Raw genomic sequence first — 288358 nt, 5'->3', positions numbered from 1 at the left:
ATGTTCTTCGAGAGCTGTTGCATAGATCTTCAGCACTGAAGTTCTTGGTCACTCAAATAGTTAAATGAAATGAATGGACTTATTTCTTCAAAAACAAGCTTTGTGGACTTTTACTGCACCACTGTGCTTGCTCACATCCATAAACGTATTAATCTTTCAGACAAAGGCTGTGTAAGCTTGGGTGCTGAAGAGAAGGGGAACAAAACGCTCTTCAATTGTGCCCAGCCTTAATTAAGAAGGGGACTGCAGTCTATAACAGTCTTGTAAAAGCAATGAAAGTCAGATGTGCTAAATATACAAAAAGGCCAGTACTCAAATCTCTGTGTGAATTACATGGCAGTTTTGTGCTTTGCATATGTTTAAGACAATTATACTTGTTTTTCTGTTTGTTAACCATATGCCACCTCTATTGATACAGATTTCCTGATTCCATTCAATTTAGATTAAATTAAATTAAGATTCATTTATAATGGGTGCATTTCATTTAAAATGTCCATTTTGCTTATATATGAAAGAAATTCTCTCTCTAGAGAGACTATACACACTGTACTATACATACACTGTATGTTTTTTGATAAACAAAAAAGGAGCTGGTTCATAACACTCATTTGTTAGCCAATTGGACTACATTGTATGTTTGTTTTTCTTGGATGCAGCCTGAGAGAGAAACTCAATAGAAATATGTTTCTTTCTATTATTTCACAGTACACAGTCTTTTTATTGCATGACTCAATCCAGTACAGTCAAGTGCACAGAGTGAAAAGTTGAAAAAGACATTCTGTATACTCATCTGTGCTTATGTTCTCCTGCCTGTTTCTGTTTAGCAACTCCAAATGGCCGTTGTCAGAAGTGCTTTTCAGCTTATACAAACTGACCGCACTGAGACAATAAAAGGCCTTCACCCCAGCCACAGCTATGAGTCTCACAGCAGGTAGAGTAAACACAGATCTTCAGGCCCTGTAATTACAGCACCAGGGCTAAGGGCTCTCGCCCTGCATGTGTGGAGCATGGAGCCCGGTCAAACTGCACAACCCTGGGCCTGTTGGATCCGCTGCAGAAGCGGTGAACATGGAATCTTTTACAGAGAACAAGAACAATGCCTTGTCATCCTAAACCAAGCCAATGGCAACAGTGAAAGGGATTACAGGGCCAAGGTTGGACACTGAATATTGTCAGCTGTTGGATTGTTTCAGGACAACTGTTTTGGATCCAGGTTAATTAGGTAATACACAATCAGTGAAAACAGTCTGATATGGACACAGGGAAAATCTGTCATAGTTATACTGTACAGAGCGTTATTATTTGACTTGCAAAGGATATATTTAAGAGTGTTGTAAAGATACAATCAATCAATTTAAGGTAAGACTTACGTCATGTTCTCAGGGTCAGTGGCACAGGCTCCCACGGCCCTTGTGACGTTGACTAGTAGGGCCTGGTTGGTACCAGTGAGTAGGTTGACCAAAGGGTTGATACCACTGCTCTTGCGGATGGTGGCAAGATTCGCTGATATTTGGGCACATTCTCCCAGAGCCCCCACTACATTAACGAGTACCTCTTCAGGTTGGTCTTTGAGCAGACGTACCAGAATCTCCAGTGCCTTATACTCCTGAAACCTGGGAGAGAGAGTGAGCAAGAAATTATTACCTGTATGCAAGCCCAAGATAATAGTGCATACATAATTTCCAGAGTGTTTCCAATCAAAAACAAATACAAGGACTCAATATACCAAGACATCAATTGGTTATCTGCAAGAAAAAGAGAATTTCCTGTTGCTTCCACAATATTAGCATTTCTGGTGCACTCTTTTTTTTTTCTAAATTTGAGCACATTTCTTGTGTGAACACACTTGCTTGTAATCACTAAACCATAAAATTGCAGCTTTTGAATTACATTTTGTAATGAATAGTGAGCTTTATCCCTGTGCGCTTAAAATTGTTGTTTAAAAGGAGGTATCTGATAATGGTATAATGGTGAATACAAGAAAAAAAAAAAAAAAGTTGTGTCAATATTGCTCTCAAGGGCCTTTCTTCATTGGACACAAAAACATGAAATGGGTTGTTTATTATTAGATGACGCATTTTTGTCCATCATGCAATGGATTGTAAAAACATGAAGACTCAAAACCATAAATAGCAACAGGAAGTATTCGTAAGGGCTGTGGATATCTGGGAGGAGAACAAATCCGGTGATGTTATATTGCCTCAACATTTCCCACGCTGCTCGCAATATGCATTTATGCTCAATGACCACATTTTCTGGTTTGGAGCAAGAAAACAAGATCTTTTGGTGCGATGCTGGTCTTGTTTGCCAAGTAGTGGTAAACTACAGTAAACATTTAAAAGGCATATAATGTGGTCACAGGGAGCCTCAACTAATCTCTGATGTACGGTTAAGCTATATGGCTGTTTTTATTCACAGTTACGGTTTCTGGCTAAGCAGCCCTGATGGCCATTGGAAAGAGTGTTCAAGGTCATTTGGCTCTGGTCAAAGTCAACCAACATTTTCTCGCGAGTAAATTTAAAGAATAGCTGCCAAAATTAGCTCAGCTTTTAAAAAAAAGTAGTCAGAAATAAGGCCAGGCCTATGCTCAAACATAGCATGTAAAACAGAGATGCCATCAGAGAAATGTTATCAGTATGCTACATTAAAGTTGTGGAGTAATTACATGTTACCTCTGATAAATGGACTGTGGCTGTTGTCTATTTTTGTAAAGCCAACATCAACCTGCCAAATAACCGTGCCAAGACAAACCACATAAAACAGCACCGGTCAGTCGCTACCACAAAACAAAGGTTAAAGAGTGAGCATGCACTGTTTTAGAGCTCCTAACAGCATCCTAAATGCTCCCATCGACGCTTTGATTAATAGTACAGAACTTTCTTTGCAAAGCACATTGTTATAGTTGTAAGAAGATAAAAAAAAATCACAGACAAAGGATATTTAATGTTGGTGGCTGAGGAAAGACTGGACAGAAGAATTTTTAGATATGCAAGTGAACAGTAAAACCTAAAACAACTGACCCTTTGCTTTGCTTTTTCTTTTCTTTTTTTATCTTAATGGTAAGAAACTTGGTAAAAGGTTTGGCACTTACTATGTGAACACACACACAAAAAAAAAATAGTCATGGACATTATTAGAAAAGGTTAAATGGTCCTGAAAAAAAAATAGTCACACTTGAGAAAAATGACCTCATTGGAAATGAACGGGAGACGAATTTCATCTAGTGAAAACCTTTGGTACTACAGCCAAACAAAATTTTACTGAAAGCAAATTTTTTGAGATATCAAGCTCAAATATATAATTTTTTTTAGATGTATGGCTTTGATTTTTCATGCAGTTTTTAGAGTAAAACATGTTTTTGAAAATATATATCATTGTGCTGTTATCAGTTCTAATCCCTTTCAAATTAGTTTTTTTCATTTTATAGGTTTTTTTGTGTCTACTGTTTTTAACCACATTACTGCGAGATTTAAGAATTTCTTTAAAGAAAAACATCAGAGTTTTGCAATGTCACTTTATTCCAGCCAATCTAAGAATAATTTTACCAAACCATTTTAACCACAATATGAGCAAGGGGGGGTACAATGGTGTTTCATGTATTCAGAGTTGTTTACAGTGTTAAAGAGATGGATTCTCATGCTAATAATGGCCAAAGTTTGAAAAGTTATTTTGAACGAATAACAGAATTTCTGTGCTGAAAATCATACTTCCGGGTTGCAACACGTTTCGGCTGTTTTTTTTCTATCGTAGATCTAATGACGTAGACCAGAGTGGAACTCCTTATATGATTATACATTGCTGTCGGAAAAGCGCGTTCACTCACACGTCGACCAGAGGAGAGAAAGACCGAAAGACCGCGCTCATCGACGCGCTACTACCGGAAATCATCATCAGCAGCGCTAAATAGGAATGGTTGATGTCAAGAATGTCTCCAAAAAAGTGTGTTTTGGGATGTGAGGGAAAGTTTACCTTGTTCAGCTTCCCAAAGAACCCAGTGTTACTGGAACAGTGGATGCAGTTTGTATTTCCGGGACAGCAAAGGAGTGTGGCAAGTGCGGTTTTGTGTTCTGGTCATTTCAGTGACGAATGTTTTATTAACAAGGCCCAGGTCGTCGCTGGATTTGCAAACCGGTTGCAATTAAAACCTGGCGCGTCGATCGATAATAAGCAAACCTTCCCGCGCGCTCCCGCTTGACTCTATAGCTCCGCCCACACCCAGAATCAAGGACCTCGGCTTTTTCCAGGTAGAATCGGAAAGCTGTATTTTTATTTTATAAATTTGATGAAACTAAAGACTTTTTGGAGATATGAAGGACGCACTATTACTCTATAGGTACTCAAGATTAACATGAGATTGACTGAAACTAAGTATTTTACCCCCCCTTTAAAATCTCCAGTTCATGCCTATGAGATCTTCAGTACAGCTTGTCTGATTTAACATCAGCAATCAAGGGAGATAGAGCTATGCAAGGATTAATCATTTCAAAATTAAGCTACCGAAGAACACCTTGATTGCACTAGCTAAGTGGGAAGATAAGGGAAATTAGTATAGTGATGCACCAAAATGAATTTGTTAATGAAACATTGAAACCAAAAGTGTTCATTTGGTCGAAAAATTAAGTTTTGTTAATTAAATTTGGGTATTTGAACTTGGTGTGCTGTCAGGGTGTTGTGTCCTCAGGTGCTAAATTATCGTAGTTAAGTTTGTCTGCAATGAGCTGCCTCTCGATATTTTAGCCGAATTTTTTTTATTCATTGCTACTCTAACATCATTTTTAGTTACAGTTTACCTAGTTTATCTATACAGATTTTGACATGGTCAAAGCACACCATGGGACAGCATTCATTAAACGTCACAGTTCCGGTCAATGATTTGGACCCTTTTTTTTGCCATTTCAGATGAATATTTATCACGAGAAATTACTGCATAATTAAGTCTTTAGTGCATTCTTAGCTGAAAGATAATAGATTACTGTGATCTTACAATAAAAGCTCTATACGAGTAAAATTCCAGTGAATATCACCCTTTGTGTATGTATATATATATTAAGGTTATGATTATAATCCTTCTAATATTTTTCTTGTTATAATATAACCATTTTAATTTTATGCATCATTAATCAGCTAAATTGTTAACATATGCCTTTCCCGGCATATGTGTGGAGGTCTCACATTCTGTTCAGGCACGGCCACCTTCTAAAAGCCCCTTCAACCCAGCCCTGAACCCCTCTCTCTGCTGGACTCGCACGGCCAGCCCTCTCATCAGCCACACAAAGACATGCTGTCTGCTGCTGGCAACACCAGGACTCTCAGCTTGTGTGCTTTCAGAGGAGAAAAATAAGGAGGAAAAGCACCTCGAAATTATTACCACTGTAAAATACATTCTAAAATGACTTTTGCCTTAAAACGCCAGGCTGGGATTGTTTCTGAAATGGCACACCAAGACCAGGTGGATCGAGAAAACATTCCCTGGTAAGTGCTCACTGACCTAGCTTACTTCGACAGATTTCATTTTCATAAATGGTTGGTTGTTTTATTCCAAATGCTGCGTTTGACCTTGATGCTTTATATGCTGTACAAAAAAAAAAAAACATTGTAATAAAACCAGTTCTTTCTTCATGTCCAAGTATGTATTAAATATTCTGCCAGAAACACAATGATTTTCTATACAGCTGGCATCTAAAACTTCCAACCAGCCACCTGTGCAAGTGAACACAGCACAATACAGACTATAATACATAGGCGTAATTTACTGGTGGGACGGGTGGGACATGTCCCCACCACTTTTCACCAGAGTTGATTTTGTCCTCACCACAGCAAGGCAAAGCACCTCTAATCCATTATTCTTCATAACTGAATTCAAACATAAAACACACATATGTATACAGACACACATATCGGGATTTTTAAGACCAAATAATGCTAATGCTATAATATGTAAATAACTATAAAAAGAGTAAGAAAAAATAAAAGTGGAAACAGAATTCTTTTGAAAATGTGTTCAACCCCCCCCCCCCCCCCCCCCCAAAAAAAACTACAATAACACAATAACACTATAATTAAAAAAACTATTAATGTCAGATGGGTTCTGATTTGCTGTCAGTGTATTTATTGTTCATCACCTAGAGGGGGAAAACACTCTGAAAGTGATTCCAACAATATTGTTCCTTTCTGTTGTTATTTTTATAGTTGTGACATGCCATTATTCTCTAGAACGATTTTTAAAACCTTTTTGGTAAAATAGGCTAGCTATCGTTTTTGGTGTGTGAACGGACCTTTATACATCAGTAGTGTTCACAAACTTTGTTTACTGGCTTGTTTAATCTCTTTTAAGCATAAGTTTCAATGAGGTATTACCACAGCCCCAATCTTGACAACTAAATGTTTTTACAGAGCATTACTTTTCTTAGAGGACACTTATTTGGCTAATGGGACATTAAGCGAATTGAATGTGGCATGGGGCACCTGCCTCTAGTTTCAGCAAACTAAGCCTGATGTAAACGTAGGATGAGCTTTTGTCAGTTTTGACTTATGAGGTGGAGAGAGAGTGGCCTTTCTGCTACTGGGCCTTTTCAGACGCAAGCCTCCCTCTAAATTCCTCATTCAATACTATTCTATTGCGACTGGTGTGGAGCCAGACAGTAGATCCTTCTACAGATCCTAGTCTATAACAATCCCATAAAAAAAACTCTTATCATAAACTAAAAATGTAAATTTATCAGCTCCTTGGCCTCAAACTTGTGAAAATAGCACCTGATAATTTATAGACAGGTAATGGTGGAATTAAATAATGCATTTTTGAGTCCCCAAACGCGTACTGCAAAGCAAAGTATATGTGTAAATCACTTTTATATGAGAGTGCTTGTGTGACAGAACGGGCAAGCCAGATGAAGATTCCAAGGTTTTTCGTATTTATGGGGGAAACTGACTGGCTTAAAAGACATCAGCCGCCAGAAAAATTACACCAGGAAAGCCTCCAGGACGGTCATCATCTTCGCTGAGCTAAGTGACGTTGGAATAAAGGCCAGCGTGCTTTACATGACAAACGATTTAAGAGTCTTTTTAGCTTACACTCTTGATTATTACAGCACGACTGTTTCAAAGAAGCATTCCACATCTTCCAGATCCCACTAGCCGCACTAATGGAGCAACGGCCTCGACTAACACATCACGGCGTCTATAAAATCAACACTTTACTTCATCTTTTGTTAGCGGTATGGGTGAAAGAACAATTTGCATTCCTTCAGCATAAAGTCATCATAAAAGATCAGAGCTCATTGACAGAGTTTATAAAAACTTTTGCTCTCTCTTCAAATAATCACTTCTGTAGCCACATTTAGAGCAGACTCAGATGCACAATGGTGACAGCTCTGAGCCATGGAAAATCTGAGTGTTAGAAGTGAACAAATGAGACATCTCATAAAAATGAAGGCTTTGATTGCACATCCTCTGTCCTTCTCCCAACCTGACCCCTTTGTGGTACACGATTTGACCAAATCTGGAGCCAATTACCGCACCTCACATTGACTTGACACCTCCTAGTCTAAAGATTCATATGACACATTGAGATCAGGAGGTCTAGTTAACCGAGCAATGAAATGTAGATTTTTAGGAATGTAATATTATTTAAAAATGAACAAAATCTTAGTAATATTTTTTTCAAAACAACCTTTCTTTAAATCTGCAATCTGCAAGATAAAACTCATAAACCTTATGAAATTAACAAGAAATGCTAAACAGAAAATGTATGCATGTCTGTGATAAATTTAGTTATTGGGATGTCTAATGCCATTGCATTCTGACTTTATTTCTGAATTTACACTGTTAAAGAGTTGGATTCTCATGCTAAAAATGGCCAAAGTTTAAAAAAATTAGTTGGATGTATGATGGAGTATTTCTGTGCCAAATACACTCCTTCAGGATTCGTATAAGTTTCGGAAATTGTTTTCGAGTATGGCCATGTATGATATCATAAAGGGTGGAATTCCTTGAACAGGCACTTCTCCTGGAAGAGCGCGTGCACACATTAACCAGACCGAGAGCAAGAGCGTGCCCATCAACGTGCTTCGTTCGGGTTACGGAGGCCGCCGGCAGTGCTGTCATTTTGTTTTTAGGCCACGAAATCAACAATGTCACCAAAGACGTGTGTTTTTGCAAGTGTGTTTGTTTATTCCCCGGCATTTCGGAGACAAAAAAAAGTTTTATAGACAAGGACAAGTTCGACAATGGATTTGCAGATTGTTTGAAACTGAAAGATGGAACAGTCCCAATTATAAAAGATCCCGTTCATGAGTCGGAATTGCAGGCGGCATGTAACATCAATTGTCTGTTTTGATGGCAATCGGCACGTAAGTGCATATAATAAACAACACGAACGTATAGTGATTTAAAAGTTATCCAGGGATAATGCGATGATGTATTGTGCATGACTCTAAGCTCCGCTCACAGCACGCCTCCAGGAGCTTTTATAAATCTGATAAAACTAAAGACTCTTCAAAGATATGAAGGATGCAATACTACTCTATAGGTACTCAAGATTAACATGATATTGGCAGAAACTGTGTGTGTTATGCCCCATTTAAATTAATTAATATACTGCTTAAAATATTTCTTCCACTCATAATGCATAATTATGGTTGTTCTGAGAGGACGGTTGTTCATAACCGTCATAATTTCTTGGAAAAATGAAATAAATCTTTTTGCAGAGGATCTGTAGTTACATGCACATACTTAGCTACATTTTCCATGCTGATGGAACATTTCCAGATGGCTCCAGTTGTGGCGGCTAGTAACTGCTTGTTTGCAGCTTGGTTGAGCAACATGACCAGTGGCTTCAGTCCACCGTACTGCCGCACCAGATCACGGGTATGTTTATCTTCTGCACACTAAAACAAGAATGAAGCCACACACACATAAAAAGCTTTAAGTAGTATCGAGATGTGCACAGTATTGTGACAGTAAAAGCCAGGACTAAATTAGTACGCCATTTCATTTTTACCTCAACCTCACCCCTTTTATCCATTGCCAAAGAAAAGTGTAGTTGAGTGTGTATGGCCGTACCTTAAAGATAGCGCTGGCACAGTGCATTTGGAGCTCCTGGTTGTCACAGCTGAGGTTCTTCACCAGATCCTCAATCATGCCCTCAGTCTGTATAGCAATTCTGTAGCTCTTCTGCCAAAACAAACATGCAGAATGACTTTCTGCGCTGAACACCTACTGTAAAAACCACTCTGCCTTGCCAAACAACACTGCGTGCAGCAACATAGCGCTTATTTCATCCTAAGGTTTCTTGCTTCTGGCATCATACAGTCATTCACATCTTCAAGCTGGTCCTTTAATAGAAAACAATCTTCCACTCAAAAGTAAAGTTTCATGAACATTATGTTATTTTCAGCCATACTTTGCACTGAGTGTCCTTATATAGTGGCTTTATACTGTATGTAGCATTTGTAGCTTACATTATGCTTCATAATACTTAAATGTAAATATACTTTATTGTTTTTAGTAGTATTTACAGTGCCATGGCATATAAATAATACATTTGAAATTCAAAATCACACAACCAATCAGAGGTCTATTTTTTTACCACACCAAGGCTGCATTTATTTGATAGCTACAAGCATAAACAGTAATATTGTGAAATATTATTACAATATTATTAAAATTACTGTTTTCTAATTTAAAATATTTTAAAACGTAATTTATTCCTGTGATGGCGAAGCTGAATTTTCAGTCTTCAGTGTCAAATGAGCCTTCTGAAATAATCTAATATTCTGACTTGGCTCATTTCTTATTACCGGTATATCTTTTTAATATTATTAATTTCTTATTACCAATGTTGAAAATAGTTAATATTAATACAAGTTAACGCTTAATATTTTTTGTGAAAATGGTGATTTTCCCCCCCAGGATTCTCTGATGAATAGAAAGCATTCTTTTGATCAATTGAATGCATCCTTGATTAAAAGTAATAATTTCTTTCAAAATGACTTTCGAATGGTAGTATAAGACATTTCAAGTAAATATTTTAATAAGCATCAGGGCCGAATTTACAAAACTTTAAGAATAACTATTTTCAACTGCTATTTTCTGCTACTTATAAGAATATATTAGCCTGGGAAAACCCAGACCACTTCCGGCAAATTTAGATTTGCTCTGCAAGTGGGTCTGGCAAAGAGCCCATTGAAACCCATTTCCAATCCGCCGAAATCGCGGCACCAATCAGAAACGTTTTACACGATGACGACAGAGCAGAGACGGTGACGCAGATTTTGTACATTACAGAGATGGATGCCGCCGTGGAACATCACAACATCACTCGTTCGAATCAGCTGTCGCGTCTGTTTCAAGCGATTTAAAATGGTCATTTTCGTTAACACAAACTCTGAATTGCTGAGAGTCTCGAGATGTTTCTCCGTCGTTCTGCATACGTCATGTCATTCATCGCTCTGATTGGTTTTAGTTTTATCCGACGTTCGTTGGTGACGCCCCTGTGGAAATGAATTGTCTATGGAGCTTTGCCAGACCCTTACTCAGTTACAACTGAGAGGGTCTGGGTTTTCCCAGGCTAAGAATATATTGTATTCCCAAAAAAATGTCTTAAGATTGTTCATTAAGACATAATTTAGTATTATACATTATAATATTTAAATTATAAATAAGTATACAACTTTTCAGAAAGAATGTTCTTAAAAATCACCGTAAATAACTTCTTAAAGTTAGGATAACCACCAACCCATCTTATATCCCCAAAAGTAAGATGTTTAATGAAATTATTGGGTTGTTTCTAATATTAAACATTACAACATAGGCTAACACTAGCTACATATAATACATATTTCTAGTACCATGAATGTGGACGATTACTCTGAAGTGACACAGATCAATCACTTGCACGTATATCTCTAGCTAGAGCTAGCAAGGCAGCACACATAGATACAAGACCTACAGTATTCACTCTAGAGAGAACGCAAGAAAGACAGCAAATTAATGGGAAAGACCACATCTTGAGACAGGCCCTATTAAAATTTAACTTGGCACAGCGCATTAAAAACATGACGCTGAGTGATTACTCCTGTCAAGCCAGTCAAAAATAGTTTGCATGCATATTGTGATATCTATGGTAATCAGCAGACAGCGCAAAAAGACAGGCTTAGAGGTGTTTTTCATTCAGCGAGTCTTCAGCAATGCCCGCCTTTCGATCAGAAAACACCAAAGCCTTTAATTTTCTTCTTAATAATTTTTTTTTAGATGTTCTTAAGAAAATATCTGAGAACTTAAGAATTTTTCAAGAATTGCATTTAGGAACATTCGAACAAACTTCCTAAAGTTTATCTTGAGAAGATTTTCATGAATCCGGCCCATAGTTTTGGTGCAGCACACAAACTAGTAGTGTTTTTTTTTCTTCTTTTTTTTATACCAATAGGGCATTCAAAACATACCTAAACTCACATTCTAAAACGGATTTGAACAGTTTGAGCAAACCTCAGAAGCACACTCCTGCAATGTTCCCACCACAGGGATGAGCACGTTCTTCTGCGGTGATTTGAGCAGCCGAGCGAGCAGAGGGATACCCCCGGCCCGGCGGATGGCTTCCTTGTTCCAGGTGCTCTTGCTGCAGCTCCAGAGAGCCAGAGCCCCACAGCGCGCCACCTCCACATCCGTCTCCTGCTCCTTACTCTGAGACACACCATCAGGCACGCAGTCCAACAACTCCACCTGCAAGAAACAACTTCCGTTTGTTTCCTCATTTTAAAGCTCTTTCCTGTGCTTGAACTTTGAAACAATGCAATAGATTTGTCACTTTGCCTCACATGATATCATGCTAACATTACATTTCTATTGCTTATGATGCTTTATACTGTTTTCATTTCACTCCCGGGAAGGTAGAAGACTCGTGGCATGTGAAAACAAGTAGGAATGTGTTATTAGTGGGGTCATGGTGTATTTTATGACATCTTCAGTGCAGGATGTGGAATACAATATCCTGCCCTGAAGCTGCCAACATTCATCTAAACATTCATCATCAGCCAAAGACTGGCTGTTACTTAAGAGGGCTTGAAAATTCAGACTATGTCACACCAAAATCTACAAATGACCACATCCTTCAAAGAGTAAATTTCATGTTTCCCTGCTGTCAAGTCAGAAAGGCCACTTTAACACAGCATTACACGCGCGTGCTGTTCAGAGGTGGTCTGGGACTTTAAATGTAACTAATCTATGATAGCTACATAGAGAACGTCCGAGTCTGGCCCCGAGTAAATATACAGAGCAGAGTAACACGTGAGCCCTAATCATACAGAGCGTCACTCTGTCAATAAACACACATGCCAGGATGAGGGGGAGAACGACATTCAATCTGTTTTTACCTGCAATGTGCTCCCTTTGATGCTGGCATTGAAAATTATTGGGAGAAACAGACTGAAAGAAAGAGTGAGTGGAGAAATAGAGGCTGGTATACACATGTTCTATTGCTTGTCCCTCAACATTCTCCATCTTTTGGTCTCTTTTCCTTGTGCGAGTTCTTAATCAAGTGCAACCTGTTTTGACAAACGCATACTTCATGTTTCTCACCAGTCTCTTGATGCCACCATGCTGTCGGACTGTCCTGCGGGCCCGTCTGAACTTGGCCACGTTGGCGATGGTCTCTGCAGCAAGGCTCTTCAGCTCTTTGTCAGGGGAGTCCAGGATAGACACCATGGTCTGCAAACCACCCAAGTCAGCGATGGTCCGCCGAATCTGGGAGTTGCAACTGATCTCCTTCAAGATCTTCAGAGAACCAATCTAACAGCAAGGGAGAGTAAAGTATCCATTATAAGAAAAACTGGTTCATATACCTAATGCTGCATCATGTAGAAATTGACATTTTTTAGCTTACAACTTGCTGGAATTTTTTTGCTCCAACTTCTCTTTTACACTCAAGAGAACAAAAATGGCAGTCAATGGTGACTTCTGACCTAATCAACTTAGTCTGGATGCACTTACTTTACATCTGGTCTCATCTGTGTCAAGCAGGTTGATGAGAACCTCCAGCCCCCCCACATCTCTGATAGCCAGCTGACACATCTCCTGGGCCAGGTTAAAGTCTCTCAAAGAGCACAAAACAATCACTGTGGCAGTCTGATTAGCCCCCTGTTCACACACAAACACATATGCAGAAATTACATTAGGTGCTCAATCAAACCCGCAGACAGATGATCAGAAAGAGTTGTACAACAATCTAAAACATGTTCAACAGAACTCACAGACATTAGACAGAAGATGCCCGTGTTATTTGTCTGTATATGTATCTGTATGAAGGCTGTTGGGCACGCCTACTTTTGCATCACACACAGTAAAGGTCCTTGCACACCGAGTCCGAAATTCACGTCTAAAACATCCGCACCTTAAAAAATAAATACGACCTCATGTACAAATCATGTTTTGTCAATCAAACTTTCGTCCGTCATAAAGAAATTCGGATCGGGTTCGATTTTCTGCGTTTTCCGCATCCGTAGCAAGCATTTTGAATGGTCTTTTGACAATTCAGAGTCACCAAATCACGAATATGAAAAAACGCATACGAAAATATTGGACTCAGTGTGCAAGGACCTTAATTCTTGTATTTTTTTTTTGTCTCCATGAACCCCTTTTTTCGACCCACACGTCATCCCTTCAAGTCTTATTTTGTTGAGCACATGTTGTGTATAAGTGTCTGGTATTGTGACTATAAACAGGGGTGGGGAAAGATCCTTTGATACAGACTACTGCTGTGCTGCAGCCTGAAACCATAGACAATGACCTAAGTTAGCAATTAAAACAAAACAAGCTCTGAAATGTTGGAGATGATAACGGATTGGCCTAAAAAAAAGCTCTGTTTTGACAGTTGCTATATACACACACACACACACACAGCTTTTTAGGCTGGTCGTTCCTCAAGAGGTTGCCTACGCAGTGAGTACAACAAACTTGTGGCATTTGTTGTGCCAGACTCCTTAACAGATACATCTTTCGGAGACAACTGTGGTTTTGATATCATTCACGGCATGTCCTTTATTGGCTGGAATGAAATAACAGAAGGGTGAGTGACAGATAAATAAAGCAGAAGATCCAGCAAAAGTACTACACTATTAATCATCTTTAATCAACAAATTATGGCTTCTTTAGAGATTGCTGTTTGTTTAGGTCAAAACCACAGATCTAAGATCAGCTTTCCCCAAGAGAAAACACCAGAAACACATGCCTGGTTTTTCTCCTCCTTTTTTATGGAGCAGCTCATATGAATTCGAACAAAGGGAAGCTTCTCTCTCCAAGGCTGGCCGTGTTCTCAATGCAGTAGGTCCCAAAGTGGCATGTAAGCTGCTGTAATGCAGCTCGTGCAACAGACCTTTGAAATATGACACTCAAGTCCAATCTCCTGGAAATTGAACAAACACTTCTGTTTCTTTTTCATAAAATGAGTAAAAGATAAGATGCAGTGATTAGGCCTGCCTAGCACCCTCGTTTACTAGACACAAAGTGTGTCCCAATTCACATATCTATTCTATGCCATTTTGTATTAGTACGAGTAGTCCCTTGTGAAAAAGTTAACTTTAGCATATCTTTAAAAAGAGTACTTAATACGAAAATAATATACTTTACAAGCATATACAGTATTTAAGTTCAAACTGAATGCAATGTTTTCAGCAAGTTAACTGCCTGCTATTTATAATTAACTGAAAATGTGCTATGGTTTAAATTTATGTTAAATACAATTAGTTGAACTTTAAAGGTAGGGTAGGCGATTTCAGAGAGGCTAGCAATAGCGAGCTAGCTTTGAAAGCACAAGATCCCACCCTCCCTTCAGAGCATCTCTAAAGCCACATTTCCTTCAAAACACTTGAACCGTACAGCAGGGAGCAAACAAAAGCACCACAAGAAACGCTGTTAAACTACCTCATGTGTCAAAAGCACAAAACATTACAATAATAATGAACAAAAAACAACGTAAAAGAGCACTGACCTGTATTTCGCATTCAAACCGAATTCAATGATTGGATGAACATTTTATGGCCCTACTCCTTACACAGATGATATACATATAAATACATTTAGACCACTTAACTTAGTGATTGCTATCAGGATGTGAACGAAGAGACTTTCAACCAACATGACCAAAAAAAAAAAATCTGTATGCATCACCAAGCCAGCCTTTAAAGTGCTTTTTTTTACCCATTTAAGTAGGAATTATTTATATGCTTTATAATTACTTCTAGTGTCTTTACAATTTGGTTAAAATGTACTTCTGAATGTCCTGACAATGTCCGGTTTAGCGAAAAGAGGCGGCGTGTTCCGGCGCAAACGCTGCCTGGTGCTATTTTAGAGTTTTAAAAAAACAATTCCGCCACTGAAAAACCTAGTCTAAAGACAGTGGTGCATTGCGCGATAGTCATATGCTATTTTAAGGGCGCATGCTTGGCCATTATGTAGCGTGTGAACAACGCGCATACACTTCGATTCTCTAATCTAAACGGACGCAGCAGTTTTCATTTTTGCAAATCATACATTATTACAAGGAAAAATATTAACACACGAGGGAAATCATTGTTGTGTCCGTGAAGATGTGAAAAAATAGGCATAAATCTAGCTTACACATTTACCCAAATTATTATACGCCTGTTTAACCGAAGCTTATTTGGGTGGGTTTCTCCCATCCCCATACAATGTCACTTCTCTGTCTTTTACGGCTCTGACGAGAACGTCGCTCTCCTCGGTTGTGAACCGCTCCTGACGTTCGCCTGGAAAATCCGCCGTTATAATAGCAATCCGGCATGGAACAAGCGCGCCTGCTCTTAAAGGGAATGTGAGAGGACGCTCTGGTTGGTTTATTTCACGTTACGCCCAAACCACACCTATGAATAATGAAGCTACTTCAGACCAACCCATTTTAGATTTGCGTCGGGCGCAAGAGTCATTTATCCCGCCGGTATAATAGCAACAGAGCCTGGGATCCGCCCACAAAGTTACTTGCGTTTCGTGTTTGATACTTGCGTTTCAGATTGTTAAAATAGGGCCCAATAAGTCACATTTCTAGAGCGTCATTTACAGTAATTATAAAATTAAGTAAATTAGTAAATAAATTAGTAAAAAACAAGTGGGTAAATATAAAGCAGAATTAAACTTGTTTGGCTAAAATTTCTGCAAAGAATTTGCTGATGCAGGTACAAAAAGACTTGTTGTCTTTTGAAAAGAGATGTTTTTCTTGCCCCTCCCAAATTGAGAGTCCATGATAACAGATTTGGTGCCAATGTATTGCACATCTCTAAAATAAACAAAGTAGAACTTGGTTGAAAATGTTCTGGAAAAAGACTTAACAAGGAACAATGATGTGAGACGAGAGAACATCAGATGAAAGAGAGTAAGCACATATAGAAGGACTAATAATGAGAAATGAATGTAGACTTGAAATAAAAGGGTGGGCAGATATGGAGAAACTAATGAGAGCGATGAAGGATACGACAGAGAGAGTGATAAGAAGTGAGAAAAATAGTCAGAGAGGCGGAGACAGAAAGTAAGAAGAAGAAAGAAGTGAGAGTGAGAGAAAGAGGCACATGTGTTGTCCATATTAAGTGGCTGGACTAAATGTGAACCAAAACTAGCAGTGAATTCACTGCACTCTCTGTCTTGCCACTTACTTTGTCTTCAAAGCATTCGATGGGTTAGCACTGAATCTTGTAAAAACACAAAGCTATATTTAGTACTGATACCAGGGAAAAAGAAATCCAATGTTCATATGCTTTCATTTTCAAGAAGCTTTGGTCTCAACATGTTGTAGACATTCTTTACAAATCAGAAAACATCTGAAAGTCTTTTTTATGTCTCTGTCTCGATTCTAACGTGCCCTCTCTCAGTCTGTGGTGTGAAGAGAGAGGTTTAGGACAGATGCACACAGATAAAAGCTGTGAACATGGATGACTGACAGGTTAATCATTTGATATCATTATACCTATGTGTTTCTATACTTTACTATATAGAAAATCTCTGCTCATAGATAGTTTGTATCATCACAAGATGTAAACTTTTATCGCAGAGCTCTCTATATAAAGTGATATACTGATTCACTATCAGTCAAAGTTTTTTTTTAGGTTTTTGAAACATTAGAATGATTCAGAAGGATCACGTGACACTGAAAACTGGAGTAATATTAGGCTGCTGAAAATTCAGCCCTCAGGAGATACTCAGGAGAAAACACCACTAACATGAATGATGACCGACATCAAACAGGAAGTATTTATAGACAAGGTAAGTTAACCATAGAAACTAACGAGAACTAATACAGAAATGACAGGAACTAACTAAACAACATAATCGTGACACATAGGAATAAATTACATTTCAAAATATATTAAAAAAGAAAACGGTTATTTTAGATTGTAAAAATGATTCACAATATTACAGTTTTTACTGTATTTTTGATCAAATAAATGCGGCCTTTGGAGAGCATAAGAGACATCTTTCAACACACAACTTTACCCACATACATACAGTATACTCGCATAAAGAAATTTAAAGTCACAGTTCTGCAATATGGGGAAGAAAAGAGTGAAATAGTGCACTGACTTTTGCAAAAGCATTAAAACAACTAATATTATGCAAAAAAACAGTACAGCAAAAGAGTAGTATGTCCAAAAGTTGTAATATTCAAAAATTTGACCTTCATTGTGTATATTTTGATTCTTTTCTTTTGTAAATAAAATATAAACAATCAAAAAAAAAAATTTGTTTTTTTATTTTAATCTCCTTGGTCACGGCCACATCCACCTTGATAGGCCCATTAGGATAGGGTCTTGTTTTATGTGAGTAAGTGGGCAGGATGATTTTCATATCATTGTGTAATGAAAAGTCTAGGCTACAAGATCCAGTTCTCAAAAGTCTTGTGAATGTTCAGTATGTGTTTTATGGTCTTGTTGCAGAACAACCACTGGCTCTGCACCCCTACTCACAATTCACTATCAGACCTATGTTCCCTCCATAAGCTTGCATTCTGCAAGTGAACTGCGCCTTGTGGAACCATCCCAAAGAGGCACAAAATCTTTCATGGACCATTACCTTGACTGTTCAATGCTGGTGGAATGACCGGTCTAACTCAACCCGAGCTGATGAGCATTTTCACTATTTTAGTGAAAATACTATTTTTTATACTATTTTATACATTTATACATAAAAAAAATAAAAAATAAAAACTTTGCTACAGGTACGTGTACTGTGGTAGACTAACTGGGACTAGTCACAGCACTTGCATATTGTTGGCCTATTGTTTGTTTGATTGATTCTATTGTTCTCCTCATTTGTAAACCGCTTTGGATAAAAGCGTCTCCTGAATGGTTAAATGTAAATGTATTTCAGTGACTTCAAAATATTTTTCACCAAGCACACAAAAGTTTTCTCAAAAATACAAACGTTTACATACATGATACTCACATATGATTGTAGTTTGTGCTGAATACAGTGTAATCAGACTTAAGCCATGGAAATGTTTTAAGTAACTGAAAAAATCTCAAATGTCAGGACATGTCAAAACATCTCCAAGGCCCAGAAAACACTCCAGACCTCAAAAGGTTAAAACGTCTTCAGACAAATGTTGGCGAGGAAAGCTTTACATTCATCTTTGATCAAGGCTAAAAAGCTTCTTGCATTGCTTTCCACTTGTTGAAAACATTTGCCTTCAATTAATAGCCACATCTAGTGGCATTTGAAATAATTTACGCGTCACAAAAATACAGTAAGCGCAGATAGATTGTAGTTCTGTTTCAGAGCAGGAAAGCAGGTCCCAATGACAGCACAAGCTGTGTGTCACCATAAAAACCTATCCTGAGGAAAGAATACTTAAAACATTCAGCACAAAACAGTGCAGAATGAGCCAGCATTCATAAATCCTGCCCATTGCAGATGGAGCTCAGAAAATTAACAAATTCTCCTGAAGAGCAAAACACAGAAGCACAGAGACATAGATAATGAAAGCAGAAAGGAAAAAGGAGGAAAAGACAAACAGAGAGGATGGATATATAAATAAAACTTAAGAATAAAACAAAGCTGTACTGATGCTCTGGAGAAAATTGAGAGGGCAGAAAGAAAAAGGAAAGAAAGTATCAGAGTGACCGAGAACAAAGAGGTATTAGGAAAAGAGAATGTGAATGTTCATTCTGGCACGAGTGTTGTGTATGATATACACATTAGAGTTAATTTATAGAGAAGCTGACTGAGGTCTGATCATTATCATTTATCCTCAATTAAGCAGCCAGCTCTCCAGAGCAAGATAAAGACAGCTGTATAAATGATTTACACAGAGAGAGCCACAGAGCAGAGCCGCCTCGTCTAGATTTAAGAGCAAAGAGATATCAGATTTAATGGACAGTATTAACTTGATGCAAAACAGCATATCCACAGCGTATTTACGAGCACCTTTACTTGTATGTGTATACACACACACACGCAAACCATTTGTGTGAAAGCAGACAGATGGGTGTCACAATGTTTCACAATATTACAGTTTTTTATCAAATAAATGCAGCCTTGGAAAGTATAAAAAACTTATTTCAAAAACATCCTTACCAACTTTAAGCTTTTGAACGGTAGTGTACTGTATGTTACATTGGCCGTAATAGAGGTAAAGAGAGAATAGTGATAATACTATCGGCCATCACATTTGAGTGTGCACTGTGCACCTTAAAAAAAAGAAAAAAGAAAAAAAAGTTTATTCATTTCTGCATGGCTAAAGAAAGTCAGAAAATTCAGAAAATCAATCTGTTTGGCATCACTGCATCATACAGGACTGAGATGAGGTGTACCAGCAGCTTGATTTGACACACATTCAATTGTGTATTCACTTTGTCCAGTAGATGGAGCAAGACCTCATAATGGCCATGTGAGATAAGATGTGGACATTACTCTGGTTACAAAAAACAACTGTTCAATTCTGACTGGAATTTCAACTTCTGCCACTATGCAAACGAAAAACTGTAGCTGTAAATGTATTCTATGCTATCCTTTTATGCTATCCTTTGTTATCCTAAAGCCTTTTATTTGTGCACATTATTATTCTGAAAGATTATTTCTCAGTCTTGTATTCTGTGAGAAACACTATGTAAGTGAGGCATGAGCCGCTGCAGTGAGAGAGATCCAGATTTAGGCTTTATTTCCTGAGCAGACACAGACACTCTGCAAACCTTTAAGTTAAAATGACTCCGTAAATTTTTTTTTAATCACATTGGGAAAAATTTCACACACTTTTTCAATGTATAAGAGCACTAGTATTTCATCCAATTACCCCATTCTGCTTCTTGTTAATCGCTTGCAAGTAAGTCACTTACTTGCAAGCGATTAACAAGAAGCAGAATGGGGTAATTGGAAGAAGGGAGAGTGAGAAAATGTTTCTATGCAACTTTGTTTGGCTGCCATGTTTCTCTAATTCAAGCTAATGAGGCAGTTGGGCCGAATCTGGTGAGACAAACAGCCCGTGGCCACCTCCTCTACACACTGACGCAGTTACAAAGTGTGTCTGTGAATGTGTGAACGTGCCGTTATACTCAACGCTCCTTCTTTGACCCATCCAGGCAATAACTGAATGGAGTTTGGTGTGTGTAATATGTTTTGCGGTCTAAAGACATGCACGATTTATTAATATAGTACTAACACATCATGAAAGGATGTAGTCACTGGTGCAAACTGCCCTCCGTACATGTGTACAGAAAGGCAAACATGAAGACATGTAAATGTACAGTTCAGGTAATGTAGACTGCAAAAATATCCCTAGATAAACAGCCATTAAACACAAGTCCGATCATTCATGCATCACCTTATAGAAGCGTAATCTCCCAGAAATACAAACGCATGTCTATACCCTGGAAAAGAGCAGAAGAAAAGACAGAGGGGAGGAGAAAAACTGAACCTTCACTCCAAAAATAAAACAGATATTTAGTTTGGCACGGACTGTGTTTCGGCTTCTGATGGTAATGACATTATAAGAGCGCTACTGGACAAACCCTCATAAATAAGAACTGTGGTTTCCAGACAGATAGAATGCTGGGAAGGGCACGTTACAAACACATCCTGTCTAGAGTTGAAAACAGCACTGTAACAAACGCATCCCCAAACACCTCACACAAATCAGGAAAAAAAAAAAACTAACTTTACAAATCCACTTTCCAAACGCTTTCCAAAATCAAACAGGATTTTGTTATCAAATGCTTTTTTTCCTGACGTTTGGTAGAGGATGAGCACCTCCCATAAGGAAAAATCACATTCATTATCCTGTGTTTTACTGGGCTAAAAATATCTACCTACGGCTGAACTTTACTTGGATGTTTTTCTTTACATGATTTATTGCTCACTACACTTAAGATCATCTTTTTAAAAATGTGTACATCAGTGCCCTTTTAATCTACAGTAGGCCTATGCCTTCTATAAATGATTTACTATAGGCTATGTATTGACTAGGGGTGTCGCAATATACTATATGTATTGACTATAACAGTGACGTTTTAAAAAATTAAATATTGAAATCATATTCATACTACACGTATGATAATATTGTAAATAATCTAGCATCAGTAACCGATTGACACTCCAAAACAGTAGGTGGCAGTATTGCACCTAAACGCTGGTAGCCACCTGTCATAAAAAGGAAAAAGAAGATGATTTCAACACAGTTGTTGTGTCCACAATCGCCCCCTATACCCTCATTCACTATTTTCCACATACCGGTAAGTACACTAATATAGTTCACTTGAAGGAAGGAGTAAATGAAAACGAGAAATACTGAGTGTGCCAAAAGGGCTACCGCTTTTGCATAGTTTGTCCTTGCAAATTTTTTTGAAACTTTGCAAAACTAGCAGCTCCAGTAGTAAGATAACGCTGTCATGGAAACTATGTATAAACCTTAATTATACAATTTGATAATCAATTAAAAAGGAATTTATACCTGTATAATATTACGCTGTACCCACATCGGACCAGCGGTTAGGAAAATGGATGGATGGAGGGTTCAGCTGAGGGCGACATCTGGCCAGACGTGAGAATTCATTCGGCGTGCGAATCTCACAGTGCATTATGGGTATTCTCTAGCCATTGAGCGTACATCAGTTGTACACTCATTACTGTGGTGCATTGTGGGATTGAATGAGTCCACTACAGTTTCGAAGATCACCACAAGTTGTTGTTTCCTCAATTGACCCTTCGCAGGGAGCTTGATTGACAGGTGATCTGACCAATCATACTTCGCCATCCGCCATTTTGTCCGACAAAGCAGTCAGGAGAGTTAGTAGATTAACATGGGAGGATTTGAACTTGAAAAACGGAATGTACTGACTCTTTCCGCGGTTAAAACAACATTCCCTCTTATGTTCATTAATGTTTATTTGATGCTATAAATTAACTAGACGGAAGAGATGATCGGTTCACGAGCAGCTTTAACTGATGCTCTACAGCAATCTGTCACGACACATTAAAGAGCCACAAAACGGTATTTATTGTTTAAATTAATTAAAAAAAATGACCAAATTTGAAAGGTGAGACTTTGTTTAATATGTTTAATTACAAAAGTAACCGAAAAGTAACCTGGTCTGTCCTGTCTGTCAGCGCGTTGTCAGTGTCTTCTCTGCTCCGCGATGTATTTTTCACTGCGTGAGAACATGGTGTGTAGTGAGAGCGGCATAGCTTGTCGGACATAGCGACAGTAACTAAGGGGGGCGGGTCTTTGCGAATGGTCAATTAGTGCCCTATTTAAGGGTATTGGTGCTATCAGACATAGCCAGTGTTTAGCTACTACTTCAGTACCAAATCTTGTCGGAAGAGATGATAGCAAGACACTACTCACACCAGAAAAAAGTTTGTTTGACAGACACAAACAGTGTTGACAAACACTATTGTATTGTTCTTCCATACTACATAGTATACAAAAATAGTACAGCTAAAGAGTAGTATGTCCAAAATTTATAGTACACGAAAAAGAAGGCGAAATGTACCCGGATGACTTCTGCCAAGATTCTGGAGTGAGCATTTAATCGACACTTAACTATCCCATGAAGCCACGGGAAAGTTGTGAACGGCAACTGACGCTGGTAGGTCATGTGACAGTGACAACATGGCGGATATATAATGTGTGAATTTATTTCATACTACCCATATTCATGCTATATAGAACATACTTTTTTAATGGTCACATATGAGAGTAAATCTCAAACCAAATGTGCCTTCTAGACAGTATGCGATTTTGGACAGATTAGGGGTGTTGGACACCCCAGTCAACAGTCAGTTATTTTACTAGGCATTTGTACAGTTATGGTTACAAACTCTTTCTTCGTCTCCCTTTTTGTGATTCCTTTTTTTGTGAAAAAACTAATTAAAGTTAAAGATGAATGTGACTGATAGCATATATTTTTTTAGATATTGTGATTTTTTGTTATAAATAAAAAAGTCCATAGATATCGCAATAGTATTTGTATAGTGAATTATTTTGCCCATGATAATCGTGAAGTGAAAATCTGACAGCCCTGGAATTGATGCATGTTGGTGTGTGCATTTATACAAGCAAATGTGTTTTATTACCTTTAAGTATTTGACTAGTTTCTGGATCTGCCAGTATTCGGAGGGCAGGTCGGTTGCAGCCTCGGCACGTCTTTCGGGCTGTTCCTCATCTTCCTCATCCTCTGATGAACTCTCGCTGAAGTCATCAGCTCCTGGGGTTTTACTGTGCACACACACACGCGCACCTATTAGACGTATTAATATTCAAGCTGGCCAACAATTTTATGTCTCTCAGACACACACTGTGAGAAGTACTCTCCCACAGAATTTTCTCAGGATAGAAAAGAGAACTATCCATACATAACAGGACATTATAGAAAAAGTGCTTTCTCTAATAAATAGAGCTTAATACATCAAATCGGAGGAGAGTCAGAGCAGGTGCAAGCCAAACCACACAGCCCAATCTCTCAAAGCTCTGGTAAAATCTCTCTGAATCCAATGTGGAATGAATTATTGCTCTCTGAAAGGCCTAATGCTCAAACCCTTGGACAAAACGGCCATCAAACTCAGGGGTGTATTTGAAGTGTCATCTTAAGCCATGGCATCAAATTAAACGGCAGGGGATGGAGAGAACAGAGACAGAGCAACAGAGTGAGAGGAAGACTGGAGTGGTCATCAGTGCATTTCTGAACTCTTTTATCGCAAGCTTATACACGCACGCACAAACGCAGATGGCCGTTAAAGCGGATCAGGCTACTGAAATGAATGTATCGTGAAACGAGTCATGAAACTCGGTACACAAGGAGAAGAGGCCAGAGAGACTTAGATATGTTTTCCAGGAGATAACTGTATTGTCGGAAAGCAGCGTACTCGTCTCTTTCGGTGCTAGTCACTTACTTGAAGTGTGGAATGTGTTTTGCAATGCGAACGATTTTAAGTTTGCTGGCTTAGTGTGATATACATTACATTCATTTTGTGTTTGTGTAAAATGAACATCCAAATGTTCTTCAGAACGCTAAACTGTTTTTTTTTGTGTGCATCACTGATTTAAAACGGCAGGAAAAAGAGAAGCTGCGGCTACACCCGGAGCTCCTTACAGGCAGGACTGTGTACTCTGGCAGTGGATGTTATGGGGACAGCTGGAGTTTTCGCTCACCATCGCCAAACAGACAGAGAGGAGTCAGAAGAAGGAACAGGGTTATCAGTGGCTCAGGCACAGGCCGGTTATTACAGACCGCTACTCCCAGTAGCACCAGAGGACTGTTCCGTGTGCACATCAACCTGAACGGCTGCTTCATCCAGGCCTTATTAAAGGCTATAAAATGAATACTTATCCACAGCTGAAATAATCTGCCCTGAAAGTGAGCCTTTATTTCCAATTCAGTGATTGGATAAGTTTTTTTATGTTTGGCCAGGAGAATAAAGAGTTATTCAATTATGCATTCAATTATTCCTGGGAGAGGGTTTTTCAGATCCCATTGCAATGGTTAAGTTTTTACCTCAGAGGAAATACCACATGTACAATGAAAAAGCTATTTCTGTGGACTGAGATTGTGGCATACATTTTTTGAGAAGACTGGCAGCCTGGCAGAGACGATCCAGAAAAATTCGCTTTTTTTTTGTTCTCTGATGCGGGTGACTTTGTGCCGTATTCCAAGATCCTCTTGCTTTCTCTGCTCTTTCTGGCCTTCTCCTCTGCCTCACTGAAAAACAACAACAACAATCAGACACTTACTAATACGTTTATACACTTTAAAGCTATGAAATCAAAATTATTTGATTTCTATAGAATATTGCAGTGTTTATTATTAATTATCCAATCAATTCTAGATGGACAAAATTCAAGCCCCACCCTACATTCTTTTCTCGATGAATGTAGGGTGGGACGGAGGGGGGGGAATCATAATCATGTCAACTTTGTTTGTTTTTGAGGCACAAAGTCCCAAAAAGTTTTAAAGGGTATAGGGGCGATATCAGACACAGCCAGTGTTTAGCTACTACTACGGTACCAAATCTTGTTGGAAGAGATGATAGCAAGACACTACTCACACCAGAAAAAAGAAAAAAGTTTGTTTGACAGACACTGTGTCCAAATATGCCTACTTCCATACTATATAGTATGCAAAGTTCAAAAGCATTTTAAATTCACGTTATGAGGTTACATAATGTATTTTATGCTTTGTACTGTATGTCTACTCTGATATTTTATTTTTGCCAATCAAGTATTACAATAGGACTATGTGAATTTTTAAAAGAGGATTAGCTGGCATCTTTGTTGCTTTTCCCTGACCCATAATTATTTTTCTATACGTTTTCTCTCCCATCATGTAATATGTCTGTTTCAGTTTTCTGTAGCTCTCTAGTGGGCTTCAAGTATTGTGACAGCTTACAGAGAAACCTTAGATCATCTGAATGCAAATTCGGTTCTTTTGCTGCAAAAGGCAGAACACTGAAGTACATTTTCACATCTGGGAAATTCTCATTTCTCCAAAACAAAAGATTATTGTTTTGGAAATCTTAGATGACTGTTCAGAGGAGGTTTACCAGTAACAAGTGTTGAAACAGCCAAAGAGGCTGATTTGTTTGCTAGATCAGTGGTTCCCAACCTTTTTTCCTCGGGACCACTATTTTAACATTCAAAATACTTAAAGGTTGTAATTAAAACCTCTCACTTCTTTCCACCATTTTTTCAAACAAAACAAAACCATTTCATCCCTAAACCCCCAAATTAGAGTAAGCTTGTCGACCCCTCGTAAATCTTAGCAACCCCCAGGTAGGGAAACGCTGTGCTAGATCAATCCAAGGAGGAGAATGTCTTATATGTCTGAGTGATCAACTCTGGCTTTATCAGCTGACTGTCACTATGGATAGCGATCCCTATCCCAATTTGACTTCACAAATGAACACTAACAGGAGAAGAGCCACAAATAGGACATATAACCATCTCTTGAAGTCAAAATGACTACTGAACTTTGCAGCTGTACAGTACATGGACAAGCCACAGCTAGCCCAGAGTCAGTGACCTCTGATGTTCATGCTGTGATGGCTTTTTTGGGTCTCTTCAAAAGACATCCATTGGTGTTTAGAATGATCACTTACTCAAATGGGGACGTCAGGCCAAGGTTCTTCCATTTCAAAGATGGTTCTAATTTCTTCTTCCTACCGCCCGGCTTGTTCCGCACAAGCTGATGTCTAGCCTTCTCAAGCACATTCTTTTCCTCATGGTCGTAAGACTTCAGGGTTTGGCCTGTTTCCTCTGCATCAACCGTTTCCACATGTAGAATCTTTTTAGTGGATGGCACATCTTGAATGGCAAAGTCCTGTAGAAGAGAATAAATAAAAATGAAACAAGATAGTAAGGAAAAGAACCTCTGCACCAAAAGTAGAGACTTGGGGAGTTAAAAGAGTTCTTTTTCTTAAGCATTTTTTGTTCAACAAAGTTCTTCTTGAAAGCACTCTTAGCTTTGCAAAACATATTTTCCATTCTACATCTGACATATTGTTTCTTTATTGAGGAGGCACATCACACAGTCATCTCTGAGCTAGCACAGCCTTCTTATTCTAAGAAAGAGACGTATAAAAACTAAATCCCACTTATGAATTTGTATCCCTGAACATTTATATAATACAGCCTTTCTCCACAGTCCACTGCCAGAAAAACAATCCTGCCTTTGAGTTATGAGAATAAATGACAAAATAGAAACACATTTCCAAAGTTTCTTATGTTAATTGCCTATACAATATGAGAAGTTTATTGTTTCTATACATTCTTGAACTGCAGGCTGGCAGTTTGGCACACATTAAGTGAAGTCTTTGTGGCAAAGTAACGCAACAATGATTTTCTGAAATTGTGAAGGACTCTATATTTCTCTCTCTCTCCCACTTCTTTATTACTTCTGTGAGAAGCTCAACAGGAGACATATGGATGGTTAGGGAGGCAGAAAGAAATCCACAAGCACCTGCTATGCCCCACCATCAGCCCTTCATCGGTTCCATCTTTTAGAGAGATGTATAGAGCAGGAGTGAGAAACAGAAATGGTGAGAGGAAAAGAGAAGAGTATGAGCGAGGAAGAGTTCAGAAAGAGTACACAAGGGAAAAAGCTTTTAATATGGCACAAGGGACTTAATGTGGATCCAGCTGGGCTAAGCACTCTTTGTGCCTTTCATGAGCTTGTTTGGCCGAAAGAAGCCCAAAGTTAAGAACAGCCAAATTTATATTAATTTCCTCACACCACTCCACCCACCTTTCATTTTATAATTGAAGTAATAAAACCTGTCCAAGAACAAGTAGGGAGAGTTAACTCTCCAGTATGGCACCCCAAACAGAAGCCTGAATATCAAATAAGAGAAAACCTCAAAAAGCGCTCTGCAAACCACAAACTATTGCAACATCCAAATATGAAGATGACAAGGAAAGAAATTTCCAAGACAAAAGAGGTCTATTCCAAAACATATTGGCCCTCATTTATGAAAAGTGCGTACACCAAATTTCCAGCGTACACCTGGCGTACAACCAAAACCACGGTGACTTTGCGATTTATCAATATGGACGTTGGCATACGGCACGCTCAAATCCTACGCCAGCTCAGGAGGTGGTGTACATGTACGCACGTTTTGAGTTAGTGCTGAAATGCGCAGAAAAACAATTCCTAACACCACAAAACGCACTGACAAACTAAAGATATGATATATTATGACCCACTGTAAAATAACAACAACATAGAAATTATAAACTTCAGTGTTTATTTTTGTGAGTTAAGCCCGGCAGGTGCGCACGGACTGGGTTCAGTAATGAAAGGCTTTCAATGACCAAAAAATAATTCAGACTGACAAAATAATTAAAATGACATTCTTCTTCTTTTAAATAATAATAATAATACAAATAATAATAATAACAAAGACATCCTTCTTCTAAATAACAATAAGCGTCATTAATAATCAAAATCATAATACTAATAAGAAGAATATTACAAATTGTCATGCAATTATTCACATCATCACTATTGTACACGCCATTACATGTGATGTCATGCGAAATTCAACGCTAATAGTTTCAAAACTCGTGCTGTAAAATAATGCATTGTGATAGGTAATTTGCTCAACCAACCAGCGATTTAAACTGGATTTCCACTGGAGAAGTTTCTTCTCTTTGCCGTCTTCCGTGTGTCCATGGCGTAAAATGAGGGCGTGGGGGAGGCGGAGACGTGAATATATAGGGGCGTGTTAATCTAATGACGATCGTTTTCAGCCGCGGCATTTATCAAGGGCAGGTATTGTGTACACCTGAATTTCAAAGGTACGCACAGCTTCATAAATCAGGCGGTAAAAGGAGGACAAGCATAATCTTACGCCAACATATACGCCCGTTTCGACGCAAGATTGATAAATGAGGGCCATTGTGCTGACTACTATTAATGACAATTGATTTCAATACAGGCAACATGAGAGGAATGATGGCATGCAATACTCTAAAAAGCACATATACACAAATGATTATGTTGTACATTATATAATATATAAAATTTATAATATTTTAATATAATAATATTTCACTACCATTCAGAAGGATTTTAAACGTTTTTGAAAGAAGTCTCTTATTAGACCAAGACTGCATTTATTCAATCAAAAATTACAGTAAAAACAGTACTATTGTGAAATATTATTACCATTTAAAATAACTGTTTTCTAATACATTTTAAAATAGAATTTATTCCTGTGAGGCAGCCTTCTGTGCCCCATGGTCCTTCAGAAATCATTAAAATTAGCCGATTTGGTGCTCAAGAAACATTTGATCAATTTAATCCATTCGTGCTAAATACAACTTACTGAATCGACAGTATATTTATATCAGTATTCCTTACTATCACTAGCTTACTAGGTTTTGGAACAGAGTGACAGTCTTCCTATCCCATTCAGACAAAGCAGTACAATATCTTTCCCTTATGAGTGTCACCTTCTGCTCAGCCCTGGCTGTGCATGTTTGATTAAAAGTGTCTGATCTAATTAAAGTACTGTATGAAAATGCATCGGTTCCTCATGCAGCTGATATGTTAGGAGATTAGGCCTGTTGGATTTGGCTAAGAGCTGGTGTGCGCTGAGGATTTCTGGGCTGGATAATCACGGTCCGGTGGTTGACTGATGGCTGAAGGACCAGAGCGTGTCTGAGACTTATTACAGAAAACTCAGGCCGCAATCCAGAGCCTATTCTCTGCTGAACTTTTCACGCTACAAGAGTCCCATAGTGCAGCTAAAAGCATAATCTGCTCTCAAATCAACATGCACCCTAACGTAACGGGTTCGTTTCAGGTGGATAAACGTCTATTTGTAGAAGGTGGTGAGAGTATTGAGTAAAAAGGAGAACTCTCACATATAGCCTTGTAGAAATGTGTTTGGAAGACATGAGAAAGAAATGGTAAGACAGAGAGAAAAGCAAACTGATGAAATCTAGAAAACAAGGAACCAATGTAAAATATGGAGAACAAAGAGGGGTTTGATTTGTGTCTAAGCAGACTACTTTTATGGCCCTCTCTTTACGGCCTCTGTCCATCACCCATCAGCTGCTAGCGCTCATGGTTGAGCTCCCGCCTGCTTGCATAATAAAACATGAAAGTCTAGTGGGCATTTTTACACACAAACGCTTGCACGCTGAACCGCCTGCCTGGCATCATCGCTTCAAAGAATAATAAAGTCTTTCTCCTCACTGCCACCAATAATCGAACTCAAACTGCAAGCACATATCCAGCCTTGTTCAAAAACCAAACACTAAAACCGCACAGATAATATCCACCTCATTCCTTTTCTTCACTAATACATATTGTTTCAAAATAGTGCCTTAATGTACCCCCACTGAACAAGCCAAAGGCAACATGGCAAGGAAAAATCATTGTAGAAAAATCAGTGCAACATCTGTTCAGTAGGTTAACAGTAGGCACTTTCAATCAGGTCTTAAATTTGAAGTGGCATTTCCTGTCTCGATAAGAATGGTATTATCCCCAAAAAATGTTGCCAACAATATTCTTACACTTTTCAGCAATATCAATTATGCCCATCACTATAATGTACCAAATAAACAGCCTAACGTGATTTACACAAGTAGGACGTGTTCCCGTATCAACATATCCTTTGTTGTTCCTGAAACAACATTCCCATTAATCAATCACTGCCTTATGCTTTTAGGGCTTTGATTGGTCGATATGGATGTTGTTCTAGGACCTACAAAGGATGTTGATCCAGGGACATGTGTAAATGACATTGTGTCAAATAAACAAGTACAGCACATAGCTCTACTTCAGCTCATCCAGTTTTTCTCAGAGCTTTAGAATGATAACACACTTAAACCGAACATTTATCAGAGGCGAGAGTTATGGAAGGTGAGCAGAGCTACTGAGCACAGACTCATGGGAACTGTTCCTCAAGTGAGGTAGATGAAGCCTGTCCTGGACACGACAGAGTTTAACTTGGACATCTCTGCTGAGAGTAAAGTTAAAATTCTGCAGTAGGCTTATTTTGTGTCTGAAAACTGGCTCTGAATGCACAATGAATAGATGAAAGGAACATTTTATACTTTCTGTCCTCAAGGTAACTGACGGGAACACCAGACAGAGGTTTTTACACCGGCAGAGTAGCACTAGACAATAACCATTACTATATGGTACAGCAGTAATCTTTCTGTCTGCCTTTATTTTCCATCTGCATTTTCCAACTATATCGGCGAGAGATAACATCACCATCATTTAGCAACGAACATAAAGAGAAATCTGTCTCGATGATGGAGTTTCAGTTTATATTGCTCAAGGACAGAATTATGTTGGTTATAAAACCGCCAACGGTCGGCATAAAACATTAGCGTGGATCTGAAGACTTTGTTTTAAGAAAAGAAAAAAGTACAAGTTGGAGGAAACCTTTTGTCTGCATCAACAAAAAAGGCATTCACTGTGCTCTGCTACTGATGAAGCTGAAGACAAATCTGGACAATATTGAGCCAGCCAAAAATCACACACAAAAAAAAGGAAAGGAAAAAGGGTAATTTCTTAAAGATGTTGTATATTTAAAAATTAATTTTGATATAATTCTTGTCTTTAAAATCGTATGCAGAAAGGACTAAATATTTGGTGCTGTAGAACAAAACATTTTTCCAACAAATACACTGTGTCACTGATGAGAAATAGGATATCATTTCTCAAACAATAAACACGTTTTACCACATCTTGAGGCCATTATCGGAGACCCAATTTGTTAATTTATCTTTTACTATATTCAGAGAAGTCTGACTAACTGGCCTGTTCGCACATTCTTTCACACTGTGGTGATGTGAAAAATAGCACAATGACAGAGGAAAGAACCCCCCCCCCCCCCCCTCTCTCTCTCTATCTCTCTCTCTCTGTCTCTTAATCTGTCTCTCTCTTGGTTATTGTGACAAGCAGACACTTTACGCACTGAGAGAAGTGTAGACATTAGCTTGTCCCCTCTTTCCCTTTGCTCTCTTCTCCTCAGCTGTGATTAATCTTAGGCTGAGGAGCGAGCAGGAACACACTGCTGCCAGTTGAAGGACAGCTGTGCTGTTTTTGTGTCTATGTTTCTAAGTATTGGCCTCTTCCCCTGAGTCTGTTTAGCAAATATTTGGAATTTAAAATGAATAACTAAATGGGTGATAAATCATGTGATAATAAATTATTATTATTTTACATTCATGCCTTTATTAGCAAATGCTGGAGAAACTAGAATCAATGAGAGGGGAGATAACGGAACACAATAGTCTAGTGCTCCAAGCATGTGTCGGAGCATTGCACACATTATTATTATCAACATTGAAAACAGTTGTGCTGTTAATATTTTTGTGGAAACATTGATATATTGTTAATGAATAGAAAGTTCAAAAGAATAGCATTTATTTGAATTAAAAATCTTTTGTAACATTATAAAATGTCTTCATTGTCACTCATTTCTTTAAAAAAAATCTTTCCGACCACAAATTTTTCAACGGTGATGTGCTTTATGAAAATGTCTAAACCAAAACAACGCTATTGGTTCACTTGCCATATTAGCTTGCACCCATCTACATCATAAGGAAATTATCTCATCAAGGAGGGCCAATTTATCAACATAACATTCTACTGACTGCTATAGGGGCAATGTACTGTCAATAACATCCTATCAATTTCACTAATAGCAGACTTCTCCTTTTGGTGACATCTTTGGCTGTGATGGCTGCACGTATATAGCATACTCGCATGATGATATCATCTGTCTCTGATGCCTGAACACTCAGGCTCTCCAGACCACCACCACTGAGCCCCAAGCTTATTCAATACTCACAAAACATATCACCAGTTCAAGTGCTTTTAGGTAGATACAGAAACCCATCTACCATCTGAGATGCAGAATTAATAAGCAGGGCCAGCCCAGGCTCTGTTAGCGCCCTAGGTGAGATTTTATAGCACCCCTCAGAAAACTGTCCAAACCCCCCTCCCCCCAAAACATTATTGCAATCTTTCATATGAACTGCAATTTACTATAATAGCCCCCTGTCATTATGTGCCCAAGGCAACCTCCTGTGTCGCCTATAATGCCACAGGTCGAACCTCTTAATAAGCAATAATGTATTTTTTAACATCAGGGGATGGATTATATAAGTATGCCACAGTTGTGTTAATGCCAAAGTTGTGAGCTTAACTGTAATTCACATGTTGGGATTGCCCAGAGCAAGGTTAGTATACCTAAAGCCCAGTGGTGTGGAGCAGACACTATAATGAAACTACTGTCACGTGTTCATAAATCGCCATCTGGAGCATTTTAAGGCCAAGTGCAGTGGAAGAGAATAACTAAAAACTATCATAGAAACCCAACAATGGCAATCATTGGTTTTAAAACAGCAATTGATGAAATAAGACAACTCGTACAGTATGTTAAAAGAGATGAAACTGTGGTATTCATGTGGTGTTAAGCAATACCTTTTCATCAGAGGCCTTAGCAAAATGGGGAGACATGTTTTTCAACAGTGTGACAAGGTCTTTGTAGGCTTCACTTTTTCTCCTATAGGAGTTTTCACCACCTTCTCCATTGATTTCCTGGAAAACCAAATCATAATGCAAGTGTAAACAGAGGGATTAACGACATTCCCAGTGGCGTATTAGCTTTTCTGGCTGAGATGTGCATTGGGTTACAATACATATCTCAACCATAGAGTCATATTTGAAAAAGACAATTGAAAGAGCAAGAGAAATGGTTCAACACAATATACGTCCAACCCACACACAAAGACCATCAGCTTCACACACATACACAGACATATTGTAACTATACATTGAGCTCTTAATCGCTGAGGTTTAGAGGTGAATTGTTCTGATTTAATGTCTAATCTATACAATTAACTTTACTGTCATTTGCAGTAAATTCAACCTGACCTCAAATGTACAATGAACAGGTGTGTCAGAAAGCATTGAACAGAACACAGATGAGGACAAGAGAGTCCAAAAAGAATAGACATTTAGAGAGAAAGAGAGAGGTGGAGGAGGGAAAGAAATTAGATTTAAGAAAGAAACACAAAGATAAAAATAGACATATGTACTTAATTAAGTGGTGCTCTGAATCAGAATGAAAAATATTGTGGAGTGTAAAATGTTGCTTTTGATTAATTGCACACATATTTAGTTCTGTGAGGCGGCTTTAAAGCACTGAACACAGCTAGAGAAGCAGATCTGGAACAGAATCACATATCTGTCATGTCTTAACTTTTCAGTTTCGCTTACCTCATGTTTTGGAAAAGTGTCTGTATACCATACCTTTCAAACACATTAAGAGCACATTGTGTATGTTCAAATTGTCTACCAAAATTGGCTCCCTTGACAGCTTGACACGTTTCAGATTCATAAAACTCATATTGCATCACTCAGCATTCCGATGAGATGCATTAATTTCCATCTGCTATGTGCGCAGGTCAGGCTTGTTGGGATATGCCCTATTAAGATGATCAAACTGTACTTGATTTCTTGATAAAAAATACAATATATAAATCAACTGAGGGAATGTCCACATTTCTGAATCTGATTACTAAAGGGAGATGATAGGTTATGTAGCTGAATTTCATCATTTTTGACACAGATGATGTAGCAGAATTGTGTTTTGCTTTGACATACAAGAGAATTGTGTTCCCAGAGCAATCCAAAACTGACGCACCAAATGACTGTTATTACTTTCTTGACAGTTTTCTCACCTCATCGAGGAAAACTCCACTAGTATTGCAAGTGATGAACAGCGTGGGCTCTGTGTCACAGGTCTCAATTATGAGGGAGCAAATCTCTCCATCCATCTGCCTCCAGGGAGGAGAGCGACAACCATTGGAGAACACGTAATCTGTGGAGGCAGGATTTATGCTTTAGAGATTTGTATATTTTGTTCTATGTATAATGTGTCAAATGTTGAATTAATGCACTGTTGTCACCTCTCAACAGCAAAAGTTTGCAATAAAACTTAAGTTTTGGAAAGTACATATAGTGCAGGCTCCCACAGGGACAGATGGACACTCTTTCCCTGTAGCCCAGCCAGTGATGACTGATTGTTCTTCAGGACTGAGCTGCTGCAGGCATAACCCCAAAATAAATCACCCTCGCCAAACACCCCTGCCGATACTCCACATGCTCCAAACCGACCTGCGCATCCTCACTGCACCCCCCCCCAATTTTACTCGGCATACAGGGACACATTTTTCAAAAGAAGCCACATCCATCACTCAAAATTTGCGGCCACAATCCTTTTTCCAAAAACAGTTGATTGTTATGGCACAGCAAAATCTGCCCGTTCTCCTCAGGGAAAGAGGAAGAATTGATGAATTTCTTTGTAAACTGAAATCTGACATATGTAATGGTTTCCATGTTGCAGAGACTTGAATACAGACATGTTATATTTAAAGGATATCCAGTATTGCCACAAATGGTGGTGGCTTAAAGACTGAGTGAGAGGAATATAGACAGTTTTTATTTTTACTTTTTTTACTTTTTGAGTTAATCATAGGTAATAAGCACTGACTGACATGATCAGAACTGCTAAATTTACTTAGTTTCTTAAAGATAAACTTCCCAGGGAAGTTTCAATCTTAAGATACGGTCACATTTACTGTTGTTCAACACAACTGGGAATTTCGCATTAGGCCGGAATATTTCCCCACACGTTTCCCATTGGGTTCTATTTGGTCATGCAAATTCACTGCATTGACCAATAGAAAGCTGCTTGGTTAGAAATTGACTTCATAGATTGCTACTCTAATGACAATGGACCTTTTTTTGGCCACAAAATGTTGCTAATGTGACAGCAACTTTAGGCTTATAAAGTCTGGTACTTTCAATAAAATAATGAATCTGTTTCACTATAGTTCGATCCCACCTCGTAGGTCTGCTTTGCCTGCTTGTTTGAGTACCTCTCGGTATTTTCACCTAGAACACTCTCAATGTATTTTCATTGTCATAATCATTGCCTGAATCCTCTACACAGCCTTGAGAAGCACTGTTCGCTGAACTCTAATATGAGTTGGTTTTGATTTAATTTATGGCAGACTGTTTGTTTTGCATCAGCAGGGAAGTGGGCCCCACGCACCTGCACGAGGTTCGACTCTGAAAGTGGAACTATGAGCATTTCTTTGGGGCCGGCTGTCACCTCAGTTGTCTCTACAGATCCATCTTTTGAGTTATCTGACACCAGCCTCTCTTGATTCAATTTCTTGTTGGCCTGTGGGATCTGTGATGGTTCAGTGGCCACATTTAACTCAGCACCACTCTTTCTGTCGCAGCTCTGCACATCATCAGTAACAGTCACATTAGTGACGTTCATCTAATTTTTGTTAGAGTAGGTCTGTCTAATGTAATCTGTAATTGCCGCAAACAAAAAATCTTACTGATTTCGAACTAATGAAATAGAAAAGCAATACTGATTCAGTGTGTCTTTAATTGTGAAGTCTTGTTTTCTGATTATTTGTTTTAAATGATCTTCCAATTGGGAAAAAAATAAATATATAATTCAAAAGAAAAACAAGTTTATTTTTCTTACCCCATTAGAATATATTTTTGTTGTTGTTGTTTTAAGCATAAACTCACACCGTGTCTACATCGGACATGACAGTTGTTGCAACAGTTTGAGGCTTGAAAATTCAATTGTTCTTTTTGTTAGAAGTACATTTATGTGATCTGATGTGAACATCAGAAGTAGAACGTCACACCATGCTTCATCCAGTGTAGACAGCATCACTGATTATGATAGGTTCTATTTGCATATGTCGCGTTACGCTGCTCGCATCTGGTGTAAACACTGTATCACTCAATTTTCAGAAATCAATTTTGTCATTTAACTTCACAAGTAAATGTATTTTGATTTAAGAATGTTTACTAGAGATATGTGTACTGGAAAACATGACAAAAATACTGAGTAAGAAATGTACTATTTTCAGTGCAGAGGCGTCAGTCAGAATTTGTTGCCATGCCTGACAGTCAAGATGTGAGAACTAAGAAATTGTTTCCATTTTCCTCAAAATCTAAATTACTGAACAACTTCAGTCCAATTGAACAACGTAAAAAAAGAAAAGACAAAAAAAAAAAATCTCACACAGACACTCTCAATTACACCGGAAAACTACAATAATTCGCTCCAAACATCGACTCAGTTCGACTCAGAAGATTAATCGGATTGAGGGTGAAAATAAGTGTGGAAGTGAGTGAGTGACAGAACGAGATAAAGTGAGCAGAAGAGATGGAGAGGGGGAAGAGTGAGGATAATGCAAACCTGATGTGTAGCGCACAGACTTCAGCGCCCGGTTTTCTCCTGTTCCACAGAATCTCTTCAACAGATCTACCTCTGTATTAACAGCTGCTGGGCTTAGCCTGCCCTCTCTGGGCAAAAACACACACACAACACAGAACAAAAATACAGCTCATTAACCAGTAACAGTAATATAGCTAGAAATGCATGCACTGTAATGTAGCTAGAAATGCAAGTACTTTGTATATATATATATATACATGTATATATATAATTATAATTATATACAGTATATATCATATATTTGTATACAGTATATACAGTTATTAAAGACAATGAGAATGGCTGATTGCTTTGATTAAAGGCAGTATATAGTATATGCATACATGATCATGATCGGTCTGACAGCAATGCTTAGCAGATTCTCGTCCAGCTGATGCAGGATATTAAATAGTTTGTCTTCGTGTATTGTAGGAGATCTGGGCCCAAAGATGATCTTCATTGGCTCCCTGTTAGCTGTTGGCCATAAACACACCTTATTCACAACTGCTCATCATACAAAAACACTTTTCACTATTCTTTGTTTTTTTTCCCATCAGCCCTGTTTCATTGCAAATTTATAAATGAAGATAAATAAGAATCCGCTAAACGTTAGCAAAAACTAAACGCACCTTTAAATGATAGCCAAAAGCATGCCTGAAACTAATCTTCAGATGGAAATTTTGCTCTAAAAAATGGTGTGGTCCAAAAGACTGAGACCACTAATGAAATGTTGCTATTCCATACATATACATATTATAGCCTATGATTAATACAGATTTTTTATGTATTACAAATTATATTATCAACATAAAAAGTAAATTTAAAACTGAATTAAAAAAATAACATGAATTTTAGATTAGGGTGCACTTGAGCTGCACAAACGCCACAAGTTTGAGTAAAACCTGATCATCACATTATCCAGGATGATCTGAGAACGATCAGAACATCTTGTGCATTAGCCTAATGGAAGAACATCTGACTGACTGTAAAAAAGGAGTTCACATGATTTGGAGTCCTAGAAATAGTGCAGCATCTTAAATAGTCCTTAAGGCCCATTCACAGCAAGAACGATAACTAGAAAGATAACTATATTAGCATCAACACCAGCGGACGATATCACTCTGTTTATCCTGAGCACATGCTTGTCTGCCTCTTTAAATGCTCAAACTCCTTACAACAGGATGGATTCTGATTGGCAGTCAATGTTTTTATCATTCATCAGCTGGATAAAATCATTCTGAAAGTGATTCCAATTATATTGTTTCTCTGTGCCGTTATCATAGCTGTGGTGTGAACTCTGCTATTCTTTATATTGAGAACGTTATTTTTATAGTTATCATCCTTGGTGTAAATGTGCCTTTACTCATTTTATGTTTTAAGAAGAAACAATAACTATTTTCAGGTTTACATAATTACAGATATGCAATGTGGTTGGCATCCTACATCTTAAATTAATATAGGCACTGTGACTGGACTGATTATTCACTTCAAATGTGATCATACTGGAAGCAAGATATTGAAAATAACAGTGCTTAATGTAATTGCATGTTCTCCATGCAGCTCACCCTCCAAACAGGTCTGGACCTCCTTCATCTTCTTATCTTTGTTTAGTAGCAGAAGGTTAGACAGGTGGTAAAATGAGTGCACTGTGATGTCAGGTGGACTCAGATGCAGAAGAGGACGTTCTTTGTCATCACATTCCTGGGACATAGCTGATTCTCCTCTGAAAAAAAGAAAAGAAAAAGGGTGTCACATTGTCTTAAGCATTCACCAGACTTTAAGCAGCTCTGCATTGATTCAGCATATGAATCTGTCCGAAAACCAACAGTATGAACCAAATGAGGTTTTACAGTGATCTAGACAAGAACATTTAATTATTTCTGATATCTTTAAATGGAGTGTTATGCTAAATCAATTGCACGTCTCTTATCATCTCCGTCTGTTGGTATTACCTGATGTCATATAAATCTGACATGAAATCAGACGCTTCTAGAGTTGTTTTCCATTGTAAAGGCTCGCTGAATGTCAGCCTGGCCTCGTGTGGGTGTTTGTCGCCGAACTCCTCCGTGAAGAGCAGGATTTCAGTCAGAATGTCATTATTCAGAGGGCTTTTCTCTAGTTTATCCGCCTCAGAGCTCCACTGAATTGCCCTAGAGAGTGCCACCCCCATGACGGACACTGATAGCCTAACATTAAAACAGAGTTAAAGCAAAATAGTAAACAATATTAACACAACACGAGAGGGTTAAGCTAAAACAATTTCAATGCGTGCATTAAAGCGCGAGGACTGATATGCGGTGTTCCAAACATCAAAGGATTATTTAACTTTAAAGAATTAGCTATTTCTGACCCTCTTGAAAATCATTCAATATATAAGACGATTTATTACTCACCAAACGTAACCTAAACAAGTCTGCTAAGTTTGTATAACTATTTTCCTCTACAAATGTTATCTATCTTGCTAACTTGTGGCTGGTCGGCGCTGCTTTCAGTTACTAAGTAACCATAGAAACGAACTACGCGCTGGCTCTGGTTGCTAATAAACAGCCAAACAACGTAGAGCGGAGAGGGTCAAAAAAGTTACCGTAAGAAAAGCGGTCTTTTCTTTCCTTTTCTGTGTGAGTGTGAGTGTGTACACAGGAAACACTGTATTGGTATGTATGAATGATCAACATTACATTACATTAAGATGTCTTTGTTATGCAAACAAAAGTGAGGTCCAAAACGAACCTACCTGACCGAATTAAAGGCTTTCGCATTATGTCAACTGTTTGTTTTCTCTCTGGGGTTGCGTGCCCACAGAACCACACTTTTGAGAGGCTCTTTATAAACTTCCGTGCTGCGCTGTATGGTTTGGCAGAAAATTACACACAGGCATTTGGGCCACAGAAAATACTTAATTTCCCCATTGATCCTGCCTGTACAGCCTCTCAAAATAAGTGAATTCAGCACAACATTATTCACGCTGGGTTTAACTCTGATAGGTCTCACTCATAAGCTTTCAAGTGAACCAAAACCGAACATGAGCTCCCTCTTTTCAGATCATGCAGATGGAAGGACTAGTGCCAGGTGTGTTAGCCTCTCTCTGTCATTGCCAAACCACACCGATGACCTAGAGATTAACATTACAGAAATTTCCATGCATTTTCAGTTAAATAGTGCTCTTTAGATTTTACTCTATTACTGAATTAATGATTTTACTTCTTGCTGCAGATCAAGAGATCATTACTAAGAATTTTCCCCAGGCATTTAAAATTACATGGAAATTTACAAGCATTTCCACAAGACTTCCACAACTCACACAAAGTTAATTGTAGGAGCAGAGACCTTTTTATTAATATAATCATGTCTGTCCAGTGGTATGAAGTGCAGGCATTTCAGAGCTTCCACACACATCACTAGTAAACATAACGGGTTTAATTACAGTACTACTATTGCATATTTTCTTTGTGTGTAGAAAATAAGCATAAGCTTTTGATTTTAAATCTGGAAAAATATCTGTTCTTGTTCCTTTTTGCAACCGACCGGTCATTTACAGCCGTGAGGCCATAACGATGATGAACAGAAGCAGAAAAGAAATGCAAATGCTCACTTAGCAGTGTGTGTGTGTGTGTGTGTGTGTGTGTGTGTGTGTGTGTGTGTGTGTGTGTGTGTGTGTGTGTGTGTGTGTGTGTGTGTGTGTGTGTGTGTGTGTCAACATTTTGATTTATACCTACAGTCCAGACATGCTTTTATTCTACATGTATTTTCAAAAGCCCAGTCTTTCATCCTTGGTTGAATAAATGGGTGCAAATCAGTGTCGTCAATCTTAATGTGTGACATTTTGTCTGGCATAGCCACTTCTTGGAAATCCAACAGACTAAAGCGGGGAGCCCATATAAGAGGTAACACCGAGACTGTGGGCAATAAAAAACAGACCCTCTCCATCGTTAGGGTTTTTCTATCCTTCATTCTCATGTCTGCAATCATTCAATGATAAATTGTAAATGGATTCAAGATGATGGCCTTGGTATAGCACAGGAGTTTTCAAACCGGAGTCTATGGAGCCCCAGGGGGCTGCAAGGGGTGCTAGAGTGTCCACAGAAAATGTAAAGGAGGGTAGGCAATTAAAAAAAAAAATTTTTTTTGTTATACTGGTTGAAACTCCCCACATCCTGATAGAAATCAATAATAGAAGTGGTCTAAATATAGCATCTATATAAAAAAAAACTGTGGAAGTCTCAGGACCAAAAATAGCATACCTTCGTTCAACAGACATCACGTCATCAGTTCGTTCTAGACTGAGACTATGCAGAGTTGTAGACAGTCATCGAGCGCCGTAAACAAACACCAGGCGGCTTTTACAGTTCCTCCTGAACCAAAACAACTTATGCTGCGTTCACGCATTGTCATAACCATATAATTGCAAGATGGCAACCCATGACGTTCTACCCAGAGCTGTTCACATCCTCAACCTCAGACTTTTCAACACTATAAATGCCCAAATTAATCTGCAGCAGTCAGGTGGTACAACTAGAGCTATGCAAGTTGTTTATGTTCATTATTATTGCATTGATAAATGTACTTTGAGACATGAGGCAATTTAATGCCATCTTTCGTGGCGCTTTGCAGACTCCGCTCTGGCTGTGTGCATTCATGTATGTTGAAGGAGGCATGTCTTAGCACATAATTATACATTTTAATTCATTGCAAGTTTACACCTCTAAAGCATTAAACGTAGTGGCAAAAAATATTCTTAACTCATATTTTGCATAAATAGTTTGAAAACACATGTCCTACAGACAGCCAAGTAGCAAAAAAAAGTGATCGGAAAGCATAAAAGAGAATAGAGAAGGAATTAAAGGTTTCATATAGAATGAATAGAGAGAATAAAAGAATGAGAGAAAGACAGACATAGAAAGGAAATAACAGGGAAAAAGAGTCTCTTAACTTGTAACCCACTGCACGCTCTCATTAGCTCTTACTAATTGCTGTTCGTTAAGGAGGCTAAACACAATGAGCTGGTGCACCAGGGCTTCCTTTAAACATAAACACTCACAGTCTGTGGTCAGAAGCACCTGTCAGCTCCTCCAACTCTCTCTGGCTTTGACTCAATCACAGCATAATAAACAAAGGCGTCGTCTGGAGCGGTCCAGCAGTGATGCTGATTGAGCTGAAGCGGGAACTCACTGCAGAAGATTTACGAGGAGCGGCTCTGTCTTCAAGCACGGAGGCTGTGATTGCATCCGTCCACAGCTCACTCTCCACTCTCAAAACAGTCCATTAACGAGGGGAAATCAGGCTCGGGCATGAATACACACAATTTGTGGGGCGATTAAGGGCACCGACCTACTGGAGTTGGGGCCAGTTCAAACAGAACACTTTTTATGCTGTTTTTTAATCGTTTTTGTATGTAAATGCATTAGGCCGAGGGCTTTGGTCGTTTGGCCGTGGGTTTTAAGCATATCTCATGCATGAGCGTAATTTTTTTTTTAAATCAGTATGTCAAGTTAAAACTTGACATTCAATTAAATTGAAGCTACAGTGAGTAACTTTTTTTGAGAAACAGTGTCAGCCCAGTGCCAGGTATGGCTTGCTCAGGCAAGGTTACCTGAAGATTGTAAGACACTGAGAGAACTGCAAATTGTACCAGGACATATTTTTGGCCCTAATGTTTCTGAGGTATTGGAGAAGAGAATGAAGTTGTCAGAAGCCACACGACAAATGTATCAGGTTCCACGAGCACCATCTTTTAGGATGCCACTGGCTCCGGCTCACCCGCTCTATCCAGGCTTAGAGCATTGAGTGCGACAGCAGAACGCTTCTCAGCTTCAGGCCCCACAGCAACATAGAGGGGCTGGGGAGGCCCAGGGACGCCGCCCTTTTCACCATCACCAGCAGGGGAGCAGGGTCAGCGCTCCCCCACAGGTCCTAAAGGCAGAGGCCAAAAACCCTGAAGCTATGGGGCCGGCGGTCGGACGTTTCCATGTGCAGCATCTACATTACTCGGAAAATTCCGTGTCCGACCCCTGAGTTCTGTGAGCAGGGAATACACTGCAATTCCGACGCCGGCCTCCCAAGTTTTCAGGAATCTTTCTGACAGTTTTCAAAAATGTAACCAGTTCAATGGTCCTTTCCTTAGAAATTCATTCACTGTTACTGAAAGGAGCCATAGAAAAAGTTCTTCCCCTCAGTCAGGGGGGCAGGTTTTACTCCACGTACTTCCTTGTTCCAAAGAAAGATGGCGGTTTAAGTCCAGTTCTGGACCTGAGACGCCTAAATGTGTTCTTAAAGATACAGAGTCATCTGGCCTCAGAACAGATCATAACATTCATAGGAATAACACTCAATTCAATTACAATGTCTGCACACATTGTCTCACGCGCGAACAGACAATATTTGTCAGTTACTGACTCGTTTTGATCAGGGGACAAAACTTCCTTATGGTCTCCTTCTGCAACTAATGGGGATGTTAGCCGCCGCCACATCCGTGATCCACTAGGATTGCTTCACCTTAGGCCTCTTCAGAGGTGGAGCAACAGCTTAGGGCTAGTCATTTCGCCTGCCTGTGTCCTTGCACAGGAAAAGGGTAACCTGGTAAATGGTAACATTTCTGAGAGCCAGAGTGCCACTAGGGGTGGTGTTCTCCCGTCTGGAAGTGATCACGACCGATTTCCTCGAACGTGGAACCAGAGGGGAATTGGTGGTCACTGGTCACGCAGGGAGGCCTTAGAACATATCAACGTCCTGGAGTTGAAGTCAGTGTACTTAGCTCTACAACACTTCTTACCAAACATGATGGATCGTCATGTGCTTGTCTGGTCCGACAACACATCGACAGTCTTTCATTTGAATCATCAGGACGGCACCAGGTCTCTTGGATCTTTACAGCTAACTCGCAAGATCCTCACATGGTCTCAGGGCCAGCTGGCTTCATTAAGGGCAGTTCATCTCCCGGGATTGGACAATCAAGTGGCGGATGCTGCTGCTCCCGGGGGAATGGAGACGTCACCCGGATGTAGTACAGTTGATTTGGCAATGGTTTGGCAAGGCAGAGGTCAACCTGTTTGCATCGGAAATGACCCCTCATTGCCGCTGGTGGGTCGCGAGAGCCAAGACTTCCAGCCCATTGGGACAGGGTGCATTAATAATAATAATAATAATAATAATAATTTCATTTTCTTGACACTCAAAGCGCTTTACATAGAAGGGGGAATCTCCTCAACCACCACCAATGTGCAGCATCCACCTGGATGATGCGATGGCAGCCATATTGCACCAGAACGCCCACCACACACCAGCGTATTGGTGGAGAGGAGACAGACTGATGAAGTCAATTAGTATATATATGTATATAGATATGAGGCCATGATGGACAGAGGCCACTGGGCAAATTTGGCCAGGATGCCGGGTTTACACCCCTACTCTTTCGAAAGACATCCTGGGATTTTTTGACCACAGAGAGTCAGAACCTCGGTTTAACGTCTCATCCAAAGGACGGTGCTCTTTGACAGTATAGTGTCCCTGTCACTACAGTGGGGTGTTAGGATCCACACAGACCACAGGGTGAGCACCCCCTGCTGGCCTCACTAACACCTCTTCCAGCAGCAACCTGCTTTTCCCAGAAGGTCTCCCATCCAAGTACTAACCAGCCTCAGCCCAGCTTAGCTTCCAGAGGGCAACCAGTCTTGGGCTACAGGGTGATATGGCTGCTGGCCATGAATGGCCGAGTTGCCTGTTGTATGCGTTCCCTCAATTTCCACTTCTGTGGGAAACATTACACCGTATATTCCTATACAAGCACAGGGTGCTTTTAGTGGCACATCGATGGCCGGCCAGGCTATGGTTTCCTCTCCTACTGAGTCTGTTACAAGGCAAACCATGGCAGCTTCACATCAGAAGGGACCTTCTTTCTCAGACGCACGGCCGTGTTTGGCACCCAGATCCAACTTGTCTTCAGCTATGGGTTTGGCCTTTGGGTCCAGATCACAGTTAATGGATTGTGAACGAACAGTAGAGAACACTATCAGCAACGCTAGGGCTCCTTCAACACGGCAGCTTTATGCTTAATATTTTCTTCTTGGTGCGGGTATCAAGGAATTGACCCAGTTTATTGTACTGTGCCGACAGTATTGAGTTTCGTTTAAAGTGTAAAGTGTTTAAAGTGTTTTTCGTTGGCCGTTGCTTCCACTAAACGTGTTGGTTACACTGGTTACCAGAGGATTCTGGGGTCATTCTTCAGGCTAATCCAGCCTCTCTCCCTAAAGTTTTGTTACCACAATTTGTTAATCAGTCTATTCATCTGGCTGCTTTTCAGCCGCCTTTCAATCATTTAGATACAGATGGGGGAGGCCTCATCTTCTGTGTCCTGTACAAGCTTTAAAGTGCTATGTTAAGTCTACCGATTCTTTCAGACAGATGGATCCGTTATTTGTCTGTTATGGTGAGGTACACAAAGGTGCCCCTTTGTCCAAACAGAGACTATCACGCTGGATTGTCGAGGCGATAAAGTTGGCATATAATAAATCTCATCAACCCTTACCAGTGGGTGTTACTGGTCACTCCACTAGGGCAGTGTCTTCGTCTTGGGCCGCTTTACGGGGAGTTTCCTTGGCGGATGTCTGTGAAGCTCTTCTCCAAGTACCTCTGCTCGTTTCTACAAGGTTAACATGGCTGCTTCCCATGATGTGAGCTCTGCAGTCCTTCTAGAGCAACCTTGATGTTTGTAGGTGGGTGCCATTCCTCGTGACAGTGTTGATATGCATCATCCACTAGTGCTTTACACGGCCTCTGGCGGTCTGTAGGAATAAAACAGAACGCTAGTTACATATGTAACTGTGGTTCTGAGAATTCGGGATGAGCGCCAGAGTCCGTTGTCACTCAGAATGCGCGAGAAAGCATTTTGAGTTGCTGTGGTTTATCCTCGCATCTCGGCCTGCGTCATGACTTGACTGTTGTTATATTCTTCTCGATCTATCTAGCTGGTGCAGCACTTTCCACTAGTCCTTTGCACTGCTTCTGGCAGTCATACGGAAACGTAACTAGCAATATCAATTGCCCGTGCGTGTCCCGTCAAATCTGTGGCACTTGTGTAGTGTTGGAGTAGCGAGAAGGTTAAAGTTATGAGCGACAAATATTGACTATATGGACCAAAACTTAATAAAACCATGGTGTTTTATCATAGCCTAGTTAAAGTGTAGCAAGACCTTTTTTGGCGGATTGATTAGCCTACCATTTGTACTATAAATTCCATGGTTAATTTGTGGTCACCATGATTGAGCTACAATAACCAGGATTTTTTTAGTTGGCTAGGCTCTATTACGGAGCCTGCATTTTTCACAATTGTATGGATCTGCCTGAAGTGTATATGAGTAGACAAAATCGTGGGTCTGTCCAAATAGACTTCCCTCGTCCAATTGACGAAGTTGAATGCATTTTAAAATGGCGGCGGGGATTTAAGTGCTTAAGAAGTTTGCGAGTGTATGTCTCAAAGTGGAGTTAAATGCAGCCCAAGACAAAAAGTAGGGCAAGACTTGATTTTGTTCAATAGGAATTGGTTGGATCATTGAATTGTTGTGGTTTGTTAATGCTGTGATCTAATGTGAGTGACGGGTAGTCTCGCCTTCACGCCGAAAAACATCATCAGAGAAGAGGGAGAGGTTATTTTGATTAAAGATGATAAAGGGCACATAATTATATAAAAACAATAATGTGCACGGATAAATCAGTTATAATAAATACCGAAATATTCCATACAAAAACAAGAATCGTCAATTTTGATTTCATGGTGACTTTAAAAATAAGGGTCCCTATGTTAACAAAAAGATTTTGGACCGGAGAATGCGTCATCTGAATTCACAAATCGTATCAAATGATATACAATATTATTTACATGTCTGCGACAGTGCACTGCTGATTTATAGTCAAAATAAATCTCTGCAGTTAAGTACCGTACCTAGACCTTCAGCTCCCATTACTGTGCACAGGGATGGAAGTCAACAGCAGTTCAGCACAGTTAAGTACAGTTCAACAACTCCGTTAAACTCCACAAGCAGCCTGACTGGAACATGGGTGACTTTGGTCACGGTAATGAACACCTGCAAAATCTGTCAGATACTCGTAAAAAGGAAATTCAGCAGGAGTAGATGGAGTGAGATAGACTAATATGGGAAGGGGGAATGAGAAAGGCCCATCATGCTAATCCCAGCTGTGAGCTTGTTCTTGTGAGAAGATCTTAGAGCAACGATTACAGGGAATAAAGCTGTAAGATTGTGAGACTGACTTGCAATGAACAAGAAAGTTGATGACCTGTCATAACTCCTTTTATGAGAAAATTTTACAGCACACGTTTTCAGACGACGGACTCCACGTCGTCTCAAATTGGACTCACAATCCTTTGCATTAAGCAAATCAGCTACATCCCATCCCAGACTCAAATATAATGGCTACCGTTATTTGATTATTATGAATAATAGCCCGTTTTATAGGGTGTTTGCACAGGCAGCTGTACAAGTTTACAAGTGTGTGTGTTAATGCGTGTGCGTGTGTAAGCCAAAGCGAAAATGCTTAAACCCTTACAATGGTTTGATAGGCCAGACAGGCAGACACATAGAGGGAGTTGGGTGCCAAAATCAACATTACTTAATTTTCAGCAGCAGACAGAGAAAGACCTTGGTGCATCAGTATGTTTATGAAGCGTTGTGTGATGGGATTCGCGGCTGCCGTGCGCTCACCTCTTCTTAGTTTTAGCACGAGTAAGCTCCAGGACTGTCAAAGCAGCTAGGATGGTTTAAGGAGACTGGATTTTTGATTTATGACAGAAATTCATATTGCAATAACAGGTTGTTAAACAGCAGTTGGCGGGAATGGAGAGATTCACTGACCTGCACTATATGAAACAGTCTGTTTAATATTTTCATTCAAGTAAACTCGGCACCTGCTCTTATTTTATTTTTACTTTTTATATGATAAGCTGTAAAGTTTCCTTATATACTTTTATTTTTCTTTAACATTCTTGGAAAAACTAACAGATCTAGTCAAGAAACAAACAAATATAACCCACATTAAATATATATTAAGAATATATATTCTTTTCTGTTTTTCCCACCTTTTTATTTTAAAATGTGTAATTAAAAGTACAAAATATATAAATTATATAATATGTAATTAGTATTTCAAAGATAAATCTCAATTGACTCATTTTTAAATTCTACAAATCACAAAATAAAATCTAAATCTAAATAAAACAGCAAAATTAGCTTTTGTTGTTTTGGTTTAGATATTCTTGTAAAAACAAATGTGTTTCTGATAATAAAATACCATAGATTTCAAATTATTGTTATTATATTTTCTGGAAACATGTCAAAAATGACCCTATTAGTCAATAGAATGGTTAATGTGTGTGAATAAAGTTGAGAGGCTGGGAGAAAAAAATTATAATAGAAAAAAAGGGAGGGAAAATGTTTACATTAGTTTTTTTTTCTCCTTCTATAGACCTGTTCCTCATCTTTCTGAAGTTTTTCTCGCTCTAAAATAACAGTCATAACTTTCATGTCTACAGTATATGCAACAAACACAAACTTGAGATCCCAAGCCCAAGCCAACACTTCCACAGGGCACAGCGAAAGGTAAACACATTACAAATCACCGCACAGGGTGTTCATAAAGGAGCCACACTATAAAATGAAGGCAATAAAGTCAATTATTTTTGCACTAAACTCTCTCTCTCTGCTGAGAAAATAACATCAGATACGACAAAATGTTTTCTCTGTAACAATGAATATCAGTGCTCAGGCCTGGCCTGCTTCTAAACCTACAATTGTGGCTTTCATGTGATGTGTGCGTATGTCAAGCCGCTGTTTGCCTGTGCTTTCTTTGGAGCAGGAGCCTGACTTTCAAATATAGACGTTAAAAGGAGATTTATGAATATATGGATTTATGGTAAAAACTAATAATGGTTCTTTGTGGCAGTAGTACAAATTGGAGAAGGTTTTTTGGGCATTGTTTGTTTGTTTAACGTTTTTCATCGTTGTTCCACAAAACCCCAATTCCTCAGACTAAATCAACAAGAACTTTGCCAGAACTTTACAGATGGAATAAGCTGATCAAGCAACCTCAAATCATGTCTTTGAGAAAATGAAATCATCATAAAATTGAATATCTACATCCATTTGGGAAGACTGAACATTTTGATTCCACTGACACCACTTTGCACGGAAAAGCAAGCACTTGATAACATCAAAAATTGAACTTTTTCCAAAATATTTGCCAAATGTGTCAACAAAGACTTAAATAGAAGAGTTTCAATGATGTAGAGCATATTAAAAATACCAGTCTCTTAAGATTTCGCAACTGAAAGTCAAACTAGCCAAGTCAAACTTTCCAAAGTGTGTTTTACAAGAAAATACCATTTCAGTTTTTCAGCTTCAGAATTTCACATTTAATTCGATGTGTTACTTTCCATTTTATTGTTATTGTTTGAGAAATTTACTAACAATTTCCGAGTATACCGGTAGTTTAGTCAAATTCAAATTCAACAAAAACAAAATCACAGCGTATCTAACTGCTTTCAAGTGAATGATCTCGGTAATCTCTCTCTGACTGTTTATTGGACCTGCTCAATATTTGTTTGAGAAATTTACTAGCAATTTCCAAGTAAAAATTGTTTCTACAACTTTTTTTGTTTTTTTCAGCTGCATCTAACTCCTTTTAAGTGAACGATCTCAGTAATCTCTCTCTGACTGTTTATTGGACCTGCTCACTATTTTCTTTCTTCTGACTTTTAGACCTGCCCATCCCCCCAAACCATCGGTCTTAATCCACACTACATATGCCTCGGTTTCCCCGCTCTCTAACCAAAGACGGCTCCCCAGCGTCCGGTTGTACACCCACACCTCCCTTCTCCTGCTGATAACTGGTGCTTCTACGATTTCAAAGGCATGTTTGAGCCGAAGCGCAGATCCTAATGTTCTTTCCTCTCTCTCGCAGTGTAATTATTATTTTGAAAGTGCGGTCTGGGGAGGCTGTCAGGGTTTGGCACAGTATATGGCAGTAATGTGCTGGGTGTTTTAATACAGCTTGACTTCTGTTTTATAAACTCTGCGGGCAAACATCACAGGCTCTCCGGTTCTGTCTCTCCCTTTCTCCCCTGCCCTCCTGTCTCGATGAACGCACACAGATGTGCCACTAGGTTCTCTCTACCATGTGGTGGGTGGCGCGCATGTGTGCGTTGTGGTGTCGGGCTGTTTGTCTAACACGGTCATTGGTTAAGAGTTTAGGTTCTAATAGGCCCAACACTTGTAATTTAGTGGGGGAAAGATAGAGAGGAAAACAGAGAATGGAGAATGAGACCTGGAAGGAATGAGGAACCCATGACATGGAGAAAAAACAGAAGAACTCTGTAACAGTGATATCCTACTATGGCACCATGGAAAAGCACTTAAAGACACACAAGACAGCGCTGATGTTTCCTCAGATCACAAGCTCTGCCATGCCCGCTAACAGCAGAGGCCTGATCAAAGACAAAGCTCTTTGCACCCGATCCGCACCTCTTTTCTGTACCTCAGGCGTCTGCAGACATCAGGTAGATGCTGAGTGGGGCAAGCGTGCTAAAATTCGGAGAGTTGGCGTAATGCTTTAAGGGCAGGTCTCTGGGGTTCAACAGTTCTTTTCCTCCTTTTGGTCAGACTCCAAAGACGGGACACTGAATCAAGATCTCCAACCATCCATTCGAGTTTGTGTTCACAGATAATGCCAGGAGAAATCTAAAGAAAAAAAAATAATCAATTATAATCCTGTCTGAAATAGAAAAATGTCATATGGTAAATCTTTACTATAAGATTCAATGAGTTAATATTACGAACTAACAATAAAAATGTATCTTTGATCATGTTAATTTCAACATTTACTAATACATTATTAAAACCAAATGTTGTATCTTTTAATATTAATATTATCTAATGAGAACTAGCAGTTGTGTTTTATTAATGCAGATTAATTAATATTGTAACAAATGTATTGCTCATTGTTACTGTTAATTAATGTAATGTAACCAGTGTTAACTAATGGGATTTTACACTACATGTCACTGGCTTCAAAAGGTAAGTCTGTATTTGTGCCCTTGCTCAAGATTAAACTTATTTTGGTAAAAACTCTAGTACTTCAAACCTCTTAGAATATTTTTATTGTGCAAAAACTTATCACCAACGCCCAAACAGAATCAGTGGACAATTGTTATTATTCAGTGCAGATTATGTGGGGGAAATGTGTTAATAATAATACACTTAGATACTGATAGTTGATATGGAAGCCTCAAAATTTAAAATCACAACTGGGAGATATAAAACTGCAATTATGAGAGGGGGGGACTAAACTAGAGTTACCCGTTTCATTATTTTACTTTGAAGCAGAAATTAATCAAATTGGCATAAAAATCTAATAAAACCTAGCAAAAAAGCAAATGAAAACCAGTGGAATTGAGTGGAAATTGAGATTTCTGCGGACACCGATTCTTTGCGGCTCTTACAACTAGAAGCCTTTTATTTTCCCCTCACTCAGATCAGATAGTGATGTGCGCAACATCTGCCTCTTAAACCCTAATTAAACGTGACCGCTCTCGCATGCACTTCACAGCACCTTACTTTAGAGAGGGATTTCTACACACAGGCCAGGATTTAGTGCTTTAGAGGTTCCAGACACTCATCAGGGGCAAAAGCCTCTTTTATGTTGTGTTTGCGCTGATGGCGTGTTACATGAGTCATCTTATGTGCAACACACTTTAAATGTTCTGAGTTGATGACAACCTGTTAGGGTTAAATATTGCTAGAGGAGGTTCATACACCCTTGAGAAGTGAACAAACCATAGTGTTAAGGAGAGAGACCGGGTCATGCAGGATTCAGTCAGACACATGCAAAGCTCAGAGCCACGGTATTGTGTTTTAGTGTGGAATACGTCAGCTTGTGAAGGTTCAACCAGGTTCAGCTTATTCATCATTTTGATCCCATTCTATTCAAGTAAAAAATACAATAAATAATACAAACGGTAGTGTATTTAATTTAAACAAGTATACATACGCTGATGTTCGAAAGTTTGAGGTTGGTATATATATATATATTTTTTTAAAGAAGTCTCTTATGCTCACCAAGACTGCATTTCTTTGATTAAAAAATAATAATAATAAAATTAAATTAAAATTATACTAAATTTTCAGTAGCCATTACTGTCTTCAGTGTCACTGGTGTAATGACCTCCCAGAAGTGTCTCACTCTCACACAATTTCATTCCAAAACACCAGGCATCCAAATTCAAGATAACATCACTGCATTTATTGTTTCATCTGCGTGCTCTGAGACGCAAGTGATTTATGATGTAGGAAAAAAGAGCCACAGTGGCTTCCCTGATTGCAACAACTTGCATATTTTGCACCAGTTTCCAAGGACGTGACGGTTTTGTTGTCTTGAACACATGGGATGGAAACGCTGCTTTATTCACAAAGGTTGCAATATTCCAAACAAGTTCAATTCATAATTTTGGATGGAAACATAGCTGTTGTTGAAAACATTTGTGCTGTTAAATTTTTTTGTTGAAACCAAGAACCAATTTTTTTTTTTCAGGATTCTTGATTAATAGAAAGATAAAATTTGAAATAGAAATATTTTGTAACATTATTAATGTCTTTACTCTCAATTTAAGTGTCATAGCTGAAAACAGTATTGATTTCCCCCTATGTACACTGCTTTTTATCAGTAGTGTACAGTCCTGACTAATCAGGGGGGAGGGGGGAATGGTTGGTTGGGCCAATGTGGTTTTCTGTGAACTTAACGGTCTTATTGGTAAATATTGCTCATCATGTAAGTCTTAAAGGGAAGGATAGTTATGAAGTTATGGTACAGTCACCATCTAAATACATTATGCTGTATACTGGTCACCAGCTGGTCTTTTCAGCAGGAATTGTATAGCTATGAGGCATCGATACACACAATTTTATAGCTATGAGGCATTGATACACACAATTTTATAGCTATGAGGCATTGACACACACACACACACACACACTCTGAGCTTTGCATGTGTCTGACTGAATCCTGCAAAACACACACGCACGCACGCACGCACGGCTACAGTGACCAATTTGTGTTAAGTGTGTGTTATGTCAAAACTGAGGTGCCTGCTTAACCACAAGTTTGTGCATATGCTTGCTGAGTGTGTCAGTTTGTAACGCATGTGTGTGTGTATAACCTGCAGGGGAATATTTGTTGGTTGATGATGATTGTGACCGTCACAGTTTCCTTCAGCATTGCCATGTCGAAGTCTGAGGATAGACAGTCTCAGCCATTGAACACTGTACCCAATGAGTGTGTGTGTTTAAGTCTGGAGGCCAATCTTGAATTTATTCTTCTCACTCAAGTTGAGAAGACACAGTCCTGCAGTCTCATAATCAAGCTTGTGAACATTTCCATTGTGCAAATGTGTCCTCCACCTACATGAAAAAATAAAATGAAAAAATAACGGTTAGTAAAAACTAAAAACATAATTTGTGGTCAGTAAGATATTATTTTTGAAAGAAGACCATGAGTTAATGATCATTAGATAATGCTGCATTTATCTGATGATCAAAAACACAACAGTAAAAACAGTAATATTGTGAAATATTATAATTTAAAATTACCGGTACACTTTTCTATTTTAATGCATTTATTCCTTTGATGGCAAAGCTGAATTTTCAGCATCATTACTCCAGTCTTCAGCATCACACGATCCTTCAGAAATCATTCTGATATTCTGATTTATTATTCGTAATATTTTTGTGGAAACAGTCAATCCTTTTTTTCCAGGCTTCCTTGATGAATATAAAGTTCAAAAGACCAGCATTTATTTAAAATGGAAACCTTTTGTAACATTATCAATGTCTTTACTGTCACTTTTGAACAATTGAATGCATCCTTGCTAAAAGAAAATATTTTCTTAAATAAAAATTGCCCGGAGTTAAGTTAATCTTGATCGTTATACCTTTGTGAGTACTGTCTATAGAAAAAAAACGAACCGGATTGGTGCTTGCAACACGGAGCTGCTACCGCTAATGCCCAGAGCTCCCACTCAGCTAAAACAGCAGTTATGGGGGCATATTCATAAAGAGTGTTTTGTGCCTCTTAACAGACACAAAATGCAATTAAAATGTCTGTCCAACATGAACAGGGTCCTTACATGACAACAACATGCGTTTATCAACTTAGCCATTGTTTAAATTACCCTAAATAGTGTTTTAGACGGCTAGCTGTAGTCTCGCGCTGAAGGCCCGTGGGAACTCCCGTTGTAGCCGGGAAAAGGTATTGTTGACTGAAGAGTGTGAGGCTAGTTCTTCGTCTGTATAATCGGGTTCGAATAAATAAGGACCACCATCAAACTCAAAAGCCTCTTCCATGTGTTCAAAATCTTCTATATTCTCCATAGTTACGTTACAAACCATTTCTTCTTCATTTGTGAGCAACTCCGATCTTCACTCTTCACACACACGACGCTCCTCCCACCTGCACACTTCTATTTACCTTTTCCCGGCTACAATACAACGGTCCTTATTTATTCGAACCCGATTATACAGACGAAGAACTAGCCTCACACTCTTCAGTCAACAATACCTTTTCCCGGCTACAACGGGAGTTCCCACGGGCCTTCAGCACGAGACTACAGCTAGCCGTCTAAAACACTATTTAGGGTAATTTAAACAATGGCTAAGTTGCTAAACGCATCTTGTTGTCATGTAAGGACCCTGTTCATGTTGGACAGACATTTTAATTGAATTTTGTGTCTGTTAAGAGGCACAAAACACTCTTTATGAATATGCCCCCTTAACTGCCGTTTTAGCTGAGTGGGAGCTCTGGGTATTAGTGGTAGCAGCTCCGTGTTGCAAGCACCAATCCGGTTCATTTTTTTTTCTATAGACCGTACTCACAAAGGTATAACGATCAAGATTAACTTAAAAATTCTTAAGAGTTCTCCTTTAAGGATGATCAAACTTTTGAATTGTAGTGTATGTATGTATATTTAAATTATAACAAGATAAAATATAATAAACAAAAAATGAATGACAAAATGCATTAATATATGTTATATAAATAAAAATTAAATATAAAAACTATTTGCACATAGCTTTGACATTTTTTCACTTCAAAACTGTATTTTCAGATGATTTAGCTTGTGACGCCTACTCAACTCTCGGTTAACTATGAGTGTGGTTGTTCTGGTCATGTAATTATCATGATGTTTGGGGTCAAGGGGCTCCACTGAGAGCAGTGAGGGAGAGTTTAAGAAAATATGGGGTGCCTTTTCTTAGTAGCCTACGGGTTACCCCGACATTCTCAAGACTCTGCAAAATTGTTCTGAAAACATTGTCGATACATTCCCTAAACATTCTCAATGATTTCCCAAAACAGTCCATGTGTAGCAGTAGAAGTCAATGCGTTCCATCAGTCTGTCTTTACACCGTCAGTGGTCCCTCTGCGTATTGTCTAAATATTGTCAGTATAATGCCTCGAAATTACTCATTTGTTCCCAATGTCATTATATTTTCAGCAGACAGGATCCTGAACCTTGTTTCAACTCTGCACACATCAGTTAGATTGCAGCAGTGCTGATAATCAAATGAAAATAATTAACCTTTGACCCCCAAACGCCTCAATTTAGAATGCATGGTTACGCAAGTAGTGGTGACATCACTGTTCGACATTAAATTCATATCTACATATCTAATACCTTCACTAGGGTGCAATACTCTGATGTCTCGTTGTTCTCATTTTAACTAAGAGGAGCAGCTCAAGGTTAAGCAGAGGTCTACATCTCAGACATGAAGTAATGTACAGTTTATACAAGAGAAAGCTTTACTTTTTTACCCCATTCTTCACTTCTGTACCCACTCTACCACCCTTTGTCTCGTATATCTTTCCTCTTTGTCTCTGGTTACCCTTTTCTCTGTCTCTCTAAGGTCAGATGAGAAAACCAGAGTGGACTATGAGAGCCAAAGCAGACACACAGCATGAGGACAAAGTATTAACAAGCCAGACAGTAAAGTGTCACATCGCAAGGACTTATGTGTTCAAATCCAGCCAGGAAGGGGACAGAAAGAGGAGATATGTGCTGTTGTGAGCGAATAAGCAAGTGATAATGCTTGAAATATGGGCCAAAATGGAGTAACGTGTGGAGAGACTGAAGTTGGGGAATAATGAGAATGTAAGCGTGTGAGAGACTGCTTATCCCCCCAGAGTCTCTTTTTGGATGAATATCAAACTTCAGTAGTAGTACAGAGACCCCCTAGCCCCAGTGACCCACCCACACGCCCACCTCCACTTCTCTGTGTAACTCATCCAGTCCAGTGAAGACTTACACCACATCCACAGGAGAGAGGGGTCAGGATCAGGAAGAAGGGGCCAGACAACCTCACATTGGCCTTTAAATCAAAATTATTGTGAGTGTATATCAGGAGGGAGGCCTCGTCATTTACCAATAATGGCCTACAGCACGGGGGAACACTGCGGAAACGTCTGCAATGCCACGATTGGATGGTTCTAACTCTCTGACTCGGTGTTCCTCAGACAAAGGACCTCATTAATAGAGATTTATGGAGAAGAGAGGCATGAAAAGTTGAATAAAAGAAACAGGCCTCTTAGGGCTTTGCTAAACGGTTCACTTTAAAGCCCTGATATACTTCAAGCAAAATCAAAGAACAAACTGTTGTGATGCCATTTCAAACAAAATCAGGCCAAAGCAACATTTATTTGGAGATTATTTTTGGGAGTTAAAAACTTGCCAAAGCATATGATAAACACCTTCGAACAAGCATTGGTCTGTCGAGATTACATAATTGGTAGGTTAGGAGGTTCCGCCTTCTTTGATTGGAAAATCTTATTTGGTTTATTTTTTCTGTTCAGTCCGTCACGGTCAGACGTCCGCAAATAAAAACATGAACACACGGGAGAGCTGCTTTATAGTAGAATTTAAAGTTGTAACTAATTGCAAAATGCACTTTCTTTTTTTGTCAAGTTTAATGCTGTAAAACAATCTATCATATAAAGTGCGATATTAACAAATGTGACATGACAGTTATTTTTCGTTCTTCGATTCAGTCATGAGTATATTGGGGCTTTAAATCAGACTGGAAAAAGAAGCTTTTATTTTAGCGATGCTCTCCTGACTCCCCCAACTTCATATATTGAGTCACGATGCGGTTCAAAGAAGCATAAGATGATTTCATTCTCCGGAGAGGGCACAGAGAACGGAAAGATAATGTATATAATCTTCAATTACCGTCATTGACTTAATCAATGACATTAAGTGAGTAAAACTGTCTGCAAGAGAGGCATGGTGGGAAAGAACAGAACAAGAGGGGGAGAGACTGACTGTGTGAAACGAAGAACGTGGTGCTTACATTCAAATGAAGATGTCAGCAGTAATGGTCGTGTTCCTCTCCGGGGCTGGCTGATTATTAATGACAGTGTGGCAGAAACCTAAGCTGACTACATGCTTTCCTGTCCGCGGGTGAACACCAACCAGGCTGATGCAACACTGAAAACATAAGAGAAACGCACAAAGGGTTTGTCAAACATAGTGAACACTGATTCTTCATCTGATACCCTCATACTTGAGAAGCTCGGGGAAAGTAGAAGCGTCATGCCGGTTTACACTGATGGGTTATACACTCTCATAGATTTTTGAGCAAATTGTATTTTGTATGAAACACCCAAAAAGATTTATTCATTGCTGATAATAACTACACAATAGACCTTATTCACAGCAACACCATCTTTGATTTTTAACAGGAATGATAGCAAGGCCGTGTCTGTGAGGGATAGCCATACATCTCTTCAGTGGGTTTTACTGTTATTTAATGTGTTTTTGGATTGTCATCTCTCCGAGGAATTTCAGTAGACAAAAATGAGCTGTGGAAAATTATAGGTGAGCTTTATACGGATTTTTACAGTGGATGCATTGCCATTGAAAACACGTTAAAGGGATAGTTCACCCAAAAATAAAAATTCTGTCTTCAGTTACTCAGAAACTCATACAGGTTTAGAACAACATGAGGCTTTGTTCTGTTGAACACAAAAGAAGATATTTTGAAGAATGTTTATAACTAGACAGCTGACGGTAGCCATTGACTTCCACAGTATTTTTTACCTATGGAAGTCAATGGCTACTGTCAAATGGCTGGTTACCAACATTCTTCAAAATATTTTCCTTTGTGTTCAACATAAGAAAAAAAAATGGGGTTGGAACAACTTGAGAGTGGATGAACTATCCCTTTAAGTCCATTTAAGGTATATTATTAGTGACAGTAAATACTTTTATATTATAGGACGACAAAATGTTTCTTGTGCACCAAATCAGCATATTAGAATGATTTATGAAGGACCATGTGACTTGCAATAATAATTTCACAATATTTACTGTATTTTTGATCAAATAAATGCAGCCTTGGTGAGAAAAAGATATTAATTTAATAACATTAAAAAATCGTACTGGCCCCAAACTTTTGAATGGTTGTGTATATAACAACAAAAAATAAAATCAAATAAAAACCTTGACGCCACTGGGTCTCTCTCAAAAACAATACGTCACACATTAGTTCGCTTGATGGACATGAAATGTGCATGGCCTTGAGACATTAAGACACTCATTCCTCCCGCCTGAGAGCGTCTCGCTTACATTACAACACAACCTTGTTATGAAACAGAGCATCATTCATCCACACCGTTCACACACGGTTTAAAGGAGAACTCCGGTCAATTTTAACATTGAGCTCAATTTTTAGTAAATTTGGAGTGCTGTCAATACAGAGAACAACGACAAAAATCGGTGTTGCCTACACTGTGTTATCCTATTTTTAAAATTTGCACCCTATTGACTTGAATGGGGCAAGTTTTAAACCTGCTTTTATCCTCTTAACATATTTGATGTGTCATTACAAGTGCCCAGCCATGTTGAGTGATTCCTTAAGAGTGAACACGAGTGAATCTGACTGCAGTAGATGTGAAAGATATGAATAAAAATGATGTTATATCAGCCAGCGCAAATACCTGTATTTAGTTCCTGTTTTCGGTGGAAGTCCAAAGTAGTCGATTGTCGAGTTCACGCGCATAGGTTTAGTTACTATGATCACGCGCGTGAACTCGACAATCGACTACTTTGGACTTCCACCGAAAACAGGAACTAAATACAGGTATTTGCGCTGGCTGAAATAACATCATTTTTATTCATATCTTTCACATCTACTGCAGTCAGATTCACTCGTGTTCACTCTTAAGGAATCACTCAACATGGCTGGGCACTTGTAATGACACATCAAATATGTTAAGAGGATAAAAGCAGGTTTAAAACTTGCCCCATTCAAGTCAATAGGGTGCAAATTTTAAAAATAGGATAACACAGTGTAGGCAACACCGATTTTTGTCGTTGTTCTCTGTATTGACAGCACTCCAAATTTACTAAAAATTGAGCTCAATGTTAAAATTGACCGGAGTTCTCCTTTAACTAAGAGTGAAAAGCCAGGCGTGGCACCATGACAAGAGCCCTGGGAACTCTGAGAGAATCCTGAGAACCTCTGACACAAGGAGAAAACAAACAAAAATGGAGGTAACTAAATTAATCTCCATAAAAATGAAACTGGGAAAACCGACAAACTAAGAGTGGCTGCTGGACATTTTACCCCAGGATCAGGCTCAAAGAGATCAGGAGGTGTGCTAAGTGAGGCAGGCATCAAAACGTTTTCAACACAATGGCCAAAGCCTCAAACAGACAAGTGCTGAGTCGCGGCGGCACCAGAGGTGATTACGTTTAAAGTAGACGGTCTGTCTTTCCCCCAACGGCCCGACTCACTCTCTCATTTCCTCATTTTACTCCTGCCAAACCTGCTGAGCTCCATCGGGACTGTAAGTGGCACTGGCTCTCTGACAGGCCCGTTGCAACATGTAATCAGAGGAGGTTGGTACTTGTATAATGGCCTCTACACACAAACACATCCTTATTATTATTACAACAGTATTACATCATCTCAATATTCCCACGCTTCACCAGATATAACAGTCATGTGAAACACTTCCTGTATTTGTCAGTTTAAAGAAAAAGACGCACGGGAGAAATTGATGGAAAAGAGAGGACGTGCTAAGGAAAGATTCAACATTGACATTTCGTGCTCTTTTCTTGTTAAAAATCCTGTTTCTTTTTTTCTTGTTCTTGCTTTTAGTCATAATTTAGAAAACAAAACCCTTGAAACATTGTATGTTTGAAGGACTAATTCAGTCATCATTAACTAACCTTACACGTCATTTCAAACAATACAGTATGATATTTTGTTTTTTAAATGGAAAACATGGGGATACATTTTGAAAAATGTACTGGTCTGCTTTTTTTAAATGAAAAGAAATGGGCACTGAATACGTTATGCTTCAAAAGAACATAAAAGCATAATCAAAGTGGTCCAAATGACTTGTGCACTATATTGCAACTCTTCAGAAGTCATATGATAGAGTTGTGTGAGAAGAAAAGCGAAATTTCAAGGCACTGTTCAAGTGAAAATCCTGTCATTTACTCACCCTCATGCAATTCCAAACCGGCTTGACTTTCTTTCTTCTGCAAGAACCTATTTTGAGAAATGTTGGTAACCAGTTTTGGTGACCATTGACTTCAATTGTATAGACCAACAACATAAAAAACTTTTAAGTTGATTTATTTTTTTGGCGATTGGATGTGGATCCAAGATAACTTGGCATTCAAAAAACATGGTTACCTCTTCCTGGCCAGCTACACTCAATCCTATCCATCTAATGTCATCCATCCATTTCAATCTCCTCACTATCAGCTCTGAGCGGCGGCGGCGGCAGGACTGTGTGATGGAGGGGGAGCTGGAGGATTATGGGTCATTGTGTTGGCTGCTGGTTTGTTTTGGCATTTCATCAGTGAGATCTCTGTAGCAAGCAAAGCCTGAGCGATGAGTCTGTCCCACTGGCCCTTTGTGTCTGAAGACCTGCGAATACTGACATGAATGAACTATTAAAGGAAACATTGGTTATTAATTACAGGACTATGAACAAAACACTCCGTCTCTTTATGAGAAAAAGGGAACAAAACATATAACTGATTTACATATTTAATGTACATTTGGAGGAGGGGATGTTTTATAACAGCACAGGTTGTAAACTCTTGATCATCGACAGAACAAAACAATAGATGTACATGAATTGTTGTTTAGATGAGGCTTCCACAAAAATCATCCACTTGGCAGAGGACAGACCGGTATATAGAGGTACATTACTTAAAATACAGGAAACAATATTTACTTTGCATATTTCATATTAAGAAAGACTTCAAAGCTTGACAAGTTTTGAAGCGGTTTTGTATAGGCAAGTATGGGGGAAAACAAATAAATGAAAAAACAAGGTAAGGACAAACATAGTGAGTTTAAATGAACAAACTTCAGTGCACCTTGATTTTGAAGGCAAAACTACAGTGTATTTACAGTATGTGGACTGCAGGACTACAAAATACAGTAACAGTTCATAAGAGATTGACACAGCTTGATTGCAAACCAATGAGCTGAAAGAACACAAAAATGAATAAGAACAGAATGACAAAAATATACATGTATTTAGTGGTATATCTTTATGTAAGGCCTTTTCAGACATTAAAAGGATTGTTCACCCAATAAATGAAAATTCTGTCATCACTTACTCAAACTCATGTTGTTACTAGTGATGAACTGAAATTTAGGTTGTCATTTAGATGAAAACCAAAACAAAGTTTGGGCAATTAAATTAAACCATAGAACTCAATATGCTTTTTGGTGTGTTGTGTTCTCAGATGATAAATTAAACCAGTCAAAGTACAGCTCTTCAAAGGGATAGTTCAGTCAATTTTAATTCTGTCATCATTTACTCACCCTCAAGTTGTTCCGAACCTGTATGAATTTCTTTCTTCTGATGAACACAAAAGAAGATATTTTGTAGAATGTCGTAACCAAACAGTTGATGGGACCCATCTACTTCCATAGTATAAGAAAACAAACAAAACAAAAGAACTATGGAAGTCAATAGGTTCCCATCAACTGTTTGGTTACGACATTCTTTTAAAAATCTTCTTTTGTGTTCAACAGAAGAAAGAATTTAATACAACTTGAGGTTGAGTAAATGATGAATTAGCATTTTTAGGTGAACTATCCTTTTCAGCAATGAGACATCTTTCAACATTAAACAAATTTGACATACTGCTACTTTAGCAACCTTCTTTCTCACAGTGAAGTGTGTCCCCAGTGGTAACCTATCCATGTTGTGTGCATGAAATAGACACTGACAGTCTAATTGTATCATCCAAGAAACACTAAACGTCATTGTTCAATCAAAAACATTTTGGTTGGAACCTAATTTTGTTTCAGACAAATATGTTCAGTTGTCAAAAATTCTGTGCATCACTAGTTGTTACAAAATCCATACAACGTTCTGTCTTTTGTGTAACACACAAGTTAAGGTGGATGGGACTGTTGAGCACCAAAAATGAGAAAGTACCATCAAACTCTATAGTTGACTCATGTTCCATATTCAAAGTCCTCTGAACCTACAGTAAAACCGAATTTTCATTTTTGGGTGAACTATTCCTGTCTGAAATGCCTTGTAACAGTTGAGGTTATCATTTAACATCCTTTTCTCTGAGATGCAATAGTAGAAATGCTGCTATTGGACTTCTTAAACGCATATTTAAGAGTCTTGCCTAATCAGCCTAGATGGAGTCCTCAACAACAGGATGGAGATGGAAGGAAAAGGGAAATAAAGAAAGAGAGATGAAACTGAAATAAAGGAAATAAAGAGAGATGAAACTGAAATAAAGTCAGCTTCTGCACACAGCGGGTTATACATTAATAAAACCCAGAGGCTTTGATTAGCCATGAGCACTTAAAAGTCTAATAAAAAAAACTCACAACTGAGATTATAAAAAAAAAAAAAAAAAATCTCAACTGGGAACAGGTTAAAAAAAAGTTAAAAAAAAATCCAAATATATTATTTTCTATTTAAATAAAATCACTTTGGGGCCCACTGAACATTACATGATGTCTTGCCTATATATATATATATATGGTTAATGCTGTGCTGATTAAACTAGCTGCAGAGTAACAGGCAAATGGAGTGCAGTGTGCTAAGATCTGAATTAAAAACAAAACAAAAAACTGTACTGAGCACAAAAAAATAATAATCATCCATTTGGTTTCTATAAACTAACGTTAAAAATACACCAAGGAGTGGTCAACACCACCAGACCACTTGATTGGCAGTTTGAACACTCTTAGCGGCTGCTAAACAATCAGACGTTTGCTGACTGCAATTACACCCGTTATTGCAGCTAAATCCACCACGACAAAACAAAAGCAAACCTATGCTCTTTCACTTTAGTCCCCAAGAACAGATAAACCTCTTCAGATGTGTTAAGACAACTAACATATTTTCCCTGTCACCATTTACAGCCAAAAAAAATTAAATAAAAAATAACAATAAAAATCCTTAAAGTCCTTCCCTTCGTTTCCACCCCCCAAAATGTGATGCCTTGTTCCTTTGTTCCTTTTGTGCAGCCCCTCAGGAATGAGTCCAGCTGATGGGCACCCAGTGAGCTTCTATCTCCACTTTCCTGAGCGCCTGCTTGAGCTCGCTGAAGGCAACAGTGAGGTCATCGTTCACAATGACCTTTTCAAAGAGGTGACCATACTGGTTTTCCATCATCTGAGAGGCACTGATCATCTCCTGGAAGTCCTCATCCTAAACAACAAACACATTCAGTCAACGTTCTTTTTTAAGACATGAAATATGCCCCCACACAAAAAACTTTCCCACAGTATTCCCAAAAACCAGCTTCCAAAAAGAACTTTCATAGATGCCCTAAACATCGACTTAATTAAAAACTATTCTTTTTTGTTTACAATAAAACTGCTTTAGATGCAGAAAAGCAAAAATATCTACATGTGATAAAAGATAAAACTATAAACTGATATTTAATTTTCTACTGAGGTGGTGCACAGTTAGGGTTATAGTTTGAGGTCTGGATCTCCAGCGGTTTTAATCACAGGAAGAGCGGAGTGAATAAACAGACCTCAATTTTATACCCTGGCATTTGTTACACATCGATGCTTAAAAGCCCCATAAAATGATCAACAATCATTATTCATTAAATATTTTCCCGGTTCAAAAGAAACTGAAATCACTGAAAAACTGTAAAAAAATACAATAGGCTAAAATCAGATATACTTTATACCCCCAAGTACTTTTTCATGACATTGCATCTTGGTATAGACTAGTTATCTCTGGACTCTCTAACATGGCCTTGGACTTTTCTGGGCTTGTGGGTCCTAAATAAGTGTTTATGTGGGCAATCTTGGCATTTGGTGCCAGTCTCCGAGAACATGGCATGGTTTGAGTGGCTTTACCAATATAGACTCAACCTTTACAACATAAAAACATGGGACCCACACAGAGCGATATGATGCTATAAAACATATTGCCATGCTAAAAGAAAATCAGAAGCTTTTGGACTGGTTTTACGTTTTAAAATGTACTAAGAATCTATTAAGCACACTGTTAATATAGAAATTGGCATTAGCAGACAAGACAACAGCAAGCTAAGCGAAGCCATGGCGTATGGCCAGTGTTAGACGCAACTTCTCCTCCCATTCTCTGATGAACCCTTTCCTTCTTTTCCCTGATTTACTCTCTTGATCAAGAGTTAAGATTTCGTCAACATTTCAGTTTGGACACAGAGCTGCTGGCATTCTGAAAATTACAGCAGTCTCTCAATCTGACAGTTATTGGCAGAACGCATCAAAAGTCGCAGTTCATTGACTTAGTCATGGCTTTAATAAAGCTCTGGTTGAACGTGGTGGATTAGCTTGTGTTTGGCCTAAATAGTCAAAGGTTTGGCCCAGGTCTGAACATATCTTTTCTTCGTTCTGTCATCAAATAAAAACCTCATGCTAATTGAAGTATAACAGATGTTGTGCCTCCAGGGGAGTGTTATTACCAAATCTGATTTGGTAATAACACAAAAGGGATTAAATCTATTTTTCCTCTGCATTTCTTTCCGATTGTTTATTTCCCAGAGGCTCTAATGCAACCTCTCACTCAACATCCAGGTCTTCCGTCTTTGAAAAAAGGAGAATTTCTTCAGTAGTAAGCTGTCTCTCTCTCTCCCTCTACAGTCAGCATGAGCTCTGCTTATCTCTCAATCCTTGCCGGAAAATCAATTTTTATAGGATCATATAAAGTGCACCTGCCCTTATCATTAAACCCGTTCAAAAAAGGACATCTCTGGGTCGTCAAGAGGTCCTTGATTTTATATTCCCAAAGTAAAGGGACTTAATCTGTGGTCTGGGCTGACTTTCACCAAGCACAGGACAAAAAATAAAGAAAAAAAAATCCTCAAATTTTAGCTTATGTTTCCATTCCTCATTACGACGATTTAATGCCAGACGATGAAATACTGCTCTTCTACCCCTGATGACATTTTTAGGAAATTTCCAGGTTTGTTGCTACTCCTAAAAAGAGAATGAATGATATTTTGATCTTTTACACACAGAAAACTGTGTTAATGTTATACAAGTATTACTAAAAGGGAGAACAATAGAGTGAAAGTCTGGATTCACAGAAACAAAGGGATGCCTGTTTTCTTGCACAGAGCCGACGGCTCTCAAGCTCATGACTCTAACAGATGCAGTGTCTCTCTCTGAGAAAGAAATACAGCAAAGTCCTGGATAAAATATGGCTGTGACATTTCATCAAACACGATTTTTCTTGCATATCTATAATATGCTGAATCTGGATGCCTTTAACACTGTCAGGGTCTATAATCGACTTTTGCTAAGTTTTGCCAGCTAGCAAGGGTTTCTTTTTCCTTTACTAGCACCCACAATGACCTGTTGAAAGCAGGCAGACAGTTGCTTTGGATGGTGCGGACAGCTTTTGGTACAGTTCCTCTGACAACAGAGATAGCCAGAGCAGCATTCCCTTTGACAACGGCATAATCCTTGAGCTTTCTGCGAATTTAAAACTTTGGGGAGTATGGTGTGGTCTAATCGCACATTCAGCGGTTTGAATTAATGTGACCAGCATCTATTCAGTTCCAAAGGTGTTGAAATAAAAATAATGAAATATGCTGCTAGTATAAATTTGTGAGCCTGCATATTAGGGCTGAACGATATATCAAAATAAAACTGATATCGGTGTTTCGCTTAATGGAAGAGTCAAATCGCGAAGGCTGCGATTTAACTAATCAAATAATATATATTTTTTTCTGCAAAGCAACAAAATGAAAGCGAGAGTTTAATGTTTGAAAATTAAGTAAAGACAGTTGAGAAGCTACAGTTGTAGCTGATTTTTTCCCCTATTATTTCATTAAATCACAATAGAAATAATTATTTTAGTCATTAAAATTCAATTCAAAAACAGTGGGAATGTGGCCTACGAAAAGTGGAAAGTTGTTTGTTTTGTTTATCTTGTAAGAGGTTTGTGTTTTTGTAAAGAGTACCCAAATGTGAACATCCAAGTTTTTCAAGTTTGTCCCCAAATCGTCTAACCCTCGCAAAATAGACTGAGTAAAAAGTATAATTTTTTTTATTATTCTATGCAGATGCACTTCTCAATGTCAGTTGTTGTGCAGTCTTACTGTGTAACATTTGTGTCACACTGCAGCCTGGATGAGCTACATCGACAACATGGTGTGTGTGTGTGTGAAATCATTTATATTTTGGCAGTTGCTTCTATGAAATTATAATGGATAAACAGACCAAAGCTGCTGTGTGAAATTTAGCATTCAGTTGAATCGCCACGGAATTTGCAAAATTAGCTATTATTCCTGATCTGTGTGGTGCAAAAGACGGAAAAAGAGTACCGGTATATTGCGTTTGGACACTTGTTGAGTCAATAAGTTGACAGGTGAGCACATGTTCGAAGCTCCTAAACGCATTTGACAGTCTTCAACACAGAAAGTCTCTGTGGTGACAATCGGCATCAAGCCATCTCGGCGTGTGGTGGAGTCGGGTTTCCGTGGGTCACTTATTCTGTAACACACGTGCTTGTTCCCGGGGCAGACTAACAGCGAGATACATAGGCAAGAGCTGAACTCTGCGAAAGTCATTAGATACCCCGCATATTCACACCATATCTCATACACACACACAGCACAAACTAAAGGCAGCACAAGGTAAGGGTCTGGTGTATGTGTTAATTGATTTCATGTGTTTTTCTTTGAGTGCAGTCATACAGGTGTAGTGTGAGCTCACGGGTCTCATATCAGGTTACCGCTCAGGGGACCGGTTACTCAAAAATACACACACACACACAGACGTTTAAGCACTAACCCAACATATGTTTGCTTGGTCCAAGAGGAAAATGACTATAATAAACGATGTGGATGTTGCCTGCCAGGAAGTGATGAAATCTATTTCTTATTTCACCAAGAACTATGTGAGATAGTGGAACAAAAACTGTGAATACAACCTAAAACCTAAAATGACTTACTGAGAGCGAAAAGAGATCCCATCAGGATGAGAGGGGATGATAGATGGACAGATTGAAGTAAAAACTGTGTGTGGCATGTATTACCGAGAAGGGTTTGGATGAGTTCTTATCTTCTTTGCCTGAGATGACTTTTGCGTTCCTCCTGGTCTCTCTCAAACGCTCGATGGATGGAGGCTTCACAAACACCACGTAGGGCTTAAACTCGGCCGTGCGAAGATGTTTTAGCATCTGATGGAGAGAGAATGTGAAAAAAGAGGGAGAAAGATAAAGAGAGCATGTGAACCGCAGTCATTAAAGCAGCATCACTCATGCCATCATGATTTAGTTTGACACTGATACTTCTGAACATTATTGCTGTTAGTCACTGTTACATTTTGACAGAAAACAGAGCAGCTGATTCACACTGAGCTCAACTGATCTGACTCCATGAGTGAAAATAAAAGCACCCCGGTCTGACACATTACACTTCAGGTAGTCGAGATCCTCATGCTCAAAATAATCAGACCACTGAACTTTACCACGTATTTCTGTGGAGGGTTTTCAACAGACTGAACTAATTACTCGATTTTTCAAGTTTTACCATACGCTAGTTTTTAATTGTAAAAAGATTACCATAATTGTCCTACCTCTTTCTAGGACTAGAATTAAACTGTTGCTGTCACAGTACATTTAAAAGGAAAGTTCATTAAAATAATTTAAATGTCGACATCATTTACTCACCCTCATATTGTTTCAAATTAAGAGACATCTATGGCCTTTTTTGAAGCTATATGATGCAGCATATTTTAATTTAGATCTTTTTGTTCTATTTAAGTTTATTGCTATAGTTTCACATTTCAACCTGGAGAAAAACAATTATTTTGTAAATGCATAACTCTATAAAATATTCTTTGGTTGATTTGTAGGTGATTGCTTTAAAATTCTAGATTTTCTGGGTCCATCTTACAAATGTCAAAATGGAGAGCTATTCTTGAGATAAAGATTATTACCAGTGAATAATAACTTAATTTTCAGTCTCTTCTTCATAGAAAGCTATCATATGGCTTCAAAAAGAATATAGTGGGATATAGTGTATAAACTGCATAGGCTAAATTCATTACTTATAATTTCGCTAATTCCCCTTTAAAATGGACCTTTAACCTTTTTCACCCTTGAAATGTTGCTGTACAGGAGCATGCACCTGTATTTATTTTGTAATTCTCATTTTGTCAAATCAATAAAGACAAAGGATTTGTCCTGTTTCTGCAGATTTTATGAAGGTAAATTTAAGACTTTAAGACATTTTTAAGAGCAAGTAAAGAACATTTAAGGAATAAATCGAAGGGAACACAATACATCAATATGCTGTTTGAATGTAAATGTCTGGGGACAAGCACAATGAGTTATATTAGCAGCACTTGAGAGTTTGCTTAGAACAAATATCGGTTGCTTTTTCATCCATTTTACAAAAAATAAATAAATAATTTTTATTTAAATTATGGACTTTTACTGCACCTCCTGATTGCGCTAAAACAGGGATCACCAACATCAGTTCTTCCTCAGTAGTTGTGTCTTGTCTGCCAGTGCAAGTGTCTAAATATTCTTAAATCAAGATACATTTACTTGAGATGCAAAACAACAAAATATGAAGTGAGTTTATGATCAAAACAAAAATGAACATCTCAGATATTTGTTCTTGTTTAAAGTATAAACCAATTTTTCTTCTCTGATTTAAGACCTTTATAAGGCCTTCCTTTGTGTAAGGGTGAATTAAGACCTTTTTAAGACCTGCAGAAGCAATGATAATACAGATAACCATAATGTCATTGCCTCATTCTCTCTCACTACACCAAGAGAGAAGCCAGGCTCAGACCACCAAAGTAAGATGTGTCAGACAGAGGTGACCGGGGTCTTTCACTGGCTTTGCTGTGGACACTGATACAGTTCTGCCAAGACTCAACCGTTCCTCTTTTTACTACTACTCTCTCACCCTGACACCAAGCCTGAGGACATTTTCAAACATGGGACAATTAGTAGAGACAATTTTAGATCTGTTAAGATAAAAGGAAGAGTGCACACACACACACACACACACAGAGAGAGAGTGAGAGAGCGAGAGATAGAGAGAGATCTCAGAAAAGATCCAGTAGGAATAGTGTGGAATGTCACACCTGTGAAAGGGGGGGGGGAATAAATCTGGAAAAGACACTGAAGAATGGAGTGACGCAGAGGGAGGTAAAACGGTGAGGTAGAATGTGTATCTGAGAAACGGAGAGACTCACATGTGGCTGTACGTCAAGAAGGCACACCTTGTTCTTAGACAGGACTGAACGTACAGAGTCGAAGCTCGTCCCATAGTAATTTCCCTTATACTCTCCTTGTTCAATAAACCTGTGGCATAGAAAATGACAGAAAGAAAAGGATGGGTTTGACGTAATGATTAATGACTCTAAATGTATCTACGTGGATCTACCCACCCTAGAATATAAAGAGAAGCCAATGGACAGGATAATGACAGGAAACACAACCCATTATTTACTCCCAAGCCTGTCCTGATGCTTTCAGTGAAAAAGGCCGCTCAGACATGCACGGTGTGTTCATCTCTTGCATTCTTCCCCACATTCGATTCCAGACAGTCTGACACAAGGCTCTTTTATATAATCTTCTATGTTACAGTTTAAATCTAAAACACCTGTTTCCTTGCAGCACAGGCAGGCTTGAATGCCAAATGCAAGAGTTACTTGACTTTCTGAGAAGACAAAAGGTAAACAAACACTTTTCCACCATTTAATCTGCCTGTCGTTCAATCCGATCACTTGATTCTCCTCTGATCACAGAACATGTATTTTTAGGACATCCGTAAAGCAGAGAAATTTGGAAGGATGTGGAAAGTATTCCAGAAGAACGACCGAGTCGTACAACAGCAGGGTGTCGTAATATTCAGTGCATAGTGAAAATTTGGTTATGCGACACACGTGACTAAAATTACCACTACTGAAACTGGTAAAATGTTCTATATACTGTATGTACAGCTGTCTTTATCTTTCCCTAAGTATCAATCCAAATGTCAACAAGTCTTTGAAGTGAAAGCTATAAACACGCTCTCACTTTTGGGCCCATGTGGTCTAACAGCAACCTGTGATTGGGCGAGCATATTTAGAAGCTAACGTGACTCCTTACCACTTTTCGACTCAACATGTTTTAAAAGCCTGTACACTCTTTCATTGAAGCCATTTTTTGATGGTGAGCTAAGTTAATTTTGTTGGGTGCTAAGAGGTGGTTTGCTGGTGTTAATGTGACATGTAGGGTTACCAAGAATTCTCAAAGTGCCTATTTATTTGAGAGTTCATTTGAAGGCAGATGTGCTTAAACAGAACTGTTGTGTTGTGGCGGGTGTTGTCATGATGTTGTGCGTGTATTGATGGCGGGGTGGAGGCTGCTACTGTGGTTTTTGGGTTAATTTAGGCTCTGTTTTTAGCCCTGAGGAGAGTTTTCCTTGGGAATACCAAGGTCATGTTTGCATATGAGAGTGGACATTTTCACACTGGAAGGCAAAATAAACCATTTAAACCATTAAATTAAATTTAAATTCATTTAAACCATTTTCAGGAAAAGTTAAAATTTTAAATTGTCATTTGGTGTAACTAATTAGCATTTTTCTTTGATGGTTTCACGTGGTTTTTCATAACGTATATATTCATGCGTTGGCTTTATAATGTTTTCAAAATTGTTCAAACCATTTTCAAGAAAAACTAAAATATAAAACCTGATAAAAAAAAACATTGAAATATAATAACATTTTCCTAGAATTCTCAACATCTTAATACCATCAAAAAAATAAATATATATATACATATTTTAAGGTAAAAATTTTTTTTTTTTTTTTATCAGAAAAATGATCACATAAAAGAACGTTTTACAAAATGTTGTCAATTTTTTTACCTAAGAAACAACAATAGATTATTCCAAAATACATACATTTTTCTTCATTATGATATATAAAAAAGATCAAAATGAATTTTAAAAGAAAATTAAAAAAAAAAAAAAAACAATGTACAACCATTGTATGCATGTCTTCTAATGTATTTTTTATTTTAATATGTTCCTTTAAAAAAATAATAATAATTCAACCTTAATTTTTAGACCCTCTGTCTGAAATGACCCGTGTTTAAGGGGTAGCTCCTTTAAGGCTGGTCAGTAAAAGGCCACTGTTATGAGTGGCAAAGTCATTGTAGTATCAGTATTAATGCCCACTCGCTACTGCACGAGAGTAAGTGTTTTGAAAATATTATCCATAAAAAAAACTGTCATTTACAGACAAAGCATCATGCAATCATTTACTTAAACTTTAAGTATTATTTGGATATAATCATTACAGATCCAAAATATTTGGCTGCTTTAGCCTTCAAAAAAAGTTTCTTTGCAAACTCTTCATTACATTACATCTTGGTGACAAAACAAAATGCTCCGAACAAACATAATCCTCTGACGTGATCCGGAATGCCATTCAATTCATGCGATCCTTCTGAAGTCTGTAAACGAGATGTTTAAACTGGACGTGTCAAATCAAACGTTCTTTCACTCTTTCATTTGTCAGTGGGAGGGTCCTATGATGTATAATTATTTTATTGTTTATTTATTTCATTTTTATTTTAAAAAGGGACAATGCACATTAATTAACACAAGCACTTAAGTCCATCATGTAAATGTGCCAGATTTAGCCATACAGGCTAAAGATTTAGCCATACATTAAGCTATGAAACTTGCAGGATGTTTTAATGGTACAAAAGACCTCTTATATATCAAAAGATCAAGGCAATTTTGATTTCTCATGCCATGACTCCTTTACATAATAGATCCAGAGAAAAAAAGAGAGCAACATGTCAATTCAAAGTCAAACCAAAAAAGTAAAGAAGAGAAAATGCTGACAAAATAGGAAAAATTAGTCTTTCTAGCCCTCTTGCAGTGCCTCGTGCCCACCTGCTTAATCCTGCTCGTTCTCAACTCTCTTCTCCACATTGATACTTGTGGTTTACTCATGCTGATGTTCATTTCACCACAGAACAAGCCACCACATAGTTTTTCCACCACAAGACAGTTAAGACGCCCGGTTTGCTGGCGAAGTGACATTCTATACGCGTTCCTGTTGTGTTGTTTTATCCTCTGATGAGGGGCTGCAGAAAAACATCCATCACCAGGCCATGCATACAAATCTGAGCTTACCGACCACTGGGAAAAAGGAGTCTGATCCCCCCTCTCTCGCGCGCACTCACAGAAACAGACCACCTGTCAACACCCTCTCACTCTCGCTTACAGAGAAGGGATCTGAGCCCACATCATGCTGCTACACAAGTAGCACACACTCGCAAACACAATTTGCTTGAACGAAATGGAGTGGAAAAATGAAAAGAATAGTGGGCAGCCGAAAGGCAAAATTGGTGAATGCTTGCCATAGTGTCTGAGACAGACGACATCAGTGAAAACTGTTGTATAGTGTTTTGACTGGGGTGCTGATTTACTCAAGTTCAGTCAGGGCTCTGGACGATGTGTTGAATACTAACTGGCCACGGAGGCTCCGTCTCTCAGATTTATATCTCTCCCACTGTTGAGTGTTTGTGTCAGGGTTACGGTTGACATGATTACAATCCTGAGAATAAAGGAAGCGGTCCACTAAACTTCAATGATTAATACTGACTATTTGATCTCCACAGTAAACGTTCACATCCCCAATCCAAATCACAGCAGAAATATTCATATGCTCATTCCAAATAATACACAGTAGTGTTTCGATCTAAGCAAGAAAAAAAAAGAAAAAAGATTTGAGTTGTAGCGTGACTTACTTGTTGTTCTGAATGTCTGCCTCAAAAAGGTGTTTGGAGATAAAATGATACTCCACTCCATCGTTTTCCTGATGTCTCTTCGATCGAGAGGTGTCTGTGAAAGATAATGTAGTGAAGAGTACTTTTACATTGGGAAATGACACCTCTTATCTTAAAAAATCTTTTGAAATCTTCAATGGGTACAGAGATTTTGGGATCTCAGTTGGTTTTGTGTGGTTTCACACTTAAGTCTCGTTTTAACATAAATGTAATGGCATTAGGGCTGGAAATCTGAGCAGATCAATTCTGAATGAATCACAAGCTTTTGATTCAGAACAGTAAAAAAATAATTGGCTAAATTTCCAGAAGACACAATTGTCGTCAAACCGAATTACACTGGTCACATTGTACGGGATGTTCTACAAGCAGCTCAAGAAGGACGAGGAGGACAACCTTCTAACTTGGTACAGTACATTATGAACAGATTCATTTAAAAAATTGACAACAGGGTCCAAACTATGCAGCTGAGTAAATTCATTGACATTGGCACGACAGGAAGTGCTATAGAGATACAATTTCACACAGCCACCAAAAATAGGAATAAAAGCTCAAATTTTAACAATTGATTTGGTGTCTTTCAAATAAAGATTGTGATTAATTGGGAAAAACTTAATTTTTACCCAGCCCTAAATGGCATTAGATACTTTGTCCCTAAATGAAGGGAAATAAAAAATAAAATAAAAACCCAGCAGTGTTTCTTAGATCACTGTGTTGGAATAAGTTAGAGGTTGAAGGTGCTTCAAGAAGAACATGTGAAGAAACGTTCATTACAGACATTTCCTTGATTAAAGGGAGTTCCCCATGGGCACTTTATTTCCCACTTAATTTTATTTAAAATAAACCACCTCTCCAAGGTCTGACGCCACACCCACCCCGTCTGTCTTGGCTCAACTCACCGTGAGGCTTCTAAAGGCCAGTGTGAGTGTAACGCTGCTCGTAAAGCCCCAGGAGCACATGGTACAGTACCAGCACTGAGTTTACTCTGTCCCTCATTAAGCCCCGCTCCTGCTTTCAGCTGCTTATAAACTCCCGTCTTTAAATCACACGGCGCGTGCCAGTCCAGCCAGCACGGCTCCAGCGGGTACAGCCAGGGTCAAAGTTTGCCATGCAGAGACACACAGCGGTGTGTTTAACGAGTGTCGAGGAGGTCAAAGGTCGCTGTAGAACACACCTCCGACAAATAGTCTGCAAGCCGCCAGCAGCTCCAAAACAAACTATTAAACTTTATCACTATTCCAACTCGCCTTGTTCCAGGTTTTTTCTTCCCCTGCTTTTTTCCTTCTGTTTTTTCAAGGCCCCTCTTGAATGGCCTCTATCGCTCTATCTATTTGTCATGTATTGGTCAATTCCCTTTATTCTTTTTATACATACTTTTAGATAAAAGTGACAGTAAAGACATTTATAACATCACAAAAGATTTCCGTTTTAGTCAAAATACTGTTCCGTTGAACTCTCCATTTATTAAATAATCCAAAAAAAAGGTACCAGTTTCCACAAAAATTATTAAGCAGCACATCTGTTTTCATCTGTGGTAAATGTTTCTTGAGCACCAAATCAGATTCTTACAATGATTTCTGAAGGATCATATAGATAAAGACAGAGAGACGAGGGGAAATGCATGGGTTGGGTTGGATTGGAGTAAATTATTAGTTACCCTCAACCCATCACATATTTGATGAAGAGGCATCCCCCTCCCATGATGACAGCCCACCGCAGACATAAGATAACATGTTATTATACCTCCAAATGCTGGTGCTCACAAAACAAAGAAAAAAAAAAGTCACTCCCCTTGTACTGCTGAAAGAAATAGAATATATTTCATCTGGCATTAGCTCTGTGGCATAGGAAATGTTTTTGGTGTGGCAAAAGAATTTGAATTTCATTCTAAGATCATGGAAAATAGCAGTAAAGGCTGGAGAGGAGACAAAATGTTCAAGTGCTCCTAACTAATCGTATTCTACAATCTTGCTAGTGTTGCTGCCACGGCTGGTTTGTGTTTTAAGAGACCCAATTGTTGGAAATGTGAAGCAATCGCTCATGTTGGGCTTCTTTAGAGAAATTAAATTGAAAGATATTTAATGTTTAATCACTCCATATTAACAATGAGAGTTGGAGCTGGCAGGATTGAAATAAAAAGGGCACTTTTAAAACAGTTACTTTCCAAGAATCCATCCTTTAATCTTAATCCTCCGTATAAGGTCTGAGGGGAGGAGGGCTACATAATACAGACTAATGCAGGGGTCACATTTGTGAGCAATTAGGCAGAATTAAGGCAAAAAGCTTTGGATGAGATATTAATACCAGTGGCATTTCAAAGTGTCAGAGCCTGAATCAGACATTCTTATTAAAGCCAAGCTTGAATGTAACAAACATCTGTTATATCAACAGTCAAGGCTTTTCTAGCCACTGTCTCCAACTCCCTCAAACTCTCAAGCTCGGTCTCTCGCTTTCCTGCCTCTAAATTGGCAATTTCTCCACAGTGTCAGCCTGTTTAAATACATAAGTCACAGCCCTATTTATTTGTCCTAAAAATATCTTGTCTGGTGTATTTCCTTGGATGATATGTTTCTGAATGCTGAAGAGATGAGGTGACAAAACTGTACCCAAAGAAAGTATATAGGCCTAAATGGGTACTAGAGCCATAAAAAAAAAAAAAATCTGTCTTATTATTTGTCGCTCACATATTACCCCCACACACACACACAAGGAAGGAAGGACTTACGTGGGATGGTGACACTAAAATGTTGTGGATCGGATATCAACAACTTCCTTTTGAGCTCATTCAAACCAACACCAGTAGGACCTGTAGAAGCAAACAGAGAGAGATGCAGAGACAATGAGAAAGAGTCCATTTATATCTTGCTTAACATTTATTTTATCTATCATACTGCTGTTTTTATACTAACATCTTAATATGCATTTTTTTCTGTCAAAAAAGAAGAAGAAAAAAAAAGAGACCTTTTATGAATTAAAATGTTTTATCTAAGAAACACTACCGTTCAAACTTTTGGGGTCACTTAATAAATACTTTAATTTATACTTTTAAAGACTTTTACATTGTTACAAAAGACTTCAATTTCCTAAAGATTTCTCAACAAATTGCTGTTCTTTTTATTCTATAATCATCAAAGACTGGCTGCTGAAAATAACGCTTTGCCATCACAGGAATATATTACATTTTAAAATATGAATTCACAATAATATTAGTTACTGTATTTTTACTAAATCTGACAGACCCCAAATGTTTAACAATAGCGTATACTGTACATAATGCGATTTTTTAATCCCAAAATTTTAATTCATATTTATTAAAAATATAAATATTTGGAAACATACTTTTACACTGTTATTTTGAAGATTTTATTGTGATTTTTATAAATGAATATAAAACATAGATATTACATATAATTTTTCACTGTATTACCCAGCCCTAGGAAGAGACTCTTTTCTTTTTTTTTTTCATCTCTTTTTCACTATAAATCATGAGTTGTTCTACCTGTAGTCAGAGTCTGAACCGCATACAGTATGCAGCCAAAAAAACAATACCAGCAACAGAGATTTAATCCCCTCATGCAATTCTGCATGTCAAGGCCCAGTTAAAGGTAGGCCAAGATTCACACTGTATAATGCGGATAGTCAAGCGTGGTTTTTCTATTAGACTTTAATGATTGCTATGAGACATGCACAAATCAAAATCTATATGTTAGAGAACACAAAACAGATGTGTTTCCTACTCGCAGGGAGAATACACATTTTCATTTGATGCATCATACGCACACACACGCCTATGACTCCATTAGAAGCCTATGCCTTTGCAGAACATGTTATCCTTATTCCACTGTGATATAGGAGAAGAGTTAGATGCTGATTTACTACAGTGTTTTCGGGTTACTGAGTAATGCAGAGCTCCTGTTTGAGCCATATGTAAAAAGTGCATATTTATGTGAAATCTATATATCGTAGGTGGGAAAGGAAAAAAATACACCGTAATGTTTCCTCTAACTAGCCATATTTTATCCACAAATGCTCCTTTCTATTAAAAGGACCTACAAACTCAAACAGTATTTTCTGAGATGTTAATCTCTGGACCCCACCAGGCTCTGACTGCCTGCTTCTAGGCTCACATAGAAACCTTTTCAAAATTCTATTCACTCATCATGTGCACTTAATGAGTTTAAAGCCCTCGATCACTCATCTCTGCAGCGGCTCGCCCCATCTATGATGTATGGCTGCTTGTGTCCCAAAAGCCACGAACAGCATTGAAACCTGTAGTCCAAGTTCACCCACTAAGCAGCCATCCAGCTCACCACAGTCTAAACAGCCTTCAACTGAGATGTTGGTGTCAAAGAGGTTAACTGACTTGCCTTTGTGTATTTTTTCCTGGTTATTCTGTTCATTGTCATACGCTTTAATGACCCAAACAAAAACTAGCCCTTTATTCTTCAAACGCCCCAATAAAATAACACATTTGAGTAATTGTTTTTCAATCCAATTGTATGTGTGCACTCACGGGGGCAGGTTGCGGTGGTCGTAAAAGTGTCAGTAGTCATTAGGCCGCTCATTAGGGGAGAAGGCTAAATGAAAGGCTTAATAACTTCCAGGCCAAGCGCGGAGCAGATGCAGTTAACCCTGAGGAGCTGCTAGACTGGCTAAACATGGGGGGCCGTCATCCAACCTTCTCTCAACGCTCCTAAAACAGTCATCATGTCCTCATATTATCAGCATCAAAATATTCCACCAAGTGTGTCCGATAAATAACCTTTCTACACATTTATGCGTGTGATAACTTCACAAACAAAGCTTTTTTGGCAATAGTTTAAGCCTTTGGAGAGACTGGGCACTACGCTACTTGTGCAGGACCCTGCCAACAGCTCAGATGTGTAAAAATTATACTTGATAGTTCTAGGAAGAAACAACACATTGCAGCCCAAATTGTAATGTTCAATTATAAAAGCCCTGACAGAGATGTTTGGAAAGAGCATAAAAATTGACATAAAATGAAATGGTGAATCTGATCCGACGTTTGAACCGACAGCTCCTTTAGATCACAGTTTTCCTCAATGGTCATTCTTCTGTTCCACCGTTATTCTGTCTGGGTCTGAACTACCACTATATCAACTGAAATCTTTTCAATCTTAACTCAAACATGCAGAAAAAAACAGATCATTTGCTATGTTAAATAATCAGGTTTCAGTTAAAACACTACGGCGGGTTCGCGAAGCTGCGCAGTTGTTAAATGTGTTGACTTTGGCTGGTCGATTAATATGTATCCAAATAGATAAGATCTTGATCCGTCTGGAAAGTCGTTTGAAACCCAACCACAAGCCGTGGGTCAGTCGTGTTAGAGAAAGCAAAGACTCCAATAAGACTATTTTGTTCAGGGGTGAATTTGCCTGACCCTGTTGTCTGCAGCCAGGAGTAAACACCTAATGGGAGTGTAAAAGTTGAATGTGCTTTCAAATGAATCACTTTCATTCAAAGTTGCAAAGACAATAGCAAGAAAAGAGAAATGACTGCAACAACCACAGGAATAGAGTATAAAGAGAGATGTATGAGGGAAAAGACATTCAAATGGCATCATTGATCGCTGCATTATTAAATGCAATAAAACAACTGGCAAAGATGATGAAATAAAGACAGAGGGGGAAAAAAGGTAGAAGTGCAGGCCAGGAAAAGTTAAAGCATGACCTCAAGGGACAGAATAACAGTTCAGAGAGAAAACACAGCAGACCCTTTTTCTGCATCCTTGGTTTTGTCACGTCTGATACGTCCATGATGCTGCCCTCCACCTTACGAGACAAAACTCGTGAAAATATTTGCGTTAGACCGCATGAGGTGCAAATTACCAAAGGGGAATCCGGACAGTACAAAAAGCTTGATTAATTAAACAGACCACCTTATACATTCGCTCACACAGGCATGTGAAAACACACTCCATTAATTACATGCACCAACAAAACTGTGATAGAATCCATATGCCATGTTGCGTTCACAAACACACGGGCTGGTCTATTGCGATGAACCATGACCCTGTGCTACCTCACAGATTTCTACATGAAATATTTTATACACCTGGTCAACATTACTTGTCAGTATGAGAGGAAATTTTCACAACAACAAACCCCTTACACTGGGAAAAATAAATTATGAACTTAATTCATAGTGGAGGAGGTCGATGAGCAGAGGGTAATGCAGCATTTCAACATTATTAAAAAAAATAAAGAAGAAAAAGGGAACCTGACACCCTCAAACTATCTGTCATACAAATCTAAATAACTTTTTATTCACACTTTTATGAAACACTTAATTCATTGTTCTGGCCTCTAAATCCTCTGTCCAGAATAACTGGCAACCAAACACCAAATCCGACATTCGAAAATGTAATATTTCAAGTTTTTTTTCACTTTGTAAAGTTGACGTCTCACTGGAGTTTCGCTCTCGCTGTTCCCTTGAAAACAAGTGTTAACAATTCTTTGGTGAATAATATTAAGGAGGAATAAAATGTTCCGTTAGAACACCAGCACTGCGAATGAAGTGCCACATAGATGAATTAATCCTCAGCTGGTCCCGTCAGCTCCAGGGGTCTTCAGAGGGCTGGGTTTGAGTGAAAGTCCCGCAGCAGAAAAGGAATTATGGGTTTCAGTCAAGTGCTGTTGTGGGTAAAGCACTGTATGTGTGGAGCCTCAAAACTGTGATTTGATTTGTGAAGTGTTCTCAACAGTAGAAAAAAAATAAGGAAAATACCAAGCGCGCATGCTTGAGCTAACCAAACTAAATACAGCAGAGACAATTTTTTTGAAATTCCATTTCTGAAAAGTTATAAATAAAGGAAAAAGAGACCAAATGTGTCATACTTACCAACTAAAACGACAAGTCTGTGTCTCTCTCCGTGTTTTCTGCGGTAGGTTGTCACCTCTTCATAAGTCGGCACATCAGCTGTGTCGTACTGCTCACTTTTCTTACATTCATACATGGACTTATTTGTCTTCTTATCTCTTTTGCTGAGACGAAAACTCCTTCGCAGACCCGCTGGAGAGGAAGAAGTGAGGGAGAAACAAATAAGACAACAGAACAACAAGCTTGTCTGACATTCTTATGTGCATTTGAGAATGAGGATATGATGGAGTCATAGAAGTCTTACTGGATCTTAAACACTTAAAAGTTCTGCACATTTCCTCAGAATTGACACACATCATCCAAGCCCTAAAAAGCTTTAATTTGATTACTTTATTTTTTGTATTCTGTTATATTACTATTTATTTAAACTGTTGTTCAAAAGTCTGGGGGTGGTAAGGTTTTTAAAATATATTTTGTTTTACCTGCATTTATTTGATAAAAAATGCAGTAAAAATACCAATATTTAATTATTATTGGCAATGTTCTACATATCCCCCACTCTTTACATGTTTATTCATTAAATATTTTGCCATATTGGTGTCACTTTCATCCACCTCTTTGTTCCATTTACCACATTTTACCATATCTAAGCTCATTCCGCAGATTTTCCCTGAAAAATAAGCACGGAAAATCCGAAAAACATCCACAGATTCCGTCTGGGCCCGATCATAACAGATTTTCCTGTGCGCCATCATCATATGAACCGACTTGTGGTTCTTTCATCCACATCCAGGTAACAAAACGACCAGACTGAAATATCTGAGGCTACGTTTTTCAAGGGGACATGGCAGGAGGTGGGCTATTTCAGGACACGGTCATAGCTAAGTGTGGTTTTTCATGCCCTAAAAGGTTGTTAAGAACGTCACCACAAAACTTCCTGTCTGATTACTCTGGACAGCACCAGTCTGTCTTTAATGACCCCAGACTATATCAAAACTCAAAACGTACCCCTCATTTAAGCAGCATGGTTTTATATTCATGACAGATGCTAGTTAGTCTAGCACAGCCCCAAACCAGAGACACCTAATACCCCATCGCTGCACAAGGCATTTTCCCCTCCCGCCTCCACAGCATTTTTTTTTTCAAGATGTGATTAATGAACGCAGGGATATGATGCAAGATGCCCAAGTAAGATTACGGCAGTACGAAAATTATGGACTGAGAAGGGGAATGAAAAAAAAAAAAAAACTTGATCCAGTCCCCCTTTAATACTTTCCACAGTACCGAGAGACCGCGGAGCACAGATGTGCGGCCGTGGAGAGATCCTGCATTCTTTACAGCTTGTTCTTTTCCACACAGTCACCTAATAAGGGCTGGTGGGGACCTACGCTGGGATACAAATGAAACACACCGTAAGTCAAGCGCTTGCTGTACCACAACACAAGTGTTTGTGTGGTTCCACAGTGGGGATTTGGTTACAAGTGTTTAGGACAGAGCATTCTTCCACTCAGGCAAACCTGTGGTCTTCTGCTGCTCGTGCCACTTGACGTCTAGCCATCACGCTAAAACTCAGCCTTGACCACAGCAAAAACATCAAGAACTACATTACTATAAGGTGGGCATAAAGGTATGATTATCTGACAAATATCAACAACATTTGATGGAGAAAAAAAAGTACTAGTTGGCAATTTAAAAGAAACAATCCCTTCGAAAGGATGTGACAGTGACCTTTGGTAAACTAAAACAGTGAGTGGCTTTTTCCGTTCAATTTTAGTATTGTTCAGATTCAACAGTTGATTGACTCTGGCAATGGGAAGCTCCATTTTCCCGAGCACAGAGCAGGTGCACAGCTTTCATTACGGCTGTTCGGCTGTGGCTAGTCAATGAAAATTGCAGTTCTCTGTATGAAGAGGCTTCGTAATCGGGACCCTTCAAAACCACTTAAAGCAGGATAGACGGCTCTATCCAAATAGCCGAAATATTGCCTTCAATCTCAATAAGGATAAATAAATCAAGGCTCAGATAGCAAGCAACTATACCCCACTCTTGAACTCGAGTCCCAGAAACTGATTGAGGTTGATTAAAAAAAAAAAAAAGCATGGAAATTAATCCATTTTAGTCTTAGCAGAAATGTTTCTACATTTTGGTCCTGCACCCTGTCAGGAAAACTTAGTTCTGTCTCGTTCCAAGGGACGCAGCTTTGCGAGACATGTGTGGTGACAGAAGGCAGCTTGAGTATATTAGAAATGCTCAGGCAAGTGCCTTCTGGTTTGGGGATGAAGATAAATATAAAAAGAGAAAGCCAACTAGCCAAGGACAGTCATAAAATTCCTACCATTTCCCCTCTGAATATGACAGTACAGGCTAGAAGACCGACACGTGCTCGCTACAGAGGCCCAAACCTGCACCTCCTAATGGCGTGCACTGTTGCGTGACAAGTTAATTGGACCTCAGAGCTACGCAACCTACCATCACCAACTAGCAGTTCACAAATCAAACCTGTTCTTCCACTGAGACATGGAAGGAAAAACAATGAAAAGGCCCAAATTCAGTGTAAACACAGAAAGACACGCGCTGCCGGCCGCCGCACACACACAATCGCCTGAAAGCTGCTGTGGCTCCCGAATTCCCATTTTCCACAGCAATAATATCTTACAGTCGTGGAAGAAATGTAGTATATCTGTGAGGTGAAAGCCTGAGGGATTCAAAACCGTTAAGGACTACAAGGGGTAATAACCTTCAAACACATTAACTCCCTGTATGGATACGGAATGATGCACATTCACATTTATCAAAAAGATAAGGTAACCAAAAAAAGGTCAACGAGGGGAATCATAATACTCTGTAGAGTGATCAGTCAAACTGAAAATGATTTCATAGAGCTCTCCTATTTTTCCATCCTTTTTTGGTTTACAATCTGCAGCTAATTCTTTTATCCATTATTTGTGATTGGATAATCCTTGTCCTGAGCTTGTAAGTCATATTTAATCATGCAGTAGGCTATATTTTCACAAGTATTTTCACATTCTCTGAATCTTCTTACAGATGCAGAGAATGAAGGATATGGATATGATTGAACAGAGTTAGCTGTATTTCAGCTAGAGTAGTTTCAAGGCTTCGAGAAAAAGAGGAAATTACCTCAAATAAAGTTTTCTCTTGTGAAATACCTCGGCCTACACCTTCCACCCCAAACAAGGTTAACGGAGAGCTCCATGTTGAGCATGTGAATGATCCATTCACTCACTCCCACCCTCTTTTACGGTCATCTGTGGAAGGGTTTAGCAGGAGTGTACAGGCCCCTGGGGTGGTGTCTGAGGGACCCCCAGCATCAAACATTGAGTTTCCGGTACAAATCGCACGTACTAGAATCGTCTGATCTCATCTCATGTGCACACTAACTATATTCCATCTCTTGTAAGGGAAACCAGTCTCCAACAAACTCCGACAAACGCTTTACCAACTACAGTTATCTTTTAGTATTCCCACAGATAAGCATGAACTGGCTGCCTGGATCCAGGGGAGAAGATGGATAACTCTCACAGGCAACGATTAAAGAAAAACAAGTATTTAGTAGAGCTATTTGAAATATGTATTGGGCACAACTTTGAATCATGTTGAACTCGTTAAGAATAGCCGTCTTGGGGAAACACACTGTAGGAGTGGATTCCATTGTGCTGCATAAGTGGAAAGTCGTGTTCTGCCCAAGTGTTACAGGCTTGCGCTGAATACCGACTCTTCGTTCCTGTTGGCCGGAGGAGAAAAGACTTGCATCAAGGAGTGATATTTGTTTTTTCCTCGGTCCTATCCCAAATTCCAAATTTAGAGAAAGGATTGTTAAGAATGCCTTGGAGCCATAATTACATATCAATATATATATATATTATATATGTGTATACAATTATACAAATATGCCATTTATATGTAATCATAAACTGATAACATATATACATTAAATGCAATGCAAGTCATTTGAGATAAAAGGTATCTGGTAAATGCATTAATACAAGTGAACGTTTAAATATTATGAAGCCTGAAAAATATGATCGATTGACAGTTGCTTTTTGTGCTTTGATGTTACAAATATTAATTCAATAGGTTGAGTATATTAATAAAATATGTATTATATGGAATGCATTTTTATAATAATAGTTGAGGTAGAGTTTATCAATACAAATATTAAGAATAAAAAAATTAAATGATTAATAGGGTTAGGTTCCCAGTGATCCATCACGGTCAAATTTGAACTCTCTGACCGACCGGAGTGAGCCCAAGTGGGCTTAGACATCAGCCGTGAAGGCTCTGGAGCTCAGCGCTCAACGTGGCTGAACCGTCTAACTCACAGACAAACTGAGTGGGCTGCCAGGTCAAGCCGGTGTAGTCATCACTAGCAGGTTTAGTAAGTATCTGAACTACAAATCCAAGAGGCTAGTTGGAGGACACAGCCCTCCTGTTAGTCTCATCAATCACCTGTTCCTTCCATCAGAGATACGAAACACCCACATGCAAACATCACCAACAGACACACAAAACCTATTCACTGAACCACTGCAAAGTCTGGCCATTCCTGACCCCCACAGATGGATAGCCAAACACTGAGTAAAGGACATTGAGACTATAATCATCTACTTTATGTACTGGCTACAAAACAGTCGAAGAGACGCACATTTGCTCTCAATGTCCATGGCTAATTCAAATCTAGTGTACCATACACACAAAATTAGAGACCCTGGCAAACGACCCCTCCAAATTAAGATCCCAGTGACTTCAGCCGATTATAGTAAAGTGTATCCACCTGAGCCGGGGTCAGTGTGGGGAAAAGCGTGGTAATCGAAAGCTGTGCACAGCTACAGGCCTTGAGGCTTCTGGCCCGGTGCTTCTCCTCCAGGAGTGAACCTGTGGACAGATGAGATAAACTCATTTTGGAAATGGAGCTTTTTTTTATTTCAGTCTAAAACACGTCTCCATTTTTCCATAACTCCTGCCTTAATTGGATTCCGGGGGCTGATGGCTTTCCCAGCTTTAGCTTCTCCCCCCAAATGTTTTCATTTTTTTGTTCTTCCCTCTGACTCCCGTCACCTTTCCTCCCTGTTTTTACTTATCCTAAATTGTGGTCGCCCTCATAGTGCAGAGAGGTCATTAGGATTAGCGGATCACGGCAAACCTGTATTCACATCACATCCCATTAATTTTGCAAAACAGGAATATACAGTAGAAAACACTATTTGCAAATAGAGCAATGTTTCCATCCAATATGTTTCAATTCAATAGCAGCACAAAATTGTAACCACTGTGACTCTTTAATTAGATGTTCTGTCAAAGTTAATTTTTGTTAACAATCAACTTATGTCTGAGAGTGATAGCAAGTCTGATAGCTCTGGGAGGAAATTGCAGCTAATTATCTGACTAAATTATTCAAGTCACATGGCTTCTCTCAATGTGTATCTAGAAATGTATTTGGTAAATATGTTTCCAATTGTCTTAAGGTTGGAACACAATACACAATTGATTTCTTTGCATCGATTTTTAATCCGATTTACAGTTTGGATGCTGGTGATTGTTGCTGAAAGTCAGAGTTAGTCTGCAGATTTTGGGCAGTCTAGTTAACAGACTTCACAGAAAATCGCATAGTATATGGTGGGAACACACTCTACAGATTCTAAATCAATCCAGTCTGAGGATATCAAACATGTTTGCCGATTTTAGTGCAGTTCAGTGTGTGAGCCTTTTTATTATGTTGAAAACAGTTCATATTTTTTTGAAAAATTTATTTATTTTTTGGTCAGGATTATTTGATGAATAGAAATTTCAAAATGGCAATTATTTGAAATCATTTTTTGTAAGAATGTAAAAGTCTTTACTGCCATTTTAAAATAAAAATTTCAAAATGGCAATTATTTGAAATCATTTTTTGTAAGAATGTAAAAGTCTTTACTGCCATTTTAAAATAAATTTTATGCAACCATGCTGAATAAAACTATCCATTTTATTAAAATAAATAAATACAATTAACTGATCCCAGGCTTTTGAATGATAGTTTATGGATGGAAACCCAGCTACTATTGTAGCTTTTAAAGGTTTTTCTGTTTACCATGTTCAAAGCAATACAGACATTTTTCTTTTCTCACACACATATGCCCAAACACATGTGCACTGGTTCAGCTGAAAACCTTACTGCTGACATACATGAATGGATGACACACTTGGGATTAAGACTAATACTCCTTGCACGCCTGACACCCCTTCATCCCACTGACACAGGGTGGAGCAGAACTAGCAAAGCATCCGTGTTATACAGTCTTACATTACTACCACACCAGGTTCAAATCATAACAGCGAATTAGACCGCAGGCAAGACAGAGTACAATGATGGGACTTGTAAGTTTTACGTCTTTTAAAGAAGTAAAAAAAAATTCTCCTGTTACATGGAATATGTAATGCATGGCAGGGCACGGAAGCTGGAAGGATCTGTTCAGGGACCAGCCCTTGAGGTTCTTGGTCCTTGAGGAAGAGGAGAGACTGAGGTCAGAAGGCCGGTAATGAAAGCGTGGAAGAAAACAGGACGGCAGATAAAAAAAAAGAAAAAGCGAGAGGCGCAGCGTTGAAAAGGTTATCCCTATTGAATGACGGAGCTTGATTGAGCTTGGCAGACGGGACTGCACGGCTTTATTTATAAACTTTCTACCCACAGGATCGCCTGTGAAATCAAAAGAGTTCAAATGAGTGGCCAGCGGCTTAGGGTTTACACAAACAGACTAATGTTGAGAGCGAGAGAAAGCAAGCGAGAGAGAGCGACAGACAGCGAGAGAGAACAAGAAACTCAGAGAAACAGGAGGGGAAACCTAGTACAGTGGCCCCAAAAAGATCAAAATATAACAAAAGAAATAAAAATAATAATCTGTACAACCGTTTCCAACATTGATAATAATAAGAAATGTTTCTTGAGCAGCAAATCAGCATTATTTCTGAAGGATCATGCGACACTGAGGAAATTAAGCTTTCTTTGACACAGGAAAAAATTACATTTTAAAATATATTAAAATAGAAAAGAGTCAATATTATTTTATCAATACTGTTCTTACAGTATTTTGATCAAATAAATACAGCCTTGCTGAAGATTAACAAAAAAAACAATAAAAACTTTTTATAAATATCTTTATATATCAAAATGTATAAACAGATAACAATATTTACTTTCATAATAATCTAACAGATTCACTGAAATGGAAGAATGAAATAATGGCTTTGGACAAATTAGGGAACGGGAAATGGAATACCTCAAGTGGATGTAGAATGGAGTGATTACAGAACATTAAGCAGGGAGGGGAAATTGCTGTGAACTGAAACCGAAGACCCTTGCAAAAGACAAATAAGTGATTTTTCTACTACAAGATATTTAATACTTAAGGACCCACGGAAATACTGTACGTTTTGCGGCCACTGTATAGAGCTGTCCCTGACGGGCATACTGTACAACAGAATACATGAGTCTGTGCGGTAACCGATAATGAGAATGCTACGGCACACGCATTTTCCACACACTGACGCTAGAGATGGAAACCAGACTAAGGCCTGACTGAGAGCTGGCCTTCAAACAGCCCAATGTCCAACACACACCACATCAAGAGCCCGCCGGACCTCCACCACAAAGCCTGGAAATAAACCAGTGCCTTTAAATGCAATATGTTGAACATTTACAAAGAGCTATTTAAATGGAAAACACTGCCAACACAGGAAAATCAGAAAGTACAGCTGCTCAGGGTGGCTATATGAGAAATGAAAGCATATTTGGCTCTTTTTTTACAATAGGACTGGGAGAAAACCGATTACTTGGATTTCACTGATATCAGATAGTTCAGTATGTTTCAATTCTCTACTTTGCATTGTGGATAAGACTCAACAACACTCAGGAATCGCTACTGACAATAACAATTTAAATCTTAGAGGAAACGTACAAAGCACATGGTCATGACAGAAAAATGTAAAGACTAAAAGCAAACTACACCAAAAGGGGAAGTCAGCAGGCTGATTGAGTCGACCACTTATAAAAGAAGAGATATGCAAACTAAGCCAGAAGGAAGCTTGACAATGATACTATAGGACATGCAACAGCGTGCAGCCACATGTCAAAAAAGATTCTTGTCCGACAGAGCAGACACGCACAGAGAAGGAGAGGGAGGGAGAAGATTGAGAGCTAACAGCACAAGAAACTGTTACAAGAGAATGACACAGAACGGGATATACACACTATTATCATTAATATGAATCAGACAGGAGAGAGAGGAGTGCTATGGGATGGAGGACAGACACAAAGCATAATCAAAAAGAGCTCACCAATATGGAGTCCACTTAAATAGGAAGCAAACTCATTGTCCTCTTCAAATTATGAAAGGCAGAAGGAACCAAGACAGATTTATATTAGAGAGAAAGATAGGAATACTATACTGAAAGATGAGCAAAACAGATTGCCAATTTCAAAAAAGACAATACAGCTTATAGTAATATAAACAAAACTGACAATGATTACACTACCGTTCAAAAGTAGGAGGTCAGTATAATTTTTACTGTATTTCTGATCAAACAAATGCAGCCTTGAGCATAAAATATATTTTTAAAAAACATTGAAAAGTATTACCAACAACAAACTTTTGAACGGTTTACAGACAAGCAAAAAGGTCATATTTCCTTCATCTATTGATCCTCTACAACTAAACAAGGTGGACAGATCTATTGGCAGTGTTTGCATTCAACATCCACGACTTTCCACGAGGGCCATAAACTTCAGATTTCTTTTGTCTATTAGACACAACACAACACATAATGCATTCAATACGTACCTTACAGATGGGGTAACATAAGTTAAAACATATTTTGCGTCTCTCACAACAATAAGACTATGAAATACTGGGGGAATATGTTCACAATCACATTCACACGGTCTATCATAGAGAAAGACTAAAATGGGTGGGATTAGTTTGAGGACTCATCATTCTAATCTCATTTAAAGTGTAAGGCATAGTGGGTCAGGCAAATAGGGTTGTATTGTGTGCTTGTGAATGTGTGTTTTAGTATACAGTATGAGAGAGATACAGTAGGGTAATGAACTCTTGGCCCCTTTACACACTCTGCAATGCTCCATTAGGCTGTTGCGGACCAATGAATTCTAATCAACCATATCTTCATTGTTCGGGTACTCTATTACCACATACAGGGGTCCCCAGCCAATGATCTAATGGCTATGATATTTCATAAGCGAACCAGAGTTAGTCTGAAAGGTGTACCTTCAATCTCCTCCACTGGGAAAGCAAAGAAAAGGAATATGATAAACATAAAAAAGATTAAAAACAGATCAAGAGAGTGATGGGAGAAGCAAATTAATGGAAGGAGAAGAAACTGACCTACCCAATTCGGCTGTCTCATCATCTTATAAAGGAAAAAAATAAAAGGAAAGATAAAGTCATGTGACTGGAAGTACACATTACAAACATGATTTGAAAATATAAAAAATTAAAGGGACAGTTCAACCAAAAATAGAAATTCTGTCATCATTTACTTATCCTCAAATCATTCTAAACCCGTTTGACTTTCTTCTGCTGTTTTAATGAAAGTTAATAGGGTGCAATTTTGCTTTAACATTCTTCAAAATGTCTTCTTTTCCACAATATAAAGGTTTGGAATGACATCAGGATGAGTAAATGATCACAGTTGCATTTGAACGATGCCTTGAAATGTTGAACAAATGTAAAAATCTGTTTGTATTCTATGAAAAGTCTTCAGTATGCCATTAAGTGGTAAACCATTGCTTACCTCATAGGAAACTGCAGCTACAGAACAACTAACAGTTCATAACAGCAGAGAAAGTGTGTATTTGAGTGTGCATGTGCTGGCCTGAAGACATGGGAACATTTGGAGTCACTTTAAAAGCTTCCTCCAGTTCATGTGGTCTCAATTCTACTAAACAAGCTTAAATAAAAACACACACGAGCAAAGGGCAGCATCTACACAGCCTGCCATACACATCCACACTGTCCTGCCAAGAAAGCAATACCATGAAGAGGAGGATGGAGGGCAGTAAAATCTTTGGTGTGCTATCAGTCAGGAGAATCATTAGGCATCTTCTTGTTGGTGTGACGTTTAAGGTTTAGGATAAGAAGTGAAGCCACTAAACTTAGGATAAGAAAAAAATGGGTAAGATTTACAAAATGAAAATGATTAACTGTCACATCTGTCATAATTACTGGAGGCATATTTCAGAGAAATGGAAACTGTGCGAGGCAAGTGCATGAAGCAGTGAACTTTCCTACACCTAGCACGTTTTTCTAGCCATTGTCAGTAATATATGATCCTTTTTTTTTTAAATGGCTTTTGGCCAAAATAATAATAATTAAAAAAAAATATTCTACCACAGACTGGACTGCGCAAACTTGGAAACAGGATCATTGAAATGATGCAATTACTACATGACAGAATAATTCCAAAAAGATAACAGATGCCTTTAGCCTCCCACAATTTATAAATGAATCTAGAACAGATGAATATTACAAATAAGTAGGGATGGTGAGTGTAGATTAAAGGGGTGCTTAAATTATTTCCATATCTACAGTTATGACAGAACAATTGGATTGAAATTATATCTGGTCAAACAAACATCTAAAAGGGCACAAACCAAAGCACGTGAACGTGCATGAATAGACCAACTGATTCATTGTTTATATACACAGATTTACATCAATCCCATTGAAGATTCCACATGTTCTGTTTAGATCTACTTTAACCAATGTAATATATATATATATTTACATGTGCATTACTGTACATGTACCCAGAACAAAACTGCTCCACATGCAATGTGACAACTTTATGATAACAAGAAGCTTGTGATCAGTGGTCTTGAACACGTTAGGATTATCATACATTAGGTTGTATATAAATGTAGCTTGTGTAAAAGGTTGCTGGTTTGAGATGTCTGAAGCACATCTCCATTGTGCAAATGACATCGCATAAAAGTGGAGAAGAAAAAAACAATCTGGTCATGTGACAGTTAATAAAGATTATTGTGTAAGTCTTAGGTAAGAAGTAATTTAACAGATGTTTTTATCCATGTAGCGTATAGTACTATCCCTCCAGAGTAACATGGAGTTCCCTTTCGAAGTGGAACTCAGCACTGCGTCTTGGATCGATCAGTGTGACCGGTGTCTGAAGCACGTTTATACACATGACAATTCCATGAAGTCACTACTGGAGCACATACGTGTATACGAGGGTGTCTGTGATAGATGTCATCAGATCTTTTTGTCTTCAGGAGACGCATGTTTGTATGCGCTTGTAAAACAAACGCTACAGGTGGAGCGCGTTAGACTCCTCGAGGAAGCTGGATGTGCTCATTATGATGCATTCCCGAGACGGACTGAAATAGACTGGTAAGAAGCTTTGTTCTTCCTTAATTCTGAGGAATTAGATGCAGAGAAAGTTGAGGTGGATGTTATTAATAAATCCACCCTCTCTGTTGTTCACAATCAGATAGCAAATTTTGTTGGCATCATCCAGCCAATATGAGGTGGATGTGGTTTATGAGGGCGAGGATACTGCTTATAGTGAGCTCTCTCAGCCTGTCAGCTCCACAAGGAGTTTCTGGAGGTGATGGCCCAACGCCACGGCTAGACTTAATCTGGTTTGGGGGAGCGAGAGACAGGAAGTCACTTGTGGCACTTTAGATGAACAAATCCTGTCAGGCCATTACCTCCTCACTGCGACCCTGCCTTGCGTTGAGGACTACCTCGCATTTAAATGGCAGGCCATATACGGCAGCAGGTCAGGCTGGTGGTTCCGTGCACACGACAACAGTGTTGCAAGCGTAAGGCGGATCTGCTTAAAGACTTGGATCAGGGGCAGGGACTGTCTGGGAGGCAGTCACGAAGCCACTCCGCACCATGCATTTGGACCTCCGGGCAACCAAATAAACTGCCGCTGTCATTGGTTGTTCAATGGCAGAGATGATGGCTGTGGAGAGGCATCTGTGGTTCAACTTGGCAGACATTAAGAAGAACGAGAGAGAAAAAAAAACTCTCCTTAATGCGCCAGTCTCTTTTTGGCACGTCTGTGGAGACGGTAGCCAGAAGGTTTAGAGAGGCGAGGGTGCGGTCAGCAGCTTTCAGGGGATACATCCCACGCATGTCTAAGCCTTCGCCTAATATCTCTAGAGAACCTTGTCCGTCACAGTCTTAGGACTGGAGGCAGGGCCAGAGGCTGAGTGTGGCCTCCAGTGCTCCTCCTTTGGCGAGGAGTAGATTGCAGAGGAGGCGGGATGCTGGGAGTAAGTAATTGAAAGGAAGCGATTTGGTAAACAAGACTGAATCGCTAAGAAGTAACATTCCTCCTCCTTCCCAACGTTTTGCGATGCAACCAGATGGGGATCCCAGATTGGGACGTACACTTGGAGTGAAAAGAATTATAAAACGAGAAAAAAAAAAAAAAAGTAGGGTGGGACTTTGTTCTAACGATTGGTTGTTGACTGGATGAGTCAGATCTAAATGCGAGTTGGTAGTCAATTATAAAAAAGTCAGGGTGGTCAAAAATGACCGGAGAAGTCTAGCATACGTCACCAGATAAATGTGTCATTTTATTGGACGATCAAGTAATGACATTTTGAAATACGAGGTCCAAAAAAAAAAAAATTTAAGAAACATATGCATGGTCATTATTCATAATAAGATAACTAAGATGTGTTTAGAAAATAGATAGGGTGAACTTACATTTCATGCCAACTTTAAGTACCTTGCTCAAAGACAATGGTGCTCGCTCCTTGTGGGGATAGACCCAACAAACCTTTTTGTAACCAGACCAACCTATATGTGCACATGATTCGACTGTGTGCACAAATACAAATTTTTCCAGTCCTTCATAAGGATTTACTTGATATTGACAAATTATTTTATTTAATCCATAAAAACAATTTCTAGCCTACAAAATGTTATAACTATATATATATATATATATATATATTTTTTTTTATTTAATTTTTTTTTCAATGTAACAATGTAAAAAAAATGTACCGGTAAATTTCCATGACTTTCCATTGTTTTTAAGATTAATTTCCATGACATTCCCAAGCTTAAAATCATGATTTTAAATATGATTTGACCGTGGAAACCCTGAAAGTTTTAGTCTCTGTACCTGCCCAGGGGTGTGGGGTTTATAATGGATATGACATACTTATCAGAACAGCATGACAACTAGCTGAGACTGTAAGGCTTTATTTGACAGTACATGTCTGTAGTGCAAAGCACTAGCGTGTGTTCAGTCATCCAGAGAAAGCCCCTCATCGCTGCTCTTTGAAATATGGGCTAACGTCACCGCACTGCAGGCCAGTGGACAGATGGTCTTACTCTTAAAGTGCACAATCGTGCGGTTTCAAACAAACAATTAATTTTTTCCAAGCACACCTATATGCATCTACAACACCTGTGGTTGGATTGATATTGTATACGGTCTGCTTCTGGTCAAGTCAGACATGGACATATTAGCTTTCTGTTTTTCTGAAATGAGCGAGTTTCTGACAAATTTCCATATGTGACGTGATTCCGAAAGATTCTACATATGAAAAGCTGCATAAAAGCAGGACCTAATATCACTTATGCTTGTTCGTAAAGTGAAACGTAAAGAGTTTGCGAAGATGACAGTTTCATGACTCCTGGGGTGGTCCTGGAAAACGCATCAATACTGATAATTCAATGACGCACACATCAACTTTTACTTTTTCTTTGTTTTAAGCAGCCGACGGAGTGACAGAGAAAAATGGGAAAGGTGGGAGGCCAAACATGTGGCATTGGGGATAAGAATCCAGAGTGGCTGTATTATTCAATCAAGTGTGCGTGTAGCTGTACGGATGACGGCAACATGTCGAGAGTGTTGCTGCGGGTCTGTCTCGTGGTGAGTCTTAAGTGCGCCCATGTGTAGAGAGTAACCCAGCATAGCTCCATAAAGACCCCTGATGTCAGTCGGAGGGAGAGATTAGAGCTGTGGCGCACAAACACACGCACACAATAGTCAAATGTGAGAGATTAATGGAAAGCAGGAGAGGAAGCTTATGTCCAGGCGTGCATTAATGCACATGTACATGAATACACATGTGTCCACATATCTGTCTGGCACCAATCAGGGGAGTCTGGGCTCCCTGTCTGCATCCACTTCACCTTGCACTTCCCACCCTCTCATCTAATCTTTTCCGGTTGCTGTTCCTTCTATAATTTTTTTTAAGCCACTGTCTCGTCACAGCATCTGCATTGCATGGGCCTCTCTCATACGACAGTTCAAAAATAATTTCTGCTGTAGTCCAGGAACAAAAGGATGAGTGTGTGCAGGGCTCAACAATACAGTGTCTGGCCTGAGGTCAGTGAGAGAGAGTTTTGGGCATTACCACTGGAAATGTTACATTCAGAACTTGTACAACCATGTTTTAAACCAGTGGTTCTCAACCTGTTTGACACGAAGGTCCCTGTTGTCTAACACATTATTTGATATTTCAGATTTTTTTTAAAAGTTAAAAAACAAGCAGTCCAAGCTGTGGAGACACTGGTACAGCTGTCTTTTTAAAAGGCCCATTTAATTGTTGTTTCTTTTTATTTGGTGTGTGTGTGTTCTATATTGGTCCACGAATCCGGAAGTTTTAAGATTCCAGAGATTTCAAGATTCTTCAAAAAGAAAGTTTTTTGTTGTTGAATTTTTTTCTTTTTAGAGTTTGTTTATCTGAATATATTAATACTAATTTGTTTATTTAAAAGTCATTCTTTGGCCTCTTTGAATGTTTTTTTTCCATAGAGGGCCCCATCCCCCTGGCTGAGAACCACTGTTCAGTTTCTGTAATTTTAAAACTGTAAAAACGGTTAAAAATGTTTTATGTTTTTTTAAAGGTTTGTCAAAATTGCAAAAATGATTTGTAACCACCTTAAAAGTACAATTCAAATGTGAAACGACAAACCAAAGAATAATGTTTTGCATTTTCATATGCCATCGCTTTCCAGTAAAAGTGTTTAAATGTTACATTATATTTACATAATTTCCAGTTTTGTAAAGAAAAACACTTTTATAAAGTGAAATGATGTTAAGTACACTTAAATCTAAATGTAAAAATACAAATATTTCTACTATATATATATATATATATATATTTTTTTTTTTATTATTATTTTTTTTTTTTTATTGCTAATTATACTTCTTTCATAGTGGGGCCGACTGAGACAGTAGGGGAAAAAAACATTGTTGAGCTCTGGTGTGTGTATGTGTTTCAGTGGTTGTTTTAGTTGCTGTATGATTGTTTGAGTGTGGTCCTTACAAAATCTTTTGCTGGGGGTCCTCTGAAGAGTAGTGATGGTCGGGGGTTTCCAGACTGCAAACCTCCTGAAGGAAGTGAGAGAGAAAGATAAAAATCAATAGATAGTAGTAAACAGATAGTATACATTCACAGAGTCAGTGTTTGGGACTGACAACTGTGAGAAGCAATCACACATCAAATCTATATCAACCTACAAGAGTGTGTAAAGGAGTCTGTTTGGTCTTTGAATATCATGCGTCACTCATTTACAACCAAAATGTGTAAACCCACTGCTGCCAACTCACGTATTCAGCGTGAGACTCACGCAATTGACACTTTTCACACGCTCTAACGCCACACATCCATTTTCTCACGCAGAGAAAAATCGCGAAACAAAGAGGACACTGACAGACAAGACAGAGCAGGTTCCTTTTGATATGAAAAAAAAATGATCAGCTCTCAGATTGTCAATTTTATTACGAAATTCAAACAATAAATACCGTTTTGGCGCTAATAAATGTGACAGACCACTGTAGCACCTCAGCTGAGCTCAAGTGGCATGTGAACCGATCATCTGTTACTTTTTATTTAAAGATACAGTACAACTTACCGAAAGATATGCCTCAAACGTAATTGATCAATCAGTGTTTTTCAACCACGGAAAGAGGTCAATAAAACAGCAGGAGAACAATTATGTCACATAACGTTACATTTACCTCAGGAAAGCCATTTAATGAGCATAGCACGTTAGTTGACTAGAAAAAAAATTGCTATAGAGAGGAGTATTTAGCTAAATATGTGCACTATATTACATAGGTATTATATTTTTACTTATGTCATTAAATAATTGTAATTATAACAAAAACGCATTATATTTACCTTTAATAAGCAATTTTACTTATATAACCTTTAATAATATCAGCTGACAGGGCTCTCTGTATGTTTACATGCATGCATCTACTGTACCTATTATTTATCCAAATGAGTCAATATTGAATCAAGATCAGAATCAAAATCACAAGAATTGAAATTTGTGTCAAGCAATAATAAAAACAGAAGCCTAAACTTAATAAAATTCTGTTTAGTTACCAAATGTTTTGACAATCACAATAACACTTCCTTTTTTTTAAATCCCTGTGTTTTTAGACCAAACTTAATGATTGGTAATAAACCACTACAAACCTGACTGACAACTCTGTTCTGTTGCCATGAGCGTAGCTGTACAGAGACATGCAGTAAAATCATCAGATTTCACAGCTATATGTGGATTACTAAACACTTAACTACAATGCAGAGCTACCTGCCTAAGTATCCGTGTGCGTGTGCGTGTGTGTGTGTGTGTGTGTGTGGTGTAAATGGTCAGCCAGAAACAGCACTTGCTACTGTACATCTGACAGGTTAAAAAATATGTTTTACTATTGAAAGTTACTTTCTTCAAGAGAAACAGAGCAAAGAAACTATTTCCTAAGGCAGCACACATATGCATGCACATCAGAGTCCACATTACGAAAAAGAAAGCCACTGATGTGCAATTTTTCCGTGCGTGGACGTCCAAAGTGGATGTGAACCAGTGCTATCATTGTCTGTCATTACTCATTCCAGCCCAGACAGCCACGGAAATCCAAAGTATTTTGGCCGAGCCGACTTGCACAAAAAGGGAAAAAAATTATGAGGAATACAAAAAAGTCAGAAAAGTCATTCCTTTCATAGTAGGGAGTGAAAGTCAGGTTGTAATGGAGTGGAAGAAGTCTGGAATGATCGAGAGACAGAGAGATGGATGCATGAAAGGTGAATATGATATATGAGGGGGCTGGACAGAGGGCGGACAAGATGATGGAGTCAAGGAGTGCTGTTGAATTTAAAACTGGTGATAGTGGGAGGAAATGAGCAGGGAAGAGAGAAAAGCATTGGCTAACCTCTCCTGTAAGTGTTTGGAAGGGATCAGTCCAGCGCGCGGGTTGCCATCGCCCTCCAGTTTGGCCTGCCACCAGGTGGCATCATCCTGGCTCATAACCTGCAAGATATCTCCCATCCTGAACGCCAAGCCTGCCTCCTTGCAAGGGATCGCCTTATCGTCAGCTGGATTGAAGTCAAAAAGCGCCTTTACAAACATCTGAAGAGCAAGAGAGAGAGAGAAGCAGCTTCAAAACTAACATTAAATGGATTAAAATGAAATGAGAGAAAGATGAAATTCAAATCACATCTGCTCCATCCCTCTCTCTAAGTAATGACCAAATCAAGGTGCATTTTTGGATAGCAGACAGGCTTAATTTCCACACATACACATGTAAAATCTTCTTGGAAATGATATGCGATTCTCATTAGCGCTTTTCTAAAGGAGATCATGAGGTGTTTGGAGGATTGGAGTGATTGAGCAGACGTATCAAATCAATAAAAAAGACAAATAAGAAAATAAAGGGTTACTGAGAGCAAACGGAGACAGCAAAGTCCCCAAAGCACAGAGCAGTGGCTTGTGTTGATTTAGAGAGCTGCATGTGCCATACAGAAAAATGATGTTACAAGGGAGAACGTTCCCCACAAACACACCAATACATCCTGAGGGAACGCTTCATCTCTCTGTCTTGCACTCCATCATTTTTTTATCCCTCTTACACATGTGCAGCCAATTAGCAGCAGTTCAACATATTCATTACACGTGCGGAAAACAGTAAACTACGGTCACTGGATAACACACATGTGGCTTATGACTGAATTTAAAACTGAAACATATTTAAACCATTACAGCACAGTAAAACTAATAGAATAAAGCCGCAAATAAATGGTACAGTCCTCATTTACAGTACAACACTCAAAAGTTTGGGGTCAATACGTTTAAAAAAAAAATATCTACACACCTGTATATATATTTTTAATTAAAAAAAAAAAAAAAAAAGAAGAGATATCTACTTGTTTAAAAATCAATGCTGTTTTTTCATCTTTCTATATATATATATATAAAAACTTGAAAGAATGTATAATTGTCACAATAAATAATACAAATAGTATTGGAAAAAAAAAACAGCACATAATAATGATTGATCACAAGACACTGAAGACTGGAGTAATGATGTGATGTGGAGTAATTATCAATTTTGACATAAATAAATAACATTTTGAAATGAAAAAAATTTGAAAAGTAATTTTATATTGTAATAATATTTCACAATATTACTGTTTTACTCTCGTCTTAAAACAAAAAGGCAATCTTAAGACTAAGAGACAAATTACAGACCCCAATCTCTGCAACTTATAACCATGACGTGTACTTGGGGAACATTTTAGGCACATTCCTGATGTCAACATGTATGCCAGTTTTACTGAAATTTAAGTCAGAATTGGATTTATTCCTCATGGATAGGACACAATCCATTGCAAAGGTTTGCTAAAACCTATACACCTAGTATCACCTATTAAAAATGTGCTATTTCACTAAATATTTTTGTTAGTGGTTTATGTTTTTAGTTTATTAGTCTTTAGCTTAGCTCATGTCCAAATTCAATTCTGTAGGAATCATTTAAGTGTTAACCGTTCTGACTAAAGTGTTGTGTAAGATGCATGTGTAGAGCATTGTAAATCTGTCATTATTGAGGTTTCATGTAGCTCACTTGGTTTAGGAACAGATCGACATAGGCTGTTTGTAAGCTAGACAGGAGCTGAGAGGTTTAGTGCAAATCATTTGTGTTGAAGATGGATGGGAACAAAAGTTCATCTATCAAGCCAGCATCCCAAAATACATATACAGAGAAACCCCCCCTTCCCCACCATCTGGGGACATCCTATATCGGCCATCTCTTTTTCCTAAACTGTCATGTCTGATCGGCAGCAATGCTGATGAACTGTACCTTGGGCTCCTTGCTTTGTGCCTCCTCTTTGATGCCTGGGACCACTTTAAACGTGATGGCACCTTGCGACTGGGACTGTAAACGGAGCAAAATCAACAAAAAGACACGATCAACAAGCTTTTTAGTAAATTAAATGAACAACATGCACTGGTGCATTCCTTTTGTCTTTTTATTTCACAATAACTTTCTCTTGCTAAAACATCTTTTCATTTCATCTGCAATAGCTAGGAGGAAAACAACATTATATTCTTAGCCTATAATGTTTCACACATTAACGGTCCAAACAATTCCCACTGGATAAAACCATCTTTTCACAATATTCGGTTATATTACTAACTGTTAACATGCTGGTGATGGCATTTCTAGTAGTCTCTTCACAAACGCACACATACCAGAATGCGGATTATTTCCTCAGGTTTTTTGTCATCAACAGGGATACCATTAACCTCTTTCAGCTCGTCTCCGACATGTATCAGCCCTAGATACAACAAAGAGCAGTGGATAACAAGAGAAGTTAAGAAGAGACCACAGTTTATTCAGAGTAATAAACCATCCCAGGCTTTGTGTAAACAAACTAAACATCTGGGTATTATTAGGGTACATTTGTGTAGCGAGAGAAGAGGCGCATTAGTGCTCACCACTTCTGTCTGCTGCCCCGCCCCTCATGATGCGTGCCACTATAATCGCCCCAGTGCGATCATCTCTCTTTATGGTGGCACCCTGTAACACACATACAAAGAGTCAACAACCACACTTGCTTAAAGTAAACAGATTTACATACAAACATTAAAGACTAAAAAGAAATGTGGTTTAATTAAGATACATGTCTATTAGAATATTCAATGATTCATAAAAGACAGTCACTTGTCTCATCCCTGAACACATTAGTGTTTTTGAAAAAACTGGTGAAGTTGCGTCCAAATTCGCCTACTTATACTACACCGGTACACCCTAAAAGTTTGTACTCTATGAAGAAAGTACATACTTTTGAGTTTGCAGCAGTAGAGTAGGCAAGGTTTTGGACATACTACTTTGTCATAATTGCATCTTTATTGGACCGCTCTGTCACTTAGTTAGGTACATCCTGTCAACGTTTAAACTGTCCTGACATTCATCTTGTCACATATATCCTCCACATTTCATTTCATTTCCTACTGTATTGGAGATCAACATCACATTGATCTGCCAGTTGTGTGTTATTCATGCAGAGAACTCTTCATGTCTCCTTCCATGTTTGATAATGATATTTAAAAGTTAATGACAAAATGTATCTTTTCAAAAGTTCACAATGTCATTGCAAGATGAAATCTAATGTGGAAAAAATTGAATAAATATTCTTTCATCAGATTAGATACTGACTATTAATCACTCAAATCCCTTTATCTGAACCGTCGGGTTATCTGAACACATCCACCATGTTTGTAGTTTTTAAACACTTTTTATTTGTGTTTGCAGTTCTAATAGAATCATCATCCAATGCGCAATGGGTTCTAGGCAATACCAAACAATAGTGTGTGCATAAATTACACAAATCTAAACTTCTAATCGGAAATAGTAGAATATCCAGGTATCTTTGGAATATTCATTTCAAATTTACCGATTTAAAACACTAATTCTAATTTCAAATACTATTTAGGATGGATAGTGCATGATTTGGGACAAAGCAAGTCACTTGTTTCATTCCTGAATGAATCAGTGTTTTTAAACAAATCGGTTAAATTAATGATTCAATGAGCCACTGATGAAGACAGTCACGTTTCATTCCTGAATGAATCAGTGTGTCTGAACGCATCAGTTGAACGAATGATTCAATGACTCATTCCAAAACAATCAATTGCCACCAATTACTGGCATAACTATGTAGAAAGACTTTGTGGAAAATCCCCAGTCTGTCCGCACAAAATCAAACAGGCAGAATGATACAAACAGTAAAAAGGTCCAGTGCAAAACATGGCCACTGAGACATAAAATATGTGTGCATGTGATTTTCTGTGCGTATACTATGTGCAAGAAAGTAAGTGGAGTGAAGTATGGCTAGATACACGCAACAGCTTAATGGCTTAAATGGACTGCTATGACTGCCAAAACAGGAATGCAAAAGCACTAGCTATCCATGGCACTGGTCTGCCAACAATAAGTCAGCCCTGTGTGTCATCCTGCCGCCATACATACCCATACGCTACTGTAACGGAGACATATGTGGCCAGACACTCACAGCATGGGCTGTCACCACACACACAAACACAGCGAAATTAGACAGCGAGACTAAGACGGCAAGATTCCTAGCAGGGAGCAGGGCCATTCACACACATACAAACATGTCAGACAGTTTGAGCTTTAGTCTGCCTTTTAATTTCACCCTCTGTTTTCTGCATCAGTGTCTCTGAGGCGGTTATTATTCCTAAAGCATCCGTGAGAGTGGATGAAGGTGTGGAGTTGTTCCTCTAGTGTGCGCGTTTAAAAACCTATCAGGGTTTTTACCTCACCTCATTTCAATTGTCTGAAAGAGGTGAAATATCGGCCTTGACAAAAGTTGTTCCAATGGCCTATCAATAAGATTCTACAAAAAAAAAAAAAAACATTAAAAAGACACACACAGACATGGTCCTCTTCTATCTGCATTACCTCAGTTAGACCAATTATCTGCTGTCAAAGTCGTTCTGCTGACTTGGTCACCTGTAATGATTTTGCGATGTCATTATCATGACGATTACATTAGCTCAAGGTCGTCGTCTGATGTGTTAAACACCGACTCTATGATAGAAAGTGCAGCCGTTTGTCAACGCTCCTTTCAGAAGTCTGTGAATATTTCCTGTTGATCAAATAATTGGACCAATTTGGTGACCTGGAAGAACAAGGCGGCGATTGGCCCGGAGCTTTGGGAGGTGACAGAAACCAGTGATCAGCTTCGCTGTTACATCTCAGCGTGAGATAAAGCAGTGGTGTTAATGACACACATGAGGGAGACAGAGAGAAAGGGAGTAAAGAAAGATAATTAGACCACTGATGTACCATTTCATTTAGTTAAATGTGATAAAGTGAATGGTAGAACCTTTCCAAAACCTTTTGGTTAGATCAAAACAATAATGATTTCAATAGAGTATCACTGAACATACTGAACTGTCCTGTTCGAGTGTGGAAGCCAATGCGTTGAAACAGATCATTATTCACTCAACAATTTTTATTTCACATCAATACATCAGCACACTCGATTGCTCATTGTGCAAGTCTTGAATATACATAAACTCTTTGTTCAGTTACCAAACAAAAAAAATTGACCAAACAAGAGTGATGCGCATTAAAGCAAATTCTTTTTTCTTTGCCATTTGAGCTTGCAAAAGACTGAAGTTTGTTTCTCTCTTGGTGTGAGAGCATGAGCTCACATTATTCAGGTGCATGTTTAGCCTGAGACAAACATCTCTGCCTCGGACATGATGGACTTCCTCCAATCACACACAATGCTGAGACAGCCATGCTTCACTAGGTTGACTACCCAAACTCATCACGCGGGCACAATTTACCCATCAGGAACTCCACCTCTGTTAGTCATCCTCACAATCCAGCTCACATGATCCTCACGAGTGCAACTTCATTCTCACAGTAAGGTCACTTGTAAAATGCAGCCGGAGGAAATGAGCAGGTTCTTTGATTGCGCATTTTCAAGGTTTTCTTATTTCCTCCTGTTTCTGAGGTCTGCCCATTAAAACACGCTCTATAAATAGACTTTAATGAGAAATTTTCCTCTGACCGATGAGAAAGAGAGAAAGCAGAAACTGAGATGGAAGAAAAATTAAGCAAGTTAGAATAAGAGGCCGCGGCTCCCTAAATTACTCATCAGTAACGTAACCCGCGGCTGGCTGTTGTGGAGGTGATCAGCTCCATATGCTGAGACTCATAGCACATAAATGCTTATGACTGTTATTATAAGGCCAGCCAAAAGTGGATGGCTTAATCTGTGCAGAGCTCAGATGGACAGCAGTCATTCTTTATGACAGTGGTTCCCAAACTTTTTACAGTGATGTACCCTCGGAGGCATTTACCTTCCTTCTGCATACCCCCTCTCTTCCATTAGACTGCAGTCACACCTTTTCCATTAACGGACAATATTTGCCCTTAAATTGACATGAGCATTTTTTTTACCTTTATAAAGTCAAAGATTTTCTAACCCTATTAAATGTATGGGATTTTAAGAATGACAAAACATGACACCTATATTTTATTATTAATATAATAAGGCAATAAATGATGGTAAAACTAAGTGATATTTTTAAATATTAAACTAAAACCACTAGTAGGTGGTGGCAAGTCACTCTTTTAATGAGTGAGTCATTGATTCAGTAATAAAGCAAGTAGGGTGTATTTATGAATGGGTCATTAATAACGGACTTAAATCACAAGCTGCGAGTTTGAGTCTTAAATTGATCTCTATGCACAGTGTGTTTCTATATTCCTTCTTCATGCTAGTAAGTGCTAAAACCCCACTTTTAAAGGTACATTGATCGACAGTAATGTAATGCATACATTAATGCACGTTTTGCTAAGATTTGCGGTCACCTCATGTACCCACCAAGGTTACGCATACCCCAGTTTGGGAACCACTGGATTAGGAGATAGTTCATATCTTGACAGTTTGACAGACGCAAAAATCAAACGCACATCTAAAAGGACACCAACCACTCCTGACATGACAACAACTGCTCACATGTACTCTTACCCTCCCAACAGAGACATTAGATGAAGTTGATTGTCTTTGTGTTTGTACAAAAGCAAACGGTATTGGAATCTACAAGGTCAATAAGCTTTAAAAAGATGCTGTGGGTGTATTTGTACATACCAATGGGCCTGGTTAGCATGGCCTGGTTGCTTAGCTATATCATTATGCTGCCAAAATACACAATTTCTTTCTTTACAATTAGTTGTATAGTTTTATAATTGAATTAGTAGTGTTATATACAATACCGTTAAAAAAGTTAGGGTCGGTAAGATTTTTAAAGGACCTATTATGCTTTTTTTACATTTTCAATTGTCTTTCGTGTGTAATATTGCTGTTTGAGCATAAATAAGGTATGCAAATGTACAAAGTCCACTCTAAAGAGAGTTACTTGATATCAGTAAGCACTGTTTCTGAATTCCCTGAAACATTTGATACTAGTCTTGAGTTTTCTTCTGGAAACATATCACAATATTCCTCATTTAAATTATTCCCGTCCAAGGCATCCGTGGAATAGGGGAGTTGTGAATGCTTCGTTGAGTTGCGTTAGTAGTGCGTTGAAACTTGCAATTTGGGTAAGTGTATAAATATTTATATTACATTTATGTAGAGAAATTACAAGTGCAAGACCTGTGGAAGTCAAGCAATGGCCAATAGCCATGTTTCCATCCAAAGTTGTGAAGTTAACTTATGCGCAAAAATGGAATATTGCATAAAGCATTTGCGGATAAAGCGACATTTCAAACCAGTTCGCCGAAGTTAGTCACTTCCTGATAAACTGACGCTAAATATCACAAAGAAAAATGGAAGTTGCTGCAGGAGAAGCCACAGAAGCCATTTCAGATGCTGTGCAACGAGATCGGTCAGCTGGTTAGTCCAGTTATGCCATCCCGTCGCAGTCACGTGATGCGCATCAAGGAATTTATTCGGTAAATGCGTTTCCATATAGTTTATGTGCATATTTTCGCATATCGGATAAGAAGTTTATCAGCACATTTATAGAAGTTATGCGCATAAAAATAAGTGGATGGAAACACAGCTATCGAGGTTAATGATAAACTAATGGATCGAGTATTATAGACCTCCTTAGTGCGTATGAATATAATAAGCTTTCTTGAACACACTATGTCATCATAACTTTTTCAAACGTCATTACAATAAAAGTCTGAAGTTCAAATCATTTTAGCCGTATCTAAGCTCTAGCCATCAAGATGGACCTGAAAAAACAAATACAAAAGGAGTGTTTGACACAAAGTCACTTAAAGTGGCGTGAAAACAAACAACAATACACACACTCTTCAAGTCACTTCTTAAATTAACAAATTACCAAGAACCACATGGCTCTGTTTGCTGCAGATTTGGCAGTGGAGAAAGCTGGAGAGGAAAAGACAGCAAAAAGAACAGCAGCGAGGTCATTTAAACACAATTAGCCGCAATTATCACTGCTGATTTATGCCACCTGCGAGTAAACCAGTAGGCAGAAGATACGTGTAAAACAGGGCTATTAAACTTCCAATTATAAACACACACACAAACACATAGTGAGACTCAAAACAAACATTATGTGTGTGATGTTCCACTCCCTCTATATAGACTGTTATACTAACCCTTCAATGACCTGCTCAGTAAACACTCAAGATGTTGCTTTAACCCTGCTGCACTACAGTTCTATCATTAACAAGTATTTTGCTGAAAAAAGAAAATTGGGTCTCATTAAGGTAATAAGGCTGAGGAATGCCAGCATATAGGCTGAAAACAGGACAGGCCCGAAACGCAGGGAAAGAAGAAAAAAAAATGACAGGAAGGTAAATGGGAATGTGTGGAGGTAAAGGGGAATGAGCGGAAGGCCTGGGATAAAACGCTGGATACCATCTTAAATGTCTCCTGCAGTATGACCCTAAAAGCTAGACATGGCCATTGTATATCCTATGTGAAAACACACTGCTGAGCAGGTTTCCAGCATCAAGTCATTTTTCCATCCAGGCTGAAACCAAAAAACTGCACTAAAAATTGCAGCTAATCACAACCAATTTTATTTGTAATATTATTTTATATGGAATTTTGAACTAATACGATTAATAGACAACACAATTGCTTGCTTGCTTCTGGATCGCTGGTACTTTGGCCAAAAACTTTTAGTCTAAAAGACTTACGGTAAATCTGTGTGTGTCTGTGTTTCACACACCAGATCTTCCATAGGATGCATTTAAAGTGTTGCCTGTGTTCACTGTAATCACCCCACTAAGGAAACATCACTTTCAGAAGTCAGATCTTGTTCCTTCACCTACATGAGGAAATGCCTTCTCAAGACGAGCAGACCTCACTGCACAAAGAGCACAGTGTGCGCTCGAGCACCTCCCGTACGCTCTGTAACAGGATATAGACACAGAAACATGGACACTTGGGGAAACACTATGCAGAGGAAGGAATGAAAGATTAGAAGAACAGCAAAAGGTGAGGAGAGAGGCCTTACACTTACATAACGACCAGTGACAAACTTCCTAATAAATCTGCATTTAAAATGTTGTTTATTTTATTTACAAATAATGTTTATTAATTTTTTGATAAACAAATAACATTGAACACAATTGTTTTTTATTCTGTTAACAAGGCTGTAGATTATGGAACGGAACATTTGCCTGGCCATTATTTCAGTCCATCACTGATCCTAGGTAACGTGGGAGATGAGTGACATTAGCTCTCAGGTCAACAAAATCCTCTGACGGTGCATGTCAGTCTCTCTGTCCTCAATGTCTCACTGGAGAGAACTTTTTTTATTCCACTCTGAGCCATCAGGGCCATGATGTATTCCTCCTGTGTACACAGATGCATCTCAAAAGTGCTAACATGTGTGCTCCTGTCTTTCTCCATAATCTAATTTGTGCCTCTATTATTTCTAGAAAGTGACATTACCGTAGTGCTTGGTTTATCACTGCTAACCCAAACCTTATCTTCTGTTTGCTTCTGAAGTTTTTCATCTGTTCTTCCTTTTCTTTTGAAGCAAGAGCTAAATTCAGATTAAGGTAGAAATAGACACCATAGATAAATTTGGTAATTTGTCTTGTATAAATCCAGGGCAGTCTTTTTTCCCTTTTATTTAATTTACATTGGAGTCCCCATACCACAAATATAAACCCTACTGTACTACTATATACCCAACTATATTAAGAGAATCAAAAACTACTACTACTACTATTAAATATCCAACATCAAACAGATGTCAAAAAAAAAATGTACAAAAACTAGGGCTGGGAATCGATAAAAAAAAAACTAATTAATTACACAATTTGCGGTAATTAATTACAATTAATCGTATTTCCCCCAAGCTTGTAATCATCAATATTTAAACGTAGAATCACCTAATTAAATTAAACGCATAAAAAAAAAATAATAAAAAAAAAAAATAGCCCTATATTCAAATAATATGAAACAGCAATATATCAATATATTATTCTTCATTCAGTTCTATGCAACACACTCCGATTTAACAGATTTTTTATTACATTTTTTACTAATCAAAATAATAGTCCTAAAAAGCTATTATTACCAGAGCATGTGATCAGAGCAGGTCATTTTACCATTGTTATATTTTTGGCCTTTTTTCTCTTTCGGCCAAAAAACGAAAATGCCATTTTCGGCGGCCGAAAATTTTGTGCATCCAGCTTCTATGGTATTTGAATTCAGCTTTGCTAATTGTACATATCATCTTTGTTTTGTCAAACGCGCCGTTAGGCAACTTTTTAAATGCAAACATTCCTCCTAAAACTACATCCTTGTCCTTCATCATGACAGAGTGACTTGGTTCGGCACACTCACAATAGCAGCCGCAACAGGAACTAATCATTAAAACGAGGCAAAAAGAAAAGTGCTGCGTAAATTGCGTTATTTTTTTAATGCGTTAAACATCTCAAATTAATCGCAAAGATTAACGCGTTAATTCCCCCAGCCCTAACAAAAACATTTCTAATGAAGGCACTTGAGAGGAAACATTAATGAAGCCTTGTGTCAACCAATGAGAGATCACAGAGGAAATGAGAACAGCATGAACTTTTATAGTACAGAATGTCTGCTGGCTGTGCTTGCGTTCCAAGGCTCAACATGACAAATCTAAGCACTGACATTCAAAAACATTTTTTTCCAAAGTAGCGAGTCTTGTTTTGGCTGCACGGTTTCAGAGTTTTGGTCCTTTGTTCATGGCAGTGAAAACCATACAATGGTAATCAATAGCAATAAGCCGAAAGAAAGAAATAAGCCAAATCAAAGTGTTCTAGGACATTCTGCATGCTTCATTGACATTGTTCTGGGATACTGAAACTGCGATGAGAATCACACAAACTCAGGTGGTCATATGCCTTACAAAACCTGAACTCCACAAGAACACTCAAATGACCAGCTTTATGCTGGAACTGAACATAGAAAATCTAAGTTGTTAAATTCGTAAGAACGTTCCTAAATGAAAAAGATTAATTTTTTTTTTTGCTTTTAGTATGAATATGTTAGGCTTAAAGGTGCTGTATGTTACTTTTTCACTCTACTAAACCATAAATATACCATAATATGTTTGCATATATTGAAGAAACATGCTATGTTCATATACTAGTTTCTCTGAAAAACACTTCTACAGGCAGTTATTTTACTTTGAAATGTGTGTTTCCAGGCTGGAATGCTTGTGTTTGTTTTTGGTCTGTGATACTGCACGTTGCCAATTTGCATTGTCCATTGCGCTCGTACCCGTTGCGTGAGCTCAAACTGGCATCCTGTGTGAGCGCCGTCCAGTCTGAGGAGCGGGTGGTGGGAGAATCAACGATCTCCGATATTTAGACATTTGAATGCAGTAGCTATTTGCACACAAACATGTCCCTGCTTGATATACAACCACTGATAAACATATTCGGTTTTGATGAGAAAAAATAAATAAAAATACTATACGAGTGTATAGTTGTTGTTTTTTCACACCCCACACACCTGTCCCAACCACTTTTTAAAACAAAATTAGGCCACTGGTTGGAGATGTGTGTTCGGTTGCTCGAGTTTTATTCCATTTGTATGTTAGATTGTACGTAAGAATTTATTCACACCTCTACTATTGAATCCAACGTATCGTCAGCGCTCTGATTCGCTTCCATGGTTGCTGTCAAGTACGACTTGCAGTCTGTGAGTTAAACTAAACACTATTGGCTGTTTTAAAAGGGGGAGGAGCCATTCAATATATCCCGCCTTAGCTTACTGTTTCAGATGAAATTACGTCAAAGCATCATACAAGTCTGCGTGTTCCAAGGCACTTCAGGGGGCCTTTAAGATAATATCTGAGAACTTAAAGGTTCCGCCGTCGGTGTATGAATGAGTGAGTGAATGGGTGAATGTGAGGCAATATTGTAAAGCGCTTTGGAGGCCATTGGGTCTGTGAAAGCGCTATATAAATGCAGTCCATTTACCATTTACCATTTTAAAGGTGTAGTGAGTGATTTCTGAGAAACACTGTTGATATTTGAAAACACAAAAAACAAATACACCCCTACCCAAAAGGATCACACTCCTATCTTAATAGCTCCGGCCCCAAACTCAAACACGCTGGCTGCATCCGGAATCGCATACTCTTGAGTAGGTAATTATTTTGAATAAGTAATTACATCATGGCCACTACAAAAGTATGTTCTATATCAGGGGTGCCCAATCCTGCTCCTGGCGATCGACTGTCCTGCACAGTTCATCTCCAACCCAAATCAAACACACCAGCCTTTAATTTTCAAGTGATCCTGACGTGCTCTGAAGACCTTAATTGGTTGCTTCGGGTGTGTTTGATTAGGGTTGGAGATGAACTGTGCAGGACAGTCGATCACCAGGAGCAGGATTGGGCACCCCTGCTCTATATAGTATGAGTATGTACTACATTTGCCATGTTGTCGTCATCATGTGATCTACCAGCGTCAGTTAAGTCACTTCACCGCCATTCATAAATCCTTCTCCCGTGGCCTCATGGGATAGTTAAGTGTCCATCGTATTCGCACTTCAAAATCTCGTCAGAAGTATTAGGTATCCCTACTATATGTAGGGAAGTATGCGATTTTGGATGCACAGGCACCTCCCCCCTCATGAGTGTATACACCCCTTACTGCTGATTGGCTACAAGTGCTTCCTGCACCTTTAAGAAGAAAATATTAGGCTTTGGTGTTCTCTGATTGTATATTCTGATTATAATTTCTGCTGCTGTAATAGTAATATAGATTACTGTAATAATTGTGCACATAATAAATAAATAAATAAAGTGCAAACTATTGTCGTCATGAAAAGGGAGTTCAGCACTGTTGTAGTCCTGCTGAATTGCGCATTTATGTACTGTTGAGTTTCGTTTGATAATACTTTTAAACCATACAAAGAATCAAAATGACCGTAATTCATAAATAAAATATCTCACCCTATTTACTGAGAAATGTGTGCTTTGCAAAAGACCTTTGTGTGAGATAAATAAATAAAGAAGCACTTGTGGTGTCATCATTACAGCAAAAGGTATACCAAATTTGTCTAAACTTTTCACTCAAATTGACTGAAAATTTTTAATAAAATTTAAAAGTAGCAAGAGAAAGTTCTCATTTTGAAAAAGGTGAGGGGGTAGATTAATATAGCCCTCAGGGTGAGTGACATGGAGATTCAAGAAGACTACTACATCACAAGACAAACTGTATAGTTAGGGATTAAAGATTTTCTTGGTCACGCTCCAACTTAAATGTGCAATAAGCACCTAGATGCTCGCCAACCAACACAAGTCGTGAGATGAAATGAGTGCACACACAATCTACAGCCAAATCATCTTGTTGGCAAATGTCTGTTCTGTCTACTCTCCTCCTATTACTCAGTCTGAAAATCTGGATATAGCATATACACTATCTATCCAACAAACACACACCCATACACACACTCTTTTGCCTTCCTATAGACCTTTCAGTAACCTTATCCAAAACAACACATTCTTTCAATAAAATCCACCACTGAGCTCACTTTTGCTGCTGCCATGTACGCTGATCCAAGCCCAATTATTTCAGCATCCTGCCATTGCTGCTAATAAATCAGCAGGTTAAAGTTACCAAACAGAGGGGATAGCATTTGAGGATTTGGGTCCCACCCCCAAAGTCCAAGGACCTGAACCCAACACCCCCCCACCCGCCTTCCACTTTCTTCTCATTACTCCCCTCACTAAAATCCTGCATGATGTCATGGTCTGAAAAATGATAGCAATTAATCAGAGCTACCGAATCCTACCCATTCAACTAATCACAATTATACAAACAGATGAATCATCCTCTGAGGCAAAACCCTGCTAACTACCACACACACAAGATAGAAAAAAAAAAAAAGGTAAATTAAAGTTAAACTTCGCAGTCCTTTTGTCATAATGACTGCATTTGCTGTCTGAGCCTGATATATACAATTTCAAGTTCAAATCAGAAACAATTGCAAAAAAGAAATTCAGTGCAAAGCTCAGTAGGCTGATTGAATTGGTGAGAAAAACACATGGGACTTTTTGTCTGAAAAACTGTTTTTTTCTACATATAAAATGTAAACACATTTTTTCTGAGGGCAGCCATCGTGTAAAATTGCTGAGGACTTGGGCCACAGGTCAGACTGTTTATCTACAGGAAAGAAGAGATTTATTTTGCATTTCATTTCACTTAGGAGAAAGTAACATCCATTCACTAAGATCAAATGCGGGTCTACAGCTGTTAAATTTTAATTCTGTAACATATGATCTAGAACGCTGAATGTTTCTGAAAAAAGTAGTGCTCACAAAGACTGCATTCATTTAACCATATACAGTAAACAGTAATATTGTGGGAAAAAATTACAATTTAAAGGTGCTGTATGGAGTTTTTCTACTAAAATGAATCCATTTTTTATTATCTGTGTGTGAAGGGGTTGTAATCTCACAATAAAATGATCCACTTGGCGGGTTTTGCTATTACCTCTGAAAGCAAGTATTCCTATTTCTATGTGATGCTCCGGGTCAGATTTGCCGCGAAATCCAGTGACGTGACTGAGACCTGCATGCGCGCTCCCGAGCGTCTCGCCTCATCTACTGACTTTGCACTCAACAGCGACGACACTGCAACTTTATGACATGGAGTCTGCTAATACTAGGAAACGACTAGCACAACACAGACTCCAACACAAACTCCACATAATAATAAAAAACAAAAGAAAGCACGCGCACTCGCTTGTAAACGTATTGGTTGCAATCTGAAACATCACCGCTAGATGCCGCTGAAAACTCCATACAGCACCTTTAAAATAATACGTTTCTATTTCAATACTTTTTAAATTGCAATTTATTCCAGTGATGACAAAGTTGAGTCTTCAGTGTCACATGATCCTTCAGAAATCATGCCTAAGAAGTTAATATGTCTTATTACTTTCAATGTTGAAAGTCATGATGTAAAAATCATGATGTATTTTTTTTTTAATTCTTTGATTATCAAAGGTCAAAAGAACCGCATTTATTTGAAATCAAAATGTTTTGTAACATTAGAAATGTTTTTACTATCACGTTTGATCAATTGAATGCATCCTTGCTGAAAAGTAGTACCCTATAAACGTAATAAATAAATAAAATTAGCCTTCATGTGCGTCACACTTCAGTATAAACTGGGTATAAAATAGACTTATAGACATAAGGTAGGTCTGTCAGGCAGACAGACAGTACTTTAGGTTAAGGAATTAGAAAGTCAACATCAGTCCAGAAGTGTCACGCTACACTACCACCTTCAATAAAACTTCCCACAAGCCCAACAAATGCTCAGCTAAATACGAGATCATCTAATATGTCATTCTGTGACTCTCAAAACTTGAGAATGCAAATAGATGTCAGTGCTCATTTATTGTCACTTTCAAGTATAGTACAGCCTTAAGCCAAACAGGCTTGGGTAACTGCTGACAATACAAGTAAACAGAGGTCCTGATTCTGACAGCTCACTGAGAAATTAGATGAAATGGAAGAGAAAACGTTGGACAGAAATCTGGCTTAGAGAGCTGTGAATGACACGTAAGGGAAAGTGAAACAGACACATACATCTATACACCGCAGGAGACCACTGGACACAGAGCTGGTTTCTATGTAATGTAATGCGGAATGTGGCCTGTGTCATGTTTAGGCAGAGGATATGTGGTCACTCAGGAACTAGAGGATAAGGGTGAACGGGGAGTGTGTGAGCCAAACACATCACTAACACTATCATGTGAATGCGCATATTTATGTGCTTCATGTTCACAAGAGTGTTTTCCACTACGTGTGCTTGAATTATGGCAGCCCATGTGTCTGGCTTTGACAGTATGTGGAAAATTACATGTGTTTGTAAGTGTGTGTGAGAAGGAAGTTCTCTCACCAAAGGCTCTTTATTCTTGACCAGTCGAATGATCTTGACAGAGTCTTCTTCATCATCAATGTCGTCTGGCAAAGGAGGAAGTTCTGGATCGTAACTCTTCCTGGCCACAGTATCATGAACAGACAACAAACTCTGCAATGAGAAAGAGAGTTGTACACATAAAAACCCACAGAAACGAACAGTGAGACAAACAGTAGTCGTTTGACTGATTTTGTGTAGCTACTCGTTTTGGCTAATCATTCCAGCCTTGATACTCCAAGCATCTGCTTGAATCCTATAGTATAAATCATGGAGCTTTAGAGGTCTGCTTTAGATTACTACCTCCTACTGACAAATAAAGCTGCTTTTGAATTGATTACCATTACTATTTCACTACAACCATCTTTGGCAATGTTGTTTGTTATAGCATCGCCAGAAAAAAAAAGAAAAAGAACTGAATCAAAACCAAGACCAATCATATTGTCATCTTTAATTTAATTAGATTATTATGAGCATTACGAGTATCCTGCTGGGAATATGGCAGCGTTGCTGTGAGTTTCCAAGGGGCGAGGAAACTTAACAGCAGATGGATGGACAGAAGGCAATGAAATTCTCAGCCATTTCAGATATTTCACACCTCAGCTCTCAAAGAACGAGCTATAGCTAAAGAATGACGGCATTCAGAGATTCATTACCGAGCCGCTTTAACGATGCTGTGTCAAATGCAGCTGCAGCTTTTTTCTTTCTTTTGCTCCTTTTCTCCCTTGCATTTCCAACATAAAACCATCTTCCAGTTATGTGCCAGAGATAAAAAATGAGAGGGAAGAAAAAACTGCAAAAAAAAGAGGGAAGAGACAAGACAGAGAGGAGAAGAAAAGTGTCTGTTTTATGACATGGGATCAAGCTCCAGAACAACACTCAACATGTGGCTAAAGCAGAACAGATGGGAGAGCGAGCGAGAGTGGTGGAAACAAACAGAGCAAGAGAGGCATGTGTCTAGGGAGCGAGTCAATTTCTTCAGTCCAGGGTAATGACAATTAGATGCAATTATCTGATAATTAACTAACACTTCAATCCTCACAGATAAAAGGCAGGTAAAATAATTTTTGGATCAATACTTAATCTATACACCACCGCTGCTAAATCTGATCATATCTGCAGTCCACATACAATATGATGAAAAGATATAGTACTTCTGGTAAGAAACGATAGTTCTATTGAGATCTCACAACATGCATGGAAAAACAGTGTGAGGAGTGTGATCCAATTCCTTGACAAATAACTGTTATGAGCCGATTCATTAGAAAATTACTCATATCAAACCTCATCTCTGATTGGACTATACACATGCCAATCAACACCTATTTGTAAAGAGAGAGAGTATATTATGAAATGTAAACAACTTAAAACAACTAGAGACAGAAAAAAAAAACTTCTACAAGCCAGTGTTTGTGCATTTCTGATGGAGAAATGAAAACGAGAGCAGAACATACATAGTTCTAGGGTACAATGTTGATTGCTTCTACACTAAACACAGCTCTGCAGATTAGACTGAATGGTTCAGTTGTTTAAGCAAACTGAAATGGAACATTTTTAATTGCCATTCCTTTCATTCTTGCAGATGACCAGATCTATAAATAAAAAAATAAATAAAAACTTTACACCTGATAGTGTTACACTTAGACTTGAATAAAATATCACAGTATAAATATTGTTAAAGCATCAAGGCATTAACCATCTGCAACCACATTTTTTCCCCATTACTCTTTCTTTGTCTTCATTTTCTGAGGGCAAAATAGATGTGGTGTTGTGTTTTGGTTTTCGGGAGTTTTCCTAAAACATGGTGTGGCCAAAGAAAGCCGCAGCTTGCCATGCCGACCCCAAGCCACACGTTATATCAGCACAACACCTTAGTAACTGCATTAATGCCATAAAGATACTTTTTTCTGCAGAAAACCTCTCAATCTAGTCCCCATCAAATTCACTGCATAACTACATGGTGAGTCAAGTCGTCATATTTTCAGGAACACCGATGGAAGGGGGGGGGTGGGGGGCGAATTGGCATTCTTTAAAGAATTGGCATTCTTTAAAGCTTCTGAAAAATGACTGAATATTGAAATCTGACTTTTCTTCTATACATTCACAGAAAGGATTATTTCAGGAAAAATTCAGGAACATTTCTCTGCCTCTTACATTTGATTAGAGAAATTGTGAGGCAGCGTAATAGCACCACTCTGTCTATCTACCTTCCAAAAACCCAGTCTAAATTCACTATCCTGTCATACACACACACACAGTGTTTTGTGGAGCTAAACGCTCTCCTGAGGTTGTAGGGATGGGGTCAGCATCAGGCCAGGTGGCAAAAGAGTGAATTGAGGGTCAAAAGCAGTAACTCATTTCTTCATGTACTCTTGCAATGCGTGTATGTGTGCGCACGCATGTTAATTAGTTATAGTGGGCCTCCTACAATAACAAATTGCTGAACTTGTTCAAATAAAGTCTGGGAAATGTAACTGGGCATGCAGCTCTCATTAGGAAAGAGTTTGTCATACGGACAGTCATTATTCAACCTGCTAAACTAACTACCTATATACACGCCTGCAAAAAAATCTACACACACAAGCACAAGAGAAAAGGGCAAAGCAATACACTATCTATTGTCCTACACAAACTTGTGAGCCACTCATCTCCTCTTTCTCGCTCCTCCGTTCTCACTCAGACCAGAGCAGCTCTTTCTTTCCGCAACACACGGGTTGCCGTAATTGCCGCTTTCATCAATGTCAATATAAGTCAGTAAGCGGGTCTAATATGAGTAAAATGTGTTTTTTCATGTGTGAATCATAAAGGGAGGAGGAAGGAGATCATTTAATAGGTTCTGATTTATGTCTGGTCACAGGGAATGGATCATTTCAACACTAATTGAGAGTGATACAGTTACTATCGTACAGAGACGCCATTCTAGTCCCTAGAAGCCATCTGCTAGCGCTTTACACAGCACCAATAGACATTGGGTTAAAGACATGAGGGAAAGAAAATTAGACTAAGGAAGAGAGAGGAATGTAGACTATAGGAATATAAGGGGAGAGAGTACTATGATGATGTAGCCAGACTACAGATTAAAAGTGAGATGCCATTCAAGTCAAAGAATGTAAAAATGTTAAGCAAAAATTAATTAACCTGATCAAAAGTATCATTTAAAATGTTATAAAAGATTTATATTTCAAAATAATGCTGTTCTTTTGAACTTTCGATTCAAATATAAATATATATCATTGTTTTCACAAAAATAATAAGCTGTACAAGCACCAAATCAGCATATTATAATGATTTCTAAAGGATCATGTGACACTGAAGACTGAAGTAATGACTGATTCAGCTTTGCCACCACAGGAACAAATTACAATTCATTTTTCAAAAGTTAATTGAAAGAAGAATGTATAGTTAAACAGATTTTTTTTAACTTAATTTCCTTATAAAATAATCAAAAGTTTAGGAATTAATTTTATATTATCATATAAATTATTATATGATTATATAATTATTATAATTTAACTATGAATATATATATATATATATATATATATATATATTTCAATGTAAATTGTAAAATCTTTTAAAATATAATTCCCATCCTCCATTTGTGTAATTTCATAGATTTTTTAACTTTAAGAATTAGTAAATGTGTCCAACATTTTAATTGGTAGTATTAAGTGGTATATCTGAAGGCATATGGTGCAAACAAAAATGTGTTTATTTGTTTACTCGCTTACCTTTACATGTGGTTTGGACAGTAGCTTGACAAGCTCTCTGATCTCATTACTTGCACTTCTTCCTTGAAGTTCCTCTGTCAACTGAAGAAAAAGACAAGAGAGATAGTGAGAGAGAAAGAGAAAATGAGCGTCTATAACTTCCATGAACACATGCATTGGTGATACAGACATGAACGTATATATTATGAATAATTGGAGTATAAATGTCTCCCTTGTGGCAGGTAGCAGGTGGAGAGTGCGTGTGTATGTTTAAGAGATTGAGAGATTTATAGAAGCACAGATGCAGACTAAATGAGGCACAGAGACACATTGCTGTTTCTCCAAGCAAGGAGAAAGACACAGAGAGATGGGCTTGTTCCCCAGATCCATTTGAAGTGTTACTCCTGGGCCACAACCTTATTACTGACCTCACTCACTCTGGATGTGTGTGTGTGTGTGTGTGTGTGTGTGTGTGTGTGTGTGTGTGTGTGTGTGTGTGTGTGTGTGTGTGTGTGTGTGTGTGTGTGTGTCTGCTGAAATGCTGTAATCAGTGTTTAAAGAATCACTCCCTTGGGATGTCAGTAGACTTTTCCAGTAACCAGCCAAATGGGAGGTGACGTTCAGTTGAGTAATGGTGACAGTGACCCTTAGTGACACACACACAAACTCCATCGTGTACAATAGATACATACCAACAACTGCAACTGATGTTGTGGCAAGCAAAGGTCACATATGGAGAAAAACAGCATGCACAGAACAGGCATCAGTCTTTTATGACTATATTTTTGCACATGTACTGTACGTACACTCAGTAATTCAGGAAACCTGTTATCACAACCTAAATAAATGCATGGTTGCAAGTTTAGTGATTTACCTAAACTGTAAAAAAATTATCAATAAGTTATGAGTATGACAGCAAAGAGTAATTATAAATGAAATGTTAATCCATCAATAAATGTTTCAAATTAAAGGCGCATTATGTACAATTATTGAATTTAAATCTCCCAAAACCACTAGAATATTGTTAAACATTTTGTTTACTTGTATACTTAAATTATCCCAAACGTTTCCAATGAAGTTTAAATCGAACGAAATCAGCAATTTTAACCGTAACAGTCATTGTGTTGCCTGTCAATGACGTCATATCTGCCTAACCCTCGATTTCTGGTTTAACTTGCATAGAAACCATGGAAACGCCAAAAATGCTTCAATATATTATGCATTTTAATAGACAGATGAGCAACTGCTTGGATACATTTATCGACAGAAAACAAAGTAGTGTTATATAGCTGCTCACCATGGTTAGTCTTATTGTTTTAATCTTGTTTTCTTGATTTACCGCAAGTAACATGTTTGTACCATGCCTCAGGGACAACACTATTTTGTAAAGTGGCTAACATGGCATAATCAGAAAGCGCTTTATTTGTAGTAACAGTAATACAGCATTTTATCCACCATATAATATATTTTAAAATTAAACTGCATGCCATTTAGCAACATATGATCCAGCTTTCATTAATATGATATTCTAATACGAGTAGTAATTCAGCACTTGTGGCAATTTTATTAGAATAAAAAAAAAGAGATCAAACTGAACTGTAACAAAGTTCAAGTTCAGGGAAGAAAGCGAACATTAAACATAGTAATATTAATAATATGAAGATAGTAATGTACTAACATTAATGAAAATAAATATCGTTGAAAAGGTTATTTATAACACCATTAAGGTCCTATAGCACTTTCAAAGCATGGTTCTTTATGGAACTTTAAGGGTTCTATTTAACACCAAAAAGGGTTCTGCTATTGTTACAAGCCGAAGAACCCTATTAGGTACTGTTTAGAACCATTTTTCTTAAGAGTGCAGGCTCTCAGGCCCCACCCTTCTTCATGCCACAGTAACATTAATAAAACTTAAATAGTTTAGGTCATCTATGAACATGATTTCTTGCCCGAGTCCCGTTCGATTGCTTTCTATCGGCTGTGAAGGTGAAGATGACAACTCCCATGATTCCACGCTCATTCACTGCGTCAAGCTACGCACCTTTGCTATTGTTTTGAATAAGCGACCTCTAGCTGTAAAACTTACATACTGTGCAAGTATGTGCCTTTAAAGTAGTGTTTTATGAGGTTTTTGTAAATCACTTAAGTACATAATTTAAATATGCATTAATGAATTCATCAGAAAATAATGGAATTGCAGTTGAAAATCCATTTTAAAAGAGAGAAACAAGTAATTGGATTCACAAATTGAATTACAAACATAGGTTTCAATCAGACATTTAAAAAGGGCAATACCGTTAACCATTTGCATTCCATAAAACAACGCAAATTAGCTATAATATTTTAAAATGTAATCTCGCCATTCACCCTTTATGCATTCACGTTACATGTTCATTCTAGCATTCTACTTTATTTAGATCATTTGGTGGTAGGCTATTTTTCTTAATTTTGAAATACTTTGCAGTGGTGACAATATACACTATTAAAACAAAGTCCTCACTTGTTGGGCCCACTGGGTTATTTTTATACATTGGTAACTAGGATTCAATTGTTGTATTGGTTAAAGTCCATGATGAAAGAAGGAAAGTTGAATTTCGTTTATTTGTCTTGAAAAATATTACAATAATTGAAATAAAAGAGATGTAAAAAAAACACCAAAAAAAACTGCTGAAAAAAGAAAGCAATTTTAAAATGTAGAATTTAGACACAAGTGACAAGCACCAGGGTCTAAGCACTAATGCCCAATTATAAATGATTAGCGATCAACATTGAAATGTAATGATGTGGTTTTTACAGAAAAGTCAACGATTTAATGAAATGGGTTACAGCAACACACCGGTGTCCAAAAGGGCAATTGACTTTCAAAAGTCATTCCCTGTTACTGTTAGATTAAACATTCTATTTTGATCTAAACAAAAAAAAATGGTATTTTAATGTGAAACGGTAAAACAAAGTTCCTCCTTCGAATCGGTGCTTTTTGCCGAATGCAAATTGACTGATCCAACTTGCCATAGACTCAACCACATTAGGGGGAGTGCTATAGAGGAGCAATATATCCAGGCGCGTGACGTTAACATGACGCGTTACTTTAGCGTCGCACAGCGTTTAGAGAACAGCGTTTTAAAGCTTAAAACAGCAATACAATACATATGAATTCTGATCCGTATGGCTTTTTGAATTATATATATATATATATATATATATATATATATATATATATATATATATATATATATATATATATATATATGCATGCATGCACAGGCCTCATAACGGTGATGGGATGCAAGGATGCCGCATTTAACGTTAACAGATCGCCAGGTAGGCAATCTACACATCTGCACATGATAAGCCAGGAGATAAATCAGAGAGCTAGTTACATCCATCCACTTCAGCTAATTTCCATAGTTTTACCCTCGTTTTAACAGCACAAGGCCCAAAGTGTCATGGAAAAGCTAAATGGAGAGGCTAAATGGAGAAGCTAAATGACTAAGCAAATCAAATAGCTAATAGAAACAGGAACAACAGCGGGACAATGGATGGTTGTGGAATTTAACAGAAATAGTTTAGATTATTTGGTAGGGTATAACTCAAGTAGTTGGAGGGACTGGAGTAATCAACAACAACAAAATTGTTGGTTGAAAATAATCTCATTCAAAGTGCAATAACACACAAAAAAATATATGCAAATTGTTCAGGTTTTTTTAGAGTGGCCCTAAAGTATTATTATTAGTGTTCTTATCTTTAAATTAACAGAAAAAAATTGATAAATCCTGCTCACTTAACGACTTGCAACAGTCTATAAAATCAGAAGAATACATTTACAATTTTTTATTAATTCAGTTATTTTATGCACTACCCCACCTGCCCTTACAGATGAGCCACAGCTGGTTCAAATCAAGCATTCAGATTGTAAAAAACATATACTGTTAAAAGTAAAGACAAAAGTATCTGATATTTTACTTCAAAACAATGGTATTCAGTCATTGAGTGTCCAATAACTGAAAAGTTTAATAAAATAGCATATACTTACATTTATGCATTTCAGTGGTTAATCAACCTAGAAACTTCATTAGTTTCAAAACAGTTTCTTGCTCTTTGATAATGTGGCCCAACAAACAAAATGTGACTAATATTCATTGCAAATCAGTGAGAATGTCACACTAAGTGGCCTTTTGTCTTACAAAATAAATCTTTTAGGATCTGAGAATTTAGTTTCAGACAGCAAAAATCACAGTACATCTGGCTTATGACATCTGTATTATGCCTGGCAATAGAATGATCATCTAAAATAACTCTACAAGCGGTTTCTATTAATCAATAAGGGATATCGTTTTGCTGCTCTGGTGTAATCTGACATAGTTGTTATGCATTTGTCTGACTGACGTCTCCAGAACAGACTTCTGCATCTAAGAGGAATGAGTGGAGCTGAGTATCATCCAGCAGGCTCTGGAGCGCTCCATTTTTCCACAGTCTAATGGAAGACACCCGGGACACAATGAGGACTGTAATCTGGCAATTGTTTTTATCCAGACTGAGACCTGCTTGTGGAAGTAACACTCTTTACTGCCTAACTGTGGCCAGAATAGGAACTGCACACCTGCTACTTAACTTCATAGGATATACTGCCGTTCAGAATAGTGTGCATTTCATCTCTGCTAAATCTTTTGATGGAAATGTGTGTGTGTGCGCATGATAGGAGCTTGCCTGCTGTGTCAGTGCTAGACAGCATCGTAGGCCAGGCGGAGGTTAAAATGGCATTTTATGCTACACTATAAATTAAAGCTCCATTAGCGAAACTTAACACTCGAATGAGCTGTGGCGGCAAACCCACTACAGCGTTCAAAACAGCAGCACGCCGTATATTCCTCACAGCAACGGATGAAAATGATACGTCTGAAAAAACACAGGAGGGGGCTCTGAGTAATTTGGTTGCTTTGGCTGTTCGACCCTTTGATGGACCGTATCCGCACACACACACGCAGATATCGGGTTATCCCTGTGTGGGACCTTTAGGGACACCGAAGGAAAGTGTAAATCTGAGGGGCGGATCTGAGCTGCAGGTTGAGAAAGTTCCGTAACGGAAGTCGAGATTTATGGAAACACGAGAGGACCTGTTGCCGCCGCCCACTGAGACATGAGCAGGAAACAGATCGATTAGCTCTTCTTGGATCAGCAGAGGATGCAGATTGGTGCACAAAACAACACTTTGTATGAACAGATGTGGCATCTTTTAATGCAAAAATGCACTTCTGAACAGTCTGGATATCCAAAGTAATTTTGTCCATCTAAAGTCAGCGCTGACCTGAGGTGCTCTTCTCTGAATCGCCTTTGTGTTTTTTCCTTCTGTCTTTCCTCTCTGTGATCACATCCAAAGTAAACTCCTCCGAGTTTACATAGGTTTGTGTGTGTGTGTGTGTGTGTGTGTGTGTGTGTGTGTGTGTGTGTGTCTCCATGTGGCCATGTTGATATAGTAGTCAGTTTACATTTTGCAAGCCGTTGAGAGTTGAAATGTTGAGTGTTTTATAATACTGATGACTAATGTCTTATACAGACACACACAATGCTCCACGCCTCATCTCGCACTCGCACTCTCATCTGCAGCCCATCTACTTGTGTTCTCGACCCCAGACATCCAGCCATCTTTTCTCTTTTCTTTAATGACAAGTTCCTCCTGGAGTCAGTCTTAAGCTAGACGTGCTGGGAGACGTCTGTGTATGTGTTTTCACAGGCACACATTCTGCATGTGCGTGCGTGTGTTAACCCATGCAAGTGTGTAAAGTTTATGAGCATAAAAGTGTTTTGGCTTTTAACAGGAAGTGTGTGCATGTGGTTCACTCACGTTTTGAGCCAGTGAGCCGGCGCTGTCCAGTACTGGAGTCGGTGCACGTTCTTCATAACACTGTAACTTCTCATGGATCTAATAAGCAGAGGAAGAGAAACCGGAAACTGAGCGATCACTTAAAAGTCAATGTGGAATCTAAACTGACCCCGTTTACTAATGTTCCTGGTCTTATTGAAAACTATTTATCTTTGGAAAACAACCAATGTAATTTTTAATGTAATCTTTAAACAAATTCTGACAACTTTTCCTTTGAATGACTTTCCTTTCCACATCACTGAAGCTACACAGATAGACCGATACACCAATAATTATTTTCATGGTATGGCCAAAAACCAAGAAATATGTAATTATATCAAATAAAAAATAATAATAATTTTGCCAAAAAGAATTTCAATAAAACACCAAAAACTAAAATAAGTTAAAATGCAGCTTAGGCCATTTTCATAATTCGCTAAAAAATATATATATTTTGCAGTTTTAATAAATTGACTTTGTTCATCACTAAACTTATTTACACTTTAAAACGAGATGAAAATAAGTAATTAAAATGCATGCAGTACAAATAAGCGACAGACAGAAAGACAGATTTTGTAAGTAAAACAGAAATTCATGTTGATGATTAACATGTAAATTTAAAGTACAATGTGTGGTAGAAATGAAGTATTCTCGAAACAAAAAAGCACTGTCTTCTGACATGTTTTTAACAGCTGTGTGTTGAAATATCTGTTCAACCATTTCATTCTTGTTGAAATTGTGTTACCAGAACAACATCATGGTAGGGAACCATGCAGAAGCAACCAGCACGTTTAGACTGGAATTTGTCCTGTGAAATATTATGTAACGGCACACAGTAGTGAATGAGAAATTTTCCCGCTACCAAGGGGACTAAATATTTATCAAGAGAAGACAAATGACTACGCCACCGGGCTAGTTGTCATGGTGAAGCGGAGAGGGAAGAGAACGCTATGAGCCTGGATCGACCAGGGCAGAGAGAGCCAAAGATACCATTTTTCTGGATCTGCTTCTCCAGAGGCGTTTGTGATGTGGTGAAGCTTGGCCGTGTAAGAACCGTAGTCAGGGACCGTGACGAACAAACTGTGCTTTCTCAGTCACTCCGTTTGCAACACTCAAAATGTACTGAACTCCAAAGCAGGGTCACCGTCTGTAACTACAGCAGCGGTGTCAAAGTGGAATCTCTCACACACCGGCAAACACACTTGCAGGCAAAAAAAAGAGACATAAATATTTCTGATCCACTCAGACAAACACATAGACTCATACACACTCGGTGGAGGAGGAATGGAATGTGGGATCCAGAGAAGGATGGAACGTAACTGTCCGGTCTCTGCGCATTCCAGGGAGCGACATCTGTTTAGGCCTTCTGAGTCGCGGCGGAGCGGTTTTGCTCTGTACAGTTTAGATTCCATCAGAGGCTGAGTGAGACTCAATGCCTTTATTTACAGCTCGGGCCATTCTCCAGATACCTGCCTGTCCACACAGGAGCGCCAGAGAGCAGACATTTAAAATCCATTACAGAGCCCTTACACTGATCATAGCTCACGTTCCACAGAAAAGAAAGAGCAGGAAATGAGAGCAATGAATCAAAGTAATACCATCAAGCATTAGTGCACCACTATTCCACTACATCACAGAGGCCTTGCAGACCGATAAACAATCGCTTCGTTTTTCTGACTCGAAAATTGCACAGTAGGACAGAGCTAGTTGACGAGTTGATTAGTGAGGTAGACTTGTTTATATAGTTTTTACCCTCCTAGCTTATGTTTTTGCTTCAATATTTTTATTGACTTTGCTTTAAAAAGAATTAATTGAGACCACTTTTAAAAGAGATTACCAATCTGACAGAAACAAACAAGTCGTCTTTCTACATTCAACACTTCTAGAGTGCTCCGATCAGGATTTTTGGGGCAGATCAAAGATCTCTGGAAGCAGTATCGACCAATACAAATCACTAATACCGATCACACACCCCAGTTTACAGATGAGACAAGAATGCTTGGGGTGGAGAGAGGGGAACGAGATCAGCAAAGGGCCGAGAGCAAGGAATCGAACTCTGAACGCATCAAGACCCTTGCAATCGGTAGCATGCTGTCTCTTTCTGGACAAAGAATGTGTCTTATGTGAACACCCCCTTTGACTAGTCATAAAATTCTGCAGTTTTTAACTCATCTCAGACTTACACTTTAGTAATGAGTATTAAAACATATGAATAAACAAAGCAATGCTTCGATAAACACACTATGTTTTGCGGTCAGGGTTCAGATCACACGCTACAATGGAGCGCTGTCTAAATCCTCTTGGACCAGACGTTAAATACCCACAGGCCCTTGACAAAACACGAGCGGAGAACATAAGCAGGTGAGAGAAACGGCAGCCAGTCTGGCCTCCGGGTCCTCCAAGAGCATTCTGCAGCCAAACAAACACAGCTTTAAACACAATTACACTGAATGCTGACAGATACGGAGGAGAGGAAACTTGATGTGGAATTCAAGGAATATGACAACGGAGGGAGGAGTATAGAAAGCATCTGAGATAAAGGCTACGTTTCGAGCGGTCTTGCTGGGTACTACCTACGTAGACATTATGTGTGACCAATTTGGAACAACTAATATGCCTTTGAGGGTAAAATGCCCTTGATGGCAAAGCTGAATATACAGCAGGCATTAGTAATAGTCCATTACTCTAGTCACATGATCCATCAGAAATCATTTTGATATGCTGATTTGGTTCTCAATAGCATTTTTTTATATTATAGAAGTTGAAAACTGTTGTGCTGCTTAATATTTTTGTGGAAACCATGATAAGTTTTTTCCAAGTTTAAAAGAAAAGCATTTATTTGAAATAAATTAGCTTTTACAGATATAACAGTATAATTTTACAGTATAATGCTTAAACTAAAGTGTCTTTACAGTCACCAAGCAATTTAATACATCCTAATTGAATGCATCCTTCCTGACAGGTATTCATTTAAAAATTATAAAATAATAAAATATAATAAAAATGTATCTTACTGACCCCAAAGTTTTAAACGGTACTGTATATAGGGAATACTAAATTTAGTTATTTTACGACGTTAAAAAAAAAAAAAAAAAAAAAAAAAAGTATTTAATTTAATTTACCATTTGTCTTGCTATAATTAACATTCTGTCCACCATTGTGTTTTCTTCCTTGAGCTTGTTGCAGTGCAATCTGGTATTGCTTTCTCTACACATGAAGCCCAAAATAAGGCCTCATAGAAAGCAGCATAATTAAGACGTCTACCTTTAAGTGAGCATGCCACCTGCATAGACAGCTCATTATGTTTTGGAAGAGACCCTAAAATAGATATGTAGAATACACATTTGAATATAGAAAATTAACAGGAATGGAGTAAAACATAGAAGGCAGCACACATTTAAAAGGAAAACATCACACAATTCATGCAGGCATATGACCGAGACAGTGAATTGTCTGGCAATGGTATGCATTAACTGTGAAGTATTTCTGCCCTGGGCTTCTGCTAACACCCATAATGTTGAAATGATATTGACCTCTCCTCTTCCGCTTGTCTCGCAGTGACCAGAGCAGCTGGATCGAGTAACCCCTGACAGTCCAAAGTGGCCCTACTGCACCTCATCACCTCACGCTCAAACTGATCGCAGACCTTCTGAGAGCAAAGACAGGAAAGGCCTGCAGACAGACGGGCTTGACTGTGACATGCCTGTCAGAGATGGATGTTTACACAAACCCCACCGTACAGGACGAGTGTGACGCACACCTATTTAACTCCTCATTATGAAGACTTTTTTTCTGACTAGACTACACCAAGCAGAGTGCAGAAGATACACTGGTTAATGTTCCGGGTAAAAGGTACATGTCAGAACTTAAACTTCAAAAACATTAAACATTTAAACCAGCATATCCGTTCCAGAAATGAAGGGCAACAATCTTTGCAGTTTATTCCTAATTTCTAATATCCATTTTCACAACTTAAAAGGAATGACACTCATTTACTGCATGTGTGGCACTTGCAATACGCTAATTCAGATTTATGGCAGCTACAGCATTGTGAACACCGTGAGATCATCCAAAAATAGCCAACAGAGTCCATACTTTCCTTGAAAAAAAAAGGTGTCCGTCATGTAAAGGCAGAATATGATCTCAGATGGGCTTGTATGAGACCTACTTTACTTTTCCTCAGTGCTAGGTTACGGACACAAACGGGGGAAAGACCTCATCTATGCTCGAATTGCGAGTATAATGTAATACGTCAGTGGCTTTATGGATTAAACATACTGCATTATATATGTCTGCATTCCATCCCAAGCACATTCAGTTACCCTGACAAACGCACATGTGCGCGCACATAAAAATACACACTCTCACTCAAGCGTGTGTGTGCACTGAGATATGCATTTGTTGACTCTGGAGCATGCAGAAGGCTTGTATTACTCTGGAAATTTATTTTGGATGCAGAATACAGATTATAAAGAATCAGAATCAGACACCAGCTGCTCTTTAAGAGACTTCACAAACATTAATATGGTGGCTCGGTATTAAGTAGGAAAATGTATAGCCGTAACTGCCAGTGGCGGGGACTCCAACAAATACATCTTCAGCATCTCACATTCAACAGTAGGGCAGACGTCTCCATCTGTGTTATAAACTGATAAGTAGATAAGTGAGAGATTTGGAACTTCCTGACTGCATATGGAAAGCTTTAATATGGTGAGAATGGAAGGAATTTTATAACTGGTTTTGCAAAGTTTATAAACTGAAAAAAAAAGCAAAAGCAAACTGCTTCCAAAATAAACCAAACAAAAAAAATTGTTTTATATATATATACACTACAATATACTGTGGCATGAGCACTTGTCCGAAAACAACACTGTTTTAAATATGTATGAATGTTGCATGCTTAAGAAACCTCTGTGTTATGGAAGAGGGAAATGCGAGCGGTGGATGAATGTCCACATATCTACAGCAATAAACAGAGAGAAATGACTGTACATGCGTGTAAAAAAAAAATTAGTGGCCATTCGACAGAGTCTGTCTGTCTCTACAGTGCTGGTCAGAATTATTTGCCCCCTTGGTAAATAAAATAAAAGATTACAGTAAAAAATAAATATGCATTGTTAATGTCAAATCCTGTTGATATTATATTTAAAAAACGTCCAAAACACGTTGGGAACAATTATTTGCCCCCTTTTATTAAATATGTTTCCATCCTCCTTTTCCAAAGATAACAGTACTCTGCTGTATCTTTAATGCTGTGGGCCTAATTTTCTGCCTGAGGTCCTGGACATCTTGTTCAGATACATGGCGTCATGGATTGGATCAAATACCAACAGATAAAAAATCAAAACCTAACAGACTGTGCTAGAAATCTTATAACGGGCCATGTTTGGATCTTTATAAGATTGAATTAAAAAGTGAATATATATTTTTTATACAGTGAATTTAATATTATGAAATATTTTTACAATTTAAAATAATGTTTACATTTTTTATACATTTTAAAAAGTAATTTGAAATGGCAAAGCAGCATTACTTCAGTCTAGAGGTCTGCATTCCTACGGGAACCGGTGAGGTTTCTTGCAGCGCGGGATTAAATTCCCGAATGAAAGAGTAGCAGTCAGTTACTCTGGTGTACTTTGGACGGGAACGGGTGGTCTGACAATAGTCCAGTCACTTCCGAAATGCTGTGACAACAGCATATCCACGCTTGAAGTTGGATTTGCAATGGTGGCATTCACCCAGATCTCTGTCCTGAGCGGATTCAGCCTTTGAGGTCCCCAAACAGTTGATGGACCCCATTGACTTCCATAGTATTTCTTTACCATTTTAATGCCAATTATGCATTAAGCATAAAGGCTTTAAGTAAAGGTATTCATCATGCACATTATAATGCATTATATCATTTCATAAATAATTGTAACCCAAGTTAAATGCATTATAATATTCCTTGTTGCATCTGAAATTGGTTGTTTGTCATGTTTTCATGTATTGCACTTCATAAAGTTATATAAAGTATTATATTATAACTGCGGTTACCGGTTACGGTTATTCGTGATACAATACAATGCATTATAAGGTGCATTACAAGGCATAATTAATGCATTAAATACTTTTATAATATATTATACATAAAGGCTTTAAGTAAAAGTGTACCGACCTACACTAGAAGAGTTTCTAAATTCTACTAGGAAAGTTTCCAAATTATCCTTCTCTTCCTTTCGTTTTCCCCTTTGTCTTATATAGACACACACAAAGAGACAAACTTAACCTAGGTGGAAATTACAGGTTGTGTCAGATTTCCTGTAAGGCTCTCTGGAGTGGCACCTTGGCAGAGGAACAGAGTGCAGTGTGACGTGTGTGAAACCCTGCTTTAATTGCATGGAGAAAACAGAGCAGAGGTCTTTGGCTTAGACTGTGGTCCGCTGTCCTGCCTGTCAGACCTCTTCTGCCTCTGCGGGCAGACTGTTATATAGAGGACTTCTGAGGCACAGGCCAGCTCAGCCTACAGCATGTACGGCATCGGACCAATACGGCCAGTGAACCATGTGTTAACAATGATTACATGTATCTGAGGCATTAGTGACAGCAGTGATTGACCATGAAAAAAAATGAGGGGGAGAAAACTGGCCAAATTAAAGGAACTGCAGGTAAAACAAGTGAAAGCCAATAAGCACAGGCACAGCACAACCTGATTAAACTGACTTCCCAAAAGTAGCATGAGAAAACGTGTGTAAATCCACACTCAAAAAGACAAGCCAGAGAGTACAAGTAAATAAGGGAAAGACGAAATTAAAATTACAAACAATTAAAACGGGCCTTAACCACAGATTTAGCAACAACAGCCTACATCCCTATTTCAAGTCTGAAACCGTTCACATTTAATAATAATCACTATTTTACTTTTTCTGGATGTGCCTTAAGATCACCACTTATACAACCAACTAAACAAAAACTACCCTTAAACAACAAATTACAATGATGCAATTGCAGAGATATTTAGTGACCTAGTGTGTTATGACACAACTTAAGAGTAGTTTATGTCTAACATTTCTCACATACACACACACTCACCTTGACCAATGAATATAGACTCCTCTCCCCGAACATAGCGTGTAGAAAGGAGCGGTCATCTGCGCTCTCAACGTGAGGCTGCAGCTGAGACGGCAATACAGACAACAGCTCATACAGACCTGCAGAGGAAATACAGGAAACACATTACACACTTAGACACACACGCACACTCCCAATACCCAAACAGAAAATATAGATGGATGCAAACAAGTCCCATAAAATCTGCATTTACAGTCACCTGAAGCATGTCAGATCAGTTATGAAGATTATCATCCAGTGAGAACCTCTAAGATGGTGTGACGTTAGTATAGTCTTCAAACATCAGTGCACCAACAACCAAAAAGTGAAAATATTATGCTTTAATTTAGCATGCTCAATGGGTCAAACAGAGTATATTTATTAAAAAAATAAAAAAAATAAAATAAAAAAAAAGGCCTCTCCCAGGTTGCACCTTACTTCCTCCCTTTGTCTGGATATTTCCTGTTTTTCTAGGAATCACAACTGGAACTGTGAATCAAATCCCTAAAGATTCATTAGGATGACAATGATGTTTAAACGAGCATAAACACCACCCAGGTCTTTATAAGATGCTTATGCGCAAGCAAATACTGCAGAGAAAGGTAGATATGACGACTATTATTAAGAAAGTATTTGACCCAAAAATTTAAATTCTCATTTACTCACCTGCATGTCATTCCAAACCTGTATGACTGACCTTTTCTTCTGTGGTACACAAAATATACTTTGAAGAATGTTGGTAAGCAAACCGTTTTTGTGGCCATTGAAAGGACAAATAAACACTAAAGCAATTTCTCAAATTATTTTATGTTTCACACAAGAAAGAAAGTCATACAGGATTGGAATGACAGTTTTCATTATTGCTGCCGTCAGATTCATACATCAACACTTGAGCTGAAAGTGAAAGATGACCAGACAGTCCTTCCTAGAGCTCTAGGTCATTTTGTTGACATGTACTTGCATTATCCCAAATGTTCCCAACAATGTTTAAATCCATTGAAATCAGCTATTTGAACCAATGTAACGGTCATACCGTGTCAATGTCGTACCTTTAATCTAAAAAAAAGGGGCAGAGTTTAAAAGTCAACATCTAACCTTATATCCAGCAGCCTATAAAAGAATCTGCGTAAACTGAACATTATTGGCCGCAAGGCCAAATATACCGGACGGGATGTGAAAGTATGTTGTGCCAAGCAGTGTTTCCTTTTCACACGCCTACACTTCCCAGCGGCCTCCAGAAAATAACAGCGTTCCTCAGACATCAATGGCAGTGCTGGAATACAACAGGGCGGAGCAGAGGCCGGAAGGACCGGCTTCTCAAATTCACAGCATTATGGGTCAGCAGCACAGGGCATGGAGGGCTGCTTTAATTACACAGGCTGTTAGGAAGGCAGCAAGGTCATTCAAACTGTCTGGAGTTAACACAATACACACAGACATGCACAAACGCTTAAGTGATGCAGACATGATGGTTTTCTGGAACACAGATATTCTTAGCCGCTCACATAAGGGCCTGAAAAAAGAAACAAGGACAGCGCATACAAACACAAACACACGCCACAATAGAGGCTGTCCGCATGGGAAATATGCTCCGTTGGCTCCCTGTCTGGCTCCTGTTGGCCTCACACTAGCCAAGAAGAGGACAACTGGCAGAAAACCAGACCAGAAAGATTTACAACACAGGCCACATTTCGAAAAGGAGCAGTAAAATGGCTTTCTTTGAATGTCTTGTTTGGAAGGGTTCAAGAGTCAATAGTGCAAAAAGATTCACACACTCCCGTCTCAGTGAACTGAGCAGAGGAAAATGAACACTGGGCCGTACTTCTCTCCTTCAAGTGCTGAGAGACTGACTCTGTGAAGCAATATAAATGTCATGCAAATACACACTCATGCATAAGACCACCTTAGGGGTCAGTATTTCAGGTGATACTCTGAGAACATGGTTCGTGCCTGTCTGAGAGAAAACTGAGCGAGTGAATGGAAATATGAAAACAAGAACAGCTGCACTCTGCATACTTTCATTCATTTTTCCTTTGATTTACCTCCTAAAACAGAAAAACTACATCCACAGAGAGAGAGGCCCTCCGGAGCTGACAAATTATAGTAGGAGAGAGAGAAAATTATCTGGCTACACAAAGGTCTGAGTTGTAGTGATCTTTGATCTGCATGAAGCACACAAACACGCATGCTCTTTTGGCATTCGGAGTCCATTGCAGGGTTTCATCGCAGTGTTCTCAGCTACAGCCTCTTTAACCACAACACCACATCAGAGCTCTTGCCAAGGATCTCCCAGACCTACTAGCATGTTCTGGACCATCTACTCCAATTATACACACACTAAATGGTGTCTAGTCCTATACATCAGTAGTGCACATATACACTGCGTCATCCTACTACCGTTAATTGCTTTAAGCAATAAACAATTCATACTCCATTCTGCAACTTAAATGGTTGCGTACGCAACAATACCTTGTTGAATTCGTAGCAGTAACTTTAAATTAAAATACCCGTTGATGGACGTTTATGTGGCAATATACTGTACAGTACAAGACCGTGTAAAGAGGCATTCTGAAAAGTTTGAGGTAGGTAATATTTATTTTATGCTCACCAAGGTACATTTGATTGATAAAATACAGTAAATATTGTGAAATATTATTACATTTTAAAATAAATTTATATTTTAAAACAATTTATTCCTGTGATGGCAAAGCTGAATTTTCAGCAGTCATTTCTCCAGTCTTCAGCGTCACATGATCCTTCAGAAATCATGCTGATTTGGTGCTTAAGACAGAAAACAGTTGTGCTGCTTATTATGTTTCTGGAAACCATGATGCAGTTTTTCAGAATTCTTTGATGAATAAAAAAAGTTCAAAAGGAACACCAATTATTTAAAACAGAAACAGAGTTATTCTGTAACAAAAAAAAATACAAAAATTCACTTAGTTTAACATTTTTAATTTTAAGCTCCTGGGGCCTCGTGTATAAAACTTTCCATAGATTTCATCCTAAAAGTGTGTGTACACACACAAAAGCTAGATTTAGCATACGCAAAAAAGTTTTCAGATTTATAAAACCATGCGTACGCCAGAACCTCCGCAATGTTCCCTTTATAAAACGTAGTCAGCAGAAGCTTGTGTGTACATCCATCTCCTCGCGGAATGACCATATATATATGAGTTAAATGTCATCTGCATATTTTTTCCATGCACGTGATACCAATGCTTTATAGTAAAAAAACATTAGGAAAATATGAGATGTGCCGTCACATTACATTGAGTTATTCTCAATTTTTTCCACTGGTAAAATAGCATTTTTTAATTTGCTTTCAGCAAATCAGATTTATTCTGAGAGAGCGCATCACTGTTAGACGTGCATATCTTAGTTTACTTCCCAATATTATAAAAAAATACCTTTGTATTTGAGTGTTAGAATTTGAAGACAATAAAATGGTTATCATTAGACTACTGTCTGTCTGTACACGACACCAACAGCACACACATTTTAGTACTTAACTCCATTAATAAGAGTGGCATATTTTATCTAAATGTGTATATCAGATGTCAAACAGAGTTTAAATCATTGTTTGAGTATCCGTATGGTACGCATACATTTACGCTAAGTTTTTTTTCTTTTCTTATAAATCTCAACGCATGCATGGAAAATTACGTACATATGGAACATTTATACATCAGGTCCCTGGTGTGTTTTTTTTTTAAATATCACCAAAAAATGATGATTTTTTTTCATTCTGATCTAGAGGCAACAGTAGCCAAGGTCAAACCATCCCTCAAATAATAATCTCTGGAGCCCAGAATCTCTGTTATTTTACTGAGATTAGACAGAACAGGAGGAAATGTGATCCTGAAGCAGCCATTTCAACACCTGTAGAAAAGATTCAGTCTAATCAAACTCTGATTCCACGTGACAGTACACATTTCATGTCTATATCAGAGCTCAATCACACCAGAAAAATAACACCGGACTACATCTGACAAGACCTCTGGCGAGAGGAAAGCCCAATATAGAGATGCCTGATGAGCCCTGGTTGACGGCCTATACCCTAAAAAGGGTGGAAAGGCAAAAGGAAAAAGGACAAGCTTGAATTTCAAGTTGGGTTTTTGAAACAAGCTACTACACTGAAAGTTCATATCTATGCTTGACCAGAATATCAGAGACAAAATGGTTGGCTATTTTGACATGGGTTAGTAAGTCACCACCCAGAGCACCCTAGCAAACATTTAGCAACACTCTAGTATTGTGATGGATATGCAATACAGTAAATGTAGATTGCTTGTTTGAACATCTTTATACACAAGGTCTAAAAGCTACAGAGCCTTTTTTACACTTCAGCAACCGCACCAGATATTCGGAACTGAATGCTTTCTGCTTGTTGACAGCGATAGAGATCTCCATCTCCTGAAAATGGGGACATAAAAAAATACAAATAAATGAAATTCCTTTTCCCTCCGCTTTTCTACCTCTCCTTTCTCCTGCATTTGGTAAAATGAAGTGGAAATTTTCATTCTGATGTAATTGGAAACAGGGAGCTATTCCAGTGGCAACAAATCCTTGTGTTACAGTTCTGCATCCCTGTGGCAGTAGAGAGAGAGAAAAAGAGGAGAGATGGAAAAGAGGAGGATAAATGGCTGGAAATCGATAAAGTGCTCCCAAAGTGCTTGCTGCAGCCGCTACTAACGTTCCTCTCTCCCTCCCTCTCTTTCGTTCTGTCCTCTGCTCCCAGATGCTCTGCATTCTTGACATCAGAATGGAAAAATTTACTGTTAGCCGAGAAGAAATTTAATATGGCCATTCCTGTCATATCCCTCATTGCAGCCATATTCAGTTGGTGCTCTGCTGAAGCCATAAGAGAGACTCAGCACCTGAACGATAAACAATATGGAGCTCAATATGGATCTCGTTACGGACAACGGCATCATTACACCATACACTTGTTTCTGAACAGGACTGATGGAAATATTATTTCCACATACACACACACTAATCAAAAAACAATTCCAGTTTCAAGTAGAATACCTGCACAGATAGTTTCATGCATAAAACCTGTCACACACACATGCATTCATCTTCATTAGAGGAGGTTTATCTGCTAAAGAACTTCTGTCCTAAAAATTTCCCACATGTCCCCTTTTGTCTCTCTCAAGCCTACCTGGCGCTCTTATCTTTTTAGTGACGCCTTGGGGAGAGTTAAAGTAATTGGACCAGCAGGCCGGCCCAGAATAACACTGTAAAACTTCATACGGCTCATAAAAACCTAGTAGGGGGCTACGATGCTCCAATCAAAGGGCAGATTCAAAATGATCAGGCTAACAGACTGAGGAAGACAGGTGGGAGTGCAGCTCAAACAACCGAGCCACTCACTGAATGACCTTTCCTTTCACCGTTTCTGAGAAGAATAATAGTAATACATTTCAAAATAATAATAATATCTTTTAATTATTATATTTATGAAAAATAAAATAGAAATACAAACTAAATTATAAAAGGAAATTAAATAATTAAAATCAATTAAATTAAAATAAATAAAATAAATTTATATATAAATAAATATTTTATTGTTTATAAAAAATATATCACATATATAAATATTTTCAATAAATATTTGTTCATTTTAAATATTTGTTTTTTAAACAATCAATAAATAAACTGATCTGGACTGCAATTAGGACATGATTAGGCTTTTTTTTAAGGCTATTTGATGCTGTTCTTTTAGGGAGTCTGAGAGAATAACTTCTGATTTTGTGAATGTGAGCTGAAGTGCACAGGATGATTGAGTTTGCAGTTGATGCAAGAGGAATTACAGTAATTTATCATATGACATCAACACCAGAGTTTCTTTCGCTCACATACACATTTTACAGGTAGTGGGTGGATGGGTCTGTCAGTCCGAAGACACCCAAGGGTAGTGAAATCAAATGCCACCAGGAAGTACAACACCCACACGAAAAACAGGATACATGGAGTAAAAGAACAGCATTTTATGTTCATACAGAAGAATGAGACTAGAACAGAACAGACACTACTGTGTGATGGAGAGGTTTAATGAGAGAAAGAATAGACCTGCATTGAGGAACTAGAAAAAATAAAAAAAAAGATCATAGGAGCCAGAAACAAGCTAATAATTTAGTGGCAGTCATTCTTGATAAATTTTATAGCAGACGTTGGTGATTAAATCTCAATTTCCTGCATTATGAATGGGACGTATAAAGTGTAAGTGTGTGTGTGTGTGTGTGTGTGTGTGTGTGTGTGTGAGAGAGCGAGTGATAGAGAAATGGTTTGGGGGTTGGGGGGATGGAGGGGGGGGGGGGGATGTCAAGTGTCCAACAACAGCATAGCAGGCAATAACACATCAAGAGCAGTGGCATAACGGCACAGGAGTTCTCACACACATCTTGACATGATTCTAATCTATCAGATCCACAGTGGCTTACTGGGCGTTCAAAGTGTTCATTAAAAACCTGTTGGGGAAGACAGGATTGCACACAGCAGACGTAGCCCAACCATACCACACGTCTCCCAGCAATCTTACGATCGTCAATCAGACTTTTATGCCCCAACTAGGCATTATTTTCAAATAGATTACATTCACTTCGTAATCCCTTCTTTATAAAGGAAATGAGACCGAGAGTAAGGGATTTGAAGAAAAAACTAAAAAAGTACATTTGTGCATAAAGATACATTCCATTGAATAGTGACCAAAAACAATGCTACTTAAACGTTTTCTTTTTTATAAAAGCATTCTATTCAAATACATCATAAAAAAGGTATCAAATGTCCACAAATATATTAAGCAGCACAACTGTTTACAACATTAATAATAATGAGAAATGTTTCTTGAGAACCAAATTAGTATATTATTGAAATATTTTTTTGGAAATATGTTCAGTGACACTGAAGTCTGGAGTAATGACTACTGAAAATGTAGCTTAGTTATCACAGGAAAGTGTTAGCTACATTGTAATAATATTTCACAAAATGACCGTTTTACTTTGTTTTGATCAAATCAATGCAGCATTGGTGAGCATTAGAGACTTCTTTAAAAAAAAAACGCGTGAGTTGTACACGAAGATCTCATACATCCGGGATTAATACATCTAGTAATCATTGAATCATATGTTTGTTGGTGTGTTATTTTTTAACAATAAACATGAAATAGTTTTATAAGCAGGAAGTTGTCATTTGGACTAGAGGACCTAATTGCCATAAAATAAGGTGTAGGGTGTAAGATGAGGTACCTATCTCACTGCCAGTTCTGGTGGAGAGGGCTGGCATGGTGAGCGGCAAATCAGCTTCCTTTCAACTTCACAACGTTACCACAACAATCCAGCAGCGTTGGGGTTAAGCGACTCGACCCCAGGAAGAGTCTGCAAACCCTTGGTTATGTCATTGGCAAATCTATAAAAGACAATAACGACATGGATATGATTATATTAATACCAAAAATCTTAGTTGAGCATGCATATAATGTTACAGGAGAAGCCATACAAATTGAACTGCACTGTGCAATATATAATGAGTTCAAAAGGTGGAAGATGTGAGGCAAAGGAACAGAAGAAGAAATCAAGGGACAGAATGAAAGAGACAGAGATACATTAGCCCCAAATGTTCCTCAAATCAATTCCAATTTCTGCTTTTTCCGTCCAGGGGCCTGTGCCTATCCGGATCCGTGCCGCGGCACCAAAAGCACCTAAAACCTTTATGTCACCCCAAAGACCTGTAACCAGTGGCCTGAAAGAACAAATGAAAAACTGAGCGATGGAAAGAGGAAGGTGGGGGCAACCATACTTGCTCTGCCTCTATATAGATCACGCAGTATCAGGTTTGTGGAACAAGAATCTGTATGGAGAGTAGTAGAAGAAGAAGAAAAAAAAACCCTGATTGCAATGAAAGGTATGCTGGAGATTCAATCATACACCGCTATATGATAATCGTAAAGCACACTGCTGCCATCTAGTGGTGGCATTACAGCCAATTACAATTTACAAAGTGCAACCATCAGGTTGATCTGCAATTTGAACCAGAAAGAAGAGAAAGGGAAAGATGAGCAAAGAGACATTTCATAGGTAAAAACAGTTTAACACACTAAAATTGCACATGGCAAGAACACTGTAGAGATCAGATGTTAAACATTTCACAAGCGTCCACAAGATCAGACAATAAAAATGAAACAAAAGCTTGGTCAGCTTAACACACTTCACCCTCTATTTCTTTGTTACATTATCCTCCTATTTCCTCTCTTTGCTGACCCTTCTGTGGATCTCTCCCTCTAGTCCTGTAACTCCTGCCTGTGACTGACTCGTGGCAGTCGTGTTATTAAACGCATGGCGTGTCATTGGTGTGCACATGCTGTTTTAAGAGCACACGCACCAAGCACTACACCAATGTACGCAAGCGTGTTTATGTGTCTGTGTCTGTTAACTTCATACAGTGAGAAAATGTAGTCTTCCATCCAGTCAATAAAACACTTGGACTAATATTAGTGCCGGGCTGCTTCTGGAAGAATGAGCAAACACAAACACACTTTTGCACTCCTACATAAGTCAAGCGAAAGGTGAGGAGCACAAAACAGGCAGCATCTGAAATCGCATACTTGCATACTATATAGTAGGCAAAAAAAGTATGTTACAATAGTAGTATGTCCGAATTCACAGTACTCATATTATGATAAAAGAGTAGACAAATAGTACTCGGATGACCTACTACTTCCAGCGAAATTCTGAACTGTGCATACGATGTATATGAAGGCACAGGAGACAATTTGTGAATGGCAGCGAAGTAATGCAACTGACGCTGGTTGGTCACATGATAATGACAACATGGCGAATGTAGTACGTCGGGATTACATTACATGATAGAACCAATTTTTTTTAGCAGTAATTAAGAAATTGCTTATTTTTAAGAGCCTACTCGAGAGTAAGCCATTTTGAATGCAGCCTTGGTTTTGGTTCCTCCTGCATCTGTCCGTGATAAAACTAAGCAAGCAAACTTGGTATGAATTGGGATGCATTATATTTTTTATATTAAATGAATATTTTAGGTTGAATGCAAGTTAACCTAGTATACAGCATTAGTGACCATGTTGATTACTTTAAGAAGTAAATAGGACAACTTTTTGGAATATTTTAAAGCAGAAACTAAAAGATTATCATTTCATAAAAGCACATATTAATTATTCCATTAAAACTGTATAATTTTAATACAGTTGTAAAATTGGCTGCATCTTTACACAGAAAAGATTAGTAAGCACACTAAACTCATGTTATTATATGCATATTGTTTACGTCTTATGGCTATACTATTGAAACAGAGAATATTATAATAGGGTGTACAGCTGCAAGCTCCACTGACCCAGAAATGAATGGGGGCCCAATCTGTGCGTACCATGAGTTCTGGGCTATTACTGTTGGCTGAACCAGCAATTGCAATCATTCGTAAATAATCATTATTTTGAATCAGTTTAGACCACTATTTACTCAGACTGCTTTCTCACTGAATCATCTGAAGCAGTATCTTAGTCAATAAAACAGACAGTATCAAGATACTCAAGAACACAGAACAAACCGATGGATATTCACTTACAAACGAATGAAACAAAAGGGTGTTTTTGTGTCTGCCCACAATGTTTTTTCTGTTGTTTTTGTGTTTTCAAAACATTTCTTAAGACAGACTTGAATGTACTGTTGCGCTTATAGAGGTACTGTATAGAAGTCTTATAGAAATACAGCCAATAGTTATATGAATACTACATGTCCTCAAAATTGTTGTGAATTGAGCTTAACTTGTACTGAACCCAGAATCTCCATGTTTACACACATGGCAAAAGAAAAATTGCCATTTCGCCTTTGAGCAACTTACTGGCATGCAGCTGTAAAGTTGAGCCATTCTCTGCCACAGACAACAAGAAAAACATCAGGACATAATGAATTAAAACATTTGGAGTGATTATTAGATGTAATTGATACGGTCTCTAATAGACTTTAGAATCACTGCTTCAAAGAGAATGTGAATTGGTGAATCAAGGGCCCCAGGAGATCACTGAATCCTCTGCAGGAGCATTAAAAGTCTTATATAGATCAGTAAATCATGAGCATTACAGCACGTACATGGGACTGAATGAGCCTCTAAAACTGGTGTATTAGAAAAATGAATTACAACGAAAGCTAACCAAAACCTGTGCACCATCTGTACTGAAATAAGAACAGGTAGGGGCTAAATTCAGCTGCGCTGACTCATTGGTTGCATTTTTAACTGCTGAATTGTCATCTAAATAGACTATATATGACTAATTGCTTGTCTGCTGCATTTTGTGGAATGTATATTTAGAAGACGTTGAGATGTACACCTATAAAAGGATGCATCTTAATTCTTGTCTGGTAGTCACATAAATATTTAGCTTTTCACACATTCTAAGTCAACCTTTCTCACTGTTCAGCTATGCTCACATACAGCAAGTCTGCTGCCATGAAGGTCAAAACGGCCTGGTAGGACTGTATCCATAAAGTACACATGCCTGTTTTTATGGAAACTACAAAACGCTCCCCTGACTTCATGCAATGAATCATTGGAACACAATAAATTGCCACGTGCCAGTAACGAATCATAAGGCAGACTGACTCTCAGTGCGTGTCTGCTAAAACTATAATAAAATGAAGTCACTTGGCTATGAGCTTATCTGTTGCTATGTCGGCCCAAAAGACTCAGAGATTGGCTGGTTATCTTTGGCAGTTATTCCCTGCTGGAAGATCTCACACTGTTATGAGAGCAAAAAGTATGTTTCTCTACTGACACAAATCAAAACGTGGATGTATAACCAGCGTTGTTTTTTTGCATGTTAAACACATTTATGTCTTTGCTTGTCTTCTGCAAGGAATTCATAAGCAGGTAGTCAAGATTTGTCTAACATGGCCACATTAGCCCCTGCTGGTTGATTTTAGGACTACACATTCCGTAAGAAAAGCATTTTTCTCTATTAATGGATATTTAAAAGTAGTTGTGTATTCTGATATATATCTATTATAATAAACTTTCTCCTCCATTCGATTTATTTTAAAAAAAAGTTTTTACATGTACTGCGTTAGATTAAACAGAGGGGTCATAGCACTTGCATATTGTTGTCCTAGTTTAACTGCTTCTATTGTTCTCATTTGTAAGTCGCTTTGTAGAAAAGTGTCTGCTAAATGAATAAATGTAAATATTTCATTACAGTAGAATAAATGTTTTGAGAATACCAAGCCGCCACACTCTTCTGGGTGACTTTCTTTTAATAGGCTAGGTAGATTAGGGAAAAGTGCTTTAACATCAAAATTGTAACATCAGCTGTGTGCAAATATGCTTTCACACATTAATGCAGCTTGCACATGCTGCACTTATCAGCTCACAACTAAACACCTGCCTACTGACCCACGCATGGACAACCACATACCTGATCTACAAGAAGAGTGAGTTCCTCCAGGAGGATCGTAACACAATCTGATCAAACTAAAAGAGGCAAAGAGTATAGAGAAATTAAAAATTATGGAAAGGGAGAATCATTTTACTATAGAATGCTATAATAAAATGCAAAATTGTTATGCAAAGAAAACAACTATTTCTAACGATGTTTTATTTGTACGCATGACATAAAAAAAAATACACATGTAAAAAAAAAATGAGTTGTGGGGGCAGTGAAAATATTAGTAGGGCAAAAAAAATTATTTGAACCAAAGCAGCAAAATAATGCTTAATGCTTGAGCCCTGTAGTGGAAAGATATACGTTTGCGTGTTGTAACCACCAGGTGGAGATATAGCATAAAATATTTACTAATCATCCACTCAAACATAAAAGTGTAGACCAGAGGAGAGTTGAAGAGAAGTTAGTGTGGGTTCATTAATTCATCACAAAACCTTTAAAATGTCATACAAAAGGCATAACCTCATTCTAGAGAGCATGTAGCCCATTTAATATCTTGTATCCAAACCACAACACTTTCAAGTTATTCTATAAACAAACACATTGAAGGTTATGCAAAGTCTACATGAAGAAACGGTTCAATAGTTTCAGCTGGCTCAAAGTTCATTTCTATTGAGCCTTATTGTGCACATGAGAGGGGTGTGTGTGTGTGTGTGTGTGTGTGTGTGTGTGTGTGTGTGTGTGTGTGTGTGTGTGTGTGTGTGTGTGTGTGTGTGTGTGTGTGTGCCATCAAAGGTGCATTTGAGGTTTGGAGCATTGTAAGAGTCATTAACGTGATGATTGGGGGCGTTTGTGTGAGAACAAAACCCCATTCCTTCAGTGAGAGTGTGGGTGAGTATTGTGTGTGTGTGACCGTCTCTATGGGCCCTCAGAGGCTGTGTGGAGTCATAAGGAGATGAATGATTTATTTAGGGCTCTTTTTGGAGGACAGCTTCCAGAGGCACTCTGCCACCCTACTACACATCAGCGCTCTCTCTATTCATTCATCTGTGGATCGGCACAGACACACAAGAAGATACACCACATGAAGCACCCAGCAGTGTTGGAGAGTTAGAATAATTCCCTTGAGGGAATCAGCTGATTTTTGTCTGATTATTAAAACACTCCACACACACTGCCTTCTCTGATTATCACCACAAACATGCTGCTGTGTAATGCTTTCCACTTGAATGGCACTTTTTCAAGTCAAGTTACAACAGTACACTACTGATTACAAAAGGCTTTTTTTTAGAAGCCACATTTAGTTAGTAATAACAGTGAATTATGCATAACGACACACAACCAACCCTAAACTAAACCCTAAGCCAACCCCTGACCCTATGTACATGTTGATTAATATTACTTAGTCCTTCAATTACACTGTAACAAAGACACCTTAAAATGAAGTGTAACCAATTCAAAAATTCATAAACAACAGCATTTATTCTAAATAGATTTTTGTAACAATTTAAGTCTTTACTGTCACTTTTGATAAATGTAATGCATCCGTGCTGAATAAAATATTTTTATTAAGATCCTTTAATAAAAGAAAAACAATATCTTATTGACCCAAAACATTTGAATGGTTGGCACATCCTGTCTTGTCTGAATGTATGGATGTAACTGCTTAAAGGGATTCATTTGTTGATGCAACTTTTTAAAGAGGAGTTTACCACAGCAACTGTATGCATTGTTCACATGCTAAATATATATATATATATATATATATATATATATATATATATTTTTTTTTTTAAGGGAGATAAGGCAGTCAACCTTACTAATAGAGTTGGTTGCTGAATGACTGCCATCATGGTCCAACTCTAGCGCACACGGTAGAGAAACTCTAGTGTTTCTTGAGTGAATACATTGGGGTCACAAACGGTCACACAGGTTGGTTGGATGGTTTGCGTTTTAACACCCAATGCCAGCTTCCTTGGCTATTTTCATAGCCTGTATCAGATTTTGTATTTTAGCTTTAGATTAAACATCTAAAATGGATTCAAGGTTGCAGCAGTTAAGACACTGACATGCTGCTCACATGTGGGCTGTAATACAGCAAACATAAGGCAGGACATAATTTTGATGGCAGACTCACAGATGGCTGTGACATGTGTGGATGAAACAAGGGAGTAGCAGGACGGATGGAATTAGTGGATTTCTACAGCTGTTGTGTGACTACTGTAGTTCTGCCACACAACTTTTGAACCCTTTTATGAATATTGGTTGTTATATGATGCTCTCTAATAGTGTTGTTGTGCGGTATGCTCCAGTCATAGGGGGTTGTGCAACAGTTTACTTGAGTAAATAATCATTAGTTAACTCATTTATTTATTTACTTTTTTTAATCGTGCGGTGGTAAATGAGAATGAATCATTTGGTGAGCAAAGAGAGTTGGTGATAAAGAAAAACATCTCAGAAAGAATTCACCTAAAAAGATTATCACACATGAAATTGGCAAACTTTGAACGAGAGCTTTGCCGGTGGCAGTCTCTGACACTGTTCACGTGAGCACCACAACAAGCGTGTGATGATGATGCAGGAAACGGCCAATACGGAGCCAGCATTTAGACGTAAAACCTGGAATTGCATTTACAACGTGAACAGCGTCAGGAACTATAAGAGGAAAAATGGTTGAATAAAGTCATTATTTTGGGAAGGTTTTACGCACAAAAAGTATTTTCGTCGCATCATAGTATTAATGATGAACCACTGTAGTCACATGGACTACTTTAACAATGCCTTTTCAACCTTTCTGGGCCTTGAAAGTGGCAATTACATTGCAGTCTATTGGGGGTGTCAGAAAGCGATCGAATTTCATAAAAAAATATCTTGTGTTCTGAAGATGAACAAAGGATTTACAGGTTTGGAAAAACTCGAGGGAATTTTACATACAGCACACAGTGAAAAACGATATGAATATGACACAGTGGGCAACTGGATATAGCACAGCATATTTTTAAATGAAGGATTTAAAGTTTTTCGATCGCGTCTCCTGTGAAGCTGATCTTCAGTTCGCATTCAGTCACTTTGCACGGACCGACCGTCACTCGCAGTGACACGTTTGCAGGCAACAAATGCACACTTCACAAGATATCACAGCTGGATTCAATTAAATCTGCAAGGTTTGTGAAATTAAATGTTTATTAGATATTCAGAGATGCGTTTAAATGATGTAGATGCGCATTTGCGGCAAACGAGAAAGTATTTTAGCCTGATTGCTTGCCTTTTCTGTTACAAATAATATAAAAGCAAATGCTTTACTTTTTACATACCATTTACTTTGTTTACCAGTTCTGTCAAACAAAGTATTAGATATGACTGACAGAGCGCGCGCTGCCATTCTCTTCTCAGCTGGTGTTCTCAGCGCCGCCCATAAAAAAAAACGTAAAGATAATCGGGAGTCCCATCAAAATAAAAGTCCCACTTTAACACATCGGCCAATCAGAAAAATGTATCGCCCGATGCTGATATTTAAAAAATGCAAAATATCAGCCGATATATCGGTCGACCACTAGAACTAACCCTTTAATTTATTGTCTTAATATTTCTCTTGAGGACCACACATTAATGATAGTGAACAAATTAGAAGAATCAAAAGTTATTTTTATAGTCTGTTTAAAGCTGCTTTTGTGCTGTGTTCGAAACTAAAGACTGTTATTAGACCTATAATTTTAGTAATAATTGTATTATTAATAATAGTAATCTGTATTGTTATTAGTGTTATTAAAATGTTATGTTGTGCTATGAAAACAAAAATTATTACTGACAAACCCCCATGCCATTTTTGCCTTTGCTCAAACAACGACATAAGAATGCTTTTAACAAGCATTTGACAATTTGTGAATAGATCACCTTGCAATTAAATTTTGATGTGGGATGTAGTTTTGTAGTCTAAAACATTTTCAGTCCTCAATCCTCATATACGCATGTCTGTGTCGCAAGTGTGTTATGTGGTGATGTCGTTGTGAAATTATAGGGAAGGCAATTTAATTTGATACTAGCCTGATAATTTAATACATAAATGGGAACACGAGCCAATCATCATTGATATTAAGCGAAGATAAGATAAGATAAACCTTTATTCGTCCCACAGTGGGGAAATTTCTGTGATATTCTCAAAGGCATCAGCCATCTTCTGCGATATCTCTGACTATTATTACACAATATTATCATCTATCAGCACAACCCTATTCTCTAAAGAAATAAGTGTTCTAACACTGTCCAGCTGCTACCCTTTCCTATGGTCAACTGGAAATGGAGTATGGGTACCACTCAGAAAGAGTGTAGATGTCAGTTAGTAAATGAAAGATGATGATTGCAGGGATTCTCTCATGATTATACTGTGAGCTCAACAGTCAGTACCCATCACACACACAAGAGACCTCAGGCTAATCCACATGCTAAGCCTCTTAGCATGAAAACAAATAATGGAAGCAGATATATAAAGCGCTTTCTCAGGACGAATGTAAGACCCTATGACTGATAGATGAGGTGATCCATGAGACATTAAATTAGCCTATAAGCAAACTCCCAAGGGGTCCATAGGATTCCTCAAAGTATATTGTGTATATATAAATAACCACATAAAGCACATATAAATACTAAAAAGCACATAAATTAAAGATGTAAAGTAAACCCAGATCACATATCCCCCTTCAATAACTTTTGTTTTATTGAAGAACAAATTTCTTGTAACTTCTGGATTCACACACAAAAAAAGTTATTTTAATGCATCACAAAAAAAAAAGTTATTTTAATCAATTATAAAAGTATAAAACAAGCAGCTTTATCTTACAGCAGGAATACCGGTAATATATCTAAACCTTTATACCCATATATGGGGGTGTTGTGCTTTGTTGCAGTTGTGTTTTGATGTTTTGTTGCTATAAACTAAAAAATATAAAACTAATGCTAAAACTATAAAGGTTTTAACTAAAATAATTATAATTCACCAAGCTAACCAAGTCATTTGTAAAATTAAACAATGCAGTTTACAATGGTAAAGTTTAGGTTGCCGCCATGTTGACGAGTAAATGTTAACCTAGGTTGAACTGGATTGCACAAACCTGACCGACCACGCACGCGCAGACACACACACACTTTTACCTTGCATTGCTGGTCTTATTCTCTCAGGGATATGCTTTGAATATTGCTTTTGAATATTGGGGGGTGGGGGTGTGATCTAGAGTGTTTTAGGCTGTTCATTGGATTTACTTGTGAAATGTGACAAACTCAGTTAGGAGTTGAATATTGTAAGAGAAAAAATTAGTTAATGCTAAAATGTAAAACAAAAACAAAAAAAACAACAGCAAAGTCCCCCTGAAGTCATCCCTTTCATAAAAATACTGTAGATGGCAGACACAAAAAGAAACCCAGACACTGCATTACAGAGACCACAGAAATTCAAATGGTTATTTAACTCTACCAGCAATGGCCTCCTTTTATACATAGTACCATATAGTGTCTATCTGCCTACAGACAAACATCTAGCCATGAGTAGGCTCTTATAAAAAAGCACCGCACTTATGCCACTGTCAAAGCTGACTTTAACAATACAAACAATCTAAAAAAACTAAACTTCTGCAAATATAGGTCTATTACTATTGTCCTAAAAAGAGTGAAGTGAAAAGGACATACTGTAAATCTAAAAAAGGACAACAACATTGAATCTTTCACAATTCAATCCCATTTGAATATTGCACACATTTGAAGCTTATGTTTGTGAGAGAGGTTACAGTAAACTTTCACAGCTATGAATGTGCACATTGTTAGGAGCAGATAGCAGGAGAGAATGTTGATTATTTATTTACCATCAACTATTCAACATGACAGAACATCCACTTTTCAGGCCATCGCACTTTCTCAGGATAATGAACAGAAATGCATCATTACAAAAATTTACATACAAATTAATATCAACAGTTTGAAAGTATGAGGACACTTAATAATGATAAAGAAAAACAAAAGCAGAACAAGAAAGATCTTTAGGTACATTCACTCACTTGCTGCTGCAAAAAAAAAGTGATGTTACCACCACCTCACTAGTGGTCGATCGAAGGAATATTACGGACACATTTACAGTACATATTCAAAGTACATTTTTTTATAATCACCCAATGTATTGGCCAAGGCAAAATATCGGTCGACCACTACTAGGGCTGTCAACTTTAGTCGTTTAGTCGACTAATCGGTCGATGCCGTCTTGGTCGACTGACATTCTCATTGGTCGACCATGCAGTTGCATTTTTTTTTTTTTTTCACCAATAAAGAAATTTTCATTGATTTACTCCTTGATATTTATTCCTTTATAAGCATTTATATATTACTGTATTCTAAATATAATTAGCATATGTTTTATCCCCAACTTTAAATGCTTTAATTTAGGCTATTTTGTAACAGCGCCACAGTTTAGCGCACCACGTAGAACGTACTCGGTTACTTACGTAACCTCGGTTCTCTCTAGAAGAGGGAACGAGTACTGCGTACTGAAAGTACGCACCGGGTAAAGTCTCTTTGCTCGAGATATTGAAGCCAAAATTTATCCTTAAATTTCCATATCTTGTAAACGCAGTGCAGCAGCAGTCAGACCTAGAGCGGGCAATCTAGCGCGCTCATTGGCTGCTCCGCGGCAACTGCTGCAGCCTACCACTGAGCCCCTGGCGTGACGTCACGCCCAATGAGGACGCTTCGCGCCCTCACGCGGCCAAGCCCGCCAAAATGGGAGTGGCTTAGCGTATATAAGGGGCAGTTCAGGCTGCTAACACTCGATTTTGATCGCTGAAGCGAAATGAGCTCGAAGCGCGACACGGCAGGGAACGCAGTACTCGTTCCCTCTTCTAGAGAGAACCGAGGTTACGTAAGTAACCGAGTACGTTCTCTTACGAGAGGTTCTCTCGTACTGCGTACTGAAAGTACGCACCGGGAACCCCTTGTAAACGCCGTGTGCGCTTAAGCAGTCACTATATGAATCCCAGGGGGGAACGCCCCGGGGGACATGGATAAGTGAAATTAGGTGGCCAACAGAGTGGGCTCGCACCTGTACATAAGCACTATATGAGGGGATATACATACAGAGCGGCACTGCCGGTCTTATATTTGAACACATCTACCCTTGTAGCGCAGTTCACAAGTGAGTCGCTAGGACTTTTTTTTTTTTTTTTTTTTTCAGACTGAAAGGAGTCTAGCCTGCAAGGCGGGGACTTCTAGGTTGTAGAACCTAACAAATGTAGACGGGGAGGCCCAGCCTGCCGCCGTACAAATGTCATGAATAGAAATCCCGCTGGACCAAGCCCACGACGAGGCCATGCCTCTGGTGGAATGAGCCCTAACGCCCAAGGGGCATTGCAGGTCTTTTGACGCGTAAGCCGCAGCAATAGCGTCCACTATCCATCTGGATAGGCTGTGTTTCGAGGCGGCGAGACCTTTGGTGCGCCCACCGAACGAAACAAAAAGCTGCTCCGAGCGCCTGAAGGCGGCGGAGCGCGTGACGTAAATTCTCAGTGCTCTGACAGGACAAAGGAGGTTCGTATCGACCTCGTTGTCTGATGCCGGCAAAGCTGAGAGCGAAATGATCTGTGCTCTGAACGGGGTACCGATCGCTTTGGGGACATAACCATGTCTCGGTTTAAGGATGACTTTAGAGTCACTAGGTCCAAACTCGAGGCACGTAGCACTCACAGAGAGCGCGTGCAAGTCACCCACACGTTTAACTGATGCAAGAGCGATCAGAAACACGGTTTTGAGCGCGAGGTACTTCAAATCCACAGAGTGAAGCGGTTCGAAGGGATGTGCTTTCAGGGCCTCTAGGACCAGGGAAAGATCCCAGAAAGGAACCGAGGGGGGCCGTGGGGGATTCATCCTCCTGGCTCCTCTAAGGAAGCGGATGATGAGCTCATTCCTTCCTATCGCCTGGCCGAGCGTCGACTCGGCGAACGCTGCGATGGCCGCGACATATACTTTGAGCGTGGAAGGGGACCTGCCCCTTTCCAACATCTCTTGAAGGAAGCAAAGCACCCACGAGACTCCGCACGTTTGAGGCTGTAAGCCCTTGTCCGTGCACCATTTAGTAAACACCGACCATTTAGACGCATAAAGCCGCCTGGTAGAGGGAGCTCTAGATTGCGTGATCGTGTTCACGACCCCTTCTGGCAAAACAACGGGTACCCATTGATTATCCATGCATGCAGAGACCATAGCTCTGGATGAGGATGCCAAATCGATCCGCCGGCTTGGGAAAGGAGGTCTTTCCTCACCGGGATCGGCCATGGGGCTGAGTCTGACAGCCGCACCAACTCCGAGAACCATATCTGGTTCTCCCATCGGGGGGCTATGAGGAGCACCGAGTGACGCATTACCCTGATTCTCTTGATTACTTGTGGTAACAATGAGACCGGAGGGAACGCGTATAACGGGCATCTGGGCCATGTCTGGGCCAGAGCGTCCTCGTTCTTCGAAAAGAACCTTAGGCAATGGGCGTTGTCTGTCGACGCGAATAGGTCGACTTCCGCCTTGCCGAAGCGGTGCCACAATAACTGGACTGACTGAGGGTGCAGGGACCATTCCCCGAGGGGAACGTTGTTCCTGGACAGTCTGTCCGGTCCGTCGTTCAGGCGTCCTGGCACATGCGTGGCTCTGAGCGAGCGCACGTGGTGCTGAGCCCAGACGAGGAGGCGTTCCGCCAGATCGCAGAGTGCCCTGGATCTGACACCGCCCTGGCGGTTCACGTACGATACCACAGACATGTTGTCCGTTCGAACCAGTACGTGGTGGCCCCGCAGAAAGGGGAGGAAGTGTTTCACAGTGTACTCGACCGCTATCATCTCCAGACAGTTTATATGGAGGAGCTTCTCCGTGTCTGACCATAGGCCAAAGACCGGTCTGCCCTCGAATATCCCGCCCCAACCGAGGTTGGAAGCGTCCGTCGAGATAACTTTTCGGTACGAGACAGTTCCCATCATAACTCCCCGCTGATACCAGTCGGTCACAAGCCAGGGCTGCAGAGCTGAAACACAGCTCTGAGTCACTCTGATTCGGTAACCGCCGGAAGCCCACGCTCGGTGGTGTACACGAGCGTTGAGCCATCGTTGCAGGGGGCGCATACGCAATAGACCTAGCCGGAGCACTGCTGCGGCTGAGGCCATAAAGCCCAGCAATCTCTGAAACGTTTTCAGGGGAAACACTTTGTCTTTCTGGAAAAATGCGGCCAAACGCTGAACACGGCGCGCGCGCTGTGTTGACAAGCGAGCCGTCATTGCCACTGAGTCGAGCTGTATTCCCAGAAAGGAAGCTGACTGACGGGGCAGCAGTGAGCTCTTGGTCCAATTGACCGTGAGACCCAGGTTTTCCAGATGACTGAGTAGCACAGCTCTGTGAGACACAAGTTCCGCCTCTGATTGTGCTAAAATCAGCCAATCGTCCAGATAGTTCAATATTCGCATCCCCTGACGCCTCAGGGGAGCGAGCGCCGCGTCCATGCACTTCGTAAATGTACGGGGTGCTAAAGACAGGCCGAACGGCAGGACGGTGTACTGATATACCTGACCGTCGAAGGCGAATCTCAAGAATGGCCTGTGACGGGGTATGATCTGAATCTGAAAGTACGCGTCTTTCAGATCGAGAGAAATGAACCAGTCCCTCGGGCGAATTTGCGCGAGGATTTGTCTGGTCGTGATCATTTTGAACGGTCTTTTCATAAGAGCTTTGTTCAAATGTCTCAGATCTAATATAGGTCTGAGCGCTCCGTCCTTCTTGGGCACGAGAAAATAACGGCTGTAAAAGCCTGACTCGCTCATAGAAGGACGTACCGGCTCTATCGCCCCCTTGCATAACAGTTTTGCTATTTCTGCGCGAAGTAGGTGTGCTACTTCTGGGTTCACGCTCGTCACTGTACGGGCTCGGAAGCGCGGGGGACGGCGAGCGAACTGCAGTGTATAGCCTTGTCTTACAACCTTCAGCACCCATTCTGACACGCCCGGGATAGCTTCCCATGCTTTCGCACGCATAGCTAGGGGCAGAATGGTCTCCGCGTCCTGAGCGCCGCACTGCGCGGGCTCGAGGAACTGAAACGGAGGTATCAGCGCGGCGCGCGCGCCCTCGTTTGCTGAGTAATGCTGCTCGCTGGTTACAGCAGCCTGCCGTTTCGCATTCAGTAACTCGGTCGCTAGGGACGGAGAATAGTCTGTGGCGCGAACAGCGGTGCTTGTGAGCGATATGGGGGGAACAGTGTTCGTCAGTGAGCGCGCGTGCTCGTGAGCACGTGCGGCGCTTATATCTGAAACACGGCCTATTGGCTTTATTAGTTTCGCCCCCCGTGATAACTGTACAGCAGAGCGGACATTTTGTAGGTGTGGGCACTGGGACGTGGGCACAAATCCTACATTTAACACTCGAGCGGCGCGTGCCCGCTTTATATGAGTGGGCTCTGTGACAAACCTGGGGGGCGTGCTTGTGTGTAGGGGTGAACACATTGGAGTGGGCACATTTTCTACACATAGAACACAATCGGCGTGAGCCGTATATACAGACATTACACTCTTTTTGTGATTTATCTGGGTCGCCGTGAAAACGGCGTTTGTGTGCAGGCGAGCGTGTACTGTGAGTGGCTCGTTGGCTGCTAAATACACAACTGCAGTAGCCTTGTTTAAGGGGACTGACAGAGCGGCTAACTTTGATGGCGGTCCGGCGGCGGCGGCGGGACTCGCGCATCTTTTCCTCTTCGCGGTGGCTAGGAGGATTTCGCGGCTTCAGGCTTCAGCACGATCTTCTGTCGCGGTCCCCGGGGGGGAGGCGGTCTGTGACGGCTGTTTGAGCGCGATCGAGGGCGGCCGCCCTGTCGCTGCTGCGAAGCTGATGGAGGCTGCGATGGGCGTTGTTGCGATGAGCTTCGTGCAGGAGGCTGCTGGGAGCGGCCTGCAGCGGAGCTAACGCGTCGTGGGAGGAACAGCTTCATGGCTTGAGACGTTTTCTGTACCTCAGAAAACCTTTCCACGATCCCGGTCACCGCGGGGCCGAAGAGGCCGGCGGGGGAGAGCGGGGCGTTGAGGAACACGGCGCGCTCAGACTCACTCATCTCGGCGAGCGTCAGCCAAAGGTGCCTCTCCGTTACCGTGAGTGAAGCCATGCATCGTCCCATCGCCTGTGCTGCGGATTTCGTGGCGCGGAGGGAAAGATCCGTCGCGCTGCGCAGATCCGTCACGATGTCCTGAACCGGGCGTTTCTCGTCCAAACGGCGGAGGAGTTCAGCCTGGAGGATCTGGAGGACAGCCATAGAATGCAGGGCGGAAGCGGCTTGTCCGGCGGCGGCGAAAGCGCGGCCGACAAGGGCTGAAGTGGTCCTGCAGGCTTTCGACGGGAGGGCAGACTTTGAGCGCCATTTTGGTGATGGCGGGCAAAGATGCACTGCGACCGCCTCTTCCACTGGGGGAATCCGGCTGTAGCCTTTTTCGACGGCTCCGTCCACTTGGGAGAGAGTCGAGGAAGCAGGGGAGCGGAGTCTCGCGGAGAATGGAGCATTCCACGATTTAGAGAGCTCGCTGTGGAGCTCCGGCAGGAAGGGTGCTGACCTAGAGGCAGGCGCTAGGCGGCGGCTAGGTAAAAAGCACCCATCGAGCCTGTTGGGCGCGGGCGCCTCCGGTGGAGACCAGTCCAGGCCCAGTTGGTCGACGGCCATGGTGAGGAGGCGGATGAGTTCGGCGTCCACATTAGACCGGGCCTTGCCAGGTTCCTGCGTCGAAGAGGAGGTGGAGTGTGTAGATCCAGACCACTCTTCACTGTCCGACGCCAGGAGAGAACAGCTGTCGATGGCGTCGTCCCCCGCCTCGTCCCCTGTGTCGACGGCAGTGAGGGCCGAAGCCGTCATCTGCGCGTCGGGAAGGGGGGGCGGTGAAGGGGAACGCGAAGCTCGAGGGGAAGGTTCCGGCGAGCGTTCGCGAGCGACGGGCTCCGGGAGTCTCTGGGCACGGCGCTTCTTCTTCCGCGGGCCACTGGAGAGAGGCGGAGCGACAGCTTCGACGTTGAAGAGGGCGAGTCGAGCCCGCAGGGTCGAAATCGCCATCTCGTCGCACTCGATGCAGCCACCCGTCGAGAGAGCGATGGCTGCGTGGTCTCGGCCCAGGCAGAGAGCGCAGATCACGTGGCGGTCTCCGTCGCTGAGCGCGGTTCGGCACGAACCGCAGGAAAGACGAGGCATTTTTGTACAAACGCCTTTGCTCTTTTAGGACGTGAGTCGCGGCGGCGAGCTCACGGAGAGGTTTAGGAAAAAGGATACTTTGTCGCCGGATAGCGTAGCTGGCACGGACGGCTGAAGGTGGCGAAGACGGCCGGCTTCCTCAGGCGCTGTCCTAAGCTGGCTGGTCGCTGGATTCGACGGCGGCGGCTTCTCTCGGAGGTCAGCGAAGCGTAGAGCGTCGCTGAAGAGATTAAAATCGAGTGTTAGCAGCCTGAACTGCCCCTTATATACGCTAAGCCACTCCCATTTTGGCGGGCTTGGCCGCGTGAGGGCGCGAAGCGTCCTCATTGGGCGTGACGTCACGCCAGGGGCTCAGTGGTAGGCTGCAGCAGTTGCCGCGGAGCAGCCAATGAGCGCGCTAGATTGCCCGCTCTAGGTCTGACTGCTGCTGCACTGCGTTTACAAGATATGGAAATTTAAGGATAAATTTTGGCTTCAATATCTCGAGCAAAGAGACTTTACCCGGTGCGTACTTTCAGTACGCAGTACGAGAGAACCTCTCGTAAGAGAACAACACAACACTCGGTAACCGCACCTGTGGCTGGCTGCACTGCTGCTTGCGCTCACTACGGAATAGAGGTAGTTTTGCTGTATTCACTCAGGTAGAACGCTACATCCGCTACTAATCAGAATTCCGGATTTTCCGACCTGAAAATGTGACCTACGTGAATCATGCAGACACTTTTCAACAAGGTTCATTCAGCGCTGCCGCTCCCACCACGCGCATCACATCACGCACTGTGCGTAGGGTGCCGAGTGCTGAGGGGGCAGCAAAAATAGTCTACTGAAAAATCAATAATTATATTTTAATAATTATATTAAATATATAGCTCACTGATGCCTGCAAAAAGTTTCTCCCGGAATCTAGAGCGAGCGAGCGAGCGCGCCCGCGAGACAGAGACTGTGCTCCAAACCGCGTAGCCGCGTGCATGGCAGAGGGAGAGAGAAAGAGACCACGCGCGTGTGTGCCTCATGAAGTACATGTAAGACAAACTCTACATTATACCGCTTATTACATGACTACCTACCAAATAAATAAATAATTTGACACTAAAAATTGATTTTAAAAGGAGTTTATGGATTTAAAAACGATTTATATTGCTTCCGCTAAAGAAAATAGTCCGTCTCACTTCTCGTACTCAAGTAGAAGTACAGATACTTGGGGCGTCTCAGTATATTTTCCTGCTTTTTTAATTTTCAAAGAATTGTATTATTATTATATTTTTTTATGTATTATTGATGTTTTTTGTTTTATAAATGCTCTGACAATTGTTTAATAATGTTCAATCAAAATGCAAAACATCGCGTTTTTTTTTTTTTTTTTTAGTCGACTGATCGTTGCTCAGGACAGGACTTTGGTCGACTAAGCATTTCTTTAGTTGACTACAGCCCTACACCTCGCTACTGAGAAATGTCCTGTAGTTAACTGTTGTATAACTTTTTTTAAATCAAAAAAGTCAACCGTGGGATTTATTTGTAAAAACAGTCATTTATTTGGAAAAACTAGGAAATTATTTTTATATTTGTTTGGTCAGTGACTTTTTTGGTTCATTTTATGTTGTAGACTGTAAGGACCTTTAAAATAATTTCAATCGTTTGGCCATATGTTATGGAGCTGTAATGACCTGCAACTTTCATAGATGTGCATTTACTGGAAAACAATTGAACCCCTTAGAAAATTAACCAATCACAAATAAAGCATTCAACAGCCCCGTGGTATAATAATAAATGCGTATGGTGAATGAGGACAGGTGTGCATTATTTTTCAATAATTTGACGGCATGCAGTCCATTAGGCTATTCCATACACAATTAATATTAAGAGCAAAACCAAAGACTTGATCTTGTTTTTGGGGTGAAGGCTACTATGTTTTAATGCTTGATTGTTCAAACAAGGTATTACTTTTCACATATTTTACATTACAGCTCCACTCTCCCCAGTCTGGTTGAACGTGTCGTTTTCGATGAAGCCCCTCCTTCCTAAATGTGCTGTGATTGGTTAGCTGGCCCAGTGTGTTGTGATTTGAAGCGCTTAGCGCTTACTAAAGTTTGGGAAATGTTACGACCCTTCATTACCGCGAGCTCTAGTCAGATGATTAACGATGGCGTCAATTTCAAACCATTTCGAGACAGATTCAGACCCTGACAATGTTAACGAACAAGAGGATTGTGCTGAACGGATTTCAAGCACAGACTTTGCAAGCACAGATTTCACAGGACGTTTCAGAGTGGTATTTTTTTTTTCTCTTTTTTATAGATACGATGCTATCCACCCTTTAATCATATTTGGTGGAAAACTTAATGCAAACAGTTATTGATCACAAAATCATGGATAATTTTTCTAAGGGGTGGTGAACAAGCTTTTGTAAGCTCTTGCTTTTGCAAGTCTAAGTAAACACTACATCAATACTGTTATGTTAGTGAGCAGGCTAGCAATCTTTGCCCTTCAATTACATCTTAGCAATTACATAAAGCTTATAATTGAAACTGTTAATAGAAAACAACTTTAAATAATAAGACATACAAGTTGTGGTCCATAAACAATAGATTGTCCCGACAAAATGGGAATGGCTCATTTCATGAGAAGCTTTTGTGTGTAATGTATAGCCTACATAGTACTCTCTTCTGGAGCGGTTCACCATAAAATTTGCAGCGCACAGAAAAACATTGAGGTTATAATGCTCAGGAAAAGTGTTAAAAATAAATTAACCTCTCTAAGTTTGTAAGCCTTAGGAACAACTTTTACTGAGAATTAAAAAAAAAAAAACCCTCTAAAGCAGCCCAACATGACCACACCCCCTTTGTTGCATGTTAATGGGGGCAGGGCGTATGTAAATTTTAGGGTTTATGATGTCACCAACCTGGGAAGAAGCTCGTTATAGTCCACCAGCTGTTTGTTGTAGTCCTTTAAAAGCAATTTCTGTTAAAAAATAAATAAAATAATAATAATCCCTTGCATTGAACTTTGAGCGTCGTAAATTTGCAGATGTTGTTTATGATTTCACTTTTTAACTTTAGTTAGTGTGTAATGTTGCTGTTGCTGCTTGAGGATAATCAAGGAGCTCAAACGACACACACTCTGGGGGCATCAGAGACTCATTTTTACATCTTGTAAAAAGGGGCATTAAAATAGATCTACCATAACTTGCCACTGGATAGGTGTATGACATTTCATTAATAACAGGTGATTAGGCCAAAACCATCACACATTGATCTCTACCTTTTAAGGGAACAGCAGTTTAATGAGCTCTTGAATTGGCCCTTTCAGCAGTTCAGCAGCACTTCATATGGAACAAGCATTAGCACATCTGAACTAAAGCCAATAGCTGTTTATAGAAACACCAAAACTAGAGTCTGGTTGCAAGTGTGTGTGTGTGTGTGTGTGTGTGTGTGTGTGTGTGTGTGTGTGTGTGTGTGTGTGTGTGTGTGTGTGTGTGTGTGTGTGTGTGTGTGTGTGTGTGTGTGTGTGTGTGTGTGTGTGTGTGTGTGTGTGTGTGTGTGTATGATACCACTCAGGGTCCAATACAGAAACAACAACAGTATCCAAATAATTGGGCAAGATCAAACAAGATGTCTGATGACCGTAATAGGCACTCGTTACTAAAGATTTTAAGAACAAAAAACTCCATAGTAACCATCTGTGACAACTACCAACCACCTAGTAACACCATAGCAACCACCAAAAATACCTTAGCAACCGCCCTGTGATGCATTACCATCCACCACCAAGAAAGTTATATCCATGTTAGTCTCTCTTTATTCCAAGCATGCTCTTGATGTTCTTTCTTGATGCTTTGTTGCAGTTAACTGCATTTTAACTCATTATTTCAGCTTCAAAGTCCACTTGATGTCACGGTGATGGATGACAAATGTGACTTTGCAGATTTGCATTTCGACTCAACTCGCATAATAACTTTGACTGTTTGCCCTTTTGAACTATAATGACGATTGCTCGTTCAGTGCTATGGCCGCTGACGTTAGCATTATATGCCATCATCTCTGTGCTCTCTGCACCGAGTCTGACCACCAAAACTTTAAGATTAAACAAGACAGTTAATTCATATTATTATAAAAATGGGAGAAAGTGTAGTCCGGGTCGGATCCTGGGTCCTCGGGTGCTCCATGTAGACCTCTAATGTGAAGTTCAAATGGACGCTTTGATGTGTCCAGTGTTGACCACCTCAAGCTGCTGCGCCATTGTAGACACAGTGCAAGACAAATCCGGTCAACCCAAATGTTAAAAATTAGGAAAATGAAAAACCCATGATGGAATGTCACCAAAAAGGCCATCAGGGCAAAAAAATCCCACAGTAAATCCCTGTATGTGGTGTTTGACCCCATGATGCAGATGGAATCGGGTATAATACTGTAAATTCTCTTTACAGTAAATAACTGTACAAATTATAGGAAAGTCTAACAGTGTAGTTGATCTCAACAGAACACTGGTCTACAGAGAAAGAGATGATTCAATTTAGTTTCAGACCCTCTGAGAGCTTAAACTAGAACTCAACACTCATGTGCCATGGGAAAAGCCCACAATAGTTCAGAACGCATAAATGAGGTCATGGACAGTCATGAATCGCTAGATTCGCTACACAACCTCACTGACAACAAACCAGGACAGCGGCCTACAGTAATGTGCTCTTATGAGGTGACCGTTTGAGAGCCTCATTGTCTATGAGAAAACTATGAAAAAGACAGAAAGGGAGCGATAGATGTGTGGATGTGTGCCCCTCTTCTCTATAATGGACTCCTTTGTTTCAGAGAGGTTTAAACAAAGCAAGCACTGGCTGCAGGGAGTAAGGGCCGCTGTGTCTTTTTCTGAATGAAAACTACTCACCCAAATCTGAGTGGAAGTGTAACACAATCGGAGCTCTTCAGCTTTACTTAGTTTCCCTCCCTCACCATCCTCTCCTATCATCACTTCCACATTCTCTCTATCAATTTTGATCTGTTTTAGGCTCTTACAAGGATAGCATTGTCTTCTAGCAATTTATCCTTGTCTCCTGATCAGAGGGCCTGGCCTTCCTTACACCCATGCTATCATTACACCACCATCACACTCATGCCTTTCTTCTCTACATGTGCATGTGGGGTTTAGTGCCAATACACCTCTAGACCACTTCAACACACTCCATGTTCACAGGAAATATTCATTTACAACTTAATATAAGAAAGATGATATTTTTGTTGACTTTTTTTTTTTACTGCTAAAACTAATATAATTTGTTGTTTGCCCTAATGTGGATAAATGCAAACTTTTCTTAAAAAAAAAGAAAAAAAAAAGGTTATAAAAAGACAATTATCGATACCAGACGAAATGAAACATTTTATCGTGATCATATTTTTAGCTATATCGCACAGCCCTACAGCAATATGTGACAATTTGAATGCCTTTACATGGTCAAAACAAGCAAAGAGAGTGAGGGGGAACACTAATCCTGTTGTAGTGTAAAGAGATATTCAAAGCTCAACGTGCCCCATGGAGTCCAGACTTCACACCTCAATGGAAAGCAAAGCTAAGAGACCACTCTGTGAAATTAGAATCACAGTTTACTCACAGCTCAATTGACATCAATGGTTGATGCTTTGAGACTCATCTTGGTTGATTCATAACAAGAACAGCTCCAATTATGCTTGGAATAAAGAAATCTGATCAACATCAACTAGCAGGAAACCTATGAATTAACTGTCCTGAGACAAACCTCTATACCACAACTTCAGTGGGCATCACTGTTGTCAACAGCTGAGGCATGAGGTTACCTGTAAAGAAAAACTTAGTTTATCTTTTGCGTTTAAGCTTTCCCAATATAGAAGCAAATTTTGCAAGATCAGAAATAAGATCAGAACATGCAATCAATAAAACAGACTCTGGGGAAAAATTAGTGTAATAGTAAGTGCACAGAATATAATTTATTCTGTAGCCTAGGTCTTGAAGTCACTCATAATAACAGCAGAGGCTTGCAGCCATTTAAAGTCTATTATAGGCTACTGTTTTAAAATACACAATGTGTGGCACAAATACAATTATTATTTTAATAAAAATGTATCTGGCCTGCAAATTTTTTTTTATATAAATTCAGAAATATTCTATTCAAAATTTATCAGTTGCCAGTCCTAAATATTATGAAACGAGAAGAGTCCACATCCACAATAAAATAAAATAAAAATGTCCTGTCAGCCGATATGATCCTGATATATTGTGCATCACCAATTACTAAATGAATCCATCCATTTACGCAAGCACAAACAAAAAAAACTAACAGGTATTTGGCTAGTGTTTGTGGATTACAAATATTAGAAACTACTACGCTGGATGACCAAAACGGATCAGTCAGTCAAAGCTCAAACCGGAAAAGGAGAATCCACTGTTGCCAGAACACCTTCAGCCCATAAACAAAGGCAAAGTAAAAGCACTTAAATTAGTTACCTTAAATGGGCCAACTACAGTACAACTAAAACCAAGCAACACCATAAAAAGACAAGCGATAAACTCTTCCATGTAAATCTAGTACATTATTGTCCTAACCAGCAGTGACCACGGCAAGAAGCTGAAGATTGTTGGGTTTTTATTTCTACTGTGATGTCCCACCCAGTCTAGGCTTTGAGTGAGGTCCAGTGTTCAGATCCCAGACAAGCCCCCATTTGTTACAGCTGGCTCTTAGGCTGCAAAAAAAAAGGAGACAAGACGCGTTGATTCTTTTTTAAAAAACACATTTATTTTAACGCAAGGAAACCAAACATAAATGCAGGACACTCAGCATTGCGCAGACCATCACACAGTCTCAGCAACATTTTACTATGCGTCCAACAAGTGTTAGGTGTGTCGGCTACACACCCTTCTCCAAACAGCATCTAAAAACACACATGCACACACACAACCTAGGCTAGGACGTCTCACTGCAGCATATTTTGTTGCTGGAAATTTGTAAAGTCACAGTGTAAGCAGATACGCAAAAGTGCAATCTTCCTTTAATGCTCACAAATCATGCCTGTTGTTGCCTGTGCTGTTGTTACCTGAGACTTGAGTGCTAGAGTGTCCTGACATTACCTTAGTATCCATGAGGCACTAACAGAGATAGATTTCCTGTGTTTGTGCGCCTGCATGTATTAATGACTTTCATGCTGCATGAAAGGCCTGATGAGATTAACCCCTGTGAACGGATATCCAACTGGGGAAACCCTGCCATGTCGTTCCCTTGACCTCCACAAACCAGGGTTACATAATCAGCTGAAAGATTCATTTAGCTAAAACAGGTAAACTTAGAATCTTTAAGATTGCCGACATTCAATTTCAGAAGAGAAAATGAAAATCACTGTTTAGCTTATTATCTCATTAGGTCATAAACCAAATAATTACAACCCACAACTCAGCCAGAATATGAAGTGTAAAATTTACCATGACCAGAAAATCAAGAACAGTTTACAAAATACAAGATAATGTCTGGGCAGTGTCTGTGTATTGCCTTAAAACACACTCAGATCAATGGATCAATTATGATCTGGAAAATTCCTGTAAGAGTCACAAAAAGAAACTTAAATACTTGCCAAAGACTATTCCAAGTCTGTACAGACTGATCCAATCAGCTCTGTGATCTCTAAAAGCAGGAGTGGAATTAGTGGGATCAGTTAGTAAGGTGCTTACCAGGAAGTGATAAGCAGTTGAATGCTCGTCCCATGCTTACATCAGCAATATTCAAAACATGCCAGGTGTAGCATTACAAATTTAAGAATTAGTTTAAAATCAATGTATTTTGTGTTCAAGGTAAAAATGATTGCAACTGATTATATTAGAGTTTTCAGTGAGGGGCTTGTGCCAGTCTTTGATCTTCCTACTGAGAGCCAAACTGTGTGAATGTTGACAGTCTTAGTTCTCGTTAATAGACCAATTTCGAGCCGACGTCACAGTTCCGTCACAACGTTAGCCGGAGAAAAAACAAAGGGAAAACTGGAGCGGCTAATACAAACCAGCACAGATTCGGCTACATAAGGAGCTTAAATTATTATTATTAAATGTCATCTTGTTGTGGTGTTGGGTTCTAGAATCGACGGAGTACAGGCTCCAATTTGAAATTTTATCGCATAATGTTTTCTAAACTATTGTGATTATTTGTGAATCATCTATTGTATACATTGTTTTGATTGATTGTGACTAGACTTTTTGAAGAACCTGGTAAGAAAAAGTAAACAAATACATAGCCTAGTTAAATGAATATGCTGTATCTGGAATTTTTATTTCTAGAAAATATTCATATAATTAAAATTGCACCAGTGTCACTCTTTATATTGTCATCTTCATGGCGCTGGGTAGGCAGAACTTCGGATTGTACCACACAAGTCTTGTACGTGACCATTCAGCATATAGTTATAGGCATCTAAAGATTTATATGTCCTCAGTTTCGCTTTACACTCAGTTTCTCTATCGGGTAGGTGTAGAAGTCAGGCCACTCAACCGGAGGTAGCGCTAACGTTAATCCTGTCAGATCGTCCATCCATTGACTGAGTGTGTACGGGGAACCAGTCAATCTGGTTCCGTCCGTTAAAATGAACTTTTGCAAATAACCAAGCACATTAAGATAAAATTGGATTTTCTCCAGTCATCGTTTAAAAACAAGCTAACAAAACTAGCTAACTAGCGTTAGTGAAGCGGCCAGAGAGATCGACCTAAGCTTCACCCACAAAAACATCACCATGTTTACTAACTGAAAAGGGGTCTACAGGTGCTGTTTATACCATTTTGGGGTTAGGGTTGTGACGGTATGAGATTTTCACGGTATGATAATAGTCTCAGAGAATATCATGTTTCACGGTACGGTATTAAACCAAATATTATTATGATCATCAGTTAAAATGACCATTAAATAAAGGAAAACTTTTTTTTTATTATTGGTTATAACAAACGCTTTAACACACATTTGTTTGAATAAATATAAAATTTAATAATTGATTGTGGATTACATTTACTTAAATCATTAATAATAATACAAAAAAGAATAAAAGAGTCCTATTAAATGCTTTTTATTCTGATTTTTAATGATTTATTATAAATATATTATATCAAAATGAATATTTAGTAATCAATAAATACAAACTAATAATTTAATTATGTTTTAAAATGTAATCAAAAGAAAATGTAACATCCTTTTTTGTGCTGCACAACAGAGACTTACTAAATTAAAACTTGGACAAAAATTATATTCAGCATGGTAAAACGCGTTCCAAGATCATTCAATGTTTCTTATACTTCATCTGTGGATAAAGGTCTATCGAATCTATATGGTTGTACATAAAATCATGTTACTTGCTACCGGGTGTTTCAGATCACAACACTGAGCGTGTAAAACAATTCATAGTGCACTCTACTCCATTGTAACTGAAATTGGCACCTATTATGACGCTTTTCACAAGATGTAAAAATAAGTCTCTGATGTCCTCGGAGTGTGTATGGGACGTTTTAGCTCAATGAATGGAGGAGTCAGCCTGACTCCTGTTTATTTTGAGTGTCTACCAAGCTAGTGAAGCTATCGGTTTATTTACAGTTGTTACACAGGTGCACAATTATTTAAAAGTTAGGAAAGTAATGTTTAAGTCAAGCCTGAAGCCTTACACAAAAGAATGATCCCAGGCATTCAGCCAGTTTATTAGGTAAATCATGTTTTTTTTGTTTTCTTTTTTTATTGGATCAGTACTAAGTATCAGCCAATACTGAAGCCCAGGTATCGGAATCGATATCACTCTCGGATCGGAGCATCCCTACCATACTGCTGATTGTACACTATCCCTTAGCCTTGCCACGCACCCCTTTTTATGACTTTAAATGTACTTGAAGTGTGCAAAGCACTAGGAAAATACCAGTATTGGACCAGGGCTCAGTATCAGCACACTCAATATCACATGACTTGGATCAGATTGGGGGCACACAAAAAAATTGATCCTAAGATTCAGCAAATCAATTTGAGTGCAAGCAGGACAAACATGCATTGCATTCCCACATATTTGCCAATTTATAGTTCTAATCACTTAAATACATCATAAAACGCTAGATTATCTAATGCTTTCGAATGGTATCATATATCTTCAAGAAAATCGGTGTAATTTTGTGAAGAGCTGATTTGGAATGCATGTTTCTGTGAACATCAAAGTCTGGAGACTGAGAGTAAACTAAAAATGACTAGCCAATGGTGATTCTATTGCCAATGTGTGCATAAAGGGTTGGGAGTATGATTTATACTGAGGATCTAGAGATGCACTGTCGTCAACTGTATAAACAGCTAGTTTCTAAAGCAGCATCCTAACTGAATTGGAACAAGGGGCCAATTTGGAACACTACCTTAGGCAGCAACTCTGTGTTCCATGTAAATACCGGTCTGCATTCAAAGTGCACAGGAAAATAAACCTACGAATGATTTCAATAATGTTTGTTATCAGCACATTAAGCTAACAAAGTGATAGGCTACTTAGTACAGAGGAATACATTTGTTTTAACAATGCATTGTGATGCTGATGGGAGCAATTATGCATTAAAGCATAATAAGAATTGATTATTGTGATTATAAATCTAATTATTAATAAAATAATTGGAGGAAATATGCATAGTGATTCGTTACGCATCAAGAATCGTTACCCTCTGAATTGTAATTGATTTAAATCATGAGGGAAGAGAAGATTCATATATCTCTAAAGCATATAACTGATAAGCATAAAAACAGTGCACAGTAACTGGGTAAAAATAAAATGGCTAGATATTCAGTACCAAGAAATATCAATAAAGTCATCATGACTGTAGCATCTATAGGATGTATTTTTCACTGAGCTTGTAGTGCATTGTGGAATGACATTCTCAGCAAAGGCTACACCGTTAAAATTTGATAAAGATGCCTCTTTTCTTTATAATTTGGAGTCTCTTAAAAAGCAGTAGGCTATAACTATATTGCCTACCTTTTGGAATAGCCTCTGTGTCAGATTACTTAAGATGACTTAAAAAGACTTAAAAACAGAGTCTAAGACTGGACAGGAGGTTCTTCCTATGCTTCCGTTTCATGGTACTGAAGTCGCTCAAGCTCTGCAAACAGTAATCATAATAAGAAATATCTAAATATATAGGCCTAGGCTCTAGAAATATCTAAATCTATAAGCTAGCACAAATCTGTCATTAATATGGCACACCTGTTAACCAGAGACTCGAGACATTATGATTTTGTGGACGTTTTCAGCCAACAAGTCATAAACGGCATCTAAAAACAGGGCAGTGGGATAAAGCTAGTTTCAAATTACGCTGTGGCTCAATATTTGCAGCTTCCTCTCGGAGTAGAGAGGAGCCATTTGTGATCCCGGATCTGAAGGAAGCTCAAATATCACATAAATAAAGCATTACTCTTCTTTATATTTTTGGAAGGGAAGGTGGAAAATGGTTCAGAGTTCAGACCAGATGATAACTTACTCAAAGAATCTGGAAAATATAAACTGTGGTGTATTTGTGGCCTTGACGAGACATTTTGGCTCTCAACACCTTTTAAATACAACATCAAGCTCATTTAAAGCATTTGTGTTGCTTGTCACCTTTTATTATAAGAAGATTGGAATGCAAAAAAAAAAAAAAAACTTATCAAATCAGATAAACTAATATTAATTAACTAATTAAGCAAATAAACCAATCTGCTTTAGAGCCACTGACACTGGAGTAACAAGCTAATGCTCCACTGGCAATGGTATTTTCAGAATAAAGGTGCAGTCACATTAGGGAAATTTTGGCAAATTTTTATTGGCCAAAAAGTTTCATTGTCAAATGCATCAATGCGTGAAGCACAGCTTACACAGAAGTCACTTTCAAACCAAGCAGCTTTCTGTTGGTCATCTCTGCAAATTCTTTGTGACAAACTTGAACCTTTAATAGCACCATTAAAATAAGCTGAACAATGATTTGACTGCACCTTAATACCGCAAAATCTCACAGTGGGTGGATAAACTTGTGTGGGATTTCATAATTTGCGCAATCACATTATTACACAAGTAATTTACACATAGAAGTGATGCAAGACAGTCAAAATCACCGTAAGAAATAACCTGCTGAATTGCTTTGACTGTTCACATGCCAAGGCCACCCTCAGAAAACTTAATAATCCTGCAACACGCATCCACAATCCTTCACTTTCTCTTGGCGATTTCATGCTCATTAATTTACAAACAAATACACAATCTAGGCATTGGGAAAACAGAGAAATTTGGCAGCAGTAGACTGAGGGTCTGTGTTTTTGGCCTGGGGGCCTGGCTACTGTTGAACTCAAACCTGGGGTCTAGTGTGGGGGGTCTGGATTGAGGCCCAGTGTTTTGAGTGAGATCTCAAAGAGTTGAGGCCACAGCCAAAAAACACTTCAGACAGCTGCTTATAACGAGAGGATTACTGACTGGTAGACAGAAAGCCACAAACTAATTGCACAAACTTCCATACAGGAACATACACAAAAGACCCAAGACACTGACAGTATGTCTAAAGACTCAGAACACGAAAAGAACCAGCAGACCACACCACAGACATGGATGAGAAGAATAAGACGCCACGTGAAATGTTGTCAGTATTATCAGCAGCATTCTGAACAGAGCGCAAAGCCAAGCCAACAAAACGTAATATGTTGCAGAGGAGAAGACAGAATATGGTAAAAGAACAGAGTACAGACATGACTATTGAAGTTACAGACAGTGAATCACTTCATTTTCTAACAGAATCTTCAGGCATTTGGGAATTTGTCTTTATCGGCTGCAAATAATCTGGTTATAGTAGTAAAGCGCAGGGATTTTCCTGCATAGAGAATTATGAGGCCGTCTCCGACAAATCTCGGACAGACAGTCACATGCTCAGATACACTTTTTCCACCGTGACGGTTAAGTTGCGGTTTCCCGGCCTGTGTCAATAGTTTGCCGATAGTGCTGCGCGGATCATAATCCGCGGGTCGGCGGGGCAAATAGAAAAAACAAAACGTTACAATTAGGGATGCACCGATCCACATTGAGCCGCGCCTCCGTTCAGGAAATCCATTCCACAGTTTGCAGCCAGCTAGCAGACTCGCCGGCAGGAATCACTTTTGGAGTTATTTCAGCAGACAACGTTAAAGCGCAGACATGGCTCATGGATATCGGATATCTCCGCAGGTTGGATCGGGAAAATCCGACACGTGAATTACGCTGGTATCGGCCCCGATACCGATACTGGATCGGCCCCATCCCAAGTTACAATTAATCGAGGGTGGATGACAGATAAATCATTATAATGTGTTGAGTTTAATAAAGACACGGAACTCTCATCACGGTAAAACGCAATGAACGTGCGTCACTCTTTTACTTTCATTTTCAACGCAATTCTCTTCAGGGAAAAGAAAACCAATCAAGGAACACATATCAGGGCTCGACATTTACACTTGTCCGCTTGCCCAACCAGACAATTGCCCTGATTAAAACTATTTTCAATATAAAAAAAATTAATAACCAGGGAATCACCGAAAACGCGAGGATGATTCTGATTTTATTTCATTTAATGTAAGAGGCGATTGATGCCTGTAGTTGATAATATACTGACGGTAACAAAGTTGCGCTGTTTCAATTTGAAATGAAAGATGGAGCATACATTTAATAAAATTAGGGGGGGAAATAAAGCTAAACTGTGATGTAATGAAACATTGACAATTTAAGTTTGAAGGGAGCCTCTGTTTAGGCTATTAAGGAAATGTAATTTTTATTATTAATTTATATTTATTTTAGTCTTCTTGTTCCTCCATTCTTCACTATAGTATCACTAAATTATTAAAAGCAGTGCTGAGCAGAGTGAAGTTATGATGCATGAAGTAGTCCATGGGAAAACTCTCATAAATAAAACACACTGGGATACAACCACGTGCGACATCTCCACCAATGTTACAAGCTCATCCTAACACGCTTGACTCTCCACAAGTCTTGAACTTGATAAGTAGAACGATGCATTACAGGAGGCATCACATCATACTGCTTTCCTTTTCAAGAGTTTATGGGTTTTGAGATGAGCCTCCTGCGTGTCTGAAGAAGCACCTACTTTACAGCCTGCTTGGGCTCAGTTTTCACAGGAAGTGCTGAAGAGGCAGAGACACGACTGGTCTGCAGAACAGGAGCACATATATCAAGTCAAGTTCAATTGAAGACCTTATAAGAGGTGAATTTTGTGTGTATGCTGCCACAGTTTTCTTGGTCCCAAAGTGAGTTTGAGTTGACAGTGATCGATCTGAAATGGCTATTAAACAGCAATGGCAGCGCAACATTTTCTGATCTTTAAGTATTAGTGTACAAGGAATAACAGACACAGACTGGCCAGATGGGAAATACGCAGCAGATCTGTGGAATAATGTGCATGTCAGCACTGATTCAGATGCTGCTGTGTAGTCTAAAAGCAGCAGAGCTCTTTGAAAAGAACACCTGAGCTCTGACACACTGCAAGATATAGTGATGACAAATGTATTACTGCTAACTCTGCTGGGTATGACCTTACACCACATTCTTTTAAACGACTGAACTGCTAACTTACTTCCCCCTCAGTTAATGATGGGGAACCAAGGCCACCGCACAGCTCATATTTAAAACTTCCCTTAATAAAACACCAAAATCCAGAGAATGAGACCCAGGGTTTGATAATATTGTTCGATGGCCCGGGGCCAGCGTGAATGATGCTCAGGAAAGTAGATGGAAGTGTCGCTTGCTGCATTGTCACTAAAGTTTATCATTTTCACACATTCTTAAGCTTTGCCAATTTAAATATTCAAGTGCAAGAAGAAAAGATCTCCCAATTTGGTAGGCTATACTCGCTGCTTGAGAAGTTGAGTCCTCTTTTACCCCTTGTTCTCGTGTTAAAATGGACATTCACACAAAATTATGTAAAAAATGCCTATATAGGCAAGTATCCTTGTAAAAAGTGAATGTAAACAGTTGAAAAATAAAACGCATGTGTTAAGGCCGGTTCACACAGAATGTGTTTTTGCTGTTAAAAAAAAACGCAAGATGCAGGTCAGTAAGTTGCATACATATAAAATGTGTATTTCTTATATATAATCTTTCGTTTAAAGACACTAAACCTCTGCAGCAGCTCAAAACCTCTCACATCACATTCCAAGATTTCTCTCTCCCTCAGCTTCGACCTCACCACTACAAAAACAACAGCACAGGAATCCCAGTAATGCTGGGCCACACACTGGGCCAGCTAACACAAAGCCATTAGACACCTGTTCTGCCACAGTGCCACTGCACAGACTAGGTGGGCTGACAACAAATTAGACAGTGCTCTAGGTCATATTCCGCCTCTCTGAAGAGTCACACGGTTACATCAATCTGTGGTAGGATGTAGAACCATGTTGAAGTCTTTTTTCTCATAGAAAATGTTTTCCTCATTGCCTCAGTGTTTATTTTGTCACTACACTCCTTCTACCAGCACGGTTCAGCTCCTTGCCGGGCCGAGAGCGATTTTTAATCGTGATGTGCCGTACCGTACCAGGCTCAAGTGGAAACATAACTGGAACCGTACCTTAAGGTTCTTAGAACCGTTCGGACCGACAGTGCATAAAAGTGGCTTATGTAGCCTGAACAGCCAGCTATCAACTGATGATTGCATCTTGGAGAGCGTTAACATGGTCATGGTAGCTGTCCAATCAGTGAAAGTGCATTAAATGACCAACTGTAAATACTCCCTGTTTGTATTAAAAGCCATGTTCCAATTTGAAATCACAGTTTGATTATCGCAGTTAGACCCCAGTACATGCGTTTACTCAAAAACAGGTGATGACCGGTTTAACTCATCAGTGATTTCTTCTCCACTTCAAGTGTGTATTTTCAGTCCTTCATTTCACTAATCCTGCAGGACCGCCAAAGAACACATTCCCTGCTTTTGGTACACAACACATGGAATTCAAAGGGATGGAATTCAAAAAGAATGTAGGGGCTTCTCTGCATTCTAGTCTCAGAAAAAAAAAGTTATGCTAACTGACTTCTATTGACTTTAGTTAAAGTCACTCACACACATAAGGCATTGTATTCCCTTTCTTATGTTTAATTACTTGCATTCTAAAAGGTTACAACCGTCAAAAGAGGGAGCGATCAGGACATGGACTGTAAAGTCAGCCTGTCAACTGACACTACGAGACGACGAGTGAGAGTGTGTGTAAAGAGGTCAAGAAGAGGGGAATCAGAGGGAGTGCAGACAGGGCACTTCTGAGCAGTGATATCTGACACAGCAGATAGCAAGTCTCAAACAAACCACTGTCTCCAGCGTTTCCCACAGGGCAGCAGGACTACGAAAGCTCTCAGTACCGATTTGAACAAAGGTTAGAGTGCATTCAGTCATTTCATTTCTTGAATACCTAACCATTTTCACTAGATCACAATTGCTCATGGTCACAGAATAAACTATCACACTGCTTTTACAATTCAATGGTCTGTAAAGGAAGATCCCAGAGGGCTGAACCAACCGATCAAAGAAATGCATAGTACAGTTTATTCTGTTTTGAATTTCTTCTCGGTTTTGTCAATTGTCCAAGTGGGCTTATCAACTAGGGTCAAGATAGATCCACATGATGATCAGGAATTGCTAAACATACAACCTAGACTACCGGTATGCCATTTGATTTGCTTCTATTTGAGTATAAAGTGTATTTGTATAAGGCAGGAACATTGTAGTTGTGAGTGTATATAACATTAATATTAACTTGATTATATGCAACTTTTATTTTAGTGTTTACAATAATAAATGTGTATGAACAAATTAATAAGTTCATGTTAACTCATGTAGTAACTAATGTATACAAATTAAACCTTATTGTAAAGTGCTACCAATTAGAGTTGATCTCTATCATGTATCAAAACAACAACAAAGCATAGTAACAGTTATAGTTCTAGCAGTATAGAACAAGTATAGTTCAGGCAGAAATAGCACATGGCTGTTTGTAAAGTCAGAAGCAGCAGCACTATGTGAAATTAAATAAACTATTTGACACACACTCATTTTATTATTATTTATTAGAGCATGTCAGGCCAGCCCTAGCAGCTGAGCACTCACGATGAGAGATGAGTTTACCCTGTTGCTCAGGGCGAACCCACCCGGTGATGTCAGTGTCAAGCTCCGCGTCAACACTCTCTGCTGAAATAAAGCAGATCCTTTCCACGCATCAAGGATAGTGGGCTCGTTTCGCTGTTTTTGTTTGTCCTGTCCTGTTCAGCTCAGCTCAATGGTCGGGTGCACTTGACAGAGAACTCGCGCTGTCAAGTGCATGGTCCGTTGGCTCGAGCAAAACCGGACACACAAAAACAATGAAACAAGTCAATACTCGAGTTTTCAAAAGAACTTCTTTTGATATCCCCTCAAAGACTAAACATTTAAGATCTGTAGTCATGTTTAAATATCAACAACGCCGTAAATTTGTGTGTGGACCCTGTATAGAAATAAGTTATTACTCACTCGAGCTGTGTAAGTATTGTGTTTGGGAAGTCAAGCCAAGACGTCTTGGGTTTCTTGGGCGGTCACTCCCCGAGAAATAAAGTTGCCTTCAGTTTGCTTTTAAAAGGTAAAAAATTAGAATTTCAATTAAAATATCCCAGGCTTGAGTAGGTCTTTGCGTCCAACGTGTTTTTCTTTCCAGGCAAAACGCCTCGTACAATCTGCGTTCAACGAGGAAGGCGGGCGGAAGTAATCCTTTTCTTGATTGGGCAGTCAACTAAAATAGGGCGGGACAAAAGTGTAATCCTGAAATCCGATTGGCGGATACATACTCAATCATATGCCACACCTGCCCTTATTCTCTACAAAATGTATGTTTTATTATAAGAGGTCTACAGGGAGAGTGTGCAAATCATAAATCATAAATACATGTTTTCTTTGTTGCTTTGAGTGTTCTTTTGCAAGGGGTAATTTCCAGGAATGAATGAGTAGTTCTGTTCTTAAGAATTCAGACGACAGAACACCTGTCTTTCCTGTTCTAGAGCACATGACCACCAGTTTTTTTTCCCCCTATTTGAATATCTCGCCCATCTCTAATAACTTGATTTGATCCGTCTCGACACGCTAAGTCCTTGTTGTCTCACTCAGTGGTTTTCTTCAGTGAGGCAATTTACTACGCAGACTGGTTTGACAAGTTTGAAATAAGACAATGCATCCTTGTGGCTTCAACTAAGGTTAAGTTTACAACAAAAATGAAAAATGTTCAGAACAAAAGAATGAAAAGTTATCACCAATGGACAGAAAGAAAGAAAGAAAGAAAGAAAGAAAGAAAGAAAGAAAGAAAGAAAGAAAGAAAGAAAGAAAGAAAGAAAGAAAGAAAGAAAGAAAGAAAGAAAGAAAGAAAGAAAAAGAGTCTTTTTTTCTTTTTGACGTGCGTACAGGGCCCAACAAACACTCACAAACCACGCCACATCTTTACATTAAGGCTACAGCACCCTCTTGTGGTCGACATATGAGATCGATGACACTTGCACTGAGAACTACACGTTATATTTTTGGAGTAAAGTTTGGACAATCCATCATAACCTGGAACCTGGAAAAATAATTCAGCTTCAACCATGAAATTATATTGAGATCAAATTAAACAAATAATAATTAAACACAGCTTGCAATTTATAATACCAATCAATCATCACATTTTATTGGCCTTGCTTACGAGCAGAAGAAGCAAAGGATTGGAAAAACGTGTTTTTTGTAAATGGTGTAAACAGTGCAAAAAATTGTAATGTGGTTTTAAATAATTTTATGTGTGTATAGTAATTTTGGTAAAACATTATGGTCCTTAATCAGATGCGAGCTTGAAAACAAACTTGACCTTATTAAATCTTCTGAGGGTTCTGATATACATATATATATATATATATATATATATATATATATATATATATATATATATATATATATATATATATATATATATATATATATATATATATATATATGCTGTGCTGAGATTAACCCACATGTAATGTCTTATTTGGACCAACAATAGCTAAATTAATTAAAGATTAATTGGTAATATTACCATAATAGTGTGACTTTATTTGCACTATTGTGTAGGTATGAGTGAAATGTATCTGCAAAGAGGCACCAGGAGCTCAAATGAAAGGGCGCAGACAATGAGTGTGCTGATGCACCTGCTTCCATTGTTAGAATAAACAGTGTGTCTTCAAAGCTAACACTGATGTTAAAAGTTATTTTCCAGCATTACAGAGTCCCAAAAGTCTGTGAAATATTACTTGTGTATAATTTATAGATTTGTTTAGTGTAGTAATAATTCTCTTGCAATATTAAAATGAGTGGAAATTGAAAGAAACAAATGAAATGATGATTATATAAAAATAATCATTAGCAAGGTACCTAATGTGTTCATTTAAATCTATACATGTAAATCACTTAGAGTTATATAACTTGATTATATAATATGTTATGCGGACATTCAATATGAAGTTATTAGAGAAAACTATGGAGAATCAAATAAAAGATTGGAAAAACTTTAGCCAAATTCTTCTATGAACACCATATCATCCATTGAAAGAAAATTGATAAATGCGTTTTTGGATCAAATGAAAACTAAGACATCAGAAAACCACTTTGGTTTTGTCATAGGGACATTAATTATGTGAGAAGACACATTAAAGTCATGCCTGCTTGTTATAACCATGAGATAAAAACCTAAAACCTTCTGGAAGATCTCAAAGTTGAGATCTATGCCCTTTAAGAACACAGCACAATAGGACAATGAGAACAAAACACCATTGAATTGAGATGGATAATGACTCTATTGTCTTCTGTAGAGCCTTGGAGTTGTTTCATAATTGATGTACTGTAAAGCTCCATAGCTGAATTGAATTTGTTTTAAAAATTGATTAACTTTGCAACATCGACACTTTCACTGAAACAAATTGAATCAATATTTAACTTACTTGAGCTAAATAATTATATTGTCTTCTGTAGTGCTGCTTTAAAGCTTAATTAAATTTGATGATGAACTTTGCAACATTGACACTGTTATTGAACTAAATTGAGCTGCATAATGACATTACAGTCTACAGCTGTTTTACAGCGAAAAGTTATTTATTAATTGATGAATTTTGCAACGATGTAATTTTCTAGTTTATTTCCGTGAAGCTGCTTTGAAACAATCTGTATTATATAAAGCACTATACAAATAAATGAGTTGACAGGGATTGCAATATGGATTAACTCTGGAATAAAATGCAACCGAAAATCTGTATGACCTGCAAATTGCTGTCCATGCACACTCCTCTGTCTCATTTGGCAGAGTTGACACAAAATTTGCATGGAAAAACAAACAAAAATCTAGTCTAAATGTGCAAAGACTACACACCCCAAGAAAACTCACAGCTGTAGTTGCTGCTGGCAGACATTTGTTTAAAGCTACCACACTTTTCATGTTAACCTAATCTTATGTTAGAATAGATGAACAAAACATGGGATTTGTGACACTAATGCTTTAAAAAAGACATTTTTTTTACTCATATCAACTTAACTAAAAGTCTCCGTTCCTCTGAAGAGATAGCCTATAGACTAGTATTGTTGAAAAGTGATCTAGCATAGCCTTTCAAAAAGACTGGCTTGTTTCAGTGAGTCGTGCTGCATCAGCAGGACCTTTCTGCATTCGTCTCATTGGCGCTATATGCACTGACTCAACATGTCCAGTAGATTTCAGTATTGAGTTTAAATTCCAGCAACTGAAACTCAACATTTCTCAACAGCTGCAGTAAAGCTTGAACTTAGCTTCATAAATCACATTTCTCTACTAGGGATGATGGGTAGTTCGACACCCATGCAGTGTCGAAACACGTCTCGAGTTTTCGACACAAACTGCATCGAAACAGTGCTCCGGACGAGGCTTGAACTGAGGCTGTCACGTGACCTGTGGAAATGAGGCTGTCACGTGACCTGTGGAAATTAAGCAGACATGTTACCTCACTGACACGTCACGCCGGGCTCAAAAACAAAGCGCGTCGATTGCTCTTTTTTATAGTCTATGTTCCATACCCACTATCCATTTAGTGCAATATTATAATTATATCGGTCATGACTCATGCCTATATGTATGTAGCTTTTTTTACGTGGTGTATTGTTGTTAATTATTCTTGAACAAAAATATGTCATTACTTTTGTATTTGTGTATCATAATGTGCATGTTTGTGTGCACAACAATGTACAACACACAGAAAAAGGTGCAATGAAAAAAATCTCATAGGCCTAATTGATATCTCATTGGCCTATAAGGTGAAAACACACAAGTTTGATGCGAGTAAAAATTTAGAAAAGTAAAACATTTCATTGTATTGTGAAAAAATATAATGAAACTAGGAAACTATCTCAGAGCGCACACACACACACACACACACACACACACACACACACACAATATTGTTAATATGACATATGCTTAATAAATATACAAATAAATCTTACAATGACATCCCAATGAATAAAACATCTGAATGACACAGTTGGTGTATGCATTTTTATTGACCACCAGATGGCGAAGTAGAGCACTGTGTCAAAGCTTCGAAACACCAACACAGTTTGTTGTCAAAGCCTCACACTGCTTCAGAAACCGCGTTCGGCACATCCCTATTCTCTATTAGTATGCCAAGCATTGTGTATTTTTACGCGTTTTTAGCCCTGCGAACATCCACGCAGATCCCTACTTCATGCACTGCCTAAAATTCAACCAGTGGCCGGGAAGATCCGAGAGTCGCCGAGTCGAGCCGAAGCGAGCCTCGAAGTAACCCGGATTGAGGTGTGTGAGAGGAAGGCTGAGCTTCGCTGTTCTGTAGATAGGGGCAGAGTTTTGGTGTATGTGTGTGAGTGGGAGATGGACCGAGGGCGCTCTACTGACTAGCAGAGGCGAAGAGCGACTCCAATACAACTATTAAAATTATATACGCGAACGGGTCGTCGATAGGCCACTCCAAAATAAGTCGCCAATCTTTCACATCTACTTCACACACACTAACACGGCATTGATGGTAATGTATGCAAGGAAACAACCAAGACTCGGCGATGGGTAAAGAGCTCTGTTTTATACTCCGATTTTCCTTCTCCGCTTTGACAATCCGCCATTTTTAGCCAAACCAAAATAAGTAGAAACTTAAGGAAGCCGATTCAGCTGTTGCAATTTCTGCTTCTGTTCGTAACGATGTTTTTTTAACTATTCCTCTGTCTCTTTTTCTTGTTTATTTTGTAGGTGCACCGACCGAAGGGATTCTCAGCCCTACCAGGTAGATCTGAAACAAATAAGATTAAAATGGGGTAAATCTAGTGCAGGCTTTTGAAGCAGTTTAGGCCTCTGTGCGTAAAACACAGCAAAAAGTGCCTTATTCTGCCCGGGTTCGGCTTAAATTTACACACACATTTACATTACAATGTAAACATAAATTTGTGCTGTCGTTAGTTGCCTGCCCGTCGAATTTATCATGTTTTAAATACGCTCAGGGCGCTAGCGACTTTTAACAGGCTAACGTTAGCTCGCTAGCGGCTACATTAGGCCTGTATGCCACAGCGATTTACTATTAAATTATCAATATAGTAACGTTTCTTATCATTGATTCAAGGTTCTAAATTGTTACGTTAGATTAACTGTAGTATACGTAAACACGAATTTAAGGGTACGAGGTTGTTTATAAATAGTCTTGATAGTTGCTAGCGAGTAAATGCAACAAAATCCCAATAAAACAAGTGTTATTATTGTGTAGACCCTCAAGAGGTGTTTAATTGTATTTAATACTGAGATAAAAAGATATAGGCTTTTTTTGTGCTCAGTTCAGTCTTGCAATGACGTGCAAAGTATGTTATGAGTATGACACAAACATTATGCTCATATTAAGTATTTTGGTGTTTTTTTTACATTTTAGATGATGGTCAATAGCTGGTAGACCATTCTAGACAAGCAAGCTAGCTAGCTAATGACCAGCTATAATCCAGCTCTAATGTATTTTGCATGTCAGAGTAATTGTGCAGCAGAGTTCAATGTAGAAATATCATGTTTTGACAGACTCTTAAGTACTCATCCAAAAGTCACACAGATCACAGACATGAGAAGATTCGTGACAACAACGACGCCACTCCACCATGCAAGATGTTGCGGCGGTCAGACAGTCCAGAAAATAAACACATGGACAGCACCGGCCATGGCAGAGCAAAAGCCATCCATCCACACCGGGGGAGAGACAGAGAAGGAGGTAAGAGGGGAGACAGGGAGTCATATTTATAAGAGGCACAGATCTGAGGCTGATACAGGTGCCTAGATCCATGTTGTAAATCTTAATTAGTGCATAATTGTTTCTATGTAAACACTAGTCAGACATCTTATGTATAAGTTGAACAGATTGCTGTCGTTTTGGTAAACAGACAGTAAATGAAATCACAGTACCTGAAGTGGGACCTGCTTCAATTGTTTACAAGCACCCTGCATTCACTATGATGCCGATTCAGATAGGAGAATGTAAGACTTTGCGCAATATGTGCTTTTTCTTCATGTTCAAGGTCTATGAAAAAATGGTCAATAGCAGAGTGTTTTCTCTTCAGATCAGGTATTAGCATGGTAAATTTTGTATTTTCTGGATTTTTTAACAAGACACTTTATTTTGCCATCTACATGAATATTGCTTTATCATTTATCAAAGATAAGCTGGCTTGAAAGACCCAGTTTGACTAACTTGTGATAGATCAAAATTGGTTTCTAATCACCAATGAAATTATGCAGAATTAGTTTTTTCTTCTCTAGAAAGATCCACATGAATTGATTGGTATGGTAAACATTCTTTGGAAATAACTTTTCAGTTCTGCTAGAACGATTTCGTTCAGTTGGTTAAAATAAGCAGAATCAATGTAACATTTACATATTTACGATAGTCCACCCAAAAATGAAAATTCTCATGATTTGCTCTCTCATGTCGTTCCATGCCTGTATGATTTTCTTTCATCTGTAGAGCACAAAAGGTGATATTCTGAAATATGTTGGGAACCAAACAGTTTTGGTGACTATTGACTTCAATCTTTCAAATGATCATCTTTTTGATAGTGAGGGGCAGTTTTTATTTTAACTAAAAATGTCAAACTTTGTACCATGTTTTGGCCGTTCATTTAGATGAGAAAGGCCGTTTTGGAGGCCTGGAAACGTAAAACTTTTGAAAACTTGTTTAAAAAATGTACTTTTATTTTAAATGATACCATTATCGTCTTTGTGTAAACTAAAAAAACACAAATTTGTGAAAGGGGTGATGTCGTGGACAAAAGTGATAAATCTACTTAATTTTCTGCCTGGTTGTGTGCCATTGGATGTATTCTTTATTGTTAGTGCTGCATCTTATGAATATTGGTGGTGTAAAAGCTTTGCATCTATCATTCATATTTACCAGATCTGCTACATGGGTCAAGTTTGGCATCTTGTTAAAAATCCCCTCGAAGCAGTAAAAAGTATAACAATTATTTAAAAATGTTAACAACAATTTGTTGGCTGCATTTGTAATAACCATAAATGCTAAAAGCAGCTGACCCATGTCATATCATGCTGGATGTCATATACCCAACTATATTGTGATGTAGTGGATGGATCATGACAGATTTCACAATTTGATTAGATTTCGATTCACAAGCTCTCAATTTTATTCAATATTTGTTATGCGGATTTCAGTTTTTTTTAAGGAAAAAATCTAATGCTGTTAACGAAACGGAAGCCATTCATCGCTGCAGAAACAAGGTTGTGTTACAAAGTGCCGGTTGAGTAGAAAATGACAATATAATGGAGATGTTGAATTATAAGACTGGCGTAGATGACCGCACAGAATAAAGCTGCGCATACATTTCTGACGCCGCCCCTTGGAGTAGTAGTAGTCTAGTGCGGTGGCTACACATTGTCATGTTGTAAATAAGACAACATCTGTATTGCAAACCCCTCCAGTTTGCTTCTGTTGTTGTTTTTGGCCCATAGACTCACAAATCAGATCTGAACAGTTGCGATACACAATGTGGTCGGTCAATCATTTCCAATCGGATACACAAGTAATTGGATTTGGATTGACAGTGTGAACATGGCCTTAGTTTCTACTCCAATTCGTTGTTAAAAAATTATAATTTAAGGGGTGGCTGTCATAACTAGTTTTCATGATTAAATAAATGTTTAAATAAATCTCTGAACACGAAGACGTCTCCATCAGGTAAAAATATGATCATATATAATGTAGTATATATATATTTAGTTCAATGTTTCTCTCTAGTGCTCTCTTTTTTCTAGTTAACCAACGCGCTATGGACATTGAATGACTTTCCTGAGGAAAATGCAGCATTATGTTCACACCATTTTATTGATGTCTTTCTGCAGTTGAAACATAATTTTTTTTTTAGTGAGTTCCATATCTTTCAGTATATCTTCTCTCACGTGACATTGAAGAGCGTCCACATTTTTTTTTGTTTATTAGAATTTTGTGATAAAATTGACAGAATTTGAAAGCTGATTTTTTTTTTTTTTTTCGAGGCGCTCTACAAATAATGTGTTATTTACGCAACAACTAAAAACACAATACAGCATAAAGATTGATCTTGACATGGAAAACAATTTTGGTTTGTTAAAAAAGAAATATCAATTAAAAATGAGATCTAAATTTTCAACCTAGCCCTAGTGGATGAAGTGGAGTTTAAGGAGAATATGAAGTCTTGATGGAAGTTGGGACAGTTTGTTACCTATCACTTCTGCCTTTTTTAAATAAATAACTTAATTTACTATATTATTGCATTCTGATTAGGGATGAGTCGCAATCTTCGAATAGTCGAACTGCATGTGAAATTCGATCATAAAAATAGCTTTTTCGAATATCGTTATATTTTCACACAATTCCAATGTGTTCTTCATAATTGACGCCGCGTCTACTGTCACAGATCTCGCAGCAGGGTATTTTCCTGTCGGGGACACAAGGTGACGCTAACATGAATGAAACCCCCTACTGCACCATCTAGGCTGCCTGCGTTGTATACATTGTAAACAAACAACAGAAGAAGAGCATTGTCATTACCTCGTGACCGTTAAATCTGCAGCCAACAATGCAACAACCAAGAAAGCTCCGTGTGTGTCTGCGACTTCTGTGCCATCCGAGCGGGTGTTCTCCGCGGCTGCACTAATTGTTAATAGGTTGCGCTCGTGTCACCTCCCAGAACATGTTGTTGACATGCTCATTTTTTTTAACAAGAATATGTTAGGCTATCAATAGTTACATTGATTGAAACTAATTTGTTTAAAAAGTAGGCTATTGCCGGTAACAAGGCAGGTTTGCATAAAAACATTATGACGTGTCCTACTGCATTTGTTTAATTTTTTGATCTAACGAGCATCTGGTTTGGCTATGCAGAAACGGGCTGTCATGCTTATTGTTTTTTTTTGTTTTTTCAATTAGCACACACAGGCCTACTTTGCAAAAAAAAAAAAACGACGAGAACTTGTTCAATTAATAAACAGTTTGTTTGATGACAAATCGCTAAAGATGAAATTGGCCTCTCTTTCTGTCATTGTGAGTGTGCGTTTTTTTTCTTTTTCGAACGATATTCGGCATTTTTGGCAGAAATTCACATCCCTAATTCTGATGAATTTGATCAAAATCAAGATGAGGAAACTTGTCATATGCCTAAAGCAAACACAAAAAGGTTTTCTGGTTTCTCCAGAACCATCACAGTGACACAAAACATTTATAAGGCTGTGTGCTTGCTTTTCTAACCAATACTCTTCATTAAAAAAAATTCTAGCTGAACTTCACTGTACAGACTTGAATTACTAAAGTGCATTTCCTTGACTCCGTTCACATGTAGGGTAAAGTAAATAGTTGCTAACTTGTTCTACCACTCAATTTTTGTTTTGTGTGTGCTCGTATGTGCGTGTTGAAAAGTTGCTTCTGACACTATTTTTACCCCCATTTTAGATTTAAAAAAAAGACCCATTAAATGGCTTGACAAGCGCAGTTTTCTTTTTCGTTTTGATGTATTTCGTGTTCACAAGAAGTTTGGTTGGGACTGGGACATATGAGAGAGCTCTTTCCTCCATTTTTCTTAATTGCTAAAATACTTTAGTTAAAAGATTTACTACATGATCATCAACTGCAGGTGGTACTAAAGAAAGTCTCATTCTAAAGAGCATCTAATTGGACAAAAATCTGTGTTGTGCAGGATGAGTCATCAATATTTTTGTCTGTTCACCGATCAGAGAGACTGTAAATGTTGTATGTATATCTTCTAAAGGAGTACTATGCCAACATTAAGGAGTGCGTCTAGATCACTTCAAAGCTGACATGCATGGACCAAAAGCCACAAAGCTTAAATTTTGATTTCATAGATATTGAGACTGTATGTCTGTTAAGTCTAATCTTTTCCTCACTCACAGTGGCTTTATATTCTTGTTACTGGCACACTTCTGACACATCTTCTCCGAGGCGGTGAAGACTGTCTGTACCCTAAGGGATCTCTGCAGTTGAAATGCCCCAGTGAGGGTTTGGCAGTTGGCTGCAGGTCGCTTAGTGCTTTCTGTGTGACTTTCTTGTACCATGAAACACTTTCTTTTCCACCTGAAGTCAGTTAATTACCCAGTGAATGAAACTTGTCTGAATTTGTGGATTAATTGTTGATAATACATTTAATCGATACAACTTCTCGATCATCGATTAAGCAGGCTCATGCGCGTGCTGCTCAACCGCGAAACAAAGCGAGCGCGTTTTGTTTAGGACCATTTGACACCCTCATTATGACTATAAGTTTGCGTGTTCATTCGCAGCCTTTTGTTTTGTGCAAATGTAAGTTGTAATATTGTTTATTTTGTGTATGCCTATCTATATCTGATTTATCTTATATTGGATGTATTTACCCTTTTATCCAATTTTATTGGATGAATTAACGCTGTAGTAGTGCTGGGTATCGATTCAAATTTCAAGAATCGATTCGATTCCGATTCTCAAGATCTTGAATCGATTATCATTATTCGATTCGATTCGATCCGATCTGATCCGATCTTATATTTTTAAAATCAAAAGTTTTAAGTGTTTGTATATAACATTCACAAACATACATTAATGTTGTAAAAATGTATTGTTCACTCAATGTATTGATGTTAGATAAGGCATTAATGTTAATGAATGGTGTCTTAATGTAGTGTTACCAACTAAACAGGAGATAAAACGTGTTTTATTTGACTTAATTGACTGTCCTTTTATTTAATCCAAAACTGCGTTCATATTTAAAAGGCCTTTTAAACAAGATACAACCGCACACGATACCACTTTAGGGGCCGTTCACATATATGGTTACCACATTATACTCAGTTCAGTGTGTTCATCTGTATAACCCTGTTAAATAATGCATTTCAAATAATGCGATATATCGCGTTTTATGCGCGTGCAAATTCAGTGAGAAGCACTTCAATGCATCTCAACAGGCCATGTGACAAAAACAAGCCTGTTACGGCCTTTCCGTAACAACATGGAAAGCTCGGCCGAACAGCTGATCATAGCTGTACAGGGCGGCTTTTTATTTCTCATCTCAATGAATATATCTAGTAGTAAAGCTAATGCAAGGGCTAGAAATCAATTAATTATTTGATGATACTTCCTCGTCATCATGGAGAGCGCAGTTTGCACGAGTTTGCACCGCTTTCTCCTCTCAACAAGCGCATGTTTGCTTTCCCTTTGCGTCTGCCGTTGCTATGCAACCATGAACAGAGGCGCGCCTGGAAAACGAATTTGCACGCGCAAAAAACGCGCTATGTGAACGATTCATTCCTCCTTTCTTGTCAACAAGTGGATTCAGAGAAACCGCATTAGCAGTGCCGCCGGTCGCCGTGTCTCAGTGTGTTTATGGGGAAAATGTAGGCCTGTTATTAAATCGATCCTCTGAGTTACGGATCGATCTTTAGAAATTAATATGAAAATCGATTTAGAATTGGTGAATCGATTTTTTCAACACAGCACTACGCTGTAGTAAAGCATGATCAGCTTCAGCGCGCGCTTCTCAAACGGCACTGCACGACTAATGACTATTGGGAGGGCTGTCACATTACATAACATTATAAAGAGAAAAATATTGTAATAAAACATTATTTGAGTTTAGTTGCCATGTCGCGTTGCTCCAGGAAGAGCGCCATTTTGTGCAGAAATAATTTGTAATATTATGTTTATTTTGAATATATCTGATTAATCTCATATAGGATGCGTTTCTTTGAGTTCAATAACGCGCTAGCAAACTAAGTGCTCCAGTTTAACGGTAGCCTATTCATTCAGCGCGCGCAGCTCAAACAGAAATGCACGACTAATAATAACGATGAATAATTTGGGACTGACATGTCATGTACATAACATGAGAACACTATTGTCATCTATTGTAATCGTTGTGAATGCATTGGGTTTAGTTGCCGTCTTCAGTGCGGTGTTCCAGGGAGAGCATGTCCAGTGTCGCACATTCCTCACGAGGTGGCGGTGGTGACGCGTTGTATTAATAGTAGTCCTTGTATTGATTATTAAATAATTAATTTAATTAAATGATCAATCACATCGAAACATTTTACAATCCTACTAGCCCTTTATTTAGATTAAAAACCATTCATTCATTTGGTGGGGAACATCGCGTTTTGAGCAGGATTTGCAGACCCTGTTGTGCTGTTGGCCACACTGCAGCAGACGCATATCGCAGTATTAAGGCTAACGATGATTAATTGATCGTTAATTTAAACGACGATCGATCATGGGAATTTGTGAAAATTGACATCCCTAGTAATAATAGCTCACCAAGACATATTACTCCTACAGTAATCAGGTAGCCTAGCAATTGTTTGCCGGTTACGCCAAAATGCTATTGCAGACTATCTGCTCATTGAATTGGTCATCAGTTTAAACCCAGTATGTGTTTGTTTACCATGAGTAATCTTTTGTGTGTAGTTACTGATTGAGTGTGCCGGATCTATCATTAAGAGTGTGAGTCTGGTGTGTTATAAAATCATTTTGCTGTTCTTCATCTCTTCCCAGCTCTACTGATTATTCGTTTTTTGTCAGAATGAGTAATCTCACTGAACACTTGTAATTTGTCTGAAAATGCTTCTATTTCACTGGTTTGTTACCTCAAATTGTGGTAAGACCTTTCAGTTTGTCCCTTTCGGTTATGGGCATATTATAAGGAATGGCCTTACTAGATATTTAAACAGTGCTTTAACACTCATGTGATGAACACGTATTCAAATCAGTATTAAAAATCATTTGATTTGTTCATCGCTGTACAATGTGACTGTTTCTGTATCTCTTTTTTTTAGCATTGAAATCATGCTGCATGAACACTTGCTAGATGCGTCTTCGAGAGCTTGCGTTTCTTAGCAGTGTAAACGAGTTGGTGCGGTTCAAGCTGAAATGACTAATGAATCAAAATAAGCAGGAATTGATAGGATGGCCTAGAAGTTTGTCTCAGCATCATTCAGCTTTGAAAAGCTCAAGTGCTATAAGAGTCATTGGTATAGATGCTTGATTTTGCTATAAGTAGAAAAACGGCAATGAATTATGGGATATTGTCTGTGAAGCTTTATATTTGCATAGATGACGGTTAAATATTTTAGGCGAGTTGTTTTAACCAACCGGAAGTGGTAATAACTCTTAGATTTGCATTGTCCTTCACTAGTTTTTAGAAAGAACTTATACTGGTTTATTCTTCTTCTTTTAGGGACCAGTATTTCCCCTCAAGAGAACTCTCATAACCACAGCTCTCTGCACAGCTCCAACTCTCATTCAAATCCCAACAAATCATCAGACACGGTAAGTACTGCAGTCTCAATGTTTTCTAACTGGTCTGAATCTTGAAAATGAGATCAGCGTGCACAAGGCCATGTTCACCTTTTGCCGCTTTGGCACAATCATCCTGTTATAGAATGAATGTTTATTGAATAAATCAGAACATTTTATGATGCCATTTTGTGCTATTAGTTTTGCATAAATCATATTGAATAACTCTTACTAATAGTCGCAATTAGAATGCACTAATTTATTACCAAGGCAAAATAGAAAACATTTATCCTGGCAGATCTGGTCAAATATTTTAGACTAAGTTCTATTAAGTGGTATGTTATTTTATGGGCCATTATTTGGATCTGGCATAAATTCGGCAGCACTGTTAAATGTGTTGTCTGGTTGTGTGGCAAACCTCCTGTGTGCAGACCATCTGTCCCCTTTCTGTCGATAATATGAGCTCTTCTGGGAGATGCAAGGCACAGCGTACTTTTACCAGAGAAAGGAGATTTAATGCTTTTGCTGCCTTCAGCATTACATCATTTAAGGTTTTGAAACTTGGTAAATTACGATACACATTGAAATCATGTGGTTTGATTTCTGTTAAATTGACATTTAAAAAAATGATTGCAGTCAAGCAAATCGTTTGTGAAAAGGCTATTTTGGTCACGGATGAAGCCAAATTGGACCGCATTCAGTGTCTTGCGTCTAAAAACAGACTGCCAAGCCATAGTAATATTGAGGGGTTGTTTTGTGAAAAATGTTAGAACGAACCAAGGTAATTTCAACAAACTCGATGAATGGATCTAATATTTGTGGCATAAGCTCTCTTTATGAATCCAAGATTGTTTTGATTAGCCAGCATAACATTTGAATCCTTTAGTATTGAAATGGTATTGACATGTTATCTCTGTGCTTGTTCCACTGTTGGTATAAAATGGTCTTTGATTATATGTTATGGGGCCACTTTCGATATGCTGCGTAAAATCTCCTCCACACTCTGAAGATGGTGAGATGCTCCACCTCCTTAATGAACTCACTCATCAAATCCTCTTCATCTGCTCAATTACCTTTCCCAAGATTTTATGTTTTGTATTAAACCTTGTAATTAAGTTGAAGGTGAGAACTAGCTTTCGGCAGGCATACAGAGGTGAATTCTTTTTTTTTCATGGTTTGAAATGTATACTACTTAATTGGGGTTTCTTTCAAGGGCAAAGACAGAGTTAAGTGTGCAATGAAATGAACAGTGTTAATCATCATAGTTCTGCATGGAACATCATTGTATTCTGAGTTACATTTTGAGAAATAAACTACCATTCAAAAGTTTGCGGTCAGTAAGATTGTTTTCAAAGGAAGTCTCTACAAAGAGACCTATGGCACAGGACCCCAATAAACGCATTGCTAGCAAAAATATAGTCAGAATACATGTCTTATTTTGAATGACCATCCAGGCAGAAAGATGCTTTTTGCCTCCAGCTAACTGGGTCATGATAAACAACCAATCCATGACCCATTGGCCAACGGGGAAACTTGTCGTTATTTTAATTCCGGTTGGTGATGCTAGTGGCACAGAAATTGTACACTTTAGCTTCAATAATCGAGACTGTGTGGTGGTGGTGTGAGGCTTTTACAGCCAGACTGCTAGTAAGTGGAGGGTGGATTCAGGCAGATTAAAGAGGCATCCTGCAGGGGCGATGCGCAGAGATCCACCTCATCAAATATTACACATGCTTGCATCAGGATTCAGCGTGCATGCGCTCGCGCTCTCTCTCTCTCACTTTGCACGCTCCATCTGTCTGTCTCTCTAATGCTCCCATTCCCTCTTTTCTTCACAGACATATTCTTTATTTTAAACTTCCTCATACTGTTGCTCTGTTTGGCCTTTCCTTAAGTATGAGGAAAAACAACAAACCCCTAGATTGTCTTTTCTTTTTTCCCTTCAGGTCTTTCCTTTTGTATTTTGTCTTTGTTCTTTTCCCCCACCCTTCCTTTCCATCTTCCTTCCTTTACCGCTCTTTTGTCTTTAACACCTCCTGTCTCTTTAAACGATCTCAATGTTCCCAGTCCTTACACCTGTTGTTTTTCCTTCTATTCAGCCGTATGAGCCAGCAGATGATTGGTCTGAACACATCAGTTCTTCAGGGAAGAAGTACTACTACAACTGCAGGACAGAGGTGTCTCAGTGGGAGAAACCCAAAGAGTGGCTGGAGAGGTATTAAACAAGCACGCTTTCAACCCTCGCCTCAAACACATTGTGCTTAATTATACACTAATACTCTAATCCATGCACCTTGCCAGTGAAACATCAGGCGATCGATGCAAGTAGAAAATGTTTAAACTAGTATGTTTCTGGAGAAGGTTTCCAGCAATCATTTGGAAAATGCTTTTTAGCATCTCTTTGCTTTTGCATTATGCAGTCATAGATAGGGCTGGGCGATATGGCCAAAATATTATCACAATATTCTTTTTTTCTTTTCTTTTTTTTTTGCTTTCCACATATTTGTTTGATCTTGAGAATTAATGTAAAGTTGTTTGTTCACAATTAAACTCCACAGAGTAAGCTACCTTTTTTATTTAAGGACCCATGAAGTCTATTTTGTTTTCCAATTGATTTTTTTTGAGATTGTGTTTTTATTTAATACAAATTCATGTAAACTAAAAAAAATGTAATCAATTGATTCAATGTAATAATTTACTACAAAACATTTTTATTTTGTGTCAAATAAGATAAATTATCTTGGTTGTATGATATTAATTAGAAACATCAAAGAGTTATTTTTAATTAGAAACATCAAAGAGTTATAATAATAAACAATTATTATTACTTTAAGAAGAATATTTTAGTATACAGTAGTGATTTATTTCCATCATAATTTCTTTAAGTTAAACTGAACTTTTATTTTGACTGTTTGTCATGAGGATCTTTCAGTTTTTAGTTTCATTGTGTATTTGATGGTAGTTTTTTCAAATTAACGGTAAAAAGCTTGTGATGTGGCTCTCAAAGCAGCTCTGGAGATGAAATTCATGTTCATGTACTCCTATATTGAGATGGCAGACACTGAAAACACTGAGCGTCATATGTGTGAATTTGTGTATCAGGCGGAACCATGCCGTTCATTCACGAGACGCAGAAATCACTTATTAGCGACATGCACTGACTGGCTGTTATCGTGTTTATTTCGGCTGTTAGATTAATACATTAAAGGGATAGTTCACTTTAAAATTAAAATTCTGTATTCATTTACTCACCCTCAAGTTGTTTCAAACCTGTATTAATTTATTTCTTCTGCTGAACACAAAGAAAGATATTTTGAAGAATGTCAGTAACCAAACAGTAGTCTGTACCCATTGACTTCCATAGTAGGAAAAAAAAATACTATGGAAGTCAATGGGTACAGACTACTGTTTGGTTATTGACATTCTCCAAAATATCTTTCTTTGTGTTCAGCAGAAGAAATAAATTAATACAGGTTTGAAACAACTTGAGGGTGAGTAAATGATGACAGAATTTTAATTTTAAAGTGAACTATCCCTTTAAGACATCGCTATCGACGGATATCGTTAATCGCCCAGCCCTAGACTTAGGCCTGTTTCACATATCTTGCATCTGCAGCACATCAGCAAAGAAGCGGTGTAATGGCAACAGCATCAAGCATTGAGCTTTCAAACTGACAGTAAGTGCGACTGAGCTTTCACACTGATAATTTATGACCTTCATTAATTGGCGATGCTTCATAAAATGTTTTGCAAAAGATTGTGTTGATAAAAAGTAAAAAATAAAAAAAAAAGCTCAGGGCTGCAACTGCTTCTCTTGTATAGAACCGTCCATGTGCACTAGGGCTGCATGATTTGGGGGGGGGGGAATCTGACTTAATTTATTCATTTTATAAAAAACATCAAACTTTTATTTTGCCAGAAAACCGCAAGGAGCCCTTAAAGCTTCTTTTGTTGACAACAGCCGGTTTATAAGTACTTAGCATTACAATTTTGGAAAGATCATGTTGCGTTTCAAAATGCATTTTAAGTGACCTCGGACTCATTGCACAAGCAGAGATGCTCTGAATCATTGAAAACTAAATGTTGGTCATGTGTTAAAGTACACAGTGCTGCGCTTCACTTTGAAACAATATATATTAGCACATATGTAATTAAATCAGAGCCTTTGGGATTTGATAAACGCGCTAAGCCATATCGCGATATTGGTTTTACTTCGGGTAATCGTGCAGCCCTAACGTGCACATTGAATGCTGGAACCATTAAAGTGAGCTGAAATTAAAATGTGCTACAGAAGCAAAAAGAAACAAGCCTGGTTTCCACTTATGAAGTAACTTGCAAAAAGTGTAAATCTGATGTGGTTTTGTTGTCTTTGTATGCCAGTATCATTTGTGATGAATGCCTTCCTGTTTCAGAGAGCACAGGCAGAAGGAGGCAACCAAGACGGCTGCAGTGGTCAACAGTTTCCCTAAAGACAGGGACTACAGGCGTGAAGCCATGCAGGCTACTCCCGCCAGCTTCTCCAGCTCTAGTAAGTCTGAAAACCCACATAATTCAGCTGTGTAATATGGCAGTAAAGGTTGTTTAAGTGAGTGCAGTCCAGTTTATTGGAGTAATCTCAAAAGTGATGCAGGATCTCTATAACCAGGAATGTCATGATCATGGAAACCATGGAAAAACGTTGTGTTTGACTTCTGAATCAAAGGTTAGAATCGGTTGTTTAGACTTCATACTGTTCTTAAAGGGGTCATAAAATGCATACATTTCTGGAGGTCAGCTTATGGAGCAATTTTTTTTTGCACTAAATCTATATTTGTAAAAATTATATTTTCTATCCTAATTTTCACACTGTCAAAATTTCAAGGGACGTTAAAGTAAATGGCCACTGCTGTGATTGGTGAACTTGGTTAACTCGTACTGTGTCTATGCTCTTCCCCACAGCATGTGTGACTTGTGTTTTTCTGCTCGAGAGTTGTAATAGTGCGGTATGTGTTTGAGCCCGAGTCTGATTAAAATGTACAAATTCAACCACCACATTTTCCTCTTGAGGTCAAAATTCTTGGCAGTGCTGTAGTTTTCAGTACAAGATATTTAGAAAAAAACTGCAAGATTTTGAGAACAATTAAGAATGTTGTAAATGATACAAACAAATAGAAACATTCTTGCAATCACTCAGGCACATCATTAAAATAAACTTCAGCCATGAAGTTATTGGGGTTGCAGTTTGTTTACATTCAGGGACAGAAAAACATCGGATGATCTTACTCTACAGTTTATTTCACATTTGTGATTGATGGACAGACATGAGTTTTTTTTAAGAGCACACCTTGATAATACATGCACGTTAAAGGTGCCATGTGTCATTGTCTGGCAAAAAAAATCAAGTCATATTTCACATTCCATACCAGATGGGGGCAGTATACCTCACATATCAAAATATGTGATGTAGGATATGGTATTTTATAAATCACACACTATAAATATGATAAAGAAGCAGAAACAGATAGTTGCAGTAAAGTAAGATATTTTAATAAGTTGAAGAAACAATAATGATTTGTGACACACACACACACACGATTTGCGCATTGCCATCATGTGTGTATTACAGGTAACGTTACATTGCTTCCTGATATCACGTGCGCAAACACAAATAACTATTTATATATATATATACTACAGGGCCGTTAAATGCTTGTATCTGATAACCGTGAAGCTCTTGTAATTATTACTTTACCCAACCTTTACTCCATGTCGAGTGATGCAGTAAACATCAGACAGCGCACGTGAACCGATCATCTCTACTATAGTAAAAAAAACACGAACACTGTTGAAAGATACAGTAGGCTACACATGACCTGTTCGCGCCACAAATTGTTCTCCGTCCTTAGCGACCGAGTCATTGAATGTGAAACAGCGGCTGCTGTCATCAGAGAGCAGCACTCTTCAGACAACGAGGGCGCGCGCGCCGCGCTGATACCTCCGTTTCAGTTTCTCGAACCCGCGCAGTGCGGCGGTCAGAACACGGAGACCATTCTGCCCCTAGCTATGCGTGCGAAAGCATGGGGAGCGATCCCGGGCGTGTCAGAATGGGTGCTGAACATTGTAAAACAGGGCTATGCGCTGCAGTTCGCCCGCCGTCCCCCGCGCTTTCGAGCCCGGACCGTGACGAGCGGTCCTTTTCTTATCTGATCTGATTTGTGCTTCAGAGCGCGGTGGTTGTAGGGGTCTCTTGCCAAAGGCTTCAGCCATCCTTCCGCTCTCTTCCCTGAATTGAAATGAAGTAGTGGGCTCTGTACTTTCCACACGATAGACATCAGGTTCAAGTACGCCCACAAGCCGTGCGAGTTATTCGTGTCGTGTATTGCAGGTTGGCTGGTGGTTATGTGGCCCGCATACCGCCTCCCATGGCCGAAACTGGTATTACAACACCTGTCGGGCCGTGGCTAGAAATGCTAATGCTAATTAAGGTTGATATCTCTGCAGCACTATAACTTGACATTTTTTTAATGACATCATTGCCCTTATTTCTTCTCATTCTTTTGATGCGTGTAGCTCATTTTTTGGATAATTTTACCTCAATTTTTACACATGGCACCTTTAAGGGTCATGTAGAGAGAAATTGTGATTCCACGAACGGGGTGATTTCAAATCACAGGGTTTAGTACTGTGCAAGTCTAAACGCAGACTTGCTGTATACTGTTCAAGTCTTAGGTATGTTATTATTTTCACAAAAAAATGGTTTTAAGACCGTTATTTATATATTTTGATCCACACAAAGATCTGATCTCACAATTCTCGAGTCGGTCTGTGATCACATCAAGGAAAAAAAAAACTGAGACGGACTAAATCCAGAAGAACTGCGGCAACGTCTCAAACGCTTGAAGAAACAGTGATTTGATTTAGGTAATAGAAGTTCATTGATAGATTAAATCTGTTTATGACATTATTTTTTGAAAGCATCCTCACATTACAGCATTTTTACACAAGTGCCTAACACTTTTCACAGTACTGTAGCTTTGCAGGTAGGTGCAAAGGTTCTAGTGTTTTGGAGACGTTGCTACCGTTCTTCTGGTTTTTAGTCTGTTTTTTCTGGTGCCAAATATCAATAAACTAAGGTGCTCTAAATAGATTTCCCTGCTCCCAGTGTCGCTACTTCATGGCTCCTCGACGTGGTTCTCAACACATGAATGAGGGAAACATGAACATTAGTTAACTAGCCTAAGAAAAATAGTTTTTTAATGGGATGGCGGACAGCAGTGCGAGTAAAATAACAGAGGCTCCAGCTACGTTTAAGTCCAAAATCTTTTTTACCATTGATGGGACAAACAAAAATTTTTAAAAGTACACTATAAACAAGAACTGCCTGATAAAAGTAAAGTGCACGGGTAATACCACGAACATGCAAAGCCACTTGCAATGACATCACCCTGATTTTATTGAAAATGTTTAATTTACTTAGTTAAAAGCAAAAAGGGAAGACATTGATGTGTAGTAAATTATATCAATGCAATAGTTTGAGCCTTTTCTTTTAACAGTTATAAATTTCAGTTATTGTGCGCATGAAGAACTGCTCTACTCCAGTGTTGTGATCTCTAAAACACCCGGGAGAAAGTTACATGAACGGCAATAAACTCCAGCAAGATAGTCATTTTATGTGAAACCATAGACCTTTATCTACAGATCAAGTATAATAATAGGAACATTGAATCATCTTTGAGAGAGTTTCATCATGTTGACTGTCATAACCGAACGCGACATGCTGTTCTGAATGCTGAATGGAGAATGACTGACAGCGCAGTGGAGGGAAGAGTTTACGTTATCTTGAATTTAACATCTTTGATATTCAGCTCTGTCACATTAACATATGGAATGGCTTTAGAACACTTATAATATAGTGCACGAAAAGTTGATGGTTCCTTATGTTGTTGTTTTTTTGCCTTTTGTGAGATTTAATAACACAGAATGTATACTCACGATATCGGATTTGGACCGGTCTCGTCTGACCGATACACGATCCGGCAAAGAATGGCGGTATCGGAGCCGATACTGAGTATCGGATTGGCGCATCCCTGGTTTTGTTACTTTTCATACGTTTCGTTAGGTAGACATACAGAGAGATTGAGAGGATACAATATTTAGGTAGCAGATGATGCTGGAGACATTTGTGGTGTGGAGGTTAAGTATATAATGTCCTTCTGTTTGTGTTTTGCTGTTGCAGAGTCAATACTGACAGTTTGTGGAAAAAAGGAAAAGAATAGGCTATCACAGATTGGTTTTGTATTTATAGAATGACAACATTCAGAGATTTTGCAATGTTTTTATGTCTCTAACTTCTGCTTATCCACACCACCCACGTAAGCCGTGTCAGGGTCTCCTTGTCCATGCTGGTAGGAGGCAGCACCAAGTCTTTGCCTTATGCAGCAGCATGACTTGATAATGCTCTTTAAACACTCCTGTGCTGCATGCTGCTGTTTTTCTTATTTATTTGCCAGTCGTCGTGGAAGTACTTCTCTTTGAGTTTAGTTTTCAATTCTTGGCTACATCAAACAGTTGGAGAGTAGCAGGTGCTAAGCAGTAGGTTTAAGGCACAGAGTTCCCACTGTCATGGAAAACCTAAGAATATCAGGGAATTTTAAAATGGTTTTCCAGGCCTGGAAAGGATGTTAACTTTTTGACTTGAGTCATGGAAATTTCTGTAATGAATAATACATTTTTGTTGTGCTCTGATCTAAAGTATTTCTTCAATTAGATATTGCTCTTGGGTAGAGTAAAATTGCTTGCAAGCGTAGCAATTAGGGATGTCAACGATTATTTGACGATCGATTAATTGTCGATAATACATTTAATCGATACAACTTCACGATCATCGAGCGCGTTTTGTTTGGGACCATTTTACACCTTTATTATGACTAAGTTTGCGTGTTCATTCGCAGCCTTTTGTTTTGTGCAAATGTTTATTTTGTGTATGCCTATCTATATCTGATTTCTTATATTGGATGCATCCCTTGAATTAACGCTGTAGTGCGCGTGATCAGCTTCAGCGCGCACAGCTCAAACGGCACTGCATGACTAATAATGACTATTGGGAGGAGGGCTGTCATATTACATAACATTATAAAGAGAACAATATTGTAATAAAACATTGTGCATTATTTGAGTTTAGTTGCCGTTTTGCGTTGCTCCAGGAAGAGCGCGTCCACAACATGAGTCATTCTGAATGAATGGCACGTAACTTAGTTCAAGTTCACTTGTGCATTCGCGTCATTTTGTGCAGAAATAATTTGTAATATTGTTTATTTTGAATATATCTGATTAATCTCATATAGGATGCGTTTCTTTGAGTTCAATAACGCGCTAGCAAACTAAGTGCTCCAGTTTAACGGTAGCCTATTCATTCAGTGCGCGCAGCTCAAACAGAAATGCACGACTAATTAATAACGATGAATAATTTGGGACTGACATGTACATAACATGAGAACACTATTGTATTAAATCGTTGTGAATGCATTGGGTTTAGTTGCCGTCTTCAGTGCGTTGTTCCAGGGAGAGCACGTCCACAGTCACACATTCTGCACGCATCTGAGGCGCTGTTGGTGACACGTTGTATTAGTAGTAATTATATTTGATTATTAAATTATTAATTTAATTAAATGATCAATCACATCGAAACATTTTACAATCATACTAGTCCTTTATTTAGATTAAAAACCATTCTCATTCATTTGGTGAGGAACATAGCGTTTTGAGCAGGATTTGCAGGCCACACTGCAGCAGACGCATATCGCAGTATTAAGGCTAACGATTAATTGATCGTTAATTTAAACGACGATCAATCATGGGAATTTGTGAAAAATTTACATCCCTAGTAGCAATCTATGATTTTGTATGAATCGTCTTTTTTCCCCCCCTAATGAGTCAGCCAAGCCATTATTCTAAGTGATTCATTAATGAATCGTACTGAATTTGGTTTAATTTTAAAAGTCCTTATCAAATGACACAAATGATTGGTACAGTGCAGCATTTGACACTGTGTGCCACTCTACACTTCTTTCTCGACTGTCTGAAATGGGTATCGATCAATGGTGCTGCTCTTCAGTGGTTAACTTCATATCTATCGGATAGACAGCAATTTGTTAGGATAGGTGAGAGTCGATCCTGTACCGTGACTATTTCTCATGGTTTACCTCAAGGTTCTGTATTTGGTCCTCTTTTATTTCTCATTTATGTGCTGCCAATCATTGGACGGCATGATAGTTACTCTGATGATATTCAAATTTATTTCACGGTTTAACCCAACTCAGTTTGTCCACCTGCTTCTGTTATCTCTTGCCTTCAGGAACTTAAAACATGGATGTCTGATAACTTCTTGCAGCTTATTGCTGGGAAAACTGAAATCCTGTTGATTGGCCCTAAATCATAGTTTACCTCGGCATGACATTTTTATTGAAATTGATAGTGTCCAGATTAGGCCTTCAAAAACTGTGCGGAATCTGGGAGTTTTGTTCGACTCATGTTTTCACTCACACATTGGTCAGATTGTTAAATCATGCTGCTTCCACTTGCGGAATATTGTTTGTATACGCCCCTCTTAACTTTGGAGATGCTGAAACGGTTATCCATGCTTTTATAACCTCCAGATTGGACTATTGTAACTCCTTATATAGCGGCTTACCCACCAAAACTATAGGCTACATCGCCTTCAAATGGTGCAAAACTCTGCTGCTCGAGCCCTTACATATAATAAAAAATCTGCACATATCACTCCTATCCTTTACCAACTTCACTGGCTTCCTGTGGTCAATCGCATCCAGTTTAAACTTTTAGTCTTAGTTTATAAAGCCTGTCATGGCCCCGCACCTCAATACCTTGCTGAGTTAGTGCAACCATGTTCCTGCCCGGACCCTTAAATCTAGCAATGACAATTTGCTTGTCGTACCCAAGTATAAACTCTCTACTGTGGGTGGTAGGGCTTTTAGTGTTATAGGCCCTAAGCTATGGAATAAACTGTCCCCTAATCTTCATGCCACTCCTAACCTCCATACCTTCAAATCTCAACTTAAAACTCATCTATTTACCATGCTCCGTATATAATTATTTTCCTCTCTATTTCTTTCTTCCACTTTTCCATTTTTTTATGTTACATTGTTACATGTTTACTTTATCGAAATTAGAGATTTTACTAGTACTTAAGGATTTATGCCACAACTAAATTAATTAACGTTTAAATTGACATTTTGCAACCGACTAGTCTAACAAACCCCCATAAGAACGTAAAAAAAACTAAGCGATCTATTTGAAATGGCCTACTTAATCTATGAATCAAACAGTCAAACTCCCTTACTGAATTCTAGGGCTGGGACAATAAATAGATGGTTGGCAATTCGTGGATCTAGGAATGGTGGGTTCATTATTATTATTCTTAATGAAAAACCAACAAAAAACAGTACAATGACAAACTTGCTTAAGTAGGTGCTTTTATATTTCGCTTTGAAACCAAATCTTCCCACGTCGTCTTGTCAGTCAAGGGCGAGGGGAAATGTGACTGCTGTTACGACTCTTGTTTGGCTCATGAGCAGATGAGTTCAGTTTTTAATTGCAGAGTCTGTTCTCTAACTGAATTAAATTATTTGTATTTCTATAAAAAAAGCAAAACGGCAGTGGCAGTGGCGCTGGGCAAGTGATGATACTGCTTTTGCGGCTGAACACAGTCAACACCGACTACCGCAGCAAGCCTAACATTTGCCTGTAATGATTTTTATATCTTTGTCCAAAGCTTGCTGTGTTATTTATGATGAGAAGCTGTGTGGGCTGTCTCTTAATTGTTTTTTAAGCAGCTCAGAGCGCTTGTACTGAGGGCACCTGTTAAGAAATCGTATCGCCATGTTTCCAGCTTTGGGAATCGTGGGCTATTTTTAGATCCTGACATATGCAGCCGTTATTAAACAATGAAAATTCATAGTTTAACTTCAGGTGCCCTCAGTACTTCAGTGGACCTCAGCTTAAGCTGAATGCACCACAGATGGACATGCTCTCATTTCCAGTTTTTGAATCAACTGTCTATAAGATGTTTTCAGGTGACATCTTGACTGTAGATGTTTTAAGTGTCCTTATGCAAAACCTGAAATAGCTGCTGAGAATTTTTCAATAAGTGGTTTCAGGGTTCATTTTGTTGATCTGCTTGGTGTCAGATTGAGATTTTATGAAGGCTACACGGTCTAATTTAGAAAGAGGGATTTGTTTTTCCCACTGCAGCCACTAAACATTAAGGGTGGGAGAAAATAAATTATTCTCCGGTGCATCACGATTCTCTCTACAACTATTTTGAATTGCTTCGGAAAACTTTAGAATTGTGTGTGTGTGAGTGAGTGAGAGAGATGGCACTTGTGTACTATCAGCTCTAACGTCACCTGAATCCACTGTTAAAAATACATCATCCAACCCGAACCTATGATTTTTCTCTGCTTTAGATATCCACACCCGACCTGCAACCGATTCTACATATTACGATTCTAATTCACAGTATTAAGCGTGATGATATATTAATAAAGGCTAGGTATAGACATTAGTAGTTTGTCATATACAGCACTTCACTGCTGTTACATATCACATACCCAGCTCTTGATTTGTCCTGGTTACTTCTCTGAAATGTTCTCACACTCTACTTTTCTTTCCTTCTATTTGTTTTGTTTAACTCTCCTTCTTGAAATTTCTCTCGGATTTGTTTTGCCTGTTATCATTGCTGCTTAAACAAGTGGACCCTGCAATTTCATTTATTAATGAGTCCAAATTAGTCCCTGATGAAAAATTAAGCTTTAAACACTAATATTTCCAATAATAATTTATCAAATCAAATTTATCAAATGTATTCTGTCTTTAGCGTAGCATTGAAAAGGTACATAAACTTGCGTAAGGTTTCATGGTTGACGTGCAATATCGCAGTCTTCACTGCTTTGTGAGAAACGGACAGTTTGCTTGAAAATATGCGGTTTCACTCTCCAGAATTTCAGTGTTTTACCTTCCAAATACTCAATTATGCCGCTTGAAATGTAGTATAAATTTGACACATGCTACCCACTATTGACAAATGTCTGCTTTCAAATGCTCATGTGCTCTTTGTGTGTGTTGTGAAGGATGCTTGTGGCATGCAACTGCGATTTTGTGTTAGTGGTTAAATGCACATGCAACTCCAAAAAATGTTGTGATGTGAATTAATGTAAACTAAGGGTGTCACGATTTCGATTTTAAATCGAAATCGATCGAAATTAAGTCACAATTTCGATCATCGAATTAAAAAATAAAATCGTCGATGCTGCCACGCCCCCATGTCACGTTCGGTCGGCTTGTCAAGCAGAAAAAAACACGCGCGTTGAAATGCTGCGAGTCAACCTCCTCTGGATGCCGCACACCCGACGAGAAGCGCCGCGTCTATGACAACTCGAGGCATCGCTATATCGCACACACCGGAGGAGAAGCGCCGCGTCGCGTCTATGACAACTCGAGGTATCGTACACCGGACGCGCACTTTCATGTTTATGGCCTGCAATATTATGTTTAAGGACATTATGGAATTAAGATCATGTCTATGTTATGAGGCTACTGTACAACGTTGCTTTAGTCTGCACTTTATCTCAGAGAGCGTCCGTTAACTGAATGTATCCTGAAAATCCGATAACATCAGCAATTTTCATTCAACCAGCTGATTTCTGTAAATGAATGTAAAACATATATATTGCAGCAAGTCATAACGACGATTTGACACAAATAAATGAATATAAAATCTATTAATTTAAAATAAATGTAATATAAAACTATGTGAATGGCGCTCTCTGGCGCGGCAGGATTAATTTTGAACAAGGTCTTGAGCCGTTGCTGGCGTCGCGGACAGACGCCGAATGGCGCCGCCGGTGTGTGTGTGTGTGTACACTCTCAGAGAATAAAGTGTTAATTTTAAGTGGCTCTGCGCGACGCATAGATGTATCTGTTAAACTGTTTGTCTGTTTGTTTGTTTGTTTGTTTGTTTGTTTTGTTGTGAACTTGAATGTCATCTTCTCTGAAGAAGACTGCAGTTACAAAAGAGAAACTAGATCGCAGGTTATTTTGCTTAAGTTTCCAATTGACTGAAGATATAAGTAGGCTATTGTTAAATTATGTTCTTAATACATTTTTTAAATTTGACAGTGGTACATTGTGAACAAAGGTCAGATATTATGCATAAAAGTTTGGTCTAATAATGCATAGCAACCTGTGCTTTAAAAAAAAAAAAAAAAAAAAAAAAAAAGTAAAAACCGAGAATCGAATCGAACTGTGACCTTAGAATCAAAAATGTAATCGAATCGAGGATTTGGAGAATCGTGACACCCCTAATGTAAACGCATCAGAAGTTTTGTCCTAACACAACTGGCTATGTTAAAATAGATCTTTGATGTTATTAGTAATAATCAAACTTCAGTAATGCTGAGAAAAGAGAGAAATCCCTCACAGCCCTTGTCTGGAAAACTTTGACACTGAGAGCACTTTGTTTATTGCTTGTAATCCATTTCTTTGTTCCCCTTTTATTTATTTTTAATTGTGTAATAGCTTAAATGTTTTTAAGCTATATTTAGTTGATTTATTAGCTTGAAGTTATTTAAATTACAATTTTACATGTAATTCTTTTGATTTATTAGTTTGTAATATTTTAAAAAGTACTTCTACAAGTCATTTAATATAATTCTGAAATTTGATATTTAAAGTTGGTAAAAAAAAAAATGGATCAAGAACTGTTTTCGAATTGGATCTGATCGTGTGCCTAAAGATTCCCATCCCTACTGAACATTAACTTCTATTATGTGATTTCTTTGAACCTTTTTCCCCTATAAACAGAGTCTTCGAATGCCACAGAGAAGCCTTCCTCACTCACACCCTCCTCTTCCTCTGCTGCTGTGTCTGGCTTAAGCATGGCCAACTCAGCCAGCGGCGCCTCTGGCTCCACAGTCCCGGTTTCTCCGGTGATGCAGTCGCCGGCCCCGCCCACTCTTCTCCAAGACCCCTCCCTCTTACGCCAGCTCCTCCCAGCTCTGCAAACGGCTCTTCAGTTGAACAACGCCAGTGTAGACATGGCCAAGATTAATGAAGGTAAGTGTACTGCATCTCAGTCAACGGATAGGATATGGACTACTGAAGCTGTTAGCAGACATTTTTTTTGCAAAACATTAAAGGGACAGTCCCACTTAAGGAACCTGAGGTTAACCTGTTAACCTTCACCAGAGCGAGGACGCTCTGAAGCGTTTTTTTTTTAAATAATTCAAAGTTACTATCAGATTTAATGTTATTACCTTGACAAACTATACATCATTAAAAATATATAAGTCTCACGTTTCAGTATTTGACCACTATTGTATTCTGAGAAACTTATAGTGACAGTTATGTCTTAATTTGTGTCAGGATTTATGTAATGAAAAAATGAGTCGATACCTTTAATATGAATTATAAGCGTCAGCTGCTCCATTCAGAAAAAAACTCCGGTGCTGTTGTCTTGAGAACGCGTGACAAAACAACGTTCCTCAGGGCTTTTGGCTCAAAAATGTGCAGATTTGGAGAAATATTGATATATTATCATAGGTTTACATCATATTTCTATAGACAGGAATAATATTTATTGAATTTATATCCAAATGCGTCGATGTATACATAAAGAGCGCTGGATACTCTGATGTACTGTGTTTTCAATCCATACAGCAGGCTGAGGGCGCCATTTGCACAGTTTTTTCCAAATATGAAAGCTCACGAAGAAGAAATAACCTGTGACCTTCCAGGACGTCACTGACATAAACACAGCTAACGTTAGCTTTCAGAGATCGCTATAACATGCAGATAAAGATGTTTTGAAGACAATAAACATGATTGCAATGATATTTGATTTACCTGTGTTCTTCGAGCCATGTCAGGTATTTTTATAATAATAGATTATATGTATAATGTAATGCTAATCGGTATAGACTTTACAATAGTGCAGAATAATATCAAATCATATATTTTCTGTCTGATTTTCTTTTCTGAAGCCAAATAAGCTCATAGAAGATTATTTAAAACACTCGACTTGCACTTTAAAGTAAGTTTGGAGCACAAACAGGGTTTTAATCTCATAAATTGTCGTGTATTGATGGTGTGCTAAGCTAACATGCTAGCTAGCTCTCTAGTTGCACCTGCCATCTAGCTGTTATTTTTTATGATTTTTTTTCTAAATCGGAATGCTTACTGAAATATTTCTTTATTTAAGAAAGGCATTTGATACAGTTTCAAATGTGAAGTGAAGATTATGAAAGAAATTAGGGGGTGAAACACCGTGATTAGCCAGTCGTTAGCGATTATAATGGAGACAAAGGAAAATAATATTTATGGCCATAAGCCGGCTGGAAAGGTGTAAATGTGTGCAGGAGAGAGTGACACTGAATGGGGCTCGTTTGCACCACAAAACAATAGAGACAATAGACTGAATAGATGCTAATAGATGACAATAAACACAAGTTTGCATTTTAGAGTCAATTCAAAATAAAGTCATTTGAGATGATCTTGAAAAACATTTAACAAAATACAGAGTTTTAGACTTATCACCTTCAAATTTTAAATATAACATGGTCAGACATGTGTCTTTAGCTGGAGTGCATTTCTAGAGTGCTGACGGGCCAACTTCAATTTAATTTTCATGAAGATGTTTCATAAAAATAAATTTCTAATAACTTACACAACTTTGAAGCTATTCATAATTTTTTTTTCATTATGACAATAATTCATTCTACATTTCCAATAAAGTGGCAGGTGTCAGCTTTCAAATGAGACCATACTTGAGCTTTTAGGACAAAGGGTCAATTAATTGAATCTTTTTTAGGTTGGGTATGCTATTTCTGGGGATTTTTCAAAAGTGGCGCTGAAGGCTAACAGGTTAAAAATCTTGCTTATGGTACTTTGAGCTGCAGCCACTACGACTTCAATGTGGTGTGTTTGCAAGTATAGGTTTATTCTTGTTGGGTTTCTTGTACCTCTCAAGCGGTGTATAGAATTGCTTGTGTACTTGCTGGGCTTGCGTCAGCTTTTCCTCTCTTAACTTCACATCTCCGGGATGAATCATAGCTTTGCTGCTGCTTGAGCATGGCCTGTGTGAATTGCCATTTGTGAGCGTGTCATTGCTTCTCGCTTTCCATCATTGGCCGCATTTGCAAACTATGATACTCAATTACCCGCTGATTCTCCGAGCCGGAGCTAGGGCAAATGAGAAGTTTGGTCCAAATAGTCTGGATTGGAGTTTTTGCTTTCTAACCGCTACATATTGCACGTGTCTAAACAGTGAAATTGGCATGACCCGGTGCCAGGACTTGCTGTATCCTTTCCTCAAAATGCATGAATATTGGAATTTGTTTCAGTGCAGTCCCTGTAGTTCAAGCTGTGGTCAAGTGATTTGCTTAAAGGTGTTCAGTTCTCAATCACCCCACTTGAGACTGAAACTTAAACATATTTTCTGACATAGGGTTGTCATGATACCAATACCAGTGAATACCAGATTTTTTTTCCCAGTGAAATTAAGCAAATGTTTCTTGAGCACCAATCAGCATATTAGAATTATTTCTGAATAGGGGTGTCACGATTCTCCAAATCCTCGATTCGATTACATTTTCGATTTTAAGGTCACAGTTCGATTCGATTTTCGGTTTTTACTCTTCTTTTTTTAGCACAGGTTGCTATGCCATTTTTAGACCAAACTTTTATGCATAATATCTGACCTTTGTTCGCAATGTACCACACTACATTGTCAAATTTAAAACATTTATTAAGAACATAAATGTAACAATACTTCTTCAGTCAATTGGAAACTAAAGCAAAATAACCTGCGATCTAGTTTCTCTTTTGTAACTGCATTCTTCTTCACAGAAGATGACATTCAAGTTCACAGCAAAACAAACAAACAAACAGTTTAACAGATAAATCTATGCGTTGCGCAGAGCCACGTCTTTAAAATTCTAACACTTTATTCTCTGAGTGTACACACACACACACACACACACACACACACACACACCGGCGGCGCCATTCGCCGTCTGTCCGCGGCGCCCATCAACGACTCAGGACCTTGTTCAAAATGAATCCTGCCGCGCCAGAGAGCGCCATTCACATTGTATATTACATTTATAAATTAATACATTTTATATACATTTATTTGTCTCAAATCGTCGTTATGACTTTGCTGCAATATACATGTTTTACATTCATTTACAGAAATCAGCTGGTTGAATGAAAATTGCTGATGTTATCGGATTTTCAGGATACATTCAGTTAACGGACGCTCTCTGAGATAGAGATAAAGTGCAGACTAAGCAACGTTGTACAGTAGCCTCATAACATAGACATGATCTTAATTCCATAATGTCCTTAAACATAATATTGCAGGCCACATGAAAGTGCGCGTCCGGTGTGTGCGATACCTCGAGTTGTCATAGACGCGCCGCGGCGCCGGTGTGTGCGATACCTCGAGTTGTCAAAGACGCGACGCTTCTCGTCCGGTGTGTGCGATACCTCGAGTTGTCATAGACGCATAGATTTCTGCTTGACAAGCCGATCGAACGTGACATGGGGGCGTGGCAGCATCGACGATTCCATTTTTTAATTCGATGATCGAGATTGTGACTTAATTTCGATCGATTTCGATTTAAAATCGAAATCGTGACACCCTTATTTCTGAAGGATCATGTGACTGGTGTAAGGATGCTAAAAATTAAGCTTTGCCATCACAGGAATAAATTACATTTAAAATTTATATTAAAATAGTTATCTTAAATTGTCGTAATATTTGACAATATTACTTTTTACTGTAGACACCTTTTATCACTCTGAATGATTTCAGAACTGTTCTTTTGACTGCTTCCTGTCTTCACATTTTGTCCTTGCTTTCTTGTTTCATTCTGTGTTCTCTTTGTGTTCTCTGTAGTTCTCACGGCTGCAGTAACTCAGGCTTCGCTGCAGTCCATGCTCCATAAGATCCTGACTGCTGGTCCGTCTGCCTTCAACATCACAACTCTGCTCTCCCAGGCTACTCAGCTGTCCAGCCAAGGTACACACACACACACTGCTGCTACTACCTCTTACTCTCAAACCTGCTGTGTTTTTCATTTGTGCTACAATGTAGTCCAAACTAAATTGCTTTGACATGGTTTTTTTTATGGTTTAGGGTCAGCTCTGTTTTGTAACCTGAACTTGAACTTTATAACTTGAGCTCATGGTTTTGATTGGTTGTTGGCGTGAGATTGTGTTGCTTGTTGCCGACTCATGTCAGCTGTGGGGTTCTGAGTCAGCTTCCTTGAGTTAGCAGATGGGGTTGGTAGCTTAACAAGGATCACACACAGGCTTGGCTGCTGCTGTCTGAGCAGATAATGAGCCACGTGGGCTTCAAAAATGATTTTTGGTTTTAGCACAAGTAGCTTTGTGTATGGATTTATCATGCAGCATCTGTTATTTGTCAATGTCTTAATTGCACATTGAATATAGATTGTGATCACCACAATTTTATTTCACAGTAATGATAGATATATTATAACTAATTGTTTATGTGAATACTTGCCAAGATGTGCATTTTGACACATTTATGTGTATTTGACCTTTTAAGTGCAGTAATCTTCAGGCCCTGTTTACACGAGAATGCTCGCGGGTGAAAACTTAAAAATATTTTATCAGATGTGCCTTTCATTTACCCGGCGATGGCGTTTTTGGGGCTTAAAGGGATAGTTCACTTTAAAATGAAAATTATGTCGTCATATTAGTGTTGTCAAAAGACCCGGTACTTCGGTACCATTTCGGTACTAAAAAAATGAAATGGTTATGGTACCAGCTTTTCTTAAGTACCGGTGGTACCGAAGTATCGGATTAGTCCGGTTCTTGATGCGCTGTCCGAACGGTGCACAGTTGCGTCCTCTTCATAATAGGGATGGCGAAAACTAAAAAAAAAATTTGACCGACCACCGAGCCTCATTAGCCGGTTGAAACCGGTTAACCGATTAGTTTAAAATATGCTACGCTATTTGAAATAACAGCCATTTCGAGCCGCGCCTGCAATTTCACAAATCTGTCGCATCTTCTCTGCCGCTCTGCCTCCCGCTCACACACACACACACACACGGCGCCGCCCTTCTACTCACGTCAATTTTTAAAATCCCCAACAGCGTGAAACATGAGTCCCGCAAACGCGGCGCTGAGGAGCTTGTATGTATTTGGCGGACAAATGGTTCCTTAGTTTCGAAATGGTTCGGGTACAAGGTGATCGCGTTGAAAATAAAGGCGTTTGTCTAGCATTAGAAGCTCATTTGAAACATTGCCGCAGCTCATTTCAGAAAATGACAGCTCCGAACCGAAGAGTTTAGTTTGAGGTAGTGCTAACTTTAGTTTGAGGTAGTGCTAACAATAATAAAGAAAGATGATGATCATCATCACCTTATCTGTTACCACTGAAATGTATTTGTAATGTATTTTCATATTTAAGCACTGTATCACACAAGTTGCAACTTGCGTTACATCGGTGTCATTCTGTTTGGTGAAATGGTCCCACACACTACTATTTTCTGCACGCTTCCTCCTGTCGTCTGCCCTGGCTCTAACCTCGAGTGTGTTAGCCTGTAGCCTTTACTTTCTGCAAACCTTGTGAGCGCGCGAACCCAAACGCTGTGACCTCGCGCCGAATGTTTTTATTGTTTAAGTACAAACGGGCGAGTTATGAAAGATTGAGTGAGAGGGATTTGTTCACTTCACACAAAAAGATATTGGAATGAGATGCTAACTGTAGTAGCGTTTAGTCCGCTGTCTATAATAGCCTAATTTAGAGATCTCTTTTTTTTTTCTTTTTTTTTTACCGACTGCCGAAAACTTTGATCGGTTAACGTTGATACGGTCAACCATCGGTCAAACGGTCATCGGTTAACATCCCTACTTCATAAACACACTAAGACATGGCGAGCGGCGGCGCTGCTAATGCAGTGGCTCTGAATCCACTTGTTGACAAGAAAGGAGGAAAGAGCCGTTCACGGCGCGTTTTTTGCGCGTGCAAATTCGTTTTTCAGGCGCCTCTGTTCATGGTTGCATAGCAACGGCAGAAGCAACGGGAAAGCACACGCTTGTGGAAAGGAGAAAGCGGTGCAAACTGCGCTCTCCATGATGACGAGGAAGTATCATCAAATAATTAATTGATTTCTAGCCCTTGCATTAGCTTTACTACTAGATATATTCATTGAGATGAGAAATAAAAAGCCGCCCTGTACATCTATGATCAGCTGTCCGGCCGAGCTTTCCATGTTACGGAAAGGCTGCTGGTTTTAGTCACATGACCCGTTGAGATGCTTCTATTATAAGCCGACATTTGAAGTAACAAATTTGCACGCGCATAAAATGTGATATGTGAACGACCCCTAAAGTGGTATCGTGTGCGGTTGTATCTAGTTTAAAAGGCCTTTTAAATCTGAACGCAGTTTTAGGATCAAATAAGACAGTCAAGTCAAATAAAACATGTTTTATCTCCTGTTTAGTTGGTAACACTACAATAAGATTAGCCTGGGAAAACCCAGACCACTCTCAGTTGTAACTGAGTAAGGGTCTGGCAAAGCTCCATAGACAATTCATTTCCACAGGGGCGTCACCAACGGACGTCGGATAGATCTAAAACCAATCAGAGCGATGAATGACATGACGTATGCAGAGCGACGGAGAAACATCTCGAGACTCTCAGCAATTCTCTGTTTGTGTTAACGAAAATGACAATTTTAAATCGCTTGAAACAGACACGATACCTGATTCGAACGAGTGATTTTGTGATGTTCCACGGCGGCATCCATCTTTGTAATGTACAAAATCTGCGTCACCGTCTCTGCTCTGTCGTCATCGTGTAAAGCCCGCCCCAACGTTTCTGATTGGTGCCGCGATTTCGACGGATTGGAAATGGGTTTCAATGGGCTCTTTGCCAGACCCACTTGCAGAGCAAATCTAAATTTGAAGTAACAACACTGAGCGCGACAGTGGCTCAGTGGTTCATGTAGATCATCTACAAACCGGAAGGTTGGTGGTTCAATCCCCGGTTCCACCTGACCAAGTGTCGAGGTGTCCATGAGCAAGACACCTAACCCCAGCTGCTCCCGACGAGCTGGATCGCCTTGCATGGCTGACACCGCCGTCGGTGTATGAATGAGTGAGTGAATGGGTGAATGTGAGGCAATATTGTAAAGCGCTTTGGTGGCCATTGGGTCTGTGAAAGCGCTATATAAATGCAGTCCATTTACCATTTAAATTTGCCGGAAGTGGTCTGGGTTTTCCCAGGCTACAATAGGATACCATTCATTAACATTACTTAATGCCTTATCTAACATCAACACATTGAGTGAACAATATATTTTTAAAACATTAATGTATGTTTGTGAATGTTATTTAATACAAACACTTGATTGTTCATGAACAGATAAAACTTTTGATTTTAAAAATGTATTAGTAGGCTACATTTTTAAATTACCCCAAGGAGAATAATTGCTTCGGTGTATATAACTATTGTTAGGTAATTTGATCTATTGTTATCTAACAAATGGATATACACTTTAATATATGCTAATTTAATCTAAATAAGCTTTGGTACCGAAATTGGTACTGAGAACCGTGGATTTTCACAGGTATCGGTACCGAATACTGAAATTTTGGTACCGTGACAACACTACATCATATAATCACCCTCAAGTTGTTTCAAACCTGTATGAATTTCTTTCTTCTGCTGAACACAAATAAAGATATTTTGAAGAATGTCGGTAACCAGACAGTTAACTGTTACCATTGACTGCCATAGTATTTTTTATTTTTTCCCTACTATGGCAGTCAATGGTAACAGTTAACTGTTTGGTTACCAACATTCTTCAAAATATCTTCATTTGTGGTCAGCAGAAGAAAGAAATTCATACAGGTTTGAAACAACTTGAGGGTGAGTAAATGATGACATAATTTTCATTTTAAAGTGAACTATCCCTTTAAAAACGCAAAAAAAGTGAAACCACCCTACAGAGTGGAAATCTTAAAAACGCTCCACCGTCGCGTTCCCAGCTAAAGGGTAAAAACGCAAAAGTCTACTAGGGAGGGAAGTATAAGGAAGGTTGTACGCAGGCACACAGACTTGGTCTTGTTGTAATGTTAAAATGTTGTTTAATGACATTTATCTCAACTAAATTGTTTGCTCACTCTTTTTTTGTGTGTTTTTACAGTGGGGTAATTTTGTTGCTCATGAGTGTACTCTGCTCATAAAAATACTACTGAAATTTCAGTGTGCCAGTGTTATTTTAGTATTATTTTATATACTTTTATAGTTTGTTTTTAATTTTTATATATATATATATATATATATATATATATATATATATATATATATATATATATATATATATATATATATATTCAGTTTAAAATGCTGTAACTGTGCTTTTGACATTTTTATGCAAAACAAATTAAATATAAATTTTTAGTACTTCAATGTAACTTATTTTAGTTAGTTGCCAAGCCACATTTAAAAATTTCCGTTTAGTTTAGGTTTTTCCATCTAATATTCTTCAGCTTTTTCAATTAACAAATGTTTTAATAGTCTTCGTTAATAAGAACACTGCAGTGTGTAAAACTAGATTGGAATCTGAGCCAGAACTGTATTTGTTGCTAATGACATACTTGTTGTGATTTACTTATGGCACTATATCTCTTCACCTTATCTTTCTCCTATGGAGTAGCCCAGCAGTCCAGCCAGTCTCCGATGTCTCTGACATCAGATGCTTCCTCTCCTCGGTCGTACGTGTCTCCCAGGATCAGCACGCCACAGACCAACTCAGCCTCCCTCAAACCGCCCCTCAGCACCACGCCGGTCTCCTCACAGACCAAGGTATACAGCGGTCCAATAGGATGACAGATGGCAAATGAAACTATGGCTTTGTAATGCACTCCCTTTCTTTCTCAGATGAACATTATGACAAATAAGTCCAGTTCTCACCCTCCACCGTCGTCCCAGCAGTCCCTCCCCACAGACAAACATCACGACAACGGCAATTCTCCACGGCTGCAGAGACAGAGGTGACATAAGACGTTTGGAAGTGATTAAACAGATCCATAAGAACTTTGTTGAAGTTTATTGAAGGCTTATGGGTATTAACTGCCCACTGCATGCCATATTTGTAGCTTAAAGTGGCTTTTGTGGTGTTCGACTGCCATCTTCTGGCTGTTTGTGGTATTGCTGCTTTTGGTGTTCTAGGATCACATTAAAATGAATGTATTTGTAAAGAGTTGGTGCAGACAAAGTAGTTTTGCTTTTCATAAAAATGTAGAAAGAAATTGACCCATCCACTGTTTGTGATTTGCAGCAGTCAGAGAAGTCCATCTCCGGCTTCGAACCACATGGGCAGTAACAGCAGCAGTAATAATGGCGGCAGCGGTGGAGGTCAGGGACCAGGTGCAGTCAGCGGAGCGATGCCCCCGGGTTCAGTATCTGCCGGCGCAGCCTCAGGCAGAGCAACATGTACCTTCACACCCACGCTGGCCGCGCACTTCAATGAGAACCTCATCAAACACGTGCAGGGGTGGCCCGCGGAGCATGTGGAGAAACAGGTATGGGAACGGGAATCTGTCAGAACACATTTCAACTTACCGTACTTGTGATTTGGATTTCTATGACCATTATAAGTTTAGGGTGAAATATAATTTTTTTCTTAATCCGTTAAATGCATTAATTACATTGATCAAAGCTGATCGCAAAGACATTTATAGTGTTACGCAACAGGGCTCGCAAAATTTCTTAGGAAAATTGGTTAGGAGTCAAAACATGAATCAAAAACTTTTTCAAAACACAAATATCAACAATTGGATATAAAATAATCAAATTAGAATCATTAATACAAATATACATCTGGTATTCTGAAGTGAAATGTGTGTGACCAGTATGGAACATGAATCTGTCTGTGGCTTAGCCCCCAATGAGGGTATAATAAAATAAAATAAAGTAATGATGTCCCGATCAGGTTTTTTTGCCCTCGAGTCCGAGTCATTTGATTTTGAGTATGTACCGATACCGAGTCCCGATCCGATACTTCTATAATACATAAAAAAAGAATAAAGAAGAGCGAAAAAACAGATCCAGGATGTTCCTCATTTTTGATTTAATTCACCTTATTTTAACATTCAACAACTCTGTTAACAAACAGAGCACTTCTGTGAGGTAGCTTGAACAATCAAGTAATAAATAACATAAATTCTTCACTTTTGGTGATGTCAACAAAGTGATTTTTTCGTCATGGTTTGATTCGTCATGCCACACGCGTTGCTGTTTCTGTGTGGAGTCAAAAGGGTCTAGCTCTGTGCCACCGCATAACTATAGTGTTAAAAAATAATGAGAATATATACATATATTATATCCGAGTCCTGATCGGGAGGTAACGTCCGATTCCGATCGAGTCTGAAACCACGTGATAGGGCCCGATTTCCGATCATGTGATCGGATTTGGACATCCCTAAAAAAAAGGTAACACTTTGGGTTAGGGTCTAATGCTCACAATTAACTAGTTTCATTAACATGCAGATGGCAGGGTTTTATCATCACTGAGGTCCCAAATGTGAGGTAGACTAGTTAGGGGTGTTCGCGGCCAATCTGCAATAATTTTCTCGGGGGCCCGAGAATTTTTTTATTTCTCTGATCTACATATGTGCATTTTAAGATGTTTTGAATGCCAAAACAATTGGACAACAATAGCTTTAAAACCATGTCACACAGCTGATTATTTGTCTCTCCTCATCAGCCTCACTCTTTTTCTCTTTGTTTTTCTCTTGCTCTGGCTCTTCCCGTCCTAAAGCTGAGCTTTGACTGATAGGCTTTTCATTTTTGTCTGTCAATGACAAAAGTAAACTTGGGGTCAGCTGATAGGTTGATTTATGAATCATTTTCTCAGACACGTTCATTTACTGAAAGCTACTAGGAAAGCTAAGTAGCCTAACTGTTTATTAAATTTATTCACAATATGTACACATTCATTATTGATCTTAATACAGGGCCGTAGACAGGGCTTTATAATCAAATAGGTCCTAAATGTAAGGTTGTTAGGGGGTTCACATTTTTTATTTCTCTGATGTGTGCATTTCAAGACGTTTGAAGGCCAAAAAAAGGATAAGAAATAGCTTTAAAACCATGTCAGCGGGCAGTAGATTTGTCAATACCTGCTCCCACTTCTTATCCATCACTCTTTCTTTTTCTCTCAGTCTCCTCATCTTGCCCTGTCTCTTCCCCTCCTAAAGCTGAACTTTTTTAATTTACTGAAGGCTACAAATTGTACTATATTAATTCTCAACATGTCCACATTCGTTATTAATATTGTGCTTAACAAGATGAAAACGGCTTTGTTTCTCGTCCCCTCACAATGACAGTAACGTTAAACGAATTACATTCCACTAGTCACGTTACAAAGGCCTATTTTCAGTTCAAAATGGCGAAATTAGACAAGTAAATTCGTTTGCCTGATCATTTGTAATTTGTTTAACATTTATGACCTAAAAAAAAGGTCAAATGTGAAATATTTAGTTTAGCTACTTACATTATCGCACTTGACCATAAACTGAAGCGTCGAGTCGCTCTGCTCAAATTCGTGCTCAGTAGCTTCTGTGAATATAAATCCCGCCTACTTTGATTTGATTGGTAATCTCTAATATTCTGACATTGACGAGCAGTGACAGACCAATGAGGCTCAGATACATATACAAACACACACACATCCTGTCCTCTGTTTCTGACGTGCACTCTGTTCGGCGCCACTGTGGATTGAAGACGAAGAACGCGCTGAATCTGATTATAACAAGACTGAACCGTACACTATTTCAGATAGCCCGTCGGGCAGGCCGGTTATGCATTTTGGTAGCCCGACTGGAAAACACAATAGCCCCGGGACGTCGGGCGGGCGATTTTGCGAGCCCTGCGCAAGATATGTATTTGAATAAATGTTGTTATTTTGAACTTTCTATTCAGTAAAGAATCCTAAAAAGAAATATCTTGAGCACAAATCACCATATTAGAATGATTTCTGAAGGATCATGTGACACTGGAGTTGAAATTTCAGATTTGCCATCACAGGAATAAATTATATTTAAAAAATCTATTCAAATAGACATCAGTTTTAAATTGTAATAAGAGCTCATAATCTTACTTTGTATACTGAAATGCATCAAATATGCCTCGGTGAGCATTAGAGACTTCTTTCCAAAAAATTTAAATATCCTAAAGACCCCTGATTTTTCAATTGTAGTATACAACACTCACTACGTCTTAATTTTTTGGAAATAAAGGAAAGAAAATGAAGAAACCGTAGTTTAGTTGGCACTATATATTCGGTCCCATCGAAAAATGGCACACAACATGATCCAAAAATGCTGATATTTTTGTTGCATTGCTAACTATTCACATGCGGCTCTCCCGTCCAGGCCTCGCGGTTACGTGAAGAGGCTCACACCATGGGCAGCATCTACATGTCCGAGAACTGCACAGAGCTGAAGAACCTGCGCTCACTGGTGCGAGTGTGCGAGATCCAGGCCACATTGCGCGAGCAGAGGTGCATTTCTCTTTTTCGTATAGCATTGCATGTGCATGTGACGCCCATTATTCCTCAAATGTACTAACTTGGTTCTCTTCCTCTACAGGATACTGTTTTTGAGACAACAAATTAAAGAACTTGAAAAGTTGAAGAATCAAAATTCCTTCATGGTTTGAGGAACTCTGGGCTTGCGATGTGGTCTTGAAACAGGAGGAGAGAAGGGGGTAGGTGAATGGGCAGGCAAAACCCATTTCATGCGCGCGGAACCCTGGAGAACCAAAGTTCCGTTGCGTTCTGCTCTGGGCCCAGTCTTACATTAAACAAACTGCAGCGAGGTCTTGCTTGGACTGAGAGGGGGAGGGGAGAGGGGTGCGGAGAGGTTTGCAGAGGAGCTGCCCTCGCCCCGTCCCTGTACATGTAGATTATTTGTAGATGTTATTTCCATGTTGTAAATATATTTTGTAGATGAAGCCGTGGGAAGCCATGCCTATCAAAGCTTTTGACATCCAAACGTTAAACTAATCAGCACCGAGGCAGACTGGGATCTCAAGTGCCCTCATTGTCACCATATGTAGAACTCTTGACTGCAGATCAGATTTTTAAATGACATGATTAAAAAAAAGAAAACAAATGCTCTTCAGTTATACGATCGGTGAACCATTTGCCTTGAGCATGTACCAGACCTGCATGGAAAAGGTGGACTAGTCGACCGGGACATTTAACGAGGACGATGACGCGCACACTCTTTGTCTTCTCACGACTCTGCACACGTATCCACCGGTTCATTTCTCTTTCGCTACATATAAAAAATGGTAGTAATGCTACATGGTTATTTGGTTAGTTTCTTTCTTTCTCTGGTTGCACTATAATGGTTTCATTCCCTCACCCCATGCCTTTTGAGGGGGTTTACATCATGTTTGTCCACAATGGTTCAGTGGTCTCCTACCTGCCCCTAATGGCCCAGCGATACGCCCATGGTCAACACCAGTGCCTGCTTAAGTGATGGAGTGAATGTGAGCAAGAACGAGAGGAGAAAAAAAATCATTCCTGCTGCTCAACCCATGTCGTTCCCCTCCCTCACCTCCCTTGGCAGGAGATGAAGACTGGTTGTCACCCAGAATCCCCTTTTCTTTTCTCTTAATCTTTCCAGGTTATTTTTTTCTTTTGATTTCTTTTCTGTACCCTTGTTTTGTTTAAAAAAAAAACTGTACTTTAAAAAAAGAAAAAGGAAAAAATGAATGTGAGATGCAGTGGCGAATTGCGTTAAAAACTAGAGTTCATTCCTATGTACAGTTGCTAAGTAATAATGAAGTTAAAGTTTTATTAAAGTTGCAGTGATTACTAGTCTATCAGATATGTTGTATTCATAAATTATTACCACACATTTTCCTTTGCACCCTGATTGGATGGAATGGGGGGGAGGGGGGGAGTGCTACTGGAAAACAGGAAACTGAGGGTCAGCCAAGGACTGGACATCACCAACCCTGTTATACCAGGGTCAGGGCAGGGTCACCTGGGGTCGGAAGGTCAAATGTGAAATGTATGTATTGTAATAAACATGCTAAACTAATATTTTTGTTGTGCTTTTTTGCGGGGTGTATTTTGTCGTCATGCTATTTCTTCCATGTCGAGTTTCATTAATACATTTAAATCAGACTTGAACAAGCTTAAAAGATGGGTCATGCACAGTTTGGAGGACATTAAGGTACCTATTCAGTTATTTGGGTATCGGTTGATATTTGTTTGTTTACTTGTTAATTTCTCAGTTGGTTTTGAATTTTGTTATTTTACCCTATTTGTACATTTAATTTAACTTTACCATCTACTAGTTAAATAGTGAAAACACTAATTATTTAACACTATCAAATCTCAATTTATATTTGTTCATACAAGTGTTAATTAGAACCATTAACATTTATTTTCAGTAAATGAAATAAAGCTGACGTACTATAAATATTAGATTAAATCTTACCTTGGAAACTAATTTAAACAAGTTTTTTATTTATTGTAAAGCTGATTTTTATTTTGCACATAAAATGACAAAAAATTAAATGAAGACTGAAAATAAAATATAATTTAAAATATTAATGAATATATACAGTAAGTATATAAATAAACATCACTTTTCACACTGTCCATAAATTGATGCCTAAATTCACTTATAACGTTTAACACGCATTCATTTAATGTTTTAATTTATCTAAACCATTAATACAGGCCATTTATTATTTATGGTCCATAAATAATAATCTAAATATAGTTCCATCCCTACTTTTAAAACTGTTTCTAAGAAGGTGATGTCCACCAAGAGTCATTGTTGTTCATTACAGATTTGTGAATATTTGCCAGCTTTTTGTTTTACTGATGCGATTTAAAACAAGTCTGATTTCTTAGGTTTTCCATTTTAAAAGTCCAACACAAGGTCCATCTGTGGAATAAAAACAACTGCAGATTATACTTTAAAATACAAAAATACACTTACTAAAGAATAAATGTCACACTGCCTGTGTGGAGTGGACACAAAGAGAATCAACGGAGGTTGGACCACAACCATGAACTTTAGATAACTGAATGCCTCTCAACTAACAGCACATCAGCAGCATGACGTGTCCCATCATTTAAGAGCAGTTCAAAGCCGAGAGAAAGCCTGGATGTCTGTTCCCTATAGGACTCAGATGTGCCTCAGCTTGAGGTCCTGAGATGTGAAGAGTAGGTTATGCTGGCATGCTGAGTAACTCAACATCAAATGCTCAATGGTTTCAGCATAACTTATATAAACTTGTTATTAAAGCATGACACAAGGCTGCTGAAAGTCTTATGAAACTGCTTTTTAAGATGGTTTGCCATCTACTGGCATTCACACCCATTCACTATAACAACAACAACAATAAAGCAGTCATTTCAAATATTTTTAAAGCATTTGTATATAATATCCTTTTTAGTTGTATAATGTAGATCAGTTTTTGGTTTTCAAACTGGGGTCCCGGGACCTTTAGAAGGCTGCAAGGGAGTAACGGGTCTGTGGAAAAGTTTAGAGGAAAAAGTATGATAATAATTATAATATGGTTAAAATAAGTTTTAAAATATTTATCCAACTATTAGATTAAATTACATTAAATAAGTTGACATTTGATTATTATAAATAAATTTAAATAATAAATTGAACAGTACATTACTATAGTGAGTGGAAAGAATACTAATATAACTTAATAGAAACTCGTTTGAGATTTATAATAGGCTATTACTTGTCAGTGTATAAATTGAGTGTTTATCAAAGATAGATGCCTTTTAAATTTTAGGATGGGAATCCCAACCGAGGGGTGTCATATTTGGGGGTCTTGTGGCATCTAAAAAGGCTTGAGCCATTTCTATCAGATCAGATTTATCACCCAAGTCAAATTAGCATGAAGTGTTCTCTGTATTCGCCTTACATGACCTTTTTGTGGTTGATGATGTGGATAAATCATCCAATTAGCAAATGTCAGTAGCTACAGTTTCTTATCTACTCCTCGTCTTAGCCATTAGCCAAATAATAATGTTTTGGTAAGTAAAAAAAAAAAAAAAAGCTTTTTTTATCGAACTAGAACCAGAACCAGGACATGGCGAAAAAATAAATAAATACTTCCACTCATGGACAGCAGAGGGCGGCACCTGATCATTCAAACTGAAAGACTGCGAATATTCTGACGCCGTTGTTTGAAATGTTAATTAACTTTTCTTTTTTTACATGAAGTTGGAAGTGTACGTATAAAAAGTCTAATTTCACAGTCTCTACAAACGTTGGTGTCCTACTTAAACTAGCCTACCTATTACGAAAAACGTGTTATTTGGTAAATTATTGTAAAGTGCTAGACTGATGAAAGCCTTGATTACTGTATTCCTCATTATCTTGTGATTCCTCATAATTAGTAAGACTAGACTGTTCTTTAGAGTGGATTACTGAAATATAGGCTATACTGAATAGTCATTATTCATAGTCAAACTACTTAACATTAAAGTTAATATGCTGAATTTGCAAAAGTGGGTCGAATTAAGAATGACTGCACAAAAATGTAACATTTCCCCCTTAAAACAACTCGGTGAGTGTGGCATTAGAAGTAGCCTATCAGTAGGCTAGTGATGTTCCGTGGGCAGTTTCACAGACGCTTGGATTAGTCTGTGGAGGTGTGAATCTCACCATTTGAAGGGAGGACTGGTTTTGAACTGGCGCCTGTGTGAAATTACCAACAATTAGGATAATTGCTGTCAATCCGGTAATTTCTGTAGGTCTCTGAATGTGTCCCCTGAAGCGGAATCGCTTGTCTTTAGCCTTTGACACTGAATCGATGACCATCTATCAGATGTGAGCGTCTCCCAGTCTGTCTCCCATCATCAAACACTTCCACTGCCGTCCGTCTCTACCTCCAGAATAAACCACAGTATCTGCACATTCCCCATACTATCAAGACGTTTTTACGTTCAGTCACAAAAAAAAAAAAAAAAAAAAAAAAAAAACTTGTTTTGGTTTACTAGCATTTTAGGCTATCCATTAAACTTGCCTCAATAAATTAATAATAAGATAGACTGTTGCATCCTAATTTTCCAACAAAGGTAGCCTATCTGGCGATTTCTGAAGTGAATGCTGATTATGAATCTGATAGAAAGAGTAAAATTCATAAACATATGGTTGTATTTTAAAGGGAAAAAAATGTATGGGAAAAATAATTGGGTGCTGAGCTAGACTGAGCTAAACTAACTGTTTTTATTCAAGTCAGTTAATTTTTATTCAAATAAATTCTGTTTATATTAAAATATTATTTAACGTCACTGAATACATTAAATATATTAATGCAGACATAAAAACTGTTTTATGCGTTAAATCACAGCCTATAGCTCTTTAAAGTAACAATTGCGAGTTATATTTTTTACAGTAGCCTACTGTAAAAATTGGTATGATTAATAGCCTAAGATATGACAACATATGTTTTACATTGCTTTACCTCATCAAAATAAGTTAAGCAATTTTCAACTTTTTTATAAGTTATTCAAGATTAAACTCATTAATGTAATTTAAGTTGAAATTATTTACACATGCAAGTTGATTGTACTTAAAAATGTAAGGCAGCAACTTTTTTTTACAGTGTAACATGGGAGGACATTTTTTTCAGCTGTATGTTTGACATTTTCTATTTTTATATCGCCCCACTGCACGCTATGATACATAAATACATACATACTACACACATAACATATTTTACCCAAACATGGGTCGAAACAACCCAGCATTTTGTATAAATAGGCTACAACAAAAAAGTTAAATGCAAAAATGTGAGGTAAATAAACAACCTCAGACAGATTTTTCAAACCAAGGAAATTACAGAACCCCCTTTTAACCAAAACATAGGCTACTTTAATTTTTCTAATTATGAATTTTGTTTTATTTAAAAATTTAAACATCCTAGGGTAGCCTATGTTTGATGAGTGCCTTAATATTTTCATAAATAATCTACTGCAGTACTTGGGTTACATTTATTCGTTTATTTATGGTTCAAGGTTGCCCAAAATGCCTTCAATTGGGAAGCACATGCCCTGACCAAAGTGCTCAACACATTAGGGCGGGTAGGGCAGTTGAGATATCGATCGTTGTGCTCTGTGTGTTTTGCATGGGATTGTCTGGGGGGTAATTGAGTGTCACTGTCTGTCTGTGTCGTCTCGCTGGCGCCATGTGCCTCTTTGGATTGCTAATTTTTCAAACCGACCCGCCTACATCCACTCTCTAGTGCAGACCTGCAGTTTCCACCTCCAGCAGCCTGGGAAACACTGTCGTATGGCTGACAAAGCACTGAAACATACTTCTGACTTTAATGCGTTTCTTAAAAAAATAAAAATCAATATTAATACTGCCATTAAGATCTTAATGGTTTTGATAGGGTCTTTAAATCTTGATGATACAATATGTTAGGTTTCTATTTCGTAATCTGCCACACCAGCTTTCATTTTAATAACCATTATGCTATTATGTTTTTTTCTTCTTCTTCTCCTTGCTACCTGCCTCATCATGCGATTCTGTCTCAGCATCTGTAGGCGGAAAGACAAATTGTATGACCGCTGTGTGAACCAATACCAATGCCAATAGGACGCAGTATGCAAACGATTCAACATGTCCGACCAATGAACGTACCAGTGGGTGTGGCTACACTGAGCCCCAAAAACTGATCCAGTGAAATTGTCCGACCAGTGATCCGCTGCTCCGTGATCGAGGATAGTTGTCCGTGCCTCATTTCTTTTGGCTCCTTCTTTTTATTATTTAACGAATCCGTTTTTTTTTTTTTGGCGTATCTATTTCGGTTTCTTACGCCTGACGGATTGGTTCGGTTCGGTTACGCACAAGGAATGTTTCTGCACTTGCGGTAGTTCGGCATTGGTCTCTGATGGAACAAGACACAGGCTTTCTGTGCCCGTTTGTTTTTGGATACAGCGTAGATCACAGATCCCTTGGAATGCAGTAATCAATGTAGGACATATGTAACAAGTCCTCAAACCATTCGGAGGGTCTTGCCACAAGGTATCAAGACAAGGAAAAGCAGTTGTAAATGGATCGTCATTCCAGCCTGGTTTCTCTTTGGTTTCAGCTGGAACTTTGTGCGATGGCTGTTCTTCTCACGAAAGGTAACATTGAGATGATATAGTTGTTTCTAGAAGCGCACGACACTACTAAAACTAACTTTAAGAGCATGTAAAACTACAGCGCTCGCTCAAACACAAAAAGTCCTTCAACATATACATAATTAGCCTACATTTCCCAACACTTGTGTTTCGGCTAATGGCCTTGTTTGCCGAAGACAAAACTGACGTCTCAACGCGTGGCTACAATATGTTAATTAATATTATAAACTTGTATGTTAACAACTCTGCTACATCTTAAATTTCACGCTTACAACTGTGCCTTTAACACTTGGATTTTGATTTGGTAGTCTATTTTCGAATAGGCTGGTCGATTTATTGTAGCCTTTAACAGCCTATAATAAGGGGGGAACCATGCATTTGGTCTCTAAAGCATGCTGGATATGCCTTTCTGCCGAAATAAAATATGTCTAGCTTCTAAAGACTGGTTGACCAGCTAACATCCAAAAAAAAAAAAAGTTTCTAAAGTGGTAGGCTATAATATGGCTTTTTAGACCAGCTTGAAACCAGCTATATGCTCCAAAACACCGCTATGTTATTTTCTGAGCCTTTGTTAAATATTTCGATTTGCAATAGTTACCAAGAACATATGCTTCGTTTTTATAAGTAGCCTACATTGGATAAGCACCACAACAATTATAGTAAGTTTACCCATTTAGCCTTTTAAGAAGAACTGAAGTGATTTCTCACACTAATTAGATGGCATGTAACTCCAGCCTTGGACAGTGTATACAAGCAGCTTACAACAACACAAAGGCCGTGTTTATTTGTGTTCGTGTCGTGGTGTGTGTTTAGTGTTTTGTTTCACGTCCACGCGCAGTGCTAGTTCGGCGGTAGGTAAAAATGACGGACTGACCGACCGTTTACTGAAACAGCGTAGCCTAGCCTATTTTGCCCGTAAATACAAGCGCGAAACAATCCGCCGTCCTCTAACGTAACTGACAACGCTATTGCCATATAGCCTATTTGGGGGAAACCTTAAAGGAACTATTAATTCCTCTACATGTCGCTCCAAATTAGGGTTGCCAACTTTGTCACTATGAAATGAGGGACAAAAGGTGGGCTGGTTTTGTGCGAAAATCCAGTGTATGATTTTTAGCCATTTGTCATAATGATAGCTAACTTAATAAAATATTAATACATAACTCTCGTGCCATGGCAAGTACAGTAGGTTTAATCTTAGTTTGTTCATTTACAGCAGTGTTAACACAGACAAATAGTAAAGGTAATAGGTAATGGTTCAATTAAAAGACTAAGACAAAACACTTGCCGCTATTTTGTCAGTTTCCACAGTAGTTACCCCGAAGAATCCACAGATATTGCTTGCACCTTTAGCTAGTGTGGCCTTCTTGTGCATTTCTAGCATGTTTAGTCAAGTCATTCTCACCTCCATGGGCAACTGAAAATTCCCTGCGACATAAAGTACAGAAGGCTTTTGTTGAGTCACCGCTGACTGGCTTAATCCATATATTTTTTACCTCCCAATTTTTATTTTAGCTGCACAGTCTTTTCTTTTTTGCAGGTTTATCCATATTTTATCCACATGCCAAATCGATTATCGACTTTTTTTGTGTGTGTGTGGAGGAATTGGCGCATTTACAACGTATACTGATGCGCGTGAGAGGAGGGGGGCTGTGATTGGATGATCATGATAGGTTAGGTGTGACGTGTTGGGTGTGTGTGTCTGTCAGCGACGGTGATCATTCTCAAGTGTCGTGATCAGCCCTGCTCGCTGCTGTTGTATCAGTGGTTAGATCAGCGTAGTAGTAAAAAACGGGACAAGTGAGGTCCCGTACGGGACAAATCAATTAGGCTCAAAATACGGGACGTCCCGCCTAATTCGGGACAGTTGGCAACCCTACTCCAAATCTATAAAGAAAGTTAAAAAGATGTTAAGCAGAATGACAATTCCAGTCCCCATTCACTTGAAAAAGATGCAACAAAAGTGAATGGCGATTCGTAACATCTCCTTTTGTGTTCTACATTTTAAAAAAAGTCATACAGGTATGAAACAACCCGAGTGTGAAAAAAATAAGTTTTTTTAATTTTTTCGGGGAACTGTCCCTTTAAAGTTACCCTACGACATTATGCCAGGTTTGACCACAAGTGAGTTTGCGTGCTAACTGAAAAAGGAGTCCTGCTCTCACCCCCCTTTACGAGTTTCCATTTGGGTTGAAAGAAATTGACTTTGGCAAACAAACCACTAATTATAAGCTACACGGTTCCTGTTTTATAAGACAGACTAAAAGGATCCCTTGCATGAAAAGCCATGACATAGTTACAGTGTTGAACAGAATTGCCATATATTAGTGTTCTGACACAAACACTTAGTCATTGCACTGTGTTAACCCTGTCTCTTTTAGGCTTTTTCTGGCATAAGATCTGAGTAGTTTAGCGTTAGTTGCTTATTTTTCCTCACATCCTATTTGGCGAAATGAAGAATGCCTTCCTGGTAATAAAGTTAACCAGTTTCAGCATCTTAGTAATGTAAGAAAAACTGCAGTTTCATTTCCTAGTAAAATGGTCAATTTATATTGGAATGGATGTGATGGGAATTTCAGCATTCCCACGCTCTATCAGGCAAATTTTAACTTGGATTTATTGGTGCTAGTTTAAAATGTTAAAATTACTCAAGATTCTTTGGAAAGTTTAGTTAACTGCAAAAACATCTGGACAGTTTTGTATTTTAATTTATACATCATATATGTGTTTTATGATTTAATACATCCAAGATGGTGCATTAATGTCAGTGATATCTATTTCCACAGATGATGATCAGTTTTCTTTAAAAAAATTTAACTAACACGACTTCTCTGTTTTGCAGGAGAGATCAGGTGCTACTGTGACGCACCGCACTGCGTTGCCACTGGATACATGTGCAAATCTGAGCTCAACGCATGCTTCACTAAGGTCCTGGACCCACTTAACACGAACTCACCTCTAACGCACGGCTGTGTAGATTCGCTTTTAAACTCTGCAGACGTGTGCTCCAGCAAAAGCTTGGATGTTTCCGGCGGAAGCTCTTCTCCCGTAGAGTGTTGCCATGATGATATGTGTAACTACAGGGGTCTGCATGACCTCACACACCCTCGAGGTGACTCAACAGGTGAGATACACAAATGTGACAAAAATGTAGATTGTATCATATGTTTGTTTCACGTTTTAAAGGGATAGATCACCCAAAAATGAACATTCTCCTGATTTTACTCATCCTCATGTCAAGGTTACAAACCTGTATGCCTTTCTTTCTTCTGTGGAACATAAAATATATTTTGTCCCACAGAAGAAAGAAAAAAAGCCATACAGGTTTGGAACAACATGAGGGTGAGTAAATGATGCCAGGATTTTAATTTCTGGGTGAATTGTTCTGTTAACCCAACTAAGTTTTCCTGCCTTGGTACAGAATGGTTGGCAGTGAATAGGCCAATAGGACACAGTGATTCCCTGATGAGTAGATAGTTGTGTTTTTTATCTAATCAAAGTAGGCTATTATCTTTACTGATGTTTGACGTCAATCCTGTGCAAACATGGACCCTTGTGACAGATATTTTAGTATCAGACATATATGTGAGCACACATTGACTTTTACGGTTCTCACGGCTCCAGGCTGATATTTAATGGTTTCCAGTGCAGCGTGAGTTTGCGGGTAGCCGGCAGTTTACCTTTTAGCACTTGGATTCAGATCACATACTTTTTTATTTCACGTGGATCATGAAACGTTCCCACTGTGCTGGAATGTGCTTCTCACAGCGACCTTTGACAGACGGCTCGAATCACATAAATATAATCCCGTTTAATGAAAAAGGTGCGCTGAGATATTAAAGAGAGTGGAACAAGTAGAAACGTAACACGTTAGCGTTAAATCTCATGCTGTTTTTTCCCCCAATCCAAATCTCACTTTGTTCTCACTATACTTTGTCTCTGTCTAGACCGATACCACAGCTCCAATCAGAACCTGATCACAAGAGTACACGAGTTGACGTCCGCTAAAGAGGTGTGGTTCCGGGCGGCAGTGATCGCGGTTCCCATCGCCGGTGGCCTTATCCTGGTCCTGCTGATTATGCTGGCGTTGCGAATGCTCCGGAGCGAAAACAAGCGTCTACAGGCTCAGCGCCAACAGATGCTGTCTCGCCTGCATTACAGTTTTCATGGACACCACCATGCCAAGAAAGGCCACGTGGCCAAGTTGGACTTGCAGTGCATGGTGCCGGTAACGGGACATGAGAACTGTTGTTTGGGCTGCGATAAACTGCGGCAGACGGAGTTGTGCGCGGGAGGAGGAAGCGGAGGCGAACGCCTACTGTCTCTGGTGCACTGGGGGATGTACTCGGGGCACGGAAAGCTGGAGTTCGTATGACTACTCGGAAATTCTTTGTTCGGGCACAAAAGGGTAACTGTAGTTTGCTGTCGTAATTTTATTATCGTCCCGCTTGGTGCGCTATTTTATTGTCTCCATAGAGAGTGAAGAAATTTCAAGGACGCAAATTTTTGTGTTTTCTCAAAAGAGCACTTTACTTGAATTAGAATGGCCGGTCACTGTGGGGTTGTGGTACATATGAAAAAGGGCGGGGCTAAGGACTGCAAACCCCGCCCTTTACCCAACAAGCCGCGTCCTGTGGATCCTGGAATGACACTGAAGACTGAAGGATTCGTAAAGACGGTCTTATTTTGCACATTTGTATAAAACGGACAAGATGACTATCGGATGGTTGGAAAGTTGCAATCGAAGCGGCTTTTTTTTTTGTTGAAGAATTTTACACTGACACCAGGGTACAAATAAGGTTTGTTGTAGTCAAATTGTATGAATAAAGGATCCAATCTTGACTGTAACAAATCACGAGCCTCTGCTTATGCTTTCATTAATCAAACAGATTTGTGTAGTGTTTTTTTAGCTCTATTCGTGTGTGTGTGTGTGTGTGTGTGTGTGTGTGTGTGTGTGTGTGTGTGTGTGTGTGTTTGAGTGATGAAGGTCAGTCAGTAGCAGGGAAACTGACACAGAGGCCTTGTTCTAAAGTAGTGCCCTTCATCTGACTGCGTCATCTCATCTCTGAAACCCCTCCAAAAGGGACACATTACATCTCTCTGGCTTTCTCGGGCTGCTCTCTTGGGATTAATACTGGAGGTAGAGCGAGTATTTATTTAGTAAGTGAGGGAATGTCGGTAAGCTGTGAGTTCAGAGTCCTTCGCCTGCACTCGCTGAACACAGTAATTCCCTTGTATGCACTCTGGCTTGACTTTATAATCCACAAATCACGGGCAGATTTGAGAACTGGGCAACCTTTTTTTTTGAACTACTTTGAAAATATATGCTTGCAGTTTCACACACTAAATGTCCTAGAACAGCAGCTAGTGCTAACATTCCTCTGTGATATAGTTCATCGCAGTGGATGTGAACGGCATGGATTCCAGACTCCTTGAGATGGAAAAGGAGCATACAACATACTGAAAATATTATAGTGCTTTATAGATACTTTTGAGAAGGGCAAAAAAGTATTAGGTTTATATACAGTGGCCACAAACAAAAGTGTGTTAAATTAAGAAAAGAAATAAAGCACACTTAAAAATGACATGTGCTAGATTAAAGCACACTTTAAGCAAAAAAAAAAAGTTTTAAATAAAACAATATATATAGCGGTTAAAACTAAGACAAAATGTATGTGACACTTTATGGTTGTAACATGTACATACATAGTTAATGTGATTAATGACACTTGTGTGAACTTAAAAAAAAAAAAAAGTCTTCCCAGCTAACAAAATATGTTCTAAGAGTGTTTTGCTAATGTTCCCAATAAGCCTTAAGGAAAGAAAATGTTGTTATAATGTTCTGTGAACAATGTATTTGATGAATTAAATGTAAAAAATAAATAAATTGGTTACCATGGTAAGGGAACATTCTATTTGATCTTTTTGTGAACATTATGGGAATGTTACTTTTGTATGTTCTCTGAACATTCTGAAACATTCTGAAACATTTAAAAACCGTTAAATGAACTTCTAACTAAATTGTTTCAGGAAAAAGGTTCCACGAACAATGCATAATCATATCATATTGTTTTTGTGCTAATGTTTTGAGAGCCTTATTAAAGACTAGATAACTTTAAACAAACATTTATTTGATGTTTGTAAACAATATTTTTGTTCATAACTCAAAGAGAACCTTGCCAGAATTTCTGAGAACATTCCCTGTTAGCTGGGTTCATACATCAATAAAAATAAATAAACACTTGGTTAAAAGTCACTGCAAAGTTGGCTTAGAAAGTGAAGTTTGTTCTGAGAAAAGCTTTAGCATCATTTGTTTGTAGATATTTTATTTCATGCAATGTTTCATACATTTACACTTTCCTAAAGCGCATTTAAATACTTTTTTTAGGCCACTGTATATGAATAGCTGCAAATTTGTGTGTTAAAAATGACCGGATGAAGATTTTGATTTAAAATATGTCGAGTCATGTTTATTTATATAGTCTTTTTCACAAGCAAGTTTCAAAGCAGCTTTACAGAAAGTTATATTGTTATAGAAAGCTTTAGTGTAGTATTAATACCATTTCAAATTCTCTCTCTCTATCTCTCTCTCTCTCTCTCTCTCTCTCTCTCTCTCTCTCTCTCTCTCTCTCTCTCTCTCTCTCTCTCTCTCTCTCTCTCTCTCTCTCTCTCTCTCTCTCTCTCTCTCTCTCTCTCTCTCTCTCTCTCTCTCTCTCATGTGTTCTCAGCTGACCTTGCTGTATGTCAAGACCCCAGGAAGACGCCATTAGCTGGCGGTCCACTTAACAGGCGCTAGCATTAGTGAGTTTAGCCTCCCCCTGGACTATTAGCGCTTGGTTAATGATAACAAAAAGCCTGATAGTTTGGACGAGCTAATGATCTCATTGGGTTCTCAGCTTAACTGGCCAATCACCTGCTTCTGAGACTAAATGTGCTTTACTCATGTGTCTCCAAATAAGTTTTATTCACTTTTCGTCCCCATCTTGAAGCTAACGGGTCACTCTGGTATAATATTTTTTTTTATGTAGGCCTACATTTTAGTCAATATAGAGTTTTGAATGAGATGCTGCAATGAGTTTGGTCTCACTGGTCTGTGTAAAAGCAGCATGAGGTGTGTTTGGATCACTCATTGCTGTGGCAGTAGTCAGCATGGCCATTTGTATTGACATGCAAATTTAACAAGGGCACCGGCTGAGCCTCCTTTACAAGCTTAATTTGTTTTGAATTGACTTCAAACTGCCATTGCTCTCCTCCTATTGAGGAGTGCAGCTTTATTGAGCCCCCTCCCCTTGTAGCCTCTGGGCATAGTTCCTTCAGATAGATTATATTCAAATTAAAACATTGAAATCATTCTGTGCCCTTAAGAGCCATTATTATTAACAGTCTAACCAATCAAGTTAATGAATGTCTCAAGTTCATTTAAGTACATCCACTAGCCCATCAGTCAAACGTACATTATGTGTATATATTACATTTTTTATACTGTTCGCCTTTTAAAAATGTTCAATTCCAACCCAAATTGAAATTCTAAAAATAAAAACAGGCCTTCTCCTTACCTCAGTTGATTATTTATTAGTTCTACCAGTGAAATAAACCAGGCCACTCCCAACAAACAAACACAACATGTCATCCCACAATCCTTATTTATGCAGGCAGGATTTGGAAGAAACCTGATGGCATGGAAACTCAAGTGACAGTCCTCTGTCGAGAGTCCATGTACTGGACACAGAACCTAAATATTTGAACAACTCAAAGAGCCGGGAGACAAGCTTTGAAGTTCACAAACACACAAACCGGAACGATGTCCCCATCTAACTCCCATGACTAAACATTTACACAAATGTCAAGATTATGTTTATAATGCAAATGTCTGTCTGTCTGCCTATCTATCCTTTTATCTATCTATCTATCTATCTATCTATCTATCTATCTATCTATCTATCTATCTATCTATCTATCTATCTATCTATCTATCTATCTATCTATCTATCTATCTATCTATCTATCTTTGACTGTGGAACTGTAGAAATCAATATAGGTGAGATTACACAAATACTTTATCATATGATGATAATGATGTTGAAAATATGGTATTTTATCTCTATATAAAAAAATAAAAGATCTCATGTATTTCGAGTCAGGATGTTTTTCAATCAGGTTATTGTGAAGATTTGGCAATACTGTGTCTTCGTAAATGCAGACACATTTTTATCACTGCCAAAAAGTCTGAAAATGTCCTCTAATGAATTTGAAGTGGGAGGCAGGAATCACAACAAAGGTGAGAATCAGAAAGAAAGAAGAAGAAAAAACGGTAAAGGTTGCGTGCATGCCGAAGACTAATAATGGATTTCACAGACAGAATTGGCTCCTGGCCCGAGAAGCCTCTTATCTTTTTTCTTCTCTTCTTTTTAAACTGTGACACACACCCTGATTTGGCAGCCGTAGCCTGAGGCCTCCTGCAGAGATATAATGTGTGTGTATTGTGAGTGCAGAGCCCTGGATTACAGCACTGAAAGAAGAGCAGTCTGTGTCTCTCGCTCTTCTGTCTTTGCTACGCTGCCACTGAAAAGCGTCGGCATTGATGTACCCAGCGCTTCCTTTTGGGCTTTTTTGAACTTTTTTGTTGTTGTTGTTTTGAACTTTCAATGCATTTTACATCGTTTACCAAGATTTTAATAACATGAAAATTGAATACAAATACATGTAAGTAGTGTTGTTTTCTTGTTTCTGATCACGATAGACCATATAACCTTTTTCATCTTACTGGCCTCAAACTTTTGAACAGGATATTTATATAGAATCTGATAATATATAATATGTATATATACAGGTGCTGGTCATGAAAAAGTTGATTTAATTCAGTAATTCCATTCAAAAAGTGAAACTTGTATATTATATTCATTTATTACACACAGACTGATATATTTCAAATGTTTATTTATTTTAATTTTGATGATTATAACTGACAATGAAAATCCCAATTTCAGTATCTCAGATAATTTGAATATTACTTAAGACTGATACAAAAAAAGGATTTTTAGAAATGCTGGCCAACTCAAAAGTATGAACATGAAAAGTATGAGAATGTACAGCACTCAATACTTGGTTGCGGCTCCTTTTGCCTGAATTACTACAGCAATGCGGCGTGGCATGGAGTCGGTCAGTCTGTGGCACTGCTCAAGTGTTATGAGAGCCCAGGTTGCTCTGATAGTGGCCTTCAGCTCTTCTGCATTGTTGGGTCTGGCGTATCACATCTTCCTCTTCACAATACCCCATAGATTTTCTATAGGGCTTAGGTCAGGCGAGTTTGCTGGCCAATTAAGAACAGGGATACCATGGTCCTTAAACCAGTACTGGTAGCTTTGGCACTGTGTGCAGGTGCCAAGTCCTGTTGGAAAATTAAATCTGCATCTCCATAAAGTTGGTCATCAGCAGGAAGCAGGAAGTGCTCTAAAACTTCCTGGTAGACGGCTGCGTTGACCTTGGACCTCAGAAAACACAGTTACCAACACCAGCAGATGACATGGCACCCCAAACCATTCCTGACTGTGGAAACTTTACACTGGACTTCAAGCGACGTGGATTCTGTGCCTCTCCTCTCTTCCTCCAGACTCTGGGACCGTGATTTCCAAATGAGATGCAAAATTTGCTCTCATCAGAAAAGAGGACTTTGGTCCACTGTGCTTTATTAAATCCAGAGTCAACGCAGCGGTCTACCAGGACATTTTCAGAGCACTTCATGCTTCCTTCATTTTCCAGCAGGATTTGCACCTGCCCACACTGCCATAAGAACCAAAACCTGGTTCAATGACCATGGTATCACTGTGTAATTACTGTGTGATTTCTTGTAATACTCTAATTTTCTCTAATTCTAATATATATATATATTATCGGGGCCAAACAGCAAATAATTATATGTGAATCTGAATATATAGATGTGAATCTGAATATATAGATACAAATCTGAATATATAGTTATAAGCCTGAATATAAATGAAAATCCGAATAGTTACAAATCTTAATATATAAATGTAAATCCTGAATATATAGTTAAAACTCTGAATATATTTATAAATTATTTATATATATTTTATATTTATATAAATTATAAAAGAAAAAAATATTTATTTTGTATATCCTTATCAGAGACCAGATATATGCGTGTATATATATATATATATATACGTGACGTGTATATATATATATATTATATATATATATATATATATTAGCAAGAGTGCATTATATTGACCAAAAGTGACAGTAAAGACATGTATATTGTCACAAAAGATTTCTATTTAAAATAAATTCTTTCGTCAAAAAATCCTGAAAAAAAAACTGCATCACGGTTTTCACAAAAAATATGAAGCAGCACAACTGTTTTCAACATTGATAATAATAAGAAATATTTCTTGAGCAGCAAATCAGCATATTATAATGATTTCTGAAGGATCATGTGACATTGAAGACTAGAGTAATGATGCTGAAAATTCAGCTTTGATGTCACAGTAATAAATTACATATTAAAACAGAAAACAGTTCAGTTGTAATAATGTTTCAATATCAAATTGTTTAAAAATGTATTTATGATCAAATAACTGCAACGTTGGCAAAACTTCTTTCAAAAACATTTCAAAAATCGTACCGACCACAAACCTTTGAATGGTAGGATATGTAGTGAATAGGTAGTGTAAGATGTAGTGGTTTAACTAAAGCGAGCTTCAATCAGCAGCTGAGTATATGCATCAGCATTTTATTCTGTGCCAGCTCTTGGTTTTGATCAAGATGAAAGCCCATGTTACGGTGGACGTGACCTTTCATGTGAGTCTTATCGAAACGCTCTGCCAGGACTGTATATTACAGGTTGTAAAGGCAATTATCTGTTAGTCAAGCTGGTGATAACTGAAGAATGTCAAGGGCCACACCTGTGACCACACCTCCTGAGCAATTATTTAAAGGGTGTGGTTACACAGCGCTCCATATGACAATGAGTCTGCTGGCAACAGCTCCACTTCTGAGAGACCTGTTTGCTGAAGTATTATACCTTTTGAGAAAGACTCATAATCACTACGTTTTCATCATTGTGTTCGGCTTTTCTTTGAAACAACATTGATAGCGTAACACTTTCGCCAGGTGTTTGAGTAGTCAGACTGAAACTTGAGCTTCAAACGCTACATACAACTGTTAAATAAATAGAACAACAAATGTGATTCGCAGGTTGTTCAGTTGAAGAATTGCTAGGCAATAAATATGATCTTGTCATAAAACTCAACTGACTGACAAAATGAATTTATCTGTTTGTTTGTTTTGGAGACCGACATCACCACCACCACGTGTTGAGCATCATCTGCTCGGGGGGAAGTGAATTATGACAGTCAGTCCAAAACACAAGGGTTAAATGCTTGGTAATTTTTCTTTTGAGATGTTTTATGGCAGTTCTCTGGCTAATGTTAAACGACAGGGATTGTTTGAAAGCAGAGTCGGGCTCAAGAGGAGCGGGGCAGATGTCCTGAGAGAGAATGAGGGATTGAACTAAAGGCTTTAGCACAATTTCATATAAATGACACAATATAATTCATATAGCTAAACAAAGATTTTGTGAATTTATAAAAAAAAATTGAGGACAAATTTGGGACACAGGGTTAGAAGGGGACGGACAGGGTGAGGTAAGGTGAAAAAAAGCAGAGGAAGTGAGATAGAAATAAATAGGAAGGAGTGAAAGAGAGGTACCATGGGGAGTGGAGCTGTTTACTGCAAGGTCAAGGTCCTAGTGACATGTTTATGAGTTCTTTTCGAGCAGCTATTGCTGTTAAACTTATAGCTTCACCCCCCCCCCCCCCCCCCCACACACACACACATATATGATTTCTGTATTTTATGGGGACTTCCCATAAACATACAAACTGCACTCAATTTTTTTTTTACACATTTCAATTAAAACAAAAATTCCATTAACTGAATTGTATAATCCTGACATATTATTCATATTATGAATTAAGAATTTTAAATTAGTTAAAAACTAGAGCTTAATAAAACATTTTGTGTCAATCTAAATGGAACAATGGAAGCTATAACCTTTAAGCTAGCTATGATTAAACCGCTTGTTAAAAAACAGCAACTTGATCCTACAAAACTAGTCAATTACAGGCCGATCTCTAATCTGCCATTTCTGTCAAAGATATTAGAAAAAGCAGTATCCTCACAACTGTGTTCCTTTCTTGAAAGAAATGATATCTGCGAGGATTTTCAGTCCGGATTTAGACCGTATCATAGTACCGAGACAGCTCTCGTTAGAGTCACAAATGATTTGCTCTTATCATCCGATCGTGGTTGTATCTCTCTATTAGTATTACTTGATCTTAGTGCTGCATTTGACACCACTGACCACAACATCCTTTTAAATAGACTCGAACATTATGTTGGCATTAGTGGAATTGCACTAGCATGGTTTAAATCATACTTATCTGACCGTTATCAGTTTGTAGCAGTAAATGAAGAGATGTCTTATCAATCACAAGTTCAGTATGGCGTACCACAAGGCTCAGTACTAGGACCGCTGCTGTTCACTCTGTATATGCTACCATTAGGAGATATCATTAGGAAACATGGAATTAGCTTTCACTGTTATGCTGACGATACTCAGCTGTATATTTCTTCAAAACCTAACGAAACCTACCAATTCACAAAATTAACGGAATGCATAGCTGATATAAAAAATTGGATGACTAGTAATTTCCTACTACTAAATTCAGAAAAAACAGAGATTCTAATTATTGGACAAAAAACTTCCACACGTAATAACCTAGAGTTACTGTCTAACACTTAATGGCTGCTCTGTTAAGTCTTCGTCGTCGGTTAGGAACCTGGGTGTGCTCTTTGATACCAATCTTTCATTTGAAAGTCAAGTGTCTAGTATCTGTAAAACCGCTTTCTTCCATCTTAAAAATATATCTAAATTACGTCATATGCTCTCAATGAATAATGCAGAACAATTAGTTCATGCGTTTATGACCTCAAGGCTAGATTATTGTAATGCTCTACTGGGTGGTTGCCCTGCACGCTTAATAAACAAACTACAGCTAGTTCAAAACGCAGCAGCTCGAGTTCTTACTAGAACCAGGAAGTATGACCATATTAGCCCCGTTCTGTCAACACTGCATTGGCTGCCTATTAAACATCGTATAAATTTTAAAATATTGCTGATCACTTACAAAGCACTAAATGGTTTAGCTCCGCAGTACTTGAGCGAGCTCTTAACGCATTATAGTCCTTCACGTCTACTGCGATCTCAAAATTCCGGCCAGTTAATAATACCTAGAATTTCAAAATCGACTGCTGGCGGTAGATCCTTTTCCTATTTAGCACCAAAACTTTGGAACAGTCTTCTTAACATTGTCCGAGAAGCAGACACACTCTGTCAGTTCAAATCTAGACTAAAAACACATCTCTTCGGCCTAGCATACACATAACACATTATAGACTTATATAATTCAATGTTAGGCTGCATAGTTTAGAACAGCCGGGACCGGGAACACTTCCCGTAAATCCTGATGTACTTGGTACATCATAAGAAGGATGGCGTCTACGCTAATATTAGTCTCTCTGTCTATCCCGAGGTTTACCGCTGTCCACCGGAACCAGGCCGTATCCAGATCTAATGAAGGACCAGCGCCAGGACACGACGACGCCGCTGACCTGAAGTGTCAACCAGTCTCTCCTCCTCTCCACTCCGACTTCAACAAACAGGAACTGGACAAATACTCTGATTCATTCTGAACTTCTGACCTGTAATGCTCCTGAATCATAATCATACACTGTTCGCTCGTTGGCCAGAGGAGAACTGGGCTGGCCCCCGACTGAGCCTGGGTTCTCCCAAGGTTTTTTTCTCCCTTCTGTCAACTGATGGAGTTTTGGTTCCTTGCCGCTGTTGCCTTGCCTTCTGGCTTGCTTAGTTGGGGACATTTAATATTCAACAATATTATAGATCTGCCTTAAAGGTGGATGATGATGATGAAACTGTTTTTTGTATTATTTTCATGTTATCACTGTGAAGCTGCTTTGATACAATCTGTATTGTAAAAAGCGCTATATAAATAAAGGTGACTTGACTTGACTTGACAAGGGAATGGAGCATTTAGTTTGTGATTCGTATTCATAAAAAAAAAAAAAAGTTACAATTTCACACACACACACACACACACACACACACACACACACACACACACACACACACACACACACACACACACACACACACACACACACACACACACACACACACACACACACACACACACACACACACACACACACACACACACACACACACAATTCAATATATATATAATAAACCATTCACTGTTTAATTGACCGAGAGATAATATTGATTTGATAACGTCAGTAAAATGCCATATGTAAAAAAAAAATCACATTGCACCTTCTTCTATCATTCCAATCAAGCCACACTTTGATAGATTGTGTCTTCACATGCCTCACCATCATGCCTTATTACTCAAGTATGGTAAGTGGTTTACGCTTGCTAGCCAATTACACAAACCAAGGAACTCAGCAGCAGGGAGCTGGCATCATTTATATTGAGTGACAGATGAAATGAGCTCTCTTTTCAACCAAAGCTTTGTAACACCACTTAGAGAAACCAAACTTTAATAAGCTAAAAGCTGAAGCTATAAGCAGACATCTACTGGTAGTCAACGTTCAGCAGCGAGGGCTGATCATTTCACTCGGTTAATGGAAGAACAGCCACTGGTTAGATGAAATGAAGAAAGAGTGCAATAACTTTCTTAACAATCACCACAACTGCTCAAGAAGCAGACAGACCACACACTAAGAGCATTTTATAGAGAGAGAACCATATTCATGCTATATTTTTTTAAATTCTCACTCACTGTACATTTACTGTTGATGTACATCGGGTGAAAAACAGTATTTGCTTTTTTTCTGTGTCCTCCTGCCCAGCACCCGAACTTACACATTTACAGTTCCTCCTGAGAAAGAGTAAGCTCTCCACCCTGTTGGAACATGTAACCGAATCCAATAACGTCCATGTTTATGAGATGCATTTGGTGTTTTGGATTTGATCTTAAATGAGACTTCATGGAGCCAGTTTCTTAAATCAAGGTTAGCTGGTTTGCCATAGAAAATGAAACAAGGCTTGCTCATCTAAAAGAAAATGCTAGCTCATATACACACACGCACGCGTACGCACGCACACACACACAGTCATCGCATGGTCGCATGGTCATCATCGTGGACATGGATTACCATCATCCAATGTAAAATGTGGGTCTTCTATATAGAAGAAAGAATCTTTTAAACAACCATGTGATGACTCTTATGCAATGTACATGGTACATGTGAGCTAGCGTTTTCTTTTAGATCAGCAAGCCTTGTTTAATTTTCTATAGCAAACCAGCTAACCTTGGTTTAAGAAAATGGCTCCATGAAATCTCATTTAAGATCAAATCCCAAAAAACATAAATATAAACGTTATTAGATTTGGTTGCATGTACATTTCTGTATTATCACTGACATTCAATAACAGATTGTACAGGGGTTATTGATTTATCTTTAATATATATATATAGGCTATATCATTTCAGTCATCGTTCACCCATGCCTGTTACTGATAATACAAATAACCTCTCTAACCTCTCTGGAATCAAATCTAGTCTGACCTCTTGGACAGAGCGTGTTTTCATGTGAATGTTTTCCTGAGTTTGTAAATACCACAGACAGAATGTTAACATGCACCTGGAACGTTCTCAAAGAGGACAGTTCTCAAAGAAGACACGCTCACATAATCACACACCTGCTCGAGGAAGAACAGCTGTTTAATTACTATGTTTGTGCCACAGTAATCTCTCCTTCGCTCTGTCCTGCGCTGTGTGGAGGTTGAACACGTGGCTGTATGACCACACCACTAGGAATTTTGACTCACAACCTGGAAAGCCAAAAAACAAAAATGAAATGATTTATGAAATTATATTTGTGGACCTAAAATAAGAAGTTTAGAACAAACCTTTTATTATTATTATAATTATCAGTAGCCAGTATTTAATCAAACACGTCCACAATTAATTAAAGTAAGTCTGACACTAAACAAATATTTACCTTATGTATGTCTTCATTGACTTATCTACGCTAACTTTTTGTGTTTTCAGAGAGCACTTATCCTTTTAATTACCAGCGACAAACACAGGCAGGTCAGAGTTTACTATAAGCGGCAAACACACTTTGTAGTCCTTAAGTCCTGGGCGGAGTGCATATGTGTGTGTGATTGTGAGGGAGAGGCCATTACTGTTTACATTGGCTGCAGGGAATTATCCCTCGGGATGCTGAGGGGACCTTTGGAGTAAATCCTCTAGACACACACACACACACACACACACACACACACACACACACACACACACACACACACACACACACACACACACACACACACACACACACACACACACACACACACACACACACACACACACACACACACACACACACACACACACACACATACTTGCTATACTTGTGAGGACGTTCCATTGGCATAATGGTTTTTATACGGTACAAACTGTGTATTCTGTACCACACTGCCTCTATCCCTAAACCTACCCATCACAGGAAACATTCTGCATTTTTACATTTTTAATAAAACATTGTTTTTTAAGCTATTTGAATTATGAGGACTCGTGAAATGTCCTCATAAACCATGTTCAAGTTGTAATACCAGTGTAATACACATTTCATTATACAAATTTGTGTCCTCATAAATCACATAAACAAGAGCACACACGCACACACACACACACACACACACACACACACACACACACGCACGTCACACACGTCACAGATGTTCAGACACCTCGTTTACCACAGATCACTTTTACAAAATATAAGTTTGATGTAGAAAGCTCAAAAGAGCAGCATTACACTTCAAATATATTTTAAATAGTAAAGACTTTTACATCGCTACAAACAAATTATCACTTTTGATCAATATAATGCATCCATGCTGAATAATAATAATAAATAAAAAAACTTAATGTCCCCAAACTTTTGACTGGTAGTGTACATATTTGGGAATAAAACAAACATAAATAGTTATAAGTGTGTGAAATCTATGTGTTTAGACTATATGACTCCACATTAATTGTTTATATAATAATTCTCCATTTCTCTGCATATTAGCTGCAAACAGGCCTCAGGGCATTTAGCCAAAATTCATAACCCAAACAGTGATCTGCTGTAGATAATGGCAAGTATCCCGCATTGGATATGGAATAAATGGTATTTAACATGATCCTGTGTTTTAAGTGGACTCATCTACTTAAGCATGCTAAATGAATTCCCCAGGCCCTGTGCCATGACGTGCAGCTTCATATTAGAAGTTGGGCTGTGTTCATAAAAGAGCAGATATGTGTGAAAACGAACACCCTTCAGTATCAAACTGTTGGCTTTAGGTAACAGGTCTCATTAACCTCTGCCTATAAACTAAAATTATTAGATTAGAGACACATGTTGTAGGGGTACAGGCTTGGTTCAGAATGTTTCAAAATCCACCTGTTTTTTTTTATTTTTTTTTATGTTACTTTGATGCCTGAGGATTTATACGTTACAGGTATAATTTTAAAAACATATGAAATTATGTCTATCATACACATATCTGGTCTCAGGAGTGTGTTCTGCAAAAAGGCCGAACTTACACTTACTGTAAGTATAGGTTTGAAATATGGCTGTCAATTGAACACATTCATTTTGTACAATTATTTAAATAAAGAAAATGATGTGATAAATAAGCATAACATAATTCATTAAATTGTTTAGATATTAGGGGATGATCCAGCAAATATTATCAAATAATGTTTGTCATGATGCTTATTGATGTGTTACCAGTAATGATACAAAAATGGAAGAATACGTTTTTTCCACCTTTAAAGCGACTGTAAAACATTGCTAATCTTAATGATACAATCGTGTGTTGAGTCTTACATTTATATAAACTTTTTTTTAAAGAGAAGGGAGTTTTACAGGATGTCTAGAGTGACCAGTGCTCTGTCTGATAAAACAGATAAGAGATTATTTTGCAAAGTCAAGTGCTCCACCCAAAACGCACATATACACACATACACACAGGTTGTGGTGTGCGATAGTTTACATGGTCCCTTGAGCTCATTATCACTCTGGCCCGTCTGGAGATAGGAAACTATTCCATGCCAAAAATCCCCTCCCTCACCCTTCTGTGACCATGCTTCCTGCAACCCCATTCTCACCATAAAACGCCCCACTCTTTGAACTGAACACTCTCCCTCTTCCATCTCTGTCTTTTTTTCTCATTAAATCAACAGTCTCATAAGGAAACATCACTCCTGTTATCCTGCACCACCAAAGAGTCCTCTTGTACCATATTCAAATAACTTTTTAAACGTTCCTCTAATGTATTCAACTTGTCTAGGATCTCTAATTGACCCAAGGTAAAAAAAAAGAAAATAAATGAATGGCCTTTCTAGACGTTCTTTTCCCAAGCAGCATAAAGTGCTATATTCTATATGAAAAGTTTTATGTTAGAACCGTACTAATAGTTAAAGGGATAGCTCACCCAAAGATTTCTGTCATTAATTACTCACCCTCAAACCCGTAAGACTTTCATTCATCTTCGGAACACAAATGAAGATCTTTTTGATGAAATCTAAGAGATTTCTGTCCATCCAGCTACGCAACTACCACTTTGACGCTTCAAAAAGTTCATAAAGAGATTGTAAAACTAATCCATATGAGTCGAGCGATTTTCTGAAGAGACTCGATCTCTTTATATATATATTAGGCTTTTATTCACATATAAACATTCATCAACTCACACATCGGTTGTGGTAAAAGGAAGATCAAGCATGTTCACTTGATGTGCAAGATCCAATGAGGTTCACTCTCTTGTGTGACATAGCACATTCGAGCTCCCGCAAGAACCAATGAGGTTCATTCTCGTGTTACGCAGAAGCACGTTTTAGCTTCAGCAAGAGGTTTGTTCTCGCCTGTCAAGCAGGATCGGTTGAGCTTCTGTTTATGTTAGCTGATCAATGTTTATATGTGAACAAAAGCCTAAATTCAACCTGTTCATCATATAAAGCGATCAAGTCCCTTCAGAAAATTTGGACTAAACTGCTCAATCCATATGGATTAATTTTACAATCTCTTTATGAACTTTTTGAAGCGTCAAAGGTGTCAATGAATCTAAACCTTCCCCTTTACAGCTCTGAAATCTCACTCATTTACAGGTCGCCGCTTCAAGAATCATTATGACAGGATGTACATCAATGACGTTAAATGTTATTTGCTTTTGTGCTTATGTATCTCATTGAATGAGATTTTACAGGGTTATGTTAACTAAAACTATGAAATTTTCTTTCGTCAATTGAAATAAAATAAAAGATCAGATGACAAACTTTCATCTTTCATCAAACTTAAGGTGTGACTGAAACTAAATAAAGTTAAATATAAATATTAAAATGAGTAAAAATTATAATAAAAAATTATATATAAAAAAGTAAACTTATAATAAAAATAAATTGTAAATAATACTGAAATTACATTGGATTTAAAACCCGTGGTGGAGAGAATGGTTTTCAGAAAATGATCTGGGTTGCGATTCTCAAAATCATTGTGAGCTAATTGATCGTAAAGCCAATGTTTCTACCATCTACTTAGACTTACGATGCTTTGAGAAAAGCACCCCAGGTTCTCGAGTTCAACTCAATGATGGACTAGATAGCAGCTTGGAGGGGACGATTATGTGCTTTGCATCTCTTCAAACATGTGCCCTGCATTTAGCAGACTGTTATCATTCCATTAAGGATTATAGCATTTGGCATTATAGCATTACCTCATTAATGTTCATTAGCCAGTCTGTCCTTCATCAGTAATCTACAGTATTCACTCAGCCCATCAAAAGTTCGATCTAAATATAGTTCCATCTGAACCATATTTTTTAGTTTCTGCAACAAACTTCTCTGGTATATAGTTTTCTTGAATAGAAAAAGCATAACAGACTATTCAGCAAGCGACAGACCAAACAAAAACACTCTCAGACAAGGAAAGCTTTAGAAAATAGACGAAAGAATGTTTGTTCAGCGATATCAAAAGATTAACTCTCATCTCTCGAAAGAAAAAGCGGGAACATGAATTGGGCCTTTGGCTTCACAGGAATTCATGACATTCTCTTCTCTATTAGGCCTATTTATCTGCTAAAGAAAATATTATGAAAACCCCTTAGACAGGGATAAGGATTTTAGAGTAAAAGCAAATGTCTAAAACCTCTTGGATGAAAATCCACAGCTTAAACCAGACCGTCATATCCGCAGAAAGCAGAGAATAAAGACTGACCACTCATTCTCTCAATAGCACTGAGGGCCAGTTCTGCTCTACTGACCTCTGTCTCACCTCTCTACTGAGTGAGTGAGTGTGTGTGTGTGTGTGTGTGTGTGAGTGTGCCTTGGACTCAGAGAGAATAATGAGATCATTACCACTAGTTAATTAAATGCGATGTGTCTTCTCAAAAGTTTTCTCGTTTCACATTGTGTCCAAACAATAGCCTCCCTTGTGGACCTCTGAGGATGAAAGAGGGGGAACGCGAATGGAGGAGAGAGCCTATTGTCTTCCTCCTGAGAAAATATCCATCCCTCGCTTTTTATTCTCAATAATCTCATTGTGTTTTTTCTCTTTCAATTTCTTTTTTTCTGTCCAGGATTGGACCCGAGATTGTGTGCGGAGGTAGAAAGGATGGGCAGATCAGAGAATGAAAGAACGAGTGGACGGAAAGAAAGAGATTTAAAATATTTAAAGGAGGATCAAGAATACAAAACATGTTACATGACAATTACATACTATCTTATAGTTTACATCATCACCCACCCTCACATTGTTCCAAAACGGCACGATTTTCTTTCTAATGTGGGATGCAAAAGAAGATATTTAGTAGAATGTCTGTGCTGCTCTTTCCATACAATTAAAGTGAATGGTTAATAGGGCTGTGTTATGTCCTGTGACGTAATTTCTATTGTGTATGTTGTACTAGACTGAGGAGGGAATGTACCCATAGGGGTCTCGGGTTCAGATCCCGGACGAGCCCCCAATTGTTACGTTCCCTCCTCGTTCTAGGGGTTTGGGGAGAAAGTAACCGGTAGAAAACATATCACCAGTACAACATACACAATAGAAATGACGTCACAGGACGTAACAGCTGTTAAGCTGCAACCATGACCCATCAGCACCTTTTGGGGTATATTATAAGACTTCTGAAGTCATATGACATTTTTGTGTTGGAAACAGACTGAAATTTAAAGGGATAATTCACTCCCTGTTATCATTTACACACCCTCATGTCGTACCAACCCTGTATGAATTTCTTTCCTCTGATGAACATAAAAGAAGATATTTTAAGAATATCAATGATTTTTTTTTGTCCATACAATGGAAGTCAATTGTCCCCAAATATATGTTTCCCTTCTTGTTGAGTAAATTAAACAAAAAAAGGTGAGTAAATGATATAGTTCTGTCAGTCTTAAGAAAACACTTCCTTTAATGGACATGATGTCCATTGAGAAATGTGGAATGATAAGCAATTGAACATTGTCTCTCTTTTGTCTTTCCGTTTTCCTGTCCTTGGATAACAAGGACTAACAGATGACATGTACTGCAAAGTCCTTAATCGTATGCGTGTTAAATCCAAGAAAAATAAAACCCAGACAAGTATGCACATTTATCAGTTTGTCCAGTGCTATCTTTAAAACAATGCTGTCTGAAACCATGTTCATGTGTGTGTGAGTGAGTCTGAAGGCTGGGCACTGTCTAATTTCTGTGGCTACAAAAATGAGGACAAAAAGATTAGTTTGAGTAAAAAAAATACTTCGGTTAGTTTCCAAAGGTCAACTAATTGCATAATTTCAGAACTTTTTCCAAACACAATATTCCATCACACAAAAACTTCCCCGGTTGACAGTGTCTACATAGAAATAAAAAATAGGTTTTAGGATGAATAAACCAAATGCCTTATGACATTTGCAGTTTTCACAGACAATGAATTACACTATGAGTGAGTTACAAAACCAAAAACAAAACAAATGGGCAGAGAAGAAAATATATAATCAGGAAACCATCCTTTGGGCCTTTTGGATCTGAACTATAGAAGTTATTTTTGTTTTGCCTTTTTTCGCTGTTAAAACCATCTCCGTTCCCGAATCTCAATTTTGTCCCGCATGGATTTATCCAGCCGCTCTGTATAATCACATACACGCAAAATAAGCAGCATCTCTGTCTTTGTCATAACCACTGCGAGCATGTCGGTTGATATTTTAAAGACTATCATTTCCTCTCTCTTTGGGAACTTCCCAATGTGAGGCGGGCCTTTGAAAGCCTTCCAGTGAATCTTATTAAAGAAATGTCATATAATTCAATTCATTTTTTCCCTCTTTCTCTTACTAAGCTTGGTCTGATCATAGATCCCCTCTCTCTGGTTGGCGGAACATCTGGTTGTAATGTGCATTGATGCTGGGCACTCTTTTTTGCTGTCTGTTTTTTAAGGCAGACTCAGAAAAAGAAACAGAGAAAAAAAAAGTTTGTGCTCCAGAGACATAAATATAAATCTCTCAAGCATGAACTCTGAGGCAATATCAGCTTCTCCGCATTTCTATCTTTAGGACTTCGAGAAAAGGCAATGACGCCTTTGTTTCGAGAATGGTCGAGCTAAAGGAGTCTTCATTTTCTTTCCAATAACATAAGCATGCCAATGACAATGTATTCATAACCCTATAAATTAAGAATGACCTGCCTTTTGACTTTGAATGAAGTATGCACTTTAGCTTTTAAAAGGATAGATCATCTAAATATAAAACATTTACTGATCCTCATGTTGTTCCAATCCTGTATTACTTACTTTCTTCCATGGAAAATGTGTTTTTCTCTCTCTTCCTTTTTGCATGTTTGTGTAATAGACAGGTTTGCATGACACTGGTCAGACTGTAAACACTGGGTTTGTTTAGGGTGGTTGGTGAATATGACACTGTACCCTCTGGTGTGGATTATGCTGTCTTTGTGATTTCACAGTGTGATTCATTATGGACGCAGTGAGTGGAACAGAGGATTTAATGCGTTTCACTCATATAAACAAATTATGCAAACAAACCACCAGCTCAATTGGAACTTCCATATGGAAAAAAAGCAGTAACCCTGGACAACTGCTTTATCCTGGGAATGTAAATAATCGGGGTAAATTGGATTTGACAGTTGTCCAGAGTTCAGCAGGTCAGTGTCACTGTTAAAACATAACCGTTTTCCTAGAAAGCCAGAGTCTACCTGTCTGACTGCCTGGGAGAACACTGACAAAACAGGTTACACTCCATCAGGTGTGCAATGAACAACATTTTTTATGTCTTTCACTCAATAACCATACAGCTACAGGCCATGAACAATTATGACTTCATGGGTATTTCTTCAATTGGGGGCATGTCTGACTACTTGAGAACTTCTTCAAATGATGTTTCATCTATCTTAAACATTTTTCACATTTCACATTTCCCAGGCATTCCTAGAATAAAGATATGATCATGACTTTGATATGATCATGACTTGGCACACTGTGTGTTTGTGTGTGTGTGTGTGTGTGTGTTATATGTAATACTTATTTGTAAATTGTGAAAATATAAGTGTAATAAATCTGTCTTTAGATACAAATCTGAATATATAGTTATAACTTATAAGTCAGAATATATACTCATACATTCGGAATTGTTACAACTTCTGAATATATAAATGTTAACACAGAGTATATAGTTTTAAGTCAGAATATATAAATGCATATATTGTCTACTTTCCATGGTTATAATGTGCTAAATTCCTGCAAACAATTATTCACTAAATGTACAATAGGCCTATAGCTGTGAGTAAAGTGCATTCTCACGTATTTGGGTGCTAATTATGAAAAGTCATAGGTATTATTAACTGGCCAGAATTTTGTGACCGCAATGAACGTGAAGGTATGGCTGCTTGTTTCCGCCGCAGATTAAAAATAAATTAATAAATAAAATGGTGATTGCGACTTTTTAGCTCACAATTGAGACTTTTTTTCCTCACAATTGCAAGTTTACATCTCGTAATTTGGACTTCATAACTCACAATTGCCAGTTTATATCTCAAAATTGTTGAGAAACAGAATCAGAATTGTGAGATAAAGTCACAATTACCAGTTAATATAGGATATCAAAATCAACTGCAAGTGGTAGATACTTTTTTTTTATTAGCACCCAAATATGCAAGAATGTGCTTTACATTCAGCTCACTGCGCATGAATACTAAACTCCGAGAGAGAGAGAAAGCGGTTACACTGATTCGTGCAAAGTGAAATTACAGCCTGACAGCAAGATTTAAAATTATTGATTCGATCTGTTCATCTGGATAAATTAGTTCACTCATTCAACGTGCATGCTAATAATTGTATGCAGGAATTTAGCACATTATAAGCATGGAACCTGAATGAGTAAAATGATGTGCAATACACACAATCCTGTGCTAAAATTCAGGCCCCAACTATATAGACAATATATGCATTTATATATTCAGGATTTATATATTCTGACTTATAATTATATACTCTGGATTTACATTTATATATTCAGATTTATAGCTATATATTCAGATTTGTATCCATATACCGTATTCAGATTTACATTTATATACACAATTTACATATAATTATTTTCTCTTTGGCCCTCCATACATATGCATAGCCTATATGTATATTATATATGTATGTATGTAACATTTGATCAGGATGGAGATGGAAAAGGGAAATTAATAGGGCACAATAAAAAGTTAAAAGCTAGTATAATATATCCTTTAAACAACAACAACAACAAAACATTTTAGTGGTAAAATAAAAGTTTTCCTAATTAAAAATTTACATTAGAAAACCGACAGAAAAATAATGATAGAAACAGTAAAACAAAAGACTGAAGTATTGAGGAGGAGATAAGAAACAAAGACAGACATAGAATGAAGTTATCTGCTGATTCTGCCCATTTGTTGATGGTGAGGTAAACCAGTTTCACTGGAATGGCAGAGACACTGAGGCTACACGGTAATGTCCCTGGCTGGATAATGAGTGCCCTCAGGTCAGTCTAGAGCACTGGCACCATTGCACACACACACACACACACACACACACACACACACACACACACACACACACACACACACACACACACACACACACACACACACACACACACACACACACACACACACACACACACACACACACACGCGCGCGCGCACACATGTTTTTCTCCCCCTCTCGTGAGCTCAGGTAATAACCGTAAGTAGTTAGGCTGTGATTATGTTGCAAAAAGACTCTAAATTAAAGGATAGGGCACAGCAGGCATTCATGACAGACTCTTTTTATGTACTTCTATAGAGGACTGTATTTACAGTTGCCCTTACATCACCTTCCATTAAAGACTTTTTTGATTACAATGATAAAACTGCCATTGGGCTCCTCTGACATTTCAGCTACATTAAGTTGACTAAAAGACAAAAAAAAAAGCCATTCTTTGGTTATTATGCTTACAGAACTTAGACGTTTCCAGTGCTCTCAGAGTGAAGGCATTTAGAAATCGACAGATGAGATGACATATGTTTTTTTTACAAAGATTTTAAAATAAAATTGAGATTTGGCGAAAGCAAAAAATATGGCCCAAATATTTGACTAACACACTAAATATTAAGATAGCTATAAGGGGTTTTAATGGGTTGCCAGGCTTTATAGAGCAAGTCTTGCTTAATAGTTTATTTTAAAAATCTATAGTCAAAATATTAATAGGTGAAACAAGAGAGATATAAAAAGATTATTAGGGAAAGATTATCTTTTGGCAACAATGCTTTTTATCCAAAAACCCAAAGTGTGTGGATGAAATACTGTTTAAAAGTATATCAATATTCCAGATATTGTATCAAACCGAAGTGAGAGGCAAGAAGGAGTAAGCTATAATTTACTCCTCAAATCTAACTTCTCTACAACCTCAGTTTATGGAAAGCGTACATGAAAAAAAAAAGAGTAGGGTGTGTCATTTAGACCAGATTATGGCTGAGGAAGATTATAGGCTCTTCTGAAGCAGACGGAAAGATATAAACAGTGGAAGATGAGACACGTAAGAGAGGAAGCAAAAAAGAGTGATAGAGAAAGACGATGAAGAGGGAAAAGTTAAAAAACCTGAAACGTTTTTGTGTGTACCGAATGGGAAGGATTTAAAAAAGAATGTGAGTAATTAAGACATTGCTCACTGCTTGCTTATTCATGTTCTGCGTTATTATCATGGCATGAGAGTTGACAGGGCATGATGAGAGGGATTTCCCTTCAAACACACACACACACACACACACACACACACACACACACACACACACACACACACACACACACACACACACACACACCGTGGGTAATAACAGGCAGACTACGCCTTATCTATGGGACAGTTTGACGCCTCTGTGTCTCTTGGTCATTGTTTTGATGAGCTCACTTGCACTTAGGTGACACAATGGCACAGATATTTCGCTCAAACACTCAGAAGCTACCACCCACACACCTGCAGGCCAGTTTCGTCATCCACATAATGGATATTAATAGACAAGTTATTAACAGGTGTGTTGTGCATAGGTACCTGGCTTGATTCCGGACTGACAGACATTTCAGTGGTTTGATGGTTTGCTGTCATGAAGAGTATGCCTTGTTTTCTGTTGGCTGTATGTGAGAATCATATGGTTTCCATCTCTATAAATGTGAGATAAAATAAGAAGTTATTGTGAGATATAAAGTCACACATACAAAAACAATTTGTAAATGAGCCTGGTTTCTCCCAAGGTTTTTTCTCCATTCTGTCACCTGATGGAGTTTGTGTTCCTCGCCACTGTCGCCTCTGGCTTCCTAAGTTGGGCACACTTATTATTCGTAATATTTTTGATCTGCCTGCTTTGAAAGGATTGTATGAGAACTGAACTGAGTTGGACGATGACGTCACTGTTTTCTCCAGAGCTGCCTTTTCGATAAATTAACTAAGGGTATGTTTACACGACAACAATGTACTAAAAACGCAAACGTTTTTTCCTCTGTACAGATGACAACGTTATCAAAATGATTCCCATTCACACGGATTCGCGAAAACGACTAAAAAACGCTGTATTATGCATGCCAGACAACGTTGGCAATGTTACTAAGTTACCTGCGCACATACGCATTCAAACGCGCAATGCCGGACTAAACACGTACGCATGTGCATACCGTCACCGTTTTCACAGGTTCGCGGATTTGAAGTTTAGACTGAGATGATCATTTCAAAAACTTGCACTTTGAAAACTATTTCAATGTTTTGAATGCCACCAAAACGCAGTTGTCGTGTAAATAGTCACGTGGTGAGAAGCAGTCACAATTACAAGAAATAAAGTTTCCGTTTTCAATTATGGAGATATAAAGTTAAAATTTTGAGAAATAGAGTCATGACCTTTTTATTTGATTCAGGCCTACTTTACTAGAGATAGAAATGTGTCAACTTTCCATAAGCTAAACAACACACTGAAGAATAAAACGATCAGATTTCAGCAAATATTATGGTAACATAATCAGTTAAATGACTCTTTTTAAATTTAGGGTGACACTTTACTTTAATGTGACATATTTACACATATTAACCCTACAGTAAATACATTTGGTTAATTAATATTACTTTTTTGTGTAATTAAAAATTGAAAGGCAAATACATTGTGTGATAATTTTGAGTAACTATAACGTTTACAAAAACTTACAATACAATGTACACCCAATGTTGAAACCATCTACAAAACTAGAATTTACTTAGGGTTGGGAGTTTAGAATAAGCCCTAACAGAATGTTTGAGAAATACCAATTCAAAGCACCACTTTTCATACATTTCTACCAGGTGGAGTCTTGGTATTTGTGGATGCATTTATCAAAGTAATTATTATAGTCTAGACTCTAGACCGTGATTCACCCTTTTACCTCAGCAAAGCTTTGATCCAAACAGGAAGGCGATGAACATGACATTTTTTTCAGAAGTGAAATCAAAGGCATTTAGATGAGGTGATTTGACAGCTACATGATGCTAATGGCAGTTAAGAACATTGTTTAGCTGTTTTACTGTCATTTAGCAGTGAACTGTAAATGTTGGTTAAGATGGCTGTGACACTTTAACAGAGGTGAGAGAGGGAGGTTAAAAGCTTGAGGGATGACTGCTTGAGTCATTTATGAAGAAGAAGTTGAGCACTTCCAGGCACAGTTACAGACACCTCTCTTCAGACTTGACCAGTGGCGTCTGTGCTGTCATGCGTACAGACTACAGGGTTCCTGAGGGTCACACGGGTACTGTACATCAATCAAATTAGTAGAATTGACAGCATGACAAACACAGGAATAATTTGTGGTCGTTTTTGAAAAAGGTCTCATGCTCACCCAGGCTGTATTTGTTTCATCAAAACTACAATACAAACAGGAATATTGTGAAATATTAAATAACTAATTATTTCAATGGTCTACTTTAGAAATTCTACTAACTAAAAGTAACTTTTCAACTACACTGTACAAAAAAAATACTGTTGGTTTAACTTAAAAAAAGTAAGTTACCTGGTTGCCTTAAAAATTGGAGTTCATTGAAATTAAACAATTGAGTTAATGCAATGAAGGAGATTGGTTTAATCAATAGAAACTCAAAATATTATGTTATCTGAACTACATTAATTATCTAAGTTGATTTGACAAAAGATAAAAAAAATGTTTACAGTGTACACGCCAATGAACTCTCATTAGAGTATTAGCAGACTGATTAATAATGCTTAAACTTTATTTTGATACTCCCTAACAGACATTCTGACTATAAGCAACTCATTTTATGAACTCAAACCCTAAAACATAACTCTAACCTAACAGTCTACTAAAGTTTACTAATACTCTATTACTACATTTTCCAGAGTTAGTGGTCATGTTGCAAAATTACTTATATAGTAGTCAGTAGAATGTATAGACCATCAAAATAAAGTGTCATCAAATATTACAATTTAAAATAACAGTTTTCTATTTATTAAAAAAATTAATTCATAACCTGTGATGGCAAAGCTGAATTTTGAGCCGTTACTCGAGTCTTCAATGTCACATGATCCTTCATAAATAATTCAAATATGTTAAGTTGGTGCTGAGTCAAGAAATTTTTCTAATCATCAACGTTAAAAACAGTTGTGCTGGTTAACATGCTTGTGAAAACCGTGGTATTTTTTGGTAAACCGAGATTCTTTTAATGAATAGAAAGGTCAAAAGAACATTATTTGTTTGAAATAGATTTTTCTTTTGTAAAATAATATATGTATTTATTATATAGTGTGTGTATGTGCGTGAAAGAGAGCGAATAGTTGAATGCAGTGGGGTAATGTGAGCGGTCTAAGGTTTGAGTTAGACCAGATGTCCTGACCTTTGGTTATAAGATACAGCTCTACTCCCTACAGGAAGACAGAGATGGATAAGGTGAGCTCAGAGCCACACACAAACACACACTATTTTGGGGGACCAAACGCATGTTTGCACTCTTTCACCCGCTGTGTTCCCACCATTACATCTTCTAATGATTCTCTTTAGCAGTGATGCTGAGGGAAGACAGAATAGAGAGTTTAGGAATTCATTTTTATCAATCTTTAACCTCATCACCAAAGCTCCCGGTATGACCACACTTTTTATGTCCATAGATCAGTTAGAATGAGATTGCAGACATGCTGATTTATTAATAAACTGTTTATGGTGGTAGTTTTTTATCCACTGCTGCTTCAAACAAAGAACTCTATATTGAGCTCTCATGATGTGGATAGCAGTTCATATTCACTGCAGCTTGCTTTCCTAGCACACTAGTTCAAACCTATCATTAGCTTATGGTTACTTTGAAAGGCAAATACATTACAGACTGGGACAGAGAATGAGGGGTTCGAGGGACAAGGGCTCTAATCAAATACTGAATCACAGGTAAACACTAGTGTGTGGTACCAACACTAGCTCACGACCAATTTGTACGATTTGTCTAAACTCCAGTGATGGGTATTAAATTGCATTAAATTAAACTATAACTTTAGAAAATGAGTTAGGGTTATCTTTTATAACTTATAAAGAAGGTAGAAAATTGCTTAACTTATTTTGGTGAATTAGAGTAATGCCCAAACTAGGAATAACACCCAAACTTCCCCCTAAAAAAGGCAGCAAAAGCACTTCTGGACCAAAGACTGTTTTATTGCAGTTCCTGGTGGTTTAAGATAGCACTATTGTTAACAACAATTGGGTTAGTTGTAAACCAAGACCATTTAAGGCAAGTTAGCATTAGTACATGGTCTCTCATTTTCTATAAATGTTTTTATAGTATTTTTTTTTTCTAAGCCTCAGCAAGATTGGTAAAACAAGGTCCTTTCATTTGTTAGCATGCTAAAACAGTTTTTCTTTTTCTTTTTTACAAATAAAACAGGAATATAAAAACTAAAATCTCTGCTGGTCTGAATACAATGTTTAGACTGTAGCCTATTGTTTATGACAGGCCTGTATTTGTGATTATAATCAGGGGTGCACATAACTGGTACGCAGGTACGCATGCGCGACAAAAATCAGGAATGCGTAATGCCACTTGTGTTACTACGCGCCTTTGCGTACTGTCGCCAAAATGTAACCTAGGCAGTGTTAATTACATTTTTTTCACAGATGAAAACGAGACGATAACTAAATAAAAACCTTGTTTTAAATGACGACCACTATGACGAATAAAAACTAGACGAAAATGTAAGGGAGGGACGATTTGGGGAAGTGATCCAGTCAGAACTGATTTGCGTTTGTGGAAGATGCGCACATTTGAATTGTAACGTGCTGATCTACCGAGTCGGCATGCGCTTCATGCATGTCTCAAATCGTTAAAAAATGTAAACGTCTGGGAGAAAGAGAAGAGCAGACATATGGATAGATCTGAATAATAGTGACGACGCGAAAGACAGCTTTATTCAGTATGTTTTTCTGTGCGAACACACACACACACACACGACCCGAAGCATGCAGCCCCGCACATAGACACAGCGCGCTGCGCGCAAGGACTGAATCGAGCTCTCTTTCGCGTCTGAATGGACAAATACACACAACATTATGTCTAAATGACCGTTTTGGAGAGTATTCACGTAAACACAGTCGGTTATGTCTTTACAGAACGTACCGTGCATCAGTGCAATTGGATCTGCACACTCGCTCTTAAAGTGACAGTGCGTAATAAACCTAATGCCTTCTGTACACTTAATATTGATCAAACAACAAAATAAAAAGAGAAAATTCACTGCTCTTTAATAACTTTAATAAGGATTAATTATATTTAATTTATACAAATAAATATATCTGAACAATCAAATAACACTTCAAATAATTTTTTTCCAAAGGTGTTTTCTATCATTTTAGGTCGTTTTTCCCCCACGCTGATGTAAATTTAAGTGTTCGTTTATTTTTTTTTAATAAGTTTGGTTTTAGTTAGTTATTTTATGCTATAAAAACGGGAATGTGACGTCATGATTGACAGCTGTGGCCACGCTACATATGGGGTGAGTACCAAACACCATCTCCTGGTCCTCATCTGAGTAACTCACTGAAAAAGTTATGTGCACCCCTGATTATAATGCTATATGTTTCAAATGACTAATGGAGGAATAAATGACTACCAACCCACTGGCGGATCTGATTATTCTGATTAGAAGTGAGGATTTTCAGCTAACCAACCACAGCATTGGTGGTTGATTGAGCATTTCTGTGATTATGAAGGTGTTGTATGTTTTTGCTGTGTTGCTATAGGTTGTTACAAGATGCACTTAAGATCTTCCCAACATGAAAATGCCAACATGGACGTGGAAAATTTTGCCAAACACATTTGAATTTGAATTTTGCCAATTTCAAAGTTACTAAATGTTTCTGAATATAATAAGAAATGTGTGCAACCGTTGTCATGAGTTTTTGGTTAAATGCTTGAAATAAAGTCTGTGGTTAACTCAAGCTCAAGATATTTTTTACGTTATATTCTACAACATAAAATATATCAGTACAGAGCCCTGCATGACAAGCAAGAAAAAATATGCCTATCATGGCCACAAATCAACAATTAGTTCCCATGACTTAATACGTCAGCACGTTTTACTAATCAATAATTAATACTTTTTTCCCTCGTTTGACTCAATTGAGTCACGTTGTAATAATTTGTTCCCTTGTTTTAAATTAAAACAAGGGAACAAATTTGTACAATATGGCCATGATTTACTAAATTGAGGGAACCAATTTATATACCGTGCACCCGATTTAAATGAAACAAGTGAACTAATATTTATATTTATATAAATATATATATATATATATATTTTTTTTTTTTGTCCGCATGTCATATGCAGGTACATTACTAAAAACCCACTTTTTTTTTTAAAGATTTTATTTCTCTTGAAAAAGGTGATTGCTAACAAGTTAGTAAATGGGACTAGAGGTTGTCGGGACATTAAAGGGTTAGTTCACCCAAAAATGAAAATTCTGTCAGTAATTACTCACCCTCATGTTGTTCCAACCCCGTAAGACTTTCATTAATCTTCGGAACACAAATTAAGATATTTTTCATTAAATCTGAGAGCTGTCTCACTCTTCCATGGCTTCTATCGTAATTGAAACTTGCCGGCCCAGAAAGTTACTAAAAACAAGAATACTTTTTGTGCACAAAAAAAAAACTAAAATAATGACTTTATTCAACTATTTATTTTCTTCTGTGTGGGCCTCTGAGTGAGTTCACCTAGTGTAACAGCGCAGCGCTTCTGGGTTGTACGTCAGAATGTAGGCTCACTATTGGCCAGCATCACACACATGACCAGTGTCGGCCAATAGTGAGCCTACATTCTGACGTACAACACTAGTTACACTACGTGAACTCATTTAGAGGCCCACACAAAAGAAAATGAATAGTCAAACTCAAACTCTCAGGGAAAATGTTTTTCAAATAAAACCGGAAAGGAGTTGCCAGAAGTTTAATGGTGGTGGTGACGTTAAAGTCATGTGACTGTGGTGTAGTTTGTTTATAGCCTACATTTAGCTTTACTTCTGACGACTGTATTTAGGCTTAAAAATTCATAATTGTTTTTATTTGGAAAATGTGTGAGAACCATAAACTTGTGCTTGTCATAGAGCTTATTTTCCGCAATAATCCAAAAGCCAATGGAAAAATCCTTTTGGTTTTTTGTTGAGAGGACCAGGGTGATGCTAACATCCAGGTTGGCCTACAAAAATACATAATCACTGGAGCACTCTATTGTCTGTCATAAAAGTTCAGTCATCCTCTAAATGAACTAGAGAAAAATCTATATAAACTGCATGTAATGGTCTTAAAAGAGGCTCTCCTCTCCTAATTGTTATCTATTGTTTAAGATAACAATTATTTTGGGAAATGTGCCACTGAGATTAACTTATATTATGTTCTGCTTAATGCGTTAGTGGTCTTCATTGTTGTGTTTATCACAATACAACACTTTAAAAAGATTACTGTAAAAGTACAAATGTACATAATCTTGTTGCTAAGCTCTTAGGTCTTGCCCAATTCATTTCATTCCTAACTATCATCCACTCTCTGAACATTAGATTCCCACTCCTCCAGACCGTACACACCCCCTCTTTTCTTCATCCCTCAAACCCCGTCCCCTCAGCTACATTCCAGCATTTCACAGCCATAAACAACTATCAAGTTAATGGTTAAAAAAATCATTAAAAAGAGAACATCTGGGCAACACAGGCATCCAATCAGAAAGGCAGGGTGGGAGTGAAGCCCTGAATCGTGACCTCTGATTGGTCAGGCTTGGGGCTCGCACCTTGTTAAGTCAGTTCCTCTCATGTGCACAAGCTTTATGGAGCATTTAGAGAGGGTAAGAACCAGCGGGACGCGGATGGAAAGAGGGGGAAATACGAGTGAGGGCTACAGGCCCTCACAAACACACGCACACACACAGACAGATGGTAACAGTTAGCCTTGCAGTGGTAGCAGCAGTCGGCTTCTCTGTTCTTCAGTTCTTTATGTTCTAAATCAGAAGCAGCCTGCAGCCTGACCCTTAATTTGGAGCTTGCTACAGTTTTAAGATGTCACTGGAAATTGAGGTGGAAAAAGTGTTTAGAAAATGAACTGAGGGAATAGGCTGCGGAGGAGGAAGAATTGCATAATTAAAGGAGAAGAAGAGTCTGGCTTTTTTCAATCAATGTCCTTCCTTTTCCCTCTCTTTCTCTGTCCGTGTCGCTCTCTATTCCTCTCCCGCTCGCTGTCCCTCCCCCTCTCGTATTTGACTTTTCCAAATGTATGAATGTGGCTATTGAACGAGAGAGTTTGAGAGATAAAGCTGTCAAAATCTTTCAGCTGAAATGAATCTTTAGAGCTGAACTGAATGAGTGTGTCTTACAGCTGGCATGTTTTATGGCATAATAGAAGATTCACTCAGGCATTAGAGTGGCTTCATGCATTGTTCCATTTCAAGTTTGACACCTGTCGCTAAAGGCATGTGACAATTATTTTAATTGTTAACAAACAAAAGGTAATATTTTGCCAGCAGATTCACAAACTATAAAAAGTGCACATGTGCAGTTGTTGCTTTAAGGAGGCATATTTATACCTGATTATACCAATAAAATAAAATGTAGTTGTTGTAACCTAATTCAATCAAGTTTATGTAACATAAAACAAGGGAATGCTGTTTTATTTTAATTGAGTTACACCCAATATAAAATTTCCAATAAAGCTCTGGATGGACACATTTGACACAAGTGCATTGCGACTGCACCAGATCTACAGAGGGCAGTATAGCCGTGACTCGTGTCAGACAGGACATCTGCTCTGAAGGACAACGAAGAAGAAAAAGTTTTGTGCTTGATCAGTGAATTTTGAGGTTTGTGAGTTAACATTTTGTCACAACTTAATTTAATTGTGTTCACCTAATACAGGTGCTGGTCATATAGAATATCATCAAAAAGTTGATTTATTTTAAGAATTCAACTTAACAGGTGAAACTAATATATTATATAGACACATTACTTGCAAAGTGATATATTTCAATTTGTTATAATTTTGATGATTATGGCTTACAGCTTATGAAACCCACAAAATCAAAATCCCAGAAAAACAAGAAATCACACAGTAATTACACAGTGATACCATGGTCATTGAACCAGGTTTTGGTTCTTTTGGCAGTGTGGGCAGGTGCAAATCCTGCTGGAAATGAAGGAAGCATGAAGTGCTCTGAAAATGTCCTGGTAGACCGCTGCGTTGACTCTGGATTTAATAAAGCACAGTGGACCAAAGTCCTCTTTTCTGATGAGAGCAAATTTTGCATCTCATTTGTAAATCAAGGTCCCAGAGTCTGGAGGAAGAGAGGAGAGGCACATAATCCACGTCGCTTGAAGTCCAGTGTAAAGTTTCCACAGTCAGGAATGGTTTGGGGTGCCATGTCATCTGCTGGTGTTGGTCCACTGTGTTTTCTGAGGTCCAAGGTCAACGCAGCCGTCTACCAGGAAGTTTTAGAGCACTTCCTGCTTCCTGCTGATGACCAACTTTATGGAGATCCAGATTTCATTTTCCAACTGGACTTGGCGACTGCACACAGACGCCGCATTGCTGCAGTAATTGAGGCAAAAGGAGCCCCAACTAAGTATTGAGTGCTGTACATGCTCATACTTTTCATGTTCATACTTTTCAGTTGGCCAGCATTTCTAAAAATCCTTTTTTTGTATTGGTCTTAAGTAATTTTCTAATTTTCTGAGATACTGAATTTGGGATTTTCATTAGTTGTCAGTTATAATCATCAAAATTAAAAGAAATAAACATTTGAAATATATCAGTCTGTGTGTAATGAATGAATATAATAAACAAGTTTCACTTTTTGAACGGAATTACTGAATTAAATCAACTTTGTCATGATATTCTAAACTGAACTTTTCAGTTCAGTTTAGAATATCTGAATATTCAAAACTGAAGTTTACTTAATTAATTTGTGTTAAAACTACATTAATACTTTTTGTTGACATAACTAACTGGGATCTGTAGTTCCCAGCATGCTTTGCACGGGACATCATTAGGAGAGTAGGGGATTAAGTGTTATTTTATGTGTTTTTCGGTAAAGGGAAAGATGTTGGTATTTATGTTAATGGTCAGTTATGTTGGACATTTAGAGGAGTTTCTGTTATTGAATTTTGCTGAAGAGCATCGCTTGTGCTTAGGCTGTGGGCACTCATATGCTAATGTCTGTACTGACACCAGTCTTTTCTTATTGGTTCATTATGTACATTGTGTATAATGATAAATGACACCTCCTGATTTTACCTCAGTAAATTAATTATAAACTTACATTTTGATACTTAGGTGTGTAAACATCTTATTCGTTTGTGTATGTTTGCATTGTACTAGTTTTGTGTACAGTTAGACAGTAAAATATATATTTTTTAAATAAAGAGCTGCTGTTGAAATTTTGTAGTCATGAATAATAAAATGATGCTTAAATTAAAGATGGGGAAACAACAACCTGTCAGACATGTCATGTCAGACTTTTAATTATTACACCCTGCTCTCCTTTTACTCTTTGCTTAAATTGCCATAACATTCAAACTGTTTATGAAAATGAAATACACAGATCTTCATTGGCATGGGGCAGTCTACACTCTACAGTGATAGGTGTGTATACAGTATAATGTGTGTAAAACAGTAAATGGACCCCACTCACCTCCTCAGTGACCGGATGAATGTTTGGTGGGCTTTGTGTTCATAGCTGAATGGAACCTATGCTGCCAGGAGTAATTATGGGTAATTGGTGACACAATGAAGTGATGACAGCTGTGGGGCTACACACACACACACACACACACACACACACACACACACACACACACACACACACACACACACACACACACACACACACACACACACACACACACACACACACACACACACACACACAGTGGAAATGCAAGGGGCAGAATTGAATATTGAGTTCCTCTGACTGGTCACTGACCTGCACCCACAGAGTCACTGAGGGGACACAATAAACCTATTCTCAAACCTTTACCTGCAAACCATACAAACACATAGCTACATTTACTGTTACAACATGAACATACAAAATACTTTTCAAACTTAAAGGTATAGTTCACCCAAAAATGAAAATGTGGTCATCATTTACTAACCCTCAAGTTTTGTCCCAAACCTGCACAACATTGTTTGTTCTTCTTTGGAACACACAAAAATATTTTTTAAAGAATGCTTGTTACCAAATTTTTTTCTCACACAAGAGAGTAAGTTATGCAGATTTTGAGTTGACATGAGGTGAGTAAATTATTTAATTTTTGAATGAACTATCACGTTAAGACATTTTGTTCTGGTGAGCTCAATCTTTTTTTGTAGCATTTTGTGTTTTTAGTATATACGCGCTAAATTAAAACGTTAAAATGACAGCCTTAATTGTTCTTCCACTTCCACTTGTTCTTCAAAAGTCCTGAGGTTCCAGTAGATTCAGTAATTAGCTGCTACTACTATTGGTTGTTAAGTTATACGAATGTAACTCCACATGTTCCAAAAACACATGGCTTTAGACATGTTTTGAATCCATTTTAGAAATGTGAATGAACTCAAACATCTTGATAAGACGGGGGACCTTTCAGCACACAAACTTCAAACACACGCACACTTTTGAGTTCAGGCATGATTGGTTCAGAGCTATCTGTGGCTGTCTGAATTCAGTGTTCAAAGATGTCTGTGGGAAAAAGACAGCAGTTGATGTGGGAATGACCTCCACTCAAACACACACTTTACTTACAGATAAGGTATAATGCAAAAACACACACACACACACACACACACACACACACACACACACACACACACACACACACACACACACACACACACACACACACACACACACACACACACACACACACACACACACACGCACACACACGCACACACACAAAAAAAATAATAATAAAAAAAGGAGGTCTAGTTGTCACACATTTGTATTCAGGGTGGGCAGTATAAAGCCAAGATACAAAACCACTGCTAATGTAAGCAAATGGATTTTTGAAAAAGTCAAGACCAAAGTCAGCATCCAGCGTTTTCTCCAGTAACCTCCACAAGTGCTTTCAATTCTTGTATAACAAGAGGACATACAAGCACAGAGAAAATGGGAATAAGGGGGGAGAAAGGGGGAGAAAAAGAGCGTCAGAAAGGAAGAGAGATGGAGAGAGAGAAAGACAAAAAAGAGAGAGAGAGGTCTGTGCTTGTCTTTCAAATCTTTGCACTCAACAATCATCCAATTGTTCTGGAGAACACAGTAACAAAACAGTCATAATTAGCAAGCCGTAACAGTCAGAAACGTCACATGCTGTTAATGTAGACGAGAGGAGACAGAGAGCGAATGAGGAAGAGAGAAAAGAAAAGCTGGGGGAAGACGAGAGAAAGAGGAAAAGCTGGGGGAGGAAGAAGCGATATCGAAAAACCGACGGTGGGAAGAAAGGGGAATGTATCCTGTTTTACTTCCCCTCTTTGTTTCACTTTTATTTCCTCTCTGAATCTCTTGTGTGCAAGTATGTGTGTTTACAAATGTACAAAAACACATGCATATACAGTCATAGACACATGGCTCCTCTGCCGGGCTCTCTTGTGTGTGTCCTGTTTCACACGGCTGAATGAGCAGTGCGTTAACCATCTAATGGGGCCAAAGGACATGTCCGCTGAACAACACTGAACACACACACACACACACACACACACACACACACACACACACACACACACACACACACACACACACACACACACACACACACACACACACACACACACACACACACACACACACACACACACTCCTCACTCACACTACACCTGAATGAGCACTGAGTTAACCATCTAATGAGGCCAAAGGACGTGGCCACTGAACACACACACACACACACACACACACACACACACACACCCCATTCTCTCTTGTTCCTGCTCATAAAACATCTGCTGATTCCTTTCAAACTTTACATGGATTCGACATACTTTTATATCTCTGACTATTGTTGTTGTTTTTTTAATCCACAGCAAGAGTTTGAGGCCTAATGCATTATAATAATATTGTTAATGCATTAAGGCCTCCATAATGCAAAATTGCCAATTACCGTAATACAGCTTCAGATTTATGTTCTCTTTAATAATTGTAACCACATTTATAATCTATAATGATACTTACTTACCTACTTATAGATACTTATCGATACACTTTTAAAGTCGGCATGAAATGGTCTAAATGCATGTTATTGATCTTATTGCGAACTATTCATCACTGTGTATGTTTAATAAAACATTTTTTATTAACCAATCATTTAGGTGGACCCCTTTTTTACTAACCCCTTTTTTACTAACTGACAAACTCACATTCAGATATTCCTCTATCCAGTCAACAACTGATGGATAGAACAAAGTCCCCAGCCAACATTTTTTTTCTTTTTTGATAATCCATTTCACTCAGATATACGTCACAAAATGGATGGAAAGATCTCTTGTTACTTTTGTTTCATTGTCACTTTAAAAAGTATAAAGTATAACATCACATCTAGGACCCAAAATTAGCATATGCTTAGCACCAGATGCAAGAAAATATTTGATTCAGCAAGTAAATTAAACATCATTCAGATGTTGGCTGGTAACTATATGAGGAACTGCAACATAATACATGGTTTAAGTTACAGTTTTTTACGATCGCTATGACAGTTTTTTCAATACATTTAACAATTTTCCTAAACTCTTAACGAACACACCTAAAACACACAATTGGCAAAACGGTTAATTTCATGCTCAAAATCACACATTGTAAACTAAACTCCAAAACTAATTTTCAAAATACAACAATACACTAACACAATACACTATATCTAACAAAACACTGCAAACATGTTTCAAAATCAAATAATTATTCAAAACACTAACACATGTTCTCTTCCAACAGGAACATTTAGTCAATCATAACACAATGACAAAAAAAACACTAACATCAGCTGAAATTACAGAAACTGCATTATTTTATGTGTCAGGTCTGCCCTTATACAATAGACAGTATATTGTATTGTGTAAAAGAAGTTCAAGCATTTAAAATTTGTGTTAACTGTATGCATTTTGTGTCAAAGCAATAAGAAATGTGTTAATTGTATAGCCTACAAAGACGGATGTTGTGCTAACCGTGTTAAGAGTTTAGGAAACTTGTTAAATGTATTGAAAAAACTGTCATAGCGATTGTAAAAAACTGTAAATGTAAGAATGATCTGCATGATAATATATCAACATGCAAAATTCAAATCAGATATACAAATCATCTACTAATGAAAACATGTTTTTACAGGGGAATAAGATGCCATTATAATTTATTACACGAGAACTCCATATGTAGCGAGACGTGTAATATTCCTTGCACTAAAAATTAACATAAGGAACAAAAGAGCAATGTGTCTTCTTATGAGATATGATGCTGCAATACAGTATGACCAAAAAAATGTGGATTTTTTTTACCATGGCAGCTTCTTTAGCTATTTTCAGGGCAAAATCCATACTTAAGTCTTTACAATTTAAAATAGAAACTCAATAAGATAAGTAATATTCAATTCTAGCATTCTCAAGGGTGTCAACAGACTAAAAAAAATTCTCAGAGAAATAGAAATACAATCCATTAAAAAATATTTTTATCAGGAAAAAAGCAGGAGATGTGAGATTTTGTCTGAAGCAGTTTTAACAAAGTAATGGCCAGTACATTTCCCCAATTTACCTGTCACTGGCAAAATGAGTTAACCATCGCATGCATTACAGAGCATTACACACATTTTAAAGGGTCATGAACAGTTAAGCATTATAATGCAATATAAATTTGTTTAAACTTACACTAGCATTATATAATGGATTTTAAAGTGCATTATGAGACATTATGATGTACCTTTTACGGTGCATTATCTACAGCTTACATTGAATGTTTCCATTTACTGTGCAGATTCACTCTGATGTTTTAAAATGCCACTATGGGATGTGTTGCTGCTGTGTATATATGTATAGATAAAACCTAAAGATGGAGATGAGGCACCTGAGAGACTGAGTCTTCTGAATGAAAGGCCATGAGCGGGGGAGAGATGACCCACTCAGATTAGCTTCATATGCAAGGAGGCCTCTGCTGAAAGGCTCTGATCAGACTCTGCCCCAGACTTCAGACAGACACAGAGACCTGGGCTACACTGACCTGGGAATGGCACAGACGGACAGAGGAGGGAGAGAATGAGATAACGGCAGTGGAATGGAGAGATGGTTGTTGAGGGATGAACCAGCTTGAGTTGCACATAGTGTGTATGTGTGCTGAGAATGAAATGAAATGAATGACTGAACCATAATCACAACTAACCAAATCAATCCTGCTGATTAAACTACTGTGAGGAAATGAAAAACTATCTAATGTTGTTTGGCACTTGAAATGTCCAAATATTTCATAGGATCTACTTTTATGTGGATTTTTTATTGTAATTTTTTACTGTACTTCTAACATTGAGGTTTAACCCTGATGTAAACACACAAAGTGTGCTTATATAGATGCACACTTTGTGTGTGTGTGTGTGTGTGTGTGTGTGTGTGTGTGTGTGTGTGTGTGTGTGTGTGTGTGTGTGTGTGTGTGTGTGTGTGTGTGTGTGTGTGTTTAATGGCATGAGTAGGGAAGGAGATTGGTGCTGGCTATAAAGTATCTCATTAAAGCTGTCAGGGCTAACAGTTCAAATCAACTACAGCTGTGCTGTGTCTGCCTGTTGAACTGCCTAACTGAACACTTCCTCAACAAACACACAGAGAGAAGTGCTTGACAGATTAGCGCTGCATAGGTCTTTTTGTACCTGTTCAATAAATTAATAGCCTACCTGAAAGGATAATTTGAAGTAATCATTTTTGCTAGCTTGCATAAATACTCAAAGGCTGCTAACGTTAGATCTGTCCCATTTCACAAATAGTGGCAATCAGGCCAACAGTGCGATTGCAAGTACATTGCTTATATAAAATAGTTTATTTAAACAAGTTTAATAATAATTATAAATGAATATTAAGTAGGCCTACCTTACATTTTAGACACCATTGTTGCTTTATTTTTACAGTTAGTGTTTTTGAGCGAATCTATCGAATGAATGATTCACTTTGAATTTAATGATTTAGTGAGTCACTTATATTGCCACAGTGACAACGGTGTTTCTTTCCTGAATAAATCGATGTTTTTGAACAAATCGTTTAATTGAATGATTCAATGAATCACTTTGGAATGAACGATTCAATGAGCCTGTTGCAAAGTCCGGAATAACGAGGTAGGCTAGAGAGAAAGTCCACTGAAAAAGACTTGGTGCTACTAAGGGTTCTTAGAGAAATTTTGTAGCATTCAGCTTAAAAAAGAAGAAGTGTGGAATGGATACTTTATGTACTTACAGATTTCCATTATTAAAGAAGCCTGGTGAGAAATTGTCAAGATGATGCAAGCAACTTAACTTCCTGGGAGAAGACAGCACAGCATTTTTCAAATGTGAGCTGATTTTTTTTTAAATAATTTTTGTGTTATTTATGTTCAGTATTTGTGAATTTTGTGCTATAAATGTATATCTTACAGGTTATTCATTTATCTAGCATGCTAAATGCCAAACCTGGGTGGTGAAAAACAGCATGTGCTTCCGTGTAGCAAGAAAAAAAAAATATTTGCATACTCTCTGAGTAACGTTCTGAAAAAGTTAAATACGTTACCGTTAATGTACGCGCTGTGTTGTATAGTGTATGAAATTAATCTGGACGTACTAGGCTACATCTACATTCATCATGTTGTGTCATTGCGGTACACAGCGTCAGTTGCGTCTACTCTCCTCACTTGCATTCACAACTCCTCCGCCGTGTTAAATGTCATTGTAAACTTTCAAAGTTGAATAAAAAAAAAAAACTCCTCCGCCGTGGGAAGGTGTCCCTTTGATGTGCACTTCAAAATCAGTTTAAAGTTGTTCGCCTAGTATATTTGGGTAGAATGCCATAGTCTATATTTGAGGGACCAACCATTTGTAGTGTTCAAAACCATAACGGATATTATAGAGTGCACTCATTCAGTCTAATAATGCACCTCAAAAACGTGTGTAGCCTACACTGAAAGCCTTCCTGCTAGAGAATACTGTTGAGCTTCGAGCTGAATGAATTCAGAAGATGGCGTCTGCAGCATTTCCAGCACTCATTGTCCGAATTCACTCGCTTGTTTTCTTTCACTCATTTAGTGGACTATGTCATTGGAATAACGCAGGGAGTGAGTGAGGGTATATAACAGGAGGTTTTCTCATACAGTAGACTAGATAGCTAGTGCATAATTTGAGAACAATTAAAATATATTCCATCTCAGTTCATCTACAAATCTTTCTGTTGTTTAGTTAATCATAACTGAGTCTGACTGTCAACTTTCATCATGTCACCCCATAACAATTCTTTCTCTCCTTATCCATTGCTAACACCTTGTGGGCCACAGAGCATTTAGGAAGGAGGTGAGGATCATGAATGCTTAATAGACAGGAATGCCTCCCCTTTGACCTCAGCCTGTAAAATAGAAATGGGAGAAATGCTTCAGTTACTCCTCATCTTTACAGAGAGCCGTTGCTCATATTAGCACAATAGCAATTCAGAAAAAAAAGAGAGGAAGGGGGAATGAAGTGTTTTGTTCTTTGTTACATTCTGTAGCTGATTGCAGACTGGACTAGGGTGTCACATGGCTTGAGTGATTCGCTCTCTTCTAACCACCACATGCCCCCCTTCCCATCACCCCACCGTGGCCCTCATCAGGTCATGTCAGCTTGAGTTTGTTGCTCCTGTAGTTTTTAATTCTGTCTGATAGCTGGACAAAAGCAGAGTGGAGGAACAGAGGGGGAAAGAGAGGCACGATGGCGCATTGTGGGTAATAATAAAGCATGTAGTAGGGAAAAATGGGGAACAAAAGCATTTTGTTATGTTTTTTTATAACCCGTCTGTAATATCTTGAGGTCCGAATAAAACACTGAAGACGGTGGTTGTAATAACTCAGTAACGTTTACTGAAGAACTGACAGAGAACAGCCGCATACATACAACACAGCTCTGCAGCTCACTTCTGAGCTTCCTGATTACACTGAGTCACGTGACCTTGTAAGTCGCGCTATTTTGGTCCAATGGGGGTTTCCAGTAGCACAGGGAAGGAAACGCGTGTTCGAGTCTCTCCAGCGTTTTAAAGGAATTTTGGTTAAATAAGACACAGGTTCTCATATGCAATTATCTCGTTTTAATCTGACTCCATGAATTAAATAAAAGTTCAATGTGCAATAAGGTTATGTTTACACTTAAATAGTTACAACATGATGTAATGAGAATTTAAACCATTTGTACCCAATATAAATGTTACCTGAGAGAGAGAGAGAAAGGGAGAGAGAGAGGGAGAGAAAGAGAGAGAGCGAGAGGGAGAGGGAGAGAGCCCTCTCCCCCCAGCTTGGCATCCAAAGACAAGAGACCCGATAGAGCAAGCACACCTTCCTTTATACTGTTTGCCCAGGTGATATGGGGGATGGGGAAAGCCACCCTCAAATGGCTTTCCCAGTTTTCTCTAAACTTCTATCAATCTTATTACCTTTTATCTATCTGGATATGAGATATCTGTACCACTCACTTTGAGACCTTTCAAATGACACCAAAAACATAAGTTATTGATAAACATTCACATTAAACCATGTTCTTGTGTGAGTTCTTCGTTGTTTCTGAGAGGAAGTCAGGCTGTATGGGGGAAGTCGAATGTTAATTAGCTAGCAGGGCCATTTTGTCTCAGACCAGGGCCCCAACCAATATTTTCAGTCTTACAGTTCCCTCCTTGACCCCGTGGGTCACATTCTGATGAACACTTACGGGGTCACAGTAAGACGTTTGTTATTATCCTTGAAGATGTAGCACAAAAATTGTCTTTGCAATGTTGGCATCTGTAGAAGCTCAGTGGGCTGTGTTCACCTGCAGAACACCTGTTCTCATCAGGTGTATAGCTTGAGTCCAGCAGGTGGATGAATGAGTTCAGGTTCTCTTCCTGTAATCCTGTGACGTGAGCAAAGTTCATAGAGTCAATCTGGACCTTTTGTTACTTGTTCAGTTCAGTCTCATTCCTCCATGGAGAAAACTTCTGCTTCCCTGGCACCTTCTCCACGATGATGATCTGACCCTTCTTGACCAACCCTGTCACCTCCAGCGGTACGGTGGTCTGGGCAGACCTCAGTGGATGAAGGGGTTCTCCTTCGATCCACACTGCTTTGTGTGAGACACCTGAAAAGCATCTTAAATGTCGCTTCACGTTTGAGCACATATGAACTTACAGTCGTAAGGAAATGCATAGGAACACATAATGCAATCAAGCAAAATCATGTCATGTTCAATGTAAAATACCATGTTCATGTCAGCAAATGTGAGTGGTACATTTGGTCTCATTAATTATCTGATTTTAATTGCCACACCGATAGCATTCCTAGGGTCAAGGAAGGACAAAGGAAGATCCTACAAGCTCTTACCCTGTTTCTAGAAACATTTAAATAAATGTCATTCTAATGAAACAACCAGTGCTGGGTTAAAGAGTGTCAGCTAAATTTTGGTGTAACCAAACATAGAGATTCAATTGAATTGATGTCCAAAGACATTGTTGCAAGTAAATTGGACAATATACAAATGTGCAGAAAACAAAATATGTTTCAGAAATTAAATCAAAATAAGTTTCAGAAATGTTTGTCTGAATTATTCAAAGGAAATTAAAATAAGTTTTAGAACTGTTTTTCTGAATTAATCAAAGAAAATCAAAATAAGTTAAAAAAATTCAGCAAGAGGTCGGTGTAAACCAAATAATCAAAGAAATGGTATATGATCATTGGTTTTGTGTGTGAGTGTGAGTTTGAGTGTGTGTGTGTCTGTGACAGAGTGTGTTTTAGTGTGTGTGTGTGTATTGATCTGGCTAAGTCACAGTCGATGACAGAGTTGAATTGTAAATTTTGTAATTGATTGAAGCGTTCACACTTCAGATCTAGTTTGTTTTTATAATGTGTCTGTTATTAGAGGCATTGTTGAGAAATCATGGGCCCTATGATTTTCCAACCACACCAATAACAATCAGTTAAACAATTTTGAATTTTAATAGCAGGTCTGCCTCTGCTTTAGAATTTGCATTATCAATTTGTGACTGTAGCCATTCATGTCCATGTGTGTTGCATTAGTTGGCAGTTTGTTGTGAATAGCGTATGCTATTCTCTGTGTCTCTGTTAGACCATGATCATGAGATCACCTCCACCCTGTGTGTGTGAAGCTATCTGGATCTGTTAGTGTGAAGAGGACACATCTTCGTCTGATGTGCAGTGTTCAGCCTGGATAGACTATCTACCCCAGGTGATGATGCTGTGAGGGTATAGTGATGGAGGGGTGTGTTCAGTGTTCATGTCTAGGAGATGGGTGTAATCTAATCTCTAACAATTGTGTTGCAAATTTAGTTCCAGTTCTAAACTGGGAGGCCATATTTATTCAGTGATGTATTATTGTGAGTGTGAATGGCCTCTTGAAGTGTCTTTTCACCCATCTCCCGAGGTTATGTTCTAACAATTCCGCTGTCCTGGCCTTGACCCAGGTGGGGTCCGGCCCATCCTGGCGTCCGTCCTTCGAGGAATTTGCAGAAGTAAACCTGAGACATAAAGCAGAGGAGAGCGAACCACAGACAGATAATTCCAATATTTCAAAAACATTAAATTCAGACGAGTGGAATTCTTTTACTTGTTCCATTATCATGTCAATTGCAATTTTAATTCCAGATGTCACATGAAACCGAGTTTCATTGACCACGTCTGAATTGTTGCTGTTGTCTCAGTGTGTTGTGACACCTGAAGCTGCTTTTCCAGTTCAGCCTTCAGTCCGCTGCATGTGCAATGCGTTCACACATTTTAGTTAGTGCAGATATTTTTTTTTTTTTTACCCTCCTCGTAAATTTACTTCTCTGATCAGATTTCAGTTTTATTTGGCTGTTAACTGTGCCACACTTATTTGCAAATGTAAAAGCACATCCTCTGCCCTTTTGGCACTGGTTAACATCCCAATAGAATCTAATTCTAAAGACTGATGTCATACTTTTCCAATTAATGCCCTGTTTGGCGATTATAACACAATGTATATTAGAATTCGAGTTATAATACAATTATGTTATATTTAAAATAATATAAGGTAAATAATATTATTTCTGGTCTCTGGAACAACTTTGTTGTCAAAGTATTTGTTTTTTCAAAAGGCGATTATTTTTATCCGGCCCTTGCTCTGTACGTTTTCGTGTCAATACATTTGATTATGAAAAGATATTTGGTTCAGGCTGGTTGACAAAATATATATGTTCACCGTTTCTCTTTTTATATTTCAAATGCCTATTCTTTCATTTTTAGTCTCTTTGAGGACTACTTGAAGGCAAAATTACCATTTTAATGTTTAATTATTCTCTTTTGACTCTTTAATAATATTTTACCCGCTTAGACCAGGAAACTATGTCGCTTTGAGTTCCTTACCCAGTAGGTCTCCGGCACAAGTGGTCAGTCCTGAAGATCAAAAAGCTGAGGCAATGGCTACATATCTAGGATTTTGCTGTAATCCCTACACGCAACAATCAAAGATACATTCAGTAGCCCTCTCTTGTGTGTCCCTCGTGGAACTTAACTTAACCGTTTTACTTTAGTAGGTTTTGGCCACCATTAAAGACGCCAGTAGATTAACTTTACTTCTTCTTTAATGGCTTTGGATTGGCCAAGCCCGTGATCTTTCACGTGCACTTACATAAGGTAACATTAAATTAGAACAGAGGTTGCGGAAGCGTCCATGCTAGATTAATCGACCAGCCTCTAACTGGCCCTAGACGGACTCACTCATCCTCTCACACAAGCAGCCAGCGAGCTTCTGATATCAGTATTTTAGCCGTCGCTAATCTCTGACTCGACATTGTGGTAACATACGAATCCGTTAATCTATTTGGGAAAAACAATCTCGGAGTAATTTAGAATTAATTCAAACGTAACAATGCATAAATTTTGTTCAAGATTCAGAGTTACTGAACCCTAATGCGAATATAGAGTTTGTTTAGGTTTAGTATAGGATATTAATGCTTTCAATGTAGTTTTGGGCCTACCGGTGGGCCGGCGACACAAAGGGTTAAGCGTTTGGAAGCAGCATGGCATTAGCATTTGTGTTAGCTTAGCCTAAAACAGATTTTTAGCCTGTAAATCATGTCATCCTATTTTTTCCAAACTTCTTTGCTTTTCATAAACAGTTCATCGACCTGCCTTTTTATTAATAAAATCACGCATTTTTCGATCGTTTACAAACTTAGATTTTTATTTCTGTTGTTTGCTCATTCTCTTCATGTGTTGCTGGTTTGTTTACAAGCCAATACAACAATGGCAAAGACATGCGGTTGATTTTAAAACTTTTAGGGTTTATTTTTTCGGTTCTTCGTCGAGTTATTCATTATTTGGAAGATGTTATTCCAATTTTAGGTTTCGTCTCTTGTTGCTTAGGCAAACAAGGAGATCTTTCAAATCTATACAAGTGTTTTCATTCTTCATCTGCGCTGCCGCTGCTAATCTAATCACGTCCTCACACGTGTTTCTAGACAAAGAGATTTCCGACCCGTAACAATGCGAACATTTTCTTAAACACTTCTAAAAAGGTAGAAAAAGTTGACTTACCACAGCGGCGGAAGAAAGAGAAGATGTTCAAACCTCTGTGTTGATTTTAGATTCCATTTTTGCTGGAAAGATCTTTTTTCGCGGCTCGCGTTGTGCTTCGCGATCACGTCTCCGGGGCTCACCAATTTGTAAGTCGCGCTATTTTGGTCCAATGGGGGTTTCCAGTAGCACAGGGAAGGAAACGCGTGTTCGAGTCTCTCCAGCGTTTTAAAGGAATTTTGGTTAAATAAGACACAGGTTCTCATATGCAATTATCTCGTTTTAATCTGACTCCATGAATTAAATAAAAGTTCAATGTGCAATAAGGTTATGTTTACACTTAAATAGTTACAACATGATGTAATGAGAATTTAAACCATTTGTACCCAATATAAATGTTACCTGAGAGAGAGAGAGAAAGGGAGAGAGAGAGGGAGAGAAAGAGAGAGAGCGAGAGGGAGAGGGAGAGAGCCCTCTCCCCCCAGCTTGGCATCCAAAGACAAGAGACCCGATAGAGCAAGCACACCTTCCTTTATACTGTTTGCCCAGGTGATATGGGGGATGGGGAAAGCCACCCTCAAATGGCTTTCCCAGTTTTCTCTAAACTTCTATCAATCTTATTACCTTTTATCTATCTGGATATGAGATATCTGTACCACTCACTTTGAGACCTTTCAAATGACACCAAAAACATAAGTTATTGATAAACATTCACATTAAACCATGTTCTTGTGTGAGTTCTTCGTTGTTTCTGAGAGGAAGTCAGGCTGTATGGGGGAAGTCGAATGTTAATTAGCTAGCAGGGCCATTTTGTCTCAGACCAGGGCCCCAACCAATATTTTCAGTCTTACAACCTTAAGAACTAATCACATCACAGCATTTCACAACATGAGAACCCCAAACATAAGAAACCCAGTCTATTACATTCCTCCCCTTTAATATTAAACCCTGTTTACCAAAAAATAAACAACCTTAACTTACTAGCTCTTCTTGAACCCGGAACAGTACTTCAACTATATATATTTTTTTTTATATATAAACCCTGCCTCTATCTGACATCTTACAAGTCCAGTCTCTTGGGAGCATTCCTGAGTCTCTCTGGATTTCTCCTTGGCTCCACTCCGGAAGATACAGCAGTGGTGCTGTTATGGCTGCCCGGAGTAGACGTCACATTGCCTGACAGTGCTGGACCCAGGCAGACTCCCTTCTCTGAGGAGTCGGAGTCCGGCAGTTTCACTCCGCAGGCCGATACTGGGTCAGGCTCTGGTGAAGCCTCTGAAGTAAAGTCTCGGCCCTCAAAAAGTGCACATGACTCCCGTTCCTTGAGTTCTCCTCTTCTCCACAGCATGTGGTCCACATGAACTGACCGCTGTCTGTTTCCTTCCCAGACACGGTATGTCACAGGACCTAAGCGCTTTATGACAGTCGCGGCAGTCCATTTCTCATCTCCTCCCCTGAAATTTTTCACTCGGACTTGGTCGTTTTCCTGAAACTCTCTCAATTTCAGTCTCTCTTTGTCATGATACAGCTTTTGTTTTGCCTGCTGGTTCTCTATAGTGCGCGACAGATCTGGTCTCAAAAGACTGAACCGGGTGCGAATCTCTCTCTTTAAAAACAGCTCAGCAGGAGAGCGACCTGTGACTGAGTGCGGCGTAGCCCTATACATGAGCAGAAAGTTTGACAGCCTGTGCTGCAGCGAGATGCTGGGCTGTCCACTTGCGTCCAGAACCTGCTTCACAAGAGACCGCTTCAATATTTGCACCGACCTCTCAGCCGCTCCATTCGATGCTGGATGATATGGTGGTACCAAAGTTTGTTTTACTCCATTTTTGTCAAGGAACTGCTTGAATTCTGCGGAGGCGAACTGGGGTCCATTATCCGACACGACCTCTTCCGGAAGACCATATGCAGCAAATAGGTTGCGCAACACCTCTATGGTTCGGCTAGACGTTGTGGAGGTCATGTGGAAAACCTCCAGCCATTTAGAATGACTATCCACTATCACCAGGTAGTACTGTCTATCCTTCTCCGCGAAGTCCAGATGGATTCTCTGCCACACTCTGACAGGCCACCGCCAGGGATGGAGCGGTGCCACTGCAGGTACCTTCTGCACGGCCTGACACACAGCACAGTTTTGGACTAAGTTCTCAATCTCGCCATCCAACCCTGGCCACCATACATAGCTGCGAGCTAGGGCCTTCATCTTACAGATGCCGGGGTGTTCATGGTGCAGATCTTTGAGAATCTGCGGCCGGTGCATTTGAGGAACAATGACTCTGAGACCCCACAAAACACAACCTTGATCGGCTGACAGCTCATGCCTCCTGAGAAAGTACGGTTTCAGGCTTTCATCATTCAGGTAGTTAGGCCATCCATTCATGGTGAAGCTCCAAACCTTGCTCAACAACGGATCTCTACTGGTGCCTACTTTTATGTCCTGAGCGGTTACTGGCAACTCTTCCACGTGTGAGAAGTAGAAAATGTTGGATTCCTGCGCTGTGTTGTCCAACCCGGTCACGGGAAGTCTGGACATCGCATCAGCATTCAGGTGGTCCGACGACTTTTTGTATTCTAGCTCATAACTGTAAGCCATGAGAATCAACGCCCAGCGCTGCATGCGCAAAGCTGCCAATGTAGGCACCGCTGATTTTGGCCCCAAAATAGCCAGCAAAGGTTTGTGATCAGTGATGAGGGTAAATTTGCGTCCATATAGATACTTGTGAAATTTCCTCACTCCGTAAATGATTGCCAGTGCCTCTTTTTCTATTTGCGCATACTTTTGCTCGGCCTCCGTAAGAGTACGCGAGGCGAACGCAACTGGTCTCTCGTCCCCATTGTCCATCACATGAGAAATGACTGCCCCCACCCCGTACGGGGATGCGTCACATGCCAATCTCAACGGCTTCTCTGTGTCATAATGTACCAGAACCGTGCTGCTCAGCAACATTTCTTTACCTTTCTTGAAGGCTTCCTCACATGCAGGTGTCCAGCTCCATTTTTCCTCTTTTTTTAGCAGAGTGTGCAATGGCTGTAGCACACTAGACAAGTTTCTCAGAAAACGGCCATAATAGTTCAACAGCCCCAAATAAGCACGCAACTCAGAGACATTTGTGGGCTTTGGGGCATTTACAATAGCCTCCACTTTGTGCTGAGTGGGGTGCAGGCCTTCCTGATCTATCCGATGCCCCAAATACTCTACACTTGACTGTAGAAATCTGCACTTGGCCAACTTTGCTCTCAAACCATAGCGTGCAAGAGAGCTCAACACTGCATCCAGCCTTTTTAAGTGCAAGGCTTTTGTGTCGGCTGTGATCAAGATGTCATCCAGGAAACAAGTCACCCCTTCTTGCCCTTGTAGAATCTGGTCCATCACTGATTGAAAAATTGACGGTGCGCTGGCAACCCCATAGCTGAGACGATGGTAGCGGTAAAGTCCTCTGTGAGTATTAATGGTTAAATACTCTTCCGAGTCTTTGTCCAATCTCAACTGCTGGTAAGCATGAGAAAGATCTAACTTTGAGAACCACTTCCCTCCTGCTAGAGTCGCAAATAAATCCTCAGTGTTGGGCAGGGGATAAGTCTCTACTTCCAGCTGGTTATTTATCGTGACCTTGTAATCCCCACAGATGCGGATGGATTTATCGGCCTTCGGTACAACTACGATCGGGGCCCCCCATTTGCTACGATCCACTTTGGAAACTATTCCCTCTTTTTCTAACCTATCCAGTTCTTTTTCCACAGCCTCTTTCAATGAATACGGCACCGGCCGGGCTTTGCAAAAGACTGGCTGCGCATCCGGCTGCATTCTTATTGTTGCTCTGAACTCCTCTATGGCACTGACCTTCTCCGAAAACACCACAGAGTGGCGCTGCAGAACTGCTTGTAATTCCGGGTCGCCGTGTTTAACTCCTTTTTCGATTGTGAAAATATTCCTCCAGTCCAGCGTCAGCTTCTCTAACCAATTTCGGCCAAACAGAGCCGGCCTATTTCCTTTCACTATGATGAGAGGCAGTGTAGCTTTCTGGTCCCCGTACTGCACTGGTGCCTGAACATAGCCAAGAAGGGGAATTATTTCTCCGGAGTACGCTTTTAATCTGATGTTGGACTTTTCAATGGGTAAATGCGGAAACTTATTTTGATGCAACACTTCAGATGCAAGAGACACTGCCGCACCTGTATCCAACTGCATACTAATGTCCTCCTCACACACTTTCACATTAACTTTAATGCCTCCATCTCCACTGGATGCCATGTAAACTGTAAAAACCCCTAACGGGTCATCTTCACTGTCTACATTGTGATCCTCCATTTCCACGTACTGGGCCTTGGCAGTCTGTCTCCTATTCCGACATGCTCTGGAAATATGCCCTGTCTTGGAGCACGCATGACATTTCTCATCTTTAAACCGGCATTCCTGAGGTGAGTGTCCCCCTCCCCCACAACGGTAGCATCTTTGTTCGCTGTCCCCTTCCTGATAATTTTTCAGTTTTGGATTCTCATTTCCATGTCTAAACTGGCGTTGTCCTTTGCTTCCAAGATATGATTTAGAGACTTGATTTACAGCTGCAGCCTGTACTTTTCCCAAGATTTCAAGAGAATTTTTCGACGCCATCTCCATTGTCAACGCTATCTCACATGCTCGGGCAAACGTCAGCTCTCTTTCCGCCAGTAATTTTCTTTGAATCGATTCAGCGGACAGTCCACTCACAAGGCGATCTCTCAATGCGTCATCTAAATGAGTTCCGTATTCACAATCCTTCGACAATTGTCTTACTGCCACTATGTAATCCGTCACTGACTCTCCTTCTTTTTGATCACGTTTTTGAAAACGAAATCTCTCCGCTATGACCAAAGGCTTCGGCTGATAATGTGATTTCAATGTGTCCGTCAACTCTTTATAAGTCATTTCTGCGGGCTTCTTTGGTATTACCAAGTTCTTCAGCAGTCCATAAGTTTCTGGTCCAATGCACGCTAAGAATACACTGACCTGTTTTTCTGCTTTTATTTCGTTTGCCAGTAGCCATAGTTCAAATCTCTCCAGGTAGGAAGCGAAATCCTCCCGCGACTCCTTGAACTCTTCCACTCGTCCTATTAGCGCCATCCTCGTCGCCAATGTAATATCTTGAGGTCCGAATAAAACACTGAAGACGGTGGTTGTAATAACTCAGTAACGTTTACTGAAGAACTGACAGAGAACAGCCGCATACATACAACACAGCTCTGCAGCTCACTTCTGAGCTTCCTGATTACACTGAGTCACGTGACCTTAAGAACTAATCACATCACAGCATTTCACAACATGAGAACCCCAAACATAAGAAACCCAGTCTATTACACCGTCATTATTGCATTCTTTTTTAGTTTTTCCTTCGCTCTTTCTCTCATGCTCTTCCTCTTTCTTGTCTTGATTGAATGGATGTTGGTCCTTGAGGTCTTTTTTCTTCTTCTTGCTACCCATTCATATTACAAGACAAATGATGTTTTCCCAAAATCCAGAAACTAAGATCAGATTTCTTGACTCTGGATTCTCTCCAGTTTCTGCTAATAGCAGAATAGCACTTAGCTTTGACCTAAGGCCCTCTATGAATGACAGAAGCAAATGAAAAAAGAAAGAGGGGGAGGGAGAAAAAGCGACCACACCAGCCTACAGCGAGACCATTATGTTTGATGAATTTGGCCACCGGTATGTGCAATTTTGAAGTGTTCTGAAGGGGATATGGTTTACATATTAAGCTTGAGGTTGCCCAAAAGTTGTTCCGAGCTTGTGTGAAGACTGTGGGAGAAACACGAATTGTGAAGAGAATCTACTGATTCTCTCTCTTTTTCTCTCTCCCGCTCTTTCACACACGTTAGAAAGAGCTCCCTCTGCTGAGCTTACAAGATCTCTGTCTAACTCTTTCTCTCTGTCAATCTAGTGTGGGGCTAGTTGTCACACAGAGAAGTTGTCATGGCTGTAACACAGTAACCAAAAGATTCTTTGAGTAAGTTGTACAGTTGCACCAATGCTTGTTTTGCATTTGCACAAGATTTAACAACATTATTTGTTGGTTAAAATAATGGTTTGATGGTTACTTTTATGTTTTGTGGCTGATTCACCTAATAGTTTTTGTGTGTAATTTTTGCTTTACTGTTTATATTTCGTTGAAAGGCCTTCAATAAAGTGCGTAAAGGCAGATATTGTAACTTACCCTACATTGTAACTTACCCTACCCTTACCCTATTACACCACACAGTATGTGGTGTGACAACATGCCCCACCCATTGATCACAAGTGGAATGGTATTTTTTCCTGGGCAGTAATGGTACAAATGTTCATAAGTTTTTTTATGTAGCCATGGCTTTACAGCATGCAGTAATTCTCAATCAGTGGTCTGAGACCCGCTAGGGGGTCTGAGTAAACTTCCAAGGGGGGCTCAAGATGACTTAAAAAGATTTTGAAATAAAATAAAACAAGCATTAAAATAAGCCAAAACAGCAAAAAAATCTAGATATTTTAATTCACCCCCTCAACAACTATTAGTTAACAACTAACTAGGGCTGAACGATTAATTGCATTTGCGATAATATCGCGATATGATGAAACGCGATTTTGTAATCGCAAAAGCTGCGATTACTCTCTGGTCACGTGACACGCGATAGTAAAGTAATCTGCACCGCAGATGAAGCATCAACTTGGCACGGTACGCATAGGCTACAGGAAAGAACAGTTTGTTTAATTTATGTGATTGTGTTATAGATTCTCTTCAACGATTCTGTATGGATTCAGATAATTTCAGAATCGAGTCTGAGCTTAGTTTTAAACACAGATGCGTGATGACGCTGCGTGTGCTTTAAAAACAACCGTATTCTGCTTGCTTCTAATTCCTCTGTCACACACACACACACACACACACTCGAACCTTCCGAAAAATAGTATTTCATACAGTTCGGAAAAGTTGAAGCGAATTGGACGTTCGCGGGCTTCATTGCACTAGATGTAGATGCGCTTTGCTTGATGTGCGCGGTCCCGCCCGCCGGTATTTTCCTTACAAATGCTCTATAAAGTCATCATATGTCTTTTGGAATGCAGTTGGCTTATATATTAAAAATAAAAATATGAAAACCATCGACAGAAGCTGCTTTTAATTTCAAATACTCACGCCCGCTTTGTGAAGAGCGCTCTCACATGCGGCTGTGAGCGACTGTCTACGTGGTTAAATATAGCTTGCATCTCAAAATGCGTTAAGACGCGAAATTAATGTAAACAGTCAGTTATGTCTTAAGTTATTAAACAGACAGGACAAACCACATATTATATTTCAAAAGAGATCTGTGCATTAGTGTGAAGCAGCTTATCGTATCTAAACTGAGAAAGAAAAATCACTTAATCACAGCTCTTGAATGGAAAACATTCAGACTACTCTTAAATACTGAAAGCACTCTTTGTTTATTGCTTGTAATGTTTTTTTCCCCTCTTTGTTATTGATAACTTTTATGTTTTGAAGCTATTTGTTTATATAGCCTATTTAAAATAACATGTAACTGTATTAATTTCGTTTTTTAATGTGTAATTATTTTTAAAAGTAGCCTACATATAATTACATATGTAATTAAATAAATATTTAAAGTTTTATTAATAGGATTAATTAATAAATAAAAAAAGTTGATCAGCTCATGAGGTGCCTAAAGATTCCCATCCATATTTTACAATGATTTATTGCTTGTGTTTGTTGAATAATATAAAAGATAAAGAGCTTAAAAAATAATCGCGTATTAAATCGCAATCGCAATATTGGTAAAAAATAATCGCAATTAGATTATTTTCCAAAATCGTTCAGCCCTACAACTAACTCACCCTGAGAAATATACTTCAATATTCACTGGAGTCAAAAGGTTCCAAATGGAGCTCAGAAAAGGGCCCAAACTATTTTCTGTCTGTCATACTTCCATCAGATTTAAGTCTGAGAGGAAAATGGAAGCTTGGATTAACAAGGGACTTTGACACAAAGGCTTTACCATAATGAACCCAGAACATCTCAGCCTCAGGCATCCTAGACAGTCTCACAGTCAAAAGATCAGGACCCCCAAATCTCTCTAAAAAGGCACTTCAGCCATTGGCGTAACTTTGTTTTAAAAAAGTAAAAATACATTGATCCGCTATTAATGTTAATGAGTTCTAATGGGCTGGTGGTAGAACATTTGTTAACCGTGCCAGCGGTTCTGGATTCTAATCTGCCCTTGTATATACAGGTGAAACTCAAAAAATTTGAATATCGTGCAAAAGTTGATTTATTTCAGTAATTCAACTTAAAATGTGAAACTAATATATTATATAGACTCATTACATGCAAAGTGAGATATTTCAAGCCTTTATTTATTATAATGTTGATGATCATGGCTTACAGCTTATGAAAACCCCAAATTCAAAATTAGAATATTGTGAAAAGGTTTTCATAGCTGTAAGCCATAATCATCAAAATTATAACTTGAAATATCTCACTTTGCATGTAATGAGTCTATAATATATTAGTTTCACCTTTTAAGTTGAATTACTGAAATAAATTAACTTTTGCACGATATTCAAATTTTTCGAGTTTCCCTTGTGTATGTATATGTGTATGTATATGTGTATGTATATGTGTATATATATATATATATATATATATATATATATATATATATATATATTATTATTATTTATTTATTTTCTCATTAAAACCAAATATGTTTATCAGTAATTGTATATCAAGAGCAGGGACACGTTTGTGTGAAATTTGTTTTGTGATTTCAACGGAACAAATAGAGTCACCGCAATGGTTAGCGATAGATTGAAGCGCTTGTCTTTACATTCCATCGCCAGATCACCTCTTATTTTAATCTGCTAGTAAACTAGAGATGTTTCATCTGTATTAGATACATCTGTAATGCAAGATGTTTCAAAAAGTGGAGGGGATAATATTGACCCTGGCAAAAAGTGGTGGGGACATGTCTCACCTGCCTATGACTTAAACTAATCAACGAGAATGCTCTCATTATAAGAGCATTACCTGTCTGTTAGATCGACTTAGCAAAAAAAAAATTTGGACTAGTGTTTACATGACACTTAAAAATAAGTATTCATTTAGTTTGACTAAAAGTAATGTAAACGTCTCTTCCAATACCACTGACTAGCAAGTAGTGTAGTTTCATAGCTGTGAAGCAACTTACTTTGCAATTAGGAAAAGTATCAATAGAGGACAGAAAACTGCATGTGTCGAGTGATTTCATGGAACTTTAACCCTTTAAGTGCAGCACACACAACGGCATTACAACAGACGCCTAGTAGTCTCTCTGAATGAATAAGTAGGCGTTCTGTTCTCTCAGACCGTTTCTTCATGAATTGGATAACTATAGGAGACAGGGAAAAAAGAAAACGCTAAACCACAGAGACAATTTCATGACATGTGGTGTGCTACTGCTACCCCGGCCAGTAACCAAACTTAACCTGTGCAATTAGAGCATGTTACACCGTCTGAGGAGGCGCTTTGAAGCTGTCGGCACCAGACGTAGATAATGAAGGGCTAGGCTTTGAACTGGTCAGATGAGGACTACTTAAATTAAAGCGGTCATGCCTCAGCATCTTGTGTCCCGACATGAAGTGGTTGGTTATAGTGATGGGAAGATTGGATCATTTTACTGACTCTCGTTCATCAAAATGAACAAATCTTTATTTGAGTAATTTCGTGCATTTAAGTAGTTCATTTAAATGTTATACTTTTAACAGCCAAATTCCCCCAGTCCCCAAGTCCATGTACGCAATCTTGATCATAAATTGAATTAAGCAGTCATTATAATGCAGACAAAGATAATTTACAGGGAACATAAATATTTAATTTAACTTCCGAATCTTTGGTTCATTTATAATCTGACTATTTTAAGACTGGGAGGGACAACAATCACTTCGGAGTTTTACAGTATCTACGTGATTTGTCATATCCATAAACAGAGATCCTGCTACATTGTTTTACCAGACGCATGTATTTCTGTTTATTTAACCACTAAAGCGCCAAAAGTTCTGTTTCCTGTGTTTGAGTTAGTTTCCTTGGTTACTCATTATTTGATTATCGTTTGCACCTGATGTTCATTAGTTTCTCTGTGTATTTAAGCTCCGTGTTTCTTTCAGTTGATTGTCATTTCTTATCACGTTTTAGTTTGGTTATTCCGTCCAGTGTCCTGAATTCATTGTTAAATAAACTTAAACTGCTACATTTAGATCCTGCACTCCTCATTATTAACTGTGATTTGTCACGAATGCTGCTGATTGAGCTTAACTTGCACTCTAACCTAGAATATTCTTTAAAAAAATCTAATTTCAGTAAAATCTATTGAACTGCCATCTCTTTTCTGTCTTTCTCCAACATAGTGCTATTCACACTATCGTCCCCTCCAGGAGCTACATCTTCTGATCTCATTGATCCAGTCGAGGTGAGTCAAGCCAGTGTCTTATCAATAATTACTGTAGGATGTGAACATGGGAAAGTGTTGTCATATAAACCCCCATGAACACAGACACACACACCTGCCTAGGTCTTATAAAAATGGGGTTACTGAGGAGATGGAGACACGGACATTGACTCATGGATAAAGCGCTCTATACCTTCATCGACTTGGTAACCTGTATGTGTGTGTAATTGATTTGGGCAGGAGGTCTAGAGAGGAAGCAGAACCAAAATCTATATCCATAAACCTGACTCTGTTTAGAGGAACAGGAATCTCAATATCACTGTTTCTTGATTCACAGTCTCCTTCTGTTTGGCGTCCTATAATGTTTGATTTCATTGTGTAAGTCTATAGTTCATTATTTGAAGATGCTAATGCAAACAGTGATTTACACCTATTTGAATTGTGCAAAAGGGGGTACCAAAATTTTAATTTAAAATGCTCTATAAAGTTATATTGAAGCAAGCCAAAAATCTAAAAGTATGTCTCAACATCTTTCACAATTTCGCTTCTAAATTCTAAATCGCTTCTAAATTTACTTTTAAATATAGGCCTATTATATGATATATAATATTGTACATTTATATAGTTTAAAGGAAATATATTTTACTGCAAAACAAGGCAGAAATAATGATTAAGAATATATACTTTTTTAAACGTGATGTCTGCACACACAGTATTCTACAATTGCCAATGGGTTAATATTAAAATATTATAAAAATAAATGACTCTTGATATAAAGATAAACTCTAAAATAAAGTCTAAATAAAAATAACTCAACATCTCACATTTTGCTTCTAAATTCCAAATCGCTTGAAATTGGGCTTCTAAATATGTAATATATTATCTAATATATGTAATATATTAGATAATATATTACATTTATTCTGTTTTAAGGATGTTTATTTTAATGCAAAATGAGAAATAATAGAAAAGAAAATTATATTAAATTACATGAAATATGATGTCTGCACAGTATTCTATAATTATTATTCTTTACAATAAAATTAATTTTATAAAGTAATTTTAAAACTTGTTTTTCAACATCGTCATAAAAGGAACATACAAAAATGTCCGACAAAGCAGTGCCATGTGTGCCTGTCATTATTCAGCCTGGATGATGAATAGAGCAGCATATGGCATTGACTGATGTTGCCGTGTCGATACGGTGCGCTCGCTTGCTGATATGTAACCAGTCAGATAAAGTCATGTGTGGAGATACCTTATCTCTCACTGTGGACCAAATCAATAGACTGTCTCTCCCTCTTCGCCTCTCTGTCCCTCATTCTCCCCACCTCACCCCACAACACATTTTCTCTCTCTGCTTGTTTTTTTGTTTCTCTCTCTTCTTTCTGGTTTATTGACCATGCATTGCTAAGAAACACAGAATCATTATATTTGCCATTTTTGCGATCACACATTGTACCTCGATATTTGTGTGAGTATCAACTTACTTATTTACTGCGGACAAACTTTTTCAAGATCTAGTTCCCATGTCAACTGACTCTCCCCTTTCTAAGGCCCATTTCATGCCCTTTGAGTAAAGTGAGATGACTTGCTGAAATTATGAGGAAAAGTTATATTATAATTATCCCTCAACATTATAATAGATTATTTCTCAAAAAAAAAAAAAACTTGCAGCAGTCGGCCTCTGTGTTTTACGTCCGCAGGATCCATATCACACAGTCTATTGTGCCGGCCCTTTAAAGTAATGAAGCTTGTGATGAGTGACACTTCATTACTGCGTAAAAAACCCAGTGATCATTTCTTTTGTCCAGCATGGAAACAGAGCACTTTCCCTTCAGTTGAACTCTCTGTCACTGGATGGAAGTGTTTGCTATTGAACCAACCTATTTGATCCGAAGGGAGACTAAGCTAGCTTGAAAAGGTGATGGTGACAGACAAAAAACACACGAGACCGTGTTTCAAATAGATTCAGTAAAGCATCTTTGTTGTGGTTGTTTTTTTTAACAAAAGTTTATTCAATTCTTATCTTAGAACCACAGTTAAACTACGAAGTAACTTTAACATTTGTTTCGACACTGTAATGGTGGTTTGACTTTTGCGCTTCACTGCTGTCAGTTTATCCCACCGCTCATTATCTTCACCTATTGGGGTCAAGTCATTTGAAACATGCAGCAGACATCTGCCATAAACTGCCAGATTAGAAGATGTTTTGTGTGTCCTTATGGATGGATCTTATCTGTATTATATAGCTCCGTGTATCTCTTCTCCCCTTCCCATAATCGATTGATAGCTCTTGTAAATTCCTCCTGTGTGATTGCAGTAAGACAAACAAGGGTGTGTATCTTCAAGCTAAACAATAAAAAACATTCTTCTGTGGTTGTTTCCTGAATCAGGTTCAGAATGAGGATTGTAACAATTTAGATAAAGTATGATATCACATTAATATTAATCTCAGAATGTTGAACTAATTTGTTAAAGGTTTTTTTCTTAGTGCTAAAAAGGTACCAATCAATTCAGATAGATAGATAGATTATTTATTGTTAAAAAACAAATAAAGAACAACCCACTCCAAAAATTACAGCCCAAGCAGCTAAAACATATTTTAAATGGATTAAATGAATTACATTGGGCAGCAGTTGTAACTCCTGTGTGTCTCCATCCTTATTTCTAAAAGTGCTTTATAGCGTATTTAAGTCTAGCTGAACTGACTTTTTGGGCAATGACTGGAAAGCAGTGGAGAAAGGGGGTATTGACAGGCTTTTGTTGAGTGCTGGCTCCAGGCATATTAGATTAAGACAGACAGACTGTGATGGAGCAGTCAGTAAAATATGATTAACCAGTGATCAGTGCTGGCTCATGAAACTGTGTTAAAGATAAAGAGACCCATTGAGGAGCTGTCTTCAGATCTAAGAGATTAGCCAAATGCTAATGTTAGAGATAATTTAATAAAGAGCTTTCCCTCATACTTTGCACCATTTCAGTTTTGATCCAAATGCCATAGGTGCCATCAGTTGATTTCAGGGGCAGATTCACAGGCAGATAACATTCATGCAGGATCACGTACCCGTCATTACGGAAATGCAGTTTTTATATTCTAATACTCAACAGACATACAAATGTATTGCACGTGTATTTAAAGTTTATTCAAATACTTTTAAAAATCAGTTTGCCTTGCATGCAACATGGGTAAATATCACATGTGGGTATGAATCAAAAGTAAACAGATTCAATCTGAGGTTTAAAACCAATGCAAACAATGACTCAAACATTCAGCCAGGAAGGATGCTCAATTTGTTTGTACAAGATGTTTAAAAGCCAAACTGAAATCTTTTGTTTGAAGCATACACAGCCTATATTAGCGTAATAGTCAGTCACAATCATTCATAAAGCAGAATAAATTGTGAATTATGATAACATGTAACAAGCGCACTGTACATGAGAGGTGTGAGAAGATATATGTGTGGCTGTGAGAAGGTTAGAACGGCATTTTAGAATGAAAGTTCCCCCAGCTAACAAAAAATAATGTTTTGCTAACGTTCCCATGAAGTTATGAAAACGTTGTTTTTGAATATTTATATTTACAGTATCTCTGAATTTTTTATTTTACATACGTTTGAGTGTACTAATAGTGTAGGCTACTAATACTTGCAACTTTAAAGAGCAGCTGTTTGTTGCATCCTGTCACAGTTTAAACTGCCCTGTCAACCGTCTTGTCACAGTTTAAATCATTCACATTCGATTTCATTTAATTTCCTGTTGTATTGGAAAGAAATTTAAGTAGCGTTTTAATCTACTAGTCGTGGGTCTTTCATGCAGAGAACTCTCTTCATTTAAATGATGCATTTAAAAGTTAGTGAACAAACGCATCTTTATAAAAGTTCACAATGTGGTTTCAGATTAAATATTATATGTGGATAACATTGAATAAATGTTTTTTTCGTCAGATTAGAGCCTGATGATTAATCACTCAAACCCCACCATCTGTCTCGCACATCCGCCATGTTTGTAGTTTTTTGTTGTTGTTGTGTAGTTCTAATCGAATCCTCGTCGAAAGTGCAATGGGTTGTGGGCAATATTAGCTGTTAGAGTGTGCATGGATCTGCACTTTGAATTCTAGGGTTAGGGTAGTTGACCATCTGGGAATCTTCAGAAAACTCATTTCAATTTCCTACGATTAGGGAAACACTATTCTAATTTCAAAATGGAGATGGACAGTATGCGAATTGGAACGCAGCACAGATAACTTTGATCGAACATTCTGTTATCATTACTGGAATGATGTTTGTTAATAACTTTGCCAGAACGTTAGCTAAAGCTCTGAGAACGTTCCCTGTTAGTTGGGCTGGCATGCCTTGGTTTCATTCAGTGCTATATTGGTGAAGAGACTGATGGCAAAGGAGCACACAGTTATTCATTCACTCAACACACGAAGCCAGACTGACTCCTCTACAGAAAAATCCTGGCTCCTTTTCAATAATCAGAGTCTATAAATTAATTCTTATTGTTGGGGAGTATCTCCCTCCTGCTTAATATCCCCCCCCCCCCTCTCTCTCTCTCGCTAATGTGTTTCATACACTCACTCAGCTGCTGTCCACATAAAATACCAAGAGGTTTTCCAGCAACCTACTGTACTTTGCCAGTGATCATATTTCTTTTCCATTACTAACCAATCAGATGAGACTTTGCCAAACACCTACTGCCATCTTAAATCTGCTTAAATTCAGTGTTCAAAATCACAGCAATAAACCATAGTTTCATAGTTCATAAATCAGTTATGATTATGCATTGTTTTGGCAGCTTTATTTTTATTTCGATGGACAAATGGTGCATTTGTTTCATTTTGATTCATGTTTAGATTGATAAATGTGATATTGAACAAGGTCAATGGACATTTAGATCATTTTCTTGAGTTATACATATATAAATTGTATACTTAACACACTTTATAGACAGTTGACAGCTGTGCAAAGGGTGCCCCCTACAAAATGGCCTTTTACCAATGGATGGACAAGAATGTCTGTGTGCGCATGTGCGTGTAGGCCTATGTGTAAGATGGAGAGAAAAAAGAGCACTTAGCTTTAAGTGCTTTTCCGTACTAATGGAGGGATATTTTGTGTGGTTTAAGGAAAAGCTTCCATTTCGACTAATGAACCCAGGTCATGTAAATATTTAGACTCCAATCCAAACGATATCCAGACATGTATAGTGCCCCAAAAAGCCCAGACTATCACAGATGCACACAGTTCCGCCTCCTCCAACAGCAGCAAACATACACAAATCATACCACATCCCTCATACTTACAATGCAATATACAAAAAGTGTAACTGTTTAAAATAATACATTTGAAAAAAATAATAATATTTAATTAGAAGACATCAACAAACTGTATAGCGTAGCAGGTCAGTAGTGCATGTACATTCAAAACAAGGTTCACGATTTTTCTTATTTTTTTATATTGCGGTATTTATTATAAATGGTTTATCCATGCACTACATCATCATATACTTTTTTAATTCATGTGCCCTCTTAATCTTTAATAAAAATAACTTCCCCTCCCTCTTGCAGCGACATCTCTTCTCTGGGAAATAAAAGACAATAGGGAAGAAAAGACTATTGCAACTTTCTTTTTAATGCCAACTTTAAAGGTGCTGTAATTTTTTGACAGTACTAAAGCATAGAAATATAATATGTTTGCAGATATTTAGGGAACATGCTAAGTTCACATACTTGTTTCTTTGAAAAACAATACTACAGCCAGTTATTTTACTTTGAAATGTGCGTTTGTGCTGGAATGTCTGTTTACGGTTTGGTCAGTGTGATTCCACCCACTGCCAATTGTACCCAATAGCATTTCAACACCCTGTGTTACTAGTTGGCGGAAAACGGCGTATTGCATCCATGGAAGCCAGCGAACAAACTGGGTCAGAGATTGCAGATTCTACCAGATAAAAGCCCCGGCATCCATCTAGAAATCTCTATGAGCGGGAGAATATTAAACTGAACATTCAAGCATTATATAATGTAATGTCTTTGTTTCCAAAAGAGGTGCTTAACCTTCAGAAAATGATGATCGTCAACCTTATTAAGTCAAACTAAATACTATATGAGTTGTTTTATTGTTTTATGTTTTATTTTATTTCTTTTCATTTTTATGAAATTTGCCATTTTTTGTAACCCACAATTTGGGACGTAAAGTAAATACATTTAGAAATCCTGATTGGTTGTCTCTCAGTGGGTGCTACCTAGTTTGGGACTAAATGCAGATTTGTAGGAATTTTGTAGAAAATGGAGTGTTTATGTACACTTAAACTTAGTTTATATACATAAACTTAGTGAATACTTCTAGTTTCACTTCTTAGTGTAAATAGAATCTAGCGCTTACTGTAAAGAAAATAGCATTACACTTAATTTAAATGGCATATCGCCTTTTGCACTTATTGCTAATAGTCGCTGCCATTATAAAAAAAAATGTCTCTTTGCACACAATTGTGGTGTATGAGTAAATTAGTTTTTGTTAATTGAAATTAGTTTATAATTAATATCAAAACTATACAATTCATTGAATTTAATTGGTGTATAATTTGAATATCATATATAGTGTTTTAGAAAACAAAAAGTCGTAAGACATAAAGTGTATCATATACGTAGAAAGCAGCGTATATAATATTGTTAAAAAAAGTTAATATGAAGTGTTGTCAAATCTACATTCTCAAATTTATTAGACTTGAAATGAATTAGGCCTATTTGTATGAAGGCTTTTCTGGGCATTGACGTGTCACATATGTGAGAGCATGAGTGTACATGTGTGGGAGTCGGTGTGTTATCGGGAGATCGGATAGCAGAGAGTGGTTTAGTCAGTGTGTAACAGAAGGTCTCTGTTGGTCTGAGGTTCCTGTCGCCTAAGTCTTGTGTCTCCAAACGCTCTGGGGGAAACAAGAATCTCCTGCAACTGCTGCTTCTAATCTAGTCAGTAACCACACAATATCCACACACATACTTACGCACTGCATGTCAGGGCTGGTCTGGACGCCCAGTAGCCAGTGAGCTTCCTCATGGTTTATCTCCTTCATCAGCCCTTCTTCAAAGCTGCTTCTGCTCTAGAGAGGCTGGATCCATGAAAGAAAAGCAGGGAGGGGGTCTTAGAGGATTGTCATGCGTCATTGTGTTGAGGTCAACATACACACGCACAAGACTTAATGTCATGAAACGGTGCCGTAACAATTGGTCTATTGTTGAAAAGGTTTTACATTTAAAATATATTCAAATAGAAAACAGGTATTTTAAGTTGTAATTATATATATATATGTGTGTGTGTGTGTGTGTCTTTAACTGTTTTTACTGTTTAACTTATTCAAATAAATGTAGCCTTGATGAGATTTAGAGACTTTCAAAAACATTGCACACACATTTGTGTGTATATGGGTTTCTTCAACTTAAGGTACTGTTATGTTCTTAGAGGTTGTTTTCCCAGATGACTTTTATTTATAGATTTTACTGCTAAAATAATAAATACATGAATAATTAAATAAATAAATGCAACTTTAAAATATCATGTTAGCAAACACAATATAGATTTTAAGGTGGTGTAATTGACTAGCCTATTTTATTTTATTTATTCTGGTCAATATTCTGGTCTATATAAATGACAATATTCTTCTTTGATGCATATACATACACTGTACATATACCGTGGACTTTGTTAATAGACAAATTGAGTTAAAAGAGTATTTTAATAGAGTCACAAGCCAATATTGTTGTGAGTGCTGTGAATTTCATCACTTGACATAAAGGGTGCTGTCACAATTGGTTGCTGAGTATTTGATGGCGTGCAGAGTGTTTTTTTTTTTTTTTGAAGTGAAGAGATAAGAGAGAATGGAGCCATAGATTAGATACACGTGGCAAACAGTAAAACAGGCAGAATACCCAGACATGCCGGAGGTTCTGCTATCATGATGGATAAAAATTTGAGTAGCTCTGGAATGTGTGTCCTATGTGTGTATTCCAATAAGAATTTTTCAGGATGTCCCGTCGTTAAAGTAGTGCATATTTACATGCATGAATAATTTGAAGCAAATTGTATGTATTACACACAGCAAAAATAGCCTGTATTTCAGAATCGTCAGCAAGCGGTCTATAGATAGCATGATAAATTTTTGGCAATGAATGGGATGCTAAGATTATCCCAATTAATAGGCAGGAATAAACCTGGTGTCCTCCATGGTTCCTGTTCTTTCCGAAAATAAAGTACTTGAATGCAACGAGCTCCTCGTAATCAAGACTTCAGAAGTGGGAAGTAGGAAATTTCTGATAGCACGTGAAGGCAGCATCAGTGTGGACCTCATCTAAAGTCATTAAATAAAGCTACACCAGCCAGGACTTTTCTCATGTGGATATAGAAACATCCTGATCAAACTTGCCATATCCAAGAAAAAAAATCAAGCTCAAGATGCAATGAATCTGGTAATCCAATATTGTTTGTATAGTCTAATAAAGGAAAATAAACTAGTTGCTATACTTGGGGAAATTTATTTTAGTATAAAATGTGATTTTTACCTACTAGCCTGTTTTTCGGGTCATTCAATTTAGTTGACTGAATAGGTCCCATAGAGTAAATTACACTGTATCACTCGAACCTGGGCAAATTAAGTGCCAGTCACAGAACCGGTCACAATTAACAAAGTCCTGACGCTCTTTTGTCTCTTTTTTTTCTTTGGAAAAAAGAGGGGTTTAACCGCGATACCCTGGCCAAATTTCCCCATTGGCCTCTGTCCATCATCATGGCCTTCTAATCATCCCCATGTACTGATCGGCTTCATCTCTCTGTCTCCTCTCCACCAGTAAGCTGGTGTGTGGTGGGCGTTCTGGCGCACAATGGCTGCCGTCGCATCATCCAGGTGGATGCTGCACATTGGTGGTGGTTGAGGAGATTCCCCCCTTCTATGTAAAGCACTTTGAGTGTCGAGAAAAGCGCTATATAAACAAATTATTATTATAACAAAGCTTATTGACGATTTAAAATGTTATCATCCAACATGATGGCAAATAGGCTTTCCAACTCAAATACAAGGTAATCAATATTTACATAGTATAATAGTCAATTTCACATCTAATGTCCTGCAACAGAGCAATAACCAGGTGGTCACCCTATTAGTATTGCATGTTTCCTTCACAATCCCAGAATGCAGTGCAAGTTCTGTAAAAACATAAATCCAAGATAAATGAGTCAAGAAAACATCAGAAAGATATCAGTGTAATGGGAGAATATAATTTTATTCAATATTTGTATATTTTATGTTTAGAGTACTGTGTTGCTAGGTTAGCAACATGCTAATGTCAAACTATGGAAAGTCTTGGCTGTTTTGGTGTTCTGTTGATCTACCTCACACGTTGCTGTGGTGAACTTTCTCTTAAACTCTCTTTCTCTTAAATCTAAACTGATGACTAAAGAATTGCTGGTGAAAAGGTTTGTGGTGGAGGTAAGTGTTCTCGTGTTAGCTCGTTTTAATAAAACAGGGCTGTGTTGGCTGACCTTCACTGTATTTAGTGCAGGAACAATTTTACAAGCTTTTTGGAGATTGAATGTAAAAGGAATGACATGAAACAGATCAGCAGACAAGAACATAAGTCTTGGCGTCATCCTTTTGGTTGTGTGTCTTTGTGTATTGATTCTGTGGGTGCACTATTTAATGAGTCACACACTTTTATAACAGAATATTGCTTCCGTTTAAATGTCATTTCCTTTCCTCAAGCACTCTTTACGACATCATTGCAAGTATGTAATTTAGCTCATAAAACAGTTTAAATTGAAACGTACATATTCTCTCTGCAAGTTTTATAATCAGTGAAACAATGACAACATTTGATCGAGAGCAGTAATGGAAAGACAAAGCTCATGTTTGTTGTCAGTATCTGTTCTGTGTATGTGGATGTTTGTGATTTGGCGTCTCTCTACACAAGGCCATGAGTCAGAGGATTATGACCACAT

At 38.5% G+C, this 288358-nt stretch overlaps 4 protein-coding genes across 10 annotated transcripts in view; 2 read left to right on the top strand and 2 right to left on the bottom strand.

Moving 5' to 3' along the window:
- Positions 1-39790, bottom strand: part of odad2 (outer dynein arm docking complex subunit 2) — a 94723-nt gene extending 54933 nt beyond the window's left edge. Inside the window, exons 1-16 of the mRNA XM_079594379.1 lie at positions 39660-39790; positions 39219-39452; positions 38832-38989; positions 37611-37740; positions 37249-37355; positions 34694-34833; positions 33432-33548; positions 26581-26801; positions 25044-25184; positions 23563-23704; positions 12985-13131; positions 12574-12783; positions 11485-11718; positions 9061-9171; positions 8731-8885; positions 1371-1613 (exon numbers count right to left, since the gene is read on the bottom strand). Coding sequence (XP_079450505.1) covers positions 1371-1613; positions 8731-8885; positions 9061-9171; positions 11485-11718; positions 12574-12783; positions 12985-13131; positions 23563-23704; positions 25044-25184; positions 26581-26801; positions 33432-33548; positions 34694-34833; positions 37249-37355; positions 37611-37740; positions 38832-38989; positions 39219-39436 — 2474 coding nt within the window. The 5' untranslated portion in view covers positions 39437-39452; positions 39660-39790. The remainder of the gene's footprint in view (positions 1-1370; positions 1614-8730; positions 8886-9060; positions 9172-11484; positions 11719-12573; positions 12784-12984; positions 13132-23562; positions 23705-25043; positions 25185-26580; positions 26802-33431; positions 33549-34693; positions 34834-37248; positions 37356-37610; positions 37741-38831; positions 38990-39218; positions 39453-39659) is intronic.
- Positions 39791-61365: 21575 nt separating this feature from the next.
- On the bottom strand, positions 61366-171755 carry mpp7a (MAGUK p55 scaffold protein 7a). Of its 6 annotated transcripts, none has more exons than XM_079595313.1 (18): positions 171521-171725; positions 160652-160725; positions 137639-137798; positions 130368-130486; positions 123279-123356; positions 117458-117538; positions 113709-113840; positions 100262-100343; positions 100016-100101; positions 99624-99698; positions 97698-97894; positions 95803-95867; positions 80496-80666; positions 76360-76440; positions 73599-73692; positions 70041-70149; positions 67864-68007; positions 61366-64029 (listed from the first exon to the last, which is right to left on the bottom strand). In XM_079595313.1, the coding sequence occupies exons 3-18, from the start codon at positions 137673-137675 to the stop codon at positions 63850-63852; spliced, it is 1731 nt and encodes a 576-aa protein (XP_079451439.1). In that variant the 5' UTR covers positions 137676-137798; positions 160652-160725; positions 171521-171725; the 3' UTR covers positions 61366-63849. The 6 variants fall into 6 exon arrangements, with proteins under 6 accessions (XP_079451439.1, XP_079451436.1, XP_079451438.1 ...); XM_079595310.1 differs by lacking the exon at positions 171521-171725 and adding an exon at positions 171163-171371; XM_079595312.1 differs by lacking the exon at positions 171521-171725 and adding an exon at positions 171140-171155.
- Positions 171756-175838: 4083 nt separating this feature from the next.
- waca (WW domain containing adaptor with coiled-coil a) lies at positions 175839-213990 on the top strand. 2 transcript variants are annotated; one of them, XM_079595710.1, is made up of 13 exons: positions 175839-176108; positions 176289-176322; positions 177096-177282; positions 184775-184866; positions 186933-187048; positions 189246-189361; positions 199693-199944; positions 203789-203911; positions 208590-208738; positions 208814-208926; positions 209217-209457; positions 212311-212438; positions 212527-213990. In XM_079595710.1, the coding sequence occupies exons 1-13, from the start codon at positions 176068-176070 to the stop codon at positions 212594-212596; spliced, it is 1662 nt and encodes a 553-aa protein (XP_079451836.1). In that variant the 5' UTR covers positions 175839-176067; the 3' UTR covers positions 212597-213990. The 2 variants fall into 2 exon arrangements, with proteins under 2 accessions (XP_079451836.1, XP_079451835.1); XM_079595709.1 differs by having other exon boundaries at positions 209214-209457.
- Positions 213991-218561: 4571 nt separating this feature from the next.
- bambia (BMP and activin membrane-bound inhibitor homolog a) lies at positions 218562-223838 on the top strand. The gene is made up of 3 exons (XM_079595166.1): positions 218562-219068; positions 221908-222189; positions 223013-223838. The coding sequence occupies exons 1-3, from the start codon at positions 218993-218995 to the stop codon at positions 223438-223440; spliced, it is 786 nt and encodes a 261-aa protein (XP_079451292.1). The 5' UTR covers positions 218562-218992; the 3' UTR covers positions 223441-223838.
- The last annotated feature ends 64520 nt before the right edge of the window (positions 223839-288358 follow it).

Source organism: Phoxinus phoxinus (genome assembly GCF_949152265.1).
Source record: "Phoxinus phoxinus genome assembly, chromosome: 21".
Lineage (NCBI taxonomy): Eukaryota > Metazoa > Chordata > Actinopteri > Cypriniformes > Leuciscidae > Phoxinus > Phoxinus phoxinus.
The sequence above is the reverse complement of the archived record's forward strand: the minus strand, read 5'-3'. Positions and strand labels throughout refer to the sequence as shown.

Coding starts and splice junctions, on each gene's coding strand:
- mpp7a (XM_079595309.1), bottom strand. CDS start 137,675: ATGCCAGCCCTCTCCACCAGAACTGGCAGTGAGATAG. Junction 97,895..99,623: donor CACAAAGCAAGGAGCCCAAG/GTACAGTTCATC, acceptor CTTGCTCTTCAG/ATGTTTGTAAAGGCGCTTTT. Junction 76,441..80,495: donor CAGACTTGTCGTTTTAGTTG/GTAAGTATGACA, acceptor TTGCTTCTACAG/GTCCTACTGGTGTTGGTTTG.
- waca (XM_079595709.1), top strand. CDS start 176,068: ATGGTAATGTATGCAAGGAAACAACCAAGACTCGGCGATGG. Junction 187,049..189,245: donor CCCAAAGAGTGGCTGGAGAG/GTATTAAACAAG, acceptor TTCCTGTTTCAG/AGAGCACAGGCAGAAGGAGG. Junction 208,927..209,213: donor CCACGGCTGCAGAGACAGAG/GTGACATAAGAC, acceptor TGTGATTTGCAG/CAGTCAGAGAAGTCCATCTC.
- bambia (XM_079595166.1), top strand. CDS start 218,993: ATGGATCGTCATTCCAGCCTGGTTTCTCTTTGGTTTCAGCTGGAACTT. Junction 219,069..221,907: donor GGCTGTTCTTCTCACGAAAG/GTAACATTGAGA, acceptor TCTGTTTTGCAG/GAGAGATCAGGTGCTACTGT. Junction 222,190..223,012: donor CCCTCGAGGTGACTCAACAG/GTGAGATACACA, acceptor GTCTCTGTCTAG/ACCGATACCACAGCTCCAAT.